This window comes from Anas platyrhynchos, chromosome 2 (assembly GCF_047663525.1).
Source record: "Anas platyrhynchos isolate ZD024472 breed Pekin duck chromosome 2, IASCAAS_PekinDuck_T2T, whole genome shotgun sequence".
NCBI classification, from domain to species: Eukaryota; Metazoa; Chordata; class Aves; order Anseriformes; family Anatidae; genus Anas; species Anas platyrhynchos.
The window spans coordinates 73,461,208-73,749,565 of NC_092588.1; the positions used below are offsets into that span (position 1 = coordinate 73,461,208).

At 37.8% G+C, this 288,358-nt stretch overlaps 3 protein-coding genes and 1 long non-coding RNA gene across 19 annotated transcripts; 1 reads left to right on the top strand and 3 right to left on the bottom strand.

Annotated features, from left to right (window-relative positions):
* Positions 1 to 5,380: 5,380 nt before the first annotated feature.
* Positions 5,381 to 195,198, bottom strand: ABCA13 (ATP binding cassette subfamily A member 13). Of its 11 annotated transcripts, none has more exons than XM_072034941.1 (62): positions 194,939 to 195,198; positions 192,511 to 192,604; positions 190,708 to 190,831; positions 183,184 to 183,335; positions 182,252 to 182,280; positions 180,541 to 180,698; positions 178,153 to 178,268; positions 176,279 to 176,412; positions 174,114 to 174,278; positions 172,656 to 172,855; positions 170,543 to 170,670; positions 169,723 to 169,817; positions 169,304 to 169,480; positions 168,859 to 169,064; positions 167,945 to 168,084; positions 166,506 to 166,623; positions 159,955 to 164,649; positions 156,853 to 156,959; positions 155,805 to 155,923; positions 154,333 to 154,505; positions 152,666 to 152,742; positions 152,026 to 152,147; positions 149,269 to 149,463; positions 147,018 to 147,176; positions 141,328 to 141,505; positions 139,449 to 139,588; positions 134,363 to 134,476; positions 132,607 to 132,697; positions 127,188 to 127,364; positions 125,425 to 125,725; positions 124,497 to 124,611; positions 123,440 to 123,769; positions 119,001 to 119,070; positions 117,168 to 117,302; positions 116,037 to 116,174; positions 113,016 to 113,202; positions 111,973 to 112,191; positions 109,440 to 109,636; positions 108,508 to 108,665; positions 107,872 to 108,102; positions 102,023 to 102,113; positions 78,709 to 78,955; positions 75,023 to 75,112; positions 74,167 to 74,239; positions 72,389 to 72,507; positions 71,904 to 71,991; positions 66,024 to 66,132; positions 54,716 to 54,770; positions 53,926 to 54,103; positions 50,347 to 50,462; positions 48,792 to 48,948; positions 47,742 to 47,995; positions 46,998 to 47,190; positions 45,204 to 45,313; positions 35,488 to 35,641; positions 26,837 to 26,971; positions 24,244 to 24,347; positions 21,489 to 21,581; positions 9,324 to 9,429; positions 8,013 to 8,150; positions 6,350 to 6,422; positions 5,381 to 5,662 (listed from the first exon to the last, which is right to left on the bottom strand). In XM_072034941.1, exons 1-61 carry the CDS (start codon positions 195,005 to 195,007, stop codon positions 6,384 to 6,386), a joined length of 13,182 nt encoding a protein of 4,393 aa, XP_071891042.1. In that variant the 5' UTR covers positions 195,008 to 195,198; the 3' UTR covers positions 5,381 to 5,662; positions 6,350 to 6,383. The 11 variants fall into 11 exon arrangements, 10 of the variants coding, with proteins under 10 accessions (XP_071891042.1, XP_071891038.1, XP_071891043.1 ...); XM_072034937.1 differs by having other exon boundaries at positions 6,350 to 6,473; positions 194,939 to 195,197; XM_072034942.1 differs by having other exon boundaries at positions 5,381 to 6,473; positions 50,347 to 50,408.
* A 6,111-nt stretch (positions 195,199 to 201,309) lies between these two features.
* UPP1 (uridine phosphorylase 1) lies at positions 201,310 to 212,677 on the bottom strand. 6 transcript variants are annotated; one of them, XM_027451753.3, is made up of 8 exons: positions 212,285 to 212,677; positions 210,772 to 210,836; positions 208,000 to 208,117; positions 207,351 to 207,509; positions 206,200 to 206,314; positions 205,456 to 205,665; positions 203,839 to 203,985; positions 201,310 to 202,367 (listed from the first exon to the last, which is right to left on the bottom strand). In XM_027451753.3, exons 2-8 carry the CDS (start codon positions 210,822 to 210,824, stop codon positions 202,228 to 202,230), a joined length of 942 nt encoding a protein of 313 aa, XP_027307554.1. In that variant the 5' UTR covers positions 210,825 to 210,836; positions 212,285 to 212,677; the 3' UTR covers positions 201,310 to 202,227. The 6 variants fall into 6 exon arrangements, with proteins under 6 accessions (XP_027307554.1, XP_027307555.1, XP_005029386.1 ...); XM_027451754.3 differs by having other exon boundaries at positions 212,445 to 212,669; XM_005029329.6 differs by lacking the exon at positions 212,285 to 212,677 and adding an exon at positions 211,280 to 211,302.
* Positions 212,678 to 217,705: 5,028 nt separating this feature from the next.
* Positions 217,706 to 231,821, bottom strand: C2H7orf57 (chromosome 2 C7orf57 homolog). Its single transcript, XM_072034945.1, has 7 exons — positions 231,129 to 231,821; positions 228,793 to 228,981; positions 227,914 to 228,022; positions 227,622 to 227,784; positions 221,978 to 222,078; positions 220,803 to 220,939; positions 217,706 to 218,809 (listed from the first exon to the last, which is right to left on the bottom strand). The coding sequence occupies exons 1-7, from the start codon at positions 231,787 to 231,789 to the stop codon at positions 218,733 to 218,735; spliced, it is 1,437 nt and encodes a 478-aa protein (XP_071891046.1). The 5' UTR covers positions 231,790 to 231,821; the 3' UTR covers positions 217,706 to 218,732.
* Positions 231,822 to 278,342: 46,521 nt separating this feature from the next.
* Positions 278,343 to 281,976, top strand: LOC140001723 (uncharacterized). Its single transcript, XR_011807224.1, has 5 exons — positions 278,343 to 278,749; positions 279,340 to 279,509; positions 280,312 to 280,396; positions 280,472 to 281,415; positions 281,778 to 281,976. It is a non-coding gene; the product is annotated as an uncharacterized lncRNA (long non-coding RNA).
* The last annotated feature ends 6,382 nt before the right edge of the window (positions 281,977 to 288,358 follow it).

Genomic DNA, 288,358 nt, shown 5'->3' on the forward strand with positions numbered 1-288,358 from the left:
AAATTGCCTCAAAAATAAATAAATAAATAAATAAATAACTTTTCCTTTCACTCTACTCCCTTTTTCTTTTACTTTATTCCCCTTCCCCTCCTACTCTCTGTCTCTTTTGGTCTGGCTGCACACCTGGAATGGTTTTGAAAAAATGACCTACAAATAAAACAGTTTCTCATTTCAAATCTCTTGGGCTAGTCTTTCTCTATTTAGTTTTAAATATTGGGAGACTTGTCTTACAAGACAGACCAATGGACTGAAAAAAATGCAGATGCTCTGGTTGTCTCTAAACTTAATGACAAGACCACATATTTGTTTTACTAATCTCAGAAAAAGGGTTCTTTTCATAAATTTGCCACTATCTTCCCTCACAGCCTGAAACAAGTAATTTATTCATTTTGTTTATACCTTCTTGTTTGGGGAAAATATTTTGACTGTTTATACTTAACATTTTTGAAATCTTCTACTGTCATATCTTCAGAGCACATTAGACAACTGCATCTGTCTTCATTGTCTAATCATATGTATCACAGTTTGCTGAAAATACGAATACATCCTGTATAAAATGCCTCCCAACACCGTTGCCTTTTGATCCAACAAATACTTACTTCTTTGGCACAGTGAAAGAGTAGACCTGAAGGAATTAAAAACAGATTGTGCAGTTGATACACCAGAAGGAAAGGATGCCATTCAAAGGGACCTGGACAAGCTGAGAAGTGGGCCAATGTGAACTGCATGAGGTTCAACAAATCCAAGTGCAAGGTGCTACACCTGGGTCAGGTCAATCCCAGGCATGAGGATAGACCAGTAGAAGAACTCATTAAGAGCAGCCCTGCAGAGAAGGACTCAGGTGTTCTGGTGGACAAAAAGCTCAACATGAGCCAGCAGTGTGTGCTTTGTAGCCCAGAAGGCCACTGTGTCCTAGACTGCATCAATAGGAGTGGCCAGCAGGTCAAGAGAGGTGATTGTCCCCCTCTGTTCTGCCCTTGTGCGGCCCTGCTTGGAGTGCTGCATCCAGGTCTGGGGCCCCCAGCACAAGAAGGATGTGGGGCTGTTAGAATGGGTCTGTGAAGATAATCAGAGGTCTGGAGCACCTGTCCTATGAAGAAAGGCTGAGAGAGCCAGGAATGTTCAGCCTGGAGAACACAGAGCTCTAAGGAGACCTCACTGTGCCCTTTCAGTACTTAAAGGGAACTTACAAAAAAGATGGAGAACAACCTTTTACACAGACAGATGGCAATAGGACAAGGAGAACGTTTTTAAACTAAAAGAGGCAAGATTTATGTCAGATGTGAGGAGGAAATTCTTCACTCAAGAGGGTGGTGAGGCACTGGAACAGTTTGCCTCAATTACTAGAAAATCTAGTAAAAAAAAAAAAATAAAAACTTCAAAATGTGTATGACCTTAATGCTTACTTTTCATATACTGAGAATGCTCTCAGATCTAGGTTCAACCTGTTCTGTATTCACATATTACTAATAGAATTGATACATCTTAACAGACTTCTGTTAAGAAAATAATTTGATATTCTTTTTATTAGATGCTTATCATCAGCTACAAAGTCCTGGATGACTACAATTCCTTAGCTATATCATTATGTGGATTTTCCATTTTACTCAGAATAAATGCCACACATTCCTTCACTCAAGTTTTCCTTAGCCATAATTTTTAAAGTCTGAAGAACCGGCTCTGAACCAGCTCTACCAACTCTTTTGAAACCAACTTTGAAAAAAAAAAAAAAAAAAAAAAAAACCAACCTCAAAAAACTTTCACTTTTTGTAGAAGTTGAATCAAGTTCCAAATGATTTAAGTCTGAGAAGATTGTTAAGATTTTGCAGGGGTCTAGTTACTGAATATAATAATGTGTATAATGTGCATAGAAGAGGAATTGCATTATATGCAATACACTTAATTATAAACCAGCATTTACTACCACAGTATGAGGGTGGAAGAATTCCTGATTGATCTTACCTTAAATTCCAGCACATTAGAGGATCCTATTCTTTTCCTGCTGGGTGCCTAATAGTCAGCTGAATCCTAAGGCACTTCTTTAAATTGTCCATAGCACCAGCAGCTTAACAGGCAGCAAAATTATACACATATTTTGTCCTGTAGCTGGAATAAATTAGTTGCACATGGAAATCTGACCTGTTGACATTTACTTTTTTTAGCTTATATTTTCTGTTTCTCCACTTGTATTTTGTGGGAAAGCTGATATGAACATTGCCAGTTTGAACATCTGCCTTAACTAAGGATGTGCATACACTTTTACAGTGCAAAAGTCTGATTACAGCTTTCTTGTGGCCATTGCTCAAGGAGCCAGAATGAGCCCCAACATCTATTTCCATGAAGCAATAGGCATGAGGGCACTGCTGAAACAATATTCACTGTATTGCTAAAATTTAATAAAGAAGAAAAATGTTTTGGTTTCTTCAGTGATCCATATCATCATTCAGCATGGAGAATTCATCTGTTAAAACATTCAGCAGAACCTTGCCTGGTGAAAGCAGCAGACTATTGCTTTCTCTGTAATAGCAAGATAGCTGTGATTTCTGCTTCACACATGCTGCCCCATTCCATTGCACTTGCAGCATTAGTTTTATTTGCAAGTACCTAACATGCAACTCAGGAAGCATCTTCACTTTAGTTACTGTAGATCTCAGGCAAATTGTCTGACCTAGCTGGCTTTCAATCACTTAAAGCAAGATATTCACATTGCTAGCTTTGATCTCCCTATTCTTTAGAAAGAAAAATTGAAAGTGCTGACATAAAAAGATTAAATCACATTAAACTGAATCAAAGAAACTGTCAGCTTTTCTACTTACTAGGAAAAGACCAGGAAAGTAATATTCTTAGCTAAATTAGGTTTAGACTGGTGTACGAGTTGAACAGCTCCAACAAGAGCCAGATTCAACTCACTAATTTAGGAGATTTCAGACCCCAATTGTTCAAATTTCATAAGGACAAACAAACAAAAAAGACTCCCATCATCATCCCAGTCAGGGTACACATTTCCACTACCATGAAAGAAATTTAACATTTTCAGTCATGACTGAATCAAACCAGGAAATACGGTGGGTTTTGTTGTTGTTGTTGTTTTTCAGGGCAGAAATGTATTCAGAAATTTAATATGAAGTAGGATGCAAAATGTCAGTTCATGAGTCTTACCGTCCTGTCCACTACTCCCATCACCCCACCACCTTTATTGAATTTGTGTTCCTTTGATCTAAGGTTCATCCCTACAGTTTATTTTTGACCACTTTATTCTATAATTTTATGAAAGTTAAGCTAGGGCCTGAAATAATCTACACTATAGTTGGCAGAAGCTCTTCTGTTGATTTACACAATGGAATAGTCCCTTAAAGTATGAAAATCATCTCCCCAGCTTCGATTTTGAGCATTTGAGAATTTCAGTTGATTTCCTAATTCCAAGCTTAATCCCAGTTTAAGACCCGGGGTCAAGGGAGTATATGCATACTAAAAAAAATCTACCAGTTGAAATATCTTCCCTATCAAAAGTCTTCACAAGAAAAGTTACTGTTTTGAATCCTCAGCCGTCTTTGATTCAAAATTCAGGAGTGTCAGAAGAAGAGGTATTTCTGCATGCTCTGTGAATTCAAGGACTATTTCATCATTAACATATAAATGGCTTTTTCTGTCCAGACTCCTAGTTTAGGACTTTTTTTATTATGATTATTTTTTAATTAAAAAAAAAAATCTTCAAAAACTGGTCTTGAAACTTACATATTTCAGGAATGCAGCAATTCAAGGAGATGGAAAATGTCCTCTGAGACAGAACCCAGTACACTGGAACTCAATTAGATTTTGACCTTCTTCAACCATAAAGGATTGGGAGACAAACATTGTTTGCTACTTGCCTGAATTAAATTGGGTCTCCTGAGATGCATATGAAGCAATTTAAAAAAAGAAAAACACTGTTAACTGAATTTACTCAACCATCAGTCTGAAGTAAACCTTATTTACTGTATTCATCTATTACACTAATATAATCTTTCACATTTTAATAAGAAAAAATGACATTTAATTAGTGTTACACAGCCAAACCCTGAAAAAGATCCCCTATCTACACATTCAGCTAGGCCACCATTTTTCAGTTTCACCACACAAGTCCTGTATACTTTAATGCTTCCTTGGTCTAAGAAAGCAGTAGGACTGTTTTATTAATTCAACTCCCTGTCACACTTCCTAGGCAGAAATCGACATTCTTGTCACAATTCTATACAAATGGGACCTTTAAGCTAGGCTGCCTTATGCCCCAACAACTGACACTCTCTCCTTTCCCAAAACCATCCTTCTAAATTTCCTCATGTATGGTTCATTTTTTAAAGACTTGTGATGTTTGAAAGACAGAGATATTACTGATTATTAAACAATACAAATAATTTCAAAAAAAACAATCGATCATAATTCATAATGCCACCAATTTACAGATATAAACATAGCAACAGGGAAGGAAGAAAAAAAAAAAAAAGGAAAGACCGATGCACATCTTCTTTCCATACTTTCCTTTCTATTTTTCCATCCTAGCAACAGCTCCAGAAGCTTTCTTCTGTTGAGTGGATTCAGATTATGACTCAAAGATGTTTGGTTGTGCCTTGTACATTCAGTTTCTTCTACCCTAAGTAGGCCACTCTCAGCATACCCCTGTTTCTGCCGAAATTTCCAGCATCTGCCTTCTTTTTCTTTTGCCCCCTACCTCTTTCACACATTGCTAAGACTGAAGACTGACCATTCTTGTTTTGTTTGTAAACCTCAGAAACCTTATTCAGAAAAAAGTTAATTGTTTTCACCTCAAACACAGCCATCCCATTGTACCAGGGTAATAAAGTAATTTCATAAACTCACTTGCTTTGATCTATAGATACATACAAGTCTGTATGTCAAGTCTTCACTTTTTTTTTTTTTTCCTTTAGGACTTCATTTCACCTTTATAAAAATAGGCAACCTAAATTCTAATTTTAGAAAAGGAAAGTGGGACAAAACCACAACAACAAACCAAGTGTTAGTAAAAGCATTAATAAGGAGTCTCTGAGTCAGCTTGACAATCCTAAAACACATTTTTTTGTTGTTGTTGTTTAATATTTCATCACTGTACAGCAGGGAATTAGATCATTAGCACTAAAAAAAAAAAAATGTTTTAAAATCAGATTTTTCAATCTCAAGGTATAGATCCCACCTACCTTGCCCACCCCAGAACCCAGCAATACACTTCCAAGTCAAGAGTTCTATAGTTCCAACTATTGAGCAATATAGTCCCACAAAGTCTTTTAGAGAATTGCAAAAGGGCTTGACTTGGAAAAGCCAGCAGCTTACGTCACAAAAATTTTCATTATTTTTTTTTCCACAAAACAAAAGGAGTTTTAATTCATTTATTTTATTTTCATATTCATTTATTTTATTTATTCATTTCTTTTACATGTGCATAGGCTGAAGGCTTTGACATTGCCTCATATGAAGTATCTAGCACCAAAATACACAATTATTGAAAAGTTTATTGACCAATGTCTGAATGCTTAGCTTATTTTTTTTAATATGTCCCTTAAACAGAATTTTGACATTTTATTAAGAAAAAGAAAAAAAAGAAAAAACAAAGCTGAGGAAAAGGAAATAGGTCATTAAAAAGATACTTCAGAATTCCTCCAGCAGCAACCTGTAGGCGTAAGGGAAAACTCATTGTCAAGTATGATTTATGAAGCCTTATTAAATTTACTTAACATAACTGGGAAGCAGACTAGTACACTAATACCCTCTTTAACATAAACCTTCATGGAATATAGTGCATCCTTTACACAATAAAAAGGCTAATTTAGCTTGTCACAACACAGATCTGAATTAATGCAGAAGTCAAAAGGTTCTCAATTTGTGCTATTAAATACAAATATTGGGTGATAGCCTAGCTATTTCAACCATTCAATGATTTTTTTTCTTGCCTTTTTCATGTAAAAATCAGTTATTAAGTGTGCATGCAAGAGAAAATTATTGTAGCTAAATGAATATAGATCCACCACAAAAAATAAAATAAAATAAAATAAAAAATACACTATACAAAGTGACATTTCAGATCAGCTTTTTTTCTTTTTTTTTTACACAAAGCTGCATTAATTAGGCTACGTGTATTATAAAATTCCAGTTCATTTCAAAGCATTACTTTCTGGCAGATTTTTGGTCTGCATGTAACTAATCTTGTTTTACTGAGAACTTGTATCATTCCTTCTGGACTACAAATGCCAACTCACCTTTGCTCCTACTATATTCTTCTCACTCACAAACTGTTAAAAGCTGAAAGTTTTATTACATAAAAAAATGTGTGTGTATATATACACAAACAAACACATACACAAATGCTGCTGAAGCTCTATCCTGTTCTGAGCCTAGACTGGCAGGTGGTCTTGACGAACGATGGGAGGTTCCTGTGAAGAAGGAGAGGTACCTTGCTGTTGTGTGGCAAAATTAATAAATACCTGTAAGGCAAGAAAAAGTAGGACTTTCAAAATAACAGTATTTGAACAAAAACTTTGGAGACGTAGATGGTGATTTTCTTCAGTTGCTTTTCTAAGCTTTTCTGACACAAAAATTAATAGTTTATGCTGCAAGAACCCCCCTAGAGATATGTTTTGTAAACTCTATAAATAATCCCTCTTCACCTCTCCAGCTAACACAGTGGTTGATGAACTATAAAAACAATGGTAAAATGAGTTACCAACTTATATATGAAAATCATATTTTACTGCTACACAAGTTACTGAGAAATAATTGTTTTACTTTGCATTTAAACGGCATGCCAGAGGAACTTGAGCCTGCTGTTTCTATCAACCACCATCATACAGATGAAGGTCCAGATATTTCAAGGCAAAGGTATACTTCTGAACACTACACAGTAGTGATTCAACAGCTCATGTGCCTCCCTGATATATATATATTTTTTTTTTTATTATTTTTTCTGAACAGATCTTACAACAGAAAGACTTGTTCACTTTTAAATCACATAACTATTTGACAGCAAGGAATGGAGAGGGAAAGATGGCTATTCTTGATTCAAATGATCATATTATTCATATGCAAACAAACAGGGTGTATAATAAGGATGTTTGTTATTCAAGAGAACTATTTTCCTGTTTAAGACTGACACTCAGTCAGGGAGAAGAAGCAAGAGTAGGTGACTGAGGTGATGAATCACCGTGAATAATGCAGAGGAAGTAAGCTTGAGTGAACAACTCCCGAACAATCATGAGGCTGAAATAATCTTACATTCAGCTATTCAGTGAATAGATAATTTACAAGCAGTTAAAAGATTAGTACAAATCAGAATATTTCACTAATGATTTGCACAAGGGTAAAGGAACACGTTCACACCATTTATCATACAAATTAATGCTTTGACTAGATGTGACTCCCTTGGTTTGCAGAATACATAACAAGAAGTTGCATACAAGAATGCTCTAACATATCACAGCCACTCAGAAATCCCACCCTTGCTATTGTTCTCTTATTCCTTCTGCCCAAACAGGATTTATAAGTTGTTAATAGTGGGGTCTCTTCTGTCTGTTTCTTCTGTCTGTTTGTGCATTTCCACTATTCTCTATTGTGCAGCATAATACTCACTGAAAACAAACAAACAAACAAAAACTCAAAGGAAAATGTCCTGTAAGCCTATGGTTTACTGTGATTTACAGACTTCTTCAGTCTTTTGAAGGGTATTGGTAAGATCCCAACTTTTGCACTGTGGAGCGTTGTTCACAGTCCTGCCTTCTCATCCTACACAGAATGGGATGCATCTAATCAGTAATTATGCTTGCACATATAATACAAACATGTGACTTCATGTGCTGCTTTGACTGTGCTCACCTGCAGTGTAAAAGCAGTAGGGTTCACGTTACTGTGTAGATCTGAGATAGTCTGGAACTGCTGGTTTATCACATACATCCAGCAAATGATTTTAATGCACCAATAATTACAGTAACACAGAATGTTTACGGTTAAAAAAAAAAATAAAAAAATACCTGTTCCAGCGTGGTTTGGTTCATGGAGTAGTGTTTGATTTGGAGAAAATCTTTGTGGTTCTCTAGGACTCTGAAGAGCTCAGCTAAGCATCCCTCACTTCGAGGGATGTGGTATTCAAGCAGGTTAAGATGCTGTCCCTATAAAGAAGTAAAAATAATAAAAACAGATAAAAGTGAATGCACACGATGATGAAGCTGTATTTGCTTTAACCAGTCTGGTTTCAGTAGACCTTCACTGCAAATTAGCAATATAAGCTTTTAAATAAGAATATATTTTGCCTGCATTGGTAGCTAAATGAAATGCTCTTACTCAGGACATACGTATTTAGTGCATGTTCTGAGATGACATTTTGTTAATCTCATAAAGGATATATAAATTTAGGACACTTTTATGTTATAGGATTCAAATTTAATTGATGGTAGCCCTGATACAATGGATTTTGGGAAGACATGAGGCAGTAAACCAAAATTTACTTACCGGTAGGCTTACACATACCCACTTTAACTATAAACAAAACAAAAACATATTGGATTCCCTCATCATTATGTAATCAAGTGGCTGGTATCTAAGAAAGGGAAAATTTCTGTTAATCTGTGTGCTTGTTTTGAGCTTCTGTACATCATAAGATCGACTTTGATTCTTACACTGAACACAGATATAAATGAAAACAAAGGAAAATTTATAATGTAATTGATAGGATATTAAAGATCCTTATTAACAATTTCTGCAGTAGGATGCTTTTCAATATTATTTATGTATTTATTAAACTTCATTTCAGCCAGAGAAAAGTCTTTCTCTCTTAATTCTGTGCTTTATTGGTAAGCTTCCTGGGAAAAATATATATATTTAAAAAAAAAAAAAAAAAAACATATATATAGAGAGAATCTAATTGCTATAGGTCTTTTGTAAGGTTTCATATCAAATAAAAGAATCTGAGTAAAGACACGGTTGCCAGCTGTGGACCTTAACTACACTCTCAGCAAACTCACTTCATTCATACAGGTGAACAAAAAGGCAAGTTTATCTTGGTCAACAATAAAATCACAAGAAAAGTATTACTCAGCGAAAGGACCTATTTGTTTATGTTGCCTAAATGACCATTTGGAGTTGATTTAATCAATATTCCAAGTCAGATTTTAAAAAATTGCTTAATAGGGAAATGAAAATATGCACATGCATACTTCTCCAGAAAAAAAAAAAATAAATCAATATATATAAACATGTATACATTGTTCTTATCAGCCCACACTTAATTTTGTTTTAGAAACACAATTCACTCCAATTCCTATGATGAGGAATTTCAGCTGTACCTTAAATTGTGCTCCAGGAAAATGCAACTGTAGACACTCCAGAATCATTCTTTGAGAGCTTATTTCTTTGTTCAGCCAAATTTTGACAGAATAGCCATCTCCAAACCTGAGAATGATATGCAGAAACATAGATCCAGTCATCTACACTATGAAGTCAGGAAGAATATATTTTTTTTTCATTTAATTTTCCTGTAATGATTATGGCAAACAACATCATGTATACCCATTGCATTATCACTGGGATATTAGCATTATACTATTAAAAGCAGACACTGATTTCAATGACAAAGTTGTTAAAATAATGGCAATGAATAGAAACAAACAAGCAAAAAAAAAATTTGTTATCCATAGATTTTAGTTACAATACTATATTTTATTATACAGTGTACCTTAGACTAACTAAAATATACTTTAATTACAACACTGCTTTGAAGAGTTAGCAAAAGGAAGAAAAAAGAAAAAAAAAAAAGCTATGAAGTTTACTAGTTACAAACAGAAAAAAAAAAATCAATTATTTTAACTTTTTTAATGATGTAACAGTATTTCAAACCTTTTAACAAAGCAGACCACTTTTTATTTCAGCAAATATGTGTACAAAATGTTTTTACATATACAAAAAGTAAAGTACACAGGTATTTACAGAGATGGCAAAGTTCATGAATTTTCTTTAGCTCTTTGGCCACACAATCTGTCTCAAAAAATAATTTAGCAGATGAACTTCTCTCTTAATATAGATGTGATAAAAGTTAAGTACAGGCAATCTAACCAACACATTATTTTTTATTAAATTTACCTGTTGTTGAAGTTCCAGTACATCTACCAACACTAAAATGGCAACCGGAGCCTCACACATATTGCTTAAGTGACAGAAGTTATGCAGCACTGGGGGTAAGGGCAGAGCTCAGCAGAGATGGGGTGACTCGGGGCTGCTGCATGCCTCCATGCAGCTACACCCCCTCCTGTTGTCTTCTCTGGCTTGGTTATTCACTAGGGAAAAAAGCCCAGCCAGAGCCAAGTCGGAAGAGCTTTCCTCTCACCCATGGCAATGCTCTCAGCATGGGTTTGTGCTGGGACTTTACTACTGGCACCAAGCCACTGCTGCTCTCTGTTGTCCAGGAGTAACGGAAGGGCAGATCTGGGAGGGAGACAGGGAGCTCTGACTGCATGTCCACATCCTTCCAGAAACTTGGTGGTTTCTCTGCCTTCCCATTCCACCATTCCCATATCCTTCACTCCAATGTTATTTCTTTTCAGGCTCCAATCCCAGAATCACTCCTCCCCAAATCCTTCACTTCAGTTCTTCTGTTTCTATTTCCTATCCTCCATATTGATCCCTCATGCCAATGCCCCTTCCTGGGTACACCTCTGTGATTCAGGGTAGTGACCGAATTAATTGGATCCTACAGTTATGAAGCATGTTTTCACATGATCAAAGCAGAAGTAAATATTGTAGCATACTTTATGATGCTGCCCTTTTCAAATATAGAAAATATGGTTTACAGAATCTCAATCAAAGTGTAACAAAAATAATGACTATTTGGAGACATGTCCGGTTTAACCACTGTCTCAGTAACTGCCAGCTAAATACTTCACGTGAAGCACCTTATGTCCCTCATCTATAGTACATATAGGGCAACAAAAGGGCTTTAACTTTTATTTTATGCTGTACCTCCATTGTTATAAAGCCTTTGGTTGTTTTGCTTTTGGAGGGGGGGAGGGACTTGATTTTGGTTTTAGCCAAATACAGCCGCTGAACCAACTGAATTATAGTAAGAAGAAACATTCTTGATTCAGTATCCTGTTTGCTTGTTCTTAAAGGACATTATATGAATAAATCCCCTCCAGTCCAAGCAGTACCAGCTATTCACTGAGCAGCATGACCTGACAGATGAACAGTGCTGTTACACTAAAGGGATCCAGAACTGTTACACTAAAGGGAATCCAAAGCAGTGGCTGGGTGGTTTGCTTCACAATGATTTACTAACACATAATAGATCTCTAATTAAATCTTTTAAATGCATAGCATCCTCCCTGCAAATATACATGTGACAATAAAAAAGATGTTACAAAGATGGATATAGTTAACAAGGGTTTCAAATTTAGATGGACAGCCAACCTGAGGCAACTTTTTACAAGAGACCACTGATTCTGATCAGTTTTCTGGCATTTCTAGCCATACACTGTTGAATCACAGTTTGAAAAATGTTGGCTTATGGAGATGTTCAACGGTCTCGTAAAATGAAATTGTTGCATGAAATGAAGTTTCCAAAGAAAATGGATCAAAATTCTGATTAGCAAAGACCAAGAAGCCTGTGCAACTTCAGTTTAATTCTAAATTGTGAACAGCATGAACACCAGCACAGTACATATAAAAAGCTTTAAAAGATTTTTTTCTCTTCTGGCTAGTCAAATTATGGTGCTTCTATACCTTGATTTTATAATTCACTTCAGTAAAGCAGCTCAGAGTAAGCTGATCAGCAATAAACATTTCCCCTTACTATAATCAGCAAGCTGCTTTCCGTAGCAAACTGAGTCAGTGGAAATTGAGTTGACCATTCTTTTTCACTCTGTTTTCCTCTCTGAATCAGACTATATAATTAATTCAGAAACCCAAAGTGGAATTACAGGGAAAAGCACAATCTGGTTTGATTAGTGCTGTTAGAATCAAACCTTTAACAACTGATAGTTCAAGACCTAAGGAGGGAAACATTATCATTAAAATGGCATAAGTTGAGCCAGCACACCTGTTCAGCAGCCATCTGTTGCAAAAGAATCACCATCTCTTCAAAGCTATTCAACAAAGATATTTTCCATTGCTAATTTCTATCACTCACTTTAACAACACCTGCATTTTTATTTGTGTATACACACACACACAAACACATATTCTAACAAAAAATATTTTTGCTCTTTCTTTTCTCTCTTTTCTCTCAGTCAAGCTAGTTGTTTAAGCTTGACTTTCACCTCATCAGCAGTTCTAGGAGAATTATTTGAGTGCTTTACCTACTCAAATGCAACTACAAGACTGAAACTAACACAAACATTCCCGGACTGATTGTAAAGTAGTTGGGTATTAACAACACCATCAACTGAAGAAGCATGAACTTAGCAAAGACTACAAAATGCATCCAACTGCTCCACACGTGTAATTGCATGGGTCTTCAAGGTCACTGAGAAGCTCAAATGACAAGGGAAAAATTGAACTTAAAATGGCAACAAGGAATGAAACAATTTCACAATTGTAAAACGGAACAATCAGGAATTACAAAGTAGGCTATAACTTTTTAGCATAGAAAAAAAGATGTGTAGGTGGTAGAAAGGTACCCCAAATCATGACTGGCCTAGACAATGCAATTAATGATTGCTTCTTCACTCTGCTATGACCCTGTTTTTCATGCAAGACCAGGGAGCATCAAATTGAATCAGAGGGAAGGGAATTCAAATTCAGTAAGAGAAACTAATTTTCCATATAGCACATAGGAAAACTGTAGAACTCATTGATACAGGATATGCTGGATGCCAGAATTTGACGAGCTGAGTATGAACAGCCTGGGCTAATTTCCCAAATAGTTCCCCTATTTTTGGAAGTGGTTTGCTGCCCTTGATGTAGCCATGATGGCAGCCATGCTGCCAATAGTATAATAGATAGTATTAAGCTAGTTCACATGTGTGTCCACCCAAACTGCAATCACACACTGGAGTAAGGTGTAGCTAAACTTATAACGATGAGCAAGTCCCCTACCTGCTTTCTTCGGGCTTCTCCTAGCCTTGCAGTGGGAACGGAAGTACATTCAGTTGCCCAAAGTCTAAAAATTCTCATAAATACCAAGTGGAGGGGCTACCACTTAAAGCAAATCAAGTAATACTAACTTCTCAATGTTCTTTTCTGCCCATTTTTTAGAGGTCCTGGGTCAGAGATTTGAGTGAGAACAAGAAAAACTCCTAAAACATGACTTGTACTCAGATAAGCCTACACTTGGATGGTCTCAAGGGGTCCCTAGAGGTACTAACCCAGTATTTTGCAGAGATAGCCCATGACATCCTGTTACCTGTAAAAGGTAAAAAATAAAGTGCAGTATCAGCAGACTTCTTTCTATTTGCTTTACAATAATCTTTATTATATCTCTATTATAAATTATTTCCTTTAAAGTTGTTAGGAATTTGCTTGCTTGCAAACAAACAAAACCTAATCTAGAAACATCCATTTTAATTTACAAGAGAGTCAAGTATGACCAGCTCCTTGAATCACACTCTTTCCAAACCCATAACTCTTCTTTCCCCACACCAAAATTGCTGAATGCAACCTCAGGAGATCAAGAACATGGCCATATTTCCTAAGCCTTGATGAAAAATACATATATATATCTTATAATCCATATGTTTTTTGTTGTTGTTTTAAAATAAACTCAACAAAGATTAAATTTCCTGAAGAATATTATGCTATTAAGTTTTGGCATCTGTGTGTATATATGTGTGTGTGTGTGTGTGTGTATGTATGTAAGTATATATTTATACACACACATAAAAATTACAGCTCACAGAAAGTTTACTTTTGGAAATATAATGTGCATATTTTATATATGCACTAGTCTGAGTGATTAAAAGAATACTCCAAAATGACATTATTGAATAACAAAATAAAAAATAAAAAGAACATTGGCACTTAACGTTTGAAAGGAAATGCATCTTTTAGAATATATGCCATAAATCAAAGAAGGAGAATAATTTGTTACTGAGCTGTTTGCCACGATGCTTCAGTTTGCATTCATTTACAAACAGATAAGGTTCTGCTTTCCATAAAGTCTCATCTAGACAAGCCAACAATTATTCCAATATGATTACTCAGGCACAGGATATAGATTCAGGTCATTCAATATTAAGTGGTAGAGAAAGATAGTATCTAAGATAGAAGAAAGGTTTCTAAATTTGAGGTATGTGAAATACTTGCTTTATTTTAAAAAAAAATGTTAATATCAAATGCAAAAATAGTATGACTTGTAAAATGCAAATTCATTCTGCAATTATTCAGAACAACCTCAGTGCTGCTGAACAAACAATAAAAACTTAATTAGATGCAATAACAACTAGCTTATAAAATCTATCTTCCATATACTATTCATAGATTGTTTCATCTTTTTTTAATTGATTTTTTTAACTGATTATGATTTTTCCAGGATAACAATAGAAACAGCTATTAAAACAACAAGTAATATTTGTTCAAGTACATGCATTTATGTTCACATATACTCCAGGCTTTCATACCAAGTCACCTAAAGTAAATTTCTATATTTAATAATATCATTGCAATAACAGTGATCATCTCAGATTATGAACAATGCAGGGTACAACATTACCTTGCTCTCTGAATTTCAGGCTTTTAAATGCTTAGGTATGGTATCCAAATATGTGGTAAAATTTTCAAAAAATCTTATTAATTGTATGTACAACTGTATGCACACAAAATCTGTCCCAATACAAACATATGTATATGTGCTTGTGTTTGCACATACAGGCAAGTATCAGAGATCTGATACACTTTTTTTTTTTTACTTACATATGGCATTTCCTGCGAAACAGAAAGAATAGCACTGTAATTCTATGCAAAGCTGATGGCAGAGCCTACAAAGAACTAGAACAACAGTTCCTTAAGGTGCCTTCTGGGGCTCAACAGTCAAAAAAGCAGAAGGAAATAATGTTATCTGTGTGTTTGTGTCACTGTTTTCAGTTTGTTTTTTATAGTGATTTGTTTTTTTATCCAAATATTATACACTAAGATGTCCAATAAAAGGATCTTATCAACAATTTAAGTTCAAATTCTCAAGTTCAAAAAATGTTAGAATGAAGGCCAGCTCTGAAATCCACATTTAAACAACTGGAATATCTACATTATTATATAAGCTTTAATTGCATCACTGCATAGTATCTCTTATAGAAATCCCTACCATGAAGGGTTTACAAGATAAACTGGAGGTAAATGCTCATAGAAGTGATTTTGTTTACTGAAACATCTGGAAAATATTGTAAGTAAGATAGCAGATGGCTGAGAAGTGCTTCACCGTTCTGGTGGATAAGAATGGCTCTGTGGAAGCAAATCCTACCCTTCCACTCCAGTACACCTGTGTGACCTGTGGTAATTCACTCAAACCACATTTTTCACTACTGCTTCCTACCCTGCTAAGTGCTCACCTTGAGACCTAGGACTCCAATCTGCAGAAGGAATTCATAGTACTTTCGTAACACTCACTGCTACAGCTGAAAATTGCAATGGCTTTGTAGTTTTGAAAACACCAAGCACTATGTAGTGTTAAAATATTTAGTCATAAACTGCTCAGAATGGTTACCCAAAATCTTTTAACTTTAACATATTTGTCATGCTCCAGTTACATCTCTATAAAATTGAGATAATTATTTCAAATCCTGTTTCCTGGGAGTATCATTGAAAACATAGATGTTAATATTTACAAAGCACAGCTCTAATGAATGCTGATAATAGTATATTTAGAGACAGGTTTGAAAAATGCCTAGTAAAGATGGTACACAGATCACATGGTAGGGGAAGAGAATACAAGTAGTCAGCTATATTGCAGTGTCCTGCAGGAAACACCATATAAAATTGCACCCCCCAAAACTGCATTCTGATGTACATACGGAGTAGGGATGAACTAATGTTGCACAAAGTTTTTTATGGGTATGAAGCTAGCTCTGATTTCTGAACTAACAATCCATATGCTTTTAAAGTTGTAGAACTCTTTTCTTAAAGATTTCCTCTGGGAAGATTTAAAAATAGATATATTGCATGAATACACATTTACTGCCTTAATAAGTTTTTTATGTACAAAAGGAATTTATGTTGTCTATCAACAGGAATAAAAAATATATTTTTGAATATCATCGCTTCTACATTTTATGGCATGTAAGAAAGTCACTTGCAAATATTCCTGTTAGTATGATAACACACTGTCCAATGACAACTGAAATATTCATGAGATCTTTAAACTTAATCCTTTTTTTTTTTTTTCCATTTAAGAAATCCACATGCAAGTTATCTTGAGAAAAGCAATAAAACATTCTTAATCAACCTTCTAAAAAAATGTAAAGTGTAAATAGCTTGGCAACACATCTTCCATTCTAACTGCTATAACAAACGGATTAATTGCTGGGTAATTTAATCAGATGGCTTGCTGATACAATTTGAGCAATGACTTGATGTGTGTCCAGCACTTGAAAAATTGGTATGGGTTTTTCAGCTAAAAGAAGTCTGTCCAGATGGCCCTAAAATGAAGAATGGTACTCAAAATGTTGTTCCCATAGGATTGGCCAGCTGTACCTAACATGGAAATGCTTCTGTGATTTTTTAAAAAAACATTAAGTATAATGGAAAATACTGGAGAGAACGTTTAGATGTAATCCATTCACAATTTAGAGTAATTGACTCAGTTGGCAGGAGTCAGCTGAAATTATGTTTTAATAGGCACAACTGCTAACACATCTATCTCATACAAACTATATCTAGAACTAAGATGCTAACTTTTTGGAAATTACTCTTCAATTCATTCTTCCTGGCTAACACCTGTTTTGGCCTTATTCAGTAATCTGCCACCTGAAAAAAAAAAATAAACATAATAAATAGAGCTCTTCTAAAGAAGTCTAATACTCATACTAGTGAGAAACATTTGAGGGTACTTTAAATGTTTAAACAGATAAAATCAGTCAGGGCTCAACAGTTGGGAATAAAATCTAAAATACCTTCAACTGTGGAGAGGAGACATTTTTGGGTGAGCATTTGGTAACAGGCTTGTACAAGAGCTGGAAAAATTAAACAAGTCTCACACATTAGAAGCAGCATGTGTCACTTTTTATAACCCTATGAAGCTTTTATGCACATTAAAAAGCACATTAGCATCTTCCTGGAGCTCACTCATAGCCTTCATAGCAGAATTTTGTACTGCCATCTGACAAACCTGTATTCAGTCCAAGACTATGGTCTTTTCCATCTGCCAAGGGCTGAAAGTGTACTGAGAAAGAAAGCTGAATCCTTGAAACTTCCCACCACAGTAAAGAAGGAAATTTAACATGGCTCCAAGGAAGACCCATTAAGACTTCATCAAACATTCATCAAAAAGACAATCATAACTAGACTTTATAGGCTGGAATGCTACTAAAAGAAAAGCAAATAAAACAATTCTGATGGTTTCCATCAAGACAGATAGAATCCCCACAAAGAGAAGAAAAATGTTATTTTAGTGAATGTAGCTACATATAAAAGAGGGAAAAAAAATCCTAAGATTTTAATACTATCACACGTAATATTAAAATGTACTTCCATGGTAATTTCTTAATATCTAGGAGTCATTCTATCATAAATAAAACCCCTATGAAAGTTCTCTGGTTTAAATGTTCATACAGTGTTTACATTTTTTTTCTTTTATCCAGTCAAAGCTAGATTAGATTACCTGTAATTGATTTTTAAGTATTTGTTCAATCTAATTTGTAGAAAAAAATTGAAGATAGACCAAAGATATCAACAGCTGCTTATAAATAAGAGAACAATAAAAAATCATGAGTTGTAAAATCTAACACAACACAAAACCATAATACTCTACAACAATGATGGCCGCCATGAATTTCTTTTGATACAATTCCTGCTTGTTAATATTAAGTATATTGCCAGTATGATTAATCCACATACATAACACACAAAAGCATCTTCAAGAAACAAATTTCTATAGTATGAGTAATTTAGATCGAGTCAGATGCAGGAAGATTAGTTTTTCTTATGCTTTTTTCACTTACATTGCTTCATGAAAGAGTTTTGTTAAATAAAATGTAAAGAAATAGGTTTTTTTACTCAGAAAAGGTGGCAGGGACAAATACACTCAAAGGTGTTAATGTTAAACTCTTTCAGGTCCTGGAAGTTTTTCAGGATGATAAGGATGATCACAGGTGGAGTGGAAAGCGAGAAAATTACAATTACAATAATTAAAACTTAATTATTTCAGTGGTTTGGAGTAGTAAGTAAAGGAATCCTGCTTCTCTCGTGCAGATGGAGAAGTCCTCTGCAAGATAGGCACATGGTAACATATCTGGAAATTGTCCTAATATAGGTTTGGAAGGTGAATTATACAGAGGTAATAGACTTCTTAAACCCTTAACGATTACCATATTTATTAGTTGTGTGATAACCTGAGGTCTATAATGGAGCACTGTATGGACAAGTGAAGAAAAGCACAGTCAGTTGGTCTGTCTGGAGGGAAGACCTGAAACTAGAGTAAGTAACATAATAATAGGAATTCAAGGACATTTTTTGGCTTTTCGCCAGCACTTATCAAAAGTTTTCCAAATAAAGCAGCTTTAACAGCTGCTTGTATATGAGGTTTTAAGACTACACTCTCTACACTTGTTTTTGCTCTCAGAAGCCAAGAAAATGAATTAGGCAGTCAGTGAGAATTCAGACAACTGTATAATTTTAATTAAATCCTTTGGTAAAGCTAGTGATTATTTTATCCTAATAAAAGGTTTTAAAGTTTTAGAAAAAATTAATAGGTTCCTGAACAATAGGTGTGGAAAAGTTGGAGACTAAATCAATCCACAAGCTAGGAGTTAAAGGGATTTTAGTCCTACCTTAAATGAAAATCTTAGTGCAGCTTCACCTACACAGTTTCAATTGAAAGCTTTAGTGATACAGGTGTCCAGTGTACATATTAACCCACATGAATGCTACTGATTTGCTTTAAAGTCATGGCAATACAAGAAACACAAACCTGCTGGTAGTATGTAATCCTAGTACATAGTGGTTTTGTGTCATAGATAGATATATTTAGAAAATGATTACTATGAATATGACTACCAAACATTCTTATCTTTAATTTGGTTTGGAGAGCTTAAAAGAGAAGCTGATAGAGCTTTGACTTGTGAATGGCTGATCTGTAAATGTCTTGATGTTCTTAGAAATAATTTGAGTGTTCTTCCAGCATGTCACATAGTTTATTCTTCTGCACTAAATTTCTTACTGTGATCCTAAAGAGGTATATTACAGAATCATAGAATGGTTTGGGTTGAAAGGGACCTTAAAAGCTATCTGATTCCAACCATCTGACATGGGCTGGGACACCTCCCACCAGACCAGGTTGCTCAAAGCCCCATCCAGCCTGGCCTTGAGCACCTCCAAGGAGGGAGCATCCACAGCTTCTCTGGGCAAACTGCTCCAGTGCCTCACCACCCTCATAGTAAAGAATTTCCTCCTAATATCTAATCTAAAGTTTAAAACCATTTTTAATCTTTAGTTTAAAACCATTACTCCTCATCCTATCACCATACTCCCTGACAAAGAGTCCCTCCCCAGCTTTCCTGCAGACCCCCCTTAGATACTGGAAGGCTGCAATGAGGTCTCCCTGGAGCCTTCTCTTCTCCAGGCTGAACAATCCCAGCAGCTCTCTCCACCTGAAAGAGTATCTAGAGAGAGAGGATAGAAAAATCAAGAAATTTCCTATTTATATGAATATGGTGCATAGTTATGAGTATGTTTAGGATTTATTACTTCAAAAAAAAAGCTGGATGAAAAGATGCTGCTAAAGAAAACATCAGGAGGGGCAAAAGAATGACAGAGTCACTGAGAGGATAATGGTGAACCTAAACTTTGTGGAATGTTCCCCCCTCATGGTCAAGCTGAGGAGACAGACATACACACAGCCTCCAGAGGATCTGAAATATTAAAAAAAATAAAAATAAAAAGGAGAGAGAGGGAGAGAGAGAGAGGAAGAGAGAGAGAGAGAGAGAGAGAGAGAGAGAGAGAGAGAATGACCACATTTATCATAGTGCCTAAGAACCTAGTAATACTGTTTTCCTTTTTCTGGGGACATGCACATCTTCAAAAAGCATTTTTACCTGCCCAAGGTCTACGTTGTCTTCTACAGACATCTGTCTCTTACTGCAAAAGGAATAAGGGTGCCTGGAGTTGTACTAAACTACTTCAGCTAGTGGGACAATAGACCTTTCTATGCTTTGAAATTTGGTCAAAATGGACTAGATAGCAAAGAAAAAGAACTAGAAACAAAAGAAGTGGAAACTCCTGAAAGAGCTTCTCCTGCCTCCAGATAAACAAGCACAAATATGAAAGCAGACCTCAGTTCTTTTCACCACCCTGTTCATAGGTCTGAAGGTCTATTTTGCTGTTAAAACAAACAAACAAACAAACAAACAACAACAACAACAACAACAAACTTGGAAGGAAAGAGTACATTAAGGTAAACAAGATTCAGGCCTATCATGCTAATGCAGCTGAGAAGCAAGGGCCTACAGTTCTATCCAAAGGACAGAAAGCCAGAAGTGCCCTCAAGGGACAAAAAGTTGTATGAGACTACAGAGTGCTTTATACCCATAACGTAGCACAGTTTCTGTAGAGGTTGTTTACATTGTCAAGTGTATCTGTACTCAAGAGTGCTAAATGCTGAGCTGGTACAAACCATTGTGGCTTTTCAGCTTGTAAATGAGCAATGCCATTACACAGCTGGCTGTCTGGATGCCATAAAAGTTCTACTTTTCACTGAATGTAAATGTTCTATCTCAAAGTTGCAGCAGGTCTGCCTTCCACTTCTGGTCCTGTTTTCTTCATGGTGAATTCAGCCCATCCTCTAAATAAACGTCCCCATAAACAGATGTTAAATTAACTTATGAGCAGAGTTGAAGTAGAGGAGATGCTCATCCACGCCAGGAAAAGAAAGCAGAAAACTATAGCATAAATATATAAAATTACCGGTGAATTTGTTAGGAGACAGTAATGGTTCAAAATGCATTGTCTTACTGTCTGCTGACCTGTTAAGTGCTTCTTCCTCTTATGAAAAATTATCACAAGGAACTAAAGGGTATCCCATAATATCACAAAATGTTGAAATCTCACAATGCATTTCTCAGGTTGAGTGCAGAATTGCTTCATTTAGATACAGATCTGTCTTATTCAATTACCAGTGAAGACTACAAAGCATTTTAGTAATGCTATATGTCAATTTAGCTTGCTGAGATATCGTAATTGGCTCCTTTTTAACTTCAGTGATGTCAGGAAAAGATGTGCTTAGCAGTCGTAAGTATATATGCCTTGGCACCACTAAATATCTAGCTGGTTCTGAGACTGCACGTATCTGCAGAAGATTCAATGTTGATATATAATACCTGTTTTTGATGTGCTGGGGAGAACCAAGACACTTGAAGCTTCCATTCACCATAATAGCAAGCCGTGTGCAAAGGGCTTCACATTCCTCCATACTACAAAACATGGTGGAGAAAAGAAAAAGGGATTAAATGAAGTCAAGTGAAAACAGAGAACACTATTTATACCTACCTTTAATTAAAATTGAAGTAATCTGGACAGCTGCAAAAATAGGTACAACAAAATCTTTGGCTTTAAAGGCAATGGTTGAAATTGTAGCCCTCATTCGTTCATACCAAAAATAATTACCACATGACAGCTAGAAAAGAGCCTCAAAACTGAGTTTATGGTTTTAGTCCATATCTAATTTGACCAATCTAGTTATGATACAAAGGTTTTATTACTACAGCCACACAGCTGGCAGGCAGTCACAGAAACACCACTGAATGTAATATGTTTGTGGTCATTTTAAGCAAAAGGATGGAGGGAGAAAAATTAAGTTTGCTCAGCTCGCCTCTTGCATAATATATCTCCTTAAAAAGGACAGTTACCCTTAGCCTGACTGCAGGACAGAAGAAGATGCAGTACACTATAGTCCAAACAGAAAAAAAAAAAAAAAAAAAAAAAAAAAAAAGCATGTTATAAAAAAGCATGTTACAAAAAAATTTGTAACATTTGTTAAAAAAATTGTTACAAAAAAAGCATGCTATGTATGACTGCTTCAGATGATAAAGAATAACTTTGACTTGTAAAGCTTAGGGCAGATATGCTGCCTTTCTACATATTACACAGAATTATGTGAGCATTTCTTCCAAAGCATTGCTTCAGACAGGACATCAGTCAGGACACATTCATCAAAGAGCTGACTTCTCAAAGAGAAGTCAAAGTTGTTTGATGTTCTTGCAATTCACTGTGCTTACTTCCCCATCGCCTCTGAGAAAGTTAAAAAGTCTTCTTGAATGCCTCAGCCATATAGCAGTCCAAATTATAGTATTTACCGAGTGAGCAGGGAGATTAAGTACCCTCCTAGGAATAATTTTCTTAAAATGGGACAGGAATAGGGTGAGAACTGCCAAACCACAAGCCACTATGTTTGAGAGAGATGGTGAGACAGCTAATGCATTTTCCCACAAAGCAGGAAGTTAGCTGAGTCATTTTGGCATGCAGTATGTCATAATGCTCCTCTTGGCATAACAATTCCCAGTTGGGACAAAATAACACAAATTTAGGCCTGTATGGACTGTCAATACAACCATATTCCTCTCCTGCCTCAAAACAAAAGTTGCACATTTTCTCTGAAAATGAAGTAAATAGGTCTCAAATGCCAATCTTTACACAGGAAACCATCTCTATACCTCGGTGCATTTACTTGCTGATATGCATAAAGATTCATTTCATAAGAAGGAATATTTTACTTATGAAGTAGCCTTCAAGAGAATATTCTCAAATAAATCTCCAATGGCCTTCAGCAAATCGTATAAAATAATTTCTCCTTCATCCAACCTGCCACAACAATGTCTGATTAATTAGAAATGAGATGTGTACACTATCACTGTACTTATAACTGTTTCAGCCAGAAGTCAGTAATTTGTGGAGCTAAATGAGCAATTAGTTACAATTTATTTGATGGATTTATTTATTTATTTATTCTGTTCACAGCATATTAATAATGAGACCACACATCTCTTCTGTTTAGCCCGTGTTTGACAACAGAGGGTTCTTACTATGGACTGGAAAGTTAAAGCAAACTTTACTGACGATGACTTAATTTACACTGTGTAACTTCTGTTCCCTAATAAGTGAGCTGGTAAACACTTGGGGATCAAATACAGGTATGTGCTTTTGAAGATTCAGTTTCAATAAACAATATTCTTGAAACTTTTGACTGCATTTTTTTCAGCAATAATGTCACATGTACATGTACAGGGACAACAAATAAAGATTTTTAGAACATATGAAAAATTTAGCATCTAGCAAACCTATAAGGAAGTTTTGCTACATTCTCTTATTGATTTATTTACTTTTCAAATTTCATTTGGCCAAAACATTGTGTTGCTGTTTTGATTAATCATTTTTTGTCCTTTCTGGGCATGTGTTCATGACCTTCAATCGAAGACATTTTATATATAATTATACTGACTATACTGTATTCCCTAGGGGAACAAGTAATTTATTCCATTCTACTACAGACATTACAAAACAGTTCTGATGTTTTCCCCAATAAAATGATGCTCCAATAACCATATCAAAGAATTGACAAGATAGATACTTCCAAGAAGACAGGGTCAATCCTTCCATTTCCAGCAGTGGATACAGAGAATAGCTGATGTATCTGTCTTTAGCATACTACAGCATTCTCCTTCAATATGCTCGTGCAAAACAAAATCATTAATAAAATCAGAAAAGTGCTTTCCACTCCTGTGTTTCTAAGGATTTGTAAAGTGGGCAACTGCAAAAGGATAACTTGTGTTCCGAACAAGAGATGCTGCAACATTGAATTGAAAGAGCTTAGAAAAGGGAAGATTCACTGCATCATCTTTCTGTCTGTAGCCTCCTTAAGCCACAATCTAATCCTTGAAAAATGAATATGGAAAATATTTATGATTTATGTATGTTCAACTTTCATGAGCAGGAAGGAGTTGCTAAAGAATACCTAAAAGAGTCAATATGAGTGAAAAAAGAGTGAATATGCCTTCAGAATATTCTCCTCTGCCCTCAGTTAACAGCAAGTGAGGAAGGAGAATAGGAATACGCTTGCTGCTGTAATAAGGGTCACACCTGTGGGATGTCAGCACAGCTGCACAGCCATCCTGAACTTCCTTCAGAATGGTTTTCCAAAGGTAGCGTTTAGAGCAAGGATCCATCCCGGAACTGGGCTCATCCTATGGGAAAAATGAAAATAATGATACAGCAGCACACGAAAAAGACAGCAGACTTCCAGCCCCGTATGGACAGAATTCACAGTAACAGTACATATTTGTCTCATTTTAAAAACCACGGTTTGGGGAGATAACTGAAAAGACACCCTGATCATTTTTTTTTTGTGTGTTAGCACATTTAACTTCATTCCTATATTTATAAAACACTTTTTTAATTCAAAAAAAAAAATATATATATATATATGTGTGTGTATATATGTATATATATACATGTATATATTCTATAGGAGAGACTTGCAGGTTTTTTCTCACACTCTGCAAGGTTTGCGTTTGTGTCTGTCCCCCTACATGCACAGCTGCCATGAGCACAAACAAGTGCTAAAGGACTTGTGCTAACTCACAGCTGCTTGCTACTGCTCACCCCATACCAGGCATGGACAGTATGTTTGGACCCTACATCTTCCAGCTGTTACTCCTGGAGTCCCTTTAGAAAACTCCCACCCATGATGGAAAGAATCCACAGAATTAAATAATAACCCAATCAGTGCTTCCCAGTGCAAACTACCTGGCTTTTCCTGTTTCCAACTCAGATGGCTTCCATGGAGAAAGAAGCAAAGCTACAAAGAGTACATTTCCCCTTCCTATATAATCCTGCTGTCCTCAGTAGATCAAATTTTGACCTCTTCTACTCATAGAAACATAAAGAATGATATTGCCAAAAACAATAATTTTAATTTTAATACTGTACAATTCCATGAGGGCTATCAGCATCCTCATGACATATCAAATTAGGATGGCATGGGCTTGGCCTATGCAGCAAGGACTCCTACCTGAAAATTGTAAGCAGAGTTATCAAGAAACAAAGCAAACAAAGCATCCTGCCTGATGCTGATTGTGGTGCTTAGCTACCAACAACAGAGGTGAAAAGGAATTTGGTTCAGCCTCTTAACTGTAGAGGGGCAACAAAACAAAAATAAAAAGCAGTAAAACTGAAAATAAAATATTATAATAATAATTATAATAAAAAATAAAGCTATCACCTAAATTAATAGCTACAATCCTGGATGCAAGCTGGAAATAGATACAGTAGTTTACATTGGTGCTTTTGCTTCTCAGACAAAAAAAAAAAAAAAAAAAAAGAGAGATTTTTTTAAAATACTGAGCAGCTCCCTTAAAATCGGATACCTTTTTTAAAACCAATCAAATCTTTTAAAGTTTTTGACATGTTTATACATTTCTTTCCTTTTTTTCATTACATATGCAATAGCATCTGCCCTGAAGGTATGGCTACTTGCAGTAGCAAGCTGTCATAAAAACATTAAAAAACAGTTGGAGCATTTTCTAAGATCAGGAAAAAAGCACTGAATTAAGATTATCTGCTTTTACTAACTGAACCAGCGTCAGTTTAAGCATAAAATGTAAATAAAATAATTCAACTCAGAAGTGAGTCAACATTATGAAGCTAGAAGAAACAAAATATGTCTCATTTTCAGAACATACAGAGCTTTGGAAATATAAAGCCTATAAAGCCAACACCAATTTTATATTTTTCTACTTAGTCTGTGATCTATGACTGGAAGTACTATTTGCCCTCTCAACTGTGGAGGACAAATCACATCCTCCTGACAATTCTGAAAGGCTGATTCAACCATTGAACTGGTTGAGATCTTCCCACCCAAGGTTGAAGGAAGAGTGGTCTCATCTTCTCTAGTGAAAAAAAAAATATGTGGTGATGAGAAAAAGAATATAGTACAAAATTCCCATAGCTTTGTAATTCCGTGATCTTCAATACAAAAGACATTGTTTGTGCTGAAAAGGCCAGTTTCAGGCCTAAATGAATGGTAAAATGCGGGCACCAAGACAACACATAATTCAATTTAACACCATTCAGGATTATTAGTTTGATTAGTGAATCCAATAAAAACATAAAAACCGGACAATTTATGAAGCATGATGAAGCAAGAAATATGAAAATCCTCAAAAAGACAGGTAATTAGTAATGCCAGCACCAAATTACTCACTAAAATCAGAATCTTCCTTCTTAAGACGGCCAGTAGAACTGTTCATACATATTTTTCTCATGTTATATACAAAGTAAAGAATATATACATCATTAATGTATTTTACAGCATTTTTTTTTCTTTTCTACATAAAGAAATCTTAAAATAAGTTATTTATCTATTTGGGTCCTGGGACGCTATAACTGCATTTGTACTTGTTTAGGGTCCTTTTTCCTTGCCCATCCCATTGACCCAAGGAAAAGAAGAAAAAAGAAAAAAGGAAAAACAACATCAAATTATGATTTGGAAGCACTGGTGAATAAAATTAAATGTTCATACGGCAAAGCAAACAGGACAGTTGTTCATTTGTGTATCAATTACTTCTTGACTGACCAGAAAACTACCTGATTGTTATTAAAGCAACACACAAGACGAGGAAATTCAATGTATTTATCATGTTTCCATAGTAGCCGCGGTACTGCCTCTACTCACCAGTAAAAGTATTTGGGGTTTACCGACTAAAGCCACAGCAGTAGAGAGCTTTCTCTTTGTGCCAGCACTGTATGTTCTCACCAGTTTGTCAACATGGGCATTGAGATGTAACCGGTTGACAAGGTCCTCTGCTACCTGCAGTTTAGAAATTTGAAAGTCAACAAAGACAAGCCAAATAAGGTAGGCATTTAAATACACTGTTCATGAAGATTAAAAGTAAGCATACAAGTTATTTCCTCACTTACCCCCATTTGCTGCATATTATTACTTCTGAATCATAGAGGTGCACAAAAAGCTACTTTGGGACCCTTTTCCTCCACACAAAGAATAAGGATATTCTTATATAGAAAATTTGGCTCTGTCATTCCTTGTAATTCCTTGTGTCATTTACATTCACTTTGGTTTGGTAGCTCAATGATCTAAAATGTTCCTCATTTTACTTAGTTCTCCAGTATTCACCTGATCAAACACCTCAGTGACAGAAATTCAGGAAATAAAATTCTACATCAACCACAAAAATGGAAATGGCAGAAAAGAAAGTCATGGATCAAATATTTAGAGTTTCTTAAAGACAAAAGATCATTTAGGATTAAATTAGCAGACCTTTGAAATAAAGGGGAAGGGCAAATTAGACCCAGCTCTTGGGTGTAATATTGTGCTTAAATAAGTATTTGTGATCCACACTGGTCATGCACAAGAGTGCAGCAGGAGACAATGCTTACAACCTCTATGGCCTTTCTTCTCTACCAATTAGAGACAATCCTAACGTACAAGGCTACCTCAAATACTGCTGCTAAAGAACTTTAAATGTACTAAGAGCCTTTTTCCACCTATAGCAACTAGACCATCCAAAGAGACCTCATGCAAAAACATGTAGGACTCTTCTACTCAGCACTAACAGACACCCTACAAAACACTATGTCTTTAGCAGCATGCTGCTGGGTGGCTCTATCATCAACAGGTGATAAAATTTGCACTACAGCCAATCTACCTTTGTGCTAGATGTAGCACAACCAGGGGATTCTTGTAACAAGTAGTTGCATGATGCTCTAACTCATGTCTCAGATCCAACACCAGAGCATCCACTACAGTATTATGCGTTATTTTTGCTTCCGCTGTGCTACCTTCAGCAAAAAGCAAACATTGGGAAGGATTTGTCAGATCAGATTGACTGTGTTGAGTTAATTTAGAAAATCCAACAGAAAACAATATATCAATCAACAATATTATGAATATTCACTATCTATTTCAAATAAACTGCCATAAACAACCATTTTCATGAGAACTTTATGCAATTTCCTTAGGAGACGATACTCAAGATATTCATGACTGTTCTAGCAAACTTTTCAGTAATACGCATAAAAATAAAAGACATCTCCAAGTACTTTGTAGGCAGGAATAATGCTGCAGCGGTACGAATCTGGAATGCTCTAGCATAGACACTGGCACTGGTATTCCAAAGTCACTTGTGTTCTGTGTACCTTATTGTATAACCTGAGAGCAGTGGATGTTCTCAGACAAAACCTGCATTCAAAAACGTTGTTCTGGCTACATTAAATGAAGAAAGTTTAAGAAAAAGAAAAAATAAAAACAACAACAAAACATTAATCAACAACTATAAAACCATCCACAAACAATTTTATACTGAAAAGTTCACATCTTCTTCTGTTTCAGAGGTAATTCATAGTGTTTTGCTTTCCTTTAGATACTATTGCTGTATACCAGTACAAGTGCTGCAAACTCAAATATTCTGTGGCTTTAGAAACAGTTGAAAGCCTAAGCTTAATTATAAGATATAATAGCAGAGAGTCTTTTGTTTTTGTTGTGTTTTTTTGGTTTGGTTTGTGTTTTTGTTGTTGTTTTATCTTTCAAACATAGGTCTTATACACTCAAGCAACCTGTAAAATAAATACCTCTAAAGCACATGGTAAATTGCTTATCCACTCTACTAAACTGATTTAATGTTGCTACGACTGGAAATGCATGCGTGTTAGTGATGAGATGATTATCCTCCTACAAATCACAGAATCATAGGATATTCCGAATTGGAAGGGAGTCACAAGGATCATTGAGTCCAACTCCTGGGTCCTCAAAGGATCACACAAAAAATCAGACCACGTGTCTGACAGCATTGGCCAAATGCTTCTTGAATGCCAGCAGGCTCGGTGCTGTGACCACTGCCCTGGGGAGCCTGTCCCAGTGCCTGACCACCTTCTGGGTGCAGAACCTTTTCCTTTCACTCAGCCTGAACCACTCCTGTCGCAGCTTCAAGATGTTTCCTCAGGTCCTATTGCGTGTCACCAGAGAAAAGAGATCAGCGCCTGCCCCTCCATTCCCCCTTGTGAAGAAGCTGTAAGACTGCGATAAGGTCTCCTCTCAGTCTCCTCTGCTCTGGGCTGAACAAACCAAGTGACATCAGCCACTCCTCATATATCTTGCCCTCCAGAGCCTTCACCATTCTATGGATTCTATGATTCTAAAGTGACCTCAATGATAATGAAAATGTCATCTGAATGAAAGTAGATATATTATACATTAGATATAGTGTGGAAGAGCCTGCACATCTTAATTATAACTTCATTTATCTGTATAACCAGTGGTGTCTTCTGGTTTGCATCATAGTGTACCATAAAGTAAAAATGAAAATCCCTCTTAAATGACTTTAAGTGAAATCCAGAATTGGACATGTGACAAATCTTCAGATACACACAATTATGCGAGACATTTACAATTCTAATGGTTTCCTTCCTTTAGTGAATATGAGATATATACACAATCACCTTCTCTCCCTCCCTGTCCTATTCATCATGATGTTCTATTTCTGGTTTCAATTACTTTCAGCAGTGAAGAGCGAGGAGATACATGAGGAGATACATCAATTTATATAGCAAGTTGGTAATATTGAGGCCAAATGAAAAGACGCAGTTATACGCAAATATATATTTTGTGAGTGCATTTGAACCATAAAGATGTTTTACATCTACTCATGCCTGTAGTTGTGAATTTAATCTTTCCTCCCTTTCTCTTCCCCCCATCCAGATAACAGAATTTATATCTTTAAGCTAAAAATTTCCCTATTTTTCAACATTCCTTAAACTGATTTATTTTCCCTATCCAAGTCTAATATCTAAAGAAAAAGTTCTTTTTTTTTTTTTTTTCCAAATTAATTTAATAGTCCCCCCAACTTTGGAATACTCATTGGAATAAGTCCTTGAATCTGTAAAATCATGTACAGACCCATGTGGAAGCAGTTCTTGAAGAGTTGCTGCCTGGGGGCAGCCCTCGCAGGATCAGCTTGGGAATGGCATCCCATAGGAGGGACCCCACATGGAGCAGGGGCGGGGAGTGTGACTGTGAAGGAGAAGGGGAGACGAAGCTGACAGAAGCTGACCACAGCCCCCATTCCCCACTCCCTTGCACCACTTGGGGAGAGGAGGTGGAAGAGGGTGGATAGGGGGAGGGTGGTTTTAGTTTGCTTTTAGTTTCTCACTTCTCTAGTCTTTTAGTGACAAGCAATAAATGACATTAATCTCCCTAGGTTAAGTCTGTTTTGCCTGTGGCAGTAATTGGTGAACCATCTCCTTACCTCAACCCTTGAGCCTTTTCTATTGTATTTTCTCCACCTCTTTCTCTGAGAAAGTGGTTGTGGTGGAGTTCTGCTGTCCAGCTGGGTAAAACCACCACAGCAAGGTAACTTGAACTTTTGCACACATCTTAATTTTTCTAAGAGTAAAGATTAAAGTAGGCATTGTGCCATCTATCGACCAGGAAACCAAGAGGTACATTTACTTCTCTCAAAAGCAGTAAATGATATTAATATGATATTAAAATGATATTAATTATGTAACCCACAATGCTAATTATTTTCCACTGTCCTCCAGAGTTACCACTAATAGTAAAACATTAAGTAGTACTGAGAGTGATCAGCTAGTATGTCTTCCAGAAAAAAATGGATTGAGTCAGAGAGGCCTCAGTCTATTAGAAGTCTAGAAATGTAGCGTAGCTATCCTGAGTTGAAAGGCTGTAAGCATCAGCTTATTAATTTTTCATAATTCTGAAAAAATAAACATAACGTGCAACTCTTTGTTATTTTATTGTGAACAAAACCATCAAAAACCAAACCCGACTGAAAATACTAAAAGTGTGTCAGACCTAACAGAAATAATAAGCATAAGATGAATTCTAGAGTCACTTGAAAAAGTTATACAGTCCCCAAAAAAAAGTTGTTCTATCTGTCAGGTTCTGAGTAAATTTGAATGCCATATAGATTAAATATCCTAAGTAACAATCAAGCATCAAATCCATGCAAAATGGTATTTATTCTGCTTCAGAATAAACCCAAAATTTTTATATTTTTTCCATTAGGAAAGTGTATCTCATGGTCAAAGTTCTCAGGGAATATAGTTCTTTATCCCAGATAATAAAACTGTACACTCTAATTCTGCTTGGAGTCTTAAAAAAAAAGCATGAAAGATTTGTGGATGCAAAGAGTAACTGCTTTTACAAGTTCCTGTTTCCAGCAGCGCTAGAATAGAGCACATAAGCAAGTCAATGAGGCTCCAGAGTCAGTGCAAAAATCTTCCTGGAGAGTGAACTTAAAAAGAAATCACATTGGCACAGTAAGAAGTTGCCTCTGAAAGCGTGGTGAAGCTTGTTTTGAGATCTCCAATGCATAAGTTTTAATGCAAATGGGATGTGTCAATTAATGCTGTATTGGTATTTGACTTTTTTTTTTTTTTTTTTTTTTTTTTTAACAAATTGTATGCAGTCTTCTGGAACAAACTGAGATGCCGAAACTTGATATATTAAAGAAATAAAAATAACTATTAAAATACTATGTTAAACCAGCATATGTCTAAATAGTCCACAAGCTCTACTTCCAACTTACCAGTTTTTAGAAAAATAATAAAGTTTCAGAGCAGCTTTAGGAAGTAAAGTAAAACTTCATGTTCCATGAAACTTAACATCGATAGCAAATGACCCGTTTTCCTCCTCCTTTCCCATTCAGTTAATTACTGTTTTGGAACATTAAGTGCACTCAACTTTATGTCAGGCACTTAACTCCTGCCGTTGATAAATCTGTCTAGCAAAAGGATTTGATCTTTGAAGTTAGTGCTTCAGTAGATTTCTTCAGTAGCAAGGCATCCAGTAACTCACCTGCCCACTTGCTAATTTATTTAAAAACTAAACAAATGTATGTTGCTTTCTGCATAGTAATCAAAACCATGTACTCCCTAGAATACGCACGTGTGTGTGCGTGCGTGCACTAATATCAACACTCACATGTAAGCATTCAGAGGCAAGCTTGGAACACCATATCATAGGTAGGAGGGAATGAGAAAATAGCAGCTTACATTTCCATACAGTTGTTGTTCCAAAGCATTCTCAGCCTTATTTTCTTTATAAGCAACTAAAATACACAGTTTCACCAAGCACCAGCCATTTCTGGGTTGAAGCACAGCAGCTGTTCAGCACTTCACAGCAATGCCACACTGCTGGAAGGGCCCACTGACAAAAACATTTGTTTTCCTCTGAGATAGCTGCACTTCAGTTGTTGATGAAGGTAAACTGGAGTAGCTAAGTAATATTTGCAGGAGGCCTTTGATGCCTTGATTGCAAGCATATGGCAACAAAGTCTGCTCTGTCATCTATGTAGACCAAAAACAATGACAGCTGAAAGGAAGAATGGTCTCTGTATCACAGATGTGATACTAAGGCACAAGAAGCAGCACCTAGATCATCTAAGGTTCAGGATAGTCAGAAGATTGACAGTTATCGTCCCTCAGTGCACCACAGTACCATAACTCATCTCTAAACAACAAATAATTTATTTTAATCCACTTGAAGCAAGAACAGTATGTGAGTTACTACTCCTCTTGAGGAACTGTTCCCCATATGGTTTTGAGAGCGTCCATTGGAGTATCTGTGTACTGATTACCCAGAGAATAGATTGAGTTGAATACAAAGTGGAAGCTCTTAGGTACAGAAATTATTCATCAATACTTCTGCATTTGCAAGGGGTTTTATGAATGCCAGATATTTCAAAGAGCGAGCAAAATTCTTATTTTAGAGGAGGTATAGGAAGTCAGGTTATCCTTGTGGCTCCTCACCAAATGCAGACAGGTGATAGCAATTACAGTGGTGTTCATTTACATATGCACATGCAGAGAGACCCCCTGCAGGCACAGCATAGAAAGCTGTTGGTATCATCCTGCTCATTGCAATCTGGAAAATTTCCCAGACACCTGAGATGAGTTCAGTACCACATGGGACAGGTTATTTACAAAATTCAGATCCTTGTGGCACACCACAAATCTATCTCAATTCTCAAGGCTCCACACCAGCTTCTGATCCTGCTCCTTAGGCTGTCTGGAGACAGCCTAACTGCCTCCAGAGCAGCTGCTGCTGGAAACCTACATCATAGGCTCATTGCTACTCCATTCCTTTCTGATGGTCACCATCTGCCTCACTTTATGTGCTATTCAGTCTATACACAAAGGGAGATTGTTTCCTCTATGCTCCAGGGTGCACTTTCTGAGAGCAACATGTATGTATAAGACCTCGAGTCTGTGAATTTAGTGAGTCCCCTGAAATTTATTTAAGACTAAGTACTTCTATCATTCAAGTGCTTTTCTGAACCTCACACTCTTCTTAAGATGTCTTAAAAACTGCTTCATTTATAGCGCATGGTGTACCATTTGGACATATGGGTTATAATATACTGTACTTTCTTCTGAAAATTATTAAATAAAAAAAAAAAGCTTAAAAGCCATGTTTACAGCGCTTTAAAGAAAACTGCTGTGTAATTAAACAATCAAACTTTGATTCCATTTTAAATTGCACTGAGGACCAATAGTATTCAATAACTTCTGTAAGAGGTAAGAATATTTACTAGCATCGTTTTGAATGACTACACCGCTCTAGGACAGAAGCCAGAATCTGTTGCCACCTATGTTTCTTTTAAAGCATCATGATAACAAATGCTAGTTATGATAGGCTTTTAGCCCAATTGTTAGATCTGCCACTTAATGGAAAAAAACACATAATTATAGTTGAGGAGGCTAGTACATTAACAATTAGCCCTTAATATGTTTCCTTTAGATCAAAGGAAACAAATTCATGTTTGTAGTATTCTGCCAGTACTCTGAAGCAAAAACTACCGATGTTGAGTTAAGATCAGCAAACAACTAAGTAAAAGACTGCAGCGTGATTTCTAAGAACACTGCAAGAAGTATACTGTTAAAACAATAAGCTAATGTCCAGCCAGGGTCTATTAAGGAGATAGCCCAGGAGAAGGTGCAAAGACTTGTAAGAATCTTTCATATCCCCTAACCTCTGATCCAGCAACACCCAACTGATTAGCTTAAGGAAACATTCAAACTATTACCTGCCCTGATGCTATTAGTGGGATAAGATAGCAGTTATTTTAGAATATTCAGTGTTCCATTGCTGGAGACAGACCTTTTTCTCAAATAGTACCTAGCTGCTGGGGGAAAAGCTGCAAAGAAGCAAGAAGGCAGACTCAATACACAGACAAGGAATTGACAATAAACCACTTGGTGAACCCTGAGGCAATAACCGAGAAGGCGGTAGGTAGGTAGCTAAGTAGGGAGGTAGAAAAGGGATTTCAGTTACACACAGTTTTGTTTCTAGGAAAAGGGAAAGGAAGACAGACAGCCTTGTGGAAGTTACAAGGACAATCTGGGATACCATACAGACCAAAAAGTTATGTGGTACCAATCTATACAGCACAAATGAACTTGATTTCATACCACACTTCAGTTTTCACTTGTAAATAGAGATGCACAAGAGACTGAACTGCTTAAGAATAGGCCATATCAGAAATTTACATCAGTGGAGATGGAAATAAATAAATAAATAAATTTTATACTATTACCATTTAGTATGTGATTTCTAGTATGGGTTGACTGACGAGGCTCTTTAAAGATTCAAAGGAAAAAAAAAAAAAAAAAAAAAGGAGAGAGAGGGAGAGAGCTATTTGTTGCTCAGAACAGCCACATCTGTATCAGTGACATTCCCAGGTATTGTAATAGCCTTTGCTAGTAAGTTTAGTAAGTTGTTAAACTATTTCCTGACACAGGTTTGGCCTCTTCTCCTCAGACAAATCCAGGAATATTTTAGGGACTGCTCCCAGCAGGCAATTTGAATGCAGCCACTGCCTTGTGAAGGTTAAGGCTTTTACCAGCAGAGTGCTGACAGCTGCCACTTGGCCTCGGCACCCAGATGCTTATTTTCTTTAAATAGAAATTCAACAGATTTCAATTTCTTTCAAGTTTAATTCCATCTCTGAAGAAAAGGTGCATGACCTGGCACATTTGGTGTTCCTTCCCAGTCCTCTACATGTGGCAATGAAGGTATTGAATCATTCATAAATTTCATTTCCTTTAGAATCTGTGTATCTCAGATTGTGTTTGCATATTTCACTATCCTCAGTGAAGTTACTGTGTTTGAACTAGCACTGGACAGAAAAAAAAATACTTTTTAGATAAATTAACATGACAAAAAACCTTATTACAAACACTGTTAAGATGAAATACTGGATATTATCACATGTAAAAAAAAAAGCACCCTTCTTTCATAAACTCCACTGCCCAACCTGGCTGCAGCTCCACCTGCAGATCTGTTCATACCTTACAGATATGTTGTTTTGGAATTCCACGCAGTATGCAGTAATAATAAAGATGCTCCCAACCCGTTAAAAGTTCATCCAGGGCATCATGCTGTGGACAATAGCCGATAAGAATGCCTTCAGAGTTAGCAGACAGTATATCCAATTCAGATCTGCTTAAAAGAAAAAAAAAATGTAAAAAACACAGCCCCGGTTTTCACCCTTGTGATACAGAGTCTTCAAGACAAGTACACATCTCTTACTCTTTTGGTAAATGAGTTTGACTCTCTTCACTGTCACCACTTAACATGGTACCACCCATACTCAATGCAAGCTTTTTGTCCCTTTCTCTGAGATATGCGCTGCCACCCATGCTTTACTGCTCCAAATGTACATGGATGAACAAACACAGGAGGACAGATCTATGAGAACTAATTCTTACCAGGTTTACCTCCCCTATACATTTAGTAGACCCTGCTCTGGGGGGATATACTTCAAAACCATGCAGTGTTCATCACATTCAATATTAGAGGGGCATTAGTCTCGAAAGAGAGAGCAAAACATTGCTGTGTATTCTTTACATTCTGTATACATGCATGCATGCATTGTCTAAACAACAAAAGCCAGAAAACCAAAGCCTATTAAAGACTAGGAAGTTTAAAGACAATACAGGTAAAAATATAAAGTGATTCTGATTTCAGAGACTTTGGCCATCTCTTCATAGCTGTATGGCATTACTTGAAATTGCATTCATTGCTAAGAAGCAAGCTTGATTGCAAGGGTGTCTCATTACCCATAATGGCACTAAATCTATCCTATTTATTCCAACATCTAATCCAACATTCAATGATGCTGATTTACATTTACAAAAAAGACCTGTCAAAACTAAGCTACTTAATTAAAAAGAGAAAAATTTAGTTTTGAAAAAAGTTTTTAAAAGGTTCTGCATTACAGAATGGCTTACCCCTTAGTGGTTTTCTATGTTTCTGGTTAAGACAACTAAATATATGATTATTAATTTAGACGCAATGTAAATGCATTAAATGGAGGATCTACTAATATCAGCACCAGTGAAAATAGAAATATGTATCTCCTGTTTCTTAACAACATTCAGGAGTCTGGAGAAAAAGAAAATACAAACTCTACATTTTACTTGATGAATCACAACATCAAAATATTTTAATCTTTTCAAAAGATAAGTTATCGTAATTACGATGAACCTTGCTGGACACTAATTAGAATGGGCTTTTGCTCTTAATGGCAAAGATATAAAATTTTAGTACCTTGGTAGGTTTGGATAGTGCCAAGGCAGTTAACTGCCTGTAGATATCTCCCTAGGTAAAGACTTAGAAAAAAAAAGGGGGGGGGGAAGGGGAAGGAGGGAAGAGGATGCTAGAAGTGCACTCTGTCATTAAATCTATATCTACTTAAAGATTATCTTAAATAACGTATATACAGATTTTTTCCCAACCCAGTTTCTAGACATACCTAAATCAAATTAAACAAGTTTTAAGGTCATATTTACCATAAGCTATGGACTGAATAATGTTGATCTTATTACATGATCTGACAGAAGCTGTGTATTCTTTATTTAACAAAATCTAACATTGTGAAACTATCTACAGTGAAATGCTGTCAAGATGCTGCTGAATAGAGAGTGATGTGCATAAGGTTTGCTATACTAGGAAGATTCAGGCAAGCTAACAAGGCTTCTTTTTCTTACAGGTACTCTCCTTGGAGTCTGGGTTTTTAGTTACATGCCAAGTTCAATCACAAGAGAACAAATCACACTCAGGGGTAAATTCAGGGACATTTACTCAGCATGAACTCTCTATCTGGATAGATACATATAGCTTAGAAAGGATCCATACCACGAAGAACAAAAAATAAGTATGCATGGCTGCGAAATATAACAGACACCTGATGTCCTTAAGCTAGAACTTGATTAGACCATAGTTACTCAGCTTGCATTGGATAATAAAAACACTTCTGTGTCCACAGTGCTAATTGCACAGATACAATTTTAGTGTTGTGCTTCCTATGAAGCATACACAGCCTTAGATGAACAAGATCCCACCCAGCAACCTTTAGCTTTCATAAAGAAAGAATGGAGTGAGAATACATCATTTAATATTCTTACTCAGCTTGGTCCTTATCTTGCATCTACATCCATTAGTGCTGACCTTGAACACATAAAGCGTTCCCATTAGTAAAGAAATTCTAATGTATCCACTAATGAACTCACGGACCTATCTGTCATAAAGCAGAAAGAAATCTGAATAGAATTTAACAACAACAACAAAAAAAGCCATATGTGGATTCTAGCTTTTTATTGAAATATTTTTGATATATATATTAGAATGCCTACTCTTTCCACAGCAATAATACTGAGTAGATGTCCAAAACAAAAGTGTTGGAGATCAAAATTGAGTTTTGTTTAGCCAACATAACTTTTCTGTGAATACTAGAATAAGAGATGAAAAAAAGCCACAGCATAATCTTTAATTACAGAACATATTTTAGGATAGACGCCTTTATCTCAGGAAATTAATTTTCCTTGGAATTCAGTTAATCTCTCAAACCTCATTTTCATGTGCTTAATGAACTTTTCAAGAAGTTACAGCATGATACCCCAAACCCTTTTCACTAAGTGATATAGTGTAAATGCTTTTTTTTTTTAAAAAAAAAAAAACTCTGATGATATTCAGTACATTAATTATATCTTTCTTTAACAAACATCATGCATGATATTATCAGAATACAATAAGAAACATACATTTTTATATTTTCTGAAATATAGATTAGCATGCAGCAAAATAACAAACTTTTTCTCAGCCTAGAGAAAAGCAAGCCTTTGTTTTCTGCCCTATTATTATCAACATGCTAGCATTTCTCATTAGACCACTGATGTAAACAACATGAGAGACGGCAGGGGAAAGATTTTAAAAATGAAGAGAGAAAGCACATATAACTACAGATTCCAACCTTTCTGTGCCTTTCTGTCCATAGTACAGTAGACACAATGAATACCAGTGTATTTTCTAAAAACTATAGGATAGATAACAGACTTTTACACAAATAAAAGGATTTCTGTATCATTATAAAAATATTTAGGAATGGTTATCTTCAGACTCTTAGTTATTTTGGTCTGACCTAGTTCAGGCATGGAACATAAGCTCTCATCTTCCTAGTGAAGATTCATTTTTGGATTGTATTGTTATGCTCAGTCAATACTTTCACTTACTATTTAATTTTTTGTGTAAAGTGGAACAGCTGCAACAAATGAAACCAGCAGAATGTATCCAGAATATTTTATATGTTAAATAAAAATTTAAAGGTGAAAAACTAAATTGCTAGTACACTTCTTGAAAAGGTCAGCAGACTCTACGGCATCCTTGAGAAAAATAGTACAGAGTAGCACTTGAAACCTTGAAAATATTGCATTCTTTCCTTTTCTATATGCTTTTGTCTCCATTTATACGGTAAGAATTATGATAACTTCACTTAAATCATCCTGAAAAAAAAAAATAATCCAAGACTTCAGGAGGCTTCCATAAATTTGGAATGCTCATCTTACAAAGTTTTGTACTAATGATGAAGGAAACTTGCCAGCCTTGCAAGGCAATTTTAGCAAACTAAACTCAGAGTGGATGAAACCTTCACTTAAATGTATTCCTTCACTGATCGTTTTAACGTATTTAACCGATCCATTTCTTTTGTGTGTTGCAGTACCCCTGAAATCTGATTCCAGTCTGGAAAGCTACCCTGGAGTGGCATGGGCCACTCCAGTTAGAAAGCTTTTGCTGGCACTGAAGAGAGAACAAAACATTTGAATATATGTGAAGAATCTCAAACAAAACCTGTCGCTTTCTGCCACGTGAACCGGACTTACATCTTCCAGAAGGCTGGGTTGGTTGTTGCTGAGACTGAATTTCCTTCTCGTTTATTACAGTGGTTACCAACAATATTGCTTAGGCAGCTGTAGGTTGACATTCAAAGGTACGACCTCAATTTCAGCACAACTTAGCGCCCCCAATATCAGCCTTTTGGCTGTTTATGAAAAAATGTTTCACTGTTGACTCTGCTGTGCACTTTGGTTCATTTTTGTGTGCTTTTTCTGTGGTGTTTGAATGTAGTTAAAATAAAGGCAATGATATATGTGGTACTTACAATGGCTTCTGCAGAGAGATAAATTCCAATAATTAGTCAAAATGAAATATAAATTTACAAATTGCAAAAGTAGTTAGACATTCCATTGTACTCATAACTGCACATTCAATTCAGTGCATACTAATGCTCAATTAACATTATAAAAAATCAAGGTTAAAATATAATTAATGTAACTAAAGCTTAGTTATAATTAAACTAATTATACTGATATACAGTGTAACAACAGCTTTCTCAGCCATTATATTGATGCAAATTTATTCTGCCTTTCAAGTAAAGCTATTTGAATTACATTTTAAATTATTTATCAAGCTGAATATCATAACTATCAAGAGTCCAAGTTGTAGCTCTATAGAAATATTTTATTTTCCCCTCTTTGGAAAGCAGTTCTTTGGTCCTATGACTTTGTAGTCCAACAGCTGAGATGACTGACTTTCAAATCAAATAGTATGGGGGGTTGCTGTCATGGAGGATCTCTATACAGAAGAGAGAAATTCATGGTATATAAATTAATTATATAAGGAACACTGCCAAATGCTTTAGGACACTTATGAACAAGTTTAGGTTCACCGCAACTACTTCTTCCTCTATGCACCCCCACTACAACCAAGACTTGAACTTAAAAGTGAATATATTCAGCAAACCACAGTGGAGAAAACTGCAAAATAGTTTGAGTCAAAAAGGCAAACAAAACACTAAACACTAGTCGTGTTATTTTACACTGATCTTGACATGACACTTAAAAGGATTTTGACACATTCTCTTCCCAGCTGTCTTTAGCCCTTATCAGTTGAGGGAGGCTTTACAACAATTATTGCAGGAGGCTTGGGTACAAACTTGCAAAGGGGAAGAAAACTAACAGTGGCCAATGTACACTTAAAGAGTGGAACAGATATGCAGTATCTGCTGATGTATTAGTCCAGAAGTGATTCAAAGACTAGGAGGGCTCACTTTGATGGGGTTCACTGTGTTCTCCTTTCTTTTACTACTTTGGTAAGTGTCAGCTTTTCAGAGTACATATATAATACAGATACTATTTCTTCAAGCTATTTGACAAAAGCAGTAGCTATGAAAATGCTTATGGATATCCACAATAGCTTTCAAATAGGCAGCTCCTGGTGACAATCTGGTCATAGCAGTAAAGCTAAGGATATACTACTCTGACTCCATTTGCACCCTTAAAGAGGAGCACATACACTACAGAGAATACAAAAGAAGTGCCATGCAGTCAATCAACTGTCATATTTGTTTAAGCTTGACAACTCCTTTGCCTAGACATTGCTCAAAAGTCAGTCTCCTGATGTCTTATAGTACCATTCTTGATAAATAAAGGCAAGTAAATTTTATTAAAAGATTTTCTTTTTCCCTTTTTTGCTTTTAATATTTCTGACCTTCACTAGAGGGACTGCTGATACTTCAGTGTCAATATTTCACTTCCACGTTTTCCTTTGCCACTTTTTAAACCACTTTGAGGGGTTGGAAATATCCCTAACATAGAGACACTTTCTCTATACGATATTATTTTTATGTTTCATCTGGACAGATATGTCACTGATAATGGCAATGTTAATAAGGTACATAAAATAATAAAAAAGGCAAAATCCCCTATGAATAGCATTTTGCTATTACCTTCACAAGACTGTCTGTGGTTAGTGATAAATTCCTATTATTTCTGTTACTAAGAGTATCTTTATGAGGTCACAGTTACAACCAGAATGGGATTGCAAAGGTTAGATGTTGCCTGAAAGACTTTTCTCCACAAGAATATGAATTTTTTTAAAAAAGTAGTTCCTTGGTAGACTGCTTAGCTTGTATACTATAAATGTGCATTCCCCACGTAAATGCTAAGATACATCAAAGTTAGGAACATACTCTGCTTAAAATATCTACTTGATTTGTAATGTATCAAAAAGAAAAAGTTTAAAGACATCAGAAGCCTTCCCTTCCCCAAAAGAATGTCCCCATCAAAGAGAATGCCAAGAAACTTTCATGTGCAGAAGAGATGAAGCTGGAAAGCTGGATCTAGTATTTAATATAAATTTCTTCTTAATAACACCCAGTCTTACAAATCTGAGAGATAGCTTTAACACATTTTATTAAGCTTTTGTTACAATACCAAAAAAAAAAAAAAAAAAAAAAAAAAAAGTTTTCTTAGGAATAAGCTCATTTTTTGTGGCTCTAAACTTTCAACAAACAATTCAGAGGCCAACAAATCTTTTGGAAGTACTTGAAGGTATTGTGAATCTAATTTTGTGCCTTTTTAAAAAGGCAGCTCTAGACCCGAAGTACATTTTACAATTTTCTTTGAGAGTCTAGCTGGATTTCCCTGAACATGACTTGATCATCATTGTATGAGGAGCACACCTCTCTCTACACAACCCCAGACACCTCCAAGATATTTTAGGCTGAAGGTCCAAAAATTCTGCTTTGCAATTCAACATGCACTTTTGGAAAGCTGATCTGCCATTTCTAGTCCTATGTCCAAAGGTGCAAATGCTGTCCTGTTAAATTCAGGTCTGATTTCAGTGCAGCTGTCTCAACGAGACACTTCTGACTTTTTCATATATTCTGTGAAACTATTACAATAATAATCAGGAATTTTTTTATTCATTTATTTATGTATTTATTTATTTTTGTAATATCCAGGAACTTTCAAGAACAGTTTATTCAATGAAATAGATCCTGTTATGAATTAAGGATTTTTAACCCACCTAAAACCCCTTGGGCACCTGATACACAAACCAGATAGGGCTATGTTCTCCAACTATTTACATTTTTGTGTTTATTGACATACATAATTATATATCAGTAGCAAATCAATCCTTAGAGAGGAAAGATGAAAGTTGCAGTTGTCTTCCTGATGTGAAATGCACATATTCCTTACAGAACATATTGCATAGCATAGCAAGTTAAAAGAACAGAAGTATTTCCATCGTAGTGACGTTTCTTGGTTTTGCCTCAAATACTGATTTAAGTGTTGAAGCCAACGATATGGGACTCAAGCACACTCATTTCACTTCTAACAATTGTTCCCAGAAGTTGCAACTAACAAAGATGTAATTAACAATTTAAAGACACCCGAAACTAGAAAATATTCAGGACACTCACACATATATCAACTGTTACACAAAATATTTTACATTTCTTTCTTTTTTTCCTCCTGTTTGAGAATTTGGTATTTGTCCTTATAAGCAGGATAAACAAGACTGCTGCTCAGGACATAAAATAGTTATACCTGAAACTGAAGTAAGGAACATCAAATCTTATCACAAGCATCTTTGTATCTTCTCACTAGACTACAGAAAATGGCAATTTAACTGATTCAGAGATCATAATCTTTTTTTTTGTTGTTGTTGTTTTAAGATTATAAATCAATTCTATTCAGAAAAAAAATATATTCTGCTTTGCATGAGAATTTTTAGCAGTAGTTCAAGTGTTGTGGAAGGGTTCTTCAGACCTGCTGTGGTTAGAATCCTATCTAAGAGTCAACAGTTTTGTCCACTACTAATTTACAGTATCACAGCAACACAGTGCATCTTGATTTGCTTTATATCAGTTGACAAAATATGAAGCAAGCAACAAAATCAGGAATGACACAAATCTCTACTCCCAGCCTCAAACTTGTTTGTTTCCCCGGGGCTAGCTATTGTGTAACTGCAGCTCCTGCTTGAGGTTGCCACCTTTATAATATTAGAATAATATAATATAAATATAATATTAGAATAAGTGAGTGTAAGTTTTGAAAACACAGAAATGCTTTACATTCACTTATAGACTTCTGTCTTCAACCATGCAAGAAACATCAGAATGCCTAAGGTGACGTCCAGGTCAGGGTAATGATTGTCAATGACATTTTGAAACCTTAAATATGACTGTCTCCTGTAGGTTCTTCTCTAGTCTTCTAAATGTGTCAAATTTCGTTACCTATATTTTAGTACATAGTAAATAACATTACATTTTAAATGAATGGGGTAAATGAAAGTATCATACAGGATGGGTAGCAGGCATAATCAAATATTATGTAATTATGTAGCATGAATTATCAGGTATTACTGCCTACTAGAAACTATTATTAAATGCCAGAAGCATAAAGATGACCTCAAAAGAATTATCTCTTTCACAAAAATAAATTGCAACATTCTAGTAAAAGGAATACATTGACATATTGTTTTATGATTTTTTGAAGAATTACCTTTAGGGGTTCTGATAAAATAATGTATTTAATAAACATAGTGTAATTGCCAGGATACCTGACAATGAAATATATTATTATAACTTTATATTTGCTTTCAAGTAGGTATTAAAATATAGAAATTGCCACACCAAATCAAATCATTTGCCCTTATACAGATCTGATGTCACATTGTATAGAGAAATCCATATGAAATTCATGAAGGCACAGGAAGGACCAAAGGCAAGTCCCAGGAAAAGCTATAGAAGTCATTCCTTCCTCCTGATTAATAACTATTTGATGGTGATTTGGGGAGTTCTTTGTTATTAAGCCCTTTTTACCTGAATCTACTGAACAAAAAAATGTTGTTATGAAAGACATTTTAAAAACAAAACAATAACAACAACAAAATCAATTACATAGAACCATGTTTAGTAGTGGTGATGGTGTCCACTTTTTCTCTTCTTTTAAGGGTAAACTTTCAAGAAAACATAATTTTGCTATAACTGAAACTACTTGCATTATGAAATTATATCTATTTATCATTATTTTCATTAAGTGAGCAAATACTGACATCTGAAAGCATTTAAATTCTAAAACAAAGATATGTATCTTCACATTTTGGAAATTTCAAAATGTTTCATTTTAAAGTCTTCTGAATTAAACCCTTCACCCCTCATTCTCCAATTTTGAAATGGACATAATTTTTAAAACAAACAAACAAACAAACAAGGTTTAAAATTGTTAACTAGCCCACAATACATTCATACATATACACACATTTTACTTTGCTTTTACTCAAAAATAATTTTACTTTCCCTCCAATGTTGCTGGTAAAACCTGTATATGTTGGTTACACCTAAACCAAAAAGGCCATTATTCACTTATCACTCCATCAGTTATCCTCAATACCACAAACTATATCTCTTTTCTTCATTACACAACATGTTGATCAAGTAATTAATTAATGACTCTGAAGGACCCAAGTGTCAACATTTTACAATTATCCACTTTAAGCACCAGTCATCATCCTCAGCCTGGAAACCTTTTGGTGCAGCACTAGCATGGGAGATTTATGTCCCACTAGCATGCGAGATTTACATCCATGCATCTGTACGTACGGTATATTAAGATTTTTGTTACAACTGAGGCTTCCTGTAGCCTGCTCTTTTGCTACCAGACAACTTCTTCAAATTCTCGATTAACAGAGCTCTCAGACTTCAAAATGTTGTCATAATCCCTGACGTTCCTGACAAGGGCTTATCAGCAATGGTGCAATATGGATTTAAAAGGGATCAAACCAGGTCCCTAGACTACAATATAAAGGACTGAAGACTGCTAGTTTTTGATCATTGGCATTATCAATTAGCACTATGCTGATCAAACCCTGTATTATTTACCCTGCAGGAGTCCGGATAACAGCACGCCCGGCAGATGGGATGATGTCTCCAGTCAACATCTTAAATGTTGTGCTTTTCCCAGCTCCATTTGTTCCCAGGAGTCCAAAACACTAAGATAAAAAAAAAAGAAGCAACCAAACAAAAAGAAATAAAACAAACAAACAAAAAGAAGAAATAAGGAGCAAAGGTGAAAAATTGTTATCAATCTATTACGCTGAAGGAAATATGTAATACTAATTCTTCAACAGTTTCTCCCATTTTTGTATTTCTTATCATGTCTGTAAGATACTGTATACGGCTATTCAGTATGTGCAATTCCCTTTCCAACAGAAAATAAGTTTTCAATAAAATAAAATAATTTGATTACCTCCTACATTCTTAAAAATGACTTATTTAGCCTTCCACTTAAAACCCTGTCCTATAATTTAATGCATCAGTTATTTGATCAGTTAGTTATTACTATCAAATAGTATTAAATAATAATGATTAACATTAATTAATTTTAATATAATTATATATAATTATATGTATTATATATAATTATATTTGATGTAGTTATGTATAGTTATAAATAATTTAAAATATTAACAATTGATTATATAATGATTATTGTTATTAATTATTCTAATTATTATTGGTTGTTATTATTATCAATTATTAATAGTTGATCATTATTATAATGATCAATTAGTTATTAGTTATTAAGTGCTAAATTTGAGCTTGGGGTTTTCACATCCAAATTGAGCCAGAAAGAAATATAGTCAATATTTTTTAATTAATATTTCTTAGTTTCTCCTAAGCTGCTTCATCTTGTACAAGTAAACAAACAGTGAACATCCAAGACACTGACTCAGTTAATTCAGAGTCCAACTGTGATGAATACTTGCTCAAGCTAGGACAGTATTTGTATTAAGTTTACAAATAGCACTTCATAACTTTCAAAATACTTGTTTCATGAACTTTCTTATTGATAAATAGGTTTTAACCAGCAACATCCTCCAGGTTACTCCAGTTACCCAACAACTGACCTGTAACTGTCTGTATCTTACTGGACCTGTGCTGCCAAGTACATTTCTCATATTTTTTTTTACTAATGCATATTTGTAGTTTGCTAACGTCAACCAAGAAAAAAAAAAAAAGTGTTATCCTAACCAGTATTTTAAATGAAAATTTGCACTTCCCAAAAGGATCTAAATCTTGAAAAACTAAATGCTGTTCTGAAATCTTTAGAATTACCATCATTCAGTGTGAGTTTTCAGTTTATTAAAATAGCATATTGGTATATTATATACTATATTAAAATATACTGGAATGATTTCAGTATGAGAAATACAATGTTGCCTTGGAGACAAATTCAGAATCCTATTCACATTTTGCAATTGTGCTACATATTCTTTGCTTTCTCTTTGGCATTGAATTGCTCTGCTACCTCCTGGCACTTCTTTTTAGCCAATGAAACAGTAATTTGCTGAAGATAAACAAGATGAAAAAATTAAGACTCTGATACAGTGTTAAACCAAAGAAATAAGTGAACTGTTGCTTCTTAAAGACCACCACATCTTCTACTTCTATCCAGTTACCGATTTTCAGAAATTACTACAACTGAAATTGTTCTGCTATCTACAGATCTTTGATTGCAGGCCTGAACAACTGCAGGAATCAAGTGGGGTTTGGGGGGAGGAGGGGGATTTTTTTTTTTTGGGGGGGGGGGGGGAGGGAGGGGGATTATTTGGTTTGTTGGTTTGATTTTGTTTCTTCTTGATTTTCCTGAAGGAAGAAAAAAGTCCTCTTTACCTCTCCCCTTGGTATTCCCAAACTTATGTTTTCCACAGCTATGTTCTTCTTACTGAAACCTCCATAACACTTCCTGAGGTTGTACAGAAGAAGGATGTCGTTACCAGTTCTTTCACCAAAAAGTCGCTGTCGCTCCATCTCTACATCAATATCTTCTGAAGGGCTGACTATGCTATTAACTGAACAGTGACCCCTAAAATAGAAGATAACAAATACCACATGACAAATTGAACATTGATGTACTCTGGATTACTCTTGTTTTATTTACCTGAAATCCCTTAAAGCTTGGTGATCACCTTTCAGCAGAATCCAAGGGAAAAAGAAAGCATTTGTGCTTTTTTCTGCAGTTTACAATAATACAGTAATATTGGTGGTAGGGGGATGGTTGGACTAGATAATCTTGTCCAAAAGCCAACCTTTTGGACCTTTTCCAACCTTTATGATTCTGTGATTTTTTTCTCCTTCCTAAAAATGCAATTGCACTCTACTGCTCATATGAAACAGCAACAGAGACATTCAACTGAGAATGAGCTCTACATGGAAACATTATTTAAGTAAGAAACAAGAATGATGAAATGGGGAAATCCTTCATTCAAAATTGAAGCATGGGACCACAAAATCATCCAGTTCAAATAACTCTGAAGCAAACAAAACAAAACACCTAAGTGGACAGGATTCCATTTTCTTTCTTTAAAAATTAGTTAACTGTTTACTATGGCAGAATACAAATGGTAGTGCACACACCTTGATTTCTGGAGGAGATCCCAATGGAAAAAAAGACGTAAAAGAAGAAGAACTGTTCCCTGCAGGGCCATTTCCAAAAAAATCCAGCCCAGGAAATTCATCTCAAATGGGCTCACATATGAATCTATTCCAAAGTTGTTGGTCAGGTCAAATTTGATCTGGTTGTATGAAAGTTCTATTAAACCTTGGCCTAAGCAGAATTGTGGGAAAATTATAAATGTCCATTTGAGGATATTGTAGATGTACTGAAAACTCTTAAAATCCATGAAGAAAGAAAAAAAAGAAAGGAAGAAAGAAATAAAGAAAGAAAATTAGTTTTCTCTAACAAAACATTAAGCATAATTACTAAGCTAGATACACCTTTCAAATCTCACTCAAGGCAAACAGATTTTGGCAGAGCACATCATGAACTATTTTGGGACAGGGACTCTTATCGTGTTTTAGAGTGCCTACACCCACAGAGTCCTAGTTTTCTGAGGTTCACAGACAGTGACAGAACAGACACATGGCTGTGGTCACTGCATATGTAGCGAAATACACACATTCTGGTTTTCTTTCCATCAGGTTGCTTAATTACCATTAAGAATAATGAAAATTACATACATGGACTGAGAATGCATATTACTATTCATACAGCGCATTACTGATCCTAGAAATAAGCGGATTATCTCTTATGTCAATATTATTCAAACACATTTTACAATGCATATAGTCTATTCAATGGACCAGAACAGTTCCCATTATGTGCAAATTACAACTTAATGGTCTGGAAAATGTCAAGATTTCAATTAACACTATTTTTCCATTATTTCAGTGCAAGTTTTTTTTTTTTTTTCCTTCTTCTTCTTATAAACAAGTTAAAATTCAAGACAGTAACAAGCAATATGGTATATAGTGTGACAGAAAAATCAGGAAGGTTTAAAACAGCATTTTTTTTTCTGCTAGAAATGATCTAGTCTGTGCATAGGTATGCATATGCAATATGCATACACACATACATATGTGTGTATACATCTCATGAGTAATATGAAACTAAGGTTTCATACTGACCTGTACTTTGGAAATTATAGCTAACAAACGAGGTAAGAGAGTCACCAGCATGGTACAAAGGCCAAACACAAAGTTTAAGGAGATGTAAGAAATAAAAGCGACATCTGAACTTGAGAAGAATCGGGATACAAGATACATCCACGGTAAAGTTGCATATCTGAAAGTTTAAAAAAAAAAACAAAAAAAAAAAAAAAAAATCACAAACAAGTTAAGCAACTCTTCTGACCAACTGAAAAAGAGGTCAAATTTGGGATAAATTTTCTTTATCTAATTACTTTATGATTCTGTAGAAGTACCCATTTCTACTGTCATGTAATAAGCAGATATGAACCATTTTTGCATATATTAACTGCATGGTATTACTTTCACTGTTCCAGAGTTCACAAGCTCCATGGCAAAATCATGCATCTTTTAACAAGTGTTTTATATGGGGATAGAATTAAAAACAGAGTTTCATAGCAGGAAAAGAGAACACAAATAGAAAGAAAAGAAAGACAGGAGAGAGAGGGGAAGATGTAAAATAAAATGAAAGGGGAGAAAAAGGGGTAGAAAATAGTAATATAACATTACAGTATAATGATGTTATGACTTGGCTTATTTTATCTATCAAAAGTTGGTCTTGTTTTTTTTTTTTTTCCAAGATGGGATGTCCTGATCTTACAGAGAGTCCTTTCTTTCCCTGTATTCTCTCATAAGCAGGCACATTTTGCTATTTAAACATGTCTCATAAAGTATGCAATCTCCTTCACACAGATAGCAACTGTTATTTGGTTAAGGAAGAAAATTCTTCAGAATGCTTATCCTGTAACTATCCATATTCAGCATTTCTCACATCACCTGGGACTGCACATAAGGCAAAGCAACAGCACAGATGAACCATTAGTTTGATTAAGCCCAGGGTTCAATATATATTTATATAGAGAAATCAATACTCAGTTTAATCAGTTATTTTATCTTTCTGTAACTTTTATTTATTTATTTTATGTGAAACTTAAGCACAATGGTTATAAGGGAGGACTTTTCTATCTCATTGCACTATTTGGAGACAAATCTTCAACCAGTTCAGTACTCCACATTGGACAGCCTTCTCCCTGGATATATAAATTGCTGGAGCTGTATAAGATTACAGAATTACTGAAAATTGGTAGACCTGTAAAAAAGACAGCCACTTCTTGCCTTCTTTTTGCTACTCTGCACATCTAAGCACTGAAATTCTGACCTGACAGTTATTATTCCCTCCTTTCTGGAAGATAACATACAATCAATTTCTATCAGCAAATGATTGTTATACAGACTATTTTTGAGACATTTCCAGTGCTTTTTTTTTTCTTTTATTGCCCTGAGTGAGCGAGCAAGCAAATCCATCACCACCATCACTTCCACGTGGAACTTTCAAACTCACGTTTCAGCCTGTTTTCTTACTATCTTTTGCTGAATTGTAATCACTTCCAAAGAGAGAAAATCATGCATCCAACAGCAGGTGCAAAGCAAGTCTAAAGATTTCTGTTTGTTTTCTACGAGTCATAATTCCACAGTAGCATTTCCAATCACATACCCAAAGAGTACCAGCAGGAGAACAGTGGCTGCCAAATTCTTTCGGCAAGTGAAGGCTGAAAGCTGGAAGGCAATAACAACACCAACACAAAGGGTGACTGGAACCATGTAAAACAGCTAGAAACACACAAAAAAAAAAAAAAAAGAAAAAAAAAGCACTTAGCAGGCGACTGTCTCTTAGTAACATCCTTAATTAGCATAGAAGGGCTCTACAGATGTACAAATGAACTTTTCCATATTTGCAATATAATTATTCTGTGAATTACGAAGAATTAGGCAGAAGAGTTCTGAGATTTCATAGTCCATGCTGACTGTGAAGCTACCCCTCTTAAACACATACACATGAAACTTACCCTGACAAAATAAAATCCAGCTATAGAGCATTCCCCTTAATTCTTTCTATTCACCTTTCCAATACATCCATTTAACAAGCTAACTCTTCCAGATAATGAGTCCTTATGGGACTATTGCTCCAAAATATCCAACTGTATTGTGAATACAGTTTCTTGGATCCAAAAAGAGCAGTTTCACTGATTTATGCTTCAGTTACAGGATACTAGTAAAGACACAATTTTGAAAGAGACGTTAATGAAGGACTTTGTGTGCTGATGAAGCAAATGACAGTTTTTTAATAGGAACAGGCATAACATTTACAAGAGTTACAGCCATTAGGCAACAGGGAAAGCAATTTCTATTTAGTCTCTTGATATAATGGTAACCAAATACTTCTTAGTGTGGGGATGTGATTAGTACAGGGGATTCATATCCAAACAGTGAAGAGAGAGGGGCTCTGCTCACACTGAGCGATAGCAAGATGTGAAAATCTGTGCCTGGTTCTATTCCCAGCATCTGCCTGCTCTGTGCATTGAAGCTGAGCTCACTAGGGCAGTGACTGCCTCCACTTCCATGCTATATAAGATTTATAAACTTTATTCTAATATAGCTGAGATTCTGAGATGAAACTGCAATAAAGGCAACAAATGATTGTAATTAAGGTCTAGCTGAATACTCAGTGTAGCACAGTATACATACTGTAAAAGTAAACATTCATACTGAAGGACAATGCAAACCTGTCTATGCTTAAACCAGAAGGCATCATTTCCTTGCCAATGGGAAGATAACATTTTTTAATGGAAAGGCAATTGAGCAAAACATAGACTGGTGTAATGTTCTCATCTTGTTCACAGTGTACCTTATGGCACCATCAATGCCATACATAAATATCATACAACACCACTCCATAGATTTGGGCTTCAGTTTATTCTGGAGCTGTTTAACAAACATTGTATAGAAGTCACAAAGCATCTGAGTCCTAAAATATTTCAACAAATGAATATATTCAACTTGTTTTCTAGAAATAAATAGCTTTTAACATTAAATTCTATTTAAATAATCTTATTTGAAAGCACGGCATGTTATAAAAGTTAGGCACAAATAAATAATCTTAATTGCCCCTCTATTGAAACAAGCTGAATCTAAACAAAATATCTCTATTTGTCATGAAATTTTCTTAGCACTTACATATTTTGTATTTGTTGAACATTGCAATGAATATTATTCATGTGCATAAATACACAAAGAACAGCCTGATTCTTATGACAGTAGTTTTATAAATCAAATACTTCTGCAGGTCTAATAAAGATTATGCTTCCAATAAGACAGGACATGGTCTGCAGTGCTTAAAATGTGTAAAGGGAGTTCAAATTTGATAGTTCATATATTCATGCATTCAGTGTCCCTAGATGATCTGCAGCACAATTAGCATTTAAAGTAGTGTCTGTTCTTTCCCAGATCATGATTGATCATGCAGTACGATGCTGAATTTGTGAGAAGATTTTGAAAGGAAGAGATTGGCAGAAAATAACAAAGAGCTGACTTCACTGCACAAGGAGAAACTGAATGATGAAGGACCGAGTTTTTAACCAAACCCTTTCATCTGACATGGCAGAAGAGGGAATGAAAAGATTGACTGGCCAGGTAAATAACTTTTGGATAAATGTGTTCTTACTTCAAGCTTGCTCAAGTGTGAAAATCCTGATTTCAAGCATGGATGGATGAAGCTCTCGTGTTTCAGATTTAGAATAACTTGAATGAGAATAGAATGTTCCAAAAAATCTCTGTTCTTGACCAGGCTAATTCATGTTTGCATTGTCTATGCCAGAATCCAGACCTTCCTTCCATTACCCAGTGCGTTAAAAAAAGTGCAGAACATTTCTTTCCCTCCTCTGGAGTGACAAACATTTGCATTACTTTTGGATAATCCAGGATTCCAATTTTTCACTGTTGCCTCTGAAACAAATCTCCCAAGCCAAAACACCTTCTTCACAAATTCCTTTTAAAAACAGTTACTAAATGATCAATGTGGAGCATGAGTTCTCTAAAAGGAGGAATTCTATGCCTTTCCCACAATTAGATGCCCTAATCCCAACTCCGAAGTTCCCTCCAAACACTCAGCTAATACTATAGCAAGCTTCATTACAGGTGATTTATGAAAACACTTTTCAGGAGGGGACAAACACACATAAGTGTGTGTATTTATATACATACATATAAATGGAGAGACTTTGCCTTTTTTTTTTTTTGTGAGACACCTTTAGAGAATATTTTTGGAGAAAATTTGGAGAATCTAGACTTAAAGAGAAATTGAAGGACTTACATTATAACTGATGAAAAGTGAGTGACTGAGGACTATCATTGCATTGAGAAAATTGATTTTATTTCACCACCTTTGCTTATTTTCCTCACAGATATCAACTTCTCAGACTTGATGAAAGTAAGCAAAAAAACCTACTTTGTTTAACTATGTTGGCATAAATCGGGTCTCAGTGGCATTCCTGTCTTTACATTTGGTTAGAAGGGTAAGCTTCAGGGAAAAATAATAATTTCCTTAGTATTTTTGAAAGACGAATTTTTCAGATTTGCCTATTTGTTAATGAACTGCATGCTAACAATACTGTTTGTAATGCTAAGAATGACGGAAATTACTTTGCTGGAGAAAAACAAACTTGCAGGACAGAGACTTTGTCCATTTCTGATGTAGGTCATTCTGTGAAAGTGAAATCATAAAAGAGATTTTCTACTGTCTATCTTGCCAGAAATAGATACTAGCAGGGAGTACTTCTCATATTATCCACCAAAAAAACAACCTAATTATGCCTTTAAAGTAGCTGACTAGTATCTTCAGGCTTCTCCCATAATATGAAAGCTTTTGCCAGTGGCAACTCAAAGCACTGAAAGCACAGTAACTCTTGTCATGAACAGCTGTGTGGAAGATCCTCTCTGTCTAGGTTGATTAGCCAGTTTCCTTTTATTTGTGAAACACTGCTGGTGCCTAAAGCTAGCATATACTTTACCTTCTTACAATTCAGCTTTGAAAAATGGAAAACACAGTGCCTGCTTTATAGAATTTTATCTCACAGTACTAAAGTAGTAATGGAGCCACAATATTTGTTAACACAACAGACAAAATTTGTTGCTCTATACAACTCAAATCTTATTCACATGTTTTGTGACCACATCTTTTGCTCATTTATAGCAAACTAGTTGAAAATTTTCACATGCTGTCCCACAGGATACCTACCATATCCCAGCAGAAATTAGCAAACCAGTATGTTTTGTACCCCAGGCCTGTGATGTGTTGCAAACGTTTTGTGCCAGATACTCTGTCTTTCACTACAGCACTGCCAATGGATGCAGTGAGGATGGAGAAACCCAACATGATACACAGTGCTACCCCACACTGACGAACATTCTCCATTCTAGGATACAAAGCAAAATGTTGTAATGAAAACACAGTGATAAATAAATAAAATATTTTCAAGCCCAACCCTTTACTGAAACAACACCACACATTAGGACCTTAATACTGCTTGCAAAGACCGTGTTTCTACACTGTCAACATCCAATTAGAGAACAGGAGTAAGATGATGTGTCGAGTTACAGAACTACAAAACTATACATTAGTTACAGAACACAGACTGTGCCTAGAGGTTTGAAAAACAAAGTGAAACTTTAGCAAATATTTCTGCCTTTAAAAAAAAAATTAGAAACTAGACAATCATTTAAGGTAGTTAACCTGTTTGAGAATTCACAACCTGCTCACAAACACTCTGTAAAGTGCAGTCAGGGTAAATTCAGTATTTTTTCTCTAGAAAATAGTGCAACCTATCTAATATAAACAGTAGACGATGTATAAATAGCAGGTTAGAGAACATACTTCACTCAGTGGAACCGAATTATATCTACCAAGTCAACAGCTGTTGCATGGAACATACATGCTTATTGAATTAACAGCTTCAATTGCCTAGTCATTACAGCTGTTTATGTTGTTGTTGTTTGTTTGTTTGTTTTTGTTTTAAGAGTTTGCTCACATTTTGTCCTCATGCAGCAAGGCTCCTCCGTAAGGTTGGCTGTAAAGTGTGATCCCTGTGAAAAGAAAAATTATGAAAGAGTAAATGCTACATCAAGATTTAAGAGTTCTAGTGTACATAATCTTTGGAAACTCACGTGACAATTCACTTACTTTTTGATTTCCATGAAAACAGTTAGTCCTGGAACAAAACAGGTAAAGCATGCAAAGCAGAAACAGAACTTACAAAAGCCTTTAGTAGAAGGCTAAAATCCCTCTCCTTCATTGACAAATTACAAGAACACAAAGACTGAACACTTTGCAAGTATACTTTTCATATGCTTTATTGAATGAGAGAGAAAGAAATTTTCATCTCTCCATGGTTTTGAACTGCTGAAAACACAAATTTTAGCCTATAAATGAAATTTTATGCTTGCTGTATGTAAACCACCAAAGAAATAAGCACAGTTATGACTGATGCAGACTTAAGTTGTTCTCCCATATTAATCCTTAAACTGGTATCCTATAAACCACCACCTGAATATTTAGGACAGATCTGTGGTATGAGTCCAGAGCTATGTGATCTTGTTTTCTTCTTTATGCTACAAAAATATTACCTTTTATATATATAAAAAATTAAAATAAACTGTCTCACACTAATGTGAAATTTACTTTCTTTATACTCCAGTTTTACTACTAGTCTAAATAAAGTACCATATTTAATGCAAAACAGTAGAATGTCTAAAACATTGTCCCTCAACAAAAGTAAACCAAACTGGTACTGAACAGTCTTAATGATATGCTAAAATGTGGCATTATTAAATAACAGTAGATGACTTCTTTTTTTAAATTTTATTTCAGGTTCACAAACTAAAATGTTAGCTTCTCTTCCATTTTACACCTCTTGCCTGTGCCAGACAGAGCCATCTGGGGGGACATTGAGGGATTTTTTTTAATAGCTTTGAGCTGAACTGGTGTCTTGAATTGGTCTCATCTATCTTATTCTGGTCATTAGCAACAGAGATCACCACCCGGCACCTATATGTGACCCCTTTCTCTCTGTGAAACCTCATTACACGAGATGAATGAAAAGGCTAAATACTTAATGAGCAACAGAAAGAGCTCAGCCACCAAGCTGCCAAACCAAATACTGTATCCTGTTGAGTGATTTCCAGAGTCTGGATCTAATGAATAAGCATAAGCACTAGCTGCTTTTCTGCACTCTGAACTGCAGAATTAGGTTCAACAATGTCATGTATTGCTGTGGGATCTGTCTCACAAAAGAGACTAAATACAAAACAAAGTAGAATGTGCATGTATATCTTATCTTCTGGATTAAGTTAGGCTGTTATCTAAGCACCTGACATTTTCTCAGTGCTAAAAATATTTTTAGATTGCATATGGCTGATGTTTTGCAGGCAAAAACTTTTTAGCTAAATTAACAACACCCCACCCCACCCCCCAAAAAAAAGCAATAATGCATACCTCAAATTGAAACCATGGGGTTTTAAGTTAAAAATAGGTCCCATTTGGGAGCCTGAGAAAAATCCTACATTTGCACTTTGACTTTTCTGTTTCTTGGTACAACCAGCTTGTAACAATGTAGCCAACTATGTAAATGAAAATTGAAATTTGGAATTGGAAGATAATTTATGCATGAAAACTGTGGCTGTTTGCTTTTCTTCTTTTCAAGAAAAAGAAGAAAAATAGAGGGATGAGATTGTCAGTGCAAGAGGATGTGTACAACTGATTAGGTTATTTTTAAAATAAGTTTGGTTTGTTCCCAATTAAAAAAAAAATCTATCCCAACAACAATTATAATCTTCCAAGTATGTTTGGGAATGAAATATATTATTAGTAGCCTCAGATGAATTTTACAGAGTACCACTTGAATGCACTTTGTCATACTTTGTTAGTGTCCAGCTGTATAAATATAAATGTTGTCTTCATTCCAGTAATAGGTGCAATTTGACTGAGTACATCTATGCTTTTATTTTTGTCTCTTTAAATTTTCATTCCTCATTTTAAAGACAGAACAATTACAATATCACAAAGGCACTTTCGGGTTAAAAGTGGAAAAATAGAGGAGGATGATTAACTTGCATAAAACAGTAGTAAAAGGTAATGATTTTCCAGATATTGTCAAAAACTGTACAGTGAGGCCCAAAGGTAGTTAACAAATCAAAAGAAAAATCAGGCCAATGAGGTTCATCACTAGTAAATACATGTGCTATTTGCAGATGTCTTTTTTGTCATTTGCCTAGAGGAGATGTTTAAAATTTTTCTTTGTTTTTCTTTTACGCTATTGATTTTTTAAACAACAATAGCTGCTATTTGTTCTGAGGTAAAAACAGGCATATCAGAGAGAATTATTTTTTCCACTGGAAACAAGTACTTTATGAAATTCCATTTGTGTAAAGGAGAAGCACCATGACTCAAAAGAGCTTCTTTCCCAGAAAGTTTTTCTAAGCATTCTCAGTGATTGAATAAATGTGTACATATTAGAAGAAAGAATGTCTTTACTTCATATATACAAGGATTCCTACTGAACTGGAAATGAATAGCTAAAATAAAATTAAACCAAATTTTTATCATATAGACAGACTGAAACCAGTCTGAACTTACTTTCAGACCTGGTTAGAAAAGACATAGAGATAGACAGATAGACAGACACACAGATGATTTTCAGACAATCTAACAACAATGGATCAAAGCTTTTGAAAAATGGGAATTCAGATAATTTCAGGAGCACTAAATACAGAAAATTAACATCACAAAGTGTTCTTGTACTCACTAGTGCTTTGCTAAATTGGCAAATAGCATAAATACAGCTTCTAAGCCTCTTTTATAGCCATGAGGAAAGGTCTAGTTATAGAGGAGCTTCCCAGAATTGTCAAGGTCTTGCCTGCATGGTTAAAAATTTGAATGCTCTAACCAAGCTCTTCTCCCCACAGCTTCAGATGACTGAAATCCTATAGTAAAATTATTCCACCTCAAAGGCTAGCATTTCTAGAGATTGCAAATCTTAAAGCTCCTGCCCATGAAAAGAAAATGCCCAGTCTTGCCATACTATGGTTCCTGATGATTCATATCACTTTTCCCATAGCTGAAACACGTAAAGATGTCATGTGGACTAAAGTAGAGAATTATCGCCCATAAAGCGTCCAGAACGGGGGCAGTTTGCCAGGAATTCAGGAAGGTTCTCCACTATATTCTATCAATTAATCCGGACTGATCTGAATCATATCCCATTGTTCTGCTACTAACTTCTTGAGAAAATCTGTGAGAAACGCTAGAAAAGAAAGAGCTATGAAACAGTACTCTCACAACTGCTTGTGCAAATGAATTCATGCTCGTAAACACAGGTTTGGCCAATTATACATATGAGAACCAAATCAATGAATTTTATAGAAGAAGATAATCTGCATTTCTGAAACTTTTCAGAAAGACCCACAGGGATTGAATGAGCCATGCAAAATATAATGGAGACAAAAATGACTCCATGACTCAAATATTTCACAAAGAATAACTTCTGTTTAGAAACATTTAATGTGCTGGGCAGTAATCTCTCTCCTGAAGTCACCACAGCCTGTATTTACTGAGTGCACAGGCCCCAAGAGTAAACTAACAAAAACTTCAGATTACTACGTTGCTGTCATACAGAAGTCTACAGCAGTTGACTTCAGTCCCATGCATAGAAATATACAACTACAATACAACTACAGAAAAACACAGTAAAATACAACTACAGAAAAAACAGACTGTGGAAAAGAAATAACTGCTGGAGGGAGAGGACAGGAATAATAATAATAATAAACATTAAATAGCATAATTAAATAGCGTAATACATGCACCTTGGCTTGTATCAGGAATAGTGTAGCCAGCAGGACCAGGGAGGTAATCGTACCCCTGTACTCTGCTCAGGTGTGGCCACACCTCAAGCACTGTATTCAGTTTTGGGCCCTTCACTACAAGAAGGACATCAAGGCCCTGGAGCGTGTCCAGAGAAGGGCTACAAAGCTGGTGAAGGGCCTGAAAAACAAGACCTATGAGGAGCAGCTGAGGCAACTGGGGTTGTTTAGGCTGGAGAAGAGGAGGCTCAGGGAAGACCTTATTGCTTTCTGCAACTACCTGAAAGGAAGGTGTGGGGAGCTGGGGGTCAGTCTCTTCTCACAGGTAACTAGTGATAGGACAAGAGGGAATGACCTCAAGTTGTGCCAGGGAAGGTTTAGGTTGGAAATTAGGAGACATTTCTCCTCAGAAAGAGGAGTCAGGCATTGGAACAGTGTGGCCAGGGAGGTGCTGGAATCACCGTCCTTGGTGGTGTTCAAGGAAAGGTTGAACCTGGTGCTTAGGGACATGGTTTAGTGGGTGATAGTGTAGGGGGATGGTTGGAACAGATTATCTTGAAGGTTTTTTCCAAACTCAATGACTCTGTGATTCTATAACAATCCTTGCAGGCTAGTATCATACAATACTGATGAAAAAGCAAAATGTACTGCATTAACTCCCTACTATGTAAGAGTCCCAAAACGTAATTGCTCTTCTTAAAAGTAGCAACCATTTTCTACAGTCAATTTCCATTCAATCCATGTCGATGAAACAAAGGATTACGTTTGTGGAATTTTACACGCACAACCAAGATGAAACTTCTCAGGGCTGCTGATTACGATTAACTGAACTAGGTTCTTGTTAACCTACATTCATCTCTGTGTTAGAATTCTAAAATCCTATCAAAGTATTACATAAATACAATATTTTGCCTTTCATTCATTATTTTAAAATTTTCAATTAGTCTGGAGCATGAGGTTTTCCTGCATTTGCTACATTTTTTAGTATAACAATTTCCTCCCTCCCTCTACAGTTTAAAAATAGATGATGAATTTACATAAAGCCAAGCCTGTAATTCACAGAAGGAAAAAAAAGTTCTCTTGAGCCTATGGAAGAGAAAACTATACAATATCATCCAAGACAAAAATAACCCTATCATTTTAGTATAAGCTATTTGCTAGTACATGCGTTTCTTTATTAAAAAAAAATAAAAAATAAAAAAGCATAATTTTATAATATATCTCTTCCTAAATTTCTTCTTTTAACTACCTATACTGTCTTTCTTTACATACCTCTCTCTCCCAATATACTTGTTAGCAAGATGCACTAATTGCTTTCTTGCCTTTACGTACATTCTTTTCATGTAAAGCTGCTACGATGATGCTCATTATGTTGAAAACTAAACAACATATTTGAGAACTTAAAATAAAAAAACATAAATGACAGATAAACCAATGAGTTCCAAATGACAAAGCCTCTATTAAACAGATAAATGTACATGGTACTTATGCAAGGGTTTTTTTTGTTTGTTTCTTTTTTTAGGATTTTATTTGTAAGCTTTGTATGAACTACCTTCAGGACAAATTTTCTTGAATCAGTATTCACAAGGGAAGCACACATGACAGGCAATATCTACAAATATGAAATGATACAGCTCTAACCCTGTCTGCACCTTTTCATAAATTTCTTAATATAAAATGATTTCTTCAGCATCTACAGATTGCTATTACATTCTCCAGACTTAACTGCAACCACAATTTTTGCAATTGTCCTAAAACATCCTTTGTCTATGTCCTTGGTACAGCCTTGGTCACATTATTTTTACAGTGACAGTTCAGACTTCTTTATGGGCACAAGCCAAAAACCTGTGATAGCCACTAATTCCAATCTTCCCAAAGCCCTGCATAAGCAATTTGGAGCAAGAAAAACTGTGACCATGAACATCCTTAAACTATATCAGGATTTTAATGCTGTATTCAGAGGTTAAATGAACACCACAATACCAAGACTTTCTAAGACCTTCTAACCTTCTCTAATAGAAAGATGAAGAGCTTGGGAAATGAGGGGCACTAATTCCCTCATCAGAGTGGGGTGGACTAGATAGCATCTCAAAGTAAGAAACATGATTGTATACATGTAAATTGACTGTGTGTATAGTTCAGAAAAGGAACTAAGATGTCACTTGCAATGCACCATAAGCTACATGTTATTTTGGTAAGATATTTTCTTAGGTGGTTTTCAGAAAATTCTTCTCCTTTCTTTCCTCAATCTTTTTGCAAACACAGTTGACTACAAAGTAGGTTGTGGTTTTTTTTGTTTGTTTGTTTGTTTGTTTTCTTTTATTTGTTTATTTGTTTGGTTGGGGTTGGTTTTAAGGTAAAAACCTCAGTTGCTACCTCTTATATTGCTCAGTGAAAGACTAAAAAACTGGGGTGGGGGTAAGCTTAATCAATTTTACTAGTACTGGAAGCCATATTAACAAAGGGAAAAAAAAAAAAAAAAAGGTGGGAGCATAAACATTTGATAATCTCTTCTCCTTGTTTACCAAATAGAATTACTAGAATTGTAAGAGATAGGAGATATTTCTGACAACTGTCCATTTATGCCAGAAAGAAGCACTGACTTGCAGTTGACCAGCATTTTATTGTTGTCTATTCCCTACTTTCCAACACTGAAAGCTTGGAAAATTACATCCTCTTGGCAAAAAAAAATAATAATAAAAATAAAAAATCACATATTTATACACTAAATCTGTTAAAAAAAAAAATCATGAAACCAGGGCACTATAAGACTTAATGTTTCTTCAGCATTTTTTAATGGGAGAAACTGAATGGGCCAGCTGTTGATAATTTATACAAATTTTTGCTTGAGAACCCCCTTGTTGAAAACAGCTTGAGGACTGGTGGTTACGAAAAGTGAAGTGCTCCCTTGACTACTCTTAAACCTATGCAGATTTTAACTTCTACAACAACCTGCAGTTGGAGTTTCACAGCTTAACTATACGTTGCAAAAATAATCCAGTTGCTGGTGTTGTATTTACATTTGGAATGCCACTAGGAGCTTCATGCTATACATGCTTTTCACAGTGGAATAGGCAATAAACAATTAATTGTACCCTCTTCAACTTCTCCATGACTTACCCCAGTAGTCTCCCTTCCAGGTTTTAAAATTCCTGTTCCTTTCTTTACATTGTTCCCAGTTAAACTCATTTTAGATACCAATATTTTAAAAAAGCATTCTTAAATTGATAGAATTAATTCTTTATAAATAAGTATTGTGACATTCTGGAGAAAAAATACTTCCTTTTCTTATTCTGGTTCACAGGAAAAAGAAAAACATATTTATTACAGACACTTGACATGAACACCAGGTTGGCAGTTATAGGAAAAATCCTGCTCATTTCCCATTCAGCAACTGCACAACTGAAGACATTTCTCCTCATACCAACATCTTATTGACAGTCTGTAAATGATACCTCTAGATCTTCTATTTCAAATCTAAACTACATGACCATTACTCAGAAAAGAAAGCTGTGTGCACATCGGCATAGTCTTAGAGACTCAAAATGTTTCCATCCTGCTAGTTAATAAACAAGATAGTAGGTAGTCCACTCCATACTACCTGGATGCAAATTTTCACATAATCAGGCATTACAAGATCTATGGTTTTACAGTAGGAATGAGAGAGACAGTGATATGAACCAGGCAATACTTTTCCAGCATAGACTGGAGAGATCTAGGGAAAAAGTCTTGTGTTTCTTCTAGACTGCATACCTTCTCTGTAGTCTAATCAGGGCTGTACTTAGTTCTGCAGTTCTGCACTGTGTATCTGAGCCTGTCTCTTGTCTCCTCTCAAAATATCTCTTCTTTCTGTCGTGTAGCATACTGAGTCTTGAGCACATAAATCAACTTGGACCTCTACTACTAAACCTAAATATCATAATTGTTACAGACTTGAATAGAAGACCAATCTACATTTCTTTAATAAAATGAAATTGTACATATATATTTTTAAAATGGAGATAGGCTACATATTGCAGTCTATATATATGATCAGTTATATTATATGATATATATTTAGTTATAAATTAGACTCAGTCTGCAAGCTCTCCTTTGTGGGCATTTAAAATTTATAATGAGACTTCTGTTTTTATAAAATGAAAAATTACAATTTTCATTTTATGGAACATTTCATAGGTGGCACCTCAAAAATGATTTAAATTTTATTTTTGGCCCACTAACCAGACAAGGATAAGAAGGTTCCTACTAAATAGTGTTTCACGGGTTCCTTTGAAAAGAGGTTCAAAGTTACAATTTGCAGATCTGGAGACTGTACAGTCACTTTCCACCAAAATTCAGCTGAAATTGGGTCTCTTGATCCCTTCAGCTCTTTTGAAGAACTGAATCTCAAATAGATGAGAATGCTACATGAACCTTACAATGAGCCATAGCATGAAAGGTTTTTTAAAAAGCCAATGATTTCTATTGAAGTACTGAGATGGGGCAGCAGTACAGCACAAGGCCTTTCTATACTGATTTCCATTCTTTGAGTAATTATGTAAGAACTTTTTTTTGACCACTGTACTTTACAGACATCATTACAGATGACTACCACTCCTTTTTTCTTTATAGAGTTACCCTAAGAGGTAGATAATAATCCTTCCCCTACAGTCTGGCATGTTCAACACATTTTGATGCAACTGTATAGAATAACATACCTCTATTGATCAGAATTTATATCTCAAGCTTATGGCAAATATGTTCCCTTTTAATTTTTTATTCCTCTTACTTCATTATTTCATTTGTTATTTGCTCCCAGTTGCATTAACTAGTAATTGGAATGCAGCATTTCAGAAAGAGATTTAACAACATAGAAACATCATATACATAGGCTTAAGGGACAACAAAAGCTGATGAGTTTTGACCAAAAAAAACAGTATATCTTACCTTCTCTGTTGAAGTGCCTTTCTTACCTATGATGGTTTTAATTTGTTTATTTCATTTTTTTAACATGTTCATTTTCATTATCTGTCACTGAATATATAACTGCTGGTAAACAAAATGGACTTGATTTTCCTTCCAGTAATACAGGTGAGGTAATTCTTTCCAGAATAGAAGCAGACCTACATGATTATGAAGCTAAATGTGGCTATCCACATGGTACAGAAGATGAGACTTTCTTAAAAGATGTATTCCTCAACTGATGTTCCAAAATAGACATCCAATCCATTAACTATGACAAACTAATTTAAATCAATCTGGTCAACTTCAATCTATCTTTTTCATGCACCTCCAGCTGACGCACACCATTTTTTCAACAACCATCCCACTCTAACTTTTTACAATAAAATTACATGAAGCAAACATCGGGGCCTTCCAAACACTGCTACAGATAAGACTACTGAAAATTCTCTACAGGGGAAAAAAAATGAAATCTCTCCCCTAGCAAAGAAAGGATTTGGAGATCAGATTAATCTCCTCTTAACAGTGGGTTTATGTGCTCCATACAGCATTAGAAAATTGTTCACTTAAAAAAAATAATATATATATATTTATACACACACACACAAACACACATATGAATGCATGTAAGTACATATATATCGTATTTTTCTGACTTCACTTTCTTGCTAGGATTTCCCCATCAGGTCCCTCTCCATTAGGTCTCAACAGTATGATCAATCCATCCTTATTGTACCTCTCCAATAGAGAAACACATAAATAAATTTATTTCCAGTTCATAAAATCTACTTCTGCAGAGATTTACCCAAGATATTCTGCCAGAAATTTATATCAAGTGGCAAGATTTATATATGATAGTCCAACACTTCAAGTATTTGCCAAGCTCTATCTTGTTTATCATATTTTTATGTCATGCAGAGACATAAAATATAGCATTTCCACAACCCTTGGGATAACTATGATTTTCTTCAGTCCTAATGTGGATGATAAATTCCCAAATCCCCATGACAGATATAAAGGTAAAGGTACTTGAACATTTAAATCCCTGAATGGGGTGTGTAGCACTATAGAAAACAAGTCAGCATCAACACTATTCATCAAGTGCAGGGAAACTAAAAATTGATTTTTATTAAAAATTATCATTAAAATACTTGATTTCATTTAAATTTAAACTTTCTAGAGAAATACATTAACTGTGATTTGTTCTTATAATGTATTTAGGAAAAATAAAACTCCAGCCATCTTGAAAACTAACAATTACTCTTTTTTTGACTTGACACTTTGGATAATTTTCTTAACGAATTTGTCTTATAATACTCATAATTCCTTTCCCTTTTTCACTGATTTTCTTCTTCTTTATTCCTTCATTATTATATTATATTAATATTATATATATATATTATTACACATATGAATGGTATAAGATCAAACTATGACAAAAATCTTGATGATGTACAACCTCTCCAGGTCTTCTACTGTGCTTAAAGAGGACAGAAACCCAACTTGAAAGTCTTCAAATTGAAAATGAAAAATTATAATTACTTTGTTTTAACTGAAAAAGGGCAATGCATAAATCAACGTGAACATCAAATATAAAAAAATAATAATACTATCTACCCTACAGAAAGACAAACAGGCAGGAAGAAAGAAAAGAAAGCTACTCTGGTATTTTTTCCCCACAAGTTATACCGATGGAGAAAAGTAATTGAAGCTCTGAGTATAATTTCATATTTATACATAACCATTCTACTGTATATGATCTTTTCAAATACTCTCAAAAATCAGTCATAATCTATTTTTAAATTTCTCCAATACAAGCTAATTCTGCTTTAACAGAACCTCAAGAATGAAAGGAATTGGAATGAACATGTTAGCCTGAACTGTCAAACTCAGATTTCAAACTGGATTTCAACATCCTAAAAATTCATTGTGTTACCAGATGATTCTTTGGCTGAAGCCATTACCACATATGACAGTTGGTAAAATTTGTTTTAACTAGTTCTATACAGTTCAAGGGTATGTGAATCAGAGAATTCAGGCACCAAAGATAAAAATCTCTCTTTTGGTATGTACAGTAGTAAGATATACCAGTCTCTCCTGTTCCTCGAGTAACAGGATGCTATGGGACATTACATTGCAGTGCGAGTTTACAGGACGCTCTGGATTTAGTAGTGACAAACGAGTTCTAAATTCATACTCTTGTGTGTTAGTCACCCCACTTAAGCAAGCCCCCAGTCGTTTCCAAACACCTCAACCACAGCAAACCAATTTATACCTACTCCATAAGAATGTCCTTTGCAAGAAACTGTAACAACTGCTTATGGCATAGACAGTGAGCTGTCAATTCAAATTTTACCTTATTGCACACTATGTTCTTCAGACACATCTTATATTTAAATTAAAGTTTCACTTCCAAAGCCTTCCAAAAATCTCTGACGCTGGAATCTGACTTGAAACCATGACTAATTTTCACATTGAAACTTATTTTATTTAAAAACTATTTTTCAAGCAATATGAATAAACACAAAGGGCTATTACCATACTGTCTCCAATCCACAGCTGGAGGCAAATTCAGCCACAGAATCAAGTTATTGAGTTCATTTAAGTAGGATGGTAGTGAATGGAAACCCTTTTGGTTGTACCATACCTGGAAGAGAGAATGGAAATTGTGAATCAAAAATGGGTTGAATCCAAACATTGATCTGAAAACTCCCATAATTTAAAGAATTGCATAAAGATATTAAAGATGAATTCTCCTTTTAAGACACACACTTTTAGAAGAAGAAGGTGATCTAGGTGGAAAAGATTTAGATTAGATACAAAGAAGAAATTCTTTACTCAGAGGGTGGTGAAGCACTGGCACAAGCTTCCCAGAGAAGCTGTAGATGCCCCATCCCTGTAAATGTTTAAGGCCAGGTTGGATGGGGCTTTGAGAAACCTAGTCTAGTGGGAGGTGTCTCTGTCCATGACAGGTGGGTTGGAATTAGATGATCTTTAAGGTCCCTTCCGACCCAAACCATTCTGTGATTCTGTGATTTAATTTGTACATTTCTTTCAACAGAATCTAGCAGGGCAGAAAGTTGTCTTAATTATTAAACTACGATTCTCCATGTTAATGAAAAAGTCCTTTCCTTTATGTACATTTAGTCAAACGAATAATAGAGGAAAAACAATGTGAAAATAATATTGGCCAATTTAATTGGAAAAAAAGAAAGATGAGAAAACCTGTTACAAGTGAAGAATATTGATTGTTGAAAATGCAAAGAGACTTATCAAAGTAATACCTGCAAGTGACATATAGCATAAAATATCAAAGAAAGAGAATGTGTCCTAGAAAATTGTGAAAGGAAAAAACAAGGAGACACTGCTTACACAGTGAAAGTATGAAACTATGCCATGAAGGACAAAGCCATGTCTCCATCTTCAACAAGCAATTGGTTTCAACATGGTTTCTTGAGCAAGGAGGAAAGGGAAGACAGATAAACTTTAAAGCAGACAACACAAGCCTTTGAGGAGCACAGGGAAGCATTTCTGCTGTAACATACACTTTATCCTCTAATTATGCAGAATTGCCCCAATTTGATTTATGTTTCCAAAATCCACACTTTCAGACCTGAGGTCTCCATGTGCTAGAATCAGTGCTGAAAGCCTGGTTATGTCCCCAAACTGAATATACTGAAGTATGAGTTTTGCTTTCCTGTTAGAATTCAATTCTATTTCTGTGCCTCCCTAACTGTTAAGCAAAGTGCCTTTGACCCTACATTATCCATACCAAAAAACAGGTCAAAGAAAAAAAGGTATGTTTTCAGTTTTGATGACGTTTCAAATCACCTTTGATTACTATCCACTCCCTCACTGCACAGCAATCTTTCATCTCCCTTTTTTATTTACACTGTTGAAAAATTCTTAACCTTTTCCTATTTGCTATCAGCTATTTGCTAATGTGCATTTTGGCCATCTTGAGTTGATGCTGGGCAATTTTCACTTTGTGTCTGGACTCTGAATCATATAAGAAAGTGTATGTTTGTTGTTTTGTTTTTTAAATATAAGTTCTTGCCTTAACACCATTCTTCTAAGGCTTCAGTTTTCCTAAATCCTTTCTGAAATTACCATCTATACAGTTCCATATTGAAAACTTCCTTGAATAAAGTTTTCTCATCACTTAGATGCTGTTCTGATGTAGTCCTTTTCCATATATATATATATCAGCCTCAGTACTGGTATAATGTTCCAAATGTGTTTTTGTTCTTTGTTTATTGTTTTTAATTTACTTGCAGATAATACTTTTTTTTTTTTTTAATTTGTAGAATCCATCTACAATCCTTACTTAGATACAAGCTTGCAGACTTTGCTTTTCCTGCCATGTTCTTTTCCATGCTTCCCCGTGCAAGTTGTCTAATATTCAGTTCTATTTCTGTCTCCTAATTGTTCTTCTCTTCAGATTTATTTTCCTGACTACCTATTTGCTCAGATGTCTGCATCACACTCTGTTGTGAGGCAAGGTCTGAAATACATTAATCATCCCATTCAGTTCCCTCCCACCTACTCTATATCATGCTTTCATACAGCAATCTGAGCTCCACTGTCGCTTCTCCTGTGTCTCTCACTCTTGAATCTTCTCTGCCATAAGCTCTGTTCAGCATTATTTCACAAATGAGCAACTTTGGTCAAGTACCACTACTCTTTCTTGCAGTAGCTTTCACATTTTCTACTCTGTTCTTTACGTGATATTCACAGCTGCTTCAAATCTCATCAGCATTTTATGTCCTCACATTTAGAGGGAGAAAAAAAAAATCCTAAACTGTTTCCTCCTTTGCAAACTTGTATGCAACTCCTTTGTTCTCCTCCAGTTCAATGCCCACAGAACTGCACAGCCTAGGTCTCCCATTCTTTAATCAAAACACAACTTCTTAAAGAGATGAACTGAAATAAAACCTAAGTGTCCTGGGCAAAAGAGCAGATTCTTCCACTGCTGAATCTCCTGTGCAAATACAAACCAGGCCAAAAAACAAACATATGATCAAGGGTAAATGGTCTTTTTCACATACTGATTTCTTATTGTATCATATTTAAAAAATTTGTGCAGAATATAAATTTATAAATATGTTATGAAAATCCAGTAAAATTGCGCTGATGGTATTGAAAAAAAGTCAATTAAGAAAACAATAAAGCAAAAATCCAATGACATGTCCTCATTTAATTGAAGCAGTGCGAAGGTCTCAAGCATCCACAGAATACCTTAGAATTATAATAATGTGACCAATATTCAAACAAAAATACAAAAAAAAAATCCATAATAGAGCATTGTGTGTAACCATACATTTCAATATCCCACATAGTAATTAGAATTCTTCATTCAAGATGCATTATTTAACTGAATCAAACTACCAGGAAATAACCAAATTAAAACTGGTTATTTAATTGTTTATAATCTGGCAACAAGCAAAAGGAATAGTGTCTGAGGTTGCTCTCAGAAGATACATTTAAGTTTTTGTTTTTGTTTTGTTTTGTTTTTTCCTAAAGCTTTATGCTTTATTCTAAATTGATAGCAAAGCTAAAATATAAAAAAGGAAAAATATTATTTCAAGTTGAAATATACTTCATCTTTCTTGTGTATCTCACAGGTAATTATTTACAAATGGCAGGAAAGAGATCAGTATTGGAAAAAATATATAGAATGAGACAATTAATTTTGATTTTTATAATTTTATCTATCCATGACTGATAAAATTTGTTCCTAGGAAAAAATACTGTCCATCTCTACGTTAAAAATAAATTCTGCAAAGACATGTTTCCCATTACCACATACCATCTTTATCTACCTTTAACATTCCAGAATTATGTTAGACTAATGTTTTGACTTACCTGTGGCCTATCAAGGAAAAAGGATGAGGAGGAGCAGAGAAATTGCTAATACCAGACAATGGGTATTAAAGTGGAGAGATATTTTTTTTCAAGTGAACTTTGTCTAGACACTTATACATGTACTATTACTAGGTAGTAAAGCCTCAAATCCCAACCTTTGAGACTGGAAAAATGCACGCTTCAAAATGCCATTTGAATAGTATAAGTTGTTTTTCAGGACCATTTAAAATTCCTACATATTCTTCCTGTATTCAGTTATGTTACATATAACAGCAACTTTGCCCACAACTAGCAAAATAAATGAAGGAATATACAGTTAGGGAAGAACAAACAAACAAACAAACAAAAAAAGTTAAGGAGCAGGTGTGCTCCATGGAGCAATGACCATCAATGAATGTCCATTGTCAATGGTTTTAATCAGCCAAATCTGGCATATTCTTTCTCATGTGTGAACACATAACTTTCTCTGTATGTACAATGCATATGCAGCACAGTAAAGTAGAAGACTGTTTCAGTATTTGAATAACTGTTTTATTTTGAACTGGGAAAAAATGTCTGTTGTATTGGAGAATAACATATAAGGATTCAGACATTTTCTAAAATGAAATTAATTGTACAGTAAGTCAAATGCAAATTTCTCATTTTACTTCATACAAGACTATGTAAATGGTACATTCACTGTCTCATGAACAAGCCTGAAAGGTCAAAGTAAAAGTCTGGTCATTAATTCCTAAAAGGTTAATGCAATAATTTGACATTGCATTAGTTGAGAGCCACTTCCAGGAGGTATTTTAGATAACACAGTGCCCTTTATAAATCTACTCCACTATTTTCTTTGGCTCTGAAATATGAAGCTTACTCACTAGCAATATAACTATAATTTATCCTTGTGCTGATGCCAGGTGGAGCTCTATGCCAAAGATATTAAAAAAAAAAAAAAAAAAAAAAGATAAAAAACACAGCATAGGCATGTCAAAACAAAACTCTAAAATTATTAAAGACATAGGACAAAAACAGCAAAAATAGCAGTCAGAAAAACACATCTTACTGCAAGCCTCTAGGACTTCAAGTTCCTAATTAAGGATCAATGGAACTGGGTTTCAAACCTATGAGAAATCTGGAGGTAGAAGGGGATTACAAATGACCTAAATGAAAATATATATTAGACAAGGTGTGGATATGAGAAAGAGATTGCTATTCAAAACTACAAGGAAAAAGCATTGTAAACAGTCAACAATCTTGCAAAATGAAATGTGAAATTATGTTGGCAAGGGAGAACATCTGCATCTTGTTTTAACCACAGTTTGCCCCAAAAGGGATTTGGTATAGAGCTTAATTATACTGTTGTTTCTCTTCTTCATTTGAAAGAGTAAAAAAAATCTAGTGTCTATAAAATAATATAAAGGAGGAAGCACCTTTCTTTCATATTCTAATTTGAAATGCTAAAGGTCAAGCTTCACAGCTTCCTCTGGCAATAAATGTGTTTTGCTTGGATACAGAAATAGAGGCCTCTCACTGAGATTCTTCATAATCTCCTCACAAACTATTAATGGTTTCATTAATAGTTTGAGTAGACCTCATTAATGGTCTACATTTGAATGGACCTCAAAAAAAACTTTCAAAACATTCCCTATGGAAAAATAAAATAAAATAAAATAAATAAAATAAAATAAAATAAAATAAAATAAAATAAAATAAAATAAAATAAAATAAAATAAAATAAAATAAAAATGCTTTGCACTGATAATTCCCTTTTAGCTTCTAGATCCTACTCCAAGTTTTCACACTGTCCTTACAGTGTGTACCAGAATGTCTCAAGGAAAAGCTCCTGACTTCAGTTGCACTTAGAATAATCCTTCTGTTCCTGGCTCTTGGGAGAAGTTCCACACAGGAAACAATGGCTACATGTAGCATTGCAAGACAGAATGATCCACTGTCAGAAGAGATTCATAATTCACAATCTGACCAATTTCAGCAAGGTACAAGTTTCCCTGGGATAAAAAGGGGAAGCTGCTCATATTTGAAAAAGAAGAATTATAAACGCAAGGTAGTACACTTGTCACGCAGAAGTAATATTCCCAGAAATTATATCTTGATTTTTGAGGATTTTTCATCTGAAGGATAAGAGGGGAAAAAAATAAGGAAAGAAATGTAGTGAAGAAAAATATTTATTTCAGAAACAAAACAAGCATCAGTAACAATTAATTTCTGAGAAGTTCAATGGACATTCTTCAATTCTGACATTAAGTTTTTGTAGAACACAAACAAATAAAGAAATTTTAAATACCTAAAAAAAAATTTAAAGGTGAGCTCAGACAGACTTTGAAAGAGGTTCACAAGAAAACAACAGAAACTGTATCATTCAACTCTTTTTTTTTCAGAACACAAGGGAATATTTATATAATTATGAAAAGAGAAATGGACTATACTAGTCAGAGAGTTTTTCTCCCAATTTTTAAATGCAAGGATTTCATATAATCATTTATTATTTACTAATTGCAATGAAGTCTGGAGACTGAAGAGGTAATACATACACAGACATGCAACCCTTACCTTAGCCAGAGGCTTAGACTTGATCTTATTCAATTTTTGTTCTTGAAATGCAGAGACTTTCCTCCCTCCAAAAGACCAACCACCATATCTGTTAATAGACAATAAGGTAACAGCATGACTTAAGCTCTGTCTTCTTTAGCAATCTTTTCTTGCAATGATAAAGTGGAAATATCTATATTAACACTATATTTGTCAACTGAACTCATTGCATGGCAACAGCCAGTGTATACCTGGAAGCAATTGTCATGCAGCTGCTGGAGAAAGCTCTGAAAAGTCACCATGGAGGGGACTTAGCCTGGCAGTACACCTTAGTAACATCCAATAAAGGCAACTGCCCTTTACACTCCCAGTAACACAGAGATGTGATTTGGATTAGGAAGGACTGTGGCTTTGTTTTTTTTTTTTTGTTTGTTTGTTTTGTTGTTGTTGTTTTTGCTTGTTTTTATATATATAAGGGATAAACCACACAGACATTTTAGGGTTACCTTGCTTTGTTGGAAGACCTCACTAAATATTCTTCCACAAGTAACCCTGACAGATTATACAGAATATATCCTTTCTTATTCTTCACATAACGAACAGAGGTGTTGAAACTTGGACACATCTGGAAAACAGCATAACAAAATATTTAATACATAAAATAAGTACAGGGCTCCTTAAAAATCAGTGGCATGACATTTAGCCATTTTTTAAAAAATTTGCACACAGTTTTTACAGCATTGCTTGTCAACTGGATTTGCCTTTTTTCAGCTTTGATAACTTTTCAATAAATTACATGTGGTTTTATGTTCATAAGGCATCTCAAATAATTGTAGCTGTCACCTACACGTGAGAACCATCTTTGATTTCTCTTGCAACCCTATAAGTCATTTTTGAAAAGATTAAAACTTAAAAATAAGTTTAGAAAGGTTTATAGCAATGAAAAAGGCAACAAGACTTCTATTCAATTCTTGTTCCTGAAAATAAAAAAAAAAAAAAAGGCACTACATGAATCTGGATGAAAACAAAACTTTGATTCATGTACTATGCTTCTAAAAGTTTCACTGAGGGACTGCAGTAGAGAAAAAGGGAGATGTTTTCTAGCAATTCAGTGGGACATTCTCACAACCAAAGAAGAAGATGTATTATGATAAGATACCTGGGAAACCTCATTAAGTATATAATGAGGTTTTATAACTTTTTTTTTTTTTTTTTTTTTTTTTACAAAACCTGAAAATTTGTAATGCTCATTTGACATCTCAACAATCCACAAGCTAAAATTCACTCTTTAGTGAAGACATTCTAGTTTATCATAGCTCATAAATAAAATTTTTGTTTCAATTGTCAAGTGACTTCTCTCCTTCGAACTTCCACAGTTGATGGGCCTCTCCCTGAGCTTGAGTTTCCATTGCCACTTTATTTAAGCTTCTTGTATTCTAAGTATCTTTCTATAGCATTAGAAGAAAACTTGTTCCTTGCCCAAAAAAAAAAATAGTTGCCCCTTCCACATTTCCCAAAACTATATTGCTATATTTCAGATGCAATTCTTACTGTAAATAACTTATCTCTTTCATAAAGATATGAATAGTTAATGCAATAGTCCCATCCAGGCAAATAAATTAGACAGTTCAGACTCAGCTTCATATTCTCGTTTATTACTCACTCTAAGAATCAACCTAAGATGAAAAACTCACCAGTCAAGGAGGTCAGAAATTCATTATATTTTTCAAAATCCATTCTTTCCTGAAGAACTGTTTTATTTTCAGATATACAGTCCAATGCAAAAGTAAACTCTAACAATTAAATCTTAGTCAGATCTACCAGATTCCCTGGTAGCTTGCCCTTTCCCTTCGGGACTAGGTAGTCTACCACATAATCAAGTTTTATCTTTGTTTTATCTGACTATTTTTTAAGCAATGTCCTATACCAGGTTTAAAGTTCCATCTGCTGGAAAGAGTTCAGCTGTCTTTGATTCCTTTTACTTCAGGTCAATCTATAGCCTTCTCCAGTATGTATACATATACATGCACACACACACATACATATATGCAACAAAAGCATGCTTGCAACCTCTTTTCCTGAAGACTTCAAAATATGTAGGCCAAGCATTAAATGAAACAAAGAAATAACTCATCAGAAACAAAAAAAAAAAAGCCAGTGCTCTGAGGGTTTACTTCCTCATCTCTTTCTCTACCTCTTCAAAAAGAATATTCAAAGTATTATACATGTATAACACACACACATTTTTACATAAATACATGCACACACTTATACATGGACATACCTCCTGTTCAGACACACATCTACATGAATCCTGGGGTAAAGAAGATTCCATCTGCCAACATGAATTATTTTTTCTAATGGGAATAAACATAATGATAGACACAGCCATTATGAGAAAAGCGTATATGACTCTACAGAAGAAATCCACAGAGTAACAAGTATATCTGTAATCCTCAGCAAGTTCTTAGTGTTTTACCACAGTCGCAGCTGTGTCTGAAGGTATATCAATTTTGCTCATTTGAGTCAAGGTGGATTCACAAGAAATATTTACATGAGTACAGCAACAAATGAGCTACATGCTTTGTGTTTGCATCAGTAAGTTAACTAAAGCATGGTAGCCATTTTGTACTCCTGACTTTTGACACCTGGAATTCTTCCTACCATTGTAATTAGTGTCTAACCTACATTCACATGGACAACAGACTTGATCAAAATCCTCCTGAAATAAATGGTAAAGCTGTCACTAAGGGATTAGAATCAGACCTTTAACAATGAAGCCTACTTACATATTCTACTTAGATACTAGCTCCTTCATCAAAGAGGATTTGACATTAACCTCACACTGCCAATAAAAGCCTAAGACAGTCCACACTACACAGCAAAATATATTGAATTTACCACTTCTTTACAACATTTGTTTTTATCTATTATTTTACCTTTTTTTTTTTTTTAATATATGCATTCAGCAAAATTTGTTCCTAGTCTCAATTTAAGGCTAATTAATTTTTATTGTTACATTTCATGGAAAACATGCTAGATTTATTGATCTCTTCACTACTGTCATAGTCTCCATTTCAAATTAGCAGCAAGTGTTAAATCAGTATAGAGCATTTTGAAGTAGTTATATCAGTAGTTACCCTTGGTTAGAATGTATGCATGTATGGTCCCAGTCAAAGAAATATCTCAGTAGAATCTGAGAAAGGTTTCCTAGGTTATCATCTTCAGTGCTGTTCAAAGTGGGCCACAGCATCGGTGGGTGGAAAGGAGAAAGAAACACAAACGTTACAATGTCTAGTTCTATTAACTTTAAGCCCCATGATTGTACATGTTTACCAAGAAATTAAAGAACTATCAAATCCATGCATAGGAAACATACCAAAACAACAAAATGATCTCATTTCATAAACTGCTTGTGAACATGTAAAGAAACCTCAATAGAAACATGCATTCCTAACAGCACATTTTAGGTGATCTATGTTTCATTTATAAATTTAAACATCACCACATTATCTTTATGAAGATACCTGGATAATTGTCCAGTAGATAAAATAATCTGTGTGACATCAGCCACTTGCCGAGGTGATCTGCTCCGGGGCAGAAGCGTTCTGCAGCGGAGAGGGGTATCAGACAGGCAGGGCTAAATTTTCTGGCACCGAGCCCACTTGAGGGAGCCGCCAGGACCCAGCAGCCCTCGTGAGGGAGGTGAACGAGGTGAGAAGGAGGCATAGGCAGAGCCAGCAGCGCCCCCTCCCCAGCCGGCCGTTCATAAGCTGCCCTTAGGGAGCGCGGTGAACAGGACGGGCAAAGAGGGCGTGGAGCGTCAGAAGGGAGTGGCACAGCAGTTCGCGCAGGCAAGGCAAGCAGGAAGGGCAGAGTGCGCCCCCCCTGCCCATATGAACACCTCCTCTAATGGTGGTCTGCCACTAGCTCAGCTGCAATGGTGTACGCCAGGCACAGGTGCCCTGCTAGACCTTCTCTTCACAAACAGAGAAGGACTGGTGGGAGATGTGGTGGTTGGAAACTGTCTTGGGCAAAGTGACCATGAAATGGTAGAGTTCTCCATCCTTGGAGAAGCCAGGAAGGGGACCAGTAAAACCGCTGTATTGGACTTCTGGAGGGCTGACTTTGAACTGTTCAGGACACTGGTTGGTAGAGTCCCTTGGGAGGCGGTTATGAAGGGCAGAGGAGTCCAGGAAGGCTGGGCGCTCTTCAAGAAGGAAATCTTAATGGTGCAGGAGCGGTCTGACCCCACATGCCCAAAGACGACCCGGCGGGGAAGAAGACCAGCCTGGCTGAACAGAGAACTGTGGCTTGAGCTTAGCAGGAAAAAGAGGGTTTACAGTCTTTGGAAAAGAGGGCAGGCCACTCGGGAGGACTATAAGGATGCTGCAAGGCAGTGCAGGGACAAAATTAGAAAGGCCAAAGCTCATCTGGAGCTCAATCTGGCTACTGCCGTCAAAGACAACAAAAAATGTTTTTACAAATACATTAATGCAAAACGGAGGACTAAGGAGAATCTCCAGCCTTTACTGGATGCAGGGGGGAACGAACTTACAAAAGATGAGGAAAAGGCGGAGGTGCTTAATGCCTTCTTTGCCTCAGTCTTTAGTGGCAAAACCAGTTGCTCTCTGGATACCCAGTATCCAGAGGTACCAGAACTGGTGGAAGGGGATGGGGTACAGAATGTGGCCCTCACTATCCATGAAGAAATGGTTGGCGACCTGCTATGGCATTTGGATGTATGCAAGTCGATGGGGCCAGATGGGATCCATCCGAGGATACTGAGAGAACTGGCAGAGGAGCTGGCCAAGCTGCTTACCATCATTTATCAGCAGTCCTGGCTATCGGGGGAGGTCCCAGTCAACTGGCTGCTAGCAAACATGATGCCCATCTACACAAAGGGCTGGAGGGCAGACCCAGGAAACTATAGGCCTGTCTGTTTGACCTCAGTGCCAGGGAAGCTCATGGAGCAGATTATCTTGGGTGTCATCACGCGGCACTTGCAGGGCAACCAGGTGGTCAGGCCCAGTCAGCATGGGTTTATGGAAGGCAGGTCCTGCTTGATGAACCTGATCTCCTTCTATGACAAAGTGACTCGCTTGGTGGATGAGGGAAAGGCTGTAGATGTCGTCTACCTTGACTTCAGCAAGGCTTTTGACACCGTTTCCCACAGCATTCTCCTCAAGAAACTGTCTGCTCATGGCTTGGACTGGCGTACGCTTCATTGGGTTAGAAACTGGCTGGATATCCGGGCCCAAAGAGTTGTGGTGAATGGAATCAAATCCAGCTGGAGGCCGGTCGCTAGTGGCATTCCCCAGGGCTCGGTACTCGGGCCGGTCCTCTTTAATATCTTTATCGATCATCTGGATGAGGGGATCGAGTGCACCCTCAGTAAGTTTGCAGATGACACCAAGTTAGGTGAGTGTGTCAATCTGCTCGAGAGTAGGAAGGCTCTGCAGGAGGATCTGGATAGGCTGCACCGATGGGCTGAGGTCAACTGCATGAAGTTCAACAAGGCCAAGTGCCGGGTCCTGCACCTGGGGTGCAATAACCCCAAGCAGAGCTACAGGCTGGGAGATGAGTGGTTGGAAAACTGCCAGGAGGAGAAGGACCTGGTAGTATAGGTGGATAGTCGGCTGAATATGAGCCAGCAGTGTGCTCAGGTGGCCAAGAAGGCCAACGGCATCCTGGCTTCAATAAGAAGCAGTGTGGCCAGCAGGTCTAGGAAAGTGATTGTCCCCCTGTACTCAGCTCTGGTGAGGCTGCACCTTGAGTAGCGTGTTCAGTTTTGGGCCCCTCACTACAAGAAGGACATTGAGGTGCTCAAGTGAGTCCAGAGAAGGGCGACAAAGCTGGTGAGGAGTCTGGAGAACAAGTCCTACGAGGAGCGGCTGAGGGAGCTGGGCTTGTTCAGCCTGGAGAAGAGGAGGCTCAGGGGCGACCTTATCGCTCTTTATAAGTACATTAAAGGAGGCTATAGAGAGATGGGGGTTGGTCTATTCTCTCATGTGCCTGGTGACAGGATGAGGGGGAATGGGCTAAAGTTGGGCCAGGGTTGTTTTAGGTTGGATATTAGGAAGAACTTCTTTACTGAGAGGGTTTTGAGGCATTGGAATGGGCTGCCCAGGGAAATGGTTGAGTCACCATTCCTGGAGGTCTTTAAAAGACGTTTAGATGTTGAACTTAGTGATATGGTTTAGTGGAGGACTTGTTAGTATTAGGTCAGAGGTTGGACTCGATGATCTTGAGGTCTCTTCCAACCTAGACAATTTTGTGATTCTGTGATATGCACTGAACACAGAATAATTCAGAGATGACATACAGGTACTGTAGACAAAAAAGTATAATACAAAATAGTCTATTTGGTTTCAAAGCTTAATAAAAATAGAAAGTAGAGGTTCAGTTAGAAGAGCACCAGGCTTTCTCAGTGCTCTATGGCACTGTCAAAGCTGAGAAATTTTGAGAAAATTACTTCAGACCTAATCAACTTGAAGTTGAAGCAAGCAAATGTTTGTTTAAAAGCACTTAGGCATTTACATATAAATGGTCATGACTTGTATTGAAACAGATTGCCCAATCCATTCTGCCCCAAAATCTTTGTCCTTTCCTCCAGTAAAACCTTTGCACAATGCTTTTCCATTTTTATTTGCCCCTCATAATAATCTATTAAAATGAGCTAAACAACTGGAACATAAACAGTTGTTGAAAAAAAAAAAAAAAAAAAAAAAGTAAACTATTATAAGAAATATTCATTAAAATCTGAGAACTCAAGGGTAAAGATCCTGGAACCCTCGATATTGACGAAGATTGATGAGCCCCTTACCTAAAGAAGGATTCTGCATTCTTGTAAAGTCTTGGTGTCAGCTTGAGAGAAGGATAATCAATAGCCAGTGGCTTCACACTAAACAAGGCCATTGCCAGTGCAACAAAGACGACGGGCAGCAGTACATTTGACAGACTTCCTCTCCAGTCTCGCCTGGCGTGGTGAAACCTCTTCATCAGAATGGCAACTATTTGTGCAAGAACAAGACTGGCTCCACATACACGTGAGGCCCCTGTAAGTGAGATATCTGTGTGACAAAAACAAAACAAAAAACAAACTTCTGACAAACAAGGAAAATCAAATTAACCTTGTTTGTATTACATTTTAAAATACAGATCACTATAGCCTTTTTAACAGAAAAGCAAAACTATAAAAATTTAAAGTGTTCTCCTGGATGAAGCAGTATGAACCTCTCCCCACACACCATTATAAATAATTAGCTCAGCCTACAAAGGGAAAACAGATCTACAGTCAAGGTATCTTTGTAGCTACCTGTACACAGCTAAAGGAGTACTTAATACCTATTGTCTTTGTCCAGGGGTACAACAATTTTTTGTGCATTGCCACTTTTGCCCTAGACTAATGACTGGCAAACACGGCCTGTATTAGCACCAAGTTCGTGATCTACCCTGACTGAAATCAGTGGTAACTTTTCCACAGGATTTCAACATGACATCTTCAGAGTATATAACAGAGAAACATAGAAGCTAGAGAGGTGGATTCTTGTAATAACATTCCCTTCATTCTTGTGCCCATAGAGGACTGCTAACAGTTATTAATGTGCTCATCAAAGCAATTTTCATAATCCCAGCTCATGGGCTGTCCCTCATATTCCCATGGGAGTGTTTCCGCAGCTTATTAACATCTCACCAAACACACATTTCCCTGATATACTCTACCTGAATTTCATTTTGTTGCTCTTTGTTAAACACTTTTGAGAAACACCAATCCCTTTGCCTCCATTTTAGATCCCAGTGCCTTTTAGGTATGTGCAGGCTATTACCACCACCTTCTGTGGCCTTGCCAAACTGAACATACCTTCAGCCTCTTTTCCTCCTTAGAGAATAGCAGTCTCCTGTAGATTTATTACCACAAGTATTTGCACTGTAGCAAGACTAAAGAGACTGTTTATCATAGTGCTCAAAGACATACCATATTTTACGATCCCTTGTGATTTGTCTCTTACTGCCTTCTGTTCTGTGTACTGAGACAACTATAAACAGCATTTCCAAGTTACATTTTAACAACTGCTTCTATGAGAGCCTTCATATAACTTCAAATTAACTGCCCTTCACTTTGCACTGTTTCTTCTGGTTTACTAGAATTTTAATCCCAGACGACAGAGCTGTGGGATAAAAGAGGGGAGGTGATGACAGAAAAGACAAGTTGAATTTCCAACAGAGTAGCCATTGAACAATGCAGCTCAAACTCTGTGCTCTGTAACAACCAGTATGTGGACTGTAAACTTACCATTTCTTATATTAAAAATTACATGTACTTTTTTATGGAAGATTTTAATCATACATCAAGTAGACATGTTATGGCAAATGGCAGCTTCTAGGGTTTGGGCATACAGAAGAGGAGGAAGTCAAGTAGGACTTCATGGTGGCATGGGATACCTTGTGAACTTCCCAACACAAAGACTTCTGGAAAAGATAAAGATCACATCCACCTTCAAGATAAGCAAAAAGGAGGATCCTGGTAAATAAATGCTGATCAGCCTCAGTCTCTGGGATGGTTACAGATTAAATCCTCCAGGAAAACACACACAAGTTATGAAAAACAATGTGCTTGGGAATACCCAGCAAGGCTTTACCAAGGTCAAATCCTGCCTGACCTGAGAGCTGCAAAGACAGGACATGTTTGGTGAATAAGGGATGATCAATGGACAATGTTTCCCTTACTGAACATAGCCTGTGACATGGCCTCCCGTAGCATCCTTAGAGCAAAAAAGGGTGAGGAAGACTATAAGGACCACTGACCATACTGCTCTGCACCACACTATGGGCTGGAGTAGCAGTACTGTGTCCAGCCAAGGAACAGTTGGCTACTAACACTGTCCATCAGAGTCAATGGTGGGGAAAACACTGGCTGACAGCTCTGGTTAGCAGGTGCATGTGTACACAGCAACACCGGGTGGGGGCCTCACTGTTTGAAGGTGTCTGTGGGGCTTGGCACTGGGATGAAGGACACCTTCTAGCAGGTTTGGTGGGCAGAGTCAGTTCAACAGCAGCACCCAGGGGCCCTAGTGGCACCAGGGAAAAGGGTCACTTCTCAGGGAAAAAATGCAGCACAGGAAACTCTGACACAATAAATATATGAGGGAAAATTGCTGTCATGGAGACCAACACATCTCAAAATCAGGCAGGACAAGACCCTGAATAACCGCTCTAACTTGAGCTGCTTTGAGTAGGTGGTTGGACAAGATAATCCCCAAATGTTTCTTCAGACCTTAGTAGCTTCTGTTTCATTTAGATTTCAATTACTTCTAAGTAATTAATTTTACTTTTATTTCTAGAAAATAAAACAATAGTTATTATTTTAATTCTGCAACTGAATGGCTTTTTTTGTTTGTTTGTTTTTTCCTAGAGATCCCTATAGAATAGAAATTCTGTCTGTAAGCAGTTCTAATCACAGCTGTATCTTACTAATTTGACAGCTGGTAGAAATGGCAGTTAGGATTTTGGTCCATTATGGAGAAAAAAGCCACAAAATTCAGATCCTGGTCCAGTATTGAAATGCCCCACTCAGGAACAGTTACATTTGGGGTTTGGAACTTGGCTTTTCTATAATTCAGGTAGTAGCAGAAGACAATCTTAGTAAAAGAAGAAATTCTTTTTTAAGCAAACTTCTTATGAATGTATTAAGCTTTTTGAATTATTATAGTGAGATTTTCCACAGTTGACTCAATACAGAAATTGAGACACTTGGAAGCAGAACAATTTGCAAGGGATGGGTGTTTTTAGAATAAATGAGATCCTGTAAGCTTTTCCAGCTGAGCATTCCTGAAATTGTAAAATATACTCTCTCTCATTTATCAAAGCAGTGAAATGCCAGAAAAGGACAGAAAAGCAGCACAGAATAAAATATTTGCCATAGTCCCAGACCTGTTCACAGATTATAAACTTGAAATGTGAGTGAAAAATGCTTCAAAAATATTTGCCCCTTTGAATCTCTGAAAGAAGACTATAACAATTATTTTATAGGGGCAGAGGCAAATGGAACAGAGAGAAATGATAAAAAATGAATTCAGATTGCAATAGGAAAAGAAACTGTCACCCTGAATAAAAACAATGGTTCATTTTGTCCAACATTCTGACTTTTACTCAGTATTGCAAAAACTGGCCAGCCAAGATACATCACAAGAATATACATTATATTAAAAGTATTTATTTGCCTTAGGCATTTTTTTTTCCTTTTTAAAATGATTGTCTTTTATATGTATTTATTATTTCAATTTATCCACAAGGAAGGTGTCAAATGTCTTTCTGAATCAAATTTCAATCTTTGTGACCTTAAATTCTGTCATTCCACTGTGTTTCAAGATAAAAAACAAAAACAAAACAAAAACCACCTTGTTTTGAATTTACTATGTCCGATGGAACTGGATACGCTCCTAAATCTTGCTCTGGGGAGATAGGTTACAGAAGTTCCCAATCTATCTTCTGCATAAACAATCTCAAGCTCTCAGTATCCTCTTATAAAAATCTTTATAGTTCTAATCAACCTCCACCACTTGCCTCAAGTCCTCTTATATTATTGCTGTATCAGTTTTGAGACACTGTGTTCAGCACTGCTGCTTATCACAAGTGCAAGCACTACTGATTTATACAATAGTTTTATGCATTCTTGTACTGATCACTTGTGTTTTCCAGGCATTGTACAATTTTGTTTGTCTGTAGACACAAAGTACCCAATATAACTTTTGAGATTCCTTAGGTATTAAAACACTCGGAAAAATAAGAACTTGAATAATATTTATCCATACATCTGACATTTAACCTTTCATGTTCAATAATCCTATATGCAGTATCTACCTTACTTTTGTTTTAACTAGAACCTAGAAAATTATGTTTTGCTTTATAAAGAGTGTAAGTAATTTACCACCATAAACGGAGCACAAATTTATGGGAACAATTTCTGATTATGACTGGTAATCATACAGTCTAGAAGACTAGAATAAGACCAGCTGACCTCTCTGTTATGAAGTCAGTTTCTATGCAGAAAGCTTATGGAAATATTCTCATTAATAATTTAGATCATAAAATTAAAAATCTGACCCAAATGTTAGAAGCTGTCTTTCTTGACTTATGATTGCAATTAAATGCAAGAAGTGCAATTATGTTGACAATTAAGTTGTACTTCCCAACCATCCAGACACTCCTTTATATTTTGGAAAAGATTGTTGGTGCTTTCCAACCCTTATAGTTAATATCAGGGAAACAGAACATTAGTCCTAAAATTTCAGAACAAATATTATGAAAATCTTTATAGACTGCTCTACAGTTAGTAGTAGAACCAAAAATTAAAAATTCAACTTCATATTCTGGGCCCTGGACTTCAGAATGAGTCTCAGTGGGCCTGAATATCATTAAGACAGAATAACTCAGATCTAGGTACCTGTAGACCTCATCAGTAAAATTAACATATTTTAAAGCCAAAGCACAGTTTTCTGTCACTAAACAATCTTGTAAAGAATCCCCTTTCACAACTCAAATCCACCAAATCTCTTCAAGCCAGACAGTTGACTGATCAGAGAATTTCCTTCCTTTATCAAACACATTCTTATTGCTTAAGATGCCATGTTTAATATTTTAGCAATGTGTAGGGCACTGAGAGAACAGCACGAAATACACAACTGATCTGTGATGTAAATCCTAGAAAGAACCAACATAACCAGAAAAATATTTTGAAAAACATTTTGAATACTCTCACCTGCACCCCCCAGTTCAAACCCACAACTCAAAAAAAATCCTCAGAAAAGGACAGGCAAGACAGACAGCAAATGGCAGACTTGTAACCTCTTTAAGCCACTCATTTTTGCATTCTGCAGAGAAATGAGCATGAATAAAAACTTGTCTGTAGGCAAGATTAGGAAAGGAATAGGGCAAACCTCATTCAAACTACCTAATTTTCTATTTAGAAGAAATGAATATTCACATCAGGCCTACCCACAGCAACCTGTGAGGGACTGAAGAACTGGTTAGGCACCATTATACTTAAAGAGATGAGAGTACTAGAAGAAATGTACCTGTCCTTCACTGCCTTAAAGGAAAGATACAGCCATAGAGTTCTATGAATGGTTTGGCCTCCAGCTTTCTTGTAGGCCCTCTTTAGGTACCAAAAGGCTGCTATAGCATCTCCCCAGAGCTTTCTCTTGTCCAAGATGAACATCCCCAGCTCTCTCAGCCTTTCTTCATCAGAGAGGTGCTCCAGTTCTCTAATTGTCTTGATCAGAGGTCCTCCTCTGGACTCTTTCCACATACTTCTTACGTTGGGGGCCTCAAAGCTGAACACAGTACTCCAGGTGGGGTTGCACAAGAGCAGAGAAGAAGGGGAGAGGAGAATCACCTCTCTCAACCTGCTGGCCATGCTTCTTTTGATGCAGTACAGGATATGTTTTGCTTTCAGGCCAATGGCATCCTGGGGTCTATCAGAAGGGGTGTGCTTAGTAGGTCGAGAGAGGTTCTCCTCCCCCACTACTCTGCTCTGGTGAGACCACATCTGGAATATGGCATCCAGTTCTGGCCCCTCAGTTCAAGAAGAACAGGGAACTGCTTGAGAAAGTCCAGCAGAGAGCCACCAGGATGATTAAGGGAGTGGAGCATCCCCCTGACGAGGAAAGGCTGAGGGAGCTGGTTCTCTTTCGCTTGGAGAAGAAGAGACTGAGGGGTGACCTTATTAGTGTTTATAAATATGTAAAGGGTGAGTGTCAGGAGGACGCAGCCAGGCTCTTCTTGGTGATATCCAATGGTAGGACAAGGGGCAATGGGTGCAAGCTAGAAGATATGAGGTTCCACTTAAATAGGAGACAAAACTTTTTTATGGTGAGTATGACAGAGCACTGGAACAGGCTGTCCAGGGGTTGTGGAGTCTCCTTCTCTGGAGACATTTAAAACACACCTGGACATGTTCCTGTGTGACCTGATCTAGGTGTTCATGTTCCAGCAGGGGGATTGTACTAGATGATCCTTCAAGGTCCCTTCCGATCCCTAAGATTCTGTGATTTCCAGCTCACATTGAGCTTCTCATTCATCAACACCCCCAGGTCTTTCTCCTCAGGGCTGGTCTCAGTCCATTCTCTTCCGAGCCTGTATTTGTGCTTGAGATTGACTCAGCCCAGGTTCAGGACATTGCACTTGGCCTTGTTGAACCTCATGAGGTTCCCAGAGGCCCAACTCTCAAGCCTGTCCAGGTCCCTCTGGATGGCACTCCTTCCCTCCAGTGTGTTGACCACACCACACAGCTTGGTGTCATCTGCAAACTTGCTGAGTGCACTCAGTCTCACTGTCTACATCACCAACAAAGATGTCAAATGGCATGGGTCCCAGTATGGACCCCTGATGAACATCAGTCATTACTGATCTCCACTTGGACACTGAGCCATTGACTGCAACATTTTGAGTATGACCATCCAGCCACTTCCTTCCACCAAGTTGTCCATCCATCAAATCCACGTCTCTTCAATTTAGAAACAAGGATATACTGGGGAACAGTATCTACTGTTGCTCTTCGTCTACCCACCAATGCTGTAACCCCATTGTAGAAGGCCAGATATGTCAGACATGATCTGCCTCTAGTGAAGCAATTTTCAATGTCACTGATCACCTCCTTATTTTCTGTGTGCCTTAGCATAGTCTCCAGAAGGAATATAAAGTGCTTTTGTGAAGGCAAAGTGTAACACAAGGAAGAGACAATAAATCTAAGCTCTGTGGTGTTTGTTGCTGCTGTTGTTTCTAACAAACTAGAGACAGAGGTGAATCCAAGCAACAACATTTGATCCTGGACATCACTGTTTACACCTAGGATTTTCATTCAGGTTTGTTGCAAGTAGAAAACATGTTGTACAGACTCACATAAGGTACATAATTAAATGGCAATAGAAAATACATTGCTAATATCCACTAGAGAAAAGGAAAGAAACAAAACAGACGTATAGTGGGTTTTGTCCCCACCCTTCACATATTTTTTTATTTTTTTTTTTAGCATTTCACTAGGCACTATCATTATCTGAAAAACATATAGTGCAAGACAATACATGCCAAAATGTTAGTTTTTTGGATACTAGCTGAATTACCATTATCTAGATTATCAACAGCTCCTTAAATTGATATATTGCCATTGCTGACACAGGTTAATCTATTAGAGGTGAAACTATGCAGTCACACCTTTGACACCACAGGCATCTCTACAGCATGAGTACCCCAAAAATATTAATTCCCACTGCCTCACCTCTTCAACATTTTACAGATTACTAAGTGAACTTTGAAGAGAGTCCATATGAGTCCACTTCCTCCTACAGCAGTCCAGCATCAGTGAGTCCATTTCAATTTTCATTTATTCCCTCTTCTGCTAAATAACATGGTATGTAGCTACTACATAAGCATGAGCAAGAAAAACTGACAGAAGCCAAGACATGAAGTGAACAGGGTTGGGAAACACGCATCCCATCTTTAGACTTGAATGACTCAGAGCACATAACAGCTGAAGTTCCCCACTTAACCACTGAAATGAAGCAAATTGGAGCATGTTAGGAAAGAACAGAAGGCACACTCTTACGTGAAAATGATTCACAAAAGAAAGAAGCAAAGACAACCTGAATTAAATCAACAATGGAAGAATTGTAGAAGCTGCATACGTTTCCTATCATAATATAAAAGATAAGAAATGTTTTATAAAGGTACACTTGCAAATATCTACAAAATAATCATAACAGGAGATTCCTAGTGTAAATAAGAATCCAACTCAATGTTTTCTTGTTCTTTTCAGGCATGCTGGAGCCTCATCCACATACAGAACATCATCCTTTAATTTCAGCTCTTTTTATCAAGAACTTGTGCTTTTTCAAACTTAGAATATACTACTGCCTGCATAACACAAACACATAGCTGAGCACCATTATATGAAAGCTAAATATTTCTTATCAATTACACAAATTGGTTACAAATTAAACATGATTGAAATTTTCCCTTCCTTTACATCTTCAGACATTTATGACAATTTATAGTATGCATGTTATATTTCTATTATAAGAAGTATTAATTATTAATTCAGGTATCTGTAATACAAAGAAAGTAACCCACCCTCTTAAATTCACATATAACAGATACTGCAATATACTTAGCATTTTCTGATGGTCTTCACTTTCTCACTTTCTATTTAATGCAAGAATACCCTGCCTTAATGGATTTTGCCACTGCAAAAATCCATTAAGCTTTCTCATCACTCATACCAAAATAACAGGCATAGTATAAAAGTATGCCTCACGAAGTATAAATGTCACACCATGCAACAACACCTCATATGTGGTAATAGATAAGAAATTTAGAACAGATGTGTATCGCACTCACCATGTATTTTAAGGGAAAACTTGGGGAAGCAAGAGTCCAATTGACATTTAGCTGGTAAATATGGTAACTAAAAAGTCAATAAACTAAGTTCTCTGCTTTTAATGTATGGACGTTGTTTATAAATCTTACCTTCCCAACCTATACGCCTGTTTTATCTACTCATTGCATTCAGACTTAAAAGTAGACTGCAAGCTGTCAAAGGAAGGGATAATCTGCTTTTTATTACTATTAGTCCACAAGGTATCTGGAACAACAGAACTTGACTTTAGATTGGGTTTCCAAGGTACCACTGCTAGTATAATCAACCATAATAACCACCATAAAAGCTAGGAAAAAAATAAAACAAAACAAAACAAAAAAAAACACCCTAGTTTCTGCTGAAGTGTTAGCTGATGTCAAAATACCACTTGTTATTTTTGCTAATACCAAAAGTAATAAGCATGTACCCATAAAAGCAACTCATGTGAGCATATAGTCATTTTGGATTGTAACACTTAGTGAGTGGTAAAAGCACCTACTTCATTTATTAAATAGATTTTGTGTAGAATAATTTTATAGTACAAAAAATACTTGATTTCTTCCCCTTTTCCCATCAGAAGCATGCAACTGTTGCAAGAGTGTAAAGAAATGGTAAACAATGGTGCTGCCTACCTACCTATTATTTTGCAAACCCCAAAGAGAATCAGAAAGGGGTTATTGCACATTGAACCAAGGTCCATCTAAACTAGTCTGGTCTTCATAGAGAACATAGTGCTGTATGCACTGCTCCCATCATTCTCTTTTGAGATAATTTCCTTTTCATTTTAGAAGCTGTATTGGGTTAATGTAGCAAGGGTTTTGTTGGTTTTGTTTTGGTTTGTGGTGGGCTTTTTTTGTTTGTTTGTTTTTTTCCTTTGGGGGGGGGAGGGAGGCGAGGCCGGGAGAAGAATCCAGCAGCTGCCCCATATTAGATAAGACGCAGTTTCAGCCAGCTCCAAAAGGAGCCATTGCTGGCCAGAGCCAAGCCAATAAGCAATGTTGTTTGTACCTTTGTGAAAAGGTATTTAAGAAAAAAAAAAAAAAAAAGAAACAGCACTACTACGGAACAGCATCTGGGAGAGAGGAGTGAGAAGCAGCCCTGAACCCTGCAGCCCCTAAGGTCAATGCAAGCAGGAGGGCAGGAGGTGCTCCAGGCACACAGCAGCAGTTCTCCTGCAGGCTGTGCAGGGAGAGGCCCCCGGTGGAGCAGGCTGTCCCCCTGCAGCCCATGGGTCCCCCATGGAGCAGATCTCCACGCTGCAGCCCCCCCGTGGGTGGAGGAGCCCCCGGTGGAGCAGGTGGATGTGGCCTGGAGGAGGCTGTGGCCCATGGAGAGCCCCCGTAGGAGCAGGGGTCTGGGGGGAGATGCCACCCAGCCATGGGGGACCCGTGCTGGAGCAGTTTGCTCCTGGGGGATGGACCCTGTGGTACGTAGCCACATGGGAGCAGTTCTTGAAGAGCTGCTGCCTATGGACAGCCCCCTCAGGACCAGTTTGGGAAGGATGGCATCCCGTGGTGGGGACCACACATGGAGCAGGGGCAGAGAGTGACCATGAAGAAGTGGCTGAGATGAAGCTTTAAGGACTGACTGCAGCCCCCATTCCCCTGCACCACTTGGAGAGAGGAGGTGGAAGAGGGTGGATGGGAGGAGGGTCCTTTTAGTTTGTTTTCTCTGTTTCTCACCTCTCTAGCTTATTAGTAATAGGTAATAAATTGCTCTAATCTCCCTACACTGAGTCTGTTTTGCCCATGACAATAATGTTTGAGTGATCTTTGTGTCCTTATCTTAACCCTTGAGCCTTTTTCATCATATTTTCTCCCCCTTTCCTCTGAGGAGGGGGAGAAAGAGACCAGTTGTGGTGGAGTTCACTTCTCCTTCTGAGTAAAACCACCACAGAAGTGTAAATCAGCACTCAGAAGGCTAAACTAAACCATCCAATCCATGCCTCTAGACTACGGTAATAACATTTCAAGATTGATTCCAATCTAAACAATAGGGCTGCAACCCACATTCGTTCTGCTGTGTTTGGTGAAGAGTCACCAGCCCTAGAAGTATTCAAAAGATGCGTAGATGTAATGCTTAGGGACATAGTTAGTGGCAGAATTCGCAGTGCTATGTTAATGGTTAGATTGATAATCTTAGAGGTCTGTTTCAACCTAAATGAGTCTATGACTCTGTGATTCTACGATTTAGTGAAAGAGCAGAAAAAAAAGCACAAGCTGAATGTTCTCTCTACCTCAACATAAAACATTAAATTCAAGACTTAATACTAAATATTAAATACAAAGTATTTTCAAATTTGACAGATTAAATATAGCAAGGATTGAGGGAACTCTATATTTGAACCTGGTGTTTTCAAATACTTCACACTGGTAACCTGCTTCCTAGCAAGGGGTTGTTTAAGCTGTGGCTGTCTAGTTTTGTAGTGCAGATTAATTTTATTATGCAGCTGCTCAGTTTGCAGTTAGCAGCCTTTGTAGGCAAAACTTTGGAGTCAGTGTGTGAAGCACTCTGGAACAAGCCTCCTAGAATTGCTCAAAGAAAGCTGACAATAAATGGAGCAAACTTTTTACACCTCAAAAGACAAGGGTGACACTTAGACACTTTAAGTTTTACAACTTAGGCAAGAACTGGCTTACTCTGAACAAAGTACTTTGTCTAATGTATTGCATCATCCATAGTTAAGAATATCTTTGATGCTATCTCTACTGGAGTTATTCTATTAATAATAAAATCATATCACAATTTCTGCAGGGAAACAATTCCAAACTGAAAGATGACTGAGTTTTTCAAGAGGCTTGTTTTATTCAGACCCACAGCTATAGCAAACAATTGAAAAATGTATTTGATGAATATTCTCTGTCCTCAGGCATCCTGGTAACTCATAAATAGTGGTATTAAACTGGGATCTTGATTAACAGAGCCAACTGTTTCTTTTTTTTTTTTTTTTTTTTCCTAATGCCTCCAATGAATATGGTAACCTGGACATATTGCAGAACAGAGAAACAGAAAATGAAAAAAAAAAAAAAAAAAAACGTATGGATGGAAATTACCACCAATCACAGAAGTACAACATAAGGTTATATATTATAAACTTGCACTTATATATTTCAAATGAGGAATTAACTGGCAGCAGTGCAATATATAAATCTTATCAAGTTGTCACCTTGTAACCTGTATAAAGTTATTGCCTGAACAATTAGCAAAAGGAAGTGCAGCCCTAAGTGCTGGCTGCTTGGCATGCTGACTGAATTTACTCTGGATATTTTTTCTGTAACTCCTAAACCAGTTTGTTGTTAGCTCTGAGAAATAAAAATCTCGTCCTCTCACAGAATCTAAAAACCATATATGCGATTATTGGTAATGCCCTCCCCTGAAAACAAGAAGCTAGCAATTACTCCTGTTGTTCTAGTGGTAAAAGTATGAAACAGAAATCCAAATAAATCAAGAAATCTTAAATAATACTCCAGCTCAAAACTTTATCAGCAACCTCAGCAATGCAAAGACAATAATTTTCCCAACAAGGAAAATACCAGCACAACAACTGAAGTTAATCCAACGTTTCTGTAATTAAATCGTAAGTGCTAAGCTGAAGTACTAAAATGCCTTAGGAAAACTGATGTTATTAACAAAAAAAAAAAAAGAGGGGGGCAGAGGAAAGGGGGGGGGGGGTACCCTTCCTATATATGTTCACTTTCTACGCTCTTACTTGGTTAAGTACATCACAACAGAAATATTATTGGTTCCATCTAAACAACACAAAATTTGTTTGCCCCCCGTACCTAAAGGGGGCCTACAGGAAAGCTGGGCTTTTTACAAGGGCGTGTGGTGATAGGTCAATGGTTTAAACTAAAATAGGGTAGATTTAGAATAGACATTAGGAAGAATGTCACCTCAGAGGGTGGTGAGACACTGGAAGAAGTTGCCAAGAGAAGCTGTGGATGCCCCATCCCTGGAGGTGTTGAAGGCCAGGTTGGATGGGGCATTGGGCAACCTGCCACTGGTGTGGCAGCTCTGGTGGCAGGTGTCCCTGCCAATGGGAATTAGACGATCTTTAAGGTCCTTTCCAACCCAAACCATTCTATGATTCTATGATTATGATTCATATAAACAATTTTCAACTGCAATACCTGTTCAGAAGAAAGCACACAGAAGTTTCAAAATCATGTTCTATAATCACAGCAATAATCAATCCAGAATTAACATTTTTTGTGGGATTTTGTAATGCAAAAAGAATTTTTGTAGTGAAATAACTGAGACAAGAGAACACGGACACTCCATGAAGCTTTTTCTGTTTTAGAAGGAAAAGTAAGCATACTTGGTCTTGATAATCATTTCTTTAAAAAATTGTGACTATTTACATTAAGTTATTTACGTGATTGAAGTTAAAGGATCTACATTTGTAACAGCAAATAATGCAACAATGCAACAGCATTAACAAAGCAAAATGTTTTAAAATATTTGTACACATATGTACGTGTGCATACATCATCATCTGTAAAATATATATAAGCAAATATACACACAGGCACACTTGGAAAAAATAAAATCTCTATATTAGATACTTAATCTGTAATTTAAAACAATGCAAGGAACTACCAGGATTTACTTCTGCCTCATTTACTTCATTACTACTGCCTCAGCTATTGCACTGACTGGAGGATGAAGGCTGTGCAATGAGTGAGGCTGCCATTTCTTTTTGTGCTCAGTAATTCAGAGTGACAGGACCCTGAGAGACCACTGCAGAGTTGCTGGATACAGATTTTCTACATCAGACAGTTAACTTATACTTAAAACTATATATTCCATGTACTATACTTCCACATTGAACACTCCAAATCATTTACATAAAAACTTAGCCTCTTATTTCACTTTCATTCCTCACTAGAAGTCTTTCTCTGGTGATTAACCCAAAGTTTTTTGGCTGCATGTGCATGAATTATGGTCATTCCCGTTATGCTTTCAAAAACTTCTGCTGTAGCCTCATCAATCTTCTCTTTAGAGAGAACGAGATTCTCATTTGAGGAGAATCTAACTCTAGAAAGAGAAGGCCCAGAGGTGTTGAAGCTGGTGGGAGTTCACATTAACAACCTCATCAATCTGAGGTGACTCATACTCCAATTATATTGTGCAATCCCTAAGAGAACAGGGCTCCTTACATATATGGCTGTAGCCAGTCACACTGACTACTTCAGCGCTGCCATACCCTCACAATCATTGTTTAGAAAATAAATTATTCTTAGAATTAGTAGCCTGCCCAACATGCTTTGGATGGTTCATACTATTATCCAAATGTATTAAAGATGCAAGATACTCACACCACCATTTGCCTTAAAATCCGTTCCCATATGACTAGAATTTTCCCCTACATCCATTCAGAGGTGATTAAATATATTGTGCTTTGTGACTTACGTTGGCCACTTCTTGCAATACAGAATTAATTAGCAAAGCCTTTGTTTTCATAACAATTAATAAACAAGCTTAACACAGACAGGCTGGCAGAAAAATGTCATCTGTATTGTCAAATGTGCTTGTTTCCCCTCAGAAAAGTGTTTCAAATTTAGTTCATAAATTAAATCACCTTGTACATTTTTGTGATTGATAATTTACATGATGAGTGAACATAGAGCTTTTGATGCTGATGTTTTATAATGTTCATAAAAAGTATTGTAAACTCTTTACCAAAGAGCCTCCTTGATTTACAAATATCATCCTATTTCACAGTACGTTAAGTTTTATTACACCATTTCTCCCCCTTCGCTGTATTCCCATTCCCTTTATTAAAGCTAAATTTAGAATAGGAAACAACCATTTCTTTAAACTCAGAGATATCCCTTTATAAAGATATGGCCCAACCATGAGTTGGAGTCCTACCCACAGTACTGCATATATACCAAGTGTGATTCAAGTGTACATATTGATTTTTTAACATTAAAAAGGGGCCCATAAAATAGAGTAATAAGCAAGACTGAAAAAAATGTCTGCAGACTAGGATGCCTTCAGAAGAACAAAAATCATTGATTTAAAATGATAACAATATTCAGCTGTGGAGTCTAGTCATAAACAATAAACATTTTCTGACATTATATCTAAGGCTGTTTTAATTATCCAAGAGTCAAAATTTTCTCCAATAGAACGGCCCCATATTATTAAGGACAGAAATAATCATTTCATCTTGAACATTAGATGTAAATGCTATCTTTGGAAAACTCATACTACTGAACAACAGCAAGAGCATGAACAAAAAAAGGATCACAGAATCACAGAATTGTCTAGGTTGGAAGAGACCTCAAGATCATCGAGTCCAACCTCTGACCAAACACTAACAAGTCCCCCACTAAACCACATCGCTAAGTTCAACATCTAAACGTCTTTTAAAGACCTCCAGGGATGGTGAAGCTATTTAAGCTAAGAAGCAAATATTACTATAGGTGTGGCAAAAAACACATTAACGTTACACCAGGGAACCCATCACCTCGTTCTTTAACTTGCAGTTGAATACAGATTTTTGGAGATGTTGCAAATATGAAAAAAAAAAAAAAAAAAAGGAAAAAAAAAAAAAGATACCACTAAAAAAGCACAATGACAAGGTCAAGCACAATGACAAGGTCATTCACAAAAGCAGAAACAATACAGGAATCCTGTCTACCAGTTCTCATCTCATCTATCTTCTGAGGAAGAGTTCTACTTCTCTCTCTCCTTTTTTTTTTTTTTTTTTTTGGTAAGAATTGCTTAGGAATCATTATGGCATGAAATGGAAGACAAACAGTCCTTCAGAGTAGAGAACAAGCCTCCTGAATATTTCATTAAAAGAGAGGATTTTAAAAATACTGTGAAAGATTGTAAAGACTGGCAAGCAATACCTTCTGCCTGTCTGTAGCTGTTGTAATAGCCTAGACAAAATATAGGAATGAAAAGAAAACCTTGAATGCAAGGAAAGGTTGGAAAGCTCATGTATTTATGAGAGCCAGAAGGGAGCACTATCAAGTCTGAGTGAAAACAGCCTGTATGAAGAAGCATGCTGTCAAGGTGAAATCAAAGGGCTAGTATGCAAGACAGAAGAGCTACACAGGGGACATGATTGGTCACTTGGCAATTAAGGTGCTAAGGAAGTTCATGTACTAACAATTACATTTGGATTGATAAAGCATTCTTAGTGCATCCACACGTACCTGTATCTTTTGTCCTTCATCCCCAATAAATACCTGAGCATAGTGGATGAGCTTCTGAACTGTGCTATTCCTGAAACAGGCATTACTAATAGCTAACACATCCAACAATTTAGATTATGACTACGACAAGGCAGCAAGTTATTGGAAAAATCAGGTTCAAAATATTTGCATAAGACAGCAAGAGATAAGAGATTTTAACATCAAATACAATTTTCTGTTCAGAAGACATTGGAGATATGTAGAAATTCAACACAGTTATCACCATGAAAATTACACACATATCAATTCTGGTGACCCCCCCTCCCCAAAAAAAAAAAAAAAAAGTCTCTCTAAATGATCATGTTTCCTCTAAGCAGAACAGAAAAGGCAACATCTATTTCATGATAAGATGGGACGACGCAACACTTTTCTTCATGAGTTTTAATTAGTTAGAAACTGAACATTTCAGTAAACTTCAAACCACAACTTCAAGTCTGGAACTAGGTCTACAGCACAACACATTTCTTCAAGTATACCTTTCAGTTGAAATGAGACATACATTTTAAGGGCAAGGAAAAATATCAAATTACACTGTGAAGGAAAGCAGTTACTGACTCACAAGGGTGACTTTTCAGCGGAACTAACTCAATTCCATCAGCAGAATATATTCATGAGCAATTAATGATTTTCAAAGTAGAAATTTCAGAAGGGATTATCCTTTTGTTCTCTGGCGCTTTAGTCCTTGCAGAATACTAGTCACACTTTTAAACTGAGAACACTTTTTGGCAGGTGGTTTATTATTTTTTACTCTAGGGCTGTAGGAAGCAAATGACCTCTGTGAGGAAGGCAGGCAGGCAGGGTTCATTTCTGTTGTTTACCAGCAATACAGACACAAATGTGAGGGTAGAAAGGAGGTGGAGTACAGGAAGTGGATCGACTTCTTGGCATTGTAGGAATATCTCCCTTTACTGAAAAACAGCTGTCATTATATTGTTTTTCTATTAGCCATTTAATGTATGAACCCTTTCAACAAAGAGACAAGATCTATATACTGTGGATGAGAAGGGGAAAAGGACCAAGTAGCAACAACAAGGAAAGCAATTGGTAGGAAAAAAATTTGGATGACAGAAGGAAGTAGTGGATTACAAGTGAAACACATTTGAAAGTAAGATCCTAACCACTTACTTTCTGAAGGATAAAATAAGGAGTTACAGTTATGCACTTACGCGGAAAACAGATTTATAAACTTTAACCAAGTTAGATGACCTGATTTGTAAGATGAAAAATCTTTTTGTGGCTACTGATAGGTAGTATCATAAAGACACTCCATCCTCATTCTATGCTTTAGACACACCTGAACATGTGACAAAAAGAAAAAAGAAGCAAGCTTTAGGGTTGACAAGGATAAAACTAAAGAACTGAAAGAGGAAAAATTAAGTTTTCAACATATGCCAGAATCAAAAAATTTCCTCTAAGAAACTAGTTAAAACAACAAGCAGCAAGCTGAAGGAAAACACAGTATCTATAAGACTTCTAGACAAGCTATTTTGACACTTCTTTCTCAGTGTCGAGTGCTGAATTTGTGGTAAAGTATCACCTGTACTGCTAAATCACCAGAAGACTGAAAAGTGTGCTGCATCTTCTCATCAGTAGTGAGTGTGAATTCTGACAACTTAAATACCAGTCTTCATGCCAGAAGCTACTTTTTTCAAACAGAGCCACAACTACTTTTTGTCCATGTTTTTCTACTCAGAAATTATGTCACAATTTGCAGGATGGCACATTAAAATCTTTCTTACATCCTTTTAAGTGAATTTTACAGGGAAATGAATGAAGACAGTTCCATTTAAAAACAGATGTTGTGATACAACTTCAAGTATATCACAACAAATACACAGTGAGCCCTTATTGTGTAATTACAGGGAACTCACTTTGCCATAGTGGGTTAACAGCTCTGCGCTAAGAATAGAAGAAACCATTTGATCACCAGTCAGCAAACATCAAATTCCACTCTGTTACCAACATGCAGAAATCAATAACACCTCTAACTGTAGCATATTTTCTACAAAGGCCCCAGAGTTGTGTTAAATGCACCAGGGGAGGGGACATGCTTCCCTGAGTAGACAAACTCCAATTGTTAACTAACTTCTAGAAGTGCCTGTCTATAGCTTACAGCTATTTGTTTCATTTCTTCCTTTTTTCCCCTTTATCATTTTTGCCCCTATAACAGAACCATACCTTAATAGAAAATACTCTCTATGTATACAAAGTTCAGGCCTTTAAACAAATCACCTATCTTCTTTTTTTGACAGACTAAATGTCCTGGTTCTGGCTGTGACAGAGTTAATTTTCTTCCAAGGAGCTGGCATGGTGCTGTGTTTTGGATCTAGGATGAAAATAATGGTGATAATATGTTGATGTTTTACTTGTCACAGAGCAGTGCTTACACAGAACCAAGGCCTTTTCAGCCTTTCCTGTTAGCTGCCAGGAGATGGCAGGGGATGTACCAGGAGCTGGGAGGGGACAGGACCAGGACAGCTGGCGCAAAGGGATATTCCATGCCATACGGTGTCTGCAGAACAATAAAACTGGGGGACTGACTACGGTGGGGTTGCTGCTTGGCGCCTGTCTGAGCATCAGTCAGCAGTTGGTGAGCAATTGCATTGCGCATCACTTGCTTTCCATATTCTTTTATCATTGTTATTATTATTAGTTAATATTCTTTTCCTGCCCTATTAATCTGTCTTTATCTCAACCCACAAGTTTTTTCCTTTTTTTCCAATTCTCTCCCCAAATCCACTGTGGTAGGGGGGGAAGTGAGTGAACAGTTGTGTGGTGCTTAGCTGCCTGCTAGGTTAATCTACAACACTACATTAACTGAGTCCCAATGGTACCTTTACACAGACTTCACCTCCAACCTCCAGTATTAACTCTTTTCCATTCCCCTTCCAAATTCTCAACTTTTCCTTAGAAACACTGAAACTTAAAAACATGGACACAAAAGTTGTGCACGGCTCCCATCAATTTTGTACAGATAGTTGAAATGACCTCTTCACATCCTTTCATACACTAAAGTGAAACATTAATCTTCTTAACAATGCTGTCTTAAAATGCTTTTTCACAAGGATTAGCAGATAACTTTCAAAGTCAGTGTTTTCTATGATATTACTCCCTATTATGTAGATACGTCCAGCATATGGCTGAATCAAAACATGCTTTATTTACAATAGATGCAGCTTCTCCAGAGGTCTGAATCACTCTTTAGGACTGATCTAACTCATCATCATTGCCATTCAGCCAATTCCTTGCAGCAGTTGCAGCTTTTCTGATGAGAAAAATACCTAGTTCAGTATCACTGATGAAAATAGTCAACAGAGTGAAACCCCATGAAACCAAACTGAAAGCCCTTCAGTTTAATGTTTCCTTATGGTGACTATGTTTTGTTCATCAGCTACAATTTCTTAATTAAATTAGCTTTCAGTTGTTGTTTTGTTTTTTTTTTTGTTTTTATAAGCACTGTAAATTATCTCTTAAATAATAATAGGAACAATGTAACATTTTGCGTAATAGCCTTCAGAATGGCTAACACCAGCTGCTTCACAGAAAGTATTAAGTAACCACAAAAATTAGTTATGCATCAACTTGCTTCTACTCCAACACTTTCAGTGGCTAACTTACCCAAGTATTACAAATGTATAAGCTTTAATAGTGCATCTATAAACAATTCATGTTATATATTATATCACTCTTTGGGTTTTGTTTTTTTTTTTTATATTGCCACAATCAGTCCCTATGATGTTTTATATCACTGTGTCAAAAAAAATATATCATTTGATCTATTTTGAATTTCCTATAGCTTTGTTCCATTTAAACTTTGATATACCAGGTTCCAATTGTACTTTACTTCCAGAAGAGTTTTGATCAAAAGTTGGTATTTCCCAAAATGTCTAACATAATATCCAACAAAATTAATTCATTTGGCTCTTCAGCAAGATATACGAATGTCTTAACAATACATTGAATCCATTTTCTACCCTATTGTCCATTTTTGCATATGCTCAGAATATTTTGTTATTTATCCATGGTTAGCTATGGACTAGTTATGGACCACTTAGACTCGCTCTTAGCTCTACTGACTGTTTTTGTGCATACACTGCCTGCTGTATTTTATGATAATTTTTATTAGTCTCTGTAGAATTGGTCTTTCCAAATATCCAAGGATATTTGGCTCCAGCAATTTTGTCATTCAGCCATTACAAGCTGTCTATCCTTCTTTTTTCTGCATCTACAAAACAATAGCCATCAATCATGTGCCCCAGCTGTGTAGAAATTAATTATGCATGTGCATATTATAATATATGCATGTATTATGTCTGCACACATATGCATACCCTGACTTAAAAAGAAAATCTTAATTGTCCTTATCGCCCCCCACCCCAAAAAAAAAGGTGAGTTTAATTCCAAGTTGATTTTTTTTTCCTTAGAATAAAATTTAAAAACTGAGTAAACCTTCTGCAAAGGAAATGTAAAACAGTAGAAGTTACACTTGAGCGTGTTTTGTATCTTTAGAGTTAACAAAATTATTATTTTTTATATCTGTTGCATTACAATTATATTATTAGGCTGCTACCTTCCTCTAACATTAGCATTTAGAGAGGGGCAGATAATTCTGTGTACACATGTATTCTACATTAAGTGATGGGTTGACTCTGGCCAGCAGCTAAGCACCACACAGAATCACACACAGAATCACAGAATTTCTAGGTTGGAAGAGACCTCAAGATCATCGAGTCCAACCTCTAACCTAACACTAACAGTCCCCACTAAACCATATCCCTAAGCTCTATATCTAAACAGCTGCTTGCTAACACTCTCTCATCCTCCAGCAGGTTCTCAGAGAGAACACAGAGATCAGAAGCAAGAAAACTCATGGGCCAATCTAATAACTGATTAAGAAGGGAAGGGAAGAAGAAAGAAAAAAAAAAAGATCAAATGATGCAAAGGCAATCACTCTACATCTCCCAGAAGTAGACTGATGTACAGCCAACCCCCCCGCCCCCCCCAAGAAAAAACTCCCCTCAGTTTTTATTGATGAGATTGACACTCTGCAGCATGGGACATGGACAAGCCTCTGGTCCAAGCTGTGTGCCCTTCCAGCTTTTTGCCCACCCTTTGCCTACTTGCTACAGGGAGGTGGGCAGAGTGGGAAAAAGAGAAAACCTTGGCATAGCAAGCACTGCTCAGCAATAGCTAAAACATTGGTGTATTATCAACACCGTTTTAGTCACAAATTCAAACCAAAGCAACATACCAGCTGGTATGAAGACAATTAACTCCATCCCAGCCAGATCCAGGACAACAAGTCACTGTAAAACATGAGTAGAAAGTATCGAAGGTCTAAATTCAGTGACTTGCTATTTTGTTTTACTGAACTGATGTCTCTTGCCTCTTTTTGGCATTACCATCAGCCTAAATCATGCATTGATTTTATTCATTTTCTCTGCTTGTTTAAGAGGGGACACGCACACTGGTCCAGTGCACCACCTTTTCTGGGAGACAAAAGACAGTGTTTGGGTTTCTATGCAAACATGTCTTCTCAAGGGCACAATACCATCAAAGGATACCTAACACCCCTGACTTGTGCTTTGTCAATGGACCTCTCTAATGTGAATTCTTTCACAAATCAAATAGCAGCATTCTGTGATCTTCCCAATACTCCAGCTGTTTGCTCCGGGGAGGTTGAAAATTCATTTAACTACAGGTTTGACTGCCTTTGAATTTGCTTTCAAAGACAAAATTATACAGGTCAAGCTATTGCCCATGGAGTATTCTAGTTAACTTTGACAATGATGGATACCTTTCATGACCATTTCCCAGATTCCTTATGCGTACACTTCACAACTGTCCTTAATGATGAATGACAGTCATCTGCATTGAATGACAATTTTCTACCATTCTCATCACCACAAAAATGGCGTTATCATCACATTTTCTTACTATAATTTATCAGACTAAAACATATAGAGCCTCTGATTACTAGATTTTTTTTTAATCAATGTAACAAATAATAACAATAATAACAATAATAACAATAATAACAATAATAATAATAATAACAATAATAATAATAATAATAATAATAATAATAAACTAAGCTATGTGTTTTGAAATGTGGATGATAAGAGATACCAAGTTGTTAAGTACAATATACTCTGTTTTTCATTACTTTAGGAACAGTAAAATCTTATTCTTAATAAAAATGCATTGTGGAGAAGACTGTTTTGATTTGAAATAGGTTTGGATATCCCAGCGGAGCCTTGAATAAATGCACAACCGATTGTTAATTATAAAATAAAGGGCTAGTTAAAGCTATATTTTAAACAGAAGTCTACTTCTGACCACTCACAGGTGTGGATACGTTATGTACTTAGTGAGGGTTTTTTTGCTGTATAGTTATATCTTTACTGCTTTGATAGGAACTGAAATAGCCCAGCTAAAAGACCCTCTCAAAAAGTTATCCAAACAGATTTGCACTTTGTGCAAGGACTCAGCTTAGGCCACACTTCTTGGCACTGATTATTCATTACTGGCAGATGCAATGGAATTTATTAGAAAAAAAATAATACAAGTTTGAGTCAAAATTATTATTCCCATTACTGCAACAATTAAGGTCATTCATAGACCAGGATTCATTGTGCCCCTGTTCTAGAAAAACAGAACTAAAAGCAGTACATATAGAATAAAATGTTGTACTTCTAACCCAAGAAGTCTATAATCTAAGTGTGTCATCAAATACAAAGAGAGTATCATACTTAACTATAGAGGCATAAGAATGCAAAGAACAATGAGAAAACATCAGTCAGCTTGCACGAGCAACACTAGCAAACTTGAGGCTGGCATTTTGCAAGGCATTACATTATTGATTTCTTAGAAGAGTTTAGTTTTTAAGAACAAGCTTCCTAAGGTTTTCACAAATGTTAATAAGGAGCTCTTCCTGGGCTTGCAGGGCGGGAAAGTAAAAAGCATAAAGGAGTTTGTTGCTTTTTTAAACAAATGAACAAGGGAACCTGAAATAACATTTCACTGAAGAGGACAAATCATCTACCATGGGGGGCAACGGATCTTTTATTTCATTATTATTTTTTGAACATGGAAGGAAATTAATAATACCTTTTTAGTAAATCACAGGTTATATATCTGTGGTATATTTCAGAAATATCTATCCGTTAAGAGTAAGAATTAAAGAGGGTAACTAGTTGCCAGGGACTAGTAGGAAGGAATATGTTAATGCTGATTCAGTAAGAGAAACTTTCTGTGCATGTATATGCATTTTAGAAGGATGGGAAGACAACTGCGAATTGATAAAGAGATGAATCAAAAAAAGGTATATAAAAACCTACTACCCAAGGACAATCACTTAACGTGTTCAAAAAAAGAATTACCAGATGGTAGTAGACAGCATTCTACATATGCTTTTACATGACTCAACTTTGAGATCTTTGTGCAGGTTTATCTTTGGATTTGTGATCTTTATGAATCTGCCTGACTCAGAAGGTACCTAATTTCCTACTTACAGGCAGATTCAGCACCTTTTGCATTGTCCAGGTGTGCTGTCTGTGGAGCAAATGGTATCTTCTCCGAGTCCTGCAGTAGCTTCAGAAATACCTTTCATGGAATAGAAAATAAATAAATAAATAAATAAATAAAATGAATTAATTAAAAAAAATAATATATTAGATTCCATTTTCTGTAAACTAGCTTTTGTTAAACTACATGCTGAGTGATCCATGTAGTCAGACAGTAGTAGTGGCTGTTTTAGCCACTCTGCTGGAGTATGACTATAAAATTATTCAAACTCTCCAGAAGAGGTATCCTGAGAATAAGGGGAAAGGAATAAATACCAATAGATGCAGAAACACCTACGCAAAGCACTGTTGTCCCAATCACCATCTATCTGCAAAGACTTTTCAGCAGACTGGCAGCCCTTATTTGACATTTTATTCTCCTAAGCTGTGGCATGTGCTCAGTTACTGCAGTTTTTACCAAGTGTATAATTACAGCTCCAAGCCTCTTCTGATACAGTAGCTAGAAATTTGTGGGCACAACTGCAACTGCTACTACTGTTCTAGTTGTACCAGTACAACTAGATTTAATGTACAAAATCCTGCTGAACTGAGAATCCATAGTGGTCTAGGAACTATCCATAGATTTCTAGAAGCAGTCAGGCAATCTCACCATCTCCATTGCCACACAACAACTCATAAAGGTTCTCTAACACTGAATATGAAAAGTAGGTAAATTAATCCATTTTAATAGCAAAACCACTAGCATGTATACTCCAAGATGGAAGACCTGTTGATCTGTTGATGTAATGAAGATCCTGTTACCTAAAATCCCTGTGGGAAACACTGGAAATATTTATTCTTTTTAATAAAAATAATAATCTAAAAATCCACACTAGATTAAAGTAATAAGGGTTCAATCTTCCTAAGTGGGGGGTAGATACACATCAGAAAGAAGCTAATGATAATATTAAAATAAACAGATCACACCAACTTTACAATAATGAGATCTATTTACATGGTATACAGTCTTTGCTTAATAGATTTGTGTTACACCCACTACTGTGTGATTAATTCTGTTTCGCAGTTCTAATCATAAAGTCCTTTGAATTTCATATAAGTGAATTTCATTTCTCAGTCTCTCAGCCTTCACAAAGGCTGGAGTCGTTTTCATAGTGACTTAGCTATTAATACCCACCCCACTTCTTGTAAGCTGAAATGAAAAATAAAATTAAAAATTTCTTAACTTCACCTGAATTGCAATTTAAACAGTGACCTGGGAACTTCAGATTAATAAATAAATAAATAAATAAATAAATGAAAGAAAATACAGCTACTGTGATCATCTCTAATTGAACAGCAAAATTGAAGCCAAGTTTTATTTTCTCTCGATGAAAGCCTTGTCTTCTGTGTTTGGGTTGAGCTGCAGGACTCTGATTATAACTACACTAAAACTTTTCTAAAGCATTAAAGAATCATTTACTTATTTCCACAAAAGAACCTGATACCAGCTAGAACAATAAATAAACAAACAAACAAATAAATAAATAAATAATAATAAAAAAAAAAATTCTCGTTTCTAAGGAGCTCATACTGTAGACAATAAAACAAGGTCAATTTGAAGTACTTTATTGTTGTGGAAAGATATTTCTTGATTTGCTAAGGTCTGAATGTTACATAAACCTTATTTTGCTTAGTCAATATAATTGCCTTTTAATAGCAATTATTGATTGCATTTGTTACCTGCCAACGTTCAGGAAATGCTTTTGGCCATTAGAAACTGTAAGGCTAGAAGAAACTAAATTCCTACTGACATGGATCTATAAAACCCTGGAGGGATATCCTGACAGCCCAAAGCCATGTTCTAATTTGTTGCTTTGGGCCTGCTTGCCAATGGCTCCTCTGCACACCAATTCTGTCAAGTGAACCAAGGCAAACTGAACAGGCTAAAACCACAAAGGAAATGCTCCTGTCCTGCTAGGATAATGTGTGCACTATAGGTTGTTGCCTGCACATACTCAGTTCAGCATCAAAATTCCTTCTGGGATTACAGACATATCTTTTCTTCTTTAATCATGTTACATAAGTTGAAGAGAAGACATAATGAAACCTTAAAAAAAAAAAAAAAAAAAAAACAACCTTTTGCTAATACATACTTCTGTCCACTGATATTTTAGCAACACTTCTGAAACCTCTTATCCTACAAATCCTGTGTGTATTCTAGCTGTTTTAGGGTGGGAAAGTGTTAATTGATTGCTGTCAATTTATTTTCAAAAAGCACCTGCAAAAACAGTAGTCAAAATTGTGAAGGGTAACAGATGAAGTAACATAGAAGACACATGAAAGTCTCTGAAATGTAAGCAACACATGGAATGAAGCAGTGTTTAACATTTTTGCAGGTGCTTGTATTAGATCTTTGCACTAAGGCATGCAGACTCCTATGAACACACCCATGAGCAGACAACAGTACTACACGTACATTGTTTTATACTTCAACCATGAGTAACAACCAAATACCCAAATCTGGAGGGGGAAAAAAATCATATTTCATTTAAGGAATGTTTACATATCATAAAATTCATCATGCATGAATTTTGTTCAGTAATTGAGCAGTACCAGGGCAAGTATTGCTGGCAAGTCTCTAAGCTTTAGGCCTACATCTGTAATCCATATTTTACCTTAAATAAATTCCCTTTGAAGGAGCCAGTTTTCCTCTTAATATGTTTTCTATACATTTTTATTTTTTAAATTTTCTTCCATGCAGACCTTGCCTTACATAGCCTTCTGCAGCTACAGTAGTGCTTCCTTAATTGAACTGATGCAGAAGCAGTCTTAGAGCTATTCGCTATGGATGACCATTGACCTCAGTCAATGGTTGATTGTTGACCTCAGTCATCTGCTAAACAGGAACACTTCTGTCTGTGTACACAGACACTTGACACAGTCCAAGCAACAGAAAGCCTGTACTTTCCATGAGAGGGCTTGAAATAGGAGGAGAGTGGCATGGCTCACTGCCAGCCACTGCCCCTGTGGACAGGCTGCATGCCTGATGCTGAAGGACCACCTCAGCTATTTTGGGGGATTGGGGCATTGCTGGCTGTTGATAAGGACCACCCTACTTGCAAGCAGCAGTACCACCCAGGCTGCTACTTTCAAACCACCAGGTTGGGAGCAGGTATAGAAAGTGCATTTCCCCCGAGGAAAAAGGTCTGGACAGGTGGCAATACTACAGCAAATCAGATTGATATATTTGTGCCATTATTAGATATTGTTACAGGCCTCTCAACAAAACTGAATCTCATTAGAAGATGTGTTAATGATTAGTGTTTCAAGGCCAAAATGTTTCAAGGACTTGGCCTTTCTTGGGAAAACTTTGGGGCAAATTGACTGAAGGAAGTTAATTTAAAGAAATATTCCAGTAATAGGTATTTCAACACATCTGATTTTGTGAAGATGCTTCAATGCTTTAGTTCTCCTCCCAGTGCTAAGCAAGAAAGCAGCAAATTTTGAAGTCTCCAGAACTGCCAGAAAGTGAAATACCGTCCTCAGAAGAGCTGTCATTATATACTCAGTATAATTAACCACCCTCCCATTCTCCTCTTTGTTCTGCTATCTTTGGATTACAAGCTTTATAAAATATAAAAACATAAAGAGTTTGGCAGAAAAAAAAATAAAATGTAAAATGAAGCAAGTATAATATTAGTTAGATTCAAAGATGCTGGGAACTTATTTGGTTAGAACTTCAAAATTTCTTTGAAGCATGAATGGCAGCCTGGCTTCCCTTGAAAGCTAAGATTTTAGGCAGTAGAAGTATTCCTCAGACTGAAAAAGAATAACGGTGAGTGTATGAGAGAATGAAAAGAGAGGATAAAATAAAAATTAGAACACATTTCTTCCTTTAAAGTCAGAGTTCTTTGTTTCCAGATCGAATTGTTTGAATAGACTAAATAGTACTATTATGTGCTATCCATTTAGTTGCCAATGCAAAGAGGCTTTTGATAAGAAAATGGAGAATGGAGGTTGTAACAACTAATGATGAGATGCAGAGATGACAGAAATCACCCCAAATTAATGCATTAAGTCTTCAAGCTGAAGAATGATACATCAATATCTAATACCATCTTTAAGGCTTTTTTTTTTTTAAAAAAAAAAAAAAAAACAAAAAAAAAACTCCCCTGCAGAAAACAAGTGAAAGCAAGCTCTCAGTTGAATAACAGATGCAGCACACTGAGGAAGCCTCCATTTTTCCTGTGACAACTTCACATTTACTTTACAGATACAAATTCTGGAGAGTCTTATGATAGCCCATAGGAATATAATCAAAAAAAGGTTCTCAACACATACATTACTTTCAAATCTATAAAGGTTGGTAGTGAATATTATTCTTACTTATAGCACGTTAATCACCCTATATGATTTGAAAGAAAATAACAGGGTCTTGCAAGGCAAGCTGTCTGAGGAGAGCTTTTGACTTGCCTCATTTAATTGTAGAGAAGGTAAATCATTCACTTTGAAAGAGTGTGTAATATTTAATAAATGTGTATAATATTTCTGTTTTTCCCCCCTCCCATAGCCATAGCAAACGCTTGCCACAGTAGCTTACATGCTGTGGTCATGTATGACAGAATTGCCAATGAGACACCTTTTTTTTTTTCTTTATAACTTTTTTTTTTCTTAATAACTCAGTTGTATAGAGAGCTTAACTTCAAAAAAAAATCACATATGTGCTGGTAAAGCATTATTTGGTCTGCAGTTTAAAAACAAATCTGGAAAAACAGGTCCTTTATGTTTGTACAGACTCCTGGTAACATATGTAGTATATCAACATAGTCCTAAAGACATCTCCCAGTGGACTGGTTCAGGGTACAGTAGCTCCACTTGGTGGTGAATTTGTTCGATGAATTTCTTGAACAATTGATATTTAAGTTTACTTACATTATTGGAATTCTATTTAAATTTATCCCTATAGATTATGTAAGATTAGTAATTCTAAACTTGCAACAACAAACACAGAACTGCTGATACTTCCAAATACATGACCCTATTAATTCCCATATGTATAGCACACACAGCAAAAATACAATGCATAATTAATATCTGACAGGCCTTCAAGAGCCTCATCTTCATAAAACTGAGAAAGAAAATCATTTTCTCTGGGGGGGACTCTGTTGTTCCAGCTGATCTGTTTAGTGTGTATGTATACATGTAAAGTATATATCTGTGTAGATACGTATACACACTATATACACTAATACATATACATATATATTATTATATATATTAGTATGCATATATAAGTAAGTAGGCACACCTCTCTCTCCATATGAACACAAAACATTTTTTTTAGAGATTTCTAGCACAGTTTTGCAAAGTCCTAAGCTTTATAATTCAGACAAATTTTGAGTAAATTATTTTTTTTCCTCTCCCAAGAGCTAATTGCATTGAACCTCCAAACTTGCAAGTTCACAGTTCATTCCACTGCTAAACATTGAGGACAACATTGTCTCTGATTAGGTCAATGACACATCAAATTTTCCATTCTTAAACGCAGAAACAAACTTTTAAGTGTTACACAGATCCTTGGGGGTCACATCAGAGTCTTAGAATAAGTCATTGTAGTGGAGTGACTTAACAGCAGTAAGTTAACAGCATAAATATTAAGTATTTGATGTTTGTTTCATGTGTTTTTTGTTGTGTTTTTTTTTTTTTTGGGGGGGGGGAATGTTTTTGTTTTGGTTTGTATTAACATGTTTCTCACAAGAAATTGTTGTGAAATTTGAAAGGTACAATAAAGACTAGCTGGAAGCAAATACGAGATTCTCTAACAAGAAAATGTCATTAAACATAAAAACTGCAAATACCTCTTCCAATGTTGTGTCAGAAACACCATAGCCAGTCACATGTAGATGATGAAGGCTTTGATCTAAAGCCTGAAAAAGACCTTTAAAAGAGGTCTTATCTGTCCTTTTTGGAATCACATAGGTCAGCTCAGTCCCACTGTTCTCTTTCAAGAAGGCTTCTGGGATGTGGGTCTGTACCAAAGATGTGACCCGAACAATGTGCATAGGATCCTGGATTTCAAACACAGAAGGCTGAAGAAAAAAGGTGGGGGGGGGGGGGAGTTAGCAGAAGTGGACTTGAATTCATACAGGAAATTCTCCACTGATGAAACTACATCTAACCTGGGACACAGAGACAAGTTCCCAGGAATAAGAACAGTACAATTTTAGCTAAATCCTTAAACTCATTTTCAGAGATGTCCCCTTAAATGCATCATTTTCAGAGATGTACTTTTTTAAAAAAAAAAAAAAAAAAAAAAAGTAAAATAATAGCAATAAACAACAAGAAAGCTGATAAAAACGTGTTTTGCTGGCTCTGTAATAATCTCTATCACATACTACTTCCAGGCAGGGAAGAATATGCACAGAATTCCCTTGGAATATAACCAGCTATTTAGCAGGCTCTATTAAATTCTGCACATTATATTTTTAGTATACCTTTTTTATGAGCGTTAGACTGTGTCCCTGGCCATATGTTTCTCTTAGATAAGAGGGAGAACCGCAGCACCTCAGCTGGCCCTGCTGCAGGATGGCAATGCGATCGCTGAGCACTTCCGCCTCATCAAGATGGTGAGTGGTAAAGATCAGTGTGCAACCTGAATCAAAAAGATTTGTACATATCCACAAAACTTGGCCTCCACAGAAATAAACTTGGCTTTCAGGAAGGTCCTTTAACCTTAATGGAATGTGTTTCAGGTCCCTTCAAAACATAATTGCATGACACAAACAAAACCTTTATTCAAGATTTAGACACACCGTGTTAAATTCAGGTCTAAACATGCTTTGCCTGGTATTACATGTAACGGTTTAATATTTCCTACTTTAAGTTCAAGATATTTTAAGAGCTTAAGAGATTCCTTAAAATCACAAAACTGCAGAGTCTGTTTCAATGGATCATTCACTGTGGTTTATTACAGCTAATTGACTGCTCACTTGCTGAAGACTTTGTTTCACACAATCCATTCTTAATCTCATGGCACTTAAAAAATTAATGAATCAGACTGACTGATGAGTATATCTTCATTAGAAAATATATGCATTTATATATAGATATGTGCAACATGGGTAATGAAAGACAGAAAAGAACTTTGAGAAACAAACAAAAAAGAAGAAGTTAAGAAACTACAGAAAAGGTCTAAAAACTAAGCTGAACTTTCTGTTAGATTAGGTATATTTCTGTGAGATAACAAATCCTGTAATATTGCTTGGCTGCTTTAAAGTTTCCTGAGTTGATTACGTTACCTCTGAAATTAACATATTTACTTACAAAAAAGTGATACTAATATTCAGACTATCCCCATAAATTTTATTGAAACAGAATTCCAGAAAGGAAAATAAAAAAAAAAAAAGGGGGGTGTAAAACTTTGTACCTGCTTTGTACTTCAGAAGAACATCCCAGATACTACGACGGGAACATGGATCTACTCCACTAGTGGGCTCATCTAGAATAACTGTCTTTGAGTTTCCAATGAAGGAGATTGCAACTGACAGCCTCCTTTTCATTCCCCCAGAAAGGGCTCCAACATGTTTGTCCTGATGCTCCAATAAATCCACATCTTCCAGAGCTCTGAAATAAGAGTAGAGAAGCTTGAGCAATTTTGTAAAAGCTTTCCAGTTACATGTCCACCCAGAGCAGAATTACCAAAAAAATTGTAAATGAAAGATAACACAACACTACTGTGACTGATTATAGAGTTTGGTGACAAAAAATAATAAGAAAAAAAAAAAAGTGAGCTCTAATTTCTACCTACAAAGCCCATCACCACCCGAAATATAATCTCTGAAATAGTATTATGCAGGATAAGAACAGAGAATAATTTTGAAATTAAGTCAAACAGAATAAATACTAGCTTGTCCACTGACTACAGCAAACACTAGATTATAGCTTCTTAAACCATGGGTAAAGATGGTTATTTTCACAACTCAAACAGTGCTTCAGTTTTTGCAACTACATAAACAGCTTAAAAAACGCCTGTAGACATTTGAACACTGGAAGTAAATAATAGGGTATTTTTTTTTTTGGTTGTTTTTGTTTTTGTTTTTTTGTTTTGTTTGTTTTGTTTTTTGTAACACTGCTTTTTTCTTCTCTTATTTTATTTTATTTTTTTTTTTTTAAGGCATGTTCCTGTGAAGTAAACAGATTAACAGTCCCCAGATAAGACAACACTACCTCATGTAACTCAATCCAATCTGTCTGGAGGTTCCATGTACTGCCTGTTCAGCCTTGGCCCTTCACTGATCTCACAGCTGAGCAGGGTGTGGACACATATCCACTAAAGACAGCACTGAAAGACCACCAATTCATTTTTCATCACACTGACTATCCAGTTATTGACCAAAAAGCTGTCAGTTGCTATCAACATGGCAAGCAAAATATAAAAGGATCAACAGTTCTAAAGTAATCTCCTGAATCATCTGAGTGAACATGCAACTTAAACCATGCTGTTTACACTGAGCAAGTTTTTCATTTTTAAGGAAACAGACCTGTATAGTTGTTTTACAAATATATAATGCATGAAAATGACTCTTAATCTCTTTAAAAGCCATCTTCTTTTTTTTCTTAATAAAAGCATTTTTTTCACTGTTTTGTTATTTTCCTATTTTTTATGAAGTATTTTAAGGTATTCATTGTCTTAATAAAATACAATAAAATTTTCTTAGTGGCAAGGCCTGCAGAGTCCAGAGTATCCTTATGTGCCATTACTAAAACAGAGTGCTACTGAAATTACAGCTGAGCAGTCTAAGTACAATAAAATACAGAATATTATTTTGCATAAATTGTAACCAGACTCTGTTTCATTTTCCCTTGTTGTTCTAGGGAGTTGTTTTTAGAGAGACTGTAGTGTCCCATGCCAGAGATTTTTCATATCAAAATTTTCAAGTAACAGATTTTTATAACAGCTGCTAAAAAGAAAGGCCGCTTTGCTTCAAATGAGTCTACGAATGCCTAGTTGGACATTACAGAGAAGTCCCATCAACTTGATATCTCCATTGACACGTGGAAGCACTCAGCCCTCCACACAGGCTAGCCTGCCTCAGAAGGTAAACAGAAAGCATTTCCACTGGCACAGTATTAAAAAGGCATACATTTTGTTACTAAATTTCAAACAATGCATTTTGCTATTGGTGAACAAGATTTCACCTTGTAGAGTTTACTAATAGTTTAATATACATGATGCAAAGACAAGATCCAGTCCTATAGCAAATTAGCAGCAGCCTAGAGACACTACCGAACATTCTCAGCCTGACAAGTGGCAAATCCTGTGAGGTCATGTCAAAGCTCTGGCTTGTTTTTCCTATTGTATTGTTTGTTTTTAAACTCTTTCACTTAAAAATAAATAAATAAATAAATAAATAAATAAAATTGAGAAAGGAAAGACAAATATCTGTTAAAAAGATTGTAACAAACACTGCCTTCAGCTGCCCTTTCAGGTCTTCTAATCTTCCCTCTACTGCAGGTGAGAGAATACAAGATAATAAATAAAGTCAGTGTTGACTTATCTGAAAACTCATGATGAAAACAGTTGAGTTTCCATCTGCCTATCCAGCAACAGCAAGTACCTCCAGGAGGGAGGTAAGGCAGACAGCATGAGGCAGGAACCACTACAGCTGTAACTATCCTCACTCCTGTCAAAACATGATTACCTGATGGTTCTGTGTACCAAGTTTCTAACATCAACAGTTTCACTACAAATATATGAACGTAAAGGTTAGAAACTAGGAAATCTGTTTTCAAGGTATGATTTCAGAACACAGAGTGTGATAAAAACTCACGGAAATCAACCCTGCAGTTTCTAGTTACTTCTATTTGCAATTTTGCTTTAGCACTTTTGTTCAAGTGGTTTTCAATAGACACTACTGATTTACTTGACAGATTTAAACACACAAAAGGAAGACTCTTACCCACTGACTTGCTGGTTCAACTGTTTGTTTGTCCAGTCAGGTGCCTTCACTGATCCGTAAAGCAGTAGATGTTCTCGCACTGTTAGTATGTTGAACAGGACATCATACTGTGGGCAAACACCCAGCTCTGTCCTGATTGTAGCCAGATCAGTCCGTATGTCCTTTCCATTAATAATAATGGTGCCAGAGCTAGGTGGATACAGACCAGTCAACAGTGATCTGTAATAAGGAGAGAAAAAAAAAAAAAAGGCAAAATGATGTAATGACACTATTACATAGCCCACACTTGGATTTCCTATGGCATGTCCAAGCATCATTGAGCAACACCAATGCAACTGAACATTAATTATAGGAATACTGCTGATGTGTTTGTGGTTGTTGTTGCTTTAAATCAGCAACTCAACAGTCCTTCATTTCCTCTACTTCCAGAAAAAAAGCCATTTTTCCCAGCCAGATATAACAGTCCATTATTTCCTTTTCCACTTTTGCATTCTAGCTGATGAGTTATTCCTAGTGGGGCCCATCCTGCATCACTGATTTCAGTAAAGTTGATCAAAAGTAACATAAAGGTAGAAATATATGGACTTCTTAATAGAGACATTTTTAAATGCCATTTTTATTTTATTTCAGTCTCTGGCCACCTGTTAGAAAGCCCCTTGCAACATCTAGGAAAAAGGCACAACAACCCTTAAGTTTCCCACACTATGTGATAGAAGTGGACATAGGATGCCAGAAAAGAGCGCTTTCATGAGATGTCTTCATTTCCACAGCCAAACATACTCAGCTGCTATTGAAGCTGCTTCTGAACAACTACATCATCATATTTGTGGCACAAATGACCCAATTTGCTATTCATTGCATTGCTTTATATAGCTAGAGCTTCCACATTTCATGTGCTCTGGGATAATATTTATTAAAAACAAAACAAAACAAAACAAAAAAAAAAAAAAAAAAAAAAGAGGAAAAAGTTCAGAGGCATTCTGAAGTAAGAAAGCATATCATAGGCCAGAGGGGATGATAATACCATTAACTGGCAGACTTACATAACTGTTGTTTTGCCAGCTCCATTAGGTCCCAAGAGCGCTGTTATTTGACCTCTGTGGAAAGTGAGGCTGAGATCTTTAACAGCAGCCTTCTGGCCATCCACATGCTCCTTGGTGAGAGACAACAGCACAACACCAATGGTAGCTCCTTCTGTGCAAGCGCCTTTCCAGCCTGGAGGTACTGAGTCTGTAAGAGTAAAAGCAGCAGATCAAGAGATCGCTGAATCGAAACATATATATAAGGGGAATAACAAGTTAACTTAAACCCTGCTGCCATTTACCAGAAACAGGAACAGATGTTCAGATGCTTTGAACTCACATAAACTCCACTGAAATCAGAGATACTGTGCCAGTTAATATTTTCTAAGAATTTGGCCAATTTGCAGTTTTAAAAAGCAACCTAACACAACTATGCCAAGTTGGATACATGTCCACACACGTCTATAGTCATAAAAAAGACGTGTATTTCCAGTAGAAAAAAAAAAAATAATAAAAACACTAATAACCATCTTGCATAAATCATTGTTTTATGTTAATAAATATGTGAAAACTGTGTCAAATACTATATACATATATAGAGAGAGACAATCATTTCATATAACATTAACATAATATTAACAGGTATAGCTAGTTAATCCTCTGAATTCCCTCAGTCAATAAAGCAAAGCAGATCTCTTCATGAAATGATTCAGAGCAGCAGTCCGGTTTAAACATAATTCAAGGTCTTCCATTTAAGTAGATATCCAGCATTTTTCTAGCCATGAGGTAACCAGGCTCAGCAAACTGACCACGTGACCCAGATCAAGATGTCTTCTTCTGTCAGGAGAAAGGTTGGCACAGGTATCTCTACTTTCCAAACATAAGCATAGTCAGTTACCATCCCCCTACATACATGATTAACATGTAATATTTTACTGACTCACTACAATTGAAGAATCTGGCAGTGAGATTTTTTATTTTTTTTTAAATAAAGTTAGGTAAAAGTGGAATGTTACTCCAAAAAAAAATTAACTTAATATGGACGACAATTATGAGGGGGGAGAATTATGTATAACACACATATATATATCTAAACAGAGATTATGAATTCAAGGATTGGTTTAGGCTGTGAATTAAAAACGTTTTTACTCATTCCACAACCATTTCTAGGTCTAGAGAGAACTTTTGCCAGAAGTGCAAGGCATTACCACCTACTGTGACATTTCTCATGTTCTTCTACTCATGAAACTCACTTCCAGTTAGCTTCTCTATCTTTCAGTCAGGATATTAAACCGATCAAAACACATCATTCTTGCCCTTTCCATTGCTTCCTACATTTTTGATCACATCTTGGAACTCAACAGATAAGTACAGAGCCAGCCTCAGACAATGCATCTCAAGCAAGCTTCAGATGGAGAGCTCCAAATTATTTGCAAACAGTAGATGACTTATCCTGAGAGAAGCAGTTCCAGCATTGAGGTCTCTGTCAGCCCATCTCTGACTGTATTTCCAGTTTGTAAGATATCTCATCTCTGATTTTCAAAGTAATTTCCACTCCTACTGAACTGGCTCTTAGCTGTGCTCTTCAAATCACATGCAGGGGGCTTGCACAGGAGCAAGTCACTTTGCTGTTTGAAGCTATTTGTCCTTGAATCCATTTATCCCATTACCAGTACAATAAATCTCAATACTCATGAAATGGGGAACATTCCTTTGCATGCGTGGCAGTGTTGGAGTCTGCATACAGCCAATTTAGGTTACAAGCATGTGATGTGTATCAGTAAGTGGAGAAGTGAGAATAACATATCCACAAAGTTGTATGACACTTTGGTGGCTTGCGCCAAAAACCATGCTAGTAACTTCTCAGGCAGAGGAGTTTTTCCCTGTTTCTACAGTGGGTGTGGAGTACACAGTGGGAAACACTCTTCATTTAAAAAAAAAAGAGTCTTCATTTTAAGTAAGGATCAAAGACTATCTTCTCAATAAAATTGAATTGTTCCGAATTGTAGATACTCTGGCACAATTTATATGGATAGTTTATCCAAAAATGTTTGAAAGAACCTCAGAACTTTATGAAATTAGCACTACTCTGAGAGGCATCAACCCATAAAACTGCTGAGTCATTCAGTTTCTTCACCTATGCTACAGAAAACTGGATCTTTTACAAGCTACAGTAACTTCTAAAATACAGCCCACAGTGACTCATCATGTTGTTCTAAAGCCCCAAGAGGGTATACCTGTAGAAGAGGGTGACTTACTCCTTCACTCACAAACTGTAAATGAAAAGTGAGAAAGTCCTTAAAGAAACCCCAGGGAGGGGGGGGGGGGGGGGAGGTTGTAATTAAATTAAATTAAATAATTAATTTTAAACAACTAAATAGAGACATAGTAGAGCAGTGAACATAACTGAAGGCAGATAAAAACGTCGTTACTGTAATAGTCACTTTTTAAATAGAAGGCTAAGAAACGGAGGCAGAAAAAGCAGTGATAACAGAAGAGGAAAATAAGAAATAGAAAGGAAATGGAACAAAATTATATTGTCCATTTAAAGAAGCAGATAGAAAGAGCAGAAAAGGAGGAAGAAAATTGAGCTGCCACAAAAAAAAGGAAAAAAAAAAAAAGAAAAAAAAGAAAAACATTATTTATAAAGCACAAGGCTTTTCAGATTCAGTAACAGTATGAAAAGGTGTAAAGAACTTCAGCAGAGCCTAACACGGCAAAGTAACAATACAGGTACAGGATGAACTCAAGAGTTACTTATTTTACATATTCTTTAAGAGTTTTCATAACTCTTCATAGACAATAGTTTTAGTTGAACCATTCAAGCATTACAAGTGACAGCACAATTAAAAGTTAGTATATATTGTTGATAGTATACACTAAGCAATGGAAAAGAGAAAGAAACAAGATCTAAAAACATATGATATAGGACCCACCAATGATAGAATCATGTTGAACAAAATTAACACACTATTCAGAAGGAAAAAAAAAAATATATATATATATATATATATATATTAAAATTCTGTTATGATTACAAACCTTTTTCTTGGAAGTTTTCATTGAAGAAAAACATATTTGAATTCAGATAATGTCTTCTCATCCTCTCTGCACCACACAGGTTCTTCCAGTAGGAAACAGTAAAAGGAAAGTACCAATAGTTCCTTAATCCAAATTTTCCTAGATGAAAGAGTACAAAAGAATCAGTTGCAAAAGTCACAGTCTTTTTATATTTGTACATGGGCCACTAATATCCTAACATTACTTTTAAAAAGCTGATTAGGGCATTTAACTAGCTCAGACTCAGCTGAACTTCACAAACCTTACTAAAATGGAAAAAAATCACTTGGCTATAACACCAGATCTTGCCATAAAACCATGAAGCCTCAGTGATACTGTGCTTTACCCTATCTCCAAACCAGGTTTGCAGTGTATTAGAAGTAAGGAATTCGTAATATGTAGAGATAGACAATATAATCTTGCATACTAGAAAGAGAAAAGAAAATGAACCAAACAGCCTGCTGAGGCAAACAAATACAAAGTAGCTAGGAGAAAAGATGACATAAAATCAGAGGAAAGAAATTTCAAGCAGTTAATAGGGCATTAGGGTATGATTCAAAATGCCTCAACCAACTCAGTATTTATGAAACTTGCATAATGAAAAAAATAGCCCACTACTTTCTGCAAATATACTTGGAAGTTAATTACTTCTTTTTATGTATTGACTGACTACAGTTCACAGTCCAGACTACTGAAGATACTGTTATCATGCATTTCAAAGTCATAGTGAACTGAAAATGTTTTGTTGTTCTTGGGTTTAATCCGAAGTAGTGACAGCAGATTCACCATTTTCACACATTTTTTTTCTCCTAGACTGAGCAGTGTTATTGCAAAGTACCAACAAAGTCCTTCAAATATTTGTCATCCTTATAAACAAAACAGACTTCATGTCTGCCTACAAATTCTAGTCCATTTTTTAGCACTATTCAATACTTATTGAATAGGAAGACCCAGTTCCTAAACGCAATCAGAGAGTTTTGGCACATCAAAACCTCAAATCAAAGATGTTTTGTTTTACTTGCATACAATAAGAAAAGTCAAATCTATTCGTTGCATTCAATAACTCCTCTATGAATGCTTCAAAACCATATAATATGAAACCTATGATCTTACCAGGAACAATATTGCTGAAATACCAGCCACCTATAGAATACAAAATGGAGTCAAATAACATCATCCAGCAGGTCAGTCCAAAGGTCATGTATCCTCCTTGTGCCAGTGGCTGGTACACATTATTCCACTGAATTCCTGGTAGTAGGAGTAGTAATAATAATAATTTTAAAAGGTCAAAACTAAATCAGTACAGCATTAAAGATCACAAACTCACCACCAACCAACTCTTCTGTGTATTTAAGCACTGACAGAAAAAAAAAAAAAGAAAAGAATGTAGGTAATAACAGTAATCCTAATGAATAGAAATGAATTACTATGCCTCTCAAGTCTCTGTTTAGAACAGCAGGTGACACTGCTGCTGAGAAAATGCAGAGAAGTTGATGTAGAAAAGGCTATTTATGAAGTTTTAGATGGCCCTTAATTTGGCAATAGAAAAAGAATTATGACTATGACAAAATGAGGCACTGACCTCTTCAATAAATCGGGCTTTAGGACATACTGCTGATATTACAAAGAAACAGGTTACACTAAGATTTCTATAATGCTAAACCTGAAAACTGAGAATTCTAAGAAGCAAGTATTTCTGTGCACTGACTGTGTTCAAACACAAACTGGAACTACAAACATACTGAGTATACTTTGTAAAAGTGCAAAAGGCATGAAAGGAAGAAAGACAGTGGAGAAAACTAGTACTACTAAAAGTTACCATATTTGTAAAAGGAAAAGTAAAAAGCAACCAAATTGTACATTTACAAAAAGCATTACATTTTTCTTCTGAAAAGGGGAAAATGCTACTTTGTTTGCAGTACATTGGGTCATGATATTGATTCTGCAATTCTTTTTCTGCGATTGTCAAGAAGAGCAGTTTTTCACAAAGCACATTTTGCCCTTTATTCAGTAAGGAGGAGTTATTTTGATGGAAATGTCTGGCGTGAAATTTTAGACTTTCTGCAACTGCCTCTTCTACTCATCAACTTTTGTATCATTACAGTATTTGGCCAGTAGTTCATGGTTTGAAAAATACACTGTCATTAATATTGATCTTGCCTTAGTAGCGACAAAATAAAGGGACTACATCCTTTTCTATATTTAGATACATAAAGTAAATGTAGATATTTATCAAGGTCCCCAACATTTATTTATTACTCTTCTGTAACTTTAGCATCAACAGGGGCAGAACAGGGCTTAGGGTTCAGTGTGCACCTAGCAAGTTTCCAAATAATTTTTCTTCCTAATGCTTAAACACAACACAGTGTTCTCATACATTTCTGCACTTGCACAGTAGCTCTCAGTGGAAATTTCACCAGCTATCTCCAGGCTTACAGAGACAGGTGCACTGTTACTCAGGCTCAGTACAAAGAGTAGAAACATACAAGATATTTAACAAAGCAGACTATTTTTTTCCCTACTTTCCAGTGTAAAATGGTTAAATATTTGTTAGCATTATGTTGAGAGTAACTTACAAGGCTCTTGCTCTGTACAATATTGTTCTTATAACCTCCCCTGTATTATACACTAGTGCATGTGTGAATCCACACACGCCTCTGTATAAAACACTCTGTGGATATCCTTCAGAGAATGAGCTTTAGAGCCATCACTGACATCAGGAAGGATTCCCAACCATTTGTATTGTGGTTCTAAGCCCACTAATTTACTTCTGGAAAGTGGTACAAGCTTAACTTGTTTTTTGAGAGCATTGTTCTCCTCTCTTATGATCTATCCTGTTCACTCATTATTAGAGATATTTTATTTTTTTTCAGAATAAAGTGAAAAACATTTCCAACTGTATTTTTTAAAGAATAATAATTATTTTATTCTAATTGCAGAGCTTACCTATTTCTTGACCCTCAAAGAATGTAATGAAAAATACTCCTTGCCCAAAGGCAGTTGTAGACAGAAGACACTACAATACCAAAAGAGAAATAGAACGTGAACATCAAATAAAATACATCATTAACAACCTCCATGAAACTCGTGATATTAAAAGCAAACAATAAATAAATAGACCACTGTTTCAAATAGGCTAATAGTCATTATTTCCTTTTATGTTTTAACATTACTCCCCCACGTATCGCAGTGGCATTTGCTCCACCTTAAAGAGTTCTGCTGACCTTGTTATGAAAATTGGAAAGGATTAATCAACTTTTCACAAGTTTTAGACCATCCTAAATCTGCCACTTACACAAAACATATAATGTGTAACACTGCAACAGCATGTAAAGTAATATACTTTTATAGTAAGAGCAGTGGCCCTACTCATTTTTGTAAGACAAGAACTCAACAAGAGATAGAGGTGAAAGGAATCCATATACTTGGTACTATATGTAAATACATAATTCTTGTTCAGGGAAATAATATTTAACTTCAAAGAAGCAAAATAAATTAACCATGCTGTATCAGAAAAGTACAAAATATAAAAAGACCAAGTTCCATAATGGATAACATGGAATTATGACTGACGGTCAATCGAAAAACACTGGCAAGCTCATGAAGGCTGATGGAGAGATCCAAACCATTACTAAAATTAATAACAATTATTCAATGATAAAGTTCTGCAGTTTGAAAGTGAGCTGAAATAGTTCATTTCATCTCTCATTTTAAAATAATGCAATTAAATAAGGCTTCTGCAATATTTAATAGAAAAGACACACATCCCACCAGCTGTCTGAAGAAAGAAGTAAGAAGTATGACATAGGCTGCTACTTAGAAAAAATAATTATTGGCACAGATTACACATTTGGAAAAAAAAAAAAAAAAAAAAAAAAAGTTGATGCTAATTCCACTTACCAAGTTAACCAAGTCCCTGCCTCTTATATCCTTAAGTTTTCACCATCTCAGCTGATGGCCTCCTCCCTCTCTTCAAATTTTATCCCCTTTTGCATATGCTGCTGCATGATTTTCAATGAGTTCAGGATATCTGAAGAGTTATTTTGCAATAACAGTGATTTTAAACTATGCATATAATCTGCTGTCTACGTTTCTTTCCCAGTGGCCCAAAGGGGGGAGAGAACAAGAAAATAACCATAACAACAAAATATTCTCCTGCCTTTTTATGCCTGAATTCTGCAGTCTTACATTTTCCTTACATGTAAGCAGTCTTACATTTTGCTTACATCTAAACACATTTAGATGTGGAGCTTAGTGATATGGTCTAGTGGAGGACTGGTTACTGTTAGGTCAGAGGTTGGGCTTGGAGGTCTCTTCCAACCTAGGTGATTCTGTGATCCCTAACTACAGAAGCAGAAGCTCTTAGTTGACTAATTAATCCAATTACCTGCTGTGGAGTACGATTCATTGATTTTCATGCATGGGTCTGATGCTGCTGTCTGGTTTATGGCCATTACTGGGTCCCGCACTGTGCTCCAGGCTGTGGCCACACCTCTGCTCCTTGTGGCTCTCTGCCTGATGTTCCTGACTTTGCCCCGTATCACCTTTGCTCCTATGGTAAGGCCTAGGCCCCCTGTCACTGGGTGTTTGAGGGGCTGGCCTGTTACCCGCATCATTATAATGCCAATGGTATCACTTACATCTGTCTGTGGGCTGGGTGCCAGAGATCCCTTGGGAACTGGTGTCTCTTGTGCCACTGGCACTATCCCTCCACCCATGACACCTCTCCTTCTGGTCAGGTGCTTCACTGGACTGCATTGCTCTCCTTGCACACCAAGGAGACCTGCTGCTTGCCTTGCTCTTCTAGTCTTCTTCCTGCTGCACAAGACTAATCTAAATTTCCCCTCTATTTGTTCAAAGCTGTTATTTCTGGTTCCATGGCTATGCTCCCTGAAAGAGTCCCTCTCCAGCTTTCTTCTAGGCCACTTTTATGGGTAAGGTTAGGTGGCAAAAATGCAGGACCTAGCAAACTGCAGCCTTATCTACCTTGTTCCACATATTCCACATGACGTTTTCTAGCTCAGGCTCTAGCCTCTCATCAGTGTAACATAGAATCATTAAGGTTGGAAAAGACCTTCAAGGTCATCTGGTCAAACCAACACTCTGCTGCCAATGTCACCCACTAAACCATGTCCCTACGCACCAGGTCCAACCTTTCCTTGAATACCCCCAGGGACAGTGATGCCACCACTTCTCTGGGCAACCCGTTCCAATGCCTGACTGCTCTTTCTGAGAAGAAATGTCTCTTACTTGTTTGAATTGTTGCAGAGCAGTGCTTACACTGAGTCAAGGACTTTTCAGCTTCTCACACTGCCCTGCCAGTGAGGAGGCCGGGGGTGCAGCAGGAGCTGGGAGGGGACAGAAGCAGGACAGCTGACCCCAACTGGCCAAAGGGGTATTCCGCACCATGCTTGACAATTAATGTGGGGTGGCTGGCTGGGGGATAGGAGGGATACCGGCTGTTCGGGGATAGGCTGGGCATCTACCTCTTTCTTCCTTTTCTACACGACAACCACAGGCTCACCAATTCTGTTCTGGCAGTTCTTCGCTCTCCCTTCTAAATGGGTTCTGCTGTGCCATGCTCACACATCACTTTGACAGCTCTGCATGTGGTGTCTTCCCAAGCTGCACCATAATCCAGGGCATGACACCACATCCACCAGCTGGCTGAGGGAATGGTAAGAGCAGCGGTTCACTAGCACCTAACATAATCACTCCTGGGCCAGAACTAGGCAGCTGCTAGGTAATTATCATGAGTTAAGGAACAATTTCTGTAATACTAACAGCCTACCATAACCGAACTTCCTTAGTACTCTGTCTCAGGCTAAGGGTTAAACAGCTGTTGGACAAAGGAAAAGACTTTCATTTCTAGTTTAGTTATATGGAGGGTTACAGCATATCCATCTAAGAAAACAATTTAACAAAGCTAGTCCTTTTTTTGGCAGAGATCTGCACACATAATAGAAGAGCTACTAAGAGGCCAGATGAAGTACATTTTCACCACACTTCCGCAAAGAAAAGCTTAAGTTAATCATTCAAGGGTAAAGTAATCAACAGTCTAACATTTGCAACATTAGAATGCATTAGCTAGGTCTTTTGTATTTCCCGGTTTTATTAAGTTTTATTACCAGATCATGAAAAAGTTTGAAAACCACTAATTTCAGTGATCTACAATAAGTAATGAAATGAGAAGAAAATCATGTTATAACAACTAACAAGGAGAGTCATTCTTAACTGCAGAGCGTGGGAAGCTGCAAGCAAAACTCCCATTAACAGTAAATACAGCAGATTAAAAATATCCCTGAATATTTGTTAACACAGATTCACTGAGATTTCCGTGCATTAAGGAGAACCATCAGAGTTCAATTCATTTTCTCCTCCTTAGCATCCTGGGCTTACCTGCTGTTGATCACTCTCATGACTTTAATGCCATTCACAAAAAGCTTACTTTAAATTTCAGATCTGTCATGTATCTAAGCCTGTATACACTGTGAATCACAACTGAGAGTATGTAGGTAGAAGGGTATTTAGGAATGTGTCCTGTGTCGAATCATTAAGCAGACTGCTTTCCAAAGCTGACTGGTGAACAATTTTAGAAGCTGAACAGAAGTTCCTCAATTAAAGAAATTTTGAGGTGCACAGAACATTTACCATTTAAAACTATATTACTGCAACCCATAGCTTCAGAACAAATGAAAAACATACACACATAAAAAATCACCTTAGTTTTAGATCTCTATCAGGATAAAATGTGGGTCTAAGCAATTTGGTACATTAATGGTACATTAATCAAAGCAAGAGACACTGCAAGAGGAAATACAGCCATGACAATAATTCGCACATTTTTTTCTAGACCAAAAATATTAGATTCTGACAGATTATTCAGGGTAATATACCCTGCTTATATACAGCTATTGAAGAACTAAAGCTAGATAACTTCTAGAATATCACTCCAATTCAAAATATCCTGACATGCTATTTACTGAATAATTGGATACATCTACAATAATATCACAAGTTTTTCTCCATACAGTTAATGACTTAAATGACCAGTATGCTATCAGAGAACAGTAACATTATAAATATTTTGAAGTCAAAATATTAAGAGACATTATGAGCATGAGGGATAAAACTTCCTTATTTTGTTTTGTTTTTGTTTTTTGGTAGGTTTATACAAAATTTCCCTGAAAATTTATATTTGATTTCTTTCTATGTTCAAAACTTTTGGTCAGTTCAATACCTAGTAAAGAATGACTTATTTCCAGTGAAACACAAAAGCAAAAATAAATAAATAAATAAATAAATAATAGTCTAAAGTATCAAAACTATGGAAATCCATGGTATGGTTGGAGAATAAAAATTAGAAAAGGAAAATAAATATTTACCATTATAATTTGCTTGATGAAACTCAGCTGATTCTGCAAGACCAACAAAACTATGTAAGGTAAAAAACTGATCATATACACAAGGCTGGCACACAGAGCTGCTGTATTGGCACTGCTAAAAAATGCTCCCAAAAAATAGCTTAACATAATAACTGTCACTCCAAAATCCAGGAGGAAAAGGAAAATGAGGAAGCCATTGCTATAAGCAAAGATACCGCTTGCTTTCAAAATGATGGCCAGGGCACTGCTGCTTATTGTGAGCACAATTAAATTCTCCAGAAACCAGGCAAAGAAATGAATGGCTGGATGTACTCCCATTGTCTTCATATACTGTAAGACAATACAGCAGACAGACTTAAAGTTAGGACACAATATTTCCTGTAAAGGAAATATAGACCTGTATAAATTCCCCCCCCCCATCCCCCCATCCCCCCCCCCCCCCCCCAAAAAAAAAGAAGGGAAAAGAAAGAAAAAAAAATATTTACAAGGTTCCATTCATTATCAAACAGAATTCAGATTTGTGTGTATTAAGAAATAACATGAGACAGTCTTTCTATATGCTTAGCACCTGCTAAGACTAGTTGTTGATATAGCTGAAATAGTTTTGTCTCACTTTTTCTGTCATCCTGTCATCCTCCCTTAAATTCTTGAAAGCTACATAGTACATGGGAACTTTTTAATTTGGCTTATGAAGGTTTATATTAGTCCACATACAGCAAAACATGAAAAAAATAAAGTCCAAAATAAAAAACATTCTAAACACAAAGCCTCATTTTAAATAAGTTTCCTGATTCAAATTTTATGATTTTTTTTTTTGCTTGTTGCTTTTTGTCTCTTTGAAAATATTTGCACACTACGATGGCCGATGCTCAAACTCAAAGCAGCAGCGTTTTGAATCTGAGTTGCCAGTTAGAATCTGAACTTACTGCCAAGAGAAAAACGAAGAAAAAAAGAAAAAAACAGCTGCATTTATGAGTACACAAAAGTACCTAAATGTTAAAGTATTTTGGTACACTAATAAATACATTTTATTTTCAGATACTCAGCTCTCTCTTACCTCTTCAAGATGAATTTCTCTTTCATAAACCAGCTTGCGAACCATGCCAGCAACAGAAACCATCCATGTTAACATCATCATAAGTGGGAAAAAAAAACCTATATTGTTCAAGAATCTATGGAAGAATATATATGCAGTATTGTTAGCTCCCATGCATAAAAGATTTTTTTAGTAGTTTGCTAATAGCTTAATACCGTGACTATTCTCAAAGTATACATAAAATAGGACCTGTCATGAGCGATAAGATTTATTTTTATTCAGGTCAGGTGATTCACTTATTTTTCATGCAACAAGCTAAATATGTGCATTAGTACTATAAATTTTATTTCCATGTGTCAGCAACAGAGCTGATGTAATCTGTCTTCCAGGTGATGAGGCTTCTTTCATAGTCAAACAGAATTCAGATTTATGCATAATAAGCAATAGCATGAAACAGTCAACTTTTGCTCCATTGGTACGTTTTCTCACCATTAACTAATTTTACATTCTAATACTCAGGATGTTATGATGATTTTACAAAAAAACAATCCTACACTTTTTCTTTTGTTCAAATCAACTTTGCAGCATATTTCATCACATACTGGGGACAAATTCTATGTTTTCACACAGGACAATTGATAATAGAAAGGGTGTTTCTTTGAACATTGTATTAGTTGCATAACGTATTCACAGTCTTTGTCCAGCAGACTACTCTGACCAAAGTATAGCTGTAAACAGCCTGTAAGGGGTCATTTGGCAGACTGAAGTTGCATAACATTTTGTCACCTCTTCTCTTAACATTTGTTGTTTTGGTATCAAACACATTCATTCAGTTCTACGCTAGAAAATGCACTTATCCATTACTAAGACCTGGTAGCTTCCTAAGTCCTCTAAGCGTTAACCCAATAAGAATTCTATAATTGAATTAAGAAGCAGAAAATTTACTTACAGGTCACTGGTATGACAAGGGTAAGGCATGGCTTGCACCTGAATTGCTGGCTCTGAGATATCTGACCCTGTCTGAACTGAAATGATTGCCCTTTCAATCATGTCTTGAATAGGAATAAAGATATGGTTATATTTAAACCCATCAGCTGGCAGCTTCTGGGGGTGAGATTTCCACACTGGGTTCTTAATCAAATCCGTTCTCATGCTGTAGAGAACGCTGGTTCTAATTGTATATGAAATGTGCCACGGAAGGAGATTTCCAAAATCTGGCGTCTTGTTCTTTGGTGCATTGAAGATGATACCTGACACAAGAAGAAAAAACATTTCATGCTCAAGCCTATATGACGCGTTATTTACATAGATAACTCCTGGACAATTATCATATGACAGTAGGATACACTCACCTGTTAGAGCAGGTCTTTTAATATTTCCTGCCCCCCAACTCAAGAATGGTAGGTTTCATGGACACCTATGTTATATAATTCCTATTTATTCACAAAATATATGAGTTTGCAACAATCCTTTTTACGTGAGAAAATTCCTTCTGAGATTTGTCTTTTTGAGTTGTAGCTTATCATCTTTATATACAGATTTAACCCTGTTTTATATACAGATTTTTGGGAAACTGATCCCAATTCCACATGTAAAAGCACTACAACAAAATTTGTCCACCAAAGGATTACAAACCCTGGAAGTGGGTGACAAAGAAAACAATACCAACCCACTAAAATTAGCTTTGATTTCTTAATTTCTGAGTCAATAACATAAATTCTGCTTTAACATAGCAGAATTTGCATGATTATCTTCTCTAGCTCAGTAAAATTGTGAGTAAAAGCTGTATCTGTAGCTGGAGAGATTCAAATGTAGCTGGAGAGAGTCAAATACAGTAAGTTGGTTGTATTTTCTTTCAGAATGACCAAGACATTCTAGGATTTTTTGAGGAATGTGAGAAAATGATCTTTTTTCCTTAGAAAAGGAAAATGATCTCTCTGACCACTAGGCTCTCAGAAAGACATCGTAGAATAATTTACTCTGCTGTAAAGACTTTTTTTTCAAATTAATTTTCCCATTTATGCAAGCATTTAGTTTTCTGAAACATTCTTCCCTCTTTTTTAGAAAGACTATATGCAACTCAAAGCTGCTTATGCGAGGAGAGAAAATGTGTAGCAAGAAAAACATTCCTGTCTTCTAAACTCTTCTGTCCAATTAATTGATTCACAACAATAAGAATGTAATGCAAAGGATAGACAGTTTAATCCCAATGAGGAAAAGAAATAACCTCAGTTGCCTAAGAACTAATTTACTCAGAATAAACAATTTTTCTAAGTTGTTGGTTTAAGAACATACAATTTACTTTTATTTTTTATTTTTTCCCTCCTTTTTGCAAAGCCAAGAATATTAAAATTAAAATTCAAAATGAGAAAAAACAGGTGATCTTGTCCTAAGTAGTTGAGTTTCCCCAGTAGTGTATATTTTTATTCCATTTTAAGCTTTTATGACTCTGCTTTTCAACATTTCATGAGAAACAACAGACTCCGAGGATTCATTTGACATTTCCACAATTAAAACGTCCTTAGTCTTTACTGCATATATTATAGAAATCAAATGTTGGGGAATATCTCTAAGTTAGATGTGCTGTATTTTGCCTATATTATGTGTGTTTTAATACATACTTTGGAATTGTGCAAGTTTAACCTCTTATCAACAGACAACAACTAAAGTCTGATGTTTTCTGTAATTACACATTTTAAATAAGATACTTACTAGCCAAAAAGTTATTTTGCTGCATGAGTTCATGAGCTTTCTCCTCCAATTTATCAACAGACTCAAAAGGCTGGAAACGATCCAGTAACACACAGGAAGAAATATTTACTATGAGATGTGACAACAGGTCAATCTGTTTACTTGCTGAGCTGTTAAGCATCTTGTCCATCATAATTTCTAAGAGGAGGAAACAAATTGGACTGCCTTAGTTTTAATGAATTAAGTGGAACAGAAAGGTATGTTCTCACTTGCACAACCTGTAGGAGAAAATATCCTTTGTGTTAAAAATAAAAGGGGGGGGGGGGGAATTAAAAATAAAACATATTGTGAATAATTGTGAACTTGTGAAAGTGTAGTTCATGTTTCAGCAGCTTTTACAAGTCTTTATCTACACTTCCCTTCAATTTCAAAACAACAAAAATATAACAAGTTCTAGAAAAAGGACTTTTAACATTTCTTCAGCCTTCTGTAACTACTTCCACAAATTAAAAAAAAGAGTTCCTGTACTACAGACAGTCTTTTTAATCTAGTAATGTATTGGCTAGCTCTTATCTTCTTGACACTACAAATATTTCAAGAAGTTCATCATATAGCGTACAAGCATCTTGATTCAAGCCCTACATTAAAAAAAAAAAAAAAAAAAAAAAATCAGAATAAAACTAGAACCTCCCATTTGACTTTGATTGTATTTACAGATCCAGGGTGAATGTATACCTTAACCAATACCGTGTTTCACCAGCACTGAACCTTTGGAGGAATCCAGATCTCCATCCATCGTTAGAGAACTGTGTTATATCCGTAAGTTTAAGAGAATAATCATAGGGACAGTATGAGCTAGAAACATTGTAAATTCATCTGGATTTAATGGAAACATCTGAATTTCTCAAGTAATAATATGTTATAAAGCATCCAACATAAGCTTTCTTCTTAGACTCACTTGAACATATAGGCCTTAAAAAGGATGGGTGATGACCTCATTTGCTAACAGTGGTGACAGACAAACCCTGGATCATCAATGTTATTTAACAGCAGCACAGGAAATATTACAACAGGAAGGCAGATAAGTGGAAAAAGATGTATGAAGTAGCCTGGGGAAGAGACACAATTACCAGTGAGAAAGTATAAAGATTAAAAGGAGTAGAAACTGAGAAACAGGTACTTTAGAATTCAGAAGACAAGCAAGCAATGACAGGGTGAATTCATGGGCTGAGAGAAAAAACAGCCTCAGACATACCATGTGTGTCTTATTTACTACAATGCTTCAGGAGTACAACAAAAAAATAAATAAATACATTGCTACCTGTTTCATCACATTAAAGAGAACAGAATATTTCTAACATTAACCCCAGGTAATAGGGTTAAGCTTTTATTTTTATATGTATGTGTCTATATTTATATATATATATATATGTAGCCTATATATAAACAAAAAAAAACATGAGACCTTTTCACCATCTGACCTTTATAAAACCTTAATTTTATATATTTAACTTAAAAATAATAATAAATTCTCTCATGAATTATACTACTGAATATTTTAACATAAGAACTAGTGTGTCTAGTTTGTGACTTCTTTGGAGTACAGCACACTTAAAATGTTTCTGGAAATAAAATATTGTACTTCACAATCTGGATGAACTGTAGTCTACAATGTATATAAAAACAGATACAATCCACAGGAAAGGTTTAGTATTAAGATGTTATTTATCTTTCATATTTCTCATTTATAAATTTAGCAAGTCAATAAAAATTTGGTGAAGCTGTTTTTATTCTTACCTTCGTAATTCGTTCTCCCACTTAGGTTGTTTAACCTACCATTAAGTAATTCAGAGGAACTATAATTGTTTTCTATGAAACTGACAAATAGAAGTGCTATTTAAGGGAAAGGTTGCAAGAAGAAAAATAGGAATAAACCAGAAAAGAGTGAATTTAGATCAGAAATTAGGAAAAAATTCTATTTACCAGATGATTGTGGTGGTGGCATAGGTTTCAGTGATTATTTTAGAGTTTTTTTTTTGCTTTCAGCTTTGTGTGTATGCATAAAACTATTTCATGACACTGAGGGCAGAAAAGGAAAAAAACAGGCAGGAAAGCTGCCTGGATTTTTTTTTTGATTTTTTATTGTTATCTTAGCCACTACATCCCAGGTCACACACAGCCCATAAGGGAGATTCCTTTGTAGTGAAAAACACTGCACATCTAGAAGTCACTGAAGAAGGACAAGTGGGAGACTCAGGGAATAAGGATGCAAAAAGAAGGCCCTGCCACTCAACCATCTCCCTTTGTGCCTCTTGAGAGGTCCATAAAACTGCTCCCAGCAAGAAGCTCAGGCTCTAGCAGGACAGGTTTTATATAAAATTGGTTACACCAAGGAGATTATTGAAAATTGCTGGGTTGGAAGGCAAGCATAGAGAAACAGAGTTACCTTACCCACACAAGACTAGTTTAGAAAGTGAAGATGCATTTAAAAAGACAAATACAATATTTTCTGCCCCCGATTCAATATTTACTTTGTACATGGTTACTGACACAATAACCTGCTTTAGAAACTGGTGACTTTGTGAGTTTCCCTAGTAAAATCATGTAATAGAACAGATAGAATATCAATCTACTCATTGTCCTATGAAGCTTTCCAACAAGAGTTGCAGGGTGAAGAAAATGTAGCATCATAGTGAAATAAAAAAGACACAAACACCTTGGATTTGAGCATATTTAGATGACACCTTAATGTGAGCATGGATGTAAAGCCAAGGCAACATTTGTTTTCATTGGAAGACAAAATACATAATCACACAGATTAGGTGATTTTAGAAAACTAGATCTTTGGATGGAAATAAACATATCATGAGTGATAAAACTAATAACATATGTGGATACATTTAAGAGTTTAACTGGATCCAAGCGAGATAATCACAGAACTAGAAAAACAGAGGTAGTATAAGACTAACAAAAGGTTTTTTTTAAAAAAGTCATAAAAACAGAGGTTCACAATAACAGCTGTATATGATTATAGACTAAAAATGGAAAAAAAAAAAAGCATATACAAAAAAAAATGTAAAAATAAGACATTACAGTCATTTTTCAAAAAGCCAAATGGTAAAGTGAATCTATAAGAAGAAATGTAATCAAAGTATAAATGCAGAAGAATGCTATGGCACTCTGGACCAAGATCAGTTTAACAAAGGCATAAATGCTATCATCATCTATACCCTGTATTGATTTTTCACTTTTTATATGATAATTTTATCAATTGTATTTCATTAAAGAAATTCTATTTTCATAAACTATTCTACTTAAATGATTTCCTGCATTCACAATCCAAGATTATTAACCATTTATTACAGTCGAATGTTCCTAACTGCTAAAAAACAATGTTTTGAGAAACACGTGCATGGATTTCTGTGGTTAAGTTCTCTGCAACAGTGAAGATGTACCAGATGTCTCAAAAGATCTTGGTTTCTTCTTAATGAAACGGTTTGCCCACAACCTGTTACATAGTTCCCTGTGCTAGGTCTGTATAAACAAAATACATCTATTGATCAACTAATGCATTGAGACAGTTATATTTTCAGCAGGTCTTGTAGGTTAAGAGACTTGTTCTGTTTCCCCTCCCTATGTCTTTCTGATTACATGATTCTGTTTTTATTTTAATTGTATTCGGATCCTGTTTCACAATGATGGGTGAACTGTGCTTGACCCATACTAGCCAAATGTTCAGGGGTTAAGGTAATACTCCTGAGAGATGGTAGATATAAGTTTGAGTCGCTCATGCTAAGGAGGATTCTGTAGCCAGAACTCTTAATTTCTGGATTAAATTCGGGACACTGCTTGCCATGGTTTTTGTTTGTTTGTTTGTTTTTAAAATGAAAGTGCATGCAGCTAATACTAGCCTTCAAAAACAAAGCCTTCAAACCAAGGCCATCAGTTTCAATTAAATCTTGTAACCTGTGCATACAAAATAAAAGGCAAGAACTTCAGTTCACACCAACCATGATGACATCAGCTCTGTGCAGTAGTACAATTAAAGACTGAGTACCCAACTTCAGCATTTATAAGCTCTCAGGAGCTTAAATGGCTTTTGTTGATTTCCTGCTTAGAAACAGGTACCAAAGTCCCATAAAAATTTTACTTCAGGTACATAATATTTTCTCAGTTTTGTTTTTCAGATTCAGACTTAATTCTTTAACTGTAGAGTAGAATTAGCAATCCATATTGCTGTAAAGCCTTTTTTTTTTTTTTTTTTTTTTTCCCAACAAGGGCCACACAGACACTTCATGGAGGCATCTCTGCCCTCCCCCAACACATGGCTGGAACAGATTAGTATCTGGCTTGTAATGATCCTACTGCTCACTGACAACAAACTACATGGATCTATCTTCCCTACCACTATCGTCTCCTGAGAAGCACCTAGCTCCCTTAGTGCATGACATCACGCTGTTATTACGTATTATGCTACATCTCTTTCATTCTCTCTCCATGGTCCTCGTGATCTAAACTGTTCTTAAATAACATTAGACTCTGCCTTGGTATAGACAATTCATTCTAATGCTGTCAGCAACCATTTTCTTTAGAATGGACCTACCTACTGACAGCAGGACACATTGAATGTTTTTTCTTTTATCAAACTGTTACAGTTAGTTATCAAATTTAAGTAACTTGGAGGTCTGGCTGCCAGAAGCTCAGCTCCAGAGCTAGCTAAAATGGTAGAGCCAAGTGTGGTGGTGACCACGGGGACACTGCTGGTCAGCCTCATAGTGCCCTGACTATGGACATGCTAATCTGCGCCCATATCTCCACCCACAGGGTGACATCTTGGCATGGCCACCATCCCCATGGTCCTTCTTGGCCATCCCAGGGCTGAGTGTGACCCTAGTTATTCTCTACTGACCTAAGCCTGCCCTTGTAGTCCTCTTGTAGAAACCATATCTCATTCTTTGCTGGGGTTCTGGGAGATGACAGGGAACTATTTCTCACTAAAATAAGAGATAAAGACAGATTTTGCTTGTATTGATTAAGCATACAATGTACCCAATCTGATTTTCCATTTATTTCTATTTAAAGCATATAGATTTCCCTCAAAGTTACTAAAAAATTTACTGCTACATAAGGGAACTGTAGCTACCAGGATTACTTATTCCCTCCCTCCCTTTAAACATAGCTCTTGTATTTTTAAGTCTGCCATGACAGTTTGTTACTTCTAATTCATTACCAGATTTTTCCAGTGTTTCAATATTAACCAATGAAAATTATCCACTCACACACAAAGACATTTAGAAATACAGAGACTAACTCAACAATAGAAGATAAAATCTAGTATTTTTGTTTCATCTAATCAGGTAAAATATTGAAAACTAACAGCATAGTTCTAAGTTTAAGTTAAAATTTAATAAAGGTAATCAGTACATGCACTTTCACGTACCATATACTTGCATTTTTTGAAAGAGTTTTTCCATGTCAATATCCAGGTTACTTTCTACAAAGTGCTTTACAAAATTGTTTTGAAGTGCTTCCTAAAATAAAAAGTTTTAGATGTTATGTCATGTTTGTCTTTGCAAAAGAAATACAAAATATATGTATGCATCCATGTTCAACCCCCTTATAAAGATTTCCTGCATAACACTGGAGAAATTGCTCATCTTCTCCATGTCTTCAGTCATCCACCTTTCATAGGTTAACTCCACATATTTAAAATAAACAATAGCACATATACTCCCCATTGCATAATTCACTGTCCTCCTTTACTCCAAATATTTTAACTGTGAGTCCATTCTAATATTCTTGCAACTCTCCTGGGACAGAAACTCATTTTCTTTTCCTGCAAGACTTTTGGAGCATTGAACTATTAGCACTGGCAGTAGCAAAACAAACATCTTTAAAAACTAGCAGTTGGGAATTCATTTTATATTGTTTTCGATTCGTTATCTCATTTGTCATGTTATAAGGGGAAAAAATGTATTAGCACTACAAGAGCATCCTGGCATCTGCAAGTCTCGTGCATGTATACTAGTAACATTCCCTACTTGAACTTAGAGTGACCGTTCAACTGTTCAACCAGCCATGACAGGATTCTGCTTATAGAATCACAGAAGATCCTGAGTTGGAAGGGATCCACAAGAATCATCGAGTCCAACTCCTGGCTCCACACAGGACCACATCAAAATCAGAACATGGGTCTGAGAAAGTTGTCCAAACACTTCCTGAACTCCAGCAGGCTTGGTGCTGTGACCACTGCTCTGGGGAGCCTGTCCCAGTGCCTGACCACCCTCCAGGTGCAGAACCTTTCCCTAACACCCTGACCCTCCCCTGTCCCAGCTCCATGCCATTCCCTCGGGTCCCGTCGCTGTCCCCAGAGAGCAGAGCTCAGCGCCTGCCCATCCGCTGAGGGAGCTGCAGGCCACCATGAGGCCTCTTCTCAGTCTGCTCTGCTCTGGGCTAAACAAACCACGTTACCTCAGTCCTTCTCTCCATGTTTTACCCTCTAGATCCTTCACCACCTTTGCCGACCTTGTATGAACACTTTCTAGTAACATTATGTCCTTTTTATACTGTTGTGCCCAAAACTGCACGCAGTACTTAGTTGAGGCCGCAGCAGCACAGAGCAGAGCCAGGGTATGGCCAGCCCTCCTGGCTGCCAGAGCAGCCCAATCATAACAGCCTTTCATGTCTTTCACATGTCATTTTATTGGTATATTAAAAAGGAGGAAAAAAAAAAAAGAAAAAACAAGTAGAATGGGAAAATGGGGAAAAGCCTAGTTACAAGTTAACCTTTGTTTTTATTATTATTATTTATTTATTTTAAACAGTCACTATTTCCCACATCAGTTTTTTATCAGTTGCATTCAGTGTTGGAAAAAGCAAATGACAAACACACGAGTTCCAGAAGGTATTATTTTCTCCAATCTTACATTTGTTTTAGAGAAGTGCATAAAGCTTTTACTTGTTTTATTTCCCCTATTTGCCTGGTAGTGCTGTATACTGATTTAACATTCCTTTTAAGTATTCTCAGCTCAGAATTTGGTCAGTATCATACTGTAGACTCATAAGCTAAAGCTAATCTCTCTTTTTTTCAACTCTTTTTAAACCCATAGCTAGACAGATAGGCAGCTTTACATGTATAGAAGTTCTGAATAGATCAGTTAATTGGAAAATAGGAATTCATCCCACAGTTCACCAACCTGCAGCCGTGAGACCATGAGGACATTTCCACGATTTTTAAAAATTTCAGACATCCTAAGCCATGTCTGAGAATAAGTCTTCAAGTGTTCCACAAAACCAAAAGAGGAATTCGCCTAGAAAAATGAAGATGTGGAGACAAATGAAAAAAAAAAACTGTGCATAGCAAACTATAAGAAACAGGAAGAACTTCAGATCTTCTACAACTCTTTTCCATTTCATTTGATTGTAAATTGTAACAGTATCCATGTTTTCTTTTTCAGTTTAAAAATGAGAAGCATTTGTTGCAGTCTCTGAATACCAAACAAATCACACATTACAGGATGCCTTTTGTTTATGTTTCTTATCTGAAGGATCATAAAGACCTATCTATTTTATAATGTCTCTTTCATGCAGAATATCATAGATGTGCTTCAGAATACAAGAAAAATACAGTTAGGACATACTTAAAAGAAAGACGCTACAGACCACATGGATCTTTTGTTCTAACATAAACATATTACATGAACTTAAAAAAAAATAATAAAAAAATGTTGGAAACAGTCTGGAAAATAAAGACAACTGACCAAACATACTCTATTTCAAAATAGTGTTAGAGAGGAAGACCTGAGTAGAGCAAAATATTCTGTGGCCCTGTCAAGCAGAAGCTGTAATTTTTTTCTTAGACACCAGCAAATAACCATCAATTTTTTCCAGACTGTTTTAACAGATCATAAATGTACTCAATATTAGAAAGTATTGCTATATGTTTTTGTTTCAATTGGTATTATCAGTCACACAAGTGCATTTAAGAACTAGATCTCTCCATTACAATCTAGCTTTGTTATTATGGTAGAGATCATGACATTCCCCAGCAAAGATTTTCTCCAATGAGTTGTAAACTGCAACTTGGGACCACACTTTTTGCAATAATTCCTATTAGAAGTACACATTTTTTTGCCATAGTATTTTTAGTGTCTTTTGCAAAATCCCGCTCCTAGCTCTCATCTCTCCTTCTCTCCCAGAGATGAATACTTAAGTATAAGAAAATACAGAAAAACACTTTGTGGTATTTCTCTCTTCCCATTTGTAGCACAGAAGCCCCCAAAGACAGCCTTGCATGCAGTCTCATTCTTTTTAAGGAATCTATGCATTTAACTTATATGAGATTGCATATTTCACTTTCTGAGGGAGACTGATCCTAAATGTTAAACTAAAGTTTGGCATTAAATCAGCTAAACAAGTTTCTCTCTTAACAAGCAACACAGAAACCTCATGGACTGAAAACCCAGACCTGAACATCAGGATCATGTAACCCACTGTCCAGGCTCGATGGTGACAAGCTGAGGGAAACCAGAAAGGCTGAAAGGGTAGCAAAGAGCCAAAATGGAAGATTTCCTTTTCCCCAGCATAGAGCAGGAACATAAGGTCACACTGCAACATGAGGAGATTGAATTTTAATCCATTTTAAATTGTTAGATCAGGCATCTCGCCAGGGAGCTCAGAAGAACTCAGATCTTGGTGTTTCTTGACTTGATTCTGAACAGCACAAAGGATTTTTTTTTTCCTGAAGTCACTTCAAAGATCTGCAGTAGCTATAATGTGGTTGTATTCAACCTCCTTATACAAACAGTACAATCCAAAAAAATCTACTGCAGCAGCATGGATTTTTGAAAAAGAAGAATTTCATATGATGCAGAAGCTTATTTGAAATAAAAGCAGCAGTTGAAGGGGTCGGGTTTTTTGCAAGGGATAAAGAGACTGATTAATGGCAAAATAGTGGAAAACTGAACAAATACATACTGTTTATCAAAACAGTATTTTGTTTATCAAAACAGTATCTTTCTCAATATTCACTGAGAAAGACCATTTACATGCCTATGTATGCATGCATATGGACTACACAGCAGAAAGGTATTAGAAAACATCCGTTTAAAAGATGAAGTTACATCCAAATGAGAAAAACATAAGAACAATAAACTAAAGTTTTGGAAGTTTAACTTCCTCATTCAACATGGTAGGCCTTTGGAATGTTACCATGTCAAATCTTTCTACACGGAGTACACTTTAGAAAATCTGTCTTGAATTGAAGCAGCAGTAAAAAAAAAAATAAATAATAATAATAACAAAAAAATACACCTTGGGAAAAAAAAAAAAGTCAAGTAAATTAACAAAATGAACAATAAGTAGTTTCCAGGACCAGATAACATCCAGCCAAGAATTCTAAAAGAGTTCAAGGGTGAAACAGTTGAGGTACTTACTGTACCATAACTTTCTGATTAAAATTGCCCTTGATATCAGGGAACTGAAGAATAACAAATTCAATGCTACTCTTAAAAAAGATGCTAGGGGAGCTAGAGGACTACACAGACTAATGATTTTGAAATCTCTAGTGAACAAATTTTAAATTTGTTATAATAAATAAATAGAAATTACAATAAAGGATAGCAGTATAAATAGAGGATAGAAGTAGACATAGCTGAGAGATATAAAACATTTGATTTTTTAAAGAGAAGTTGTACCTCAGCTCTCTGGAGAAGTTAAAGAATAAGCAGATAAGGAAGAGGTAGATGATGTAGAACACCTCAGCACAGTGTGGATGCAGAGTTTACATGAGCTCAAAAATAAAGTAGACAAATTATAGCAGTAAAGTCTTGGAGGAAATTCTGACCTACAAGTCTTTGGAAGCTGGGAAAATATTTAGAGGCAGTATAACTTTGCTCATGAGCTCATCAGCAATTCCCTGTACAGCCTTTACTGGCTACAGTAGGAGTCAGGACTTGAGGCAGGATGAACACAATCTAACTTGGTAAAGTGACTCCTACAAGTTTATGTTTTAATGAATAGTTGGAGTTTGATATTTAATAAAATTTCCCTTCAAGTTCTCTTCCTCCTGGTCAATGAAGATCCATTAAAATAAATATTCTGTGTAACATTTAGGCTGGATGTTACCTTTGATTAAAATTAGCCTTGAATATCAACTATGGCCCTTTCGGGACTGAATACATTTAAGTGCCTTCCTGATGCAAGCATAAATAAAAATGTTCTTTTGAGCTTATTTAACTGCCTTTATAATGACATATTTTAACAGACTGACAAGTCAGGTGTGCTTATGCAAATCCAGAAAGTCTAAGCTAGACTTTTATTTCTGAATTGTCTTGTTACTTTTGTGTACATATTCCAACTGTTCCAGTTACAAAGAACTGGATCACAAGATCAGCTCATCACTGGAAAAAAGTTCAACTGGGAAAATGGGGATCAAAGACATCACACGTTGTATTCAGATTCCTGGATGCCAGTTGCCACTGATCATGGTTGCTCTAAGTCAGCACTGCAGCATGCATCTATGATGGCCACAGTTATTCTATGCATCCAAACTGTTGCCTTCTCAGAAGGTAAAGCCGCCAACCTCACAATTTATCAAAGAATGGTTAGTTGCATAGTCTTGAAACAAAACAATTTATGTGAAAAACTTACAGAATGTCTAACTATACAATTGTCAACATTCCTTTCAGTTTTAACCCTCTGCTTGTTTTCTTCTAGTAGACAGCTGCCACGTGGTCACATTGTCTAAAGTAACTTAGAACTTCTATTCCAACTTCAGTAGGATTGTGTAAGGGCTAAAGGGTCAGCTTTCAGTAGCTGTTTTTATGATACCTGGGCCATTATCTTGCATTTGAAATTTGTTTATGTTGGAGAAATAACTGATAGGCTTGTGTAATATAACAAAAATAAAAATTGTTGAAGAAACTTTCCTAGTAGTTTTGTATTTATATTATAAACAGGCACACGTCTGTAATTGTTTATTAGATGTAAATAATAGGGTGTAAAAAAAAAAAAAAAAAAAAAAAAAAAAAAAAAAAAAGGGAGGTAATACAGATTCCTTAAAAAGCTGATGGAAATTTGGGGATCCTGAGAATATTAATGGACATTGAGGTAGAAGCATCTGCCAGAATCTTTGTATAGTTCCAGATCATTAAAATATATATGTATATATAAAAATAAAGTTAATTTCATTATGAACTCTACTGATACTTTTAAGAAATCTTACTTGGATTATTTTTTTTTGCCATTTATCACAACTCATTCTTTATAGAATCTCCATCTATAAAAATCAAGAACAGCTTCATTTTTAGATGACTAAAATTTTTAAGTCTATTATACTCATCTCCAAAGAGGTGACCATCACACTGTACTGCATTTACACAGGAAAAAGTTACCATCACATTTAAAATTACTAGTCTTTCTGTGTACCATTTACAGAGAAGCAATGCTGTTTTCTAGATTTTAAGCAAAATTGTCATTCCTGCAATAAATAATATTCTGAGGTAAAAATAATATATTTGCAAGATAAATGCAAAATTAGCATAGAACTCTAAGCCATACTTTAGCTGTACTGAGATTTATGATCTTTTCTTTTACATAAGTGCTTCAAAGCTAGTCATGAACAAACACATCGTTATAGATAATTATGCTCAAACCAGAGTACCTACCATACCAGACAGTAAAATTGTTGACTAATATCAAGTCATCGACGTTAACATATATATGGCAGCTCAGCCAACAGTATTCATACTACTAGTGTTAAAACATGATCAGAAAGGAAACCAAGATGCACTGTAGCTTGTTTTTTAATGCAGCTCAGTAACTCCCTCCAAACAGGCTTTCCTTCCCAGGGCATCCCTTCCTCAAAGTTCCCTTTGCTGCCCTATAGAGTTCTTATCCTAAAAAAACTTTTTCAGGGCAAAAACTTACTTGTAGTAGGTATATTCTGCACATTGATACAACATGTTGTAATTCTGAACATTGATACAACGCTACACTTCTGCTAATGTGTTCTTTTTAATCTTTCCATACATGGTTTAAGTGACTTTGAACAAAATTACTCTTTTCACTCCAAGGTGAAACCACTATAACAAACAAAATAAAAGTTAAGAGAAATATCAAGCTTCAAGTAGAAAGGTGAGAACTTGAGGGATAGGATAGATCCATTTTTTCTCAAAGGCAATTATCCAGTTGCTTTTACCTACCCTGAAAGAAATGGGGCTTTAAAATGAAGTACAAAGACAAAAATCAATAAACAGAAATAGTGTTTCTTTTGATATTCACCTTCTCTATCACCAGGTCAATCATGTTGATATTTGAGTTGTACAGTATCTTTCCATGTAATAAAGGTTTCAGGAAAGTCCATACCAAAGCCCCATTAGAAGACTGTAAAATCTCCCGATAAAGCTTCAAGCAAAATGGAGCTGCAAAAATAAAGACAGACTCACAATTAAGCAAGTCAATACAGTTGGCTTTTGTTTATTAATTTAATCCATTTTGAGTCTTAATTTAGGATTTTCCACAGCAGCATGCCAGATATTATCAACTATCACTAAGCAATCACTACAGGTCCCTGAAAAGAAATTGTTTAACCACAGTCTAAGATATCATTGAGGTTGCAGAACTCTAAAAATTAGACAAGCAAAAAACAATCAAAAGAGGTTGTCACATTCCTGAAAAGCAACCTGTGAACTCCATTTGTCCTAAGTGCTGCATTAGTGCATTACAGAGTGGAAGGACAAAAAACCTCTGCACAGAAAATGATTTCTGAGGAAAAGAGTCACCTTAAGAAACCAGACTCACCCTAGACTCTCAGTTTTTCTATACCTTTCTATTCCTACTTAAGAAAGAAGGATAACCCTTCATAAATACAGACTTCATTTGCATATTTTCATTAAAACAATAAAATAAAATTAAAATAAAAAAAAAAAAAAAGAAAGAAAGAAAAATGGCATTAGACTATACCACCTAACTTCCTGATTTGAAAAATATAAACATCATTTCTTAACTAAAAAATATTTTCCTACACCAGATTGGGTTATTAGTGTATTAGGGTGGCAGTATATCCTTCAGAACATACACCAATGAAGAGCCCCCAAGATATCCCACTGCACTTGCATAGCACTCAAGTACAGGAAATGAGTTCTCTGTGGGAAACATTTGGATTTAGATGCCCAGTTCATGTGCATTACTTTAAAAAAAAAATAATAAATTATGAGTGGATTTAGAAATATGTCATTTCATGTGATAAACAATTCCTTAAGGAAGACAAGTATTATTGTATTTAATGGAAAACTAAGCCAATAACATTAGAATCCCACCAAAGATAAAAGAAATAATCATCAGAAATGTATCATTTAGAATGACCAGTTTTTTGCCTAGACTTTTACTTTCTTTAAGGAAACATTCATTACTAAGCACAACCATTGCTAAATGACAGGAAAGAATTAAGAGGCTCCAAACTGGCCAGTCAAAAACTGCAATATACTAAAAGACACAGAAGACTTGCTAATCTGAGTTTGCTGTGTTTTTGCCCACATGCAAGTGAACAAGGCTAAGACAGAGCTCTGGCTCCTTACTCAAAGCGCCTGCTGGTACAGCCAAGACTGCAGAAATAGCGTAGGGACACTGAAGCACCAACAAAGTTATTAGAAATGTTAGCATTTACCAGGCTGAGTTAAAAGTATATTGAAGAAAGAGAGCAGAGGTGAAATTATGAGAGAAGAGACTTTCTGGGCACTTGGTAAAGAATGGACATTTCAACTATTAGAAAATTCGTTATCCAGAGGGTTTCCTTATTTTACTGCACAGTACCACCATTGTGTTCACAGAAGGAAAGAAAGCAGCAATAGATTTTCAGTCTCATATCTCAAAGATGTATTTTTAATACGGTGTTTAAAAAAAAAAATAATAAAATCTAATAAATATATCCCTAAGACAGGAATATTTTTATTCATTATTTGAAAGGATAGGAAACAACCTGAACTACTTGTGTCTCATCACTATTTTCTCTCAGCCATAAAATTTGTATTGATCACTCCTTGTGTTCAGGTTTACAGTATTAGTTGAGATGTCAGATGGTATATAAACATTTCCCCTTAATAGGGAGAAACTTCTGCAAACTATGAGAGTATATAAGCAACTTATCAATAGATTTTCTCACTCGAGTCTTCAGGAATGCCATATTTTGCCATATTGTCTTCCAAGAGTCCTGTGATTCTGGGCATGTCAATGAAGAGGTTTGCGTTGCTGAAAAATGAAGATTCTTCTCTACAGACTGCCTTGATTACAGACTCCAGGGATCCAGCAGCTGAACTTCTGAACTGCCCACCTTGCAAGAACTAGAACAAACAGAAATACAGATGAACCAGAGTTGTTCTTAGTAGCTTCAGGGAGTAGCCCTGGTGTTCTCTCAATATGGCATCCAAGGAGATCAACAGAATTAAATTGTTGAAACTGCCAACAAGAACGAAGGCCTGCTGTGCTCTTTTCTGTTCTGATCATCTTTGTTGCCTGGGGGTGGTGGGGGAGGTATTGCAGTTACCAGGGTACTGAACGAAAGACAGTAGTATAGCCTATTACATTAACGTTTAAAAATACTGTGTACTGGGTAGGCACAAAAGGAATGGAATATCAGGACAACTGTACTAGAGATTCCCTGTTTCACAGTTTCTGCTCTTCTGGTAGATGAGTCCTGTCTCACAAAGCAGAAACCATAAACATTTACATATGAATGCTTGCAATGAAAACAGTTGCTAAAAATAAAAAATAAAAAGAAGAAAGAAAAAAGTGCATATGCCATGAAAACCCAGTTTTCAAGTACATCTTTTACCTTGTTGAATGTACTTCTAGTACATTCTAGTTTTTGCATATCTCAAGTCACACCAGCATTTACAACTGCAATTTGCTCATGACTAGCATGCATCTAATGAGGAGAGCAATCTGACTACTTTTATGGCTTAAGAACCATCATTAATCATATTCCTAGAATGTGCAACTTCATTTTTCAAATTACGTGCTCAGTTGTAACTGGTAATTCATGGAAGGCTTTATAGGTGCATGACTGTAGGAGGATACAACTGCAAGGCAACCTGCTGCAAAAGTATAGCTGAAGAATATATTGGCCCACCTGATATTCATTACTGTTGCAGATGCATGTCAAGAAAACATAACTGGACTATCAGATATCATTTTAAGACTGCACAACTGGCAAATAGGAAAAAGATTTTAATACATTAACAAAATATACTTAACACTTAAATGAACATTTGATTCACTGAAAAAAGTTGTGGGTTTTTTGTTAATCTGTTTTTGTTGTTGTTGTTGTTATTTGAGTCATTTTTCAAAACAGTACAGCACTTTGCATAAGCAATAAATCAGTTTAGAGATTATGCTGTTAGAAACTTTTTATTGCTAGCAAATATTATTCAAAACTCAGTGTTGGTTGCCATCAGAACTTGACTGGCATACACTTTCTGCATACGGCATAGTAAACAAGTGGTATCTAGATTTCATATTGTCATCATCTAGCTCTTGAATTTATGTTATGGTATAGGCTTCAGTAGAGCAATAAACTTGATGCACAATGCTGAATAAGAGTGGTTTTGAATCCTTATTTGTGACTATTTGTACCAGAAGGGTAAATGTGGCTTATTGCAGTCAAAGAGCACAAACTTACTAATTAATTCTGGTTCCAATCAAAATAACTTGAAATTCAGATAATGAATATTTATGCAATGAACTGCCACCAACAGACTGAATCTACTTACTGTCTTTCAACTAAATATCCACTGACTCCATAACATATGTTTCCTAAAAGTTTACTTTGATAAAGTAAGAGAACTATATAGGATGCATGTTCATAAAATATATATATATATATATATATATATATATATATATCTTTGATCCACATTTTCTAGTTTAAACTAAATAAAGTAGGTAAAATCAAGGCTTTTAAATCCAGACAAGTAGCCTCCCACAAACAAAATAAGCCATTTGCCAACAGACTCATGGAAAACAAAGATTGGCAGATTAAAAGGCTATTCTGGAACTGGATTGTCAAATGGGTGCAAAAAAATCATAGCATAGGGACTTCTGACCTAATTGGACAGTGGAAAGAATATTACTAGAAAAAAAAAAAAAAAAAAAAAAAAGATAAATAAAAATAAATTGCCTGGAGTAGAAATATCAACTATTCAATAAAGCAAACCCAAAAGTCAAGCCAAATTACATACTGCAAAGCGAATTTAAACAAAGTCATGATTATTACATGAAGAAATGAAAGAAAAAAAAATGACATTTTTCCTGGAAAAGCAGAGGGAGATTTAAAATAATTCAAATTTCAATGAAACCAAAAAGATAAAGGAAAGAATGCAGAGAAATAGATATTCCTAATTCTGCAGAGGCATAAGCAAAACAAAGCCTGTATTCTACTGAAAATTTGTAAAATTTACATGGCAACGTTTGAAGCACATCTATACTCAATGATGAGTGACGCAATGCCTCAGGAAATAATGGTTTAATAAATGTTTAATATGGCAAGGTATCACAATACATTTTAACAGGGAGAAGAGTTGCAGACAAATACTATGTGAAGTGTAGAATTTAATGCATTTTCAAAGTATTGTTCCAGACCAACACAATACATTTATTTGGGAAGGCAGGTGAATTTGCTGAAAAAGATTTGAGCTATCTCTAATCTAGGTAAACCCTAGAACCTAGTTAACCTTCTTATCATAGAAAACATTGATTAGCATTCATTCAATAACTAGATAGTATGTAAAGAATGGTCTTGCTACTGCAGGGATCCCGTTAAAAAGAAAGAAAATACTGTATCACAGATAAGTTACTAGTGGTTTTCTTGAGACTGACCTTAAGTCCATTGTAAAGAATTTTTAGCCCTGAAAGGAGAAGTGAATTACTGAAATTTGCTACAATCTAAAATCAGAAGGCACTCAGAGGAAGTGAATATCAAAATACTATATGTGAAGATACTGGTTACCTGATTTAAAGTAAGCCAAATATGATACCCAGTGCAAATTATTATTTATCAGCTGAAATCATTATTTGCTATTATAAAATGAAGTTTACCTGGGTTTGTTACTTATCCTTGATGAAATAAGAGACATAAATATATGAAGCTTATGGAAAAGGTGAATGCAAGATCAAGAAAGCCATTTTAGCAGCCATAGACATGAATGATCAGAACTACAAGAGTCACCAGCCATACTTGCTCTCAAAGACTGTACAAATTCCTTATTGCCAGCATTCAAGGTTGACCTTAACACAACATGTGATGATGTGGATGTCTGAGACAATAGCAAGACTGTTACAAGAAAAATAAATAAATAAAAAACAAAAACAAATGCAAAAAGAAATCCATTTAACCTAGGAAAACAGGGAAGGACTATAACTAGCCTTCTACAAACAGGTGGACAAGTCAGAGAAGTTATAATTGCTACAAGACATTTTTGATACAAGAACAAATGTACTAGCCAGATATAAAATTAATTCAGAATTTTACACATTTATAACTCCAGGAGGCTTCCTAGTAATGATAGTTTTAACACAGAACTTGTTAAATTTAGCACAGGGATTACAGAATGAGGTTGCCTTTCATTAAGTGACAGCATTCAGTAATTCAGCAAGTCCCCTCCAGCCCTGGGCTTATCTATTCATGAGTAACAAACAGGCCAAAACTTCACATTGGAAAATAAGCAAATAATTTCTAACAGCAAGCAAACAAGCTAAAATCATGATTGAAATCAGCAGTGTTTTTTCCTCAAGGGAATTATCCATTCGCTCAATACAGTTAACAGCAGAAAGCGGCTCTGTATTCGAATTACTACTGGGTGGCAAATATTGAGTTTTTACATCATCTTTTATTACAACGTGTAACACACCAGTTCAACTTCACATTTTACAGATATTCAAATAATATTTCTTACTTTACATTTTGTTCTTGAGGAAAAAAAAAAAACTATGTGCATAACTGTTGTTTTTTGTTTTGTTTTGTTTGTTTTAAATTATACTACAACATTTTTTTTTTCAATTCACAGTTAAGGAAGGAGAGAATCTATTTTACTCTGTGTTTAAGGTCCATATATTTTTACTTTAAAAAGCTTTAAAAGCTTTACATACTTTATTCTTATCATTATCTTCCTAGGCCACTGAAACACTTTGCTTTTGGTCATCATGAAAGTAAAAATCCAGAAGAAGGAACTTCCTTGGAAATTGAGGAAAATATTTAAGGAGAAAGGTTTATAAGTAGTATCTGCATTTTAGCAACACACTTATTTAGTAGCACAAATCAAGCCACTATAGAAAAGACAAGAAGGAAATAAAATAATCAAGAATTAAAGGTATTTATTGGAAAGCAGAAAAATGCAATTGAACCTGAAACAGAAAAGATACTTAAAAGTAAACAACTTTTACTCTTCATAAGAGTTGGAGACAGAAAGGTCCTTAAAAACATCACATAGTTAATTTATTAACAAAAGAAATAGGCACTGAGTGTTTGAGTGTTTTAATCCTCCAGAAAAGATTAGCTGACAAAAACAAACAGCAATTTCTAAAAAAAAAAAAAAAAAAAATGTAAAAAGGAACAAAAATTCTGATATTAAATCTGTGCTATATTGCAGAATAACAAGGGTTGCCATAGAGCAAAGATTAAAACTGAGACCAGATGGCCCTCTGCTGTTAGATTTATTCCTTTGCAAACTTTTTTCAATGACCTTTTGAGAAATTCTATGATATTTCACTCTGTAAAGGAGACTTCCTTTGTGGGAAGGAAAATCTTAAATCTGGCATAAGCAGACCTAGTTAAAGAAGAATAGAAAAGATGTAAGTCTCTGATGAAAAGCATGTATCTGAGAAAGAGCTACTCCAAAGAACAGAGGCTAAATAAATATAAAAAATATGCACAAAGCAGGATTTTACAATATGAGGTTTAGTCATACAGATTAGTAGCTCATGAGAACATCCAAATCTCTAGGAAAAACAGTATGTAAGGCACTGTTTATCAGGTATGGTAGTCACATTTTGCAATGTTTACCACTAAGGGATCTTTAGAGTTTAGTGCAATTTTAGACTCAACCCTGTCTTCCACACACAGTAGTAAACCCATAAGGTAATGCCAGAGAGGTCAGTGGGTCTTCTTATGGAATTGGAACCTCCTCAAAAGGAGAGATCTTTTTCCTGATTTATTCAATACTAGATACATCATTGTGCTAGCTCTACAAATGTGCACAGGAACTATCCTTAATAGCAGGGACAAAAGAAATATCATCTCACTTCTGGCAACCTTTAATTTTAAATAGCAAACAGAGCTATGACACAAGAGTATTAAAACAGACAAAACAAGAATTCTAAAATTCTAAAATTCAGGAATTCTAAATTTCAAAACAAGAATTTAAAACAAGATGTGCTGATCCAAGAACTGCACATCTTATTCCTTAAAGTTCAAAGGTATTTCTTATTAAACTAAGTAGATGATAGATAAGAAATAGCTTATTCATTTAAAAAAAAAAAAAAAAAAAAAGTATGTCTATCTAGTATGTCTATTTCCAAATCACAGATAAACATGCAATATTATTAATCAGTAGCTTAACACTATATTAACTCTTTGGCTATGCTCTCGTAAGTTGCCAAAAAAAGTTATTACAAACAACTCATTGATGTGGTCTCAAAATCACCAGCATGCTTGAAAGAGATCAAGGTATATGGGCTCTCTTTTCTCTAACTTTCTAGGATAGAATTTCTACTAGTGTTTCTCCTTACTTAGCACACATCCCCAAAAAGGCAATTTTCACAATGGGAATTAAGTCTGCACAATGAAAATCATACACATACCTGCTGCAATGTGTCAAGCACACCAGTGTTCTGAATTGCTTGGAGGAACACTGGAAGGTTTTCCATGATATGCTGGACTTTATTGAGAAGAGAGCTGATACTTGAGACCACATCCAGCAATGTGCTTAGCACATCGCCCATCTCAGATGGTATCTTATTCTTGAAAAGAATGAAAAATTATGGCAGTAAATTCCAAATAGAAAAAGAAATTTTAACCTTCAATGACACACACAAAATTATTCTGTTTCTAAAACTAATTACAAAACACTCCTGCAAATCATTTAACAAAGCTCCCTAGTACCCTAAAATTCATGTAAATAAAATTTCTCTTATGTTAGAACTGGCCTATGACATACAAGTAATTAGAATACCAATAATACATATGTAAATACAGAGCTGAAGAGCTGTCCTACTCAACTTCATGCTAACAGCATCTGCAACATTCTGTCCCTTTGGAATTCAGTGTAAATGAAAACCTTTACTTCAACAGGTTAAGGGCGTTCAATGCAAATAGTTTAATATTTTTAAAATAACTTCTAACTTAAATTAAGTTTAGTAACCACTTTAGTTGCTTTAGGAATCATGTTAGAAAACACACTTTACTAACAATCTGTTCCTCCCTTACCATGTTTCATACATGATGTTTTTTACATGAAATAATTATGTGCTTTTCATACCCTACTTGACCAAAGTCCAACTGGCCTTTTGCTTTTGCCACCACACATTTTGACAATAAGAATTTTCTGTCTCTTCCTAATTTTTATAGGCCATTTAAGATGTTATGATAATGCAGACTGATTTATCAAGTTACCTGCCTATGCATGATAATAAAAACAATATAATCTCATTATATACTTCCAGCTGCTTCCTCTGATTATCTTTATTTTATCCACCTGTATTTGACTAAGATACTTCCTACTATAATAATGTCTGTTCCTAATTTCCTTCTCAGGCTTCACCTGGTTTCACACATTCAAAAAATAAATATACCATAATAAACTTTTATTTGACTAAAACATTCCAAAACTTCCACAATAATTTAGGATGAGCTAATAACATTTTTTATTCTGTACTAGGAATTCATTATGCTTCAGCAGGGTTCAATAAAAAAGCCCATCTGAAAGAGCACTGTTTTCTCTTCTTTTTCTTCCACTACCTCCCATAATAGAATCCAGGATCTATGGCTTTTGAACAAAATGTCCTCACTCTGCTATAGCTGTCTTTCAGCTCTTTGTACTTAACAATGACCCCAAAAGAGATGAAGTAAACAACTGCTATTTACTACAAATTCCATCTAATAATTTTGCTCTTACAAGTAGAAGTACCTCACTGCAAACCTACATTAGATTCCAGATTATCTAGAATTATACAGACAAAACAGATTTGCTGCAGACATCTTCATCCCCTTTATTATAGTTTTGGCACTGTATTGTTCTCATTATTTTCTAGGAGTATACATACACTGTCTGCCATCACCATCAGTCTTCTAGGATTCTTCTACCTGGGTAAATAACTACAGGGCATTTTCATTTGGATTAGACTGAGTAGATGCCAACAGACACTGTTGCAATCACAATCATTTGGTTGCATTAAACATTGTTAAGGACCACAGAGAGGTTATGAATCAAGTTAAAGTCACCTGTCTCAGGTCACATAAAATATGCAGATTTTGCCCTTATAGAGAGACTTATCCTGAGAGCTGGAAAAGAATATTTATATTTTTCCTGAAGGAGCCACTTAAATTCTGTGTGATTACCACTACAAATAAAATGTGTTCCAGAGTGCTATGATTTCTTCCTAGGAAATAAGTTTGCAATTCATGTAATGTGGGTTTCTATGATGGTTTCAGTTTCAATGATGTCAAATCAGTGTTTCACACTTAGAGATTAAGTGACTAATCCCATGAACTACAAACTCTGCTAAAGATTAATAAAAGTGCATCTCTGACTTTCTGTTTTCTCTAATGTTTTCATAATTAACTCCTCAGTGATAATTATCCTGAGGAATCAAGAAATGGAATATAGTAGGATCTACCACTCCCATTCAACTGTTAGATTTGTTTTGTGGAGCTAAATAAAGACAAAAAGCACCATGTGGCCAGTGCTTGCTTCCACACATAAAGGACATCTGAAGTAACAACTTTCATTACATTCATTAACTGAATTATTCATTTGTGTCCCTGCATGCTTTAGACCACCTTCAAAAGAAAAGCATAAGAACTGAATGACTTTTCCCCCCGCCCTCATCTTACCGTGTAAATGATATGACGTAAATTCAAATTCTGTATAATCAGTACAAACATGGTATACATGTCCAGTGCTGGTAAAGAACATAATTCTTCTACTGCCAGAGAAGTTTTGTTGTTTTCAGGTAGCTTTAGCAACAGGCTAAGTACTTCTTCATCACATGTTCCAGTTAAAGCTCCCACAAAGGCACTGTAAAAAACCTATCACAGTGTATGTATATCAATATTTTTTCTCCCCAAAATGCGTGACCTTGTTTTATAGTCAATAAAATGAGAATTTGTCACAGTAGCATAACAATTTGCAGTTGTCAACAGAACTGAAAGAATGAACTATACAGCTCTCTAACAGATTGGTATGTTCTCACTTTAAATTCTATGTGCCTATAAACAGATGAAGTATATTTCTTATAAACATTTATTTTTTCATTTGTGAATAGGTCAATAATTCATTCTATAGGCACTGATACCATAAACAGGTGTATTAACAATGCTTCCCATTCCCCTTTCTATCAGATATACATCTTCGTAGCAGAAACACCTGAAGATCAAAATGTAGATATGTGGATCATTTTAAAATCAAACAATATGGATTTTAAAAATCAAACAGTATGGACTTATTTCAGAGGGCACACACAAAACACTTAGGGATGACACAATGTTCACTCTGAGCCAGCTCACATTTCTCAGTTCAACACTCTTTTGAAGTTTTATTATTTAACACAGGAAGAAGAGACAAAAGCCCAAGCAGACCTTGGGTGAAACTACAATAAAGACTCCTCGGATTACACTTTTCTTCTTACAAATATTTCACACAAAGACAAACACTGGCAGCCCAGATATATCAGTACTCAGGGCATCCACTCGCCAGGATGGAACCTCCTGGTGTACTGCCTCCACTGAATACATCTGCAGCTGGTACCAGCACCCAGTGAGGAAGAGGATCCCCAACAAAATCAAATTGGGAGCCACAATTGGTTGAGGCATGCAACTTAATTCTTTAATTCCTATAAACATTTTAATCTGCAACCTACTAAATTTCAGATTATTTTTCTAGAATTTTGTCTTTGTGATTCCAAAGCACTTCCTATACTTTTAAAAATTGACATTTTGTGTCTGTATAGATACCAGAATATGAGTGTAGATGTAATTCCACTAGCAGCATAAGAGGTTACTGATTTGAACTTCTTGTTTTAAAGGAAATTTAATTCATGCCCCACAAGAACATTACAGTTTCACTCCACTTTTAATTCATTTAGTATTTTAATTAGTAGATCAAGTCCCCCTGAACTTTCCTTGCAGCTTTGTGAGTACCAGAGCTATGCTAAACTCCTATATTCAGTGAATGAATGCTTATAATCTTGAGATTAAAAATTTTGAGCTGGTTTTAAATAAAATTCCATGGCAATGAAGATGGCCAGAGCATAATATTGAGGCAGAAAGGTTAAGCGCATCAAGTATGCAACTATAGTAGGCAACTATCCCAGAAGCAAGCACATTAGTACTATACAATCACAGAAATCCAGGGCTTCAAGGGGTTTGTGAGTATCATGAGGTTTATCTGACAGTGGCCATGTAAACCACAAACGTAATATGCTTAAATTATAGCTTGAAAAAGTATTTGTATATATTGTATAATCACTAAGAGACATAGGTTTTAATGCTCCAGTTGGACTGAGGGAAAAATTAAGTGCTTATGCGCACACACAAAAAATATCTGTGTAAATATGCAAATGTGAGATATGTGCATATATATCCAAACTCTACATAGTACACTGGCAACAAAAAAAAAAAAAAAAAAAAAAAAAAAAAAAAAAGAGAGAGAGATAATAGAAAATTATTTGAAAAGTCAGTCAATTAGCATTATTATTCCAAAAGATCAAAGGTGCACAAAATCCCATTTAACTGAATCACTTCCAGATGACTTCTCTCATTACCATTTACCGGTATTAAAATAACAAGCTAACAATAAAGGAAGCCACATTGCCAAAGGAGCAGAAGAACATATAATCTACAAGTAGTTACGATTGTTTGAACTGCTTTCTTCAATAGACACGCTCATGAACAAAACTTGGACCGGTTTTTGCAAGTGGAGCATTAGTGCCATCTAGTGTCTGCTTGATGGACCTGACTACTTCATACCAAATGTACCTCCAACTCCTTTGTCACACGGGCATTAACAGGAGAGGGAACATGCAGTCAGCTAGAAGCTTTCATGATTTCTACTATATGATTGCAGGGATCACCAGAAACAGCAGCAATGTCAATATACACAGTCCTTCACTCAGAAAACTTACACAATCTCTTTATTTATTGTCTTTATTGTCTTTAGACAATACTCAACATAAAGTAAACAGATAAAATGAAGGTAATGCAAAATTCAAGTAAGAATATAATGAGGAGCACACCGAGTAAAATAAAACAAATCAGACTACTCTGTATTGCAAGACTCAGAAGTGGGAAGATGAAAATGATTTATTCAGAAGTCTCACCTTCTCAACACTACCAAGATAGCAAAGCTCAAATTCAGTGTCAGCACAAACGAGTGCAAGAATCATATTTAGACAAGACTGATGCTGTAAGTTTTACTCTTAATACTGTAAGATTTTCTCTTAATGCTTCATATTGTTACTTTCAACATGTGACAAGTAAAAATAGAAGACCCCACACATACAAGTTGTTTTTGTTTTGTTTTGTTTTGTTTTGTTTTGTCAGAGTAGGCTATGTGTCAACCCGTTTATTTAACACTTCTTTTTGATCTTTTACCTTTGAACAAGAGATACTGGCATCCAAGATGGTACTGAAAGTTTCTTCAGAAATGTTGACGGAAGAAAGAATGTCCAGTCTCAGCTCAGTAATATTCTGCACACAGTCTTTGACTTTCATACCTGGAAGAGAAGAAAAACAATGCCAACAGTATCGATCTAAGTTCCCAACAGACTGTAGCCACCTCTCTAGAGTTATTCTGAGAGGTCACAAAGGGCATAAAACTTTCATGTCATGTAATTTACTTCCATATCAAATTTAAAGGTCATTCTTATGCCAGATTGAAGGGCTTGTGCATCTGTTTGCATTATCCTAACAGAGCAAGGGTTACCACACAACCCTGTATTATGAGAATATATGAAAGCAGTGAAGCAGCCTTTTGTCCTTTAGTCCTTTAAGATTTTCTTCTTCCACTAACTTGAGTCCTCTCTTCTCTCCAATGACTCACCACATATTACTGAACAGGCTAAACTATGCTGTCATGTGTTAGGGCAAGCACATGCACCTGTATAACATTGTCAAACTCCATAAGCAGCATACCTTTACAGTTAAATAAACAATGACATTGTTTTGAAAAAAAAAAAAAATAATAATACAGCACTGACTTTCAAAAAAATAACTGAAGAAAACAATAACTCACCATTCAAAAGATTAAAATTGCTGAGAAAATCTAGCACAGGATTTTCTGACAACTGTAGCTCCCAATTTTCAGCCAACCTGAAATGATAGCCTTAGATTCACACTTTATCAGAACTAAGTTATTGACTTCAGTATGTATTAAAAAAATATTACAAATAGTGAAACAGACATAAATTGAGGCAAAAGTGTCATGTTACACTGTGCACACTGTCCACACGCCTTTCCATGCCATGCTTATTTTTAATAAAATTTAAATTTATTTTTTATAAACTTAATAAATTTTAACCAAGAGATTAAAAACCTAGGGATACAAAGCACTGCTGACCCAAACCATAGAATCATTAATGTTGGAAAAGACCTTCAGGATCATCTGGTCCAACCATCACCCTATTACCAATGTCACCCACTAAACCATGTCCCTAAGCACCAGGTCCAGCCTTTCCTTGAACACCCCCAGGGATGGTGATGCCACCATCTCCCTGGGCAACCCATTCTGACTCCCGACTATTCCTTCTGAGAAGATAGGAATTTTAATTTCCAACTTAAACCTCCCCTGGCACTCAAGGCCATTCCCTCTAGTCCTATCACTAGTTACCTGTGAGAAGAGGACAACCCCCAGCTCCCCACACCTTCATTTCAGGTAGATGTACAGAGCAATAAGGTCTCCCCTGAGCCTCCTATTCTCCAGCCTAAAAAAAAAAAAAACGGTTCCCTCAGCTGCTCCTCATAGGACTTGTGGTCCAGACCCTTCACCAGCTTCGTAGACCTTCTCTGGACATGCTCCATGGCCTCGATGTCCTTCTTGTAGTGAGGAGCCCAAAACTGAACACAGTACACAAGGTGCAGCCTCACCGGAGAAGAGTAATGAATTTAGTCTATCTAATTCTACTTCAAGTAATGCAGAGTATAGACACTTCAGATATTATTTGCCATTAAAACACTGGATGCAAGTATATGGCCTAAAAGAAGAACATCCAGGCTCACGTTCTTCCATGTTATTACAGCAATACACATTTAAGCCTATTATACAAATAATCAGCTATACTACAACAGCAACAGTTATAAGGGCCACTTTTAACTGACAATTCATTTGAAATAATCTATCACAGTAGTTTTACTTGTTCACTTAAAATCTACTATTTTTTCACAAGTAAAAAACAAATATTTGAAATTATTCAGCGCTCAATCCTGATAGTTTACAAGCACCATCCCATGTTTCTGACTGTCTGAACTGACCTGAATGTTTAATGTTTTCTGAAATGTTTAATGTTTTCCAGCTGCTGAGAGGACAAGGGCATAGCAAAACAGCTTTAAATAATATATATATATATATATATATATATATAAAAATAAGATAACAAAATTTTGAGGTAATGGAAAATAATTATTTTCTTAGTTGTGATTTAAAGCATTTCTTGTGAAGCAGCAAGATCTGTTGCAAGTGCTCAGCAAAAGCAAAAATGCTTTTGGAAATATCCAGGATTTTACCAAATTGGAACCTAAATAATTTGTGCATTGTATCTGCTCAACTTTCAGCTGCATGAACAAAGCTTAAAGAGACTTTGATTAAAAGTATTTCTCCTGTAATTACATAATTTATAACATACAAGCACAAAATAGCATCACTAACAAGAAACATTTTGAGCACCAAAACGTAAAAGGCTTTACATTTGCAAGCGTCTCTGAATGTTCCCCGACATTAGTTGACATTCACAGCTGCCATCAGTGGTATTCTGTAAGGCTCTCAGGAAATTCTCCAGAGTATTTGAAAGTTTCTGGTTTATATATGCCATACTCTCACAATCCCCCTTGTTGAAAGCAAGCCACTTTCTTTCAATATCCTGCAAAACAGAGTGATCAATTTTTTAGCAAATTCATGAGATCATGTTATTTTTTGAAGTAGAAGGTCTTGGCAATCAAATAAGACATACTTTCAAATGAGAATGTGGGTAAGGTACTATTCATTTATCCATTGTATTTGCAGCTGAAACCGGACCAAAGGTTTTCAAGAGCCACAGAATTCTCAAATATTTCAGTTTTGAAAAGAAGTGTGCTTGTGAATTTGGTCTAACATCAAGGATGTTCATCTAATAACAGAAATGCCAAAATTTGTGAAATTTCATTTCAATAAAATGTTTTGATAATTTTAGGCTAACCATTTTTTAGTTTTCTTAAATAACTGGTCTAAGTATCACTTTCTTTTCAGCAAACTGAAAATTCTGGATACCCATGTAAAAGACATTTCTTGTATTATGCTTTGCATAGAATTCAGGAGAAAAGTCAAAATTCACATTTCTGATCTTGCTTTATTTTTTCATTTTTTTGCAGAAGTATGTCATGGAGCACTGGAGACTCCAAAAATGTATCTCTTCAGCAAAAGACTACTTTGAGATCTGAGTGGTGTTTCTGACATCTTGTTTACATTAAAATATTGAATTTCTATTCATGTCAGCAAAAATCTCCAGGTAGACAGAGTAAAGACTAGAAAAGCTGTTTCATGAACAGGGGAAGTAAATTTTGTCCTAAAAGCATGAAGCTAGTATTTTCTATGTGAGTGTATATGCAAGCATGAATGCACGTGTCTGTCTGTGATATCCAAAGGCCCGTTTCCGGCATTGGACAAGTGACTGAAATGCTAAATGTTACTTCTCCCAACCAGGACTGCTGGAAATTTCATGTACTTTTAAGAAAAACAAAAACTGACCCCAACAGGTGATGACAATTGCTATTTTAGCTGGAATGACTCTGGCTAAGAAGTCTATTTGTATTTAGCTTGATCTTACATCTGTTTCTGTAAAGATTTAAAAGAATAAATGTACTCTTATTCATGAGATTAGCAGTATCGCAATATTTAAAAACTAAAATGATCTGCTGTTTGGTATTGAATGGTGTTTTAATTATTCATGATACAGTAGTTTTAGTTATATTTACAGCAGTCAAAGCTCACTAATATATACCTAAGAATTCCTTCTATGTATCACAGTAAAACTCCTCAAAACTATATCCATATAAACCTTAGCTTTGTAAAGCCAATATGGGAAGCAATCATTCAGACAACAGGAAAAAAATACTCCTGACATTAGTTCCCAAAGTTTAATGCATCTGTACATAACACCTGTAGGTGTGGAAACCACTCAAACCTGATAATGATCTTGAACCAAATTGATTCCTTCAATGACAGAGACAAGTAAATGACTCATTATGTCATCTTTACACTTTGTGACAACACAGAAAAGGTTGCTGGTGACAGCTGGTTCTTCTGCAAGAGAAAATGTCCAAAGCTTAATCAGTTAAAAATAAATAATCACTGTCATCAGATTAAAACTTGACCAAAAAAATGGGGACAGAAAAGTTTTTAAAAAGAATGATAGCTAAAGGCGCTGCGAAATATTTCTGGTTAGATTTATTTTCCATTAAAGAACAAAAAAGGCTTATTTGATTAAATTTCCATTACTGTTCTCCATAACATAATACAAAATTATATGCTTACATCACTACAGAGCTTTTCTCAAAGTGCTGGTCTTGGGCACCCATATGCAAAGAATAAAACTAAGGCATTCAAATGAGAGCAATTTGTTGAAGGGTTGAAGGTGAAGTTATTCAGCTACAGGTAGCCAATCCACTAACTCAATTTGGCTCAATCCAAAGGCGAAACTTCATTTATACACTTGCCCCATTTTTCCTTTCTATCAGCCATAAGCTGCATTTAAAAAAACAACAACAACAACAACAACAACAACAAAACTAGCTCATTAAAAAACTGCTGCAATTTGATTCAATTCACTAGCCTAACAGCAAAATGTCCAGTAGAAAAAGGTGAGACAAAGCCTAAATGCCTATACTGGGTTTGACAGTTGAATCGAGGATGAAGAGGTCCTAGTGTGTCAGAGCAAGTGCAGGAAGAGGGGACATGACTAAAAATGAAAGAAGAGAGGAATAGTTGCAAGACCTGCTTTCACTGAGATTTTAAATCAATGTGGCCATTCTGAAAATTATCCCTTTATGTGATCTGCGTCAAAAATATTTTCCTGTGTCATTGCTAGGATCATTTTCCTGCATCAGTATGCTTGCCCTACTTGACATAACCCAAATTTACTGAATTTTACAAAGGGTTGCTCATAGGAAAGTCTTAACACTACACTACTAACATATATGGTGACACAAGCAGTCACTACAACAGTAACCAACCTGAAAAGATTTTAAGAATATTCAAAATAGCAAACTGCAACTTATGCAACAGTTGAACACTAGCAGGGTGTAAACTTTCCTGAAGAATCTGGCATATCTTAGATGCTCTGTGGAAAGATTAATAAGAAAACATTATAAGAAAACAAGGATATCATAGAATATTTTCAGTAAGTGACACCATACAATTACAATCACAATGGATCATGTTAGGATTTCAAAATTAACAGTTATATGACTATCCATTGGTCTGACATGCTATTATATTTGTCTGAACTATTTCAGAATCAGACCATAAAACTTCCAAATAACAAAAAGAAAAAAAAAGCAGGTTTTCATCAAGGTAAAATATGATCTGATTTCTTATGACCTTAGGAGTGCAAAAAAGTACTCCAGCAGAATAAGCAAAATCATAACCATTGTTAAGTTAGTTTGCAGAAACTCAGAGCTCACAGGACCTACTGATTTGATGGCAAAAAGCAGAATACTGAACAGCTCCAAAAATCAGCATTTGGGGAAAATAAATAACATCTCTAACATTGCTTTTGATCTTTCAATTTCCTGGGCTAACACTGACCATTAGTCTGACATATTTGTATAAAGTGGCTCATAAAGGTCTGAAAAACACATTGGAGTCATGCATCATCTCCATTATGCTGTTTCTTTGTTGGGTTATGTCAGTAGAAACAGTAGTCCCACAAGAAAGACACCCTACAGATCTGTGTTGCAACCAAAGCAAACGTTTTGTGGGATTCACTCACTGAGTATTACTTAAAAGCAGCAACACTTGTCTAGTGGTACTTTTATTATATGAGTTGTCAGTAAAGGTTTCCCAAAAGGAAAGTTTCTTTTGCTGCTAGATTACATATTACAGGAACCTGTCAAAAATGATCTTGGGCTGAATTTTCCTCAGAAAATATATTTGTTAAAATGAATAACTTTATATGTGAGCATATATTATTATATGTATGAGTATATATAAAAATTAACTGTATATCATAGAATGATAGAATGGCTTGAGGTGGAAGGGACACCAAAGACCATCTAGTTCTAACACCCCTGCCATATGCAGAGATACCACCCACTAGATCTGGTTGGCCAAGGCTCCATACAACTTGGCCTTGAACGCCTCCAGGGATGGGGCGCATCCACAACTTCCCTGGGCAACCTATGCCAGTGTCTCACCACTCTTACAGTGAAGAATTCCTTCCTAATGACTAGTCTAAATTTATCCTCTTTTAGTTTAAGACCATTCCCCCTTGTGCTATCATCATCTACCCAAGTAAAGAGTCCCTCTCCATCCATTTTATAAGCCCTCTTTAAGTACTGAAAGGTTGCAATGAGGTCTCTCCAGAGCCTTCTCTTCTCCAGGATGAACATCCCCAGCTCTCTCAGCCTTTCTTCATAGGAGAGGTACCCTCTGATCACCTTTGTGGCCCTCCTGTGGGTTCATTTTAAGAGGTCTACATCTTTCTTGTGCTCTGTACCCCAGACCGGGATGCAGTACTCCAAATGTGGACTCGTGAGGGCAGAGTAGAGGGGCACAATCACCTCCATCGACCTGCTGGTCACTCCTCTTTTGATGGAGCACAGAATGCAGTTGGCCTTGTAGGCTGCCAGCGTGCACTGTTGGTTCATGTCAAGCCTTTTATCCACCAGAACCCCCAAGTTTCTTGTTGCAGGGCTGCTCTCAATGAGTTCTTCTCCCAGACTGTACTCATGTATGGGATTGCCCCAACCCAGGTGCAGTACCTTATGCTTGGACTTGTTGAACCTCATGCGGTTCACATGGGCCCACTTCTCCAGCCTATCCAGGTCCAGTTGGATGGCATCTCTTCCTTCTTTAGTATAAACTACACCACTCAGCTTGGTGTCATCTGCAAACTTGCTGAGGGTGCACTCAATTCCAATGTCTATGTCATCGATAAAGATACTGAAAAGCACAGATCCCAAGAGAAACCCCTGAGGGCCATCACTTGTCACTGGCCTCTATCTGGACATAGACCTCGACATACTATCTGGGTGCAGCCACTGAGCCAATTCCTTACCCACTGAATGGGCCACTCTTCAAATCCGTATCTTTCCAATTCAGAGATTAGGATGTCATGCGGCACTGTGACAAAAAAGCTTTACAAAAGTCCAAGTAGATGACATCAGTCCATCTTCCCTCATCAACTGATGTTAACTGATAATATTATAATACATACTATACACATAGATATATATTATCTGAACAACTTTATATACATTCAAATATATATATATTCTATACTCACGGTCCCAAAAGGGACATCATGTTTGCATAAGTCACCAGCAATTTTAAGTTATTTTCACTTGGTGTTAATGTGGGTTTTTAAGAGGAGGAGGACCAAAAAAATTTTTGTTTTGTTTTGTTTTGTTTTGGTTTTTGTTTGTTTGGTTTGTTGGTTGGTTTGTTTTGGTTTTCTCTCCATTTATTTTTTCCTTGTATAAAGAACTAAAACAAGAGCTTCCTGAATTTTCTCATTATTATTGAAAAAGTATGCATATGCTATACCCTTTTCTGTGCTCAGAACAAATTCTTGAAGGAGCTAGTGGACAAACTTGAGTCACTCTGTGTACAGTACTGAAACCTAGTCATAGGAAAATGAAAAGGATTTGTAGTTTGTAAGTTATACATTTGAATGAAATCTGAAGACATTTCTAATACAGTATATCTACATTTGAATATAGGAAGAAGAAAAAATAATCCCAATTATCTGTTAATATTCTACTCCACAGCCCAAATAACCATTTCCCATTGTTAACTGTGGATTTGAGCTTTCTGAGCTCCAAGGTTTTTAAAACATTCATATATTCAAAATATTTGGTTCTATAATAATATACAAAAATTCACCTTGAGTCTCAATACAGATTACTAGACACATAAACAACCTTGTCCAAACAATATAGTTTGATAACAAATATGTCTGGTCTGCACAAAATAATGTGAAACAAATAAATATTGTTTTAATCAAAGAAGGAAATCTGAAATAAAATTAAAGACTAGATCAAGCTGCTTACAAAGAATTGTTTTTTCACTGCTGATTCTCAGCACACTTAAAACAGTACATAGAAAATGCTCACCTCATTTCTGCCATTATATCCTCATGTAAATCCTTTAGTAAAAAGGGTGTTTTGTTTCTGTCATGTTCTGCGAAAGATGGAAAGATCATTTGCAGGATCTCTTGCAAGATCTCTAGAGTTCTCTTTTGGGACAGAGTAGAAACTTTTCCATATTGTGCATAATAAAAAAATGAATTAATCAAGTCGACTATCTGAAGCTCAGTATTGTTTGCATGCCAAGCTTCCTCTGTAATAGCAAAGTCAGAAATCATATGAAGGAGACTGCTTTGCAAAACTGAATTAGCAATATAAGTATTATTTGATATTTTTCTGTCAAGATGACCATCAAACAGCATACCAGTGTAATCTCCTTTAGACTTATTTTGGAATAGTTCCAGAAAGTCAACAACATTTTCGACAAACAGCAGTAAATCTGATGAATTTTCATTAGTCATAAGGAGGATCAGAGTTTTCATAATTTTAGAATAATTTTTATTGTTACACTCGCACATAAAGCTGTTCACAATCTGTTGTATGTCTTCAAAATTTCTTAACATAGCTTCTACAGATGATATGTTAAATTGCTGCGTGAATACATGAAGAGTCTTTGAAGAGGACTGTCCATTGGTTACCTTTAGTAATTGAAACTCTTTTTCTATCACTGCAAGTAAGTGTCTAACATTGAAATTCACCAGTAAATCTTCTATACTTTTAACTATAGGCAACCAGATGTTCTCAATGTTATCAGATATATTACTGTTATCATTTAAAGCAGCTAATACCATAAGCTTTGAGTAAGCCTGGCTTCCAACAGAAGACATTGCCATTAAAGGCTGAACTATAGAAAGAAAAGAAAGGACAGCTTCTGCATCCAAGAGTTCAGAAACTTCACTAGTCACATTCTTGACATTAGTAAGAACAGTCTTTATAAGTGATATTCTTGAGTGTCTGTTCCAATTTAGACCACCATAAAGATTATCCAACCATTCAAGAACATCTTCAGCCATCTCCATTTCCTCCACTTGTATATTGCTCAGAATTTCTATGACCTGTAAAGCCACTTGTCTCTTTAATGTGGAGGAACAGTTTCCTGAGTTTGTATCATTTGCTTGCAGTGGCACAGCATAGAGGAACAGTTCATCCCAAAAATCCTGTAGCTCTTTGAGAACTGAACCATTTACACGATGGAGCTCAGAAAATTTCAAAAGAATAGAGTTCCATTCTTTAATCTGATGAAAAAAGCAAGTCAGATTGTGAGTGATGTCTGTCTGAAAATCTTCCAAAGTGCACAATGAATTGTCATTCACAGTGACGAGTTTCATTTCCTTAATGGCATAGAAGATTGCATTATAATTCAGAGAAAAATTGGTTTGTGCAAAGTCACAAGGTTTAAAAGTGGGATCACTCCGAGGTGTTACTGTTGTGAGAGCCCAGCAGAATGCTGCAGAAAAACAAACTGAGACGTCTGCAGGTTCATCAGGCATATCTGTCAATGTCTCCAGTAACATCAGTAGACTTTCTACTTGATTAGAGAATTCCTCTTTTGTAAACATTGGCATTTTTGCTTCCTGAGTCAGTACAAAAGCGTATACTTCAGCTAGTGCTTCTGTGATGTTTCTATGAGCTAATCTTTCTGTAAGGTTGATAACATCAAGGAGGAAATGGAACATCTCTTCTACATCAGAGAGCTCCTCTGCTTGAAAAAGTCGTGTGATTTGCCATAAGGTGGTCAGGTTCCAATTACATGAATTGTTCTCAAATGCATCCCACCAGTCTATTAAGAGCCCTAACTCAGAGCTCTCAATATGCAAAGGTTTGACATTTTTAAAAAAATTATCCAGGCTCCTCTGGACTTGTTTAAATTGACCTATCAAGAATTCAATATCCATGCTCTTCAGATTTTGCACCAAGGTTACAACATGCTCTAGAAACTCTTTATCATTTCTTATTGGAAAAGCAGTGGTAGTAGAAGACTTGAAAATTTTGAGTGCCTTTTTTAGCAGTTCAGCATTCACAGATACTTTTTCTATCAGTGTCTGTAAAAATGTGTTGTTGTCACCCTGCAATTCATGAGACAAGTTTGAGTCAAGTCTACTAATCACATCTTGAAAGAACTCCATCCAGAAACCAATATTTTTCTCATCAATTTCAATATCCAACAGAGAGATATTTTCTTGTATTTCAAAAGTTTCATTTTTTAGAAGAGTTTTAATTTCTGCCAAAATTTCTTTTGAGGAAAGCAGAACTTGATGGAAGGGTTTAAGGAACATCCTCAAAGTCCTGTTAGATTCATGGACTGACAGATTAAAATGGGTATCATTTGATGTATAGTGTGAGTACCCCATTAAGCTGTTGACAGCCGTTTTTATTAGCCTCCCAGAATTATTTAAGAGTGTAAAAATAAATTCAAGTGCACTAGTATCATCTTGAATATGAAATTCAGGGAGAATTAATTTTAAAGTTTTTGCTATAACATTGAAATATACACTAACACAAATCACATCAGAACTAGTTACAGAGCACTCAGGGAGAATTAGATTAAAAACCAAATTAACAAAATCTATCATGTTCATTAGCTTAGTATCTGTCTCAGTGTTTCCCAAAGATTCCAGTAGAAATAAAACATGTTTTGCATTTTCAAGGTGAGATGCTGATTTGTATTTTTCACTGAGATTACTAAATCCACGTATCCATCCATTACAATCCTCTACTCCATCTACTATACTATAAGAGTTCAGAAAGACATGAAGATGAGATGAAAATTTCATTTGTGAATAGTTTAGGTCTTTCAGAGTATTGTCCAAAATTAATTTGGTCATATTCTTGAAAATACTGACACAAGCCAAATATTTGCCTTGAGGTACATTTCTTAAGAAATCAGCTGTGTCTTTTATCTCAGTGAGAACAAATTCAAGTTCTTTCGGGGAGAGTTTGAGAATTGCAGAAAGTGAATTTCCAATAGAAAATACACTGGAACCCATTTCTTTTCCTCCAGATCCTTCTAAGATGGAAGCGTCAAGCCAAGAATTCAAAAAATCTCCATTAACAACCTTCAGTATAGATTGCTGCAATTCAATTATCATGATTCCTATCATTTCTAAAATATCATCTAAACTGTTACCTTTAAGTGAGCTTGTGGCATTAATTGCATTTTCAAATACACTTTGAAGAATAGCAAGGAAAGCTTCAAAATCTTTCCAGTCATTTAAATCACCACCTTCAACTATGATTTTCAATAGATGCATTGCTGTTGTAGCTTCAACAATAGCCATATCCGTTTTATTGCACAGATCAATGTGAGTTGTATTTAAAAGACTTTCAGAGAGATCTTCCAAATCATTCCTCAGATAGACAAAAAAGGTTGAATTTAAGTTTAAGATTTTGGATGCTTCTTCAAAAATCTCTGTCCAGGTTTGAAGCCATGTAAAAGTGCAGTGCAAAGCAGAAGGCACACTTACGTCATCTCCTAAGTTTGTTTTATTAAACAAAACACTGTCCAATGGAAGCAGAAGTAGGTTATAAACTTCTGCTGAGTGATTTAGAGAAGTAATGTTTGACAGATAAAAATCAATGCACCCACTATTTACCAGGCATTCTAGGGAGAAATCAAAAAATTGTTCCAAATAACAAAAGGCAGCCGTTTCAAGCTCTTCATCCATTAATAATGTTTTAAGGCTGCTCAGAGTATTATAGACAATTTGCATCTCTTTTTTCCCTTCCTGTGCAAGAGACTGGGCCTGAAACTCTGTGTAATTGTAAAAGGTTTGTAATTTTTCACAGAGAGACTTACTGGTGAAGTTCCAGAGGAGATCGAAAGTTTCAAACAGAAAATCAGAAACTCGGTCCATATCTTGGAGATCATGCCATGCTTGAAAAGATGAAATATCTTTAGAGGTCTTATAAAGAAATTCAAACAAAGTGTTATTGTAAATATTTAGGAGCAAATCAGTATTCTGATACAGAGAGAAAAGTATCTGAAAAATTGAGTCCACAGTAATACTGTTTAATTTTTGGATGTCTTTGAAGAAGTTGGGAACAATTTCACCTAACTCTTGTACTTTATATATGAAAGTTTCATTTGAGAATAATGAAGAGGAGGCATTATGCCGTCCATGAACTGTGCTGAAAGATGCATTGGTATGACTTTCTGTCAATGATCCAACCTCATAGAGATTCTTTCGGAAGTTTTCACTCAAGTGTTCTAGGCGGTTCAAAGTAGTAACATTGAAATCTGGCCAATCAGTTAGGATATTTTTAAACAATAGCATACTTCCATTAAGATTTTTTTTATTTTCTGTAGCAGAGAATATAAATCTAGATAAGGTCTCCAATACTTCCTCCTCTTCCAGTTGACTTATATGAGAGAGCATAGAATCAAGTTCAAGGGATATAATTTTCACTATATGCCAGAAAATATCTGTCTTCTCTTTCATCCAAGATCTCTGAAGAGCCTGGAAATTTTTTTGCAATTCATTATGGAGGTCAGAAAGTGCAAGTGAGAAGTTTGTGGCAGATTCCTCTCCCTCAGCAAAATTTTTCATCCATATAATCGTATTATTCAGAACAGTTTCCATTAGAGACTGGAGACTTGAAAGAGCTGAGAAATCAGGCATTATCATTTCTTCTATGACTTCTTCAAGATGATCCATTTCCTTTTCACCAGAAATCCATAAATTATCTTCTGTCTTCCAAAACTCTTTTACAGATGTCAAGTTCCTGAAATATTAAGCACATTTTTTTTCTTGATACCTAGCAGGCAGACAATAAATGGTTAAATGTATCTATATTCTATATATAAGAATATATTTACTTAAGTCAAAGAAAGTTCAACAATCATTTAAACATCAGTTACCCATTAATTATTATAAGACCTGAAATAGCTCAACTGACAATCACTTTGATTTTAAAATTCATGGCAAAAATACTGAAAAGTCACAGCCATATTCAAATTGAAATTTGAATATAGGCATCTAAGTTAAAGAAGTGTGCATTTCTCAGTGATCAAGTCCGTAAGCCACAACAGTCCTTTTGATTTAAGCACTTCACATTTTCTGCTGCTGAAAAGAGCAAACATTTTCTGCTTCACAAATGAATTAGTTTATAGAAAGGAACTTATCAATAGAAGTGATAAAAATTCTACATTCCCATGAGTTCTGAAGAAATATATATTATTTTTTTCATCATAATTATTTAAAGTGAAAACTTTTCTGTTTGATGACTGATAGATGAATACCATTATTTTAATATCGGGGAAGTGAGAGGAATGAAATTACACTTAAAAGTAATGCTCCAATTGATTTTTCCATAGTGTCAGTATTATTTCTCAAAATGGAAAAAATGCTTTCATTTTCGTATAAAACATTACAACTCTGTGAAGGTGGTCTGGTCAAGATTGAGATGCATGGAGGAAGGAGTATTCCAATGCAAAAGGTCACAAGCTGAAGACAGATTATCCTTAAATGTGTTGTGGTCTTTTTTGTTTGTTTGTTTGGTTGGTTGTTTTTTTTAATAGTTTAAAAGCAGAAAACCACACACTATTAAAAAGGTTTGTGAGGGAATGTGTCTCTGTTACTGGAATTACTTGTTCTAGTTAGAAACCAATATGTCAAACATTGAAAAGAAAGCATTCCCCACGTAGAATTTGTTTCTTAGACATATAGACAAAGAAATATACCTTGCACGTATAATATAGAAAGACACAATAAGCAGTTGGGTGATTTTGTTAGTAGTACAGCATACTGCATTCTTTAGAAACAGTATTTCAGGTGAAATAAAAATCTGTGTTCACAAGCATTTTTTTTGTACTCCAAATTTTAAGAACATCTAGGATTTTGAAAACCCAAATCAGAAGTTACTTGCTTCTAGAATCCGTTTTAATCAAGCTACTGACCTCCCTGTTAAGTTCTGCTTGAATGAAAAGCACAGTATGATGGCCTGTCTAACAGTGGAGGCAATATTCAATATGCAACTAAGGCATACTGAAGGCAACACATAATTTATAAACTTTTGATTCTTCATCCTTTATTGCACTGATGGTGGTTACTTCCATTTTACAGGTTAAACCAGGCATTGAGTTAGTAAAGATCTCAATAGCAGCATAATGAAAAATAAAGTTCAGAGTCCAGAAACTTAGAAAGTATTCTAAGTATTCACTAACTTGGAAAGTATTCTCATCTATTAATAACTGTGATCACCAACATAGCATGGTGAACTGTTAACAGCATTAAACGACACAGGCAGCAATGAACAACTAGCCTGAGGCTTTTCTGTAATGGTTATTTTTTCTTATTTTAACAGAATGATGATTAAATGTCTTCTGTTGTACTGTTCATCAGGGCTATAATGTATGTAACAGTGATAAGGAGGCTTTGTAACAATACACAGGAACTGTCAGGACTCCATCCCATTTCTTCCAAGTAACACTGAGCAGCATTAGCCATTTGGTGAAAAAAAAAAAAGGCATGGTAATTATGTTCAAGAATTACAAGTGTCTGTCCAAAGTGCAGGTGGTGTAAAGGATTTGTGGAAAACACCATTAAACAAAGAAATTACACTGACTATTTCAACCTTACCGTGACCAGGAAATAACTGAGGAATAATCTGGTAAATCTTGCAGAAATACTAAATAATGACCTAAGATCATCTCCAAACTGAGCTTTTGTCTAGAACATAGAGTTGCTTCTAGTCCATCTGCAGAGAAAATACAAATTTCAACACCAAAAGACATCAAGAAAACTGTGTACAATTATGAACAACTTGATAACTCCCACTGAAACAACCTGAAAGATTCCTACCAAACTTAGGACTTGAATTTGTGAAGAGAAAGAAATACAGTAAAGTACATTTTAAAGGAAATAAACATGCAATTTTTAGTAAAGAGTTTGATCTTAGTTCTACTGAATGATTTAAAGGAATGAAATACAGAATCAGTAAATATCAGCTCTACATAAGACACATCTATATCAGCCAATTCCTTATGAAAGAAAAGGTATAGGTAGAAAAGGTAGAAGGTGTATTTTGAATTATACATGAACTGCAGAAATACTGGGAGGGAAAAGATCAGCTTTATAATAAAGAGTGCACTTAGTGCTGCAGTCAGCACTGAAAGAACATTACTATTTCTTTTTCATTGGAATTTCAGTAAAAAGAAAGCAGTCTTACAAAATTCACTTATTACTGCCTAGTTAACCAACAAATCTGAAACTATAATAGATTAAAAAACCTATGCAATCAATTCACATTTGAACAGTTCACTAACACAGTTCTTTGATTAAAAAACCTGCTTATTTTTGCATTACATTCTTTACCAGCCCACTTACAGATGAAGTATTCAGTACAATTCTGATTAGCTCTGCAGACAAAATGTTTGGAAAAACAAATCTTTAGCAAGACCAAGATCTTTCATTGATCTCAATAATTTAAAACAAAAACAAACAAAACAGCAAGAATTGGGACACAGGAAAAATACTTAAAGAAAACAAGTGGATGATATTGGGGAAGTCATTTTCTAGAGCTGTTTGGATCAGCCGTATTGTGCCATGCTTCACAGCTCATTTGTGCTACAAAATGTTCAAAAGAGCAAATGTTTAATCAGAAATGATTCTGAAATGGGAAAAGCTCTCCCATTCCTCAAGAGAGATCTGAGATCTCTCAATTTTCCACTGAAAATCAGTTTTCCACCAAATAAGGAAAAAATAATGTATTTCAAAAAAGTTATCAGCAGATGGGCCAGAACATCTGGAATATCACAGGATGGGATGAAGGAAATCAAGTTTGAAGTCCTTGCATTAATTTGAGACCAGCCTAGGAATACCTCTAGTGAGGAACCAGCTTATGCGGTCTCCCCTTTATATTCTGCAATTAAGAAGCTTTCCTGACAGAATATGGGAGACATAAATGGCTCACAAATATAAAAATCTTCAGTTTTTCCCCTGATGAGGAATAACGTACTCTAAAATAGACATAGAACTTTCAGAATAAATCCTATGCTGTGGAGTAACTATTTCCTCACCTGACTGACCTTCTGTGGAGCCCACTTTCTTGTTCATGTATTGAGCTACCTTGCATGTCCACTGGACAAAAGTTGTTAAATCCTTCCAGAATGTATTTCCCTCAAAGGCAAACAGGATTTCTTCAAGTGTATTATTAATTCTGAAATGATACGGAGAACAAAACTGCCATGGTTAAAACAGTGATGACGGAGGACATCCATTCAGTAAAAATATAACTCCAGCTTAGCAGAATTACACTCATGCTTTACATAGCTAAGCAAGAATAATGAAATTCTATCCTGTTTTTAAGCACTTTATTGATATACTGATTTGTTTGTAATATAGCCTCGTTTAACACCATTAAAGTAATTCTATGGATTTCAAGCTGAATAATTGAAAATAATAATCAAATTAAAACTTAATAAAAAGATGAATGTTTTTCCACTGAATCAGAAGAATAATGACTGCTTGATGTGTTCAGAAAGCAATCTCAGGCTGCAGTACCCCTCCTAGTATACTTTGTAACTCCCCTTTGATGTTTCTTATATCTCACACAAGCCTTTTAGATCCAGGTTTCCAAGAGTCCCGAGCAACACAGGGCCAGAGAAGTATGCAAAAGGAAGACAGTGGAGAAGTAGTAGAAAATACTTAGATGTAAAAAGATAAAGGGAGAAGAAGCTTTTAGAATCCTAGATACTTGCCTATCCTCAGCCTATTTTGAAACCCTTCTCCAAAAGAATACTAGTACAAATCTTCTTCTACTTTCCTGTTTCTGCTAGAGAAAATGGTTTATTTTGGGTGGTAATCAAATTCAGAAAGCAGGACTTGAAACTTTTTATCTATTCACTTACTCATCATGATACCTACTCCAGGCTGGCAACAGCAAGAAGAGAGTCAGGACCTTTATGTATTCAAACACATACAAAATACATACAGTGAGAAGAACAGCTGCTGCTGACAAGAGCTGAAATGGACATCCTCTTCAGATGGTGCTTCTGTGCTCAGCAACTGATTAATTACACAGTAATAATGGTAACTTTCAGCTAACCGCTCTTCTATTTCTTGCCATCCCAAATAATCATCCATTATTGAATCTGGCAGGCTCTGTTGTCCATGAGTTACTTTCTGCAGAAGCAGGACCTTTCACAGTAAGAAGAACAATTGTTTAAAACCAATAAAAGGTAAGCACTCCTGAGATTTTGGCCCTGGTTCTTAGATTTTCCCCCAGGTACATTCTAATCAGTTTAAATAATTAGTTACCAATCACTTATTAATAGCAAACCCTAAGCAGTAAGCTACAGCCCCTGTTAATATATTTCGTTTTGTGATAGCAATATAGTAAGGCACTGCAAGCTTTAAACGAATTCAGAAATACTTACAGCTTCCTTTAGCGACTGGACCTGGTTGCTTAGCATGAAATCCACCTCTGAGTCATTGCCAGGACACACATGTATGACTAAAACATCAACGATATCAGAGCCTGGTGAAAGCTGCAGGGCCTTCTCAAACATTGTAAGCACATCATCGCATACATAGGAAGTGTTGCTCATCAACATCTAAAAAGTAGTGAATACACTGTCTCTTTAAAAACGAATGTGAGGATAAAGTAACAGATTTAATTCACACTCTGCATTAATTCTCATGAATGTCAGAAGATTTTAAAAAAAAAAAAAAAGTAAATTGGACCAAAATGCTGCTAAATAAAACATTAAATACTCTTAGCCAGTATTTTCCACTTCCAAATTAAGTCTGTGCAGCTTTATGCAAACTAGTATGCAAATATTAAATAACAACATACCTGTTTTAGCTCCACAAATAGCTTTCTGATGTCTAGATGAATTAATCCACCTCTTTGGGCAAAGGGAATCAATTTTTCCAAGATAAATAATGCTTCTGTAAGACAGTTCCCCACCACCACATACAGAAAATATTTAACCTACAGAGTAATTCAGGGGCTGGAAGCATCCTTCTGGGAAAGGAAACTATGCACAATGTGGTTTGAAGGACAGCAGTTAGAGACAAAGGTTCCATGTTACACTGGTACTCTTACATCAGCAAAATATGACCGTCCTCTTTCACAGCTATACCAGAGTAGCTCTAGCGACTTCAGCAAGCTTTAATTATTTTTATGAGAGGAAAATAAGGTCTTATGCAGGTGTCTAGCTATAAATGCTGTAAATAACATTGGACACTCCCCATCTGTAATAGCTGATTTAGCCAGAAATTCTTTCAAAAATACAGAGAAGTTGCGTAATTCCTTAAGAACCCAAGCAATACTGTAACTTCACCCTTCTCAAATAAAAGACTACACCAGAAATGTTGCTAGCTAACGTTAGGGGCTGCTAAATCTAGTAGCCCAACAGGGTGCATGTCTGTTAGGGCGAATAAACATGTTCATGTGCACAAGGTGGATCCTTCCAGCCCTCAGGCACTCAGTCTGTCCAGCAGCTGCCACTGGACCCCAGTTGCCCCCTCCCCAGTTGCTGGCACCTGGACATACGAGGCTGCAACCCTGCTCTAGCTATTGGTGCAAATGTCCTTGCTCACGCACGCACAGGATGCCTGCAATAACTGCCTTTGGACAGTGCTACAGACAAGTAATCACCACTTAGCTTTACCTTCAGTGAAGTTTAAATATTGCATTATTACATTCCTTATAGCTCTGTCTACCAGAAGCAATCTCTTCATAACATGCGGCTGAGGCACTGCCTGTAGCACAGCCTGCATTCTCTTCAGATATAGGATTCTGTAAATGAAAGAAACAAAGCACAGAAATGTTGTGTACTACAAACAAAAAGGTAAAGCTGCTGAAAAATTATGGCTTTTTTTTTTGTGCAGTCACTCTATCACCTTCTCTGCATTTTCTTACAGAGCAGCGGTATAGTAGTGTCCTTTTATAAAAATAATTTAAATTCCAAGACCCTACTAAACTATTGAACAGTTTGACTGTAGTCTCTCTCTTAACAGAAGATAAAGGATTAATGGATTTTACAAAAGCCTTGGAACAAGAAAAGAGCAAAAACTAAAGAACCATTTTGACTTTGAGCAGTCACTGATCAGTCTCCCACATGAGAAGTTCAACTTGTTTTCATGGACAAGTCTACTTTTTCCAAACTAATTTCCCTAAAGGCTGAAAATGCTAATGCTATGAAAGATTTACTCCTTTCCTTCCTTTTTCAGCAAAACATAGAGAAGTTTCCCACAGAAAAAGTTGATTTTCTATCAAGACATTTATTGTACTTAAAAAAAAAAAAAATGCTTCTAAACACAAAGCTGTGAAATGGAGGCACTGGCTGCTATTCCACCAGAGGCTGTGAGGTTAACCACACAGGAGTTGTATTTCTGTTTATAAATCCCACATTTTTTCTATTTTTCTGTTCAAATAGGTTTGTTTGGAAATGATAAAGTGGACACAGTCATTTTTCAAGTTAATTAAAACAATAACAAATACAGAGCCAAAGGTTGCCTGATCATTTCCCACTTGTGGGTGTGCTAATTCGAGCTCCTCACATCCTTCAGAGTTATCCTCAAGTGCTGATTTGTAAAGCATGTATCATTCTTCCATGAACAAGCAGAGCTATTACGAGCTATGTCATACCGAGCCCCACATTATAATCACAAAACAGCCTGAACTGGAAGGAATCCACAAGGATCAAGTCCAGCTCCCAGAAGTGACGCAAGTCATCTCACATTCATTTAGAAAGACAGAAGGGTGCATTCCTGTACACCATAGGCCTTCATACGGCTCTGTCAACTTTAACAGATATTTATTAGCTCTCTATATCTACTACTTTTAAGTCCTGTGTAGTAACCATTCCAGACATATATTACAAGTATGATTTTAAAAATAAGTAAACAGAGTTCCTAACTACTTTATTTTGCAAGAATCACCCAGAACAAACACCTTGATTTCATTTTAAAATATATTCTATTAATCAGAATACCTGCAATTAAAGCACAGTCAGTATTTACAAGCTTATATTTGCACTCATCCTGAAATGAGGATTGAAAGTGTATTCAGGGTTGCAAGAAAATAGATTACTACTAATTAGTGATCAACTATCTTTTTTTTTTTTCAAAAAAAAAAAAAAGCACCCTTTTTTATGGGATGATTTGGGCTGTGTTAGCAAAACTAATTATTCTGCATAAGCACAGAACGTATAGCCATATCTTATTAACTACTTGCGTTTGCATTAAGCAATAACAAGTCAAACAGGGAACACACATAGCATTACATTATAATTCTGTTCTCCATAATAGGTTTCTTTTCAAGATCTCCTGCAAAAACTAACATGTGTGAGCCCTACAGCAGAAATCAAATACATTTCAGAGGCACTGGACTTGCTGTGCATTAGTAGATTGATATTATAGCATACTTTCATGGGAAGCATTAATGAGTCACAGCAACTATTTGTGGGAATTAGTAAAACAAGGCAAAGAATTCAGGTCATAGTCCAAAATGCTTAATTATACACAGCTGCCAGTTTCTGTCCTGATGATGTACTCAGGTCCTCTACTGAACCTTTAAAAAGGCACACTCAGGATCATGAATTAAATTTCTTCTTCAGAATCTGTATGATTTATAAGAGCTATTTGACTGCATAAGAAGTTTTGAATTAAAGAATAAAAAAATAAAATCACTTAACAGCCAAAAATCAGATCAAGTTTAAAAGCAATGTGAAAATAAATATTGAAATTAACGTGAACATTGAAAGATGTGTATAAACTTACAGATCATGAGATGGGCTATATTCTTCTGAAAAATAGGCTTCTGATTTCTCATTCCATTGCTTGATCAGGGTATTTATCCCTGAGACAATGTTTCTGGCTTCCCTGTCATTTAGAAGCTGAGACAATACATCAACTATGATTCTTTCAAGTTCTGAAAGTAGTTTCTGAGAGTGGTTGCTGCTGAACCATTGCTCTAATACCTAGCAGATTGAAGGAAGAACAGAATGAACCGTGTTAGAGAATCAAAACTTTCTTATTTAGACAATACATAGACTTTGCTTTTTGAGGTTTTCCATTGTTGTCATTTTTGCTGTTTGTTTTTTTTTTTTTTCTCCTGATTTGTCTTTATTTTTTGTTTCTTGTCTGTTGGTTTGTTTGTATGTTTTTTTAATAAAAAAGGCAGCTTCAACATTTTGGGGGTCCCATTACACAAAGAGACGGAGAAGGAGCCTGCATGCTCCCATTGTGTAGCCTAGAATATGACATGTCAAAACCCTCAGACTGCCCTTATTTTCTCCCCATTATGCCTTCTAAGTTATATAGTGGTTATAACAGATTTTCACTATAAAAGGCATCCAGCTTACCAAGGGAATTCCCAGTGACTAGCAGCTTCAATTACATCCTTCCAAACAGTTTTAAAACCATGCCTGATATTATTACTGGATTTACCTGTGGCCAAAATGGTCATTACTTTTGGCAAACACATTAAATGGTGACTTCAAGACATCACAGATCAGTAAAACTAATCAAGAGAGAAACTGACAACTACATTTTTAAGAAAATAACTGAGTTTTACATGCTTACTCTAGATCATACTGCAAAAATCTTCAGAGCAGACAATATACAGTTTAACATTTTTTTTAATGTTAAACACACACACACACACACACACACACACTAGTGTTAAGTCTGCTAGGTAAGTGTTCTCCTTAAGAAGATGTGGCTTGTTTATCCTATTCTCCACGCAACTACATGTCATCATAGAAACTGCATGACAAGCTGTTTTGCCAGAGCAGAATTTTAAAATGTTACCCTGGAGATTCTCTTATCCCTCTCAACACACTTCAGCCACTATTGCCTAAGCTGGTGGAGGAGAATTAATAAATGAACAATATACCATAGTCTCCTTTCAGTTTTGTCTCAAATTCAGGCCCAACTGAGACAGAAAAAGGGTTTTCTTTCTGTCAGACCTCTGCAGTGCAGTCTATTTCACCATGTTCCCTATTACATTTCAAATCCGTGTTTGAGTTAATGAGAAAAATATGATTAAGTAGACACATGGTGATAGATTATACTTCCACTCTAACAATTCTTATAAGATTACTTTCTCTTATTAGTCAGATGAAAAAAATCATGGCAATAATATTTCATACCTATCTCAGATCTTTTAACTGAGTCACTGTTGACAGCCTGCATGCAAAAATTAGGAATTTAATCAAATAACTCGTTAAAATGTACCTGTGCATAGAGTTTGAGCTTGCTGACAGAATGGACAAGATACAGTTTGGTCTCATGCCATGTGGAAATACATCTTTCTTCATTATTCTCTTTGTCAGCTTCATCCCCTGGCACACTGGACAGAGCAGAACACACAAACTGGTCCAGTGTCTCTCCTGTGGGAATCTGGCAGGGACACAAGAAGTTGATGAGTATGTCAGAGAGTTGCTGAGTGTTATCTCTGATATCAATTTACTGATTAAAAAGAAAATCACATAGCCTCCTTCAGTGACAACAAAGTCCAGTTAATCCAGCCTAGTGTTCTCGGGTACTGCACATGCAGAGCATTGTGCAAAATAACAGTGTGGCTCCGTTAGGGTTCATACTTCTACACCAGGTGGAGTAATGAGATTTGTCTACACAAGGAATTTTTGTCCTGTAGCTACATCAGTGATGTTATTTTACATTAATTTCCAGGTTGACACTGAAATAGCTTGCAATTATACAATCCAACTACACTAGTATTTTGCACTGGAACAATTATGTAGAAGCCACTTCACAAGTATAAATACAACTGCTGTATAAAGCAATCAGTACAGTGATACATCTCAACCAATGATTATATATACAGTAGACCAATTTTAAATTGAAGGTGGCACTTTTCAGCAGTGCGGACAAGAGGACATTTTTTTTCCTCATAGACTGACTTCTAAATTCCATGTTGAAAGATTTATTTTTACAGATCATATAAATTTTATCAAAGCTTGTAAAAATCACTTAGTACATCTTAAACGTCCCTAATAGTGTCTTTCTGAGGTATTTCCCATCCAAACCCCTTGCAACTGTGACTAGGAAATGTATTGAAAGTTTTGCAGATGTTTTGACACCACACCAGCTTGGGCATCAGATAGAGAATTGAAGTGCTCAGAACAGACATTGACCATGTTTCCATACTTCATACTCTTTGAAGGTCTTCAGTGTCCTACTATAAGCACACAATATGAAACTATTAAGCTTAATCTATAAATAGCTAACAAATATTCTGTCAAATATTCTGTTCAGTTGGTCACACTGGCCATCAATTATATTTCATTAAAAGGCCATTCAAAAGGGGTTTGATGGTTTTTGTTTGCTAATATAATTTACCCATGTGTGTAAATCATCCATTCTTATAATAATCTCTTCTCAAGAAGAGCTCCGGACCATATCTAGCAAAAGAAAGGACTTCTGAAAATTACCAGCATGTCAAAGACTAGACTTCAGTAGAAATTCAAGAGATGTTTCAAGTGTTCTGCAGCTCAAACTAGAATATCAGAGGAGGTCATTTTGGTCTAGTAAAAACATTAAAAAAACTTTCACTGAGAAGAAATATTTTCTTCAAAGTTAGACATACTGCTCATATATTTGAATAGCCCCACTGAGACTACTCATCAATCAAGTATATTCATGTCAAGACTGTACAACTAAGAAGAAAAAACTGCTGATGTATCTTTATTTAGGCACAGAAGAGAGAGGTTTTCTTTGTCCATCAAACCAGATGAAAAATGCTACTTGTCAAAAGAATCCAGGCAACTTCAAATCTACGCTTTATTTTAAAAATTTAATGGAGCAAAACACAGAATTTACTTCCCCTGTACTTTCAGTAAAAACAGTATTTATTCTTTACATCTATAATTTCTTTTTTTTTTTTTTTTGTAACCTACAGATTTCTTTCAAAACAGGCTAAGAGAAGTGATTATTTCCCATAAGGTCAAAGTAAAAAAGGCATCCATTTTAATTCTCACTACAGCTTCTACAAGAGAACACAATTCTCTTGTGGGGCCATGCAAAATCTAACATGAATATTATTGAATAAAATCTTTTGTTTGAATTATTTAATTCTTGATATGAAAAAGGACTTCCTTAGTTATAGATTGCTTCAAGTGATTAGTAATGCTATTAGTGAGTCATGTATAATGGTGCAAATACCTGCTGAACAAAGCTTACAAAGTTTGTATTCAATTTCAAGACACAGCTGGAAACATTCATCCAAGTTTTTTACCTTCTGAAAGATGAAATGCTGCTTCTGTCTAACTTTATAAAATATGATTATAGCTCCTATAAAGGCATTAAAAATCCCTTCAGGGATTTCCTTCAGGAAACAAAAACAGAGGAAAAAGCGACAGTGAAATTTTCAAGTAGTATACCTTTGTTAATTGTGCTGTATAACTTAGAAGTTTCTTAACATGGAGATCATCAAAACCAAACCTAGATTCAAGTTCTGCTCTGACAGCACGTGGATTCCACAAAACAGCCCCTAGAGAAATATTATACTGAAAACCTGAAAGAAAAATATAAAATAAAATTTGTTTACAGCATTCCTACTTTTTTTTTTTTTTTTGCATTGTTTCCTGATGATTCAGACTTGATGAGACCCAAATACAACATTTCCAGCTTTTTGAAGAAAATAATGCACCTGAAGACCTGTTCCACTAGGATAAATTCCCTGGTTTCATTAGTAGCATGGCAAGGTCAGCTAATCTGATGGTATTTCACCAGTCGTTGATAGGATCATCATGAGACGCCTTGCACAGTGACTGCAAGCAGATGCAGCATTGTGCCAGTCTGAACTGTGCATCCAGTTATGCATGCATTTGTGCAAACGTGTGTATATATGGGCTGAAAATGATTTATTGCTGACAGGGAGGGCACTAGAAGAATACCAGCTGCACTCTGCAAACAGATTTACATAAAGATACAACTTCTGTACCTGGTGAAACATATCAGAGAGCTTTCTGAGGGAGGGTATGTCATACCTCCACTGCAGTAAGAGGCATGCAGGAAACCAAGTCAATTTACATTGCTTTTGTTCTAGCTAGCTTTAAAGCAGTACCAGTGAAGACAAAGGGTTAATGATACAGTATATACCCAGCTCACACGCCTTGTCTAGCTCTCAGAGAAATCCACATCACTACAAAATACCACTGTGATAAGAATTAGATAGCACGCTGTGGTCTGCCTACTTTGCTGTCACCACACCTATTAATTGCACCAGAAATCAGCTTCCTGGCATCAAACTTTCTGTATTCTCTATTTTTAAACTAAATCCTAATTTGTCATAAATATCTGAATATTTGGTGACATGAGCATATTGTACGCAACACTTCTTTTGAGTTTATAAGCCTGTAACACTAAATGAACGAAAATATATGTACGAGGCCTCAGCTTTTCCAGCTTCCTAACATTTGCCATAGCTGCAAGGCAACTAGCAAGTCAAAAATGCCAGCCAGAAACACATAAACTATACTATAAGGCCACCTGTCACTCATTTCTCTTTTGAATAGCTGGCTATAAAGAACACAAAAGAACAAATAGCAGTGACCTGAGGTCAGGCCCAGGGAATTAAAGTCCACCCTCTGTACAGGGGCTCAAACATATTACATTTCTATCATTTCAGTCTTGTTTTTGACAGTGGGAGAGGGATTTAGACCACATACATTTCTTGGCCTGACTTTCCATGCAGAACCAGCAGCTGCACATAGAATCTAATTGTACATCTCCAGGCAATTTGCCAATGAAACCTGTTCCTGACCTTAATCTTGAGTTGTCCTGTGCCCAGTCTACCTTCTCCAGTTAAACACATCTCCCACAACCAAGCAGCAGATGGTGAAAATGTAGCCCTCCAGATAAGACTAGAATTTGTGATAACAGAAGAATAAAGGTTAAAGTAAGACTGACATAACATATAACATGCATGTCCGAAACAAAAGCATATCTTTCTATCAAATGGAAGATTTGATATCACTTTGTAGTGATTTAGTCTCTCTAAAATTCACCACTGAAAGATCATTCTAAACATGATACATTAGGCCATGCAGTTGTGATACTCTGATGAAATCCAGTTATTATTGTTAAAAAAAAAAAAAAGTCAAAGACATGAGTGACATCATTCAATTCTTGGATCATTTACATTGGGAATTTAGCAGGAATTCAGAAAGTTACTGCTATCATGTATGTGCAACATGCTTACAAGGTATGTAAAAAAAATATATATAATAATAATCTAAAGCAAATTCCTTACCTTCCAAGCTCCTATCCTGTACCAATTCAGCAGTTAAATTCAGTGCGATTTTCACAACTTCATAGAAACTCTGGCCCAATGGCATCACATCTAAATCCTTCAGTGATGCTAAGGTACTGAAAATAAAACAAAAATCAAGCTCTCCATACACAGAGAACTGAAAGGGCTTGGTGGAATAAGATGAAGCTCAAACAATTGAATATCAAAATACATAGTTACTGATGAATAAACTGATCTTTTGTTATTTTTTTCATAAAATAGAAAAAGCGAGATTTTACAATTAGAGTTTTACTCAATATTCACTGAGGATATGAAATAATACACCAATGTTCTCAGGGAGAAGGGACAGTCAGGGTAGGAGATATGAGTTAAAATGAAACCAAAACGAGAGAGCAAAAACAGTACTAGTATTCTTCTAGTCATCCCTGCAGCAAGACAACAGGATGAACAATAAAATAAATGTTGGCTTATTCCACTCAATCTGCAGAAGCAAAATACATTTAAAGCAACAGGAGACTTACTCTTGCAACAAATTAAACAAAACACATCACGTAACACTGATAAAAATATCTATTGAATTACAACTCCCAATTTTCACTTTACTAGGAAACAAACTACATTAACACAGCTATAATTTACTACTTAAAGATTAAATCAAACTTATTAATTTCCCATAGCATATTCCTACATTAAGCAAATAAAAATCCAGCTTCATTAGACAATTGGTCAACAGGTTCAGTGTCACGTATATCCAACAATATGAGAACAAAATGCAACATCACTTAAGTTACCTGAATAGGTGTGAAAAGTGTTGGACTAGAACATATTGTTCAACCAGACAATCAATTATCCCTCAACTGTGAGACATAAAAAACATGGGACATAAAAAAAAAAAAAAAAAAAAGTTTTGTTGCTGTTGTTTTGTAAACCCTTGGCTTGGCTTTGCTTTTTGTAGTCTCTTTTTCTCATGGTGGGCTAGGTACCTCTGAGAGGACAGCAAAGATGGCACTGCTCAGGAACTGGGAGAAGTCGTAAATTTAGGATCCTTTCTGCTGGCTAAATTCTGCCTGAACTAGGACCTCTACCTAGAAATGTATGTTAGAAATCTGAGGACAGTCAAGAGGTGAGCATTGGTTTTCATGGTTTGCTTTCCAAATTGGTTTACAGAAAACTGAAGAGCCCTGAAGGACACCAGACTTTAAATAAATAAATAGATAAATAGCCAAGTCTCCTCCCATCATTAATTACTTGTGGGTTGACCCAGATGGCAGTCAACCACCCACACATTTGCTCACTCCCCTCTCCCATGGGACAGGGAAAATACAAAGAAGGCAAGAAGACTCAAGGACCAAAATAGAGACAGATTAATAGGCAAAGCAAAAGCAATATGCAAGCAAAGCAATACAAGAAAATAATTCCCTACTTCCCATCAGCAGGCAGATGTCCAGCCACTTCCTGGAAAGTAGGGCCTCAGCATGCATAACGGTTATTTGGGAAAACAAATGCCATAATCATAAAAATCCCCTGCTTCCTCCTTTCCCTCAGCCTTTACTGCTGAGCACAGCATTATATGGTATGGAATATATATCCCTTTGGGATCTTTACTCAGCTCTCCCAGCTGTATGCCCTCTCAACTTGTTGCCTGCACCTAGCCTATCTACTGGAAGGCAGAGAGGGAAAAAAAGGAAAAAAGTCTTGAGGTTGTGCCAGCAGTGCTCAGCAATAGCCAAAACACTAGCACGCTATCAGCACTGCTCCAGTCACAAATGCAAACTACGGCACCATATAAGCTGCTACGAAAAAACTAACTCCATCCCAGGTGGATGTATTTGTATTCTGTGCTTTTGATACCGTATGTCTTCCTCCAAATCTAGCTGTCCTTCACCTAAGGCAGGAAACTTTCACATTCAGAATACATTCCTATGTTAGTTTTTGTTGTTGTTGTTGTTTTGTTTTTTCTTATTGCTTCATCTCTTTCAAGAGAAGTAAGAGACAGAAACCAAATGGATTCATTTTCCTGATATTAAGTGCTACAAAGGTATTAAGCTAATTAGAATCTAAACTGTGATTTTCTTATATTCATATGTAACCAATCTTTTGAAAAATCCCAAAATACATGACAAAGTTTAAGGCCATTTCTACTATGAATCTCCTTCCCTGAGACTCCTAGAGAATCACTGCTGAGCTGGACAGAGAAGAAATACAGTTATGAAGGGCTCAGAATGGGTGAAATCTACCACATCTTTATAAAAGCAGTATCTAGTCAACAGAAAAAAATGCCACCTTCCTTGTCCTATAAGGATGCTGATATTAAATATCCTGTGAAAAGAATGAGAATATCAGGTAAAATATTAGAGCAGAGCACTTTAAGCATTTAAGAGTACTTACTTTTTAATAACTTCTAGAAACTGTGCTATGGCAGCTAACCCATCCTCCGTATTGTTCAATTCAAGGTGAGGAAGCGAGTGCAGAAGGTTCCAGAAGGAAGGTTGTTTGTACAAGTTTTCTACTCTAGAAATCATTTCTTCAGCTTCATTCAAATCCATCTGTATGGGAGGAAAACACATTTACACATGACATTCCCATTAGCAGAAAAAAATAGCAAGTACCTGTTATTTCCTCAGCACTCTTTAATTTTAAACTATTTCAAACAATTTTTCAGGTTGGAAATGTACCCTCTAGCTCCATTAATTCATCACATTTTGGTCGTACTTTGAACTTACAGCAGTTTCGTTTCACAGATTTCTCTGCTCTGATGGAAAATTGAGCTAGAAGAGTTAAATATTCTTTCTGCTCAGAATTGTAAGGAGAGACATTACACACTCCCAAAAAGCATGGTTACCTTTGAGACCTCTAACACAAAGAGCTCTTTAGTCTGGCAATTAATTTTGTAAGTCTAGGGAGTAAAGACCAGCATCCTGCCAGGGATTTGCCATTCTCGCCTCACATCTCCTCCAGGGAGACCAGGGGGATAGATGTCAAGTATTATTTTTATGAAAATGGCTTTTGAAAGATGAACTGTTGGCTAAAATCACATCTTTTACAGGACTAAGCTATCAGATGCGTATGTAAAACATAGGATTTGTCATAGTGCTCATTATGCAGCCCTTATTTATCTAGGTTAATGTTTCATCAGGGCTCTTTTGGATAATACTAGCATGAGCATGCCTTCTACAAAAAGCTTGCATATACAGGCTGTTAATAATGATTGGCTACTCTCAATTAAATACACTCTTAATACTGAAAAAACTTCTGTTTTATATTCCAGAACAGATTAAATTTTAATCAAGAAGCTCATGAGAAATTGATAAATGTTACTGTGAAAATGCCATCTCATTTCAAGTTACATAAACTGGAAATATAGGTTTCATGAAGTTGCAAGTTGTAATCAATGAAGTATAGAGAAAAATATTTTTTCAATAATTTTAAAGCAAAACTATTGTTCTGTGAAACGTACAAAACTGACAGCAATGAAAATCCACTACCATGCCCATTCAGCCTCCCTCCTTCTGTTGAGATTTCAAGAGTGGAAGACTACACAGAGCCCAAACTCATGTCACACACTATGCCAAGAAAGTTCTGGAAGGAGTTATGCTACATCTTACAAACCTGCCTTCCTTCACTCCCAAGTGAAAGAGTCTGCTTGCCATATTCATATAATAAATCCAAATTCAAAGCAATGTCCAAGCAAGAGCCTCATCTTTCAAATCTCACTGTATTCCTTTTCTAAGGGGTTTGTTTGTTTTTCAATAATAAGAAAACATTAATATGAGAGTTCCTTCTAAATTTTTTTGTAATATGATTTTACAGAAATACTCAAGGTTTGGCAGATAGTGTTTTAAATTGGTCCTAATAAATAACTAGCCTTCAAGTACCTGTGAATTTTCACTACAAACAACCTAGACTTGCTTAAACTGGTAATCAAGAAATCATTGAACTTTTATCAAGCATTCAAGACATTATTTTTTTTCCTTTCAAAAGCATACCATTTTTTAAAAAGGTATTTTACTAAAACTTGACAGGATACAAAATTCTATTACAATAAAGATGCTTCAAAATCAAGAACTGTAATTTAGAAATAAAATATAGAAATACTTACAGTAAGAAAAGTGGTGCTGTTATGGAGCCCTGTAAAAATCAGATATTTTTCCTTTACACAAAGGCATTATTAGCTTCAGAAAAATTCCATATTATAAGAAATAGCAAGTAGTAAACAAAGTGCATTTCTACAGGAGAAAACAGGTGTGGAACAAGTAATACACTAGAAAGACAGTGATCTACTACAATTCTCTGCTTTCTGGTATTTTTACAATTATCACAGAAACAAAATAAATTGCTTACCATTCAATTTTCAGTAAGGCAAAATCATCACAATACCTTCCAGGAGAACATACTAGCCCCCAGATCACCAGGCATGAAAACAACTGCTTTACTTCTACCTTTCTGCTCAAAAACTGAGCCAGAAAGTGTAGGCATAGGTCTGCTACAGCAAGAATGTGCAGGATGGATGGGAACAGAAAGGAGAAATCAGAACATGGTGTTTCCTGTCTCACTCTTTTAGTACAAGAGTACATTTGTACATTAGTACTTTTGTTCACCTGAAGGTCACCACATTTGAGCTGGTGATATTTTCTATCCCTATACTTTGTAGTACAACAGAAATACCTGGAAAGAAAGACTAGGTTATTTCCCAGATCAACAGATCCCTCTCGGTAAAGTCTAGCATATATTCAAAAGTAACTGTCAGTATAAGTAACCATATATTCAAATTATTAATCCTTATCTTTAAACCTTTCCCAATGCAGTACTTTGTTAACTATTAAGTTGTAAAACAAAAGTGCAGTTTTAGAAAACTGAGAATTATGACAGCCATGGTAATAGTAATCATAAAAGTGATATTTATTTTTTTTTCAGATCACCAAAAATTTGAGTTTTCTCATTTTATTTTTTAAGATAGAAATGTTCCTTTATTGAATGGTTATCATTACCTGATATATAAAGCAATTCATTATTTTAAAGATCACAACATACCTGAGAACTTTGAGTTTTCTTCCCATAGCTTTTCTAAAGCCACAGCTTTCTCTGTGGTCTCAGCAAATCCCTTTGCAAGTTCTTGTATCTCTTTCAAGAAGGCTAGATCTGGTCCTGCAAAGCTCTCTGGACCATCTTGGACACCTGAAGTGCTTTTCCATGGAAAAAGAAAGGGACAGATGACATCATTACAATCTGGAAGCAAGTAGCTGACAAATGTGTATTTGTTGTTGTTTTTAAAACTATTATACATTTAACCACTTTTATTTTGTTTAGCTCATTAGCATGCAAGTTGCACTACTGAGCCAAAACCACAGGAAAGGGGGCACTGAAAAATCCCTGAGCTGGAGCAGCTCACCTACGGAAGGAACCCAATTCTGGCAGCAAACAGAAACATCAAAAGAAGTCTTTAACATTTCTGAATGCACTCAAGTTTTCTCCCCTGGTGTATCATGAGTCCAGGTCATGCTTTATGTATACTGTACCTTGAAGTTTGAGTTGTCCTATTGGATCTAAGGCAATACATTGCAATTGTTATCCAGAAACAGGGAAGTCAACGTTACCAGATGGAATGTGGATAAACCCTCTCTCTGGGCTCTGACCAAGGCTGGCACCTTTCCCTTTTAGTTAGTTTATTTGATAACAGTTCTACCACCTTAACAACAACAACAACAACAAAAAGCAGCAATGCTAACAGCTGTACATCAATTCTAGGTGATGTGCTCCTCAAGGTACCATTCTTCGTGAAAATCTATGCAGTTTGTACTTGGAATATTATGGTTTGTTGTTTGTTTGTTTGTTTTTGTTTTCAAATGCATGCAACAATTTATAAAGATGTTGTGTTATCACTACTGGCTTTCCACTGATTCTCAGAGCTAAACCCAGTGTACGTATTTGTCTCTCTCTCCAATACTACCATCTTGTGGCTACTCAGTAACATAGCAGATTTCTAACAATACTAATTTTAAGGTGAAATGAGAAGTCAAGAAATATTTTATATGTCTATTTACAAGTTAAAATTACTTAGACTATCCCAAGACACCACAAACAATGGAGAAAACATCTTTAATATGTTACCAGGCAGTTAAATTCTGTTTTATCTTAAACAAATTATATTATATTTTAATACAATATAATTCAAATATATAATATAGTTCAAATTATATTAGGTTGAAGTCATGTAGCAAAAATATCACTGTTTTTCATTAGAAGCACAATTAACTGTTGCATAAGCACCACTTAAAAAGCATAGTAAAGACATATTCCTTTCTTGTCAGACTTCTATGTGAATGATAGTTTTCAGCACAATTCTTACCTATTGATAAAGAAGTATCTAATGAGACAGAAATTCACAAACTACAAACTGGCACTGCTCTCCCATTCCATTCCCTAATTATGCTGAGGCAGTTTATCCTGTCTCATTGATTCCAGCTGATTCCTACAATGCCATGATATTCACTGAGCAGGACTTCAACATAGAAAGTCCCATGAACAAGCACCTCAAAAGGAAAATATTTAGGTTAGAAACAAATTTTCTTCCAATTATTATCAATTTTCTAGGTGCATTTTTTTCCAGTGACAAGTTCTTTGACACATTATACAAACTTTCAGTAGCAGTGGTATCTCAACTCATATAAGGCTACACAAACCCTAAGCACACTTCAGTTAACAGTGAAAGGAAAACACATGCTGAAAGAGGTCATGCCAGAGTCCTAAGCTTGACTTAGACTGCATACAAGAGCATGGAAACTGAAAGAATTCAGCATTGTGACTCAAGGGACAGCAGATGGACCCAAATACAAAAAGCTTTTTAAAACTCTGAATTACTTTGAAAAGACTGTACATAACCTACTGCCAGAGCATTAGGTTCTTGATTCTGTTAGAAGCAGGAAATTATTAAAGCATTATCGGACTAAAGCATTATTGGACTGAGACAGATGATTTGAGACCATCCACCAATACATGACCTTCGTGTCCTTTAAGCTGAAAATAATTTGATTCTCTAACTGGTTGCAGTTAAGAATTAATATTAAACACTGTAAGAAAACTATTTAACATTAGTAATAGTTATCTGCTATCTTTGTTGAGTCTATATTACCAAAATGTTTTCATCCTTATTAGTTAAGTTAGATATTAAGTCACTAAACCAAAACCGTACATAATTGCATCAGAAAGGTCTAAAAGTTCTGTTAAAACGGACACAAGATTATGGGCAGATGAAGCAGTGCATTTCTCTTACACTCCCTCCCTGATCCTCATTTTTTTCTGACATCTACAGAGTTGTCTGCAACTTTAGGCTAACAGACAAGGAGAAAAAAAATAATCTTAGAACTTCCAATAAGTTCTTTATTGTTTCAGATAAGCTTATTTTGATACCAGCTTGGCTGACTGCCAGATAGATTTTAGAGAAATCTTTCACCAACTTCAAACTTCCATGGATTAAAGACAGAACAATTTCTCGCCACATTTTTTTCCACCTTTCCAGAAGAGATTTAAACATCAGGTTTCTGTTGTTCACAGGGTGGCTTTCAGAGTGACTAATAGCTGCACTTTAGCTATTGCTTTTGAAAACTACCACATATTCCAGCATTACCAATACACCTACTGCCTGAAATTTCTGAGAGCTAGAAACATCGATGTTTGGAAAAGAAAAAGAACAGCAACACCAGATACACTGAAAAAGTGTGTCTTTTGAGCGTGAACAAGGGTCTAATGCTTGACCAGAGTAACAACATCGGTTAAAACAAAACCAGTCAGAACTTTAAAAAATAAAAAAATTAATTAAAAAAAAAAAAAAAAAAAAAAAAACACATCAACATAATACTCTAGATTAGTTTCCACAGGATTTTCTACATACATTTTGTTTCCCAAATGTTCACTGAACTCCAAATTGGCACCTAAATTCATGAAACAAGGCAAATTAAAATAATCATGAGTGATCAGAGAAGCAGAACATAAAGACAGTATCACAAATAACCTGTGGTGCTTGATGCAGCCTTGCTACCTGTATACAAACCTTCCTATTTCAGAGGCACTGCATATAACAACGTTCCCAGGGAAAAGGTCACCTTTACTCACACGGGAGCACACAGCTAGGCTTATGGTGCTGATGACCTCTTGCCAACGCCTGGCTGGACTGATGATGGCGATGCAGGAATTAATAGTACCCTCTCCTCCAAACCCATCGCTATGTTGCACCTCAGATCCACAAACCTTGGGTTGATAAAGAGCAGGGGAACAACCAAAAAGCAACCTTGGCTTCTTATTTTTTATGCTACAGATACCTTTAATACATAGCAGAAGCACATCTAATAGAACAGGCTGACCTGAGTGAACATTAATCATTTCTGTTATTGAAATCTCTCAAAAGTAATCCCATCACAGAAACCATCTGGCCTCAAACCGCATGAGCACAGCAGCAAGCAGTTCTCAGAGCAGGTAGGTAGCAAATGTAGTAGATAAGCAGTCTGTTTAGCAACCCCTTCTCAATCAGAGCAAGGGAAAATATTGTCTGGTCTTCATCTCAGAGCTTCAAAACTTGTTTACTTGGTAGGGCAGCAAGTTCAGTGGGGGTGGCCAGCTATGACAGAAGAGAAGGCAGCAAGTGCAACCAGAAATACTCACAAACACCCCTCTCCCAAACACAAGCCTCTCAGCAGCACAAGAGCAGCAGTTCAGGCAAACTGTTTCTGAGCTATTAGCTTTACAGGCATTCCCAGAGGAATTATGTCAGCCAGCTGCCACTTGTGCCCCTCTTGTCCTCGTTGCCACAGCCATTTCTCTGGCCACTCTTGAAGTTGAGCTCAACCTCCTTGGGAAGTAGAAATGGCAACAGGAATTATCTTAGTTTTCAGGTTCAAATTTATGAAACATGTCACAGAGGTTCTATATATTAAATATCTGTGCTAAGTTTTAAATTATTTTTAATATGGTATTAGAGGCATACAGTCACTCTCCCCAGGTGGAATGGGGGAGAGAACTGGAAAGGTAAAAGTGTGAGATATGGGTTGAGATGAGGACAGTTCACTGGGTAAAGCAAAAACCACATGCATAGACAAAGCAAATCAAGGAATTTTTTTCTCTGCTTCCCATCTGCAGGCAGGTGCTCAGCCACGTCCAGGACAGCACGGTTCATAGCATGTAATGGTTCCTTGGGAAGACAAAAACTATCACTCTGAATGTCCCCCTCTTCCTCCTCCTTTCCCCCATCTGTTATTGCTGAGCATGACCCTACACTATGCGGGACATCCCTTGGGCCAGCTGTCTTGGCTGTGTCCCCTCCCAGCTCCTGGGGCACCTCCAGCCTCCTCACTGGCAGGGCAGCATCCGGAGCTGGAAAAGCCTTGGCTCTGTGTGAGCTCTGCTCTGTGACAACTAAACCATCAGCGTGTTACCACCCCTACTGTCATCAAGAATCCAAAACATAGCATCATGTGAGTTTCTTTACAAAGAAAATTAGCTCAATCCCAGCCAAAACCAAGTCAAGGGGGTAGATTTTGCAGCAAATCAAAGTTACAGAGTTGATCGTAGCCTTCACCTGGCTCATCTCACCAACAGCCTGTTGATGGAGCCTATTGGCCTGGACAGCTGTTTGGGTGGTTTATGATTTTCATAGTGGAGGTTACAGCAGAAGTAAGAGGATTAGTTTGTCTGTTTTGTTGTTGTTGTTTTGTGGTTTTTTTTGTTTTTTTTTTTATTATTATTATTATTAGTTGATTTTTTAATTATTTAATTTAAAAAGATAAAAGTAACTATATTTCAAAATGTGAACAACAATGTGGTATACACTGTGAAAATAAATGGGTCAAGTGTCCGTGCAAGTTATACATGGTCTTTGATTTACCCTTAATAAGCACAACATTGTTGATGCAAACTGTCCCTGAAAATGTCTGTAGAGAACCTGCCATGGTTTGACATAAATCCTCAAAGGGAAGATATTTGATACTGCTGTTCCTATAGCACCCCTTCTGTCCATTCAACACAGGGACAGCGTAGGATTCAGTTATGTTTGGCTGATCAAGCTGACAATCTGCATTCCTAAGGCTGTTGGCAGCCAGCATAAGCCAGAGCAGCCCCTAGCTTGATTTAATTTATACTGATGGACCTGCTGGAATAGACTGACCTCAGGATGAACTTCATGTTACCTTTTTACCCTTTTTCTGACCTAGGCTACAAGCTACTTCACGTAGCCTACTGAGTGTATAAATATACATACATGGATGCATTTTGTTTTTCACTTGAAGAAAATGAAAGCAGATAATTTTCCTCATCCCTAAGTAGGTCTAAGACTGCCTCAAGGAAATTTCATCCTGCTTTCCTTTTGAAATGGAATATAATTTGGGCAGTTCAGTCAAAGCAGCGTAAGTAATCATGCAAAGCAGTAAATAAAATTCATAGCTTCTAGAGGTTTAACACACTTAAACAGCAACTGGGGTGGTGATGTAAATAAAAAATATCCTTTTAGGAAATATTTAATTTTTTTTTTAAAAAGGTCAAGAGCTATTTGTAACCCTATAACCCAGTAAGATGATACTGCCTCTGCAGGTAACAGACAACACACTTTGTACTGAGTTTGCAAGGCCACAGCACAGAGGCTTGTCACTTTTATTTTGTCTGAACCTGAAGTGTGCCTGTGGCTTTGTTTTTTCTGGCCAAGTGGCTACAGCTATTTATTTTACTTTCACTTGTCAATGTATAATGGCACGACAGTTTTAAACACAAAGGAGTAACATGTGACTATTTAATACATAAGATAATTATGACAAATATAGGAAAGCATCACAGAGGAACACGGACTCTCTGTGATAATAGAGGCCTTAAGAAGTGTAGGCTCAGGATGCACTGTACTGGAGTAAGGTATGGCTTGATAAGAGATTGGGCACAAACTAGCCCTGGCAAGTCCACGACTATATAGAACTTACTATTGGTCAGTTAAAAATGTAGAACCATAGCTGTACAAAGCCAATTTCATGACTAACGAGAAAAAAGAATGAGTATCTAACATGTAAGAGGTAATGTATACATTTGGATGGACCATATAAATTCAGAAGTAACATGGGTCCGCAAAACAGTGATGAATGAACAAGGTACAAAAGCATATGACTTCAAGTGCGCTTTGGCATATAAAAGAAGCCATCAACTACACATTTCTCCAGCAAATATGCCCCAAATCATGACCTGCAATAACTACGCCTCTGCCACCAGATTGAAGCCATTGACTTTATGAGCCAGAGCAGCAGTGGAAGGGCAAGCACAACCCCCAAGGAAGGGGGTAGAAATGAAGTGGTTATGTAACAATCTTAACTACACAATTATCATTAGATTTTTTTTTTTTTTAAGAGATATTGCTACAATAACAGATATTATCACATATAAATATTTTGTGTGATTATAGATCTGTTCTAATAATGATTCCAGCTTAAATTGTTATGACTTCAATTCTACTAATGAATTACTGTTTTGCAGTGTTTGTGCATAAACAAGATTTATTTTGCATGGTCTTATGCTCAATCAATACCTCTCTACATATAAAAAATAACTAGAACAGGCTAATCAAAGCAAGCATTATGGCCAATTATTGTGATACTGAAGTGTTCCAACTTGCTGCAAGCTGAATTTATTGCTGTCTATAAAACTAAAGTTATCTATAAGCTTCTACAATAATAAACCATAAAAACCATGATGCACATAGTCCCTTAGTTGACTCAAACCTGTAAAAATCTTTTTGGTAGATATTCTCAGTTTTTCTGAGAATGAAGAATACATATATACACAAATATTCTGTTTATCTTACCTTAATTTGACTTTATTATTATATATTTTGAAAGGTTGCTTATGACTACATTCTTCAGTCACACGTGGTGTCAGCTTGTATAAAAGTCTTTGCATCTCAGTTTTTTCAACACTTTGTGTTGATGGATGCACTACATTTCTTAAAGAAAGCTCAAAGTCGCATTCACTTTTTTCTCTTTCTGCATTCTGGGATCCCGTGATAAGGCTCTCTTACAGTCTTCTTTTTCACATTCTTTTAATTAAAAGAGCTTCTGCTACTCCTTTTGGCTCTTTGTGTGTCTTACTTGAGAGCTATCATTGTTTTGCTTTTCTATGTTTACACCTCCCATCATGTATGCTCCTAAAGTATAAATCCACATGATATACTTTCTGTTGGTCAATCTCACCTTTGTATAACAATAGCCTTTCCAATGAAGGATAAAAATATGGTCTTGGGTGGCAGCACTGAAGGGCAAGAATATCACAAGGTTTCCCCCAGCTTTCTCCAAAATAGCTTTTAGTGTCTGATCACAGCAAGAAATTCCCATGAAAAGCAAAGAAAATTAGAAATAGGCATGACTAAAGCCCCATGCCTTTTCCATTCATAACAAGACTAAAGGAAACTTTTAGCATGTGGTAACAAAACTCTTATTCTTCCTCTCTACCAAAAAATAAATACATAAATACAAACATTTGTTGTAGAGAAAGATGCACTGTGACACTTAAAGCACTGTATAAATTAGTACATCTTACCGTAAGTGGTTGTTTTTCTGTGTTGTGTAACTGGTATTCCTACATCTGGAGCCAACATTACAGAAAAGAGTTCTCATGAAAGGATAAAGGCCCCGACTTGGCAAATCTCGAGCTTCTAAGTAACCTAAAATCAAGCAGTGGCAGAATTAAAACCCAGGATACTGCAGTTACAAAGCCTGTACCATAACATTGTGCTCTCTTCTTCTAGGAAGTTGCTTTGTCACCTGTGAACAATAAAGTTGTACCAGTGGCAGGTGTTCTGTTAAGCACAACTAATTCACCACAGAAAACTGATAACTCCCGTGCCAGACTATGACAACCAGACATTAGGGAGCAGTTTCTGGAAAGTTTGTTTTCATGGAATTAATACCATTGCAACATATGCTTGCTAGACTGTCAGCCCAATATGGAGGATGTACTCTACGAGTACCCCTAATGCACTCAGGCCCCTAGCATGCATTGCATACTTGGATCCAGACCAGAGCTACTCTAAAGTAAACATATATAGCACACACTAGATTCTCTCCAGACGTTTCACTCTACATATCTACAATTGTTTTACCAGACTGATTACTAAGGAAGTTAAAGACTGACATTTGCAAACCTTGTAATATCTTACTTGGTTAACACTTATCTCTTAAAGTACATTATCAAGTAACCAACTAAATACACATCCTGTTTGGCCCTATGAGAATGATGCATTATGGTATGCCCCTTACAAAAATTATGACAACAAAGTACACATTAGAAGCCACTATTGCAATTCACAGAAGTTATTTCGTGTAGTAGAATGATGAATTAAGCAGAATGAATAAACATTATACTGAAACAGAACATGTACTATTTCTGTAGTGGGTTTACGTGGCAAGGTTTTGGCAGCAGTGGGCCATAGGGGTGGTTTCTGTGAGAAGGATCTAGAAGCTGCCCCATGTTTGGTAAGGGCCCCACTTGGCTTCCTTGCCAAGCTTTCTTTAAAGTACTAATTCTAAAGTCTCCTGTGTAGAATGTACAACTAATTCACTTGTTAACTGAGAGGTCCAAGACTTACACGCTTGCTTTAAATACAGACTATCTTAAGTTCTTGAAGCTCTTGTGCAGTGAGTAATATAGCCAATCATCTTTTGTTGTCTCTTCACTTACTGGTTTAACTGCTACTTCACTTCTTTGTTATTCTGGGAAGTTGCCCTATTTGGGAACCCAGCCTGCCATTCCCTGTAAAACTACTAATTAGAAGTACTGACATCCGTGAATAATAGAATAATAAACTGAATAAAATACAATACCCTAAGTTATTATTTTATGAATGAAGTTAACACTTGACAAGATAAAAGCAAAAACAGAACTTGGAAGAATTTAAAAGTGTTCATTCTAATTCCCAGGAAATGGGTAGGGTTAAGATTAATCTTGCCTAACTGTTGACATCTACTGCATAATTATCTCTCTCTGGGACAGTCATCTAAACTGAACTTCTTGTCAATAGAAAGAAAGAAAAAAAAAAAAAAAGAAAAAAAAAAAGTAAGTACAACTAAAATCAAAGAAATTCAACTTATTCCAAAGATGCTGTCTAAACCTGTTCTGAAAATTCATACCTTAAACTCTATACTTTTTTCAGCCATCTGATGGTTTGCTGAGGAGCCACAGCTGAACAAAACTTAAACACATTCTAAGGTTCTTTCTACTGACTCCACTACAATTAAGTCAACACCACTCCAGCACACCCCATTACAGTTTATCTTTAATAATTCCTAAGTACTTCTTCAAGCGGAGGCCAACAAAAGAGAGTGTAAGTGAAATAAAACATACAGCTTTCCTTGTATTTTGGGGGTTCCTGAAAGCGGATTGCAGCCAGTACCAAGAAAAGCACACAAGGCCAGAGTATTTCAGCAAGAGACAGGACCTGAAAAGGGAAATGAAAACATCATTAGTGCTACAAAGAAAAACAAAACTAGAGAACAAATCAGTTAAATTTGTATCTTTTAATCAAATAAATAAATTAATTAATATTCCCTCTACAACTACTTATGGCAAAATAAAATTGTTAAAAACAAATTAGCAGTTAAGACTTTTTTAAAGTACTTATAACTTTGCCAAATATGCTGCTTTCAGAGTACAAAAACAGTTTTCACTTCTTCTGTTGATAATGTTTGTACACGTTTCCTTCTAATCAATACAAAATAAGCCTGGGACAACTTGATTACAGCTTTCCTCCAGCTGATCCACTTGAGAACTCAGCATTGTGTTGGACCTTGCTGCAGTTCCTCACTCTTCCCTGGTGCCTGCTGTCCTGTACTGTGACCAGTGCATCTTCTCATCCTCCCCTGGGCTCCCTGACTGATACCATTGCATCCTTTCTTTCACCTGTAGTCATCCTTCTCAAAAAGCTGCCTTCATCGTCCCCAGCAGCAAAGCACTCCAGGCCCAGCTAACAGGCCTGAGGCTGCCCACAGCCATATCTCACATTACCCCATCTTTTCATTTCCAGGGCCACAAGAACCTTCAGGAGCCATATTTCACCCTTAAGCTAGCTACGATACAATCTCAGCTGCAAACTTAGATGGCAATTAATTCTACACAAAGAATAATTAGGGAACAGTGGTAGAAAAATTCAGTAACACAGTTGCCTGGTAGCATGCATCTCCTGAGCTTCCAAAATACAGAGCTCAGAAGCTACAGTGTCTAAAACCTAAGAAATGGAAGGTATGTTTTACACCACAGCAACTTCAAACTCTGAGTGAAGTCCAAATATAGCTATTACCTCCACTGTCTTTGAACCATGTTAGTAAAAGGTGCAGATGCTTGCCTGCATTTCAGTTAAAACACCTGCTCTTTAGAGAACACTTGTGTTTCTTTACAGCCCTGTCACCTTTCATGCTGTGTTATCATCTAAAGCCACCTGCCGCTCGTGACGTGTTTCTTCAACAGACCACACCTGTCTTCTAGCTGTAGCTATCAACAGATAGCCATGAGAAGACACTCACCTTCTGCAGATACACCTACACAATAATACAGAACTGAAGCAGGTCATTCATTATAATTCCTGGTTTGGGCAATTTTGCATCTCACTATTCAGGAAAGGTTTGCCAGTAGCGCAAACTTAAAGTTTACATGAATTAAGATTTTTTCCTTCAAAAATACCTGAGGAAAAACTAGACAGAGAGCAAGAAGAGAAGTAGATCACTGTGGAGGAGAACAGGAGATACTGAGAAGCCACTTAAGGCATACACGTTAAAGTATGAGGAACTATTCATACTTTATTTAATTCAGAATTGTTTGGGAATGGTGAAAAATATAATCAACAGTATTACTTCCAAAACCAGTGTCTTTCATATTAAGAAAGCATTGTTTGAAAATGAAGTCATCTCTTTAAATCACAACTTAAAGTGAAATATTTCTGAAATGAAAAGCTGTATGTTTATTTAATTGAATTAATCCTGTGTGAAGCAGCCAACGTGCCTCATTGCAAATATCCGGATCACCACGGACAAGGGAAATCAATGAGAAAATATTAATTGCAGTGACATCTCTTTCTCACAAAAATATTAATTTAACAGAATGAACAAATCTCATTTGACAGTTTTCTTCTTTCTATCTTAAAAAAAAAGGCAAACAGAAAAAGCAAACAATGGCATCTCATATTATTTTAATTTTTACTGCTGTTAAAGTAGCTGCCATATTCCTCTGCATATTGCAAATTGAAAGGATAAATTAAGCTTTATAGAGTGGACAATAAAAGAAATTTAGAAGAATATGTAATTTTAATATACACTGCCTGCATTCCCCAAAACTAGACTTGATCCCAATTATGCAAGCTTTCTTATATCACCATTGATTACCTGTAATGTGAAAGAAATTGATTTTCATCCTCATCACTGCTACAAGCACTGGTAGTTATCTAGTGATAATTGAAATATAAGTTGTGGCTCTTCAAAAACTTTTATGAGATTATGCATATCAATTTAAAATTGCAAAGCATTGCTGTATTCAGCTATTTTAGAGTTAAACCACACTATTGTTCTATACTTGTGTTTTCCACAACAAGGAGACTGACGGCAAAACAGAAATCACTAGCAGCCAGCCAACCTTTTAACAGTCTGCAGTGAGAAAGGAAAACCAAGATAGATAGATAGATAGATAGATAGATAGATACACTCTTTCCAACAGAAAAATTAGGATACACTCTTTCTGTCAAAAGATTTACAATATTCTTTTTTTATCATTTCCAAAAACTCACCGGTTGCCTTACACGGCAGAGCCAATTCTTCCAAAAGAGAGCCTTGAACTGGTGTACTGCATGCCCCATTTTCCTTTTTTCTTTCCTTCATCTACTTGGAGAGTGGCTTCTTATGGACTTCCTAGCTCAGAGTCATCTCACCAAGCACTCTGAACAAATTCCGTGGTAACTGAGTAATTCCAGCACTGGGGGAAGGTGCAAGAGATTTGCCTGCTTGTTGAGAAAAGATGAGATTATGTTTCTGCCTCTTGTTTTGCATTTGTTGAGGAATCTCATCTTTCCTCTAGCTTCTCAGTGCAATGAACAGTGAGGGGATGGGTTTATATCTATGCCTTCAGGCTGCTTAACTCCACAGCATACATTCTGCACTTGTTTCTATTTTTCTGGAATAAAAAATGAATGCAAATGGAAGGGGGGGGGGGGGGGGGGGGAAGGGGAGAGGGGGAGGGAGGGGGAGAGGGTTGTGGGGGATATTTTTTACACCACCTTTGTCTTTTTCCAGAGTTGAATGACTTTCTGCCACTGTAGCACTAATGTCATTTCATATGCATATTCTAAAAAGAAAAGTGGGAAAATAAGTGCACTGCCTAACCACATAGCCCTAAAAAATGTCTGTCTAATTCTAGAATATCCTTGTAAGGACACATCTAGCATTGTGGTGGTCCTGTCACATCATCATATGACTATATTTAATTTTATCCTATGGTGAGTGTTTGTTTGCCTTTTCTTTTTTTCCTTTCTGAGTACACATAACTTACTTAAAATGGAATATTCTGAAGAGTCCGAAAACTGTGTTCATTAATTAGCATGGGGTGAGGATGACTGCCCTACGGATTGGGGATATCACATTGAGCAGAAGAGTAAACCTTCTGTCTGTTTTGCTCTGCCCAAACGAACTGCCTGAGATACAATCTGATCCCCAAAAGCTCTCTCTACAGTCAGTGGAGAGACATAGCACAGGTCCTATATTAGGTGATTCAAGCAACCCAAAATCTGAACCAGGAATCGCACATGCATGCTGATTAGGACAGTGCTGTGTCTGAACAAGCTTTATGTATTTTCTCTTACCGCTAAGCAAATTGCTTCATTACGCTTTCTGCAAATTTTATTATGATTGAATGAAAGAGACATCTTAACATTCATGGCTATTTTTCCTTGTTAAAGAGTGAAATCTCCAAGTACTTAGAGATATAGAAGTCATTAATAAGGAATCTGACTTCCACTAGATTTAAGCTAAAAAGGCAATCTAAAAAATTTAAAAGTTTGATGCTTCTACTGTGAGCAATTTATTATCTGTAGGTCCACTGAGCTCTTCTAGTTTCCATGGGAGAATGTTCCAATGATGTCTTATGCCCAGTGCCTGAGCTTTTCTTTCCCAGATTTGGCACTTCAGAGCATGCTGTGGTGCTTATGTACTCCACTTCATGTTAAACTGACTGATTAACCTGAAAAAATCTTTGTATTTGAAATGGTGCAAATTGCCATTGTTTTTTGTTGTGATTTTTTTTTTCTTTTAACTCTTCCCTTCCCTTCCCTTTCCAAAAATTAATCTTTACAGGAGTAATCACTTATCTTTAAATAGAAATGTAAATGTCCTCAGGACTGCTGCTGTGCCCCCACACCTCACCTCTCCCATCATGCCCCCCACCTCTCCTTGTCCTGGGGCCCTCCTCATGGCATGCCCATTGTGTCAGAGAGCATCTGGGCAAAGAGCCCAAAAGGAAGAACATGCCTCACGGAGGAGCTCCACTTCACAGCTGCTGCTTGCATAAGGGACGGTTTTGCTTCTAGCTGAGCAATGCTAAAATCCCTGCTATTTCAGAGTTTGTGTAGCAGTAGCCTTGTACTCCAGGAGTGAAGATGAAATTCTGAGAAAGCTGAGATGAAATTTCTGTGCACAGTCTAAGTATGCATTTTTAAACAAGTATTTGTCAATACTTGAATGCTGTGAATATACATACGGGTATATGTATATATTCACATATATATATATGGGTTCACAGAGCCATTTTGGAAAGCTGGGGACCAGAACCTATACTGGGTGATTTGTAGGAAATTATAAACTAATCAGTCAGTATAATGAATTTCAAGTAGTTATTACCAAAACAACTGATATGGAAGACAGTCCCTGATGGTAAATAAGCTAAAACGGTTCATGTGAACCTTTTGCCAAATTATTTTGAGCAAGTAATCCTGCAAAATCTCTGCTCATCTGACCGTGTGATGTACATAATTAATTATGCTCTATATAATTACAAACTCATAAATATTGCCTTCCAATTTTTAATGCTGAACAACTTTTTCGTTGGTACAGGAAGCAAGTGTTTTGTATGCAATTAATAGTCCATACTAATTAATGACTCATCATTTTTATTATTTATTTAAGACATCCGAAAGACAAAATGACTTTCACCAGGGAGATGTTAATTTCATTTACCCTCACGTATCATTATCCTTTCCTAAAGAAATTAATTATTGCCTAGTAAGGTGTTCTCTAGTAGTAGACTTCTTCTTCTAGAACAAAATTATTAAAGAAAAAGATAACCTCATAAACATCCACCCAAGAACAATCCCTTTGTTGGCATTTTGGGAAAATACTTCTAAAACAAGCTGCTTTAGAACTGTGAGCTTGATTGTATTATTTGCAATGCTCTAGAAATATGAGAAACATGAAATCAACCTCCCTGAAAACCCTTGGCACAAAAGAGACAATAATATTAAAAATTAATCAGATATGCTGGAAAAGCAATTTGGTTCTAAATATTTTTGGAAAAACATCATCTGTTTTGCTGCCATCCTGGAACCTCTTTTGCATGCTCTAGGCTTCATCACTACAGAGTTGGGCAGTATCCTGTGTAAGAACTGCTCTTAAATAGCAAGTTTGTTTAGGTGTTACGTGTACAAAGAGCTTAAAAAGATTCAAATGTAGCGCAGTTGCTGGCAGGCTAAATAAATGATATGCTTTCAGGGCTCCATAATAGAGTGGCTGTAGTCAACAGCAACATCTTGAACATTACAGGGCAAATTAGAAGCTCTTATTTACATGCTCCACTCATTCCTTCTGGAATTGAAAAAAAGTATATACATGTTCAAAATCAGATTGCCAAGGGAGGACAGAGTGACCTGTGCTCTTTTGTTTCTGCCTAGCTTAGCTTTGCCATAGTGCTGACTCAGATGTTGTTTTTTTTTTGTGTGTATGTGGGACATCCAGAACTACGGGGGCAGAAGAAGCAGCAAAACTTCTGCCAGCACCCAGCTTGGGTTTTAAAACCTGACTACTTTATGATAACATCAGCGTGCCATGTCTAGCCTACAGTTTTAATATATGCTAATGGAAATTCAGTTGCCAAGCACATTCAAAGAAACTTGGTTTTATATGTTAAAGAGACTAAAGGCCAGGAGCTACAAATACTGTTTGGTAGACAGGAATGCAGTCTAGTTGTGTGAGAATATGGCTGGGAATCAGGTAAACTAGCATATTTTCCTAACACCACCCACAACTTGTTTCTCAAAGCCTGCTGCATGATCACAAGGCTTTCCTTTTAACAGCATGAGGAGCACTAGGAGCACTACTGGTAAATATTGACATGGCACTGCCCTGCTCTGCAGACAAAGTGCTGGCAGGATAACTGCAATTAGCAGCTTCTTTCCTGGGAGAGGCTTCCTGTGTGCAAAGTTAGGATATGATGAAAAATGTTAGTTGTGGGCAAGGCCAAATACAGGTTGATTAAAATGGAGCTCTGCATTTAACAAAGCTGTCCGAATCATACAAAGAGGCCAGTAGTTGGTGCAAACTTCTGGGCAGCTCTAGGAATTGAATTCTTGTTATATGACAGGCTGATGGTAAACTTTGGAAAATTTTCTCAGTTACAAGCTGACAAGAAGCATCTGGAATCAGGTTTCTGTGTCATGTAAAGCCAGCTTTGTCTGCCTTTTTCTGCTGCTGCATTTTGTTTGTAGCCTGAGCAGAAGCATTGCCCCTGTCAGCACTACTCTTCCTGCTGATACTGTAGCCGAGAGTTTCAGATTTAATGTTTTGTTCAGTGGTCTGCTTTCTCTTCATTGCACCACAGGCAGAGGACTTCTTTTTAACTGTAGTTTAATTTGTACTCTGAAATGAAATATGAAGTGAATTTCATATTTCATTTCATATGAAGTATGAAAGAGAGAGCACGTATTTAGGTCACTCCAACTTAAAGACCAAGAAACTTTCAGGGGAAGGAAAACTTAGCATCTTGTACCAAACAGCAGTCGTATCACAAAGTTACACTTCTGTACTTTCTTGCAGTCAGTCTTTGCACACAGATCTGGTCCCCAAAGCACAGCTGCTCCCAGTTCCAAGACTGCTGCATTCAGGACAGAAGGGAGTGCTGATGGGCACGTCCACACATTTGCTCAGTGTTTTCTTTCTCCCTGCTTGTCAGTGGAAATGAAACACATCGCCAGTTCAGCTGTGTAAACTGCAGGTCTTTAAGAGTTTGATTCAGGAGCATATTCAGATCCACGAGGGCTTGAGATGAAAATGCAACTATTACAAAACCCACTGACAAGCCCTTGAAAGGACTCAGGAAGAACATCTAGAAATATATCGCACATTAAATGTGTATAATTACATTTTCAGGAAATACTGAATATATCCTCAGGTAAGAATTATTTTACTTATTTTTTAGAGGATAAAAGCTTTCATACTCTAAGCACTTTTGGCAATAGGTCATTCTGTAATCTTCATTTTAGGACTTCTCATAACTTCTATTAAAGGAAATCTTTCTCTGAAGTACTTCAAGATGCCAAAAACAGAGATTTATTTCTTCAAATCCCTAATCAAGTTACTGCCCATTCTCAGCCTCTTTCAAATGTGAAATAAATATGTTTTAACCTGCTTTCATCATGGTTCAACCATTTCTTTAACAGAAAGTAGGGGTAAGGCCAGAAGAATACCAGGAATCAATAAACAGACCATCGGTAGAAACCCAGCTGTTTTCTCCCTTCATGTTTCCATCTTAGTTATATCTTCTGCCTTCCTCCTTGGCTTTTATCCCTTCTGATCTCTGCACTAACCTGATTCTGTAGTGTGTTTCTAGCTAGATTATGACACAGACAGCAGAAGTGGGCCTTTGGTTTGAAATGGAGCTTTCTGGTGTTTGCAGGATTTGTAGATGTACCAAGAGATGCTGCACCATCTATCATCAAACATGCATAGCAAGTTCTTTGTAACTTTAAAAATATCACTGCTCCAAATCCTAATTCATGTTCTGCAGCCTACATATGCTGATTTTCTATATGATACATAAAGAATAATAAGTGGCTGACATTAAAGATTAATTTGCATATAAAAGCCTGTTAAATATTTTAGAATTCTTTATGGACCTCTCTGTAAAACCCACAGGAAGGTAGCTGCACCACCGGATGCACACAGCTGAGTCATTTCTTTATCTTTCTGTCCAGCTGCAGTCACCAGGGATAATGCAATTGTTCTTATCAGGGTAGCTTTCTGGCAAGTTTCCTGTGAAGTTAAGAGGAGGGTTTTTTTGCATGTAGGATGTGTTTATGTAGCACCTTCTTGTATTAGGAATACAGTATTACAGGATGGTGAACAGTGGAAAACAACAGGACACTTGGTTTCCTTTGATTTCTAATTTTCTTTTTCTTAAACCATACATCCCCTTACTTCACCTTTAGAAAGCACAGAAGAAAAATATTTTAGCAGGAAGAAAAGTACAATGTCCTAAGGAACAGTGGGAAGGAGAACATGGAAGGAGAGTCTGCTGAGGGCTCTCTATTCCAAACCCATACCAACCAACTCTGTGTAGGCTCATCGTCAGCCTTGAGGGTGGCACGTTGCTTCTTATGCAATCCCATTTTTACTTCCTTCCTACTGGTCTGGGAACAGGAGGTTGCAGGCAAGAATGCTCTTTGCCACACAGTTCCTGGGGACCTCACAGGGTTTCACACAATGCCCAGGCAACTACTGGGCACAGCTAACCACAGATTTTCCTTTTCTTTTTTTAAGTAAGGGAGGAACAGTTCAAACAAAATGTGGAATCCTTCCCTCCCACCTCCTTCCATCAACCAGGGGAAATGAAAATAAGCTCTTTTGAAAAGCCTACCTTTGTCGTATATCCTGAACATAAAATGAGAAAATCTGTTTTTAAAACTGAAAGGGGACTAAATTAGTAAATCACAGGAATTTAAACCATGTTTGGATATTAAAAAAAAAAAAAAAAAAAAAAAAAAAAGCAGCTGGACAATCCCTTGCCGTAGAGAAAGAGATAAACACATTTTTCTTTAGTTGACCACATATTTATACTCTAACCACAAAGCAGCAATGACCATGATTTAAAAATAAGAATAAAAAACAAGTGCTAGGCCAATGAGTGCAGAAAACTTTGTAGAAATAGTTTCGGTGGCATGTACAGTCAATAGGTATTCTCCCTTTTTCCTGAAGAAGTTGCAAGAGTAGAGATGAAAACCAATTCAAAAAGGAACAAAATATGAGGAAGAAAATGAACTACCATCATGCAGTTCTGTGAAGATGCTGTGCATCTCCTGAATGCCTTTGGTTCCTCTTCACTCAGCAGGAGCCAGGATTCAGCAAAAGATTTCAAGTTCTTCAATGCAAAATTCTAGTGTGTTTCCTGGATGCTGATTCAATGGCTTAGTTAAAATAGGACATGAATGACCTTATTGGGTTAATTCAGGATCTCAGAAGTACAGATGTTCAACAGCTAAGTGTCAAGTCCTTAATGCTGAGGAAATTTAGTCTCACACTTTGCAATTTCATGAAATTTTAATATATGAAAATAATACTGTTTATCTGTCAAGGTCTGGAAAAAATAATCTACATTCACTCTAAGTTTTCTTTATAAAGTAAAGCAACAAAGGCAATTATATATATATATTTAAAATACAATGTGAAAGGATTAGCATTCTTAAGTTAATTTTAATTTGGTGGTTTGCAAGTACTTTGCAAGACACATTTGATTTTCTTCTTAGCAGCAGGGATAAATAAAGCTTTTTCATACATTATAGCAAGCTTGTTCTTCACAACAGATCCACTTTCCAGTTCACAGAAATGTGAGTCTTAAATCCCAGCAACACAAAACTAAATTAATCTTAACTGAAGTCCATTCAGCACATTCAGTTTCCAGAGCACATTGACATACGTGATTAACTTCCACAGACACAGAGAATGCTGTAAGCTATTCTGAGGCAAAAGATCTTTAATGCACTGAAGTCATAACTTCAGCTGTGTAAAAGCCTTCTGCTTCTAAAAACCAAAGATGGACATTTCATACTTTCCCAAGACTTTTCTTAATGAAATATCCCACTAATTTCTGCGGTCTCTGCTGGTACTCCACAAGTATGTCATGTGAGCTGCTAATCTGATCCCCTTCAAGACGATTCAGAAGAGTGACACACACTACAGCAGCTAGAAATGAAAAGACAGGAATGAAATGAACAGATAGGAATGACATTCTGGCACTTCAACCGTCCAAACTGATAAACATTTGAACAAACAGCTATGAGATGAGAACATGTGATAGAAAACAAACCCTAGAAAACAGTGTACAGTACCATAAAACACTACAGGACTAGCATGCTATGGATGACATTAAAAAAAGTTACAAAAATTTTAAGACAACTGATCAATACATTAGCAGAGCAAGAGCTCTTAGGCATCTCCAGATACTCATTATACTCACAACCCATGTTTTTCTAGATAGGAATTATATTTCGTAACTATCCAGGGCTTGACTGGTAGGAACTGATCAGAGAACTGTCTGTTCTAGCAGATACTTGCTGCCCACTGTCATCTACCTTACCCCTAACTCGAATTCCTGCACTGTAAATCCAGGAGCCAGCAGATAAACTGTTTCAGCATTTGTGGGAGCCTGGAAAATAGATGAGGATCTTGTGGATTATCTCAGGCTAACCTCCTACTTTTTGATAACCAGAGCACCAAATCCCTCCCTTCACTCAAGCTGATCTCTACCGTTGTTCTTCTGTACCTGGGCTTCTGCTAGTGATAGTTTGCAGAGCATGAACATTAACACACGTTGCAAACTTCCAAAGTAGAGACAGCAAAAAGGAGCGCTACCTAATAGCTTACTGATACCATGGGCTAGATTTTTAATGACTCTCATGTCAGTTAGAACAGAAGGTGTTCAATATAAGTATCGGCCCTTTTCCTTGTTTTTGTTAATTTCCTTCTCCTTGTACCTAAGGAAGTTTGAGAAACAAAGATGTTTTGAATTAGCAGATTCTCTGCCGAGGAAAGTGAGAGACTACAGTTAACATGGTAAGTGAATAGATGTTGCATTGCATCATATTTAATTGGTTTTTGTGTTTTTTTTTCTTCACTAAAATTCACTGAAAATTAGCTTGTGAAAAAATATTAAAATCTCATTTTATAATTAGGAATGGTTTATTCATGATGCTTCCAAAGATCTTTAGCTATTTAAGAATTACAGCTCTAAGTCTACACAAAATATACCAGTTTTCAATTTGATATGAATGTATAGGAAGTGACTAAAATTTTACTTATATGAGAATCAGCTGCTTGATTAAATTAACCAGGTGCTTCCAGCAAACTTCAAGAACTAAATGAATAAAGCGAATTAGTTCTATAGGGTAATTAGGTACTTTTATGATTTGTGTGCTTGCCGAGGGCTGGAATAACAAATGACCAGGCCTAAACTATACAAGAAATATGAGAAGCAGTTTGCATAAGATTTTAATACATATGACACAAATCAAGCAGTTACAGTAACAGAACTATAACCAGAGATGTTTCATGCAGAAGGTCTATTAAAGCCACATTCACAGTTTGTGCCAGAAATTGCCAGCACTGCAGAAAAAAAATCCTCTAGCTTGAATAAAGCAAATTCATGTTAGCTTACCTCTGACACCACTCAGATTGCACATTGCAGCAAAGACAGAAGATTCCATCTCAATGTTTCTGACACCAGAATCATAAGCCGCTTTCAAATATTGCAGTTTCTCTTCTTCATTGTATAAGCAGATTGCACCATCCAACCTGCCCTGTCCTGCAAAGCCATTTTGGAGAAATTTTCAGATTGAGGACGTCACAGAACAATTCAGTTTCTAAAATATCCAATTATTGCAGTTTCCCCTATACAGTGTCCAGGCTTTACTACTATTTACTACTACTATCGTTTTCACATGCAAGAGAAATAAGACAAAGTGACTCTTAGCTATTTTTAGAGTTTCTGTGTATTACTTGCGTTTTTTATAATATGACTCACAGTAACTTAATTGGTCTTCTCCATCTTAAACTGTCAAATTCATAAACAGGAAAATGTAACAAGTAGTTTCTCCCATGTGAGACGTGTCAGAACTCTGCAATAAACTACATCTCCTTTAAGTGGTACAGAAGTGCTGCACTTTTTCCTGCATGTTTAATCATTGCCTAGAAGTACTGCCAGGCCTCAAAATGTCTTTCTGCTAGTACCTTACAAAGGTAGGAGGTGAGGAGTCTCTTAAGCTAAATAGTGAATACTAGCACCATTCTTTGAGAAAATTAGTTTGTTCAAATTAAGACTAATGCCTACAGATAAAATGGTAGCACCTTACCTACAGTATAGTTAAATGACACAGTGATTTACACAGTATCCTTTTGTTTTCAGGAGGTGTATTCCTAAATTAATGTCCCTGAGCTTTTTTTCAGTTCTTGTTTATGTATTGAGAACATTCCTGATGCTTTTTTTTTTTTTTAGGTGTTGCTTGGCCCTGCTTTTTGTGTCTGAAAAGATACACAAACTGACATTGTCTGCTTCTGACCCACCTTGTAGACTAGTAACAATGTGCATTCCCCTGTGCATTGCACCCTTAGTCACCTCACACTGCCAGTAACTGCTAGAGAAAGCAGTATCAGGTGCAGTCTACAATCCGTTCTCGCAAGATTTGGAAGATTTTTATTAACAGATCTGGGAGACCAGAAAAGCAACTGAATGTCTACACGCTAATCCATAGTAAGCCTTGGAGGTTTGCCTCTCCTGTGTAGCAAGACTGACACAACTCAGCTAAATATTGTTTTCAGTTGTGCATGGGAAACAAGTTTCGACATTTCCTTTAGGGAAAAAACAAACAAACAAACAAAATTTAGATATTGAACTAGTTGGGAAACAAAACAAAACAGATACAAGTGACTCCTCTTGTACTCTTGGATGCCTCAGTAAATTTCAGAAATTTTGTGACAGACATGCCTAACTGACAAGTTCATGAAAATTGTATAGTGGACTATAAGCATTTCAGAAGACCTGTTTGAAGTGAGTAGAATAATTCCCCACAAAATTAAAAGTTTGATACAGCAAATTGCTAAGCACAGTGTTTTATTTTAAGTATATTAAAACATTTGTTAATTATAGTCAACAGGACAGCTCAAAGTGTGGGATGTGGTATTTTCATTGGACTAGAACTTTAATGTTAAAATATAGTTCAGTAGGGATTTGTTGCTGCTTACCAATATGCTGCTGTTGGCCTGTTGCCAGCCTTACCTTCATAGAAATCCAAAGTGCACATAGTGTTTCCAATGACTGTATTGAATTCATTGATTTCTTTACTGCACTGCATCAGCTCTTTAGCTAGCTCTTCATCTAGATTCGTGCTGCGAATTATGGTTTTTCCCAGAACAACCTGTTCAAACTGAGGTTTGAAGGTGGCATCTACAGACTGCCTAGTGATAACCACTGAGCCTGGCTCCAGACCTGCAGTAAAAAGAAACAGACACAACTGCATAATGTAGTTAATGCTTAGTTTCCACAGACATGAAAACACACATCTCGACCCTATCCTGCTTCTTTTAAAGGTGCCCCTTAACTCACCAAGAGTTTTTCTTTGTGCATGCCTAACTGCTTCAGTTTATTATTGCAAATGTTTTTGAAAGAATGAAATTTTGACATTTCCCTCTTAGATTCTTTCTTATCTATGTTATTTCATACAGGGCAGGAATGTCCTTCTCAGTTTGTCAAATCTCTTCCATGCATTTTGTCTATCCAGAGAAGCTGATAGTACCTTTCCTTGCAAAATTATAGAAGCAACACAATTCATTGTTTCATACAGAAGGACAATTAGGAACAGGGAATAAAAGAAAAGATACAAGATTAAATGTATTCAGTCTCCTGCAGACAACTGTTTTTACCATCAATCACTTACTTTCAAAGAGACATTCTACTCCCCTATATTCCTACATCCCTACATTCTTTGGTTTGAAGAAAAAAGGAAATCAAGAGGGGAAATACCTATTCCACCCGAGGTGCCAATGCGAATAAGGGTTATGTTGGAACACTTGGCATGATACAACAGTTTGATCAGCTCGTGCAACATGATTGATATAGAAGGAATGCCCATACCGTGCTGAAATGAAAGCAGAAATTCATGTTCGACATTCACATAGACAATGCAAAATACATATGGAAGAAGGAGTTAGACGATATCTCCCTCTTGATACTTTCTTCCAAATGTCTCTTAACTACCTCTGGCAAAAAACCTAATCTTATGGGCCTACTGAAGAAACTTTGAACAACACATAGAAGGACTCACACTGAATTTACAGACTATGAATTAAGTTCAATATTTCTAAGAATCCTGAATCACAACCTATTTACATTCTCAAAATTACAATCAGTGTCCTTTCCTAAGTTTTCAAATGTCCTTCATCACAGAACTTGTCTTAAACACAAGAAAAACCCCACTCTGATTTTTTACCAACCTGAAATGCTAGTGACTAGTTAAGCTAAAGGTTTTCAAAACACAGTTGTTCCTATTTAGTCACAAAGTTAGCAAAGTGTAAGTCCACCTCAACATGCTTGATAATGTCAGAGTGATACTACAGTTTTATGTTGCGATTCAAGTGTGTAGTTTGTCTACAAATAAAGCTACAAGTTTTAAAATGAGTTGGCCGCACAAGTACCATGGAATACTACTCTTAAGCTAAGGGAACACATTTGAAAATGCCACTGTAGGTATTTAGCTCTGGATGTGATACAGACATTTTTTCAAATGCCCCACATACATCAAGTGATCTTGTTTTTTCCATTATTCAGGATAGTGAGGAGGGATAAGACAACAGTCAGTCTGCTCAAAACATTTATAAGGCTGTTCCTGCAACACCTCAGGGGTATGCAGAGGGAAAATAAGACAAGAAGGGAATTAGGGTTTTGGAGACCTGCCCTTATACAAGAAAGGGCTAAAAAGGAATTCTTAATTAGCCAATGGGACTATTTCGAACATGGCTGAAAACCCTCTAAAACCTGATTCTATTAAGTGTTTAAAAGGAATATGCATTCATATCTTCTACTTTGAACTGCATCACAGAACTGTGGCCAGTATGATGTATGTGAGGTATCTGGACACTTTTACATTCCAATTCTGTGTTTGAATGGTCACTTACACTGACTGACAAAACAGGTCCCACTTTGTACATTGCATAACGGTCAGTTCCCGCACAGATGTTAGGATAGTCACCATCTTGGCTCCCAAGTCCCAGTTCTTCAGCTATGTAGGCAATAAAAGCTTTCATCCGTGAAGGACTTCCTCCAACACATACAAACTGTTGTGGATGGAATTCAACAAAATAAAATCACTTGTATGATTCAGGTTATCAAAGAACATGCAAAGATAAACATAAGTATGCAAACACCTGAAGTTAGCACAAAGCTATTCACAGATGTGGTTCTTCTCATAATTATTCTAAAAGGCTATTAAGAAAAATTATTAAAAAATATATATATTTATATACAGCATCCAAAGGCTTCATCCTGTTTAAATTAGTATAATAGAGATATTGACTTCAAAGCCTCCAAAAGGAATTCTACCTGTATAAAGACTACAGCATTTGTCTTTTCACTGTATGAAGAGATAGCCAGAAACTATTATCCTCAATTGATACTGATAGTAGCAAAAACTTGCAAGTCTTATTTCCTTTTCACTCCTTCCTCAATTGGTGATATGCTGCCTTGTTTAATCTTATTTTGAAGACAACTGTATTCTCCCTTCTGCAGAAAAGCCTTAGGCTTGCCGAATGAAATGCAGCTTCTTACCTTTACATCTCCGAACAACGCAGGAAAATCATGGGTACCAGTCCCAAGAGCAAAATGGTACAGGATGTCTTCTTTCATTTTCTCCAGGTGAGGGTTACAAAGATGGATCGCATTCCCTCTGTCAGGACAGCAGCATTGTGAAACTTAGCGAATGTACACAAAAACATATATAAAATAGATCCTAATTTTCCAAATTCAAGCAGTAAAAGTTGGGAAATCCCACATCTAAGCATGTCTGCACTATCCTATCACACGTTACATTAGGGAAATCCTAAATTTCATAACACCTTCAATTGCATAACAAATCACATCTGATATTGAACATTGCACAGATGCAATTGCTGAAGAATAGCCTAGGCAGCAGGAAGCATTTACAAGAGTACAAACTTTACCTTGAACAATATTAAAGGTGTGAACCAGTGCAGGGCACTGTGATGAGCAGAGCAATGGGAATAGGACCAGGGAATATTCCATAGGCCACCTTACCACATTGGCAGTCTACAACAAAGTTGAAAAGTAAACTCTGACCCCTTTGTGTTCTGAGTGATTCTCCTAGTCACTTGAGAAGGGTGGGAAGTTTTGGGCGTTGCAGACAGGCCCAAAGAGAATATCTGGCAATTTGGCTCACTGTAACTCTGTCATCCAGCCAGGAGGAAAGAATCAACATCCTGAAATCAGTAGCAAGAGTACAGAGGAGCGGAAATAGGACAGGAAAGAAGCAAATGGTAATCTGAAGCAAAGAAAAACCATGTTAAGAGAAAAATAGTTCAAGAAAATTAGAAAGAGAGGAAAATGTAAGAAGAATTCACTTCCTTTTAAGTTGCTTCTTCTAAGGAAGTGATACACCTTAAAAAAAAAATCTTTTTGAAGAATCAGGAAATGCCAAAGCAATGAGGGAAAACTGAACTATTTAGCGTGTGGGAATTGCCTTCATGGAAAATTTGGTAGTGGACTAAGCAAGCTAAATGATTCATAAAACATCTTCCTTCTGTTCTTGATGTTTCAAGTTCAGTGGAAACAAGTAGGAAAGACTAGTCAATAATAACAAGCTAAAATAAAATACCAACCAATACTTCAAAGCAGTTTTTGAGAGATGAAATCAAGAACTAAATATCTTCCAGACACAAGAAGATGACTTAATAGCTTAATGAACGCTCACTGCAGTCACAGCACGGCTCAGCAAATTCAGACTGCTTTGTCAGAGGAGACAAACGAAAGGGTTTGCCTGGAACAACTCTGGAGACTACACATAGGCGTTAGTGTTATTTTAGATGATTTAGGTTATCATGTCTGTCTTCTAATTCTTCTCAGAAGGGCTGTGATTTCCTGTAGGTTCCATGTCTTTATGTACCAATCCTGTACAGGATGTACTAGATACTTTTAGAAGTCTAAAATCTGCTAGCTGCCCATACTGAGTTCACCGAGTTGTTCCTCAAAAAGCAAAGAAAATAGTTACAATCCCAAAGTTAAATCATTTCTGTTCTTGAAACTCTCTAATGCCACTAACTACTCAGCAGCAGCCATTACAGCCAACATAATACACCCTGATCCACCCTGTTTGTCTCTGCCCACCACCAACTACTGCCCTCAGCAACCAAAAGAGCAGCCTAATAACGTGGGTGGTTAGTCTCCTTTCCTTCCACCCAGCTCATCCTCTTCTTCAAGGAAGTTGTAAACTCTGGGAGAAATAAAGAGTAGGTTACTGCACTTCAGCAAGGAGCAGACAGACCAAGAGACTGCCAGCTCACATGAGCAGAATTCCCAGGCTGCCCTCTCTGAATAATTCCTGTTAGTTAGGCGTTGTGAGACTCTCCTCCCATACCTAATGCAGATGAAATAGCTGCCTGTGATGGTGTTTACTGAAATGGCTTTTAGGTACAAATAGGATATGACTTGAAATTGCTTTACAATTTGTTCTCAGACAAGCAAAAAATATTTCCTTCATTATGAGAATATCAGCAATAAAAGCTTCTCTCCAGGAAATAAACTGGAAAAAGGCGAGGCCTCTGTTAAAAGTACTGAGAAAGTCAAGCGGTATGTGCCAACACCACTGTCTTCACGCCTGGCCTACACAGAGCTTCCTTCCTCAGCTGTGTCTGTATTTTACCTTTTTCATCCCATATCCAACCAGCAATGCTCTTCAACCCATGGTCTCACTGCAGTTACACATTGTTACTAGCTTGCACTTGTTATCTGTCCATCCAAATCTAATTGCAGACTTGGACCCTGGGGTAAAACGAGCAATAAAAGTAAGCATATTACTATCTGTACATGGGACCAATGCCCAGGATTTACAGTAGAGGCAAAGTTTGCCTGATAAAAATCTTGGGCTGTAACTCAATGGAACAGACAATTTATTCCCTCACACTGCTGTAAAGCAAATGTAACTACTGGGGGTTTAAACAGAACATGGATATCTGCGGACTAAACATGCGCATATGATTTTACTAAAAGAAGTTGAAAGTAAAGATGAGACAAAGAGATTGAAATTTTTGTTTATACTCTTCAGGCAGATAGGTCCAGCTATAGGCAGCAACCAAAGTCAACATTTCAACATGTTAAAAATCATATAAGCATCACCTATGCTAAGAAAAAATCACTGCCATGATAAATGAAAAAGGCTATCCAGAAAAGCACTCTGTGTAGATACTTGATCTTATAATCAATATTTGTGTCGTATACTTTATCTTAAATGCCTGTGTAATGATTTTTACAGTTTGAGGAAGAAGGTAAGTGTGAACTTGGACGAGACAATTAATATTTGAATCTTACTTTGAAGACTGTTCATCTTCCTTTTTCTTCTCATTTGAGATCCCAGGAGCCATGTATGCTGTAACCTAGAATTACATTAAAAAAAAAAATGCATCAATAACAGTGATAGAAACCTTCTACAGAGATGACACTGGTATAAATATTAGAACCAAAAAACGATTCAGCCATGCTACAGCTTCTCTAACTCTAGCAAAATGAGCATGTGCCGTTCCTATGGCTGAGCACCACCACTTCCAAAGCACTGACACCGAAACTAACCACTTCCTAACATAATCCCCACCTCACCACGACTTCTGCTGTCCAGTGTAAGCAACACCTGGCTCATGGGCCAGAGAGAGGCGAGTCTCAAAGCTAGGTAGGCAGTCCTCCTCCTTCTATACCTCCCTCATGGTCAGCAGCGGCTGAACCTGGTTTAGTCCCCTTTTACCTCTGCCTCCAGAAGGTCTCCACAGCTCATCTCTAACTGTCATATGCCTGAAACCCGAGTTCCAGGAAACATCTTACTCACTGTATTCTCTTTGTCAAACTCCTCCTACTGATCATGACAGCATTTCTATCTGGCCCAGCCTCAGAGTGAAGAAGATTAAACCAAATATGAGTCCCAGAAGGTCCAGCACTCTAGTCCATCATCCATCTTAAATATCTTTTTTTTCCCTAATCCATTACCCTAACCTATTAAAAATAATTACAATAAAGCTCCCTTCTGCATTCTCCTTCACATTTGAATAGACAAAAGTATCACTGGGGCTTTGGTACCAATACGATGACAGACGTAATTACAGGATGATTCATTTGTTATTATTTTCAGAAGCGACTAAGGCTACGTGCAGAAGTTGGTTCTTTCTGGAAATGCCCTGACAGGAAGCCTTGAATCACAAAGTTTTGCTCTACCCTCCTTTACCAAGAGCCTGACAGCACGTAGCTACCAGAGGCAGGTTCTCGACTCTTAAAGCCCCGGGGATGGCACCGTAAGGAAACAGAAAGCAACCAGTTTTGCAACAGGATTGCAAACAGGTGAATTTTGAAAGAACTGAAGTACAAAAACAAAATAAAATAAAATAAAAGATGAGGTGAGGATGGCACGTTAAAAGCCACTGAATAAAGGACATGTATTTGCATTTGCAATGAATTTTATTGAATGGAGTTAAACTTCACATTTACTAGATGCACCGAGCGTGTATCACAATGTGTGAGAAAGGAGGTAAAGCATAAAAATCACGTTTAGAAAAAAGCGGGCATCCTTGGGGCTGCGCAACAGGTGTCAGCAGCTTCGTGGTGCCGCTGCTGGGAGCAGCACAGCGCTCCTCCAGGGCTGTGCCTCCCCGAGGCGCACCACCAAGGGGCCAGGAGACGGGGGGGGTGAAGCAGCGAAGCGATCCCTGCGTGCCCACGGCAGACGGCCGAGGATGAAGAGGATGCTCTTCACCTGCCGCCTGGCTTTGAGCACTATCGGCAACGTCCTCGAAATGGCCGCCCGCCTCCCCCCCCCCCCACTCCCCTCCCCTCCCCTCACCTGCCGGGAACCGCGCCGAGCCCCGCGGCCCCAAGGGTCCCCTCACGGCAGGAGGCGCCCTCACAGGTGCGAGAGGCGGTGAGCGGCGCTTTCCAGCCTTCCTTCGCCGCTTGTACCCTTCCTGCCCGGCGAGAAGGGCTGCCGCTCGCCTGCCCAGTACCTCAGCGCCTTGGCGAGGAGTGCCGAGGAGGAAGGGAGGCAGCCGGGTGCCGCTGCTCGCCGCCGGGACTTCGCCTCCCGGCAGGATCCCTGAAGGGGTTCCGCTGCTCAGCCAGGCGTGTGAGAGCCAGGGCAGCACGCTGGGGGAGAGGCCGGTGTCAAAGCGGAGCCCGCTGTGTGGTTTTGAAACATTTCCGTGGAAGCAGAAACCTGAGTCAGCCGGCCACTGCACCACCTAGTGATAATGATGTAATACTTGGAGTAAAAGCTGTCGGCAGGGCTGCGGTCCCGCACGTTTGAAACAAGTTCCGAGGAACCTGGAAAAAGAGACTGAAAATACTCTTGCCTAACACTTTCACTGCTCCGTCTTAAAAATCAGAGACTTGACTTTTATGTATAATCTGTGAAGAGAGACGCAGGAGTTCTTCAGTAGAAGATAAACTTGTTTCAGTTTCTGTCTTGAATCAGTTGTGTTATACCAAGTGTAAAAGGATTAAAGTATTATCCTTTTCTGTCAATTAGCAAGAAATCTAAACCAAAAATAAACAAACAAAAAACTATAAAGCAGTCTACAAGCACAAAATTAGCATTGCTCCCACCAAACACATTAAGCCCAGAATCCTGAAACATTGCCACAGTGTATTTATCGCAACATCACATGTTGGGACATTTAGAGTCAAACCTCTTAATTTCATATCTCATACCAAAATACTTTGTATGGGAATATAAAAGAGACAAATCCCCTCCATAAAGATGTGTTTCTAGCCATGAGGTGGAGGTGTACTAAAATAATTGCTCAACAAACTAAGAAAAATCTGGCACCCGTTCAGATTGGCACCTGTTCAAATCTCTAATAGGTAAAATAGAAGCACAGTCTCCCCATGTATCTTCCTGTTTTCTGTTCCTTGATTATTTGTTAAAGCCTGAAAGTTACGGTAGTATATGACCCAAAATAAGCACCTTAGAAATCTATCTTAATTCTGCAGAGGGAAGTTTTCCTTTAAATAGGCGTATTACTTCCTTTGTCTCAGGATCCATTGAAAAATCTGCTTTGGCTTTCAAGAGGCTTGTCATTCAACTATGCCAAGAGAATAATCAATGTAAATTACTCCTTTTGTAAATAAAGAACAATCAGGTTACCATAGATGCCTTGTCTGAAAAGTTCAATAAATAGTGTATCCCTCCGAATTTAGTAACTGCTTACTGTAGTAACCTTTGCTCTCGGCCACCTCCTGAAAAAGTTATTTAAAATTTAAATTGGTTTTAAGCTTCCTGTTTTTGTAATCTTTGGCTTCCCACTCTCTTTTTTTTTTTTAGGAAAGATGAAAGTACAAAATATGTCCATAGGTGTTATTTTAGAAGCGTGAAAAATACACCCCTACATAGTAGGATTATGGCGAAACAAATTACAAAAATTGTAACTGGCCTCACTTTTCAGATTTTTATACTGCATGGATAAAAACTTGCATGTATGGAAAGGAAGGCTGTCCTTTCACAACCAAAAGACTACTGTTTCCTGCTCACCACAGAGCATTTTTATAATCAGTAATTCAGCAGATTTCTCAGACATTCACCTACTGCACTTTGGTTGTTTTGTCATTCTGGACATTTAGTGTCATTAAAACTAATAATTGGAGGGCGGGGGGGGGAAAGGCACCAATATTGAACTTCTGTTTTTCTGTTTCTAAGTGTTTGTTTATTTGCTACAGGCTATTACATGATATGTAGATACGCTCTGAAAATAATATGCAAAGAACTGCAAAATCATAATTCTGTAGTGGCTATTCTTTATGGAAAAAAAAAAAAAAAAAGGATTCATTCTACATCTTTTGCTGAAATCTGCACCTTCATTGCAGATATGAGGATTTAAGAAATAGATATGCAGAAGTCAATGATATTTTACATGCTTAAGATGCATAGACCAATTCAATTTTTGTTTCCATTGCTACACAAAGAAAATTAATGCATATATAACCCTGATCTCTGGAAATATGTTTATATTTAATCTAAAAAGATGGCAGTAATAAGAATAAAGGATGTATTCAGTCATATTAAAATGGAAACAGCCATTAGATGTTCCTCCAGTTAAGCAGTTGCATGTAAAAGGAAATCTATTCTTTATGTATCTAAACTGCCAAATTATTTTTAAATCTGCATCTGGAATTCTCTTTTAAAAGTATTCACATATTCAGTGTATTTGGAAGTAAATCATAAAGTATAACTGCACTTTTGTTTTATCTTTGGGCTTGCAAAGTGATCAGTATTACAAAACAAATGAAATTATGTCACTTACTATTAAAGACATTCAGCTCAGAGATGGAGCACAATACAGCTAAATAACATTCTAGCATTTAAAACAAGTAAGGCTAGATTGTCGTGAGTGAGTGCCCAGCTTTTTACTTCTGCAGCTCTCTGAAAACCCTTCTAGGCTCAGAAACTTCCGCTGCTTTTCAATGGAACTGATGATGAATTTGAAAACTTAGCCAACTTCATGACTGCATTGACTCAGAAACAAATAAAATAACATAGTTACTGGGTGATAAGGTGGACTTAAACAAAACCTGTCCATACTTGAATTCATTGAAAACTTTTTGATTTGTTACACTACTTTGATTTGATGTCCCTTGAAGAGCTTGTAACTTTTGTTGCTGTTGCATTATGCTGAAGGTACAAACACAAGTTCCAGGGTTCACCACTTGCTCTTATAAGGAGAAATCTTAGTCTGAAAAAGCACTTCAGGTTGTTAATATTTTAACTCATGGTACTCAAACTGTGATCTATGAAGACTTGGTTGGCCAACAGTGCAGAGCAAGTGTTTCCTTGGCTTGACTAAGGAAAGCTGAGCATACATTAATGGCACATAAAACAAACTTTTGAGAACTTGAGGAATATCATGTGGGCAACAGCTAACAGTGACCGAAGTAAAAAAAAAAAAAAAAATAAAGTAGGATATGGCATACACTTTTAAACTTAAAACCACTACTACAAATATTTCTAAAAACACAACTCTAGTAAAGCAATTGAACAGTGCTGAGTGACCAGAACAGGATCCCAGTTGTCTCTGCCTCAATCAATTGCCTAAAAAATGGACAGTTCTGGACTAAAGCTCCAACATGGAGGAAAATATTCTAAAGCAAGGAAGCTTTACATATCCAACTACTCAAACTAATAAAATTACTCCAGGAAATCTTGTATAGATCTGTCTGTGACAGAGCTAATTTTCTTCCTAGTAGCTGGCATGGTGCTGTGTTTTGGATTTAGGATGAGAATAGTGGTGATAACACACGGATGGTTTAGCTCTCACCGAGCAGTGCTCAAACAGCCTTTCCAGCTCCTTGTGCTGTCCTGCCAGTGAGGGGGCTGGGCGTGCAGCAGGAGCTGGGAGGGGACACAGCCAGGACAGCTGGCCCAAGGGATATCCCAAAACATGTGGCATCATGAGGAACAATAAAACTGAGGGGGGATGGCTGGGCGTGGGGGTGGCTGCTGCTCAGGAACAGGCTGGGCATTGTTCAGCAGGGGGTGAGCAGTTGCATTGTGCATCACTTGCTTTCTATATTCTTTTATCATTATTATTAGCCCTTGGTTTTCTGTCCTGTTAAACTGTCTTTATCTCAAGTAATGAGTTTTTCCCTTTTTTTCCAATTCTCTCCCCCATCCCACTGGTGTGGGGTGAGCAAGGTTGAGCAAGCAGCCGTGTGGTGCTTAGCTGCCTACTGGGTTAAACCACAACAAGATCCTAACAAGAAAAGACTTCAGAAAATAACAATTAGAATTCTCCTCTTCCGGTCAGCATTGAACACCCACACAGGCATTCTTATTTTATGGAACAAATTTTGAGGATTTTGGTGCAGCAAGCACATTTAAGTCTATGTGAACAGGCAATCTACAAATTTGTGAATACTTTTAAGTGCCCATGCTGTTATTTTTCTGTAACATTACTGTCCCCAACTTTTTAAGTAAATTTGTACTAAGTACCTTACAAAAAAAAAAAAATCTACAAAAATAAAATTGGAATTACTTCAATGTATGCTTAAGAACAAATAAAACCTCTTACTCAACTAATTAGTCTTAGAAAAGGTTTGGCTACCTTGCTGCTATGCAACTTCACACCAGAGTTTCATCATCATCTCACTTTTCCCCTTTCTTTTATATTTTTATTTTTATTTTTATTTTTTATTTTTAATCGGTTAACCACAAGCCATACTTGTAAAAGAAGGCTCTCCTACAATAACAGGAGTCAGAATATCAAAGTGGGACTGAAAAGTTGTACTACCACTGATAGTTTGTAAAATTTAAGTATGCTACAAAGACTTGGTTTAATGTTGCAGTTTACCATTCACAGGATCAAGCTCAGCTCTATTATGTTTTTTTAAGGATATTCAAGTAAAAATTATAACCTTTTCCAAAGACTGCATTGAATAAATAGCTGAATTCCCAGAGAAGGCATCATATGGCAGCATAATTCTGCAAAAGACATGAAGTGGTTATTTTTCTCAGAACATGAAGCAGCTACTGATGATTACTGCATTTGTGTAAAATTTTATAGCTGAAGTTCCACTGGTATTAACAATTTGTTCGCTATACATAGACAAGTTCTTCACACTGGCTTTTCCGTAGCGTTTCCCTCTAATGACTGGTGGGTCTTTCTGCTGGTCAGGTTTTAATACTGTAAGTTCCAGCTCTGACATCTCCTGGTACTCTAGCCTACAAAACTATATTTCATCAAAAACTCTGCTTGCGTGCTAAATGTAAAGATTTTAAGTTGCCTGAACATAATCCACAAGACAATTTTTAAGTGAAAACTGTCTTAAGATAGTGTTTGTTTATTTTTCCCCCTTTCAGATACAGCTTGATGATGCAACTTAAGTTTTCTTATGTTTGGAAAGGTGCTTGTCTCTTCTCCTTGGTCACCAGTAGCAGGATGCACAGGAATAGCACAAAGTTTTATCAGGGAAGGGTCAGATTGGACATGAGGAAAAAATGTCTTTACCATGAGGGTGGTCAAACACTGGACCACCTAGAGAGGTGGTTGATGCCCCATGACTGTCATTGTTCAAGATACATTTGGACAACACCCTCAGTAAGATGATTTAGCTTTTGTTTAGTCCTGAAGGCACTCAGACTATATGATCTTGGAATATCTTCTCCTACTGAAGTATTCTACATTCTGTTCATAGAAATGCATAATCAGTATTACATTTTAAAATCTTCAGCTCCTGGACTTGGAGGCGTACCGTGTAATAAGTGCACACAGAAAAGGAAAATAAATACAATTTATTAAAAACTTAGCTTTTTATAGCATAAGCAAAAATATCCTATTGAAATTAGATCCACTTTCTAATGGGCTTTATAATGACATATTTAATTATTCACAGCGTTTAAGGGTATGTTCTAATTCAAGCAGATAAAAGAACAAGTGTTAAAATGTCAGAGTATATATTTTAGAGTCCTAAAACAATTTATTTTTTTCAAAGTACAAAGTGTTTTGCTGGTGTGAATAAACACATCTAGCATACCATTTATTTTTGTAGTCAAATTCAGGATATTTTTTTTTTTATCTAAAAGGCTGACTGTGTAGATATGCACAGCTTAGTCTGTGTCACTGTTTCCTTAACGATCCACCTTCTGTAAAATAAGGAAATGTGTAACAGGAAATGCCAACAACTCTTACCTTAATTACGTGGCTGAACACTATCACCACTCAACTAGTTCTAGCTTGCATAGCAATAGAATTGTCTAAGAAATCTTAATATTTGTTCTAAATGTTCTTTGGGTACTAAGAAGCCATCTTTCCAATGAAGGTTTGACTTCTTTTCTCCTGCAAGTAGCCAGACCAGTTCAAGTCTTTCTCTTTACATTTCCTCCTGTACCATGCAGTTCTCCCTCACTGTTTTTGTCATAGGTGACAAGCATAACTATAGTTAAAGAAACGTGTTGATTTGGACACATTGATATTGTACATGTATATAGTCAAATGAGCAGCAACAGGACAATACTATTTGACAACAGCAAGGGAGCAGAAGTCTGGTGTAGGAGAGAACTTTAGTTTCGCTCTCTATATATAAAGAAAAATCCTAGGCATATGCACTGACAGCTATTCTTTAGAATTTGCTGTCATCAAGCACAATAAAGTTCACTCCTGTTATAAATGAACTGAGCTACTCAATCAGGGATGAGTTCAATCGTTAAAATAATCTAATCAGACAAAAGTAAACCAACAAAGATGTAAATAGTGGACTTTATCATAAGCCATATAATGCCTTACTTTCCCCAATCATCTTTTAAGTTACTTATTACATCCCTGAAACTCTGGCTTCAATTCACTGCTTGCAGGTGCTGATTCAGACTGTGATGGCTCTGAATCTGCAATAAAAAAAGATAAAAGTACTTGTGATAACCAGAAGAATAAAAAGGTCAACTAACATTTAGTTTCTCTCAGTCACGTCAAAATGCATATAAATTCCAGTACTTTAATTTTTAACTAAGAATGACAAGCTACATGGAAAGTCTGCAGTATGATACAAACTGTAAACCACCACAAGTGAGTTATACATTCATATACGCAATGGGCTGTATCTCCTGTCTGATATGTCTTGGACTTATATTATGAAGCAGACAACAGACAAAGCTCCACCTCGAAAGGAAGCTGCAAGGTGCTCATGCTGTCAATTGCTTCCAATAAGCAGACAAAAGTACCCAAGTGCTATCTTCAGCACACACCTCAACGCACGAAGAGGGCGAAGTCAAACTGAATCAAGGTACAACATGTCTTTATGAAACCATGCTTCTGAAAGCATTAAGAACCCTCCTTTTATACTGAGACAAGAAACAGAATGACAAATAAGGGCAAAGCTGGTTTCACGTTATTTAGCAGTTTGTAAAAGAAAAGCCTCTTGAGAATATGAAGCATCTCTATATTAAAGTAAGCAGCGTATTGATTTTTCATCAGTCTTTATACAATATACCCATCATTTTATTCTATGTTTGTGATATAACCAAACCAGTATCATGGTTATTCTAAAAATCTTTAGTTTTCTTTATACCCCAAATGTCCCATTTGAGGCCCACTTCCATTATTTTTGAAACTAAAATACGTTGTTTGGGTTTTTTATTTTTCATTTTTATAAATTAGGGTTAGGGTTGGAAAACATTGGAGAAGACCTCCAAGATCATCAGGTCCAACCATCAGCCTAACACCACCAAGTCCACCGCTAAACCATGTCTCTATGTGCCATATCCACGTCTCAAACACCTCCAGGGATGTTTACTCAACCACCTCCCTGAGCAGCCTCTTCCCATGCCTAACCACCCTTTCCCTAAATAAATCCTTTCAGATATACAATCTAAACATTCCCCTGGCACAACTTGAGACCATTTTCTCAAGTCCTATCACTTTGCATCTGAGAAAAGAAACCGACACCCACCCTGCTACAACCTTTCAGGTAGATCGATGAGGTCTCCCTGCAGCCTCTTCTCCACACTGATCAACCTCAGTTCCCTCAGCCACTCCTCATTAACACTGTTGTCTATTCCCTTCACCAGTTTTGCTGCTCTTCTCTGAATGCATTCCAGTAACTCAATATTTCTTCTAGTGAGGAGCCCAAAACTGAACACAATATTTGAAGTGCAATTTTTTGTATAAAATATATAAATTCATATAATCTTCATATATTTACATATGAAGAAAAAATATGGTAGATATATTGTTTTTAACGTTAATGGAAGACCAAAAAAATCAATTCAGGAGGTGCTGATTTGTCATAGAAATTAATTTTACTAGCCATTAAACCTTCCACACATTGATCTATCAAGTTCAAGAAAGTCATGTCAATCCACAGCATATAGACAAGCATTCACTTCTAATCCAATAAAACTGTTGCAAAACCAAGATTTTTAATCATGTGGACATATTTATTATTTTTTAAGAAAAGGTTATCTGTTTCATATACATGAGTATTGATGACAACTATAAGTTCTCAGAAAAAATAGCAGGAGACAAGGACTATTTGAAAACAAATAGCAACTATTTTACAGTCTGCTTAACTTTAAGGAGGAGGATAACTGTGTCTCCTCAGTATTTTACAAAAATACGTCATACAGAAGCCCTTAGATCAGAACAGAACATACTTCTACAACTGCGAAGATGGAAAAGAAAGCCATGAAAGCCCCTCCCTTTGCTGACTACAAGCAGGAGGGCACTTTCCCTAAACTGTTTGCAGGGTGCTGTAAGCCAAGCACGGGAACTCAGTAAGTCTCAGCATACTTAAAGAGAAAGAATCAAATTATTCAGGCCACCCATAATTCAAATCCAACTAATATTAAAAGATTTAAAAGAAACAGCTTGCAATAATTTTACCTGTGGACTGCTCACTGTTTTCTGAAGTTTCTTGAATCTTTTTTTTCCATGCAGTATGTTGTTGATACCAGTCAGTCCCGTAACCATTGCTAATTAATTTGCTAAAGTTTACCGCTTCGCTTTTTCTCTGAGCAGGCCTGTAAATCAAAACATGTTAAATAATAGCATAAGTAAACCAAAATTGGGATTAAGTGGAAAGAATGTATTTTGCACAGAAAAAGTAATAGCCTTACATAATATAACTTATTTGTAAGTAACAGTAAATATACATGCTATATGTCATCATCTTAGGAAAAAAAACAAAGCACGCAGCTGGGACTGATTCAGTAAATATACATGTAAGTTTTAAATGACAAGAACCATTCATGTTATTGGAACTTCACATGTATAATACTGACATAATTCTGGCCTGCTGACCAGAAAAAGTTAGTGAGAAAGAAAAATATAAGCAAGAACGTGTAAGCTGAAAAGGCTGATGACATACATTCTACGTTGTTTAGGTTTTTATCTCAAAATTTGCTCATAAGTATACATTTCATTAGACATTTCAATCACACATTTTGCATCATTAATGTACTTCTAAAACAGACTATTTTCTGATGTTTATCTCTAATCTATTTTTAACACAAAGTACTTTGGAGCAATTCAGCTGTGCACACAGATTAGTGTTGTCATCGCTCGCTTAGAAGACTAATTATCTTCCAGGTGTTGATAACAGTATGTCTGCTGGGCCTGACCTTCCATTAGGCTACAGCCGATGTGATTTCTGAACATGGTAGTCCTACCTATGCCTCTGTAATCTACGCTCACAGAATTAACAATGCACACTAATAGTTTGCATCTGTTCACTGGTATTAACAACAGATAATTTAGAATGCAGTAAAAGAGTACTTACTACACGACGATATTTTACCACACAGCTGTATGCCTACCTTCCCTAAATAAAAGTTTTGTATATAACTAAAATAATAGCTTTACTATATTAATTAAATTCCTATTTAACGTATGTCACCCCTATAGATGGTGGCAGTAAGTAAGTTTAGTAGCAGTAAGGATCCAGAAAGGCCGTGCACAAATTCTCTAATCTCTGCAAGTTCCCAAGCAGTAATATTACTTGCATGCACAAAGGCTCGCAGGTTTAGGAGTTTAATGAATTTCATAAACATGTTACTTACATAGGTGGAAAAGAAAGCCTATTTTTCCCACTGAATTCCTTGTTCATAGAAATATTTGGCGTTCTGGTTGGACACGTAGTGTTTATAGCTGGGAGCTTTACCTGAATGAGAGAGATCTTAACTTAATAAAAACAATTATAAAAATAACTAAGTGGTGTCAGAAGTGATAGTTATCTTAAAGGCCCCAAAAAATCATCAAATTGTACTATCGTAGGAATATTATTTCAAAAAGTAAGAGCAGAGGAGTATAGAGAAATAGAAAAAGATTTAAAAGCACCTTAGTTATACCAGATAAGATCAGCTGTTTGTTCATTATGTCAGAAACATGCTCATCTATGAGCTTTTCCCTCACAGTACATTTCTACCAAAAGTTAGGCTTCAAATTCAAACTTACCAATTGCAACTTCTCATCTTGGCCTATTTCCCTGTGTGCAGTGTATGATAACATCCCAGTCTTAATGAAGTAAGTGGGACCAGAAACTAAGTTCCAGCCTAATTTTTTTAAAAAAAACAAACATAGGACATCTCATACAATGGGATGAGAAAGCAATGGTGGTATATGAATTTGAGGCTTGAAATTCCAACAAATACAGATGTACTGAGAAAAGCCTATAAGAGGAATGGATATTTTATTTTTGTTTTTTATTCATTATGTAAAGATAAGAAGACACCTAGAAAGATGGTGAAGTAACATCACAAACTCTAGGCCTCAAAGTTAGAGAACCCAAAAAGTAGTGGAAAAACATTAGCAGCACACATCAATGCTGTTTATTTTAACAGCTTTCAAAACTAACAGCTGATGAAGGGTCAATATACTTCCCTCTCAAATCAAAACACTCAATTAAATATCCCCAATAATTCCAATATTTTTCACTGACAGCTACTTAAAAGAAAAAACAGCAAAAAACAGCAACAACAAAAATTCTTCAAAGACTATGTACAACTTCCTTCATTGCATAAAAAGAAAGAGTGGGCAGGAATCCTCAAGATGGTGTGTACAATTTTCAAAGCCTATCAAGAAAGTTTTTGTGTTGTTCTAATATATTCCCTTAATTAGAACCTACATATTATTTGACCACGCTTTTTTTTAAAAAAAACTTGCAATACAGATAAGTACCCCATAGAATAAGAGCCTGCTTGCAAAATAAATTAAGATAACTGGAAGTGAAATATATTGCTCTGTATATTTAAAAGTACATTAAAGATAAAGATACTTTTCACCTATGTAGATATTCCTACTGCCATATAGTTAACCTAAAAGAGCAAAAATTATGAACGGAGTGCAAAAATTAGATGCATCATCAGCAATTGCAATTGGATTGTGGACACTAAAAACAACTCTAATGAAAACATTCATGATGAAAAGATTACAAAACAGATGTAAACACACCACAGACTTTCCCAGGACCCTGTGCAGATTTTGTTTACAAAGGGCAAAGTATATTGTTGTTTGAATACATCTGACTCACGAAGAAGCCAGTAAAAAATGTAGACATGAATGTTTGAAGAGCATAGTTTTCTTATTTTCTGGGAACAAGTGAAGCCTAGTGCAGTTCTACTTATTCTGAAACAGAAAGTCAGTGATGAAGTTCCTACAGACTTCAGAACCAGAGTTGCACCAGAATAAAAATCCCAGAATTTCAGCTAAACAGAATGATGTTTTATTGAAGCTTAAAGAGGTGAAAAACTTGAATACCCATCGAAGAAGAGATGACACTGAAAAGAGCATGCAGTGATGCTGGATTAAGACTGGGGTCTGTTGTCCAAAATGACAACAAGTTTTGTTTTTTTTTTAAAAAAAATCAGCTGCCTACAACTGCTTTCAAAATCTGTGAATGCTCATCTGCTGTGGCAGCCCTTTTTTTGCTTTACATTTCAAAAACACTATTCTGCTGTGCAAGAAAAGTCACTGCTTTTTTTCTCTTCAGCATTAAACCGCACCATTTCAGAACTGACACACCATGGAAGTTCCAGATGGAGGACTCTGACAAGCCTCTATTCAACAGCCACTGAGCTTCCCAAATAAAAAGCAAACTGAGTTTCCCAGAAAAAGCAAACTACATAGGACATTTTCCACTTGGCTGAAGTGCTCTCTCCATTTGTGATGATACAGTTAACAGCATAATCTAAGAGTGACTACTTACATTTACAGCATTTGACTGTTACTGCATGCCTAGGACTGCTAACAAAAGGGGTCACTCCTTTTAATCCATGAGAAAGGTATCATTTCAGAAATACTTAAAGTCCTTTATCTTGTTTGTGCAAATGCCTGACAGCTATGACCTCAGACACAACGTATTCATCTTACTCTCTATGAACACACATTTATTAATTTCAGATTCAAGAAACACTAATTGTAATTTGTAAAGCAACTACTTCATTTATACCCAACAACTCATGATGTAATATAGTCATACCACGAAAATGCAAATGTATTTGGTTGTGGTTTTCCTCAGTGAAAACCCTGACCTCAACACTCTTCCACACGTGTGGGTGGTAGGTACAATAGATACTTCCCGCTAAGATGGAAAGGTGAAAGTACCTGGGTGAAATCCTGGTTCCCCTGAGATCAAGGGCAAGATTCCACATTACACTCCAAAGACATATTTGAGGTTAAATCCTGACCTCAGATGAGTAATCCTTTTACTAGAGCATGTACATATATACATATGCATGCATACACACAGAGTCCTGTACATGCGTAACGCAGAATCCTGGAAAAATAAAGAGTATTTTCACTCAAGACATAGAGCTCCAAAATAACCACAATTATTTGATAAAAAAATCTGTATTTTTCACCAAGGCTAACATTAAAGGAACACCATACCGCAGCTCTCCAGACCTGTCCTTCATTAGGAGCAGCAGAAAACTGCAATCAACATAGCAGAAAAACAAGACCTAGAGAGTATGGACCAGAAGCACAAAAAGGAAATTTTGCCTTCAAGGTGTACAATTTAGCACAATGGTAGCGTTTTACCATTACAGATACAAAATGCATAGCCAGATCTCTTGATTGCATTCTTCAATCTTTGGAAGGAAAAAACGCCAACATTCAGAGATGAGCAAATCACGCCTGGGCACGGAGAAAAGTCTCTCATTCCTCCACAAACATTCATACCTGCATATCAACCGTGAGCAAGATATGAAGTACTCTTTGCAGGAATACATAGGCTTAAGTGTTTGGCCAAGAAGTGTTTACTACAGAAACCAAAGGCTCACTCAGCACACCACTAGTAAAACTGCCATAAGAAAAAAGCACAACAGAAAACCCTACTGGCATTGCTTACTCTTACTGACAGATAAGGGATGTATACCTAGCAGAACTCAAGACATTGAGTTAATCTCGTACTAATCAATGTATTGCAAAACCATGAAGATTAGTAAGATACTAATTCTGATGCCACCTCCAACTGATTTCCTACTCATACACAAGCCTCTCTCTTTTGGTTCATAGCATTTTCTACTCAGTCAGGTTAGTCCACGTGGTACAAAGGCAAAAAGATGATTCCACCTGTGCTAGTAATCCATCGCTTTGTCATGAGTACAGAAGCTAAATCCTTCATGCACAAACAGTTCTCTGCTGCTTTGCAAAATTCCCAGAATGAGAATTATTCCTGTGATTAAGGCAATAGGGAGGAATCATGGGATCCGTCCTGAGGCAAGACGTACCACACTGCTTGATCTCCAGTCCTCTTCCATGCAGTGACAACCGTAACTTGAGGAGCAAGTTCCTCTAACACTTCAGAGGAACGTGGCATAAATGTTTAAAGCTCCAGAGCAAGGGCCCACTCGGGAACAATGTTTTCCAAACTGAGTAGCACAGGAACCCGTAGAGGTTAAAATGTTTTTACAGTTGTCTATAAGGACTCCCTTTGGGATTTCCCTCCATGATTGCATCATACATCTCTCATCTTAAGGGCTGCCTAATCAGGCTGGACTGAATAATGTTGTCCAGACATTCAACATCACCTATACTTGAGGTAGTTTGCTACTGCACTGTCATCATTTAGTCAAACAGTAAATTGAGTATTGCTCAGAATTTTTTCTGTGGTGGCTTTGGAATCTCTCTCTAACCTTCATTATACAAAATGCACAGTGAGAAAACTAAAAACAAAGACTGTGTGGTAGGGCTAGTTGTATTGTCTCACTGGAAGAATCTTCAGGAAAGTGCTCTGAACAAACCACAGTATAGAAACCTCTTATAAAAGGAAGGAAGTAGAAGTAGATGCAAAAGAAGCACCATGTGATGTCTCAAGGTATATGAGACACTTCTTGTGAGGGTACAAAAAAGGTACTCTGCAGTAGGACAACCATTTCAGAGACGGTAGTGTGAAGGGGGTGAGAAAGCTAAGGCATGAGCCACAGAATCTGTTATCTGAGGCACCTAACTATAGAAGAGTAAAGTTTGGGAGTTAGTACCTTAGACAAAATTCAGCTCCCAAAACAGTAATATAGATTACATATTAGGGCCTCTACAGATTTGGAACTTGAGCTGAGTAAGTACCATTTATTCACATTGTACTCAGTGATAAATAAAAAATTTATGGGAACTTTCATGTACAAAACTGAATGAAACTGGGCCTTGATCAAATTCCACACCTAACAGAAAAAGACCTTCCACCAGTCCCCACATGCACTTGAACTACACATACCATTACCAAAATCAAATTTGTCTCAGAGCAGTAAAGACAATGAGTTCTTAAGTAAGGGAGCACTTAATCTTCCTCACATTTTGATCCTCTAGAAGGCTTCCATGGCAGTTTAAGTTTCAGGTGTCAGTGCCCTGAGACTGACTGAAAAAAAAGTTTCACCTAAAGGCATCAGCAAGTTATACCTGAAGCACACATCATGTGCATGACTACTTCTGCAGACTAAAATGACATTCCCAAGCCTGTTCAGAAGGACAACATATCCCCATTTACGCAAGCCATCACTCTGAATTTGCACTTGTTACTCTCCTCAGCAAAGGTTAAGGACTTTTTACTTAAAATGTCCAACACCTGCACTTGTAGTTAAGTGGAAGTGATGTACTAGTGTTCAAGTACATCAAGTCTTTCCATGTATATTCCAAAGCAATATGGTAACTGAGGCACCCAGGACTACAGAGCCTATTATAAAAACATAAGCCTTAAATATCTAAATGGGCAGGAGGGGAGGATGAAAGATGGAGGATGGGAGATGGGGTTTTGTCCTCTAAACCTAAGACCATCACAGAAAAGTTCGCTCTAAAAATAGTTTGCCCTACACTCATTTTTTGGTGGATAAATCTTCTGTTCATAGGCAGCTAGTGTGGCCTCTTTCAGGACTCTCTCTTGAACTTTAAAACAAACCCTTTTTTCTGAACAGCTTTCTGTTCCCTCCTCCTCCTCATTCCTTCCTCCCCCAGTACCACTGAACAAGAATTCAATTCAACAGAAGTGAATTTCAGGGGAAACAAAGCATAAGAAGATAGAAACTAACTCCCAGCTTTCATTTACACTTAAATATGTGCACGTGCAATTGGAAATTGCGTATCTGGTTCACATCCTACACCTGTAACACTTAAACATAATTTTACTAGACTGCAACCTCCCTTCGTAAGAACCAACAAATTCAGTCAGAAGCATCTGGACAAGCTCTGCAAACAAAGCCATCTCCATCATACCTTTTTTTTCTCTGCATTTTCTTTGTCCTCAGCATCCCGCTGCCAAACGCTTTTCATATCGAAATCGAAAGGGCCTCTTCTTGTCTCGTAATTATTACTATGATGGTCATCAGCATTGAACTCTTTGTGAACCATAAAATCTGGTAGAGTGGAAACATAGTTCCTGCAGACAGATGTTTAACACTTGTTTTTACCTGGGATACATATTTTTCGCTTCATAACAAAATAATTCTGAAGCACTGACAGATGAAGAGAGAACCCAGGAAGTTATTCAGGATCTCAGCAGACCTACCGTGGCTCATTGGCTGCTGGAGGATTGGAGCGGTGTGAGTACCAGTCAGGCACAGCGTATGCTACCGGAGATGACTTGCTTGTAACAGGAGCGTAGTGCTTCAACAAGTCTTAGGATGAAAAGACAAAAGCTGCTACTTTTCTGACTCTTATTCTGGTTATAAAAGCATCATCTTTTCAGGCTGCTGTTTTACCAAGAAGAGACACCCTTTAGTATTCACTAAGTAACATCTGTCTTCCTTGGTTAAACAGGCAATCAAAACCTTGCAGCACCATGTTTCATTTGTACCCTTATTTATCTTCTAAAAGTTTTGACACATTTCTGCTGGCGTCTGTTAATTCATATTCCTGTATTTGTCATCCTGCTCTAAGTGTGCACGCCTGCCATCTGTTCAAGTCTCTCAACTTCTCTTTCTCAATAATGGAAACAACAAAAACATGGAGTGTCCTGGTACAAGAACAGAATATACACAGAACCATAACAAACTGGATGTCATTAGAAAAAAAAAAACACCTCACAGACATCTACCAAGCTTTCTGATAACAATTCTTTGTGACAAGATTGTTTTTACCAGACTGTTACATAAAGAGCCCTAGCATAAACTGTAAAGACCTATCTCAAATGCAGGTAAACTGCCAGCATTTTCCAAGTAGTTCAGACATAATGCAAAACTACCTATTTTGACAACAGGTAGTTAATTCAATACACAGCAAGGGTATCATTACAAGCAGACCTCTTATGTCACAATTTCAAATATTTTTTTCCCCTAGTTTAATTTCAGAGGATTCTTCTGAAACATCTGAAAAATTTTTCTGCCACCAAACTCAAGGAAAACCAAAGAAAATAATGCCAGAACAAACAGCCAGAAAAGTCACACACCAGGTCGGCCTCCTTGCTTTGCCAGCCTTACATAAGCTGAATCAGTGTCTTTGATCCATTTCCTGCGGCACCCAAACGTCCCTTCATTGGGAGCTTTTGTAAGACCTGGAATCTGGGATGTTGGAGGAAGTGGGATATCTGAGTTCATTGGTTTCTCTGGTCGCTTCGTGGGCATCTGGTAATAGCATTCTGCAGTAATGGAAAAGAAAATATCATAAAATAAATAAAATAAACTGTTAGCATCCTTTTCAGGCAACTAACAAATCTAGTCAACCTGAAATTTGAGCAACATGCTGCATTTCAGCATGAAGGTAGAAGACAAGGATTCTTTATTCCAGGGCACATAGCAAAGACAAATTCTGGAAGATCATATTCAACAAAGAAGGCCTTTGTTTAAGTTTTGAAATAGCATTCAGGTTTACATAGAAAATGTTCTAGTACAGGGCATCACATATATTCAGGCAGCAGACCAGGTCAAGGACACCAAGAGCAGTCACAACAGGCAGCTAGTAGCAGTTAAACCTTTTGTTTCCTTTCCTCCACATCTACCACCAAATGCAAGGGCAGCATTCTAATTTGTCCTTTTCTAGGTCTTCATTTGTAAAATAATCCAACCTGATCCCCAAGTCATCCCCTCCTTAATAAAATAAGGTAAGTCAAGCCCTCACCAGAAATACTGGTTTCTCAACTTTCTGCATGCAAAAACAAACAAGCAGTCAAACAGAAATGTCAAAACACTCTACAAGGAAGGGAAATTTCCGTAAAGGGAAAACGAGGTGGCAAACAGAAGAAAAAGACAATCTAAGGAATTATGCTATGAAAGGCATACAGACTTACGGCGATGACTCCAAATGCAGCGAACGCAGTTACCTAGGTGTAAGTAAACTATCTTAACGCAGACATCCTCTCTGGGAGCTACTAGGCAAACACAAATATGCTGAAACTCACTTCTAAACAAAATGCCCTAAAGAACTCACTTTCATTGGTATCAAGGGCAAAGAGCCATTAGACTGTTTTATTTCACTACACTAATTGGTCCATCTGAAACCGCGCTACCTCATTATCCCAAATACTCTCATCCATTTTAGTTTGCTGGATTGCCAGACATTTGAATCTTTACTTTGATAGCTTAAAACGAAAGAGCATTTTTCAAAGAAATAAGCCCCTTACACTGCTTATTTACAAGAGAAAATGCCCGCAGCTGATTGAAAATCTCCTCTCTTCAAACAGACAACTCTATTGGGATTCACCCACGATGCATGGTGTTTGTGGTTGGTATTTTTTCCCACCTGACAATATCTAGAGGATCTCTGCAAACCAAAGGGATGTTCTAATTCAGAGTATTAGGAGGTGGGACCAGCAGCCAGGCTTAGAGCCTGGCAAGCACTAGAGGAAGGTAAGCTAGGCGGGATCTAGCCTGTGAAGACAGCCTGACCATGGGGCTCTCGCAGATGACCTGGAAAAAGGCAAATGCTCAGCTCCACGTATCCCCCCCGAGATCTTCCCACCAAAGCACCAAAAGCCTCGCCTGACGCTTAGGGACAAGCTCCTTGCTTCAGACCTGCATCACTATAAAACAAACCGCACCGCCTGCTGCCTAGACGTAGGGCACTCAAACCTCAGCCACGTCTGCTTCCAGCTACCAAGGCGGCAGGCTGCAGGCACCAGAAGGGCACGGGGCTGGAAACGCGCCCAGGGCCCCTCGCCGTGCCACCACCACTCCTTCCACAGCCAGAGGCAGGAGGCGGGCACACAGCCCGGTACTTGGCAGCGACGGCACCGGGCTGTGCCCAGCCCTGGCCCCGCGGCCCCCCCCCGGCCGCAGCGCCACGCCCGTCCCTGTGGCAACGGGGCGGCTCCAACGGCCGCCGCCGCCATCTCGTGGCCGCCATCGCCGCCGCGGTAGCGGAGCAAAAAAAAAAAAAAGTTACCCAGGGCTTGTGTGAGACTTCAGGACGCAGTGTGGCCAACAGGACTGAGGGAAAAAATAGGATGAAAAAGCTTGCGCATCGAGATGAAGACACGGAGATCTCCCAACAGTTACTATCACAGAAAAGAAAAGAAAAAAAAAAAAAAAAAAAAAAAGAGATTGAACTGGGGGAACATTAATGTAATTTATTCCCAGGTAAACCAGACAGCTCTCCCTCAGGATCACCATGGAGCCTGATTTGATACACACAGGTGTATTATGGGTGGCCCCAGTTGCTCAGCACTTGCAGATGTATAGAATCATAAAATCAATAAGGTTGGAGAAGACCTTCAAGATCATCTGATACAACCATCCCCCTGCTACCAATGTCACCCACTAAACCATGTCCCCAAGCACCATGTCCAACCTTTCCTTAGACACCTCCAGGGACGATGACACCACCACTTTCCTGGGCAACCCATTCCAATGCCTGACCACTCTTTCTGAGAGCCTGCCATGGGGGCACCTTGCTCAGAGCCTTGCCAGACAGCTTGGAGGAGGTCGGGTGATCTTTGGAGGTGCTCTGAGGGACAGCTCTCCTTCCCATTGCTTGGGACAGGCTGCTGGCTGACACGCCTTCCCAAGTTCTCCAGCTTTCGTGCAGTCGCAGACTGAGAGCTCTGCCTGCTAGAAGGATCGACAGTGGGAAGCACCACGATTTCAGAATATGTGCAGTTGAATATTTGCTCAAACCAGGAAGCTGCAAAGGATTTCAAAACGTTGCAGACACTTCCAACGGCTTCTTTGGTGGCTTTGTCAAGGGAAGCCTGCGAGGATGCTCCCTCAAGGGCTTCCCTTGGTTTCTTTTCTTCCAGCTTCCCCACTAGGGACGCTCTCCTGGCCCAGGGCTGCTCCTTCTGCCTGGCTTCTGGCCTTGTCTCAGATGCACTGGGCGTGCTGGATTCCCAGGATTTCTCAAAGACCTTCATCACGCTCACCACAACCTTCTTAGCCAGCAGTGCAATTTGGCAAGAGGAGATGTCTCTGAAGGCTTTCGGCACTTGCACACAGTCTTCCTCAGATCCCATGTCGAGCCCTCTTGAAGATGCAGACAGACTGGTCCAGTGCCTGCACCCTCTCAAACATTTGCTGCACCACAGCCCGAGCCATCTCTTCAATCTTCTGGCTTTCTCTAGCGGCCTGATCTTCCGAGGCAGCTTTGAATACACTGTCTGCTGGGACAGGTGACTTTCTCTTGGACTCAGTCACAGGATGGATGCTGCCCGGGAGCTTGGCATCTTCCCTGCCCAACTCATAGCTGGAGGGAGTCACTTTCGGCCTTCTGCACTGGCCAGACTGGAGAGAGTTTCTTCTGCTTTTGTGGGAAGCTGGGCCAGCTGGTTTTTGAGGCTGCAGTAGGCTGACTTTCTCTCTCATGACCAAGTACGCATTACTGGAGGAGCTCTGGCGAGAACGGTCACTCCCCGCCGTCAATCTAGTGTCAAGTTTCTTTAACTTGGCCAGCTTTTCCTGAAGCTTTTCCTGAAAGGGAACAGCTGGTTTTAGCTTCCAAAGTTCTTCTCCAGCTTCCATGCAGTCACAGACTGAGAGCTCTGCTCCGCTACGGAGCTCGTCATCCCGCTTGCCACGGTTTTGCTGTTTGAAGTGGCCTTTGCTTTCATTTCCCTCTCCAACTTGTCCTTCACTTCTTCAACCACATGAAGGACAATGGTTCTCGCATAGGCCTGCAGTTCTGTGTGCAGCCACTGAACTTTGGAGACAGGCTTTTGGATGCTCTCCCTCACAATCCTGCAACTCAGTCGTGAGACCTGGGCAACTTTTCTCTCTGACTTGCTTCTGGGCTCTGCTCTTCGTAGTCCCCACCCTTCCCTCATGCCCTCCCTTGAGAGAGGCACCTGGGATGGCTGTGGCTGCCTCTCAGAGGGATCAACAGTGGGAAGCACCACGATTTCAGAATATGTGCAGCTGAAGCCTTGCTCAAACTGGGAAGCTACAAAGGATTCCAAAGCGTCGCAGACACTTCCAATGGTTTCTTTGGTGGCTTTGTCAAGGGAAGCCTGCGAGGATGCTCCCTCAAGGGCTTCCCTTGGTTTCTTTTCTTCCAGCTTCCCCACTAGGGACACTCTCCTGGCCCAGGGCTGCTCCTTCTGCCTGACTTCTGGCCTTGGCTCAGATGCACTGGGCGTGCTGGATTCCCAGGATTTCTCAAAGACCTTCATCACGCTCACCACAACCTTCTTAGCCAGCAGTGCAATTTGGCAAGAGGAGACGTCTCTGAAGGCTCTGCACTTTCAGCACTTGCACACAGTCTTTCTCAGATCCCATGTCAAGCCCTCTTGAAGACACAGACAGACTGGTCCAGTGCCTGCACCCTCTCAAACACTTGCCGCACCACAGCCCGAGCCATCTCTTCAATCTTCTGGCTTTCTCTAGCAGCCTGTTCTTCTGAAGCAGCTTTGAATACACTGTCTGCTGGGACGGGTGACTTTCTCTTGGACTCAGTCACAGGATGGATGCTGCCTGGGAGCTTGGCATCTTTCCTGCCCAACTCAAGGCTGGAGTCACTTTTGGCCTTCTGTACTGGCCAGAGTGGAGAGAGTTTCTTCTGCTTTTGTGGGAAGCTGGGCCAGCTGGTTTTTGAGGCTGCAGTAGGCTGACTTTCTCTCTCGTGACCTCCATTACTGGAGGAGCTCTGACGAGAACGGTCACTCCCCGCCATCAGTCTTTTGTCAAGTTTCTTTAACTTGGCCAGCTCTTGCTGAAGCTTTTCCTGAAAGGGAACAGCAGGTTTTAGCTTACTCTTGCCTCAAAAATGCCTCGCGTCCCTGCATGCTGAGGTTTCATGCAGCCCATGCCAGTGTGACAAGGCCATGCAAAGAGGGCTGGAGAGAAGGGCTGCCCTCAGGGCTCTGTGTGCTTGCAAGTGGCTTTCCTGATCCACCCCCCCACAAAAACACACACACAGACACACCTCACCCCACCTCCAGCAGTCTGCACTAGCTGAGCTTGGGGCTGGGTGTCCTTTCGCTACCACAACACCTGGCCCTCCAGCACAGCCCTCACATCTTCTGCATTCCCCGCCTCCCTCAGATCCAACAAGGAAAGCCCCAGCCTTCTGCACTGTGCCACTGACATCTGTCTGCTGAGCTTTGCCTACCTCTTCTTGCCTCCTGGTTTTCTCCACCTCCACCTTGAGTGTGGTCGGATCCTGCCTGTACTCATTGAACTCCTTCAGAGTGCAGAGCACCGATGGAGAGACAAGGGCAGAAAGCTCCCAAGAACTGTTCAGGTAGCTGCACAGTGGCAGGGGAGTGGCTCCTCTCCATCCTTTCCCCTCCCCAGTAGTGGGGACACTGAGTCCCTCCAAGCCAGGGCCGAGTGGACTCCTCGCTCTGCACCAGGCCCCACACCAGCTGCCTCCTCAATGTACAGGCAGCGCGAGGCAGCCTGAGAAGAGCAGGAGTGGGCACTGCCGGCAGGGCGCTGGGGTGATGTCTGCTCCCATGGAAGGCAGTGCAGCAGCCCTGTGCCCCCCACCAGCAACAAGAGGCTGCAGCAAGCGCGCTGGGAGTCATAGAATCATCAGGGTTGGAAAAGACCTTCAAGATCATCTGGTCCGACCATCACCCTACTACCAATGTCACCCCCTACACCATATCACTAAGCACCAGGTCCGAGCTTTCCTTAAACACCCCCACGGACGGTGACTCCACCATTACCCTGGGCAACCCCTTCCAATGCCTGACTGCTCTTTCTGAGAAGAAATGTCTCCTAGTTTTCAACCTAAACCTCCCCGGTGCAACTTGAGCCCATTCCCTCTAGTCCTATCCCTAGTCATCTGCAAGAAGAGGCTGACCCCAGCTCCCCACAATTTCCTTTCTGGGAGTTGTAGAGAGCAAAAAGGTCTCCCCTGAGCCTCCTCCTGACTAAACAATCCCAGTTCCCTCAGCTGCTCCTCAGAGGACTTTTGTTCCAGGCCCTTCACCAGCTTCATAGCCCTTCTCTGGACAACTTCCAGGGCATCGATCTCCTTCTTGTACTGAGGGGCCCAAAACTGAACACAACACTCGAGGTGCAGCCTCTCCAGAGCAGAGTGCAGGGAGGGGACGATCACCTGCCTGGTCCTGCTGACTACACTCTTCCCGATACAAGCCAGGATGCTGCTGGCCTTCTTGGCCACCTGGGCACACTGCTGGCTCACGTTTGGGCAAGCATCAATCAGCACCCCCAGATGATTTTCCTCTGCACACCTTTTCAGCCACTCTGCCCCAAGCCTGTAGCGCTTCCATGTTAAACCTCATCCCATTGGCCTCTGCCAGAGGAGACCTGTGCTGGTCAGCGCAATGTCCAAACCTACTTTGCCATCGCTGGTGATGTAGCCCTTGCTCTTCAGGCGCTGCAGGTTGTCTTTGGGATTGTAGTAGGCCTGCAGATGCAGGTCGTGCAGGCAGTTGTACTCTGTGCACAGTAGGTGACAATATGGATCTCCCAGATGAGACTGAGCGGAAGGCTGGTGAAGCTGGAAGAGGGGTGTTCCAGAGTATGAATGGGGCAAGAGAAAGCAGCAGAGAGACAAAGGCACTTCCAAACTCCTCATGCACACAGTCTAGCCTTTTCCAACCTCTGCGCTATAGGTTTCTGATTCCTGGCCTACTTCCCGGCTGGAGCTTCCTTCTGAAGCCATCAAAAACACCCCTACCAGGCTGAGGGTCCAGCCTGGGCTGGGGAGAGAAGGCCAAACCCCACCAGCAAAGTAGGCATCTTGGGCCACCGGCTAGAAATGCAAGAGCTTTCCATGCCAGAAATGAACCTTCAGATGGAAAACTTCAAGCCCGCTGGTTCACACGTCAACAGCAGAAAATCCACAGAAAATGGCCTCCTCAGGGTTAGGCAGGCCTAAGGGGCGGGCAGCCTGCCTTCCTCCTTCCTCTGCCTCCAGGAAGTCTCTGCCTCGGGAGCAGTGCTCCCTCCCCCAGGCTGGAGGAAGAGGAGGAGGACACTGCATGCGGATCCCAAGCAGAGAAGCCTGGGATTTTCTACATTTCTACATCTGAGAGGAAAGCAGGAGTAGGTTGCACCCTCCCCTAAGAGGCTCCCAGCCTGGTGCTGGCAAGCATGTCCCTGTGGAGAGCCCAGCTGTGGAACATCCTCTCCTGACTTCTGGCCAGCGCAGGCCACTGCTGTAGGCGAGTCCTCCTTTGTCTCTGTGCTGCGGGGCCGGGAGCATCCATCCCTGACTCCGCTTGGACCGAAGTGCTGGAGCTCACACCATAGCGCAGGTGGCCACAAGGCCTTCTTGGAACAATGGGGAGGGAACCCATGACAGACCATTGCCACCCCTTCCACCCCTTCCTCCTTCTTTTACCTTTTCCCCCAGTTTTGTCCTGCAGAAGACAGGCTTGGTGCCTGGCAGCAGAGGGATTTTGACTCCGAGTGGGAGGTCCAGCAGCCCGCTACCTCCTTCTCCAAGTCCCCATCTGTGCCAGAGCTAGAAAGACAGGGACACTCAGACACTCAGGCACTCCAATCCCTTCTGCAGCCCACCCCCGCACCCTCCTGCAGCTCTCTTCCCACTTGCTAGCAGTACGCTGGCCGGGATGGGCAGAGAGAGGCACGGCTCCCTGCAAGCCTCTTGTGGGCTGACCACGTTTAGATCCCTCCCAGCTTCCTGGGAGCATCCTCTGGCCCCAGAGCACTCCCACACGCCCCGGGCTCCTACTCTGAGCCCTCTCCTCGGGCATAGTGCTCACCTCTCTGTTCTTCCCAACTATGCACAGCAGTGCGTCTACCTTTTGGAAACTAGCAGTGACATGCTGCTCCATGGCTTCTACCAAGAGCTCTAAACTCTTTATTTTCTGCTTCTGCCTCAGGCTACTGAGGCTTGAATGGGATCGGTTTGACACACACATGTAGGCTCCGCGCTCCTCTCTGGACAGGGTGCTTCGCAACAGATGGAGGAGCAGGCTGCCTGACAAACTGTGGGCCTATAGGAGGGATGGTGCCTGTGGTGCTCTTGGACCTCAGCTGACTCTGGGATTCCCCTGTGGGGGCAGAAGAGCCTGCCATGGGGGCACCTTGCTCAGAGCCTCGCCGGACAGCTTGGAGGAGGTCGGGTGATCTTCGGAGGTGCTCTGAGGGACAGCTCTCCTTCCCATTGCTTGGGACAGGCTGCTGGCTGACATGCCTTCCCAAGTTTTTCTCCAGCTTCTGTGCAGTCGCAGACTGAGAGCTCTGCTCCGATACAGAGCTCGTCATCCCGCTTGCCACGGTTTTGCTGTTTGAAGTGGCCTTTGCTTTCATTTCCCTCTCCAACTTGTCCTTCACTTCTTCAACCACATGAAGGACAATGGTTCTCGCATAGGCCTGCAGTTCTGTGTGCAGCCACTGAACTTTGGAGACAGGCTTTTGGATGCTCTCCCTCACAATCCTGCAACTCAGTCGTGAGACCTGGGCAACTGTTTTCTCTGACTTGCTTCTGGGCTCTGCTCTTCGTAGTCCCCACCCTTCCCTCATGCCCTCCCTTGAGAGAGGCACCTGGGATGGCTGTGGCTGCCTCTCAGAGGGATCAACAGTGGGAAGCACCAAGATTTCAGAATATGGGCAGCTGAAGCCTTGCTCAAACCGGGAAGCTACAAAGGATTCCAAAGCATCGTAGACACTTTCAACAGCTTCTTTGGTGGCTTTGTGAAGGGAAGCCTGCGAGGATGCTCCCTCAAGGGCTTCCCTTGGTTTCTTTTCTTCCAGCTTCCCCACTAGGGACACTCTCCTGGCCCAGGGCTGCTCCTTCTGCCTGACTTCTGGCCTTGGCTCAGATGCACTGGGCGTGCTGGATTCTCAGGACTTCTCAAAGACCTTCATCACACTCGCCACAACCTTCTTAGCCAGCAGTGCAATTTGGCAAGAGGAGATGTCTCTGAAGGCTCTGCACTTTCGGCACTTGCACACAGTCTTTCTCGGATCCCATGTTGAGCCCTCGAAGATGCAGACAGACTGGTCCAGTGCCTGCACCCTCTCAAACACTTGCCGCACCACAGCCCAAGCCATCTCTTCAATCTTCTGGCTTTCTCTAGCAGCCTGTTCTTCCGAGGCAGCTTTGAATACACTGTCTGCTGGGACGGGTGACTTTCTCTCGGACTCAGTCACAGGATGGATGCTGCCTGGGAGCTTGGCATCTTCCCTGCCCAACTCAAGGCTGGAGTCACTTTCAGCCTTCTGTATTGGCCAGACTGGAGAGAGTTTCTTCTTCTTTTGTGGGAAGCTGGGCCAGCTGGTTTTTGAGGCTGCAGTAGGCTGACTTTCTCTCTCGTGACCTCCATTACTGGAGGAGCTCTGGCGAGAACGGTCACTCCCCGCCGTCAATCTAGTGTCAAGTTTCTTTAACTTGGCCAGCTTTTCCTGAAACTGAAGCTTTTCCTGAAAGGGAACAGCAGGTTTTAGCTCACTCTTGTCTCAGAAATGCCTCGCGTCCCTGCATGCTGAGGTTTCATGCCGCCCATGCCAGTGCCCTTCTTCTGCCATGCAACAAGGGCTGGAGAGAAGGGCTGCCCTCAGGGCTCTGTGTGCTTGCAAGTGGCTTTCCTGATCCACCCCCCCACAAAAACACACACACAGACACACCTCACCCCACCTCCAGCAGCCTGCACTAGCTGAGCTTGGGGCTGGGTGTCCTTTCGCTACCACAACACCTGGCCCTCCAGCACAGCCCTCACATCTTCTGCATTCCCCGCCTCCCTCAGATCCAACAAGGAAAGCCCCAGCCTTCTGCACCGTGCCACTGACATCTGTCTGCTGAGCTTTGCCTACCTCTTTTTGCCTCCTGGTTTTCTCCGCCTCCACCTTGAGTGTGGTCAGATCCTGCCTGTACCCACTGAACTCCTTCAGAGTGCAGAGCACCGATGGAGAGACAAGGGCAGAAAGCTCCCAAGAACTGTTCAGGTAGCTGTGCAGTGGCAGGGGAGCAGCTCCTCTCCATCCTGTCCCCTCCCCAGCAGTGGGGACGCTGCCTCCCTCTGAGCCAGGGCCGAGTGTATCAGAAATGTTTCTTGTATCAGAAACACTGTAATTTGTATCAGAAACACTGTGACCAGCAGGGCTAGGGAGGTGATCGTCCCCCTGTACTCGGCTCTGGTGAGGCCGCACCTCGAGTACTGTGTTCAGTTTTGGGCCCCTCGCTACAAGAAGGACATCGAGGTGCTTGAGCGGGTCCAAAGAAGGGCGACAAAGCTGGTGAGGGGCCTGGAGAGCAAGTCCTACGAGGAGAGGCTGAAGGAGCTGGGCTTGTTCAGCCTAGAGAAGAGGAGGCTCAGGGGTGACCTTATTGCTCTGTATAAGTACATTAAAGGAGGCTGTAGTGAGGTGGGGGTTGGCCTGTTCTCCCACGTGCCTGGTGACAGGACGAGGGGGAATGGGCTAAAGTTACGCCAGGGGAGTTTTAGGTTAGATGTTAGGAAGAACTTCTTTACTGAAAGGGTTGTTAGGCACTGGAACGGGCTGCCCAGGGAGGTGGTGGAGTCACCATCCCTGGAAGTCTTCAAAAGACGTTTAGATGTAGAACTTAGGGATATGGTTTAGTGGGTACTGTTAGTGTTAGGTTAGAGGTTGGACTCGATGATCTTGAGGTCTCTTCCAACCTAGAGATTCTGTGATTCTGTGATTCTGAGTGGACTCCTCGCTCTGCACCAGGCCCCACACCGGCTGCCTCCTCAATGCACAGGCAGCACGAGGCAGCCTGAGAAGAGCAGGAGTGGGCACTGCCAGCAGGGCGCTGGGGTGATGTCTGCTCCCATGGAAGGCAGCGCAGCAGCCCTATGCCCCCCACCAGTGGGCACTCTTCTCCGGACTAAAAAACTACAGATCCCTCAGCCGCTCCTCACAGGACTTGTGTTCCAGGCCCTTCACCAGCTTTGTAGTCTTTCTCTGGACACACTCCAGGGCCTCAATCTCCTTCTTGTACTGAGGGACCTAAAGTTGAACACAGTACTTGAGGTGGGGCCTCACCTGAGCTGAGTACAGGGGAACGATCACCTCCCTGGTCCTGCTGGCTACACTATTCCTGATACAAGCCAGGATATTGCTGGCCTTCTTGGCCACCTGGGCATACTGCTGGCTCATGTTGAAGCAAGCATCAACCAGCACCCACAGATCATTTTCCTCTGCACAGCTTTCAAGCCACTCTGCTCCAAGCTTGTAGTGCTAGAAGAGCTACAGAGGTTTTCCTGTCTTGGAATTAAGAGACCTGGAGGGAGATGTCAAGCTAACCTGGGCAAACCCACTTAGCCTATTTAACAAAATCTGTACTGGCAGATCCAACCAGCTCCACCCTACCCTGGCTCAAGCTTGATCATTAGCATTAAGTTCAGTAATATTGTTGGATACTGCAGGACCAAATATTTTAAGTACTTCATGGACTTGCATTTTGTGATGAGGATATACTTTACATCCTTCTAACTATACAGCCTACTAGTTAGCATCCTTCCCACTGTAAAGCATATGGAAGTGTACATTGGCAACCAGCCTGCAAACTATCTTTCTGAAAACCCACATTTTAACTGATCTAGAAGGACCAGCACACATTGCCCCAAGCACCAAACAACCATGTTCCACAGAGCCAATTCCCTGGGATGTGGTTTCTGGCCAGGGACGTGTCTGCCATACAGTAAAAGGGAGCAGAATAAACATTGGACTCAGCTTTAACTGTTAAGGCAGGCTTAAACTGGAGTCCTCTATTGTATGTTAGCAGACATACACTATACATCACAAAAACTAGGAGAACCTCAGCTAAAGTAAACACAGTGCGAAAGAGCTAACTTGTCACTGCAAAATGAAATAGCAAGATGGTAAAACTGGGTAGCATGGTCAGTCTCTACTGAGCTTAAGAGGTTATAGAAAATGTGTCCAGATCAAGGGATCTCTCCAAGTCATTTAAAAGGACTGCTGGTTCCCATTTATGGCAACTGGCCAGGTTTCCCTCATTAAGTCCTCATGATAGCCCTCTGGGATTCATACCAGGGGATGAGAGTGGTGGTGTGTGACTCAACGTAATTCCTGGAAAGCTGGAGAATGTTACAGATATGAGCTCAGAGAGATATCCAAAGCTATCAGCACTGAACCTCAGACCATGAATACACGGGAAACTAGGGTAGGGGCTTGATCCAATGGAAGTATTAATGGTGGCTACTCGAACTGTTAGGGATCCAAGTCCTGAGATGATGGTTGCTGTTAAAGATCGCTACTTTGCAACATTCCTTGTCAACACAGAAGCCCAGATGTTAATGGTAATAAAGGACACTTAAAAAGGACAGCTTCCACTTAGCAAGCATCTAGTTTCAGTTGTAGGCATCAATGGGCAAGTCACAACTCACCCACTGGCCAGGGCTAAATTAACTCTGTCTAACAGATGTAGAGTCCACTCAACCTTATTAATATCTTATGTATGGATATATCGAAGGACCAGTCATGGGTGCCCTTGTGGGGAAAATGGGAAATAGGGACACCATCCCATTTGACCCACAGTGTTCCTTGCATCAACACACCCCTATTAGCTTGTTACAAACTGCTGCCCCCATATCACCTATCAAGGTAGTTCATATTGCATGGTATAAGTTACCTTCTGATGCCATCTGTCCTGTTACTGCATTTGAAAAGCAGCGGAAGAAAAAAGGAATCATGGCTAAGTCCCATTTCCCCTAAAATTCTCCTGAATGGCCTTTATATAAACCAAATGGCAAGTAGCAACTAAGAGTGGATTATAATGCCCTGAATGCTGACACCAAACTGCTTCAAGTGTAACCAGTAGTCAATTTCCATAATTTTCATGCCTTTCTGTGGACAGCAACTGTAGATGTGTGTTTTTTTTTAATGACCCTAGTGTCGCATGTAGATAGGGAGAGATTTGCTTCTGCCTGGCGGGCACAGCAGTATGCATTTACTCGCCACAGGTTTGAAACATAGTCCTACCGCTGCTCGTTCTCTATCTAAAAAACTAGAAGCAGTAAAATTACCACAGGAGGTCACTGTTGTGACATATATGTCATGTATATAATGCAGAGTGCTGAGGACAAGGATTCCACTTTTGAAAAGGTGCTGTTAGCAGCTTACAAAAAGCTAGTAGTAATTGACCCAGGGAAGGAGCATAAAATCACATTGCCAAGACCTATTCTTAAGCCTATTCTTGCTGGTAAACCAGTACCTTTAGGTGTAGCACATAAGGCCACTGTACAAAGGCAAGCGTGGTATACTTGTCATCACGAAATTGGAGATGACTTAACAAAAGAGAATAAAGTTGTTGCAGTTGTGAAGCACATAGGAATACCCATTGAATACATGGAGTCTCCTTATCCGTTATAGCTGAGAATTCAGGAATTCAGCCAGATGGTCTGTGTTTTACTGACAGGAGAGCTTGCAAAATACAGGATAAATAGTGAGAAGCAGCTGCTACCGTATCTGTAACCAATGAACTTGTACTAACAGAGCAACTAGAAGGTTCTGCTCAATTAGTGGATCTCTGTGCCATAGTACTAGCTCACAGAAATGGCACACAGACTGTACATGTTGATTCCTGTGCTGTATGGGCTGGTGCTATACAATGGTGAGGAAACTGGGTAAAACACAATTGACAGGCATAGAACTGAGATATATGGGGAAGCAAATATTGGGAGCAAATACAAGATACCATCAACAGTCATCCTATTACTACAGGGCATGTAGCAGCACACCACAAAATGATGGAATTTACTTAGATGTTCAGTACTCAAAGCAGAAGAAAATCCTGTCCCATTTATGCTGACAAAGTGGTCACAAATATTGTTCCACTTGGCCAGCTAACCACTTAGCTAGTATAAATCAGGCAGGATTTTCTTCTGCTTTGAATACTGAATGGCTCAGTAAATGGCTGCATGAATAGTTTGGACACACTGGAGCATAGGACTTGCACATCACAAGATGAGGTTGGCCACTTACTAAGTAACAAGCAGATCATACAGTAGCAGATTTCATGATCTTGAAGGTCTTTTGCAACTTAATCATTTTTTTGGTTCCTTTACATGATTCTATATAGTGGCAACCTGTGGATTTGATAAGGAAACTAAAGATTATCTTGTCCAGATCTTAGAAAAGGAAATGTCCTTTGGGATGTGTGGCAAGTAGACTATATCAGATGCATGACATGCACCTCCAAGTGGTGGAAATTCATTGCAACTGTAGCTAAAGTAGTGATTGGTTTGGGTAATGTTTACTGTGCATGCACTGCATCCAGGTTGCCAACTGAAGCAGGATTAAACCAGTTTGCTACACACACAATGCCACAAGAGATATAATCAGCTAATGGGTCACAGTTTAAAAATAAAGTATTACAGGAATGCTGTCTCAGGCATGGAGTTCAGTGAACTTTCCACTTACCCTACTTGCCCACACCAGCCTTACCTTTTGTTTAAATATTGGTAGTCTGTATCTGCAACCTAGACTTGGGTGGAGAAGCATTACAAAGGAGACATAAACACCACCACCATTGCCCAAATGATCACAACACTACTGAAGGGTCTCTTAAGTTTGTCCTCTTGGATAACAGTACTTATTAAAATATTAGATAACTCATCAAGGGATGGTGATGCCTGCTGGGAATGGAACCATTAGGAATCATTATGGGAGTCTGCAAGCCAATTAACCATTGAGATGATGGCTTGTATGCCACAGCGGGCAGTATACAGTTTCATATTTCTCTGACTTGGACTAACACTGGGTTATACCTTGAGCTGCCCACTCCCATGCCTGCAAACGTCAACCAGATAACTATTTTACTCAGAAGTGAACAAGAAGGTGAATTTATGAGTTAGTGTATTTGTGATTTAAGGAATTTGTGAATTAACAAATTTGTCAATTAGGAAGTTACCAAGTTTGATTGGTCTGTTGAAAGGAGATTGAGACCTTTTTTTATTTTTACCTAACGTGCTTATGAAATAAAGATAGATACACAGAGTACATTGGATTGATACACAGAGTATATTGTCATGTAAATCTGGCAGAACCAACCAAACTGTGACATGCATGTCATCCAGAATCTGCTACAAGACATTTTTTGGCACACTATTGGTTGTTTGTTTAGCAAGGGAGTGGTTTCTGTGCTCTGCATGTTGCTTACCTATAATGGGACAGAGCTGACACCTGTATCAGTACTATGAAAATAGTCATTGTATGTTGACATTAAAAGGAAGCATCTTGCTAGTTTTGTCAAGCTATGGTGGTATATTGCTTTCTCCTCTTTATACTCCCATAACATCAATAATTTATTAGCGCAGGGAGAATAGATGAGACAAGTCAAAGAGCTTTGTATTTCTTAACTTCAATTCTATTTTTATGTTGGACATTTTACTGGTATATCAATTTTCATTGAGAACAAAAAAAATCTTTCCTCTGAGAGACTAGAGTCATGTCATCATGCTGCTTTTTGCTTGACAAGTGTGTATTAACTTAAATGGTTTGTTTCATCTGCTCCTTCTGGTGCCTTTGTATTAACACCAAGAGATGATTAAAAAAGGCCTCTTTTCTATTCTGTTCCAGCTTTAGAACTCATGAGCACAGACATCCTGTATGGTAATAAGGTATATAATTTCTACACGTTTTTTTTTTTTTTTTCCTACCAAAAGAATTAGAGAATTAGTCATATGCTAATCAACATACTTCATCTCAGTAGAAACACTACAGAAAAGTATAGGCAAACTTTTCATGTTTGTTTGTGCTAGCCTAAGCCATATGTTTCATTCAATATATAGCATTCATATGTTTCTTTTTTATACTGTCAGGAGAAGGAGAGCATGTCAATATTCAGTGCAGCTTAATTCTCCCTGTAGAAATTATATAATTTACCAAATTATTTGGAACAAGAATTTCTTTCTCAGAAATCAATCTAAATTGTCACTGACGTTTAAGCCTTTAAGTGATTGCTTGCTCCTGAGTTGCTGTGCAGCAGTTTGCCTTCATATTGTTCACTTCCAAAGTGAACAGTACAGACTTACTGAATATTGCAAGGGGGGGACCATGGTTTGGTACGTCTGCAGCAGCCCTTTTGGATCTTTTTATACAAGTAAAGTATACAAGGGAGTCTCCCTGGAACCTATTAACTGGTATGACTCTGGTCCACTCTCTATGCTCACTAGACCTAACATTAGCTGTCTTAAAGTGATCATATTTCATTGTCATCTCTGGCAATCATAAGCCCTCTTGAAGATCTTCATATCACCACTGCAAGAGGAAGGGCATGAAACGAGCTTAGGCAAAGGTTTGTGTTTGCTCTATGAAGGAATTGTGTTGACAGCACCTGTCTGTGTCTGTGCATCCTGCCTTGAGTGGCACTCCTCTGGAAAGCGAACGATGACTTTGACAGCTACGATTACACATCATCACCGTTTGTCATGCAGCACTTGGGAGCCATGTTGTGACCGTAAACCTCAAGTTATCTCTGCTTGTCTGGAACTGGGTTTTGGCTCCATGCCTATCCTCAGGAGTGAGTCTGATAAGGATGCAAATGCAGTGTTCCAGCAGAGCCACAAGGCAGTAGTATGCGAAGCCTTCCTGGCATGAGACCTTCCTCAGACTTCTCACTATGTGCATCCTGTGTGAGCTGGGGAGGCAGATAGACAAGTGTCTGTCTTCTGGGGTGAGATGTTGGGAGGGGTAGAAGAAGCAGGAGAGTTGCAGCTTAGTAAGCTCATGACACAATTGAGAAGCTGGTAAGAGTTAATAAAAACAGTTTCCCAGCCTAAGAGAGGTTTGGGGGAATAGGAAGGGATGCTGTGAATGCTGTTTTGCCAGGAGATACTATGTAAATGTGATAACTAGTTCTGTTTCTGGGGATGAATGCAATGGCAGATTTTCCATAATTAAAATAGCAAGCTTCAAACTGACAGTAGTGTTGTCATTTGAACAGCAGGGAAAGGGTGATAGAGGCTGTGTATCTTTGGGGTATGCTCTTGGGATTCACTTGCACACCAATGTGGCCTGTGCTTGCTCCTCTCTCGGGTGGGGAAGGTTTTACCTACTTGCTGTGCAGAAGTTCTTCTGATAGTGTTGGACTGGCTGCTGGTTAGAGTTATCTGTTGTGGTATCTGTTCTCTGTTATCAGGATGGCATGCTATGGCACACGTTGCAGCTGCAGGGTGGCAAATGTCCTTCCTCACAGGCTCATAGGAGCAGAAGTATGATACCTATACCTATAGGCCTTTCTGGAGTACTTATTAGTATGTGTTCTTATATAAAGACTTTGCTGAAAAAGTAATCAGAATATCATCCATAAAAGCTGTAACTAGCAGATAAACCGTCTCCACAAGAATGAAGAAAAGATCAGGAGGAACAGTACAAGAACCTTGTACTTGCAGAAAAAGAGCAATAAAGACAGATCTGTTGAATTTAGGATGTAATGTAATATCCTTCAACCACTGCATAAAGGAGATGTCAAAAGGCACGTAAGCTTTGCATTTAGCCAGGCAAGTCATGGCTAAGTGTATCTGTCCTGCTATAGACATGGCTATCTTGCTATGATGAACATGTATGGACCTTTCAGATAAATTTAACCGTGACTTTGCCAGCAAACTCTGGGTTCATACTCTACAATAGTATCTGCAATACCAGGTTACCGAGATGACACAGTTTACCATACATATTTCCTAACACAGCTAATGATAACAACACTCACAAAAGCAATCTTTGTCCCAGGAAAAAAAATAAATAAATAAATTATGAGGGCTCAGGAGTTGCAATAGAGAAAGAGCCAGTGACTGGTGCTTTGAGAACAGGTCCTTCCCTGAGCAGTCCTCTTAAAAAAATGTCTGGTCCATGTACTTCCTCCTGACTGAGGCTCTCACAAAATTAACCTTTGCCTGGCCATAGACTTGGAGGTTGTGAGATATAAGGAGTAAATCAACAACATCACACAAATGTGATCAGCACTGAAACAAAGACTCAAAGACTGATCAGAGCAAACATACCTCCTTTCAATTTGCGAAGGTGATTATGAAGTTGCATTTGTGGCCCCAGAAGAATCTGTTATTTTAAGAAATCAGGTGAAAATGGTGATGGTAAAGAATTATGGGGACCTCTTAGTGTACATGGATTTATATGGAGCCATGGCAATAGCCTCTCTGGTTTTCAAGGTGTTCTTGTTATGGATGGGGGAGTTGTAGGAGATCTTATTCTGTAGCCTGCTTATAAACTCCAAACCTTGAAAAAAGGTTTGGAAATAACTAAGACCTACATCATGAGCACCTCTCACTTTACAAAAAAACGTGGCCAGACACATTTTTCAGGTCATTCCAGACAAACTGTAAATATTAACAGGGCAGAAGGTCTGGGGTTGGTCTTTATCCAAAGGATAGGCTTTAAAAGAAAGAAACATGTCACCTCCCCAGAGGCAAAGCCCACTCCAGACCCCTGAAATTATTTAAAGGGTGGCACTGGACACCAGACTGATCAGATCAAGAAGAAAAAGAACAAGACAAGAAATTGTAAACCCAGAGAAAGATGGCCCGTTCCGTTCTCTAACTCCCATAGTCTTTCCCCCCATAATGCAAACCAAAAGCTACAATAAAGGTGTAGGAAAAAGACAAAAGAACAGGTCATTCTTACACTGGTGGCCATTATTTTGCATGAGACCCCACCATAGCAACAGCATTGGGGTTTTCAACTAGAAGGCACAGTAGCATGAGCATGAGGAAAAGAAGGAAAAGTACTGTCAGGGCAGATAATGTGAAGGGTCACAAACCTCTGAATGTAAAGTGGGATATGTACTTGCAGACAGAAAGTCATCTATGCAAGTTAGTCATATTAAAAAAATAATAATAATAAAATTACATTCTCTTAGTTCTCAAGAACTTTTCAGGTCTTTGAATAATGCACAATATACTCTTTATATGCCAGTTCTAAAAGCTTGGGGAAAATGGACATAAATTCAAAAATTCTTGAGATTATCTCACAGGAATGTAGAAATTTGAAAGACTAAACCTTGCTTGAAGTTACTGTTGCTCACCTTTGTTTTGGGTGCAACTGAGTCTACCCATGTTGGAAGAGCTGAACCATGGGATTCTCTCCAGAAAAAAATACATTTATAATTTTTTTAATGCAACTGCTGCCAGAGTTCTGAAATATTTGTAGTGAATCATGCAGTGCTACATATTGGCCTCCTCTTCGCCAACTGAGTCAGAATTTCAGTAGGAGTAAGCATGGGCAAAATGAAACCATAAAAATCCCTTGTGATTTTCTCTTATGTTTGGTCTACTGAACATCAGAACTAATTAAAAGGCTTCTAGCTGGAATTTAATTTGGCCATAAGAAAAGGGCAGCTATCTTCAACTTCAGTGGTAAATGCAGTAATTAAAATACACAGGAAAGGTGCTCAGAGCCAGATACAATATATAGATAAATCTCAGGTGTCAGACTCCAGAATTGCAAAGGAGAAAACATCTGCTCAGTAGCTAACTGAACTTGAAAGCATATGAAATTCACTAGTCATCTCCCTGATAAACTTGCAGGTTCTACATATGCTTCAACTGAAATTCTACATCTGCTAAAATATCTCCTGGCTAAGTTGAGTCAGGATGCTGAAATGATCAAGAACAGCAGCGAAGTCTCCATGCTATGTCTAGTTTTCCCTTAGACAGTGGTGTCCATGTCCATCTTTCTGTCGTGAACCCAGTGGCTTGCACTCCTGTTAGGAATTCTAAGGATTCGCTTTGCTCATAAAAGTACCCAAGTTTCATGGTTGCAGGGAGGAGGTATGTTCCCATTATGTGTATATATATATATATATATATATATATATATATATATATATATATATATATGGAAGAATAGCCCTGACTCAGTGGATCAGAAAGACAATTTTATGTTAGATAGCTGTAGGGTCAACAATCTCAGAAACAGAAAGCTTTAGGAGAAAATAGAAGCCAGGAGTCCTACTACTGGGCAAATGATGCAGGCCAGTAAAACCCATACCTTCAACCATGTGTTACCTTCTTTGTTTCTGAGCAACTCTGAATGAATGCTGTAACTACTGCTGTGAAAGAGGTGTTTAGGAGCAGTGCTGACACTTCCAGCAATCCCTCTTGAAAAGGATTATGAACCCTGTTCACAGTTGTTAGCTGCATGTTCTCAGGAGAGAATTTAGCTTTAGAATGGACAAATACCGTGCTCTTCTGCAACTTCTCAGGTGTCCTGTGTTATTCATGGAGAAATACTGTGTTCATTCTGGTATTACCTTTAAACAGTTCCCTGGACAACGTGCCAGATTTGGGCATACTTTATATAGTAGTTAATTGTCCTCATTTAATCATAAGTATGTAACTGATAGCTTACATGTCTGAGATTTTTGTTGCATTTAAATCCGAATTCCTAGAGCAATAGTCTTATTTCAATCTTTTCAATCCATAGGTTGAGTGTTCTTCAGAGAATTGAATCCATCGTTTAGTAGCATTAAAGAACTAAGTAAACAGCATGAAGCATATTCATAGACTCTCAGGAAAACAAGAAGTTTTTGCAGAACTCTAGTTTGTTGTAAAAAACTTGTACAAATGCTATAAGTGGAAAGGAGCTCTGCGGAGAAGGACCTGGGGGTCCTGGTGGATGACAGGTTGACCATGAGCCAGCGGTGTGCCCTGGTGGCCAAGAGGGCCAATGGGATCCTGGCGTGCATTAAAAGGAGCGTGGCCGGCAGGTCAAGGGAGATGATCCTCACCCTCTACTCTGCCCTGGTCAGGCCTCACCTGGAGTACTGTGTCCAGCTCTGTGCTCCCCGGTACAAAAAAAGACAGGGATCTCCTGGAAAAAGTCCAGCAGAGGGCCACAAAGATGATACAGGGCCTGGAGCATCTTCCCTATGAAGAAAGGCTGAGAGACCTGGGTCTGTTCAGCCTGGAGAAAAGAAGACTGAGAGGGGATCTCACCCATGTGTATAAATACCTGAGGTGTGGAAGACAGACGGATTTCGCCAACCTCTTTTCAGTCATCTGTGGGGACAGGACAAGGGGCAATGGCCACAAGATAGAGCACAGGAAGTTGCACACCAACGTGCGAAAGAACTTCACGGTGAGGGTGACGGAGCAATGGAACAGGCTGCCCAGGGAGGTTGTGGAGTCTCCTTCTCTGGAGATATTCAAGGCCCGTTTGGATGCCTACCTGAGCAACCTGCTCTAGGGAACCTGCTTTGGCAGGAGGGTTGGACCCAATGATCTCTGGAGGTCCCTTCCAACCCCTACAATTTTGTGATTGTGTGAAAAGGACCTCCTCCTGTGCAAAGTACTGGTCGGACTACATAGCTTAGTCAGCCTCATCCAAACATACACTGGGACAGGTTACCCAAATATTTTGTGGAGTTTCCAGTTTTGGAAATATTCAAAACATTTCTGGGCAAAGTCTTGAGCATGTAGCATGGTGGAGAAATAGGCTGGAGCAGATGACCTCTAGAGGTCCCTTCCGACCTATATTATTTTATGAGCCTCTCCATCCATGTCACCACCTGGTGGGACAGGAGAGCAATGGGCAAAAGACTCTAACAGTGTAAACACAATGATAGTCCTGAGTTCTTTCCAGATCCTTTTAAGCACTAGAATCATATAACACTTCTGGGTGGAAACAGTTTTCTATCAAGACAGCTGTGTGGGCAGGAGCACAATTTGGAGTCTGCCTGCTCCTCCCGGTGTTGATACATTTTATTAAAATCACTTTGAGCATCACATTAGAGTGTCTTTTTCCACTGATATAAGCAGTGAAACTGGACATTTCTAGGGCTCTCTGAAATTCTTATCCAAAGCCTTGTCAATGCTAAATATCATGTAACTTCAGCATTTTTAATATGAGGGAGATCCTCAAGTTACAAGGCAGAAGAGTGGAAGTAATAGTGTCCTCAGTTCTTATCTTTGAATCTTGCATGGTAATTTAAACTGGCATTACATATTTTGATACATACCATAGCACATTAAATGGAGAAAAAAAATAAAAAAGTGTGGCAGGCTAGAAATCACTTGCTGTGACTAAAATGATAATAGATCATATCTAAATTATTACTGGCATTAGATATGTCTCATTTTTAGTTTGATTAATGAAATGTAATTATATCAGAAATGATCAATTATAATGGAAATTTGGGCCAATGAAGAAGTTGAAATAATTCCATGAGTCTATTAGGACATTAATGAATTAAAACTATTTAATATTAACTACCAAGAAATACAGAAAAAAATCAACATAAATATGAAATGCTAAAAGAATAAAGAAGCTGCTGGGATTATGAGCTGTAAATATTAATGCATTATTTGAATAATTTTGTATCTGAATTAATTTCAAAAATATGGTTTCTGTTTTTCATTTGGGAACAAATCAGATTCTAATTCTGGGCAAGCTAAAACCTCTGTAAGTCCTAAAGTTTCTATTTAACAGCTGTTGAATAATTTATAACATGCAGTCTTTTTTGTTTACATCTAAAAATAGTAGTAATTTAATACCCAGTATAACTCATTTCATTCAAAATAACCATTATCTCCTGCAAAGGAACCTTATCTGTCTGTGTTCTTGAGCAAGTCAGAAAAAATCTCTAGAAGATTTCTTTGGGTTGTAGATGCCAAGGATAGGGTCTTTCAGATGGACATTATGAATCCAAAAGATTGACTAGTATCCACATTCCTGTGCTGAGTTTCCATTAGCAAGAGAAAATAATGATAGAATCATTTATTTCACGTGTTCTGATATACCAGGAACTAATTAGCAAGAGTTTTTATGTTAGTTATATAAAATCTTTGTTCAGTGCTGCTGAAAGGACTCTTCCCCCACAGTCCCAGTAGTTTGTTGGCTGTTTACTCAGCTCTCTCTTTGGTGTACATCTGGTAACGTGCTTATGGCCGTTTGATACTGTAGGAGGCACTGGGACATTTCTGAGGAAGCTGGCTGAGAATATTCTCCCTGCTGACCATGCTGCTCGAAAGGATGATTGGATTGCTCTGCAAATTGCTGGGCCAGTGCAGGACAGAATAAACCTTAAATGAATAGTTTTCTGAGCACCTGGAGGAAGGAAATAATAAATTTAAGTAGCACGGTACTGCGAGGATTTATTTTTTTAACTTCTGTCATTCATTTTTGCATTGTTTGGTGGTACGAGTCCTTTTTTTGTTGTTGTTGTTGTTGTGTGTGATGAAAACCATAATACCATTTTCCCCCACAACAGATAAAGCTGAGGAATTTGATACAGAAAAATTCCATGAAATTCTCCTGAAACCATATTTTTACTGGCCCAGAATAATATTGCTACTGTATGTATTTCTTTTCTGTGATTCAGAAGCTCACGTGAGTCATCCATGATTTCAAAGGCAGTCCCAGGAGCTCAGTCAAGGAAATATTTTGGCACCATTTAGCACTGCTCAGTCCTTTGAGTCCTAGATGAGACCAAAACAGTAAAAAGGAAAACAGCAAATGAGTGTCCTTGGAATGAATAAAATGGCATGCATTTATGTCTTTTCTTTAATATCTTGAATTTTAATGATACTACTGAGAATGAGATTCCCTTTACATTTGTAATTATAAAGGAGAGCAGGTGGTGAAGGCTTAGCTTAAAGTGTTAATTAAAATAGCTTACACAGCCAAGCTTCTGCTTGAATAAAGTATGTCTGAAAGATATAAGACACTCAGTGAGTGCCCTATTCTAGTGAATTATTCTTAAATAATTCTTAAATCTTGCAGCAAATTCATTGGAGATATTTAATACTCAATACGCATGTACATTTAATGCCAGAGAAATCTCATCCTCTTGAGTTCATGAAACAAGCATTAGACTGTAGATGTTGTAAATGCAAGTTTCTGGAAGGAAAAACAGGTCTAGATTCACTGGAAAGATTTGTATTTCTGACTGCCTTAGTAAGTATTCACATTAGAGAAAGAGATCTTCAGAACACCGGGCTTCCTCACTCTCTGTAAGTGTGTTGGCAGGCAAGAGCAGGATCATGTCTGTATGGGCTGTGGTGAACTGAAGGAATGCTGATACACCATTGGGATTCATCCTGTGAATTCATGCGTCCAACTCAGCACAAGAGGATAGGTTCAGAGATGGTGCCTCTGCCTCCACCTTCCTAAAAACAGTCTGAGGGTGGTATCTATCAGTCTGCTATGCTCAGCTGCTGGGAGAACTCAGCTTGGTTACAGCAGACTCGGTTTTAGATGTTTTGCGGGGTGTTTTTTGTTTTGTTTTGTTTCTTGATTAGGGATTGAGTTCTTTAAGTCTTCAACAGCACATCATAGCTACTTTGATACTTAGTAATCACAGATAAAGTTGTTCAGTGGAGCAAGGAATAGAGGACAGTTGTCCATTCATCCTTTGAACTGATCACTGGACTAGTCATACATAATATATTTTTCATAATACATACATACATAATACCTTTTTCATTTTGTTCTCTGTCTCAGTATATTTTTAATTGAGTGGTAAAATATGATATGCAATCAAAGAGAGGACTAACAGGTGGCTACTTCTGGTATTTGGTTTAATTTGTTTAGTTGGATATATCCATTTTACTTGAAGACCTCACCATTTTTTGCCACGAGAATCTAAATGATAGCAATCAGATGGTTTATGGTCTTTGCATGCAAGCACTCATTTGATTTTTGTTTTAAACATAAGTTTGGTCCAGGCAAGCTCCACCTGTCACATTCTGTGCTTTCACAGTTTTTAACTTAAAATGCGTTGATTTCAATTTAAGCAGCAAGTATCTGATACTTCTGAAAACTGAGCCACTTCTTATTCACCTTCTCATATGCCTAAAGAAGACTGTTTTCAGTATTAAGTATAGCTGAAAATAAACAATTCAGCATAAGCATGGTATCAGTCAAACTATGTAAGAAATATGCTCGACACCTCTCTCTAATTTGAAACTTGAGAAAAATTTCACTGAATACAAGTGTATGTAAAAGATAGAAAACTTTGTTTTTCGCTTTCTGTGTAGAGCTTTTCATTGAATCTATGTGGCAAAAGTACTTCCAAACAGTTTTACTGGTCAGGAAATCCTAATCTGTCTGTATTTCTGCTCTTGGAAAACATGACAGATGGATGTAAATGCTGCTGATGCAACATTACATGGCCATTTTTGAAAGACGAAACAAAACAAGTTAGGAATGATACAGGGAAATATATCTCCTATTCCTCAGACTCTTGTAGTGTTCTGCAGTCATCTTTATCCTAACATATCTCTCTCCTTTTTTAAAAAAATGCCCCCTTTACATTATAGGCTTTTCCTATTTCCCTTCTTCTCCCTTCCTGCATTGGCATCCTGAACTACCATACTGGTAACGTCAGAAATGATGATTGTGGCAGCTTTGTCCCTTGCAGTTCATTTTCATGCTGCAAAGAGTTTTGAGCTGTGGTCTAAGAATAAATACATAGGCTAAGAAAAATACATAGTAACAATTACATGTGCAATCTTTAGAGCATCAGTTTATGGAGGAAAAAAAAAATCCCTAACCAGGTACTGTAAGCTTATGCTTAGAGCTCTGCTTTTTAAATTTCATTTAATAAAAGAAACAAATAAAAAAGAGGGAAAGAAGAGTATCTTTGTCAATCCATTACATTATATTATTATATACACTTATATTTGGTAGGTCTTGGCATTAAAACAGAAAACATTGAAGACAATTTGGTAAGAAAAGAAGATGTCAAATGCTTTGCCTTTCCTTAAAGGCTCAAGATCTCATCATTTTTTTCTCTTTTGGAAGGCTACTGAATCGTGTGTGTTAATACCTAATGGTTTATCTTTCTAGTTAGAGAAATTGTTCCTATACATTGTTCTTATACATTGCTTAAAAATGCAATTGGGTATAGTCTGGAAACATAACCAGTAAACTACCTTCATAAATGTTTGCTGATTAATGTGTGAAACATAACTGTTTTGTTGAATGTTTAGTCCCTATTTGTTCACATATTTTTCACAACAGATTTAATTTGTTCTTACTGAATCTCCAATAAAGATTCATCTATCAAAGAGATGTCTCCTATCTGGGCAGAGTTCTCCTACCCTTTTTACTTGATGTCACTGGATACTTGTTCATTATGAAGTACTGAAAAATTCTGGATGATTGAAAATTGAACTATGCTAAATGCTTCCAATTGATTCTAGAGCACAAGACCTAAGGCAACAAATTCCAGGCTGGAAACTTCAGTGTGGAGATAATATAGTAGATCTGGGATCTGACTGCATCTTGGCCTACCAGAAAATTGAGGGTGACACTGGGGTGGTGCCTGTAGTTTGCAGTGAACGCAAATATGCAAGAGAAGCACAGGAGGGGAAAGCATTCTTTCTGACCAAGCACTTCAATGCAATTTAATTGTTTGGGAAACAACCCACCTGGATTATCTTGTGCAAGAGTACTAACCAGAGCATAGCTAACATGGAGAGCTACATTTTTGCTTCAAGTTGTTTTCCTTTCCTCCATATAATTTGAATTGGATGTTACTGTTCTTCCTCCATTCACCCTCCTGCAGCTGCAATTATAAGTAACTTGTGCTGTTTTTGTTTTAGCTGCAGGAATGCCTTTTAGATGCTGTAATTATTGTCAATATGTACTCTAGACCTCAGGTTTTGGTGGATTTTTATAAAGAATGAGTACAAACTGGGAGCCATTCTATTCTAAAAACTCTCTGAAAGACTTAAAACTTTAACACTATCTTTTTGCAATGAAATCAGGTTTCCACAAGGAACAAAATACTCTGCATTCCCCATTTGAGAAATTTGGAATGAGACTATTTATCTTCTGTTCTTTCCTGCTCCAGCCTTTCATTCCCTAAAGACAATCCCTGCTGCCTCTTTCAGATTATAAGCAGGAATTTGACTACTGCATTTTTTCCAACTTTTAATTTCTAAACAAAGCTCTTCTACCTGCTACATTTTGCTACATTCTGCTGCATTCAAGCCTGCTCTGAGCAAATTAAGTATTGTAGGGAATATATCTGAGACACTGCCTGATGATTTTATAAGTAGACTTTTTTTTTTTTTTTTTTGTACTGTACACTGTAAAATAAGTTGTTTGTGTTTTTTGTGCTTTTCTTTTTCTGTGGAACACGACAAGCTAACAAAGCTGGTCTAACACTTCAGACCAGCATTACTTCAGACCAGTATTACTAGGAAAAATTGATGTGTGTGTACCTAGAAATAAAAGGCAAGCAAGTGCAAGTGCATTTCATCCCCAAATCACCAGCTGCTAAGCAGATTCTCCCTAAATCTCACCTCGTGCTTTTATTTCACTTTAAAATGAGTGTAACACACTACTGAAAATAACTTTATAAATTACAGGTTTACTGGACAGTTTATTCATCATTATTCCATCCCATTAGTTAGGATTCACTGATGATTTGATTCATTGTTTAGTAAGAACCAAAAGGTGTTCAATACTCTGACTTAAGTCTAACCTCTACAATGTTATCTGCAAGTTTGAGATGACAAGCAGAAGACCTTTCTGTAGCCCTTCTCTCCCTACTTTGTCGAAAAGTGACATTAGAATCAAGTCATCTTGTGCTGATGTGATTATGAATGATTTAGAATAGAAATTAAAATTAATTGTTGAGGTTTGGCTTCTATCCATTGCATGCAGAGGAAGTAATTGCCACTGTCCATTCTGATAAGTTGATTCTTCTTTTAAGGATTCTTCCTCCTTAACATGGAGGAATATGCTCAAATGTAAAACTCTGGCTTTACATACAGACTGGGCAATGAGATGCTGGAGAGCAGTCCCACAGAGAGGGATCTGGGGGTTGTGGTTGACAGCAAGTTGAATATGAGCCAGCAGTGTGCCCTGGCAGCCAGGAGGGCCAACCGTATCCTGGGCTGCATCAAGCACAGCATTGCTAGTCGGTCAAGGGAAGTGATTGTCCCACTCTACTCTGCGCTGGTGTGGCCTCACCTTGAATACTGTGTGCAGTTCTGGGCACCACAGTACAAGGACATTAAATGAGTGTGTCCAGAGGAGGGTGATGAAGACGGTAAAGGGCCTAAACAGGAAGACGTATGAAGAGCAGCTGTGGGCACTGTGCTTGTTCAGCCTGGAGAAGAGGAGGCTGAGGAGGGACCTCATCACGGTCTACAACGTCCTCTGAGGGAGAGTAGAGAGGCAGGTGACCTATTCTCTGTAAACACCAGTGATAGAACCACGGGAATGGTGTTAAGCTGAGGCAGGGGAAGTTTAGGCTGGATATCAGGCAAAGGTTCTTCACTGAGAGGGTGGTTCCACACTGGAACAGACTCCCCAGTGAAGTAGTCACTGCACCAAGCCTGTCTGAATTTAAGAAGCGAATGGACTGTGCACTTAGTCACATGGTCTAATCTTTTGGGTAGACCTGTGCGGTGCCAGGAGCTGGACTTGATGATCCTTACAAGACCCTTCCAACAGAAGTATTACTTCACTGAAAGTGACCTCCCTGTTCTTATCTCTGCCCATGAGTTTCTTCATTGTTTTTTCTTCCCCTGTCCTACTGAGACGGGAGAGTGAGAGAGTGGCTTGGTGGGCACCTAACAATCAGCAAAAGTTAACCCACTTCAAGTAATAAAGGGATATTACCACATATCATGTCCTGCAAAGTAGGTAATAACATAGTAAATTGATCAGAGGATCAGGGTTTGGCTGGATTAGATAGGTAATCAGGTACAGAGTCTCTTCCTAAAGACATCAGAAGAGTAGTCTAATCAAAAGGAACACAGAAAAAGAGAAAAAGAAAAGAAAAAAAAAAATGCTGCCAATAGAATAAATGAGTCTGAAAAGGCCATGAGTCATTTTGGGCCAAGTCTGCAACATAAGCCCCAACTAAATTTAGTCACTATGTAGCTTACAGAGACTACCTCATGGGTACATCTTCTGCAGTCATGTATTGAGAAATGCCTTAGTTAACCAGAAGGAGAGGAGTAGGTGTAGCATACAGTGTGAGAGAATCCTACTTTTAGTCATAGAGGAAATATGGAATATGAAGCCAGCAAATGAGTGTGTTTCTAGAACGAGATTGCTAGTGCTAACATTATCAAGCAAGAAATACCTTATATGACGATGAGTCAGTGCTTTTTTTCCATTAGAAGACATGCTATAGGCAATTAAAATGCTCTTTTCTCATTTGTATTAATATCATGCCATTTCTCAGTGATCTCTTTGCTATTATTAACATGGATTGTCATCACTTCATAGCCAGTATGTGAACATATGCCTACATCAGTGCTTTGCAATAAAATTAGGTTGTGCTGTGCAGAATTTCAACAATTTCTGATTAACTTTCATTATAATAATTTTGCAAGACCAACATAAGGTGTTCACAGTTTGATCTCCTTTCTTTTCAATGACAATTGTACCAGAGGATATTATGAGGACTTACATGATCATGCTTCTCAAGAGATTTTAAGAACTGATTGTTTTGCTTCGTCTAACCTCAGAAAATCCTTGCCAAACTCAGCAATTGTGCATAAAGCTGACACTTCTTTCTTCTCATCTGCAGCACTAATTTAATACCGTTCCAGAAAATCCGTGATTTTGAAAGTCCTTTCTTCAACATGTAGAGTCATTAGAAAATTCATGCATTCCAGATGTTAATTACTTTCAGTCAGCCACAAAATATTTGCTCCCCTTTAACAACTGCCAGTGGCTAGAACATGAATATGAGTAGTTTTGATTGGTTAGCATTTTGATTTCTACGTTTCCCCACTTTGTTCCTGTTAATATACTTCAGTGCAGCATTTCAACGGAATGTATTGACTGTAGTATGTACATTCAAACACTGACTTCTGATTCTTCTGCAGTGAAGACTTCCTTGTAACTCTAGCTGATTTTAAAATGACTGATATCTATATTATCCACGGCACAGTTATAACCTCTTAATCTGTAATACTTGAATGGGAAATTCCTTCGCTGAAGCACTGATATAAAAAGCTTACGGTCAGCAAGTCGAGCTCAGAATCACATATCCATGTGTCTCCTGGCAGAATTATGAATTTGTAGTTTATATTCAAAATATTATAAATATTAAGGTTGTTTTTTTTTTTCCCCTTATGTCTATTCTTTTTTTCACCGGAGATCAGCAGCCCCATTCAGAAGGAGTGGAACTGGCCATTTTTATTGGAAGATTTCTCCCAAGTAGACCAGGAATCAGTCTCCTCTAGTTCACAGCATTTTACCTGTGATTATTTCTATTAGATTGCAGAGTCTTAGTCAGATAGTAACTTTGGATTTTTAGTCTGTATCCACATGGTTTTGATACCAGTGTTATGCTTGCCATTGTCCTTCATTGCTATTTATACCCTGGACTGACTCCATAGCATGAGGGTTGAGCTAGAACACAGGAAATGTGAGTTTCTGTTCCAGCAGTAAACCTAAGGTTGAAACAGGCTCTGCCCAGCATGTACATGACACAAATATGATGGATTCAAGGCATGCTGGGTTTTAAGAAGGGAGTATACACTCAAGGGCATTTTGCTTTGTTAATTCACATCTTTGAAGACTAGGTGTCTGAGGCCCTTATGCATTAGGAGATGGCAGCTTTTTCAAGAACTGGAACTGTTCCTGGGGCCCCTGGCATACCAGGCAAGGAAGGAGGATTTCTCTGAGTCCCTATGTCCAAAATACATGTTTTCCCTTCACAGTTCCTATAGCAAACATGTGGATGCAGCATTCATGCATTTAAAGAACAGGGACTATGGCACATGGAGCTATAATTTTAGGTGTGAATAGCACAAGCAATAGTTGCTTTCATGTCCACTGGGGACTGAACAGATGTCAAATTATTAGCAGGGGCAAAAATCAAGCTGTAAGGTGGTCTGGTCAAAGGGAGATGCTAAGTGATAGGGGGACTTTTAGAAAACATATGCAGTTTATTACTCAGGGGATTTCAAGGAGTGAGAAAAGGTTTGGGATGTTTTCAAAATGCACAACACTCCAATGTATTCAGATGTTCCACAGGGTGACAGTCACTGTGGTGCTCTGGATGTAAATAAATTGCCAGAGAGAGAAATTTCTGGCTAGGTATTGTAGTCCCAGCCGCCTTGATGTTTTCTGTTTTGTTTATTTGAGTGCAACACATGCAGACAACTTTGGGTGAGAGGTCTTCGAATTGCACTAATTGTAGTATATTTGTTCAAAAAGCACTTAAACACACACACAGCTGTGGATCAGCAAGAACTGTGCTGACTGCCAATTTAAAACTCAGTGTGCTAGCGCCACTGTTACATGGGCAGGAATCACAAAGGCAAAAGAAAGCAATGTAATGAGTGTTATTTTCTGCTCCATGGCATGAATAATCATTTGTGTGTCAGCCTCCAAATTAAAGAGCAGGAAGACTCAAGAAAATAACTTTTTGTAATGATTTGTAATGTACACTTGGAAAATGAAGACATGTAACCAATTACAATTTGGGGATGAGCCTGAAGCTGGAGAAATCTTCAGAACTTAAGAGGAAAGAAAATCCTCTGTTAAGTACAAACAGTGAACTTATTCATATATATATATATTATTTGTATATATATATATATATATATATATATATATATATATATATATGAATAATGTGGTGTGAATGTTGTCGGCTATGCTGCCATGCTCATAAATACTGTGTAGTAGAGTAGTAGCTCAGAACCTCCATGCAATGGATTGTCTGGCAATTTCTTGTTCATTTTTACTGTGGATGGGTATCCTCTTGCTATTTTCTTGACATCAGCAACATACGGTTATTTTTAGATGATTTGATAAACTGTTTTAGTGAATTTGAAGAAGATGAAAAGCCATGACTAAGTGTGAAATCTAGGGAAGACAGAAATATTGATGACACATGAACAGCTCAAGATTTCTTCCACTGAGGAAAAACACCATCATTTTGCACACCAAGTATGTGTTAAGCAGCACCCTCCGCCACCACCAATTAGAAGCTGTTGTCTACAGCTTTTGCAAAGCAGACATACTCAGACCAGCTGAAATTCTTTCCAGAACTTAAAACATCATTATCAACTTATGGATTTCTGGAAGTAGATTTTTTTGTCTTTTTTTTCACATGGAGTTACAGTGGGCTCTCCTCTCCCAGTTGTCTTGTCTTGTGAGATCATATGGAAGAGGAATATAATTTTGGTTTTATTAAGGTTTCTAAGTATTGACTTGTTCCATTACATTCTTGCACCAAAATCCAAGCACAAAGACACTTGTCTAAAGGGTCTGGCCATGATCACATGTATGCAACAAGGGACACGGCATGTGAGTTATCAAGTCCTCACTGACAGTGAAGGTATTTTAAGATAGATCTTTCCTGTCTTTTAGGAATCCAAAATTTATTTGATTCCTAGGCATTATCTTTCATCTCTGAATTTTGCCTGCTTCATCCTCTGTAAATATTAGATATGGTGGGTGCTCATTTTCTTTTATTTCCTCAGTTTGGGTGTCCTATGGCTGCAGTCTGTCCTCCTTGGAATACCAGGATGAGGAAAGGTACAACTCATGCTGTAACTGTGCTGTCATCCTCCTGCTACCAGAGTGCAGGTCTCCTGTCATAGTCTGTGCTGGGCTGTTGCCTTGGTGCCTTTTTCCTCTGAAAACTGAGTCTTTGTGCTAAATGTGATTAGCTTTCAGTCAGGTAGCTCAATATAAATATTTATTTTTGTAGATAAATACCCTGAGACCCTTGATGAAGCTTTGTTATTTCAGCATCATATAGTCATATAGAACTCTAAGAAATCTGTTTTCATAGTTTCTGCCTGAGTGGAGGAAGGAGGCCAGAAAAACTTTATAGGATAAATTACATACAATTTAATTTAGCCTGATCATTCACAACTTCCGTATATGGTCTTTAAAGCCAATTTTGTGTGAAGGTAGAACAGGGCAGGAAAGAGCACAGAGCCTGTTAGATTTTCATAGAGAAGGATTCTGAGACAGGAACGTACAGCCCAATCTCTTCTTCTTTAGGGGCCAGGCATAGACCATGACTCATCTCTCCAATCCAGACCATTATGTTAGCTTCTGGTTAATATAAAATATGTTATTGTCAACTTTCTGTCTTGTGGCCCTGCAAGATTTTAAAGCAGCATTGAATCACATTTTTGCTATTGACTTTTTCTATGAAGTTTCTTTAGCAGTAGTCTTTCTCACATCAGGGATGTTGTGTGGAAGTTGTTTCCCAATATTTTCCTCTGATCTCCTTTTCCGTACTGCATGCATTTTTGGGCACTGCAATATAGGAAGGACATAAAACTATTACAGTGTCTAAAGCAAGGCTAAGAAGATGGTAAAGTGTTTGGAGGGCAAGACATATGAGGAGCAGCTGAGGCACCCTGGTTTGTTCAGCCCAGAGCAGAGCAGGCTGAGGAGAGGCCTCATGGCAGCCTGCAGCTCCCTTACGAGGGGAGCGGAGGGGCAGGCACTGAGCTCTGCTCTGTGGGGCAGCGACAGGACCCGAGGGAACGGCATGGAGCTGGGACAGGGGAGGGTCAGGCTGCGGGTTAGGGGAAGGTTCTGCTCCCAGAGGGTGGTCAGGCACTGGGACAGGCTCCACAGGGAAGTGGTCACAGCACCGAGCTTGACAGAGTTCAAGAAGCATTTGCACAGTGCTCTTATTTTCCTTATTTTTGGGTGGTCCTGTGTGGAGCCAGGAGTTAGACAATTATCTTTGTGGGTCCCTTCCAACTCAGGCTATTCTATGTAAATCATACACTACAGCACAAAAATATAAATGTTTTATGATAATAAGATTAATAAAACTATTTACGTTCATAAGAAATGAAATGCTATGGCTTAATTGTCTTCCTAAGATCAGGAACAAACAATGTTTCTGATCCAGATCTTAAGTCATATCACTACATTCCATGTGAATAGCCATGTAAAATTTTAATAGCTGAAGATTAAAAGAAGAAAAGCTTTCCTTTGCATTCTCTAATGTAAAGATTTTAAGTTATAATGTAATTGTGGATTCAGCAGTCTACAATCAGTCTTAATCAACAAGTACTTAGTGCTTATATACAGCAGTGATTCATCAGGTTACAAAGCATCACAGCAGCTGTAGGTATTATCCAAAGTCTGTAATTGCAAATCAGATGGTGAGCAAGCAGCCTGATGTTCTGCAAACTCCTACAGCAGTGCCTCTAATCAAAGTACTGTTTCTGTTGTTATGCTGTCCCTCTGTGGTCTGCTTCCCCCCCTCGCCCCTCCCTCCCCCCTTTTTTTAACTTCTCCAACATGTATAAATTAAAATATAGCAGAATTATTTTGATGCAAAATTAATATGTCAAAGTTGGGGACAGCTTTATGATCCCATTTCCATGAACCATGATTTTTTTGTTTGTTTGTTTGTTTGTTTTTTGGTTGGTTGGTTGTTTTTTTAATTCTTGCCTGTGAGGTATCTGTATTCAAGTTATACTGGAGCAAACATTCCCTGAATTTTAACACTTTCCTGACCTAAACTAAAATACTGCAACACCATAGTTATTGCTAATATAAAGTAGTATCCTGCTTTGCTCATCATCCCCTAGTGGAAGCAGAGGATTTTGTTGTATAGAAACACTATATTAGGAAAAGACACAAAGATCTGCACCCTTAGTTTTACTTGAGCCCTTAGTTAATGCGTTCAGTTAAATTAGCTAACAAAATCATTTTCATTAAGCCCACATTAGTGCTTATTATTTTATTACCATGGTTACATTATTAATTTAACTTAACCTACACATCATTTCCAGCCAAAAAGAACCACCACTATATATTCAACTGTAACAAAAATATAAAATCTTTTTCTTTAATAAAAAACCTTTCCATCTAACAGTCTAGTTATTATCCTACATTTAATGCAACTCAGTTTGTCTCACATTTTATTCTTCACTCACATTTTTTGCAAAGTTGAAACATTTCAGGTGGCAAAACAGCTCCCACTATTCCACTGTGGGGTGGTGCACATCTAGCACAACAGTGACTCTGGGACTGGGAGGTAATATCTCATTACCTGCTACACTCAAGGAGAACCCCTATTACAGGAGTTAGACCTGAGTAACTAGGAGTCTGCTTACTGCTAAGGCTCAAGGGTTACTCATCAATACCCTATTTTCTAATTGCTTTTTATTTCTAGATTCTCAGTACACCCACAAAACCAAACAGACTGGATGTGTACCATAGGATACCTAAGAATTAAATTAAAAAGAAAGAGGAACTTCCCTGATATTATGTTACCACAGTTCAAATACAGACAAAATTCTACCAACATGTTCTGTTTATGATGGAAACAATCTATCTTCATATCCTTTTCTCCATAAAAACAGATCCATGTGAATATAATGGAATAGTAAATTCCTTTGAAGAAGAGAGTATACCAATCGAACTTGCACCCTAAGTTGTTTTATAAATTTTCCTCTGGAGTATGAGAGTATCTGAACAGCTTGTAAGAAATAGCAAACAGGCTAAGGTGAACGATCACTTTCTTTCTACAAGTGAGGAAACTAAGAAATGAAGAATGCTTTCACAGAATCAGAAAAGGAAAAGAATACCAGTGTAACATTCAACATAAAGAATTTGCAGTGTTCAACAAAAGCTAAACATCTACAAGGAATTCAAAGTAGTATTTTGCTTCTGTAAAACCTGAACCTGGGAATAAATAAAAAAAAAATAATAAAATAAAAAAATTTAAAAAAAATATCTTGCTATTTCTTTTTCCAGTAATCTGGGATTAAAAGCAGTGTTCACAAGATATTTAGCAGAATATTTTAAAAATGCTTGTCATCTATCTTTGAGTAGTTTCCCCAATCTTTTTTTTTTTTATTATTCCTTTTTCGGATTAAGTCAGAACTTGAAATATGTTCATGCTAACTATGCAGAATTGAAACAGAACAGCCAAATGAGAAAGCAGTCATATCAGATATACTGAACACAGGACAGGGAAAGACAAAATACTCCCCAAAATCTAGATGTTTCTGGGATGTTCCTAAAACTCCTACTTGGGAACCTTCATTTCTCACTTTGTCAGAGCTCAAAATCTTATAACCTTCCTGTTTCTGAGCATCCACATACTGCTCAACCAGAATTCATGCTCCTAAAGCCTTCTTATCTGAAAGTACCACCAGTGCATGAGCCCCCACCATATAAATACATCTTTCTCATTGTCGGCCATTACTACCCACACTACTCCTAACCCTGCTTCCATCTGCCTTTCCCATTCTCTTACCTTCAAATTCCATTTCACCTAGGCCATTCTGGCTCCATGTCCATTTTATTTGCATTTACATGCAAATATTTTACAATGTCATCCTTGACTGTATTTGAAACTATGCCTCCCTCCTCCCCCTTTTGGATTTCCTACAGACTCATTGCTATGTTCCTTTTGGCACTAAAGGTCACTTAACTTAGCTGTCTCAACCTGTTATTTCAGAAGCATTTTAAATTCTAGTCACAGGCTATAAATATCAAGAATCCCTCAGAATTCTATGAAAGGTTAAAAAAAAAAAAAAAAAAGACCTCCAAATAACAAGTTTGGCCTTTGAGAGGGGTGTTGAACTAGATTACTTCAGGATGTCCCCTGAAGTCATCTTACTAGGAGTCTACATCTAGGAAAAAAAGGACTCCATATAGTTGTTCTAGAAAACCTACTGAGTTTTCATAGCTTTTTTTTTTTTTTTTTTCCAATGAATATTTTATAGAATCCTTTATACTAATATCCACCTAAAAGGCAAAACAATCCCAAAGTCATCGGTATGACAATACAATCAAGCAATGCATTTTTAGTGAAAGAATTCAGACTTTCCAACGAGTGACAGTAATACCAAGGACTAAGTCACTTTTCAGCTATGTACATTCTTTGTTCAAAGCTGACATTTGCAATGGCATGGTGGAGTTAGTGACAACTTCCCTGTAAAGTCCTCCCTATCAACTTCAGAAGAGCACTTCATAGTACTAGACTCACCTAGATGTCTCTGAAAATCCTCAGGTAGACTGCTTTTGTATCCCCATAAGGTAGTAAAGTTATAAAACTTGTGCTTCTCTTAGTAACATGGGTAACAGAAGACACCTTGTTGAAACATCCATGTTTACACTAGCTTTAATCAGAAACCCATATGTTCAGGAAATTGATTAGGCCCATGCGATCTAGACTACCACAAGTTTAAAGTATCTCAATTTTTTCCAAGACAGACCTTTTCAAGGATCAAGTGATCTTATTGTAACTCTTGTTAACTGATCACATTTTTGTGTAGCAGACATCATGACTAAAACATAGAGAGGAACACTTTTTAATACCATAGCAAAATTATCAGCAACATGTTAGTTACCTGATCTATTATCTACTTCTATATGTTTACAGGGTAGAGTACAATAGAATATGAAGCTAAAAATGAACTGGGATTTTGTAGAAAGGTATGATAGAAAAGTCATATGTCTTTATTAGTTTTTTTAAAAATCTGCTTTAAAGGTACAGGTAACCTAACGTCACTCATTGTTTACTGAACCCAACTTTTTTGGTTTCTTTCAATAGCTGGTAGAAGGGTTACATTCAACATGGATCAAAACAAAATTAAATGGAAGAGGTGGGTCAAACTCTTCCTAGAATGCTCTTCACATGTTAAAATTCTTATGAACCGTAAGTCAACATGATCATTCTTCATGTTTCTTTACCACTTTTAACAATCATGAAGGGAAACTGAGTACCCAAATGTATTTTCCCTTGAAAAGGAGAAGAAAGATAATCACAAATAAGAATGGAAAATATTTTTAAAAAATCAGGATCAGTGGGTTTTGACAAGATTATAAAACAGATTGCCAAATTGCTAACTGCAGTGTGCAATCTATTACTTAAATTTATGTTGCTACCGGAGAAATAGAAAGTGGTAAATGTCATGCTGAATTTTGAAAAGTGTTCCTGGGTACTACAAGCTAGAAAGTCTGGCTTTCATCCAAATAAAATTGGATGAAAATGTAATGAAAGAAAGAATGAATAGATCTATGAATAAATATGATTAAACAAGCAAAAGTCGACATGGTTTTTGTAGAGAGTAGTTGCTCCTTGCAAATTGATGACCTTTTTCTGAGGCACTGCACAAGGAAGCAGATGAGAAGACTTGTATCTTTAGAAAATCTTCAGCTAAGGTGTCTCATCAAAAGTGCTCTCATTAATAAATTAGTTAATTAATTAAAAATAGAATTGCTCATTAAAAGAGAGAAAAGAAAGGGTGAGGCTAAATGGCTAGTTCTCACAACAGAAAATCACCTCCATATCTCTGGAGTACAACCTGGGATGCATGCTATTCAATATATTCACAAATGATCTAGACACGTTGAATAATAAGAATTCAAAATTATTGAGTCAAAACTAAAGCTGATTACAAAGATTTGAAAATATATATATATAAAATCTTAGCTTGCAAAATGGCTGTGCAATAAAATGGTGGAGTAAGTTCAATGTTATTGATCACAAAGCTGCAGGAAAAGGACCCTGACTGCTCAGGCTATTGCTGTTCCTGAAAGAATCTTGGAGCTATTGGCAATTGTTCTTGATGAAGGTTAGCACTCAAGGAAGACAAAAAAAGGTAAACGGATCCCCAATTCTGTGATGAGCTACAACAGATACTTAGAGTGGATGATAATACAGAATCCTTGCTCATCAGCAACCCAGTCTGTAATTCAGTGGATTCTTTTTAGTGTCCCATGTTTCAGCAAGGCTTCTTCTTTGCACAAGATGCTGGAAGGGAAAAGAGAGACAGGAAGCTACAAGGGGCCATTCATTGACTATGAATAGACATAAGGGAGGGAGTCGTGCTATTCACTTGAATATCAGCAATTATGTGCAAGGCCACAAAACCAGTCTATTCTAGTAGCACTAGGGAGATGGACAGCCCCCATTTCCACTAGATTAACTAGTTGTGTGTCCCTATCTAGAGTCCTGAAAATGTTCATCACAACAAATTGTTCCATGAGTAGGAAAGTATTAGCCTTGCAACCCCTAATCAACAAACAGACCAACTGTGAGGTGCATATGTGGTTCAGACCAACATTTGGGTATTTAAGGAGCAAGCATTGCCTTGAAAAATTCAAGGAGTGTAATAGATCTGAGTGGCCTCAACTCCAATACTACTTCGTGGTGGCTAAAGGCATCTGGTGTCCTGAAGGTGATTATGTAGAAACAAGGAATTTATCAAAGAATATTCTTAAATGGTATCTTAAATTAGCATACTAGTATAGACAAATTGCAATTAAGCCCTGAGCTCTTTCCCATAGGCTGTGTTGTTAGAGCGTTCCAGGCAAAGAACAGGGTTAGCTCGGTGGAGGTGACAAGGGCCATCCCTCTATTCTATGTCCACAGCAGAGTCAAGCCAGCTTGGTTTCCATGGTTTCCAGCAGGGGAGAAGGAAGAAAGCACGGATAGATTTTTGCTAGGATCAGATGCTTGGTATGCAGTATACACAAAGCCAGGCAATATGCCGTGGTGAGTAAGGGGAGAAATCTTTCATCACTTCATCTGATAATCTCCTATAGCAACTGCAGCAATATGAGCAATAGCTGCAGAGGCAAACCACTGCATAGCAACCAGACATCGTACAAAAGGGTCCCATCACCTCCTAGAGCACACATGGTACTGTTAAGGAACAATTTGGTTATGTACATGCATCTCCAAGACAAGATCACACTCGGCAGACACAGCACCCAAATGATTCTGCCTCCCTGCCCTGGAAGGGGACGGGTTGTCACTCGTTCTGACCTCAAAGATGTGCTCTGGAAAGAAACAAACACTGCTGGATTTGCATGGTGCCACTTGGGTGAAGCAGTGTTCATAACAATAGCACCTCACCCACACCTAATGTTAGTCACAACTCTAATGCAAGTTCCTCGTGCTTTTCTGCCTCCCTTAGCTTCAGGAATGGGTCCTCTTCCACTTCACCACATTGGTGTCCACCTCAGCTCTGTCTGTGACTCAGTGGTGGAGCATACACATGCCAGCTGTGACAGGAAGGTAGGGTTTGCACCTCATTCTTACTTCTGGGATGAGCTGGGCCCATAGGCCTCTGCTCAGGTTGGTCTAGTCTGACATATTGGGAGCAGAAGGAGTATCTCCTGTCTTTGAGGATGCCATGGGGGGATAGTTAGTTCTGCTTTTTGAATAGGGGGAACTTTGAAGCTTGCCCAGCCTCTGTTTCACCAGGATGGGGCTTTATAACTCCAAGAAAGCCTGGTGTCTTCATTTTATAAGGACAGAGTCTTCCTACAGCTTGGGTGCACATTTTTGGCTTTGAGAGCAGAGCCTGTGCTGTGGGGCAAGGAAGGAGCTGGGAACACCAGATGAATGCTCAGCCAGAGCCAGTCTTGGTCAGGAGACATGTGGGCCCTGCTGTGTCACGTTCCTTGTACTTGGAAGGCAGCAGTACATCTGACAAGGCTGCTGGCCATGCAGACCTGCTCTCCAGACACTTCTGCTTTGATTTTCTTTTGTGGCAGGCTGTCAGATGAAGAGATGACAGATGGTCTACACTTCAAACCTCTGTGTCTGCTGCCTAGTATGATGAGGCATCTGATCCCAGAACAGAGTCCAAGTTTTCTCCTTTCCTCTCCTATCAGCAAGAAGGAATACTTTATACTTGCCACTGTCCTCAGGGCAGATACCACTAGTGCTGGTGGTAGAGCAGAAAGGCTGCGACTCCTCTCCAGCTCACCCAGGAATGGCCCCAAAAGAGGCAGCCTTTGACGCCAGAGGGCAGGATCCTTACCAAGGGCAATGGTGACTGATGAGGGTAGGAGGTGTCATATGCTCTCAGTACCCAAAGACAGAGAACAATATCACAACCAAACATTTAGTGAGATTAGCAGAGTAGGATCAACCACACCATGCTATGCAACATCTGCAATTCAGATCTCTAGCTTGCTTGAAGCCCGTTATTGTTGACTTCTTAAATTTACCCTGGCAGTGCTGCACAGCCTGCATTCCTCATATTGTCACATTGTCTCCCTCCAGGCAGCAAGGGATGAGCAGCAAAGGCAAACTCTTTCTTTCTGTGCTTTTTCTTCACAGATAACTGCCACAAGTGGAGGGCACATGTGAAGGACCACCATGTCAGGACACTGATTTGTAGTTCCCCTACAAATTCATACTACCCTCATGATTAGAAAGATCCCTTAAGCAAGAAAATGAAAATTGTTAATGCTTTTTCCCTAGGCAGATTGTTAAATAACCTTCTGTTTTGATCATCCACGGGCTCCTGTGATCAGTCTTTCTCTCCTGTCTGGAACAGCAATATTTGCAAGGCTTCTTGGATGTAAAGCAAGGTCCAAGGGAAGAATCAAACATCTGTTGCAGAGTTCTGCAAAAAGAGGGGACTGAGAATGATGAAAACAGAATGAAGAGACCAATCATACATATAAATGAGAAAGAAAAATCTTGGACATCTGGAGGTAGTGACCTCTAAACACAAGGAGGGAAAAATGAGCTGAAAGAGATCAGCAAAACAACCTAGGACTTAGCTGTAAGAGGGCGAAAGTCTGGCACTAAAGGAAAAGAGCAGGTGCAGTGTATGTTCTGCCATGATGAGGTTAATTCATCAAAAAATCTTTGCTAATTGGATTTGGCACAATGATTTTACAACAGAACTTGGCTTTGTATCTTGGGGGGCATGACATTTTTCATGCAACAGCAAGAAGCCTTATAGCTAACTCTGAACTTTGGTCAAATAAACAAATGTGTGAGAATGATTATATTAACAATATAATCACAACAAAAATGAAAATATAAGCACATCTCATAGCAAGCGTATAAGTGAAAATTAGCTGTCAGTTTTAATAATGTATCCAAAAAACTTATCTGAAAAAAAAAAAAAAAAGATACCTTATCTTAATCTTCTTGAAGATTATATCTACTTAGTGTGTCCCTAAAGTGATAGCATCTGGAGACAGAGAAAGAAGGAAAAACATAATTATTACAGTAATTACAAAACACCTCAGGCCTTTTCTTGTATATTGGCCATTTGTACCAGCATTTAATTCTCTAGTCTGTATCCACCTGTTTAAATTAAGGAGCCAAATGTAAGTGCTTTTCCTATATTGAAATTTCTGTAGAGCCAAGGCTTAATGAGAATGCATTGATTTACCTCCAGACTATTTTGCTGCACAACAGATTGATGTTAGAGTTTAACTTTTGTAGTAAAGTTGCTTAAACTAGATTAATTGGACTTTATTCTCAGTTGCAATCTTCTGGCTCTGCACCGTCTCCCTTCCACACACCTCCTGATCCAGCTCTCACAGTTTTCCAGTCTACCATTCAGCAGCATGTGCTACTCTGCTGTCCCAGTAGGGTTATTTCAAGATTAGTTGTAAGCTGCTGCTTCAGATGGGTTTGCAACCAATAAAAGCCTAAAACTCCTAAAGCACCCGAAACTCTGTTTAACAATTCACTTATATTTAAATATCTCAGATATCCACTTCTCTATGTTAGGATTATTAAGTGCTTCCCAAACTCCAAAACCTTCTTGCACTGTCAATATGATTCCCATCAAAAGTGGCAGAATGCAGCCCTCTGTAAAATAGTTTCAAAACACCACAAACCTTGAGGTCATATCCTTAATCTTGAATGCTCTCAGGGGAAAAAGGGAGTTCTCTCTTGCTGAAAAAGGATGTATAAAGTCATTTGGGTGGCCTTTTGATGTGCTGGAGAAATCATTAAGCTCTACTGATTTGTAAACAAAGGAAGATTGAATAATTTGACATAAAGGAGACTACATATAAGACTACATAAGATGACTCCAAATAGGAAAATTATTTGTCTTTCATTTACCTTTCTGAACAAGTTGACCCTCTCAAGCTCTTGTGCTCACAGTCACAATCTCACAGGTACCAGGAGGAATGCAGAGACTGTCTGAGCCTGCAAGGGTGAGGTTAGAAAAACCAGAGTTGAATCTGACAAGGGATATGAAGGGCAATATGAAGGGCTTCTACAGATGTATCATCAAAAAGCAGATGACTTAGGGAACATATGGCCTCATTGCTGAATGGTGCAAGTCAGGAGATGCAGAAAAGGACAAGAAACTCAATGCATCTTGCCCCAGATTTTAGTGGTAAAACCAACCTTCAGGACTACCAGGCCCCTGAGAGCAGTGAGAAGATTTAGAGCAAGAAAGACATACCTTTGTATGAAGACTGAGTTAAGGAGTCTAAGCAAACTGCACAGACACAATGTGATCTGATGTGATGCACCTACGAACTCTGGGATTGCTGTCCAATGTCGTTCTATGGTAAGGATATGCTTGCTTTCACTTACAGTTTAGACCATGAGAGAATATGATGATTTATTTTTATGATAAACAAAAGAAAAAAATATGAAGTGCTACAGTTCTCAGCCTTCTGCAGAAAGTCTATGCATTGATTTGCTTGGGTTTTGTGTTGAAGGAAGACAAGTACAGCAAGACAAGAGAGAAACATAAAACAAAGGCCCAAGCAAGAAATAAGCTGTTTGTTTTGATGCCACAGTGAGGAAATGTTAGTCATTGGAACAGGTTGCCCAGGGAGGAGGTGACATCACCACCCCTGGGGGTGTTTAAAGAAAGGTTGGATCAGGGCTCGGTGCTGGGGCCAGTCCTCTTTAATATCTTCATCAATGATCTGGACGAGGGCATTGAGTGCACCCTCAGTAAGTTTGCAGATGACACCAAGCTAGGTGCGTGTGTCGATCTGCTCGAGGGTAGGAAAGCTCTGCAGGAGGATCTGGATAGGCTGCACCTATGGGCTGAGGTCAACTGCATGAAGTTCAACAAGGCCAAGTGCCGGGTCCTGCACCTGGGGCACAATAACCCCAAGCAGAGCTACAGGCTGGGAGATGAGTGGTTGGAGAGCTGCCAGGCAGAGAAGGACCTGGGAGTGATGGTGGACAGTCGGCTGAATATGAGCCAGCAGTGTGCTCAGGTGGCCAAGAAGGCCAACGGCATCCTGGCTTGCATAAGAAGCAGTGTGGCCAGCAGGGCTAGGGAGGTGATCGTCCCCCTGTACTCGGCTCTGGTGAGGCCGCACCTCGAGTACTGTGTTCAGTTTTGGGCCCCTCGCTACAAGAAGGACATCGAGGTGCTTGAGCGGGTCCAGAGAAGGGTGACGAAGCTGGTGAGGGGCCTGGAGAACAAGTCCTACGAGGAGCGGCTGAGGGAGCTGGGCTTGTTCAGCCTGGAGAAGAGGAGGCTCAAGGGCGACCTTATCACTCTCTACAGATACCTTAAAGGAGGCTGTAGTGAGGTGGGGGTTGGTCTGTTCTCCCACGTGCCTGGTGACAGGATGAGGGGGAATGGGCTAAAGTTGCACCAGGGGAGTTTTAGGTTAGATGTTAGGAAGAACTTCTTTACTGAAAGGGTTGTTAGGCACTGGAACGGGCTGCCCAGGGAGGTGGTGGAGTCACCATCCCTGGAACTCTTTAAAAGACGTTTAGATGTAGAGCTTAGGGATATGGTTTAGTGGGGACTGTTAGTGTTAGGTTAGAGGTTGGACTCGATCTTGAGGTCTCTTCCAACCTAGAAATTCTGTGATTCTGTGATTCTGTGGTGCTTAGGAACATAGGTTAGTGGGTGATAGTAGTAGTAGAGGAATGGTTGGACCCGATGATCTTGGAGGTCTTTCCAACCTCAGTGGTTCTATGATTCTATGAAAGAATATTTTTCAAATATAGAAATAAAAAATGCTTAGTTTTTTTTGGCCATCCCTAATTCTCTGCCTTTTGACTAACCATTCTTTTGTAGTTCTGCTAATATACAAAGTGCATTGACAGTGACGAGCTCAAATGGCTGTATCATATCAGCTCGGCCATGCTCTCAGTTAATGTTTAGCTTTGAAGACTTTTCATTAAACGTTCCATCCAGTCTAAAGCTGCAGTTCCTGGATCATGTGGGTAATCCTGATATAGGCCCCAGTACACTGAACTGCCACAATCCACAGCAAAGTATGTTGTAAATATCATTGCTAACATTGAGTGAAAAAGGATGGCAAAGTTATGAGGACTGTGCAGCCTTTGCTCAAGAACCAAACAAAATTGATAACTCTTGTTCTCTTGAAAGTCAAATTCCTGGACTTCTTTTAAGTTTCCTTTTTTTTTTTTAATGACCCCATTAAAGGGCCAGGATATATACGTGAGGCCAGAACACTGAAAGAAACGAGGAAAAAAGGAGTCTTGTCCATAGGCATATATGAAAATTCAATTTAAATGAAGATACTATAATTTCTCTTTCAGTCTGGTGGTGTATTGATGGCCTGATCAAAATAATAAAATGCTATTATTGTATTGGCTGATGGCATTTTACTTTCCAAATAGCTGATCAGACAGACACTCATTTGTTGCTTCTTTTCCTACTTTCTTCAGACATCCATGACCAAATTTGAATATCTGTTCATCAGTCTTTAAAAAAGATTTACCACACCACAGAAGGTTGCCCACATTCAATTTTCATTAGCTTTGTAAAAAATATTTTTTTTCTGTTACCACAAAAAAAAAAAAATAAGACTCAAGTTACTTGCCCATGAGCAGCAATTTCTCAAGTCCAGTGTCCTTTGTTGAGAAATACTAAGTTTAAAGCTTGCAGTAACTCATACGTACATGTAGGATGTCTGAAACACATAGTCTTACAGTTAATTTATTACTATGTCTAACAGAAGGCTTTGACTTTCTGGTTCTCTTCTAAGAAGGAATTAAAATAGAATTTTTAGAGAACATAACTATTCATTTAAGTATTTAACACTTTCTCTGAAAATATAAATAATATGAAATATTTTAAAAAAATACATGCATGCATCCAGTCAACATCAGTAAAGAAGGGGACAGGCAGCAGGAAGAAGAGATGAAGAAATGACTGCAAGCACTGGTACTTGCCAAACTAAATGCAAAGACAAGACAGATGAGATTTGCTAAAAAGGAAAAAGACAGCAAACGAGATGAAAAAATTGAATGTGGGATTAGGTTGAAATGAATAATAGAGCCTACATGTAATAATGCATATTTGATGATACAAAAGGCAGCACAAAATAAAGGTAAGCCATTTAAAACCATCAAGAGGGTGAAAGGATTGATCCCACTTTGTGAGCAGCATATTGAGAAAATTTGTCTTGTGTACCAAGAATTCTCAGAGGATTATAATGCCAATATCAATGATTCTGTACATCTAGAACTGTTGTTTGTTTTTTTTCTCTTTATAAAAATCAAACAGTCACCAATCAATGCATCCTGTGACTTGTAAATGATGTTAATGTTCTACTTTATAAAGAAAAGGGTAAAAAAGACTCATAAAACCATGCAGAAAATTGTATATTAGTTACTTTTAAAATTTAGTTTTCTTTGTGCATTTGGGAAAAACTGTAGCTATTAGAGGATTTAACTTCCAGTGCTGTAAACCAAAGTTAAGAGGAGTCTTATTTTAGCCAGGACTCATTAATGTAATATATTTGCAAGCTTATTTAAACCATTTCAGATGGTCTGTACTACTGGAGTTGCTTTGAAAGAAATAAATAGTGCTGATGCTCAGAATGTAGAATCGACTTTGCAATTCTGATTTGATTACTAATACACTTAATTCACATGGGTTTTGCAGAATCAGAGGCTTAATCTTAACATTATGAACCCTCTTAAGTAAGCAGGGTAAAAGCCAGTTGGCACATTCTGCCATCAATTAAAAAAGGGGCTTTTGTTGTTGTTGTCGTTGAAACTATTGACATATAACAGAAACTCCTTTCTTTACTGAATTTCACAGAATAACAGAATGGCAGAGAAGGGACCTCTGAAGGTCATTTGGTCCAACTCCCCTGCCAGAGCAGGATCACATAGAGCACACTGCACAGGATAGCATCCAAGCGGGTTTTGAATATCTCTGGAGAAGGAGACTCCACAACCTCTCTGGGCAACCTGTCCCAGTGCTCTGTTACCCTCACAGTAAAGAAGTGTCCTCTCATATTCATCCAGAACTTCCCGTGCTTTACTTTCTGCCTGTTGCCTCTCGTCCTCTCATTGGGCCCAACTGAAAAGAGACCGGCTCCATGCTCTTGACACCCTCCCCTCAGATATTTATACACATTGAAATTTCATTTAACCTCTCTCTTTAATTTGCTTATAATTAATGCTGTAATTCAAAACATAAGTACAATGCATCTTTAGATCTCTTCAGCATATCAAAACTTAGTCTGAATCATTACAAGTACAAACTTATAAAACAATAATTTAATTATAAGACAAGACAGTTTTTAAGTGACTGAAACAAGATTGAGATCAATAAAAAGAATCAAATATACAAATCCATATGGAATGGATGAAAAATCTTTCATATTTTGTTTTAATCTAGTTTTTTTGCAAAAGCCTAGGACTTTCACAGTAAGTGATAATAGATATGTGTGAGTTTTACAGAAAGATAATTAACTATAGAAATATTTTTGCTACAAAATCAATGTACTTTTATATGTACAACCTAACTCATTTTAATAGTAGGCTAACTATTAATACAAATGCTTAGTGTTACAGATCATCAGTACTTCACTTATCAATTCATATAAAATGCGTAATTAATTTTGTTATATCATTGCTTAGAGTTCAAACAGTTAAACTAAACAGCAATGTTAAGTATCAAGAACTTCACTCTTAGGAGAACTCTACTATGCTGAGATTCTTCATTTTGGTGAGACTCGATATAGAACGAGTTCAGAATTTTCTTTGACAAGTAAGAGCTTCAGCTGTAACCCTCAAACGCATGTGAATTAAACTGTCTTTAGTATTGCTGGTAGTTATGGCCAGAGGCCTAATAGCAGATTATGTAGGAGTAAATTGTCACTCACCTGCTCTCTCTGGGACACTGGTCCTCCCATTTGCTTAAGACTATGCCATGTCATTCCTGGGATGAGCTGTGACGACTTAGGTCTTCCTGAGTGTTTCAAGACAATAAACTTTTCTAGTCTGAATTTTCATAACCTTGCTAATTGTACTAATTGATATCATACAAGTCTATCAATTGACTTAAATGATTATTAGATGTTTTAAGTCATTAACTCCAACCATTACTAAGTCCCATGACTAACAACTAAGAAGGTTGTTTTTCACATATTCTGGTTGTTTTTGAGATGTAATGCAAATACATTTGTTACATGTAACTTGAAAGACGCTTCATCTCCAGAAGTGTTTTGATGCCATCAAATGCAAAATTTTGTTTGCTTTCATATTCAGAACTTTCTCTTTGATGAACAAAAACAAAAGATGTAATAAAATGCTACTCCAAATAAGGAAATACAAGAACTGCAAGTGTAGAATTAGAGTTACAGAGCCTCTAACTTAAAATAAGATAATTATCAAAGGAATCTAATCTCTGAATTACAGACTTTATGTCCTGGCAATAACCATCAAGGCTGTTGATTTTAGCTTTTTACTGAGCCAAAAGATCCAATTTAAATTGTCTGTGAAACAGACTGACAGCCATATTACTTGTCTGACATTGTATATTACTACGTAGGGAGTTTTAATACAACCCAGCATATCGCAAGGTCTATCTCTTGAGAGCAGGAGAGGTGAGGGCAGAAGTCTGGTATTTGTGAAGTTCAACCAGTGCTGTTCTGCCCACGTCTTTGTCTTTCACCTGGCTGCTGCCACACCAGACTTGGGGTAATAAAATTTTTCCTCTTGCTCTGCTTTAGGATTCCTGCCCATATGAGTTTTGACTGTCTGGTAAAGATGAACATCTGAGGCCAGACCTCTGCGTTGTCCACAACTTGTGGGGAACCTCTGGGAAAACATAGTGAAAAAAGGGAAGAAATGCTCCACAGCAGTCTATTAGAGAAAGGAGTGAGAAGCAGCCCTCAAGCCCCCAAGGTCAGTGCAGCAGGAGGGCAGGAGGTGCTGCAGGCAGGCAGCAGCAGTTCCCCTGCGGGCTGTGCAGGGAGAGGCCCCCGGTGGAGCAGGCTGTCCCCCTGCAGCCCATGGGTCCCCCATGGGGCAGATCTCCACGCTGCAGCACCCCCGTGGGTGGAGGAGCCCCTGGTGGAGCAGGTGGATGTGGCCTGGAGGAGGCTTCGGCCCATGGAGAGCCCCCGCAGGAGCAGGCCCCTGGCCGCAGCTGCAGCCCCCCCGTGGAGAGGAGCCCCCGCAGGAGCAGGGGGTCTGGGGGGAGCTGCCACCCAGCCGTGGGGGACCCGTGCTGGAGCAGTTTGCTCCTGGGGGATGGATGGATGGATGGAGCCCGTGGGACGGAGCCGTGTGGGAGCAGTGCTTGAGGAGCTGCTGCCTGTGGGCAGCCCGTGTGGGATCAGCTGGGGAAGGACGGCATCCCGTGGGAGGGACCCCACGGGGAGCAGGGGCAGGGAGGGACCCTGAAGGTCACTCTGCTGAGTCTGCTTTGCCCGTCATGATACTTGTTGAGTGATCTCCCTGTCCTTATCTCAGCCCTTGAGCCCTTTGCATCGTATTTTCTCCCCCTTTCCCTTTGAGGAGGGGGAGTGAGAGAGCGGCCGTGGTGGAACTCAGCTGCCCACCCGATTCAGACCACCGCAGTTGCAAAGGACTGGAAAAGTTTTCCAAAGAAACAAGATGTTTAACAAGGAAGTGCATAGTTTCCTTATTAAGGCTTCCTGGATAATTGGGGTTTTTTCCTATTCCCAAATCAGAGGTAGGGAATTGTTGATTTCACCTTCTTTTTTCTTACATGGAAATCAAAGGTGAACTGCTCTACAAGTACGGGCAACGTCTCAGAATCAAGCTCTTTTGGTCTGTAGTCCTTTCTCAAGGAAAAGATTGATCACACACCTTCCACAGATGTAGGGGAGCAGGGAATAATTTTTGAGCTACCCTAATTCAAGTCAGTTTGGGCATAGTGGTACTTCTCTAGCTGTTTCTGAGACAGACGCGTTAGCAACAGAGAGTGTTGTGCCGTCACTGGGAGGCGCCTGCGGTGATGACTTCAGAAACAGAAGGGAATTATGTCACCACAGCACTTTGGGAACAGCTGCCTCTGGGCACGTTTAGCCGGGAGGGACAGAGAAGGGTGCTGGATGTGTTGAAACCACGTGAGGATTTGTGGATCCCACCTCGAGGTGCACAGAGAGGGCCCATGCCCTTCTGTAAGTGTTTTAATGCTTGGCTGGGGAAAACAGTGTGGTTTTGTTGTGAATGCTTCATTTTAGTATTCTGTAGTTTGTGTAAAGCCCTTAGAGAAGCATCAGGTTTGGTACTTTGCTCAATGATGGAGCTGCACAGAGTGAGAACAGACCCAATGTACGGGTGAGGGCCTCTGCACGTTCTCTTCTTCCTACAGACGATCAACAAATAAGGGTAGACAGAGAAGAGTGTGCTGTGGTCCTCCCACAGACTGCAAGTACTAAAGCATAAACAAGAGGCTTAAGAGTACCCCTGTCATGTTAAAATTCAGGACAGCAATGGACTTCATCACATGGGCTGGCCTGTCGAGTAGTGTCTCAGGCTGTGGTGTATGAAGATGCACTCCATCTGCTTTCAGGATAGCAATCGCAGTGGGCAAGCTGCCTGACCTTAACATTGTTCATTCCATTTTTCACCTGAGTTTTGCTGGTTTCCCACGATTCACTCGTGGTCTAGAAAAAAAGAAGAAAAAAAAAGAAATTAAAAAAAAAGGGAATTGGGATCAAAATAAAAGGATTTCCTTTCCATTAATTACATGTTCTTAACTTGACAGGTTTGATTATTGACTTAGAAGGCAAATATCTGGCCAGACTGCAAGACTTATGCTCGCAGCGTGGGACAGCTCTCGTAAAGGTGATTCAGGGTAGCTTCTGGAGAACAAGACGTCAGATCTCCAAAACAGCTTCCTTTGTGCTAATGTAGGAAGGGCGAGTAAGAGTAAAGGTAAGAGTCCAGGTACCGTAAGAAGCGGAAAGTGTGAAGGAAACTTCCTTCTGGCTGATACAGCTCCATATCTAGTTGTCAAGTATGAAGAGAGCAGTTCTAAGTTTCTCGGGGAGAGGAAAACAAAGAGACTGGGAGATGGTACAGAGAAAAAAATGGGATGAGCTATTTCAGGAAATCATAGTAACTGCAAACAGAGATTGGAAGAGTGCTTTAAGCCAAGACAGAAACTTTTCAAAACTAAAACCTAGGAGTTGGATGAACCAAGAAATGAATCCATTTTGATTATGCAGTTGTGTCCAGCGTTATCTTGGGAAATATGGTTTCCACATAAAATGTATCTGGGGCTTGAAGTTTTCCTAACGCCCTTCTCTGTGTATTCCCTACTGTTTGGTAAGCGCTGAGGTCACACTGCAGACAGCAGCACGTCCTCTCCCCACTACTTAGCTGTCTGTTCTCACAACATCTCTAGGAACAGAATGGCTTGGACACAACTGCGCCTAGGACCGAGTTCATTCAAGCTGGTGGACAAGGTAAAAGCTCTGGACAAGCGAAGGGGAGGGAGGGATGGATGGACATACAATATGCACACTTTAATCTCATTTCTCTAAGAACCCTTGCCGAGAAAACAAACCAAAACAGAATGGAACAGAACAAATGAAGCAAGCAGCCAGCTTGCTGGAGACATTGTCTGGGAAACAGTGAAAACACTTGCAGACAAAAACATGCCAAAGGACTAACTCTTTGAGCTTAATTCTACTCAAACAGCATAACCTCAAAGTCCTGTTTCTGTTCATCACAGGCTGGTACAGTAACATGGCGCATTTGATGACTTTGCAGCATAGATGTCAGGAATGCAGCTTGGGATCACCTCCTTCTACTGAGAGGTCAGTTTGAAGGGATGAGCAAGTAATTTTTCCTGGGTGGACGGAAATCTAAAGTCTGTTTTAACACTCTTACAGACACTTCTCTGTCCATCGATCTGTCCTGCCAACTCTGGTGTGAGTGTGAAGTTGTGGCAAGAGGGATTTCCCATTCCTATTTGACCTGGTGGACACCAGCTTTCCTAGGAAATTGCTGATGTTGCTGAGGAGGCAGCAGTATCAAAGCCCTAGATTCTGAAAGCAGCAAAGCAAGCTAGAAGAAAACGGTATGTCCGGGTAATTTTCTTTCTTTTTATTTTTTCATTCTTCACTTGTAAGAAAATCTAAGTCTTTAAAGCATTTGTTTGAAAACACAGCTTTATGGAAATGCTTCTGGGTGTGCTCCTTCCCCTTGTTTGGAACCTGCTTAACCTCGCTTCAGCTAGGGGACACCTATGCTCGAATTTATGCTTCCCATGAGAAAGCGGCGTTCTTTCGCTATTCTCTTCTGTGATGGTTGCAGGTGAGGTTGAAAAGAGTTGTCAGTACGATTCTTCATTTCCTTTGCAGGATCCAAAACTCCGTATTACAGCGGATCTTCTCCTCTGATCTGAAAAGCTTCACAGGCCAAAAGAGAATTGAGAGGAAGAAGGAAATAGAGAATGCTGACCAGTATTTCCAATTACCACCCGTAAGTGTTGTGAAAGAATCCGGTGCATTTCTGTAGTGGTAGAAAGTTAATCAAATCATGATCGTGCACTTGAAGGCAAGCAATGCTACAAAAATGAAGAATGCAAGGCCCTGCTTAAGGGCAATCTTCAGGCTGCTTCTAGATCAACAGCTTATTTGGTTCTTCCACAACCTCATCTCCGCTTGCTTAGAAGTTGTGAAGGTCGGAAGCACACTCCGTGTTTTTCATCCCCTCTGTGTATCTTTTCCCTGACAGCAACTTCTGTCTTGGCTCTTCGCATCCAGCCAGAGCAGCTTCTTTGCCTCCGCAACGTGCAGGCTGTCCTCTCGTGTGTACCTGTGCTGGACTGAGGGTAATGCTTGTAACGCACACAGATGCTGTATTCACTAGGACTTTTAGAAAAGAGAGCAAGAAGCTAACCTGCGCAGCAGTTTCTTAGGTTTCTGCATATCTATCTCTCTATCTATCTCTCTGCGCATATATTTCATTACTTCTTTACTTATTTAAAGATCCTTTACATATAGTAGATCCTTTAAGAAAGCTTACTTGTCCTTCTCCTTTACTTGTTTTTAACGTTTACTTTTCTAACCAATCCTTAATGTTACAACATTGGATTTATTTAGTTCTCAGTCCTTAGAAGTTCTCAAAGCACATCAGTGATTTCTCTATTTCTCAGTCTTTCCATCTTCATTGAGACCTCTTATCTGAATTTAGGTATTAGGTGAAGAAGAACACTGAAACCAGCTGAAGCCGTATCAGCAGAGATGCTTCTGTGCTAGGAAGTAATTCAGAGTGCTTCCATGGTGTACTTTAGACAGATTTCCTCTGGTCCTCTGGACTCAGCATCCCCAAGGGATATTTCAAAGCTCTCTGAAGGACCCGTCATTATCTCTGACACTGCAGCCTCCATTAGGAACGGGTAAATATACCTTGCCCTTGTGCAAAGGAACTACTCAGTTATCTGTTTCTAACCCAAATCTCTTTGTTGTTTTCTGTTGACAGACACCACCCGGCTAGCCAAGCTAAACCATTGAAAATGGAAGGAGTGGGACTACTTCCAAAGCCTGCTGCTGCTTCTAAGCAGAACTGCCATGTAGGTGGGGACACAGCAAGAGGACACGTCCAGGCCACGGTGGAACTGCAAGGCACCTGTCTGAGCCACACAACGAAGTCAGCGATTCCCAGTTGGAGACTGTTGCTCAACTAGTGACAAAGCAGCTGGAGCGCTTCTGGTTGCTGCTGATGGGTTCCCGTGAATCAGCCAGGGATATGAGCTACGAGAACAGCTGAAGCGATCTGAACTTACCTGAAAGAAAGAAGACAAGAGGGGAGGGAAGGGGAGGGAATAAAAAGAAGGGAAGGGAGGGGAGGGGAGGGGTGGGGAAGGGAGGGAAGAAAAAAAAGGGAAGGGAGGGGAGGGGAGGGAAGGGGAGGGGAGGGTAGTGTAGTGTAGTGTAGTGTAGTGTAGTGTAGTGTAGTGTAGTGTAGTGTAGTGTAGTGTAGTGTAGCATAGTAGAGGGGAGGGGAGCGTAGGAGAGTATAGGGTAGTGTAGGACAGCGGAGTTTAGGGGAGTGTAGGGTAGGATAGGGGAGGGGAGCGTAGGGGAGCATAGGGGAGGGGAGCATAGGGTAATGTAGGGTAGTGTAGCGAAGGGGAGTGTAGGGTAGTATAGGGGAGGGGATTATAGGGGTGTGTAGGGGTGTGTAGGGGAGGGGAGTGTAGGGGAGTGTAGGGGTGTGTAGGGTAGTATAGGGGAGGGGAGTGTAGGGGTGTGTAGGGTAGTATAGAGGAGGGGAGTGTAGGGTAGTATAGGGGAGGGGAGGGGAGTGTAGGGGAGTGTAGGGGTGTGTAGGGTAGTATAGAGGAGGGGAGTGTAGGGGAGTGTAGGGTAGTATAGGGGAGTGTAGGGGAGTGTAGGGGTGTGTAGGGTAGTATAGAGGAGGGGAGTGTAGGGGAGTGTAGGGTAGTATAGGGGAGGGGAGTGTAGGGGAGTGTAGGGGTGTGTAGGGTAGTATAGGGGAGGGGAGTGTAGGGGTGTGTAGGGTAGTATAGAGGAGGGGAGTGTAGGGGAGTGTAGGGTAGTATAGGGGAGGGGAGGGGAGTGGAGGGGAGTGTAGGGGTGTGTAGGGTAGTATAGGGGAGGGGAGTGTAGGGGTGTGTAGGGTAGTATAGGGGAGGGGAGTGTAGGGGTGTGTAGGGTAGTATAGGGGAGGGGAGTGTAGGGGTGTGTAGGGTAGTATAGAGGAGGGGAGTGTAGGGGAGTGTAGGGTAGTATAGGGGAGGGGAGGGGAGTGGAGGGGAGTGTAGGGGTGTGTAGGGTAGTATAGGGGAGGGGAGTGTAGGGGTGTGTAGGGTAGTTTAGGGGAGGGGAGTGTAGGGTTGTGTAGGGTAGTATAGGGGAGGGGAGTGTAGGGGTGTGTAGGGTAGTATAGGGGTGTGTAGGGTAGTATAGGGGAGGGGAGGGGAGGGGAGGGGAGGGGAGGGGAGGGGAGGGGAGGGGAGGGGAGGGGAGTGTAACAGAGTGTCGGGACAGGGAGCATAGGGGAGGGGAGGGGAGGGAAGGGAAAAGAGCAGATGGGAGGGGTGGGGAGTGCTACCATAAATAAAATTGCCAAATACATGACATTTTGGATCTGGAGCCAAATCTTTGTGTTGCTGAAGGGACGCAAGACACAGACTCCTGATGGCTTTTGAACAGGAGGCGTTTATTGCCCTTTTTCACTCCTACATGTCCTCTCCCCGTAGCCCCACGTGCTGTCCACGCACCCGAATCTATCATACAGTTGCTCAGAGACCCTCAGACACGCGCCTGGAGCCAGCCAGCAATTGCCCACTGCCCAAAGGTCCTCTTTAACACTGTAGCCAATTCTTTATCCACGCCTCCCTCAAGGTTTTGTTTCTACCACTTGTTTCCTCATTAGCTCTAATTCAGGGACCTGCGAAACAGCGCGAAGCCACCTGAAAAGTCCCTCCCCAGGCGTTGCCATTCCTTCCACAACCTGATTTATCGCTGCCATCCGCGCATTGCACAGTGCCATGAAAGGTTTGGCGTGCACAGAGGTGGCTGAGGATTTTCAGAAAGAACTTGCCTTAAGAACTGCATCAAGACTTTTGCTGGAAGGCAAAAGATCGGGTGATTGATGAACATAGGGATGGCAGCTGAGCAAGGGAAGCATCTTCCAAACTTCCAAATATTTCCTGGATACAGAACTACAACTCCTCTGCTCTCCGCTTAGGAGTTTCTGTCACCTGCTTAGGAAGCAGAAGCAGTAACATGGGATTTAGAGGATCCCGCTGAAGCGTCAGTGCCAGTTAGAGGAAACCATCAATTTACGGGGTTTGAAGAGAGTTGGACCAGTGTTCCAAGGAACATGTACTAGTGCTGCATATAGATGTATGTAAATATCTCTACACCTGGCTTGTATCAGACCTAGAGTGGCCATCAGGACTAGGGAAGCGGTTGTCCCTCTGTGCTCGGCTCTGGTGAGGCCGCACCTCGAGCACTGTGTTCAGCGAAGACCTCGAGGTGCTGGAGCGTGTGCGGAGAAGGGCTCTGAAGCTTGTGAAGGGTTTAGAGAACAAGTCTGGTGAGGAGCGGCTGAGGGAGCTGGGCTTGTTCAGCCTGGAGAAAAGGAGGCTCAGGGGAGACCTTCCTGTGCTCTACAGGAAGCTTCAAGGAGGCTCCAGAGAGGTGGGGATCGTTCTCTTCTCCCAAGCCCCAAGTGACAAGACAAGAACAAAACCCCTTAGGTTGTACAAGGGGAGGTTTTGGTTGGTTATTGCGAAAAAGTTCTTCACCGAAAGAGTTGCTCTGGTGGGTTTACGTGGCAAGGTTTTGGTAGCAGGGGGCCATAGGGGTGGCTTCTGTGAGAAGAATCTAGAAGCTGCCCCGCGTTAGATAAGGGCTCCACTGCTGGCCAGAGCCAAGCCAGGAAACGATGTCGCTTGCTCCTCTGTGAGAGCATATTGAAGAAAGGAGAACCAAAATAACAAAAAAAAAGCTGCTTCACAGGGAGAAAGAGAGGAGAAGCAGCCCTGCAGCCCCCCAGGTGAGTGCAGCAGGAGGGCAGGAGGTGCTCCAGGCAGGCAGCAGCAGTTCCCCTGCGGGCTGTGCAGGGAGAGGCCCCCGGTGGAGCAGGCTGTCCCCCTGCAGCCCATGGGTCCCCCACGGAGCAGATCTCCACGCTGCAGCCCCCCCGTGGGTGGAGGAGCCCCCGGTGGAGCAGGTGGATGTGGCCTGGAGGAGGCTTCGGCCCATGGAGAGCCCCCGCAGGAGCAAGGCCCAGACCAAGGAGCAAGAAGTGGCAGAGGGGGGCTGTTACAGACTGGCCCCAGCCCCGTGATCCATCACCCTGCACCAGTTTGGGAGGAGAGGATGTAGAGCAGCCAGATTTGAAGAATATGAGCCTGGGAAAGGGGGGAGGAAATGGGCTGTTTTAAGGTTTTTCTTTTTATTTTCCATTACTAGACCAGTAATTAAATATTTATTTTAATTGGCCAGAATTTAAGCTAATTTTCCCCCAAGTTAAGTCTGTTTTGCTTGCAAAGGTAACTGGCAAGTGACCTCTCTTTCCTGATATCCACTCATGAGCTTTCTCATTCCCATTTTTCGTATTTTCACCGCAGCTCCACTATGTGGGGAGGGAGGGAGGGAGCATCTGGGTGGGAGTTTGGCTGCTAGCCAAGGCCACCACACGCTCCTTTACAGGAGCCTTTAAGAAACCAAGGCTTTCCCTTGAAGAGAAAGAATAATGTCAAGAAAGTAATTGAAATGATAAGGAGTATTAGACAGTTGTAGAACATCCAGAAATCATCATTACTCTTTGGACTTGTCAAACGGTGATAAATCTGGAAGGGTTTTCCCATACCTTTAAATGAATCTGACATGATCATCTCTGTCTCATATGAATTTATACTAAATCTGTTTGTGGTTAGATTAAATAGGAACTAGCTTTAAGAGAGAAGTCAATATCATGAAATTGATTCGCAGATTTTCTTCACAGCTTTGAGCTATAAAATCCTGATTTAATATAAATGAAGACACTTTTTGCTATGTTCTTACAAATATGTAGAAAATAATTTAAAGAGTAACTCTTCATGCAGCTTTTTTTTTTTCTTTTTTCAAAACTCTTCTGACTCCAAATTTTTCCATTTTTCCTTAGAAACAGTAAACCAAATGGGGGAAGGGGGAGGAGATGTTGTATTGCCTGTAAGTAAAACCTTATGGAAATCAAGGAGTGCTTTGCACTGCTGTGAAGTGAGCCATAACTCAAAGACTACATCCCTGATGAGTTTTTCTGGTTTACCAATAGATTCATGCAATGAATTTTGAAGATATTCTCTCTTTTTTTATTCATATATATGATAATCTGAAACTAGGACTTGTGCTTAAAAGGATTTCTTGTTCACATGTGAAATAAAAGATTTTATGTATCTATGTAAGAGAAACAAATAATATCTCCTATTCTTAGGTGTCCTCTCAAGAACAAAAAGGAATATGTAGTTTGTGTAGAAGCTTTTGCTTTCTCCAGCAAAAATTCCAGCACTGTGAGGGCAATCCAGCTTCCTGGACTAGAAGCATTGAAATCCAGCATACTTCACTGGAAGATGGAGTCTGTCCTAACTGCCTAGTGTTCATATTTAATAAGGTGGTCTCTGCCGCATGTTGTAAGTATAAAGTAGCTTATTGCCTCTTACTGTGATCCAGTGCTCATTGGTGTGGAGATCTGGGGAAAGGCTGTATGATTTTATTGAAGGTGAGAGAATAAAGTGATATTTCATTGCAGTTTTATTACAGCTTTTTAGGTTTATGTGAATGCCAGGGAACTCCTGTTAAGCAAAGGAGAAATTCCTGAGTCTCCTTCATATTTAAACCATTATGTTCCTTTCAGCTATAATACTGACAATGTTCTTTCTGCATCACAAAGGAGAATGAAAGGATATTTTAATAAAAAGCTGACCCTCTCAGTAAAAATGTCTATTTTCCCCATGTGCAGCACATAACACCTGCTGTATCCCTATAAAACAAATGATTGATTCTGAATCTCTTCTTATTGGAGAGTTACCTTGGGAACAAAACCATGTACCAGCTGTGTCACAGCTATCACTCAGCAATTAGCTGAACCAGTCCTCAAGCAGAAACAATGTCACTTTATCTCACAGGTCAAAGATTTTAGGTCAAAAGAATACAGTTCTGTTTTTAATTTTGTAATTCTAAGTCAGTCCACAAAATGCTGAAAAGGGATTTATGAAGAGGATATCTTACCCTTTGGCATATGTATTTTATAAAATGAAACTAAGAACAATTAAATGTTGTGCTTGTTCACAGAAAAGTATATTTTACTTTCAATACCAATGAAATAGACCTTCACATACAATGTTAACCAGCTACTAGATGAATCATGTAGTGTAGTAGTCTTATTTTAAAACACAGTAGGATAAAGGCAAGAGGCATGCTTAGCTCTTGAGTATTCTGTATTTTGAAAAATAAATTTCCATTAATTAAAATCCTAATTATAATAAATTGATTTAGGATCTTTTATAAGTGAAACTAGTGTGTTATACCATCTGAGTGGTGATTTTGCAACATGACATCTGTTGTATTGACCTCAAACCTCCGAAAGCACTGTGGTTTTGCTGGTTTGCTCATTAAAAGAGACAGAAAGGTGAGACCCAAGTTCACTAATAAGGACTTCAGTTTTCTGAAGGGCTGCAAGTTTGCAGTAATTCTTTGAGATTATGCCCTCCCATATGAACCTATTTATAGACCCATTTCACTGGCCTTTCCCACCAAGCAAGCACTGTCAGATAATTCATTCTGCATTTTTTCCTTCTTTAATGTGTTTCATGGAGAGCAGTTGCAAAGTGGGTGCTAAACCCCCTTTTTCTCACAGTAGGGGGTGACACTGCACAGGAGTAGCCACTCCATGGGAAGAGGTAGTGCAGTGATGAAATGGATAGATATATGTCAAGGCCAAAAAAGATAAATACAGATGATGGAGCACAAAGTAGAGAGGGGTATACAAAACACAAGACTGTGGATAAGAAAAGCAGATCAAATAGGTAGCAGGCAAATTTTAATTATTCAACAACACTGATGATAGAAGAGTAGAGCATATGATAACCCCTCCATGGTAGCCATGGCAGGATTTCTTTACCCTCTAGTTTCAGCTTTGCAAGCTCTAGTGGTGGTCTGGTGGTGAGTAATCATTTTGAGAGGCCATTCTTTTCTTTAAAATCAACACTGCTAATTCAGTATAGTGCAGATGAACACACCGTTTGGACAAGATTTCGC

Excerpts from the sequence above, each read along its gene's own strand:
- ABCA13 (XM_072034937.1), bottom strand. The coding sequence starts at position 195,007 with ATGGGGCATGCAGTACACCAGTTCAAGGCTCTCTTTTGGAAGAATTGG. Across the intron at positions 182,281-183,183 it reads AGAAAACTCAAAGTTCTCAG|GGCTCCATAACAGCACCACT; the intron begins GTATGTTGTGAT and ends TGATTTTTACAG. Across the intron at positions 109,637-111,972 it reads TTGAACCAGCAAGTCAGTGG|AGCTCTGGAAGATGTGGATT; the intron begins GTAAGAGTCTTC and ends CTCTTATTTCAG.
- UPP1 (XM_005029327.6), bottom strand. The coding sequence starts at position 211,096 with ATGAGCCAGGTGTTGCTTACACTGGACAGCAGAAGTCGTGGTGAG. Across the intron at positions 207,510-207,999 it reads CGTTGTTCGGAGATGTAAAG|TTTGTATGTGTTGGAGGAAG; the intron begins GTAAGAAGCTGC and ends CATCCACAACAG. Across the intron at positions 206,315-207,350 it reads GACCTGTTTTGTCAGTCAGT|CACGGTATGGGCATTCCTTC; the intron begins GTAAGTGACCAT and ends CTTTCATTTCAG.
- C2H7orf57 (XM_072034945.1), bottom strand. The coding sequence starts at position 231,789 with ATGGGATCTGAGGAAGACTGTGTGCAAGTGCCGAAAGCCTTCAGAGAC. Across the intron at positions 228,023-228,792 it reads AAAGCAAGGAGGCCGACCTG|ACTTGTTGAAGCACTACGCT; the intron begins GTGTGTGACTTT and ends TTTCATCCTAAG. Across the intron at positions 227,785-227,913 it reads CCAGCAGCCAATGAGCCACG|GAACTATGTTTCCACTCTAC; the intron begins GTAGGTCTGCTG and ends ATCTGTCTGCAG.